The following is a 288358-nucleotide window of genomic DNA, read 5'->3' as shown; positions in this document are numbered from 1 at the left end:
AAATTGTGAGATTTTAACTGTTATTCTTTTTTTTTTTTTTTTGCGGTAGGATTATTTTTTTTTAATTAAGATTATGATAGATTACAGCCTTGTGAGATTTCAGTTGTACATTACTGTTAGTCTTGTTATGGGTACACCACTTCCCCCTTTGTGCCCTCCCCCCACCCCCACTTTTCCCTGGTAACCACCGATCAGTTCTCCTTGTCTATATGTTATCTTCCACCTATGTGTGGAGTCATATAGAGTTCGTCTTTCTCTGTCTGGCTTATTTTGCTTAACATAATACCCTCGAGGTCCATCCATGTTGCTGCGAATGGACCAATTTTGTCCTTTTTTATGGCTGAGTAGTATTCCATTGTGTATATATACCATATCTTCTTTATCCAATCATCAGTTTCTGGGCATTTAGGTTGGTTCCACATCTTGGCTATTGTAAATAATGCTGCGATGAACATAGGGGTGCAAAGGACTCTTGGGATTTCTGATTTCAGGTTCTTAGGATAGATACCCAGTAGTGGGATGGCTGGGTCATAAGGTATTTCTATTTTTAATTTTTTGAGAAATCTCCATACTGTTTTCCATAGTGGCTGCACTAGTTTGCATTCCCACCAACAGTGTATGAGGGTTCCTTTTTCTCCACAACCTCTCCAACATTTGTCGCTCTTGGTTTTGGATGTTTTTGCCAATCTAACGGGTGTAAGGTGATATCTTAGTGTAGTTTTGATTTGCATTTCCCTGATGATTAGCGATGATGAACATCTTTTCATGTGTCTGTTGGCCATACTTATATCTTCTTTGGAGAAATGTCTGTTCATGTCCTCTGCCCATTTTTTGATGAGGTTGTTTGTTTTTTTGTTGTTAAGCTGTGTGAGTTCTTTGTGTATTATGGAGATTAGCCCTTTGTCGAATAAGTGGCTTGTGAATATTTTTTCCCAATTAGTGGGCTGTTTTTTTGTTTCAATCCTGTTTTCCCTTGCCTTGAAGAAGCTCTTTAGTCTAATGAAATCCCATTTGTTTATTTTTTCTATTGTTTCCCTCAACTGAGGAGTTATAGTGTCTGAAAAGATTCTTTTGAAACTGATGTCAAAGAGTGTACTGCCTATATTTTCTTCTAGAAGACTTATTGTTTCAGGCCTAATCTTTAGGTCTTTGATCCATTTTGAGTTTATTTTGGTGTGTGGTGAAAAAGAATGGTCAATTTTCGATCTTTTGCATGTGGCTGTCCAGTTTTCCCAGCACCATTTGTTGAAGAGACTTTCTTTTCTCCAATGTAGGCCCTCCGCTCCTTTGTCGAAGATTAGCTGTCCGTAGATGTGTGGTTTTATCTCTGGGCTTTCAGTTCTCTTCCAATGATCTGTGGACCTGTTTTTGTACCAGTACCATGCTGTTTTGATCACTGTAGCTTTGTAGTATGTTTTGAAATCGGGGATTGTGATTCCGCCAGCTTTGTTTTTCTTACTCAGGATTGCTTTAGCAATTCGGGGTCTTTTGTTGCCCCATATGAATTTTAGGATTCTTTGTTCAATTTCTGTAAAGAATGTCCTTGGGATTCTGATTGGGATAGCGTTGAATCTGTAGATTGCTTTAAGTGGTATGGACATTTTAACTATGTTTATTCTTCCAATCCACGTGCATGGAATGTCTTTCCATCTCTTTATGTCGTCGTCAATTTCTTTCAAGAAAGTCTTGTAGTTTTCATTGTATAAATCCTTGGTTAAATTTTTCCCAAGGTATTTTATTCTTTTCGTTGCGATTGTGAATGGGATTGAGTTCTTGAGTTCTTTTTCTGTTAGTTCATTGTTAGTGTATAGAAATGCTACTGATTTATGTATGTTGGTTTTATATGCTGCTACTTTGCTGTAGTTGTTGATTGTTTCTAATGGTTTTTCTTTAGATTCTTTGGGGTTTTCTATATATAAGATCATGTTGTCTGCAAACAGCGAGAGCTTTACTTCTTCATTACCTATTTGGATTCCTTTTATTTCTTTTTCCTGCCGAATTGCTCTGGCCAACACCTCCAGTACTATGTTGAATAGGAGTGGTGAAAGTGGGCACCCTTGTCTTGTTCCTGTCCTCAGAGGGATGGCTTTCAGTTTTTGTCCATTGAGTATGATGTTGGCAGTGGGTTTGTCATATATGGCCTTTATTATGTTGAGGTACTTTCCTTCTATACCCATTTTCTTGAGGGTTTTTATCATAAATGGATGTTGGATCTTGTCGAATGCTTTCTCTACATCTATTGAGATGATCATGTGGTTTTTGTTTCTCAATTTGTTAATGTAGTGTGTCACGTTGATTGACTTGCAGATGTTGAACCATCCCTGTGTTCCTGGTATAAATCCCACTTGATCATGGTGTATAATCTTTTTGATGTATTGCTGTATTCGGTTTGCCAGAATTTTGTTGAGGATTTTTGCATCTATGTTCATCAGTGATATCGGTCTGTAGTTCTCCTTCTTTGTGTTGTCCTTGCCAGGTTTGGAGATCAGAGTGATGTTGGCTTCATAGAATGTGTTAGGGAGTACTCCATCTTCCTCAATTTTCTGGAATAGTTTGAGAAGGATAGGTATTAAATCTTCTTTGAATGTTTGGTAGAATTCTCCAGAGAAGCCGTCTGGTCCTGGACTCTTATTTTTGGGGAGGTTTTTGATTACTGTTTCTATTTCTTTACTTGTGATTGGCCTATTCAGATTCTCCATTTCTTCCTGATTCACTTTGGGAAGGTTGTAGGAGTCTAGGAATTTGTCCATTTCTTCTAGGTTGTTCAATTTGTTGGCATATAGTTTTTCATAGTATTCTCTTATGATCCCTTGTATTTCATTGGTATCTGTTGTGATTTCTCCTCTCTCATTCCTAATTTTATTTATTTGAGATTTCTCTCTTCTTTTCTTGGTGAGTCTGGCTAAGGGTTTGTCGATTTTGTTAATTTTTTCAAAGAACCAACTCTTTGTTTCATTGATCCTTTCTACTGTCTTTTTTGTTTCAGTATCATTTATTTCTGCTCTTATTTTTATTATTTCCCTCCTTCTGCTAACTCTGGGCTTTGTTTGTTCTTCTTTTTCTAATTCTGTTAGGTGTCGTTTGAGGTTGCTTATGTGAGCTTTTTCTTGTTTAGTGAAATGAGCCTGTATTGCAATGAATTTCCCTCTTAGGACTGCTTTTGCTGCATCCCAAATGATTTGGTATGTCATGTTCTCATTTTCATTTGTCTCCAGATAATGCTTGATTTCTTCTTTAATTTCTTCAATAATCCATTGTTTGTTCAGAAGCGTGTTGTTTAGTCTCTACATTTTTGCACCTTTCTCTGCTTTATTCTTGTAGTTGATTTCTAGTTTCATAGCATTATGATCAGAAAAGATGCTTGATATTATTTCAACTCTCTTGTATTTATTGATGCTTGCTTTGTTTCCCAAAATATGGTCTATCCTTGAGAATGTTCCATGCGCACTTGAGAAGAATGTGTAACCTGCTGTTTTTGGATGAAGTGTTCTCTATATATCTATTAAGTCCATCTGATCTAATTTTTCATTTAATTCTATAATTTCCTTGTTGATTTTCTGTCTGGATGTTCTGTCCATTGGTGTTAATGGTGTGTTGAGGTCCCCTACTATTATTGTATTGTTGTTGATGTCTTCTTTTAGTTCTGTTAAGAGTTGCTTTACATATTTTGGTGCTCCTGTGTTGGGTGCGTATATATTTATAAGTGTTATGTCTTCTTGGTGGAGAGTCCCTTTTATCATTATATACTGTCCCTCTTTGTCTTTCTTTATCTGTTTTGCTTTGAAGTCTACTTTGTCTGATATTAGTATAGCGACACCTGCTTTCTTTTGTTCATTATTAGCTTGGAGTATTGTTCTCCATCCCTTCACTCTGAGTCTGTGTTTGTCTTTGGGGCTGAGGTGTGTTTTCTGGAGGCAGCATATTGTTGGGTCTTGTTCTTTGCTCCATCCTGCCACTCTGTGTCTTTTGATTGGGGAGTTCAGTCCATTTACATTTAGAGTGATTATTGAGATGTGGGGGCCTACCGCTGCCATTTTATGTCTTGTTTTCTGGTTTTCTTCAGTTTCCTTTGTTTCTCGTCCCATGGTTTAATCTGTTGTTGTCCTTCTACTTATCTCCTTTGCTCTTGGTTTTGTAGCCCCTTTCCTTTTTTTGATTTTTCAGGAATAAGGGTTTTCCTGAGCATTTCCTGAAGAGGAGTTTTTGTGGCAATGAACTCCCTTAATTTTTGTTTATCTGGGAAAGTTTTTATTTCTTCATCGTATTTGAAGGATATTTTCGCTGGGTAGAGAATTCTCGGCTGTAGGTTTTTGTCCTTCAGATTTCTGAACATATCATTCCACTCTCTTCTAGCCTGCAAAGTTTCTGCTGAGAAATCTGCTGATAGCCTGATGGGGGTTCCTTTGTAGGTTAATTTCTTCTGCCTGGCTGCCCTTAGTATTTTCTCCTTGTCGTTGACTTTTGCTAGCTTCACTACTATATGCCGTGGGGTTGGTCTTCTTGCATTGATAAAGTTTGGAGATCTATTGGCTTCTGTCACATGAAGTTCCATCTCTCTCACCAGGTTTGGGAAGTTCTCAGCCATTATTTCTTTGAATAGGCTTTCTGCCCCCTTCTCCCTCTCTTCTCCCTCAGGTATACCTATAATCCTTACGTTGCATCTCCTAATTGCGTCTGATAATTCTCGGAGAGTTTCTTCATTTCTTCTTAGTCTTACTTCTCTCTCCTCCTCTGCCTGCAGCATTCCTATATTCCTATCTTCCAAATTGCTAATTCTTTCCTCCATATTATCGGCCCTACTGTTCAGTGCATCTAGATTTTTCTTAATCTCCTCTATTGTGTTCTTCATTTCCAGTATTTCTGTTTGGTTCTTCTTTATAGTATCAAACTCTTTTGTGACATAGCCCCTGAACTCATTGAGTTGTCTATCTGAATTCTCTTTTAACTCATTGAGTTTTTTAATGATGGCTGTTTTGAAGTCATCATCATTTAGGTTACATATTTCACTTTCTTTGGGATTGTTTTCTGTTTATTTGTTATTTTCCTTCTGTTCTGGAGATTTAATATATTTTTTCATATTGCTTGATGTTGTAGATTTGTGCCTCCGCAGAGAAATTGAGTTTAGTTACTCCTTCCACTTGTTTCTACTGGTGTGGTGGGGGAGCAGCTGTTTATACTGCACCAACCAGGAACCCTATCAGCTGTAGCTAACTGGGCCTGGGCCCCTCCTCATAGTCACAGTGGTCCTGTGGGTTCCCTCTTCAGCTGTGGGGGCCGTCACGGGGGGGCTTCAGGCTACTGGTGCCTACTGTTGCAGACCACCTAGAGTGCTCCCTCCTTGCGGTCTGCCATGGTGTTATGGGCTTTTCCAGCGGCCAGGGGCAGGATCACTTATGTTTGCAGCTCTGTCACGTCGGCGCCCACAAAATCTCACTTGTCCACTATGGGTCACAGCAGAGCCATGGGCATCTTCTGCAGTCTGTGGTTAGCTCACCTAGCTATGCTACTTTTTTCCCGAGGTCTTCTAGCCTTGTGGCTGCCGGATGGGTGCTCTCTATTAGTGGTGTGCAGAGGCTTTCTCTGAGGCTGCTGTGAGACTGTAGGGTTTCCCCCTAGGCTACAGAGCCGGGTCGCTGGAGCTCCACCCAGCCCCACTCCTCTCCCCCAGGATCTCGGGGAGCCCTTTGCCCTGTCTAGGGGATAGCTGGAGACCTTGATTTCAGTGGCAGCTGGCCAGCTGCTGCCCTGCCTGGTATTTTCCTCTCCGGGACCCTCCTGGTGTTGTGGATGCTGGGAGGGGCCTCTCTGCTAATGACAGGTAGGGACTTTGCCTCCTGCCCAGGCGGAACTCTGAAGTATCCCCCCCAGTCCGTGGAGACGGTCGCTGGAGGACCACCCAGCCCCAGTCCTCTCCCAGGAGACCTGCGGCAATCCCGTGCCCTGCCCGGCAGACAGTGGGGTGGGCAGCGGCAGCTGGTGGGCTGCCGCACCACCTGGGATTCTCTCCGGGACCCTCCAGGCACTGTGGCCACCGGGCGGGGCCTCCCCGCCAATGGCGGGCAGAGGCTCTCCCCACGGACTCAGGTGTGCAACTCTGAAGCTTCCCTCTGGGTTTAGGTGTAATTGCAGGGGGCTTAGGTAGGGCTCTGGTCACCTGTTTCCACCGTCGCTCCTCTGGTGTGCGCTCCCTCCTGCCCTAGGTGTGTGCCGATGCTCTGGGGGCATCCGCTGGAAGAAAGCCACTTGCAGGTACTAGGCTGTTCGGTCGGTGCTGGAGAATTTTCCCCTATCTCCACCTCCTCCCAGAGGGAAGTCCATCCGCCTTCCGATGTGTAGCCGCGTGGGTCTCTCAGGCGTCCCGAGATGCTGTATGGATATCCTTTGTTAAGCAATGAATGTCCAATTTGTTGTGGATTCAAAGGGGGAGAGACAAAGAGGATACTCACACCGCCATCTTGGATCCTTCTTAACTATGTTATTCTTAAATGTAGATGTAGGTTATTCATTCTCAATGCTATATAATTTTCCTTTGTATAAATATACCACAATTTATTTATGCTGTTGGTGAACATTTGAATTATTTCCGGTTTGGTCTGTTAAGAACATTGCTGCAAGTGGTTACGCCAGTTTACACTCCCATGAGCAGTGAAGACAGTTCTTAGTGTTCTCGTCTTCATCCACATGTGGGATTGTGAGACTTTATCTAATTTTAGTCATTCTTTGGCTGTGAAGAGGTTTCTCATTATGGTTTGAATGTGTGTTTCCCTAATTACTAGTAATATTAAGAACCTTCCCCCAGCATCCAGAACAATGTTGGCATATATTAGTACTCCATGAAGATGTTTCTAATGAATAGATTATTGCAAAAGGCTTTGCTGGTAAGGTAATGTATAAGCTGTGATAGGAGTGCTAAGAAGCTTCCTGATGTGTGAAAATCAGTGAAAAGAACATTCCAGGCAGAAGAAACAACTAGCACAAAGACCCTAGAAGAAAATGAAGGGACTTTTTGAGGAACCATACTAATGTGGTTGGAGTGTAGTAGAGGGTGCGAAAAAAATGATAGATGATAAGATTAGAGAGGTAGATGGGGTCAAGTCCAATACAGTGCTTTGTAAGCCAGGATAAATAGTTCAGGTTTTTTATTGATTTAGTGGGAAGCCTTTGGATGGTTTTAAGCACTTTGATGAGATCTGATTGGCCCTTCCTGCTCTGTGGTGAGTTGATTGTAGGAGAGCAAGAAAGGAAACGGGAAATGGAGGCTGTTAAAATAGTCCAGGTAAGAGCAAAGGTGGCTTAGAAGGGTGGGAGAAGTGGAAATGTTAGCAATGTAGATGTGTTAGAGGTGTGTTTTAGAGGTAGAGAACTTGCCGATGGACTGTATGAGAAACATGAGAAAACAGTCAGTGACTCCAGAGATTTTTGGCTTGACGATTAAGTGAGTGGTTGGTGCCATTTCCTGAGGCTGAGGAAGGGCAGGAGATCAAGAGCTCTGTTTTGTTTACATTAAGGTTGAGATTCCTGTTCAACATCAAATGAAAATACCGGGTAGGCAATAGCTATGTGAGTATGAAGTTCTAAGAAGAGGTCAGGGCTAAAAACAGGTTTAGTAGTTATTGGCATATAAATGGCATTCATAGATAAAGAGAAGGGGGTCCAGAAGCAAATTTGTGGCACTCCTGACCTTTAAAGTCAAGAGAGCCAGCAAAGGAGACCAAAACCACCAGTGGGATAGGAGGAAAACTGGTGAGTGTGGAGACACAAGAGCCTCCATTTCGAGAAGGGAGCACTTAACGTAGTTGTTTTAGTTAGATTTTAAACGTCACTGATCCTTCTGAAGACTGAATTTATTAGGAGAGATTTCTTCAGCATTTTTTACCATTTATCAGAGAATGATGGATAATTTATGAAAGAACTTAGGTGGAATGATCTGTCACTGAACAATTACTGAGACCCCCTTCCTGAAGAAATTAGAGAAATGTAAGCTATTTCAGGACAAGGCTGGCAAAGAAAACAACAACAAACAAAACCTGTTACAGGGTGCTGTAAGCAACATAAACCCAGGTAGGTGAACCCCCCCTTTCTTTCTAAGGATCGCCATTGGGCTGGTTTCCAGTACCCAGAAGGTCTTCTGTCATCGTGTCTCCTTTGGTGTGGAGGAGTTTTGTAAGTCATCATAAGAATCTTCTTTTATTTCTACCAGCCAAGTACAAAATTAGGAGTTTAAATAAATAAAAGAAAATCTAAACAAAGCCCTCACTGCAGATTGGGTTAGAAAATGTTTATATGTGAGTACTCCTTAAGTTTTTAAATTCTGTTAACTCTGTTTATTCTTTACCTGAGCTACGGATTTAATTAAATATCTGCCAAAAAATATGTTTAATGTCCTAAACATTCTTAATATGCTTAATATGTGTGCTCATTTTGTTATTAAACTAGGGCTTTTGAAATAAGGAACTTTAAAAATCAAATGACAGATTACCCTTTTATGCTGTTAGAATCTTTTTTTCCCCATGTGCTTATATTCTTCAGTTTAAAGGTAGTTAATAAAATCATTTGAACTTGAATTTTTTTAAAAGAAGCTTTTTAGAGACTCTTTCACCATTGGTCTTCATCTAGGCATTAAACCAGCGTATTAAAGGTAGAAAAGAACTAGTTATTTGGCTCTGTACTTATTGGCAGCCTTTTTTTCTCTTTATTTCTAACTGAATGATACTATTTTTGTTTTTTTAACTGGCTGCGTATTTTATACTATTTCTACCAGTCTTGATTTCCTTTTAAGTCTTGAAAAGCTCCAAGTAATTATCTAGTTTATAGAGCGATAACCTAGCATAGCATTGACATCTTACTCACAAGCTGCTTCATAGCAACAGTATACTTCTGGAGGCAGAAATAAGAATCAAACATAGTGTCTTCTATTTTTATTGATGGCTGCTGATAATTTGATTTTAGTATTACTGTTTCAGAAAAATTTCAATATGTGGAGTTATAAACTTTCATGTATGTTTTACAGTAAGAAGTGCTAGGTTTTACATGCCCAAAAACTGATGATTGGATAAAGAAGATATGGTATATATACACAATGGAATACTACCCAGCCATAAAAAAAGACAAAATTGGCCCATTCGCAGCAACATGGATGGACCTCGAGGGTATTATGTTAAGCGAAATAAGCCAGACAGAGAAAGACGAACTCTATATGACTCCACTCATAGGTGGAAGTTAATATATTGACAAGAAGATCTGATCGGTGGTTACCAGGGAAAAGGGGGGGTGGGGGGAGGGCACAAAGGGGGAAGTGGTGTACCCACAACATGACTAACAATAATGTACAACTGAAATCTCACAAGGCTGTAATCTATCATAACATTAAAAAAAAAAAAAAAAGAAGTGCTAGGTTTCCCAGTGCAGCAGCTTCTTAATAAAAGAAATTATTCCCTCAAATTTGTTCTTTCTCTAGTTGGAGCAATGTAAAGTACCATGCAGGAGCTCACACAAGCCTCATTGCGAGTAAAGTGTTTTCTTTGCTGCCCAAAATGTCCCACGTAGATAATGAGAGATCACGTTTGTACTCATGAGAATTGCTTTAAGGCACTTGAATTAAATGTTTAGCACTGTTTTTTAATCTTACAATCTCCATTTATGAATAAAAAATTCATTCTTAATGACTTCTTTAAATGAGTGTTATTACTCCTATTCCTATTATTTGTTCCATTTTATCTTGGATAAGCAATTTATCTTATTTGAAGTCATAAGATTAAAGAAATTATTGTACAATGTATAGTGTTTTATATCTGGAATAGTATCACCATGTAAAAGAGACTTAACGCTGAGATTTCAGATTTGTATTTTTTTTTTAAGCCAGATATGTTCTTAAAGTTTATCTGGTTTTTACCTGATAAATGAGGAAGCTGAGGGCCCAAGAATTAAGGGACTTACCCAAAGTTACACAGCGAGTTAGTGACAGACGGAACTACTACCCGGGCATTCTGGCTTCTGATCCCCTCCATCCCACTGCCCTATCACAATCCTGCTGACCCACTTAACGATCACATGTTAGATAGAGTAGGAGTTCCCTAAGTGTTTAATTGAATTAAAATTAATTACTTCTCTCAGATGAGAACCCAATGTCTAGTTAGTAGAAATTTCCTCTCACTTAGTCTTCCTTACTTTTCTTTCAGCATCAGGTTCTGGACTTCTGTTCCATCTGAGAATGGGGAATTGGTCTGATTTGACGCTTCAGATTCTGCTTCAGTTTCCAGTGGGTGCCACTAAAATCTTAGCTTTTAAATATTATATGATTTTCTGAAAACAGAGGCAACTGAGATTTTTCTAGCCAAATTTGACATTTCCAGAAGCATAGAAGTAGATAAAAATTGTCAATCCAATTTCATCTATACCTATTGCTTAAGAAAGACAAGCTTACCCAAGGACATAAATTAGCTCAGCTTTTCAATACATTCTGTTTCAAGAGTTTGTTATTTAACTGGTGACCAAACTTCCAGCAATTGTTTCTAGATTAATTTTTTTAATCTCGAGGACTCTGTATCTTTCCATTCATTCTTTGCCTACAAAAAGAATATATAATATACCACATTCAGAGAAAAACTATAATAATCCCACAGAGAATACCTTACTTTTATTCAAAACTTTTAGACCACTTTCCAACTTTATGTTATATTCATAAAAAGAGGTATTTTTACCCAATTATATATATGTATGTATCCTGTTCCTCCGATAGGTAGAAAAAAATTTTTAAATTTGTTAATGAAAATGTGTGTTTCTAATGATGGTAATTTCATTAAGGAACTAGAGTTGAGTCATGAGAGCATGACAGAAAAGACAGGTCTGGTAGGAGAGAGTAAGATGAGAAAATAATATCACCTGGAAAAGGAAAATTTAAAAGATAAGGAAAGGAATTAGACAATCTGAAACTAAGGATTTGGATCTGGTACTCAGAATTAAAGGACCAAATAAATATCCTCAAGAGATAATATCTTGCTGGCCAAGAAGCAGAACCAGGTGGAATTATAAAGTGAGATTTGGATATTAAGCTGTATCATCCCATCTGATGATGGGATTTTTTTTTCTGATATTGTGCCAGACACTATGGGAAGTACAGTATAGTCTTACTCTTGACAAATTTGCAGTCCGATGGGGAAAAGTGGAACAGTTAATTTGATAAAGTCTGTATGGTTAGTACTGATAATGAGTACTTAATAGTTCAGAAATGGGGATAACACAGCACTTAATTTCATTTATTTTAATTAATGGTTGTTATAGTCTCCTTGATGCTCAGGGGTAAGATATACTGTGAATTCCTTGATGGCAAAGACTGTGTCTTATTCAGCCTTATATTTCTTAAGAGTCTCTCAGAAGTCCTAACATAGTACTGTGTACACACACATTCAATCAGTTCTCTTGGTGTTCAAACTGTCCTAGATTTGACCAGTGGCAGCTCTTTGAAGCTGGCTTCAGTAGTGTTTGAGCACTTCTGTGTTCTCTGGTGCTAGGTGGCAAGTTATTTTTAATAGTACTTTTTACATCAAATGAGTATAGCTAGATTTTCCAATGTATGAGAGTAAAACAATGTTTGTTAGTACTAATCTGTAAATTGCTTAATAAGTAGTCCCAACAATTACTCTATGACAATTAGATTGGAAGTCATGAGAAACCATTTCAAGGGAAACTGCATATTAAATACCACTTGGGTTATAAGAAATAAAGACAGATAATGGTAAGCATTTTTTATTTTATTTTTGTTTTCTTTTGAGGAAGATTAGCCCTGAGCTAACATCCGCTGCCAATCCTCCTCTTTTTACTGAGGGAGACTGGCCCTGAGCTAACATCCATGCCCATCTTCCTCTAGTTTATACGTGGGACACCTACCACAGCATGGCTCGCCAAGCGGTGCCATGTCCGCACCCGGGATCCAAACCGGCGAACCCCGGGCCGCCAAAGCAGAACGTGCAAACTTAACAGCTGCGCCACCAGGCCAGCCCCTGAGAAGCATTTTTTAAGGGAAATAGAGCTAACTATAAAGCCTACAGTGACAGATTTTATAGTTACTTAGAGCAGTTCTTAAGCGGATTTAATTCAATGAGATTGGAAGAGACTTCTTTCAGCATTCCCGCAAAGAGACTATCTAATAGCATACTCTTTGATCTCAGACATGAGGAAAATGATATAAATGTGTAAAACCATTTCAATAATCTGTATGATGCTGATAAGATTTTAGCCTGACTACAGCAGTAAATATATTTGTTAACATTTAGAGTGATGCTGATGGGAGGTACATGAAGATTTCATTCAACCTGATATGGACAAACAAAATGAACTGCAGTTTTAAAGTCCAGTGAACTTACTCATTTACTCAAAGCTTCTTTCATTTATTCAGAAGCTGATTACTGCTACTCTTCATCTAACTCTTACTTTCTCCTTTCATTATCATGCCAGGACTTCTAAACACGTCCGTAAGATGGAGAAGAGGGGGAAAAATCTGTATCAATGCAATTTACCAGATTCTTAATAGCAGTTCTGGATTTTTGTTTTCTTTTTTTTTTTTTTTAATTTGATAAGTTTGGTTTCTTTAGTTTTGTTTTTGTTCTCCGTCTTACTACAGGTGGTTGAAAAACCAAACTGTCATCTTTAGAACAGTGGACTTAGAGTCGGAAGACCTGGATTCTATGCCTAGTTCTGCCACTGATTAACTGTGTGACCTTAGATGCCAGTTGACTTCATATATTCATGCAACCAGTATAAAATCAACATCTGAACATCTTTCAGCTCCCAGGCATGCCTCAGGCCTTGCCTCAGTTTCTACATGCCAAAACAGTTATGCTAAATGATCTTTAAAGTACTTTTTATCCCAGTCCTGTGCTAGGTGTACAGAAGTCATAGGCCCAGCTGTTAAGGAGTTCAGACTGGTAGGGAGAAGCAGAAGGTATGGGCAGTGCTGTGGTAGAACCATAGGCACCATGGCCTAGAAGCGTGTCAAAAAGTCTTTGGGCATGGGGCTGCCTAAGCTCTGTATTGAAGAAGGAGCAGAAGATAGCCAGGAAAAGGAGAGTAGAAGGGTATTTTAGGCACAGAGGTCATGATATACAAAGGTTTGGAGGAAGTAAAGAGCTCACGATGGAGACCGAGAAGGAGCAGCTATAAAAGTAGGAGGGAAGTCAGTAGAGAGGGGTATCTCTCACACCAGAGGGAGAGAGACTTCCCCTGACCAGTTTGTTCTTAGTATGTGGTTCTGAAAATAACATTTAGAGGGATTGATCTGATGGCTGAAGGTGAAGCTTTCTTAATCAAACAAGAGGAAATCCATAAAATGCAATCTTCTTCCCTGATTATATTTTGAATTATATTCCTCTTAAGGCCTTGGTCCAAATGATTCATTTCAGAGCCAATTTGAATCTTTTCAGTCTAATTACTATTACCCACCACGCTACTCAATACTTCACATTCTTTTTTTAGTGCTATTCATTCTTAAATATAAAAGTCGAGTTGCTTCTACCATGCCAGGACTTTGAAATATAGTAAGTCATTTTAAAAACATTTTCTTTTGCATCAAGTAATTCAATTTTAAAATGCTGGTTTTTTAAAGAAGCAATAAGATAGTATTGACAGTTTTTCAAACTAGGAACATTTGAAAATGTGCTTCACAAAGTTACTGTCAATTAAAGGAGAATTGCTAGGTCTCTCAGATTTACAAAAACTAAAAACTTTACATTGTGGTTGGAAGTGTTTAGTGCAGTAAATCATGTGCTTTCCAGGGACCATATCTCACAGATGCAGTTGGACATAAGATAATCAGATTTGCACTCCCCGCAAGCTGGACAGCTAAAAATGTCGTACCAATAATATGTGTCAAAGACTTAGTGCTACTTTGCTGCCTGTCTGATTTAAGTTGTTGTGGTCATTCTGAGGAACCTCTGATATGATAAGATAGCATTCATGAGGTCATGTGGTTTGCAAGTGCCCAATCTTAACTAAGCAGCCTGTGAGCACCTCAGAATGAGGAACAGAGGGATACTAACCTTGTCTGTTTGAAAGCTTATTTTGTGTTCAGTGACAAAATAGTGTGGGTGTGTGGCTATAAATGTAAATTATGTATTTTTAAAATTACTTTTCCATCAGGAGTTTTAGTTTCTGAAAAAAATGAATACTACAAATGCATTCATCGCCTTTTACTTAATACTTCAGTCTAAAGGATTAAACTTTTAATTGCAAATATTTTCTGCCTGTTTAAAATGAAGCTATAGAAAGTAGCCACTATTTCTTTTTCTGCTGAGGGAAAAACTGGATGTTGAAGATTAACATTGTTGGTGAATTTTTTTTTAGTCAATTAAGTTTTCTACATTTCCTAAATAGAAAATTATTTATTTTCAATCTGGTAATATCTCCATTGGAAACATACCCACAAAAGGGCTATCTGATTTATATATATAAAAAAGCATCTTTATTGAGATGTAATTCACATACAATACAGTTCACCCATTTAAAGTGTACAATTCAATGGTTTTTAGTATATTCACAGAGTTGTGCAACCATTGCTACAAAGCAATTTTAGAATTTTTTTTTTTGAGGAAGATTAGCCCTGAGCTAACTACTGCCAATCCTCCTCTTTTTGCTGAGGAAGACTGGCCCTGAGCTAACATCCATGCCCATCTTCCTCTTCTTTATACATGGGACGCCTACCACAGCATGGGTTTTTGCCAAGTGGTGCCATGTCTGCACCCTGGATCCGAACCCGCGAACTCCGGTCCACCAAGAAGCAGAAAGTGCGAACTTAACCGCTGCACCACCGGGCTTGCCCCTAGAACATTTTTATTACGTTAAAAATTAATCCCATTTTTATTAGCAGACACTCTTTGTTTCCCCCAAGCCCCCTTCCCCCAGCCCTTGGCAACCACTAATGTACTTTCAGTCTTTATAGGTTCTCTCTTCTGGACATTTTATTTAAATAAAATTATACAATATGTGATCATTTGTGACTAGTTTCTTTAACTTAGCATAATGTTAGCATAAAGTTCATCCATGTTGTAGCATGTGTCAGTACCTCATTCCTTTTTATTGCCTAATAATATTCCATTATATGGATATACCACTTTTATTTATCCATGCTTCAGTTGATGGACATTTAGGTTGTTTCCACTTTTTGGCTGTTGTAAAAAATGCTGCTGCAAGCATTCAAGTACAAGTTCCTTTGTTGAGTATATGTTTTCATTTGTCTTGAATTTATACTCAGTAGTGGAATCACTGGGTCATATGATAACTCTATATTTGACCATTTGAGGAACTGCCATACTGTTTTCCAAAGCAGCCGTATGATTGTATGTAAGGTTCCACCAGCTGTGTATAAGGGTTCCAATTTCTCCACATCCTTGTCAAAACTTGTTATTATCTCTCTTTTTCATTATAGCCATCCTGGTAAGTGTGAATGTCATCTCATTTTGGTCTTGATTTGAATTCTCCTGATGGCTAATGATATTGGGCATCTTTCCATATGCTCACTGGCCATTTATATCTTCTTTAGAGAAATATCTACTCAGATCCTTTGCCCATTTCATAATTGGGTTATTTGTCCTTTTATAATTGAGTTGTAAGAATTCTTTATAAATTCTAGATATAAGTTCCTTATCAGATGAATGATTTAAAATTTGGTTAAGTGATTGGATAGACTGATAAAACCTATGATTTAGTTTTAGAGAAGAATAATTTCTCCTCACAGAGTTCAATCCAGATAGAAAAGAAGTACTTCGTTTTCATGAGGATGTTTTGCTAAAGATTTGAATTTTTTCAGTGCTTCAGCTAAAGGTTAAATCAAGTGAAATGTACGCGGTACTTTGATGTAGCTTTAAAAGTTCAGAGTGAAACAAGTGTGAAGTGATTTATTTCCTGTAATTGGTCATAAATTTACATAGAACCTCATATATTCCTAACCTCATCGCCATTGACATTAGAGTACCTTCTAAATAATGTTAATGGTTTCAATTTTATCAAGATGTGTCAGCTGCCAGGAAGAGGACAATGGCAGTTTCATTTTGTTTGTCCCACTATATACTGGATGAATCTAAGTATGCTATAGAAAGACTAAAAGTTCTTTGTAAATGACTTTTATTTTTTCCCTCTTTCTTCTTTCCTGGTAACAAAAGCACAGTATAAGTTTCTTCAATTCCACACTTTTCTTTGCACCTTTTTTCACCTATAAATGTGGGTACACTTTTTTTTTTGCTTATAAAAATGTGTTTTAACTATTGCATTTTATACATTTAACAGAAAATCTATAATTTTTTAACTTCAAGTGTTGCGTCTCCTTTTAAAAAATGATTTACTTAGCTTAAAGCCAAAAACATTTTAAGCATTGTCTACTTTATGTTATTTCAATAAAATTCTTGAATCTTTTAACTTAATTTGACTTTTAAGTACTGTAGGTCTGAATTTTGGCTCTTGTCTATATAACACAGTGGTCAAAAAGTCATGAACTCCAATTGGTCACTTTTATTGGGTTTCTATTCTGATTCACTGGAAATCTTTTGCTTTGTCTACTTATTGCTAGTTTTATTCTTTGTCATTTGTACAGTTTAGTTTTTAAAGAAGCTTATTATTGAGAATAAATTTAGCATATCATTTTCCATTTACATTTATTTTAAATTTTGAAAACTGAAAAAACTATTAAGACTATTATATAAATAATCCAACAAAATTACTGATTAAACTTTGGAGGAAAAACTAATAAAGTCTCTAGAAAGTTAAAAATAAAACACTGTGTGATCATTGGACTTTATGTCCATCTTCCCATGCAAAGTGTAATGTACAGTAATTTAAAGTTTTTAATATTGTACACCACTTACAGGAATGTTACATTTGTCTTTAAAAGCTGTAGCTCTATGTTTTACAAAGATTGATTATACAAACCCAAATGCACAAATAGGAGCTTTGATAATCTGATATGACTCAGTCTTGGAAACTTACTGCAACTGTTTTGCAGTTCACTCAGTGTCACATGACTCACTTCAATGGTTTAAACCCTGTCTAGTAGTGATCAAAGTTCATTTGGTTAGGGGTTTTTTTGGTGTGTGGATGACTTTTTTCCACTTTGTTGTGGATTGATTGTCTTTCAGAATACTCAGTGCAGTCCTTCTTCTTCTTTTGAATCTCAGAAAGTGGTAGTTGCCTGCACAGTTCAACCTCCAATCACGCACACGGGGAAAAATTTTTAGCTTGAAATAATATGCATGGAAGCACTTTTAACTGTAAGGCATCATATAAATATAGGGGTTTATTATTAATTCTATTACCTCTACATTTTAAAATTGAGGAAGAATAACCTGTCGTGTCTCTTTAAAATCAACTGTAAAAATCAACCCTAACTTCTTCAAATTACCGGTATTCTATAATATGCTGGAAGAAAGCAAATACATAGAGAACATGGTGTGTCCTCTGTCCACATATACACTAGCCCAGATGATCAAATTTTCTTAGCACAGATTTCTCTATTATTTATTAAGAAATTATGTTTAAAGACTACAAATCTCTAAAACTGTGACACTTCTCTGTTTTACAAAAGAAACTTCTCTCTTAACCTTTAGTGGTTTATCTAATGAAGTAGATTCACCAAAAAATTTTAAAATGTATCCTTAATGATTATGAAGTCCTCTGGGGCTTCAGAATATTCATCCCTGCAGGTTCTCCCAGCTTTAAAATTTTTATGAAAATTTTTATGTGAAATAGCTGTAACGCTTTTTAATACTCTTCTTTAGTGTTTGAATTTTTACTGTCATGCAGTTAGAAACTCTGCTGTTTCCTGTCAAAACCTACGTTCATCAGACTATGAACATGACAGTTTCCTGTTTTCTTATTAACTATACTGCATTTTGTGCTTTATTCTTTATAAGTTATATAATATCTTAGCTTATCACTTTCCTTTTCTAGTTACTAAATGCTTTCTTAGGTCATTATTGTTAAATATATGCAGAGAAATCCTAAACATCTAATCTCTTTGTTGATAGTAAGAGGTTAAGATTTTGTTAACTTTTTAAGTCGTAATGAGTATATTAGATGTCATAAGTACTATTTAAATAATTTGTACATGTTGCTCTTTTTACTCTGTCTCTTAATGCATAACATGATGAAGCAGTGCACATCAGGTAAGAAAACAGTACGTTATTTGGGTCTTGTATGTTACCACTCCCTCTTGTCTGCTTATTGATATTCTCATTCAACATGTAAAGGGATGGGATGAATAATCAGCACTTCTGGGCTTTTCTCAAGAATCCTGCTGCCTTTTCAGTGTAGTTCATCGACATTTCTTAAGTGCCTACTCTTGTCTAGTCAGAATGCTAAGTTCTAGGATACAAAAATGATTAAGAAACAATCCCCACAATCACGAGCTAACGGAAGAGATAGAATATATGTACAGCAACCAGTCATTCCGTATTTTTCCAAACAGTGCTGATTTTAAATATTTAGGGGGCTGGCCCCATGGCTGAGTGGTTAAGTTCATGCACTCCACTGCAGCAGCCCAGGGTTTCACCGGTTCTGATCCTGGGCGCGGACCTAGCACGGCTCATCAGGCCATGCTGAGGTGGCGTCCCACATAGCACAACTAGAAGGACCTACAACTAGAATACACAAATGTACACTGGGGGGCCTTGGAGAGGAGGGGGAAAAAAAGATTGGCAGGAGATGTTAGCGCAGGGTCCATCTTAAGAAAAAAAAATTATAAAATAAATAAGTAAAGAGATGTTTAATTGCAGTGTTAAATCATAATTTGGAAAAAACATATCTATAGACAATACACTCATATATATGTTTGTATATGTGTCAGTCGGTATAATATTAAAGTATGGAAACATTTATGCCTATTAATTATTCTTATTAATTATTAAAATATAAAATGATAATGGTTTCTAAAAATGCTAATATTTTAAAATATTAATATCAAAATAATACTGGAAAACAAAAAAGAAATACTTTTAAAAGTAAAGCAAGCAGTTTTAATCTTTTTATTTTGTTAGTAGATTATTTGGGGGTTTTGTTCTGAGTGTAACTACTTTATTATCAAAAATAGTCAAGCTACAAATAAATTTGGAAGCATATTTGGAAGGTTTTATTGATGACCTTATTTTTGGAATACACCTAAACAATAATTGAAATCAAGAAACTCAATATGCACACTGGTAAATGTTTGTTTTTAGATTTATACCCTACCTTGTTCCCCAAAGATTTTGAGGCAGTTTGCATGAATACATATAATACAAAAATAACCAAATATTAGGTTAATTAAACCAAATGAAATTACTGATACTTTCTTTGCTGTACTGTACTTTCATTTACAAAAAACAGCAATATCATATGGTTCAATCAGATAGTTAAAAGAATTAGCTCTAAGGCAAAATCAGTAAAATCAGAGTTAATACTAGCATACAAAAGATGCATCCAGTATCAGAGTGGGCCACATATTTGGGAGCCAGAGCAAAGCAGGGAATGTGATATATTGAAGATTTGTGGTGTCTAATAAAAGACAAAACCAAACCAGCTACTCTTTTCCTTTCTTAAATTTGAAATAAATTTCTTTTATGAGTCTACATGTGGGACAGGAAAATGTACAGAACAGGAAAGTGTTAGGCTAACGGCCTAACATCTAAGTAAGGGCAATTTTGTAATGGCCTAAAACAGTGGAGTCCAAATACATAACTTAGTGATCACCTGCTTAGGTCCAAAGGTAAAATTTAGAAATACTCATAGAAGAATGAATGGCAATTGCATGTCTTTCCAGCAATCTTCCCTGGATATTATTTCTTAGGCTTTTATTTAATAGACATTTTTATTTAAGTATAAGATATGTACAGAAAAATGCACAAATCATAAGTGTCTAGCTTGATGAGTTATCACAAATGAACATGCCCATTTACCAACCACGCAGGTCAAGAACTAGAACATTGCCAGCATTTTAGAAGCTTCCTCATCATTCCTGCCACTTAGTACCCACTCTCATCTCCTCACTGTCCTGAATTCTAGCATCACGAATTAGGTCTGCCTGGTTTTTAAGTTTATACTAATGAAATCATACAGAATGAATTAGTTTGTGTTGGCTTTCTTTTGCCCAACACGTGAGATTTATCCCTGTTGTTCGATGTAGCAGTAGTCTGTTCATTCATTTTTGTTACTAGATAGTATCTCCTTGTATGAATATACCATAATTTGTTCATTCATTCTACTGTTTATTTGGGTTATTTCCATTTGGGGTTATTATGAATAAAATTGCTGTGAACACTGTTATAAATGTTTTTTAGTGTATTATCCTTATTTCTATTGTTCATATACTTAGGAATGGGTTTGCTGAGTGGGTATTATTTATTGTTCAAACCAGGACAATTTTGAGAATGAAAATAGGACACTATTAACAATTGTACTGTGACAACAAGCAAAAGCCAGGACTGTCCCAAGCAAATTATAATGTATGGTTATTCTAGGTATAGGGTATGTAGATGTTCAACTTTAGTAAATAGTGCCAAACCAGTTTCAAAAGTGCTTTACCAATTTACGCTTCTACTACCAGTTTACAAGAGTTACTATTCCATGTTTTCACTAACATGATTAGATAGCTTAAAATTCAATGTTATGTTTTCTAATAAGAACCTGGAATGAAGTTATGTGGTATGATCAGTTAAGGGATCATTAATTTGCTTTGACAACCAACCTGGCAGAAGGTAAGGCAGAAACTCTGGCAAAAATTAAGGATCTTATATTACAACACTTTGGAAAGTGGTTTTGCAACATCTACTAGAGCTTAACACGCATATTCTCTGTGACTCAGCAATTACTCTCCTGGGTATATACTCAAGAGAAATGAGTGCTTATATCCATCAAAAAACAATATTTAAGAATATTCATAGCAGCATTATATGTAATTGGCTACAGACACCCCAGATGGCCATTGGCAGTAGAATGGATAAATAAATTATGATATAGTCACATAATGGAATACTACACTGCACTGGAAAAAGTGAAATACTGCTATACATGCCACCCTGCATGAATCTCACAGACATATTGTTGAATAACAGGAGCCAGACACAAATGACTACATCCCATATGATTCTTTAAGTCCAAGAATAGGCAAAACTATTCCATAGTGATAGATATCAGAATAATGGCTACCTTTGAGGGAATGTAGGGTAATCCCTGGGAGAAGAGAGGACACAAGGGGGCCTGCTGGGGTGCTGGAAACATTCTATATCTTGATCTGGGTGATAGTTATATGGGCATATACCCAAGTAAAAATTTATCAACCTGTACACTTAAAATCGGTATACTTTACTGTGTTTTATCTTACTTTTTAAAAACATGAGCCTAAACATTGTCTTGAAAAAGACATACTCTCCAAATTTCCTCAAGCAGTTTTGAGAGTATAGCATTGTGGCCATAGAAAAATACCATAGAACATCTAATTTTTTAAATTTGGTAGACTTTATTTTAGGGAACAGTCTTAGGTTTACAGAAAACTTGAACAGAAAGTGGAGAGATATACCCCTTCAATGCCTTCCCCCACTTTCCCCTGTTGTTAACATCTTGTGTTAGTGTCATACATAAGTTACAACTGATGAGCCAATATTGATATATTATTAACCAAAGTCCATATTTACATTAGGGTTTACTCTTTGTCTTGTACATTCTGTGGGTTTTTACAAATGTATAACAACACGTATCTGCCATTGCAGTATCATACAGAATAATTGCGCTGCCTAACAACCCTGTGCTCCACCTATTTATTCCTGCTCTCCTTTCGAACTTCTGGCAACCACTGGTCTACTTACTGTCTCCATAATTTTGCCTTCTCTAAAATGTCACATAGTTGGAATCATACAGTATGTAGGCTTTTCAGATTGACTTCTTTGACTTTAGCAAACATGCACTTAATATTCTTCCATGTCACTCCCCTAATCCCAACACCCCTAGCAGCCTAATACGAAACTGCTTAGCCGTTCTTCAGACCTCCCATGCTCTCTCTTGCCTTCATACTTTGATCACATGCTTCATCTCTCTATTGGGACTTTTCAGATGTGTGACACCACATGATACTTTCTAACCAGAAAGAATGATTGGTACAGACTTAATCATTCAGAGAGAAACCAGGGCCCTACTCAAATACGTGGAAAGGGCTCCACTCTTTAGAAAGCTTTATTTCATTCGTGTGTGTGTGTGTGTGTGTTTGTGTGTTTGTGTTTTAAAGCTCCTGAGTTTCCCTAGAGATGGTCTTTGAAACCTGTCTAAAACTAGAGTGCAATTACAGTAAAACTTTTCTAGAGCTCTCATGGGAGAGCCTAGATCCGAAAGAAGCAGTAGGCTGACGGTAATGGCACCAATGCCTGATGAGCTAATCATAGGGGATGTTTTTTAAAATTCCGGCAGCAGTACCTAATCGTTTTTAATACATGAAATTCCAAACATAGAAATTTAAAATTTAATTAAAAATATTTAACTTTATACTGCAAAAATCAGCCTAAAATTACTAATCTAGACAAGAAACATCAAGATGTATTAGAAGCATTTTATCAGCATAGCACTGTCATCAGCACCAATTGTGAACTGAGTCGTATCTTACTATAACAAAATGCCTCCTCACGTCCCCTAACAAATGAACACACACACACACACACTCACCCATGTGTGTCTCTCTCATATGACTTTGAGTTGTTGTATTAAGAAGTAGGTTTTCCATCAAGGCCTGTAAGCTTAGGGTAGACATGTGGTCCTTTAAAAGATATAATTCATCCCCTGCATATGAAGCTGATCCTCTGAGTAAAATTTGAGCTTGAAGACTGACATTTGATAGGAGGAAGAGAAGACTCTGACTTTGTTTTATTCACCCGCATGTTCTCTCACTTGGATATCGACTGGGACATTGAGACATCTAAAATTGGATGGTACTCCTCGGTGATGAATCCCATGAAACACTTACCCCCTGGAGCCTAGACTTGAAACTAGATGGTGAGGCTGTTTGTAAACCCCAAAGAATAAGTCATGACTTAAAATATTTACTGGCTTCGTGATTCTTTCCATTTTGATTTGCTTTTTTTCACCTATTTGGTTTTGTGTCCACATTTAGGCCATTGTATTTTTAAAATATGACAGTGACCAGTATGATGATGGCAGTGATAAATAAACAAGAAATCCTTAATCCAAATTTATTTACCCTTATGAAATTTTCTTAACGTGATCCTAACATAGTAAATCCCTAAATATAGTCCATTTAGAGCAATATTTCTCAAAATGTGATATGGATCACCCACTTCAGAATCTCCTAGTGTACTTGTTTAAAACACAGATTCCTGAGCCCCACCTGCTGAATCCACATATCTCAGAGTAGGACCCAGGAACCTGTATATTTTTGAAATAATAATCCCAGGTGGTTCTTATACGTAACATAATTTATTAATTGCTCGTCTAGAGAATTAGAAAGTCAGAAGGATGCTCTTAACATCACTAACATTCTCACAGAAGTAAGGACTCGAGAGTGACTCACTGAGTCAAATAGCCAGTGTGATCATTTCTCTGGTAGTTGTGGCTGTTTTAGGAGATACTGTGTAGAAAATGGCAAATCTGATTAATACCTAAAATAAGTTATTTTTAAATGTTATTGAAACCAGAAGACATTCATTAGAAGGGAACATTTATAGAACAATAAGCTTGTCTTTACTTATTTACATAGTCATGTTTGGGGATAAAATAGTCTGAAGGACAGAATTAGATTATGTATTGTATTTTTCTAAAAGATCTTCTGGTTTAACAGGCCAAAGGTATTTAAAAACCCTTTTTCATTTACTTCCAAATAGTCCAGGGTTGGAGGGATGGGATGTTACATTGAAGCAAAAGTGGCTGTAATTAGATGCTCGTTACAGCTAGGTGATGACAACATAGGAGTGTACTAAATTACTCTCTATATTTTAAAAAATATTCCATAATAAAAAATCTTAAACTTTTTATTTTCCAATTGGCAAAAATGGGGGGGGGGGGGGGGGGAGTGGTGTGAGGTTGTAGGAAAACCCAAACTTTTCAGGCAGTGTTTTGAGAATGTAAATTAACACCACCTTTCTGGAGGACAGCTTAAACATAGAAGTCAAGGTCCTTAAGAACGCTGAAACTTAGCACTGTATTTTGTACTTCTGGCTGTGTGTCTTAAAGAAATAATCAGGCAACTCTGCAGAGCCGTGTGTTCAAAGATGTTCATGGGAGTGCTGTTTATAACAGTGAGGCAGCGGAAGCCTCAATTTCCCAACAAAAGGATTGGTTAAACAGATCATGATACATTCCTAAGTGAGATACCATGCAGCCATCAAAAGATTACGACACTGAGAAGTACGTGTAATATGTTGTTAAGTGAAAAAGCAGGTTATAGAACAATATATTTAGTGGCCAATCCATTTTTGAAAAGTACATCAGGTTAGAAAAATCGTCTTGAAAGATACATTAAAATGTTAATGGGATTATCTCAGGATTGTGTGTTGTGGAATTGCTTTATTTTCTAAATTACCTTAGTTGATATGTTGCTTATGTAGTATGTACATGATAAAACTAGAATTATATCGAAGATAGTTTTTTGACAGTTTTTTATGCCTTCAAGGTCTCTGTGAAAATGCCCACACAAAAAGAAGTACAAGAAATCACTGATAATTTTGTGACAATATTTGTTTATGATTTAGCATCGGTCTTTGATATTGCTCAGTAATTGGACAGGCTGCTTCTAAAACAAAAAGAAAATTGGGAGACTGGCTGTCTCTACAACCTTGACCTGATAGAATTAAATTAAAAATTAGAGTTGGTAACACCACACTCCTGATACTGGGACCTGTAGGGGATAGGACTGAGGGAGCAGGAAGGACTCCCCAGCTTTGACTTCATCCCTTTTTTATTGTTGAATTTTAGATGAAGCATATATTTTCTCTTTTCTGAAGTGTTTTTAATTTTTAAAAACTTTTACAATTATGCACATCATTTGAAGAGTCAGAGACTAATTAAAAGACTTTTGCAAAAAACAGTGTTAGACTCCACTTTTGCTGTTCCTTAGAGGCCACTGTTTTCATCTTGATTTTTCAGTTTTAGGCTCAATCTGTTGGCTTCTTGACATGGAGAAGGATTTCTCTCTTTTTCATTGTCTCCACCCTCACCATGAACACAAACTTTTCATCCCTGCCTCCAATTAATATAATTTTGTTTACATTAGTGTTCAAGATCTGCATCATTAGTTTACGTTTACATCTTTAGGTCTACGAATGCCATTCACGGCAGAACATCAGCATACAGGTGCTTACGCTGCAGCCTCTCAGGCCTCTCCTCTGGATTGGAGACCAAGGATAGGCCGGGGAAGTCTTATTTTTCACAAGTTTCCAAGATGTTCTTATCAAGAAAGTTTGAAAAACAGTGTTTGGGGAGGCAGGTTGTTTGTTTTTCTGGCTCTAGTTTATTTTAAACAGCTTTATTGAGATAAAATTTACATATCATAAAGTTCTTCTATTTTAAGTGTAAAATTCAATGGCTTTTAATGTATTTAAGGACTTGTGCAACCATAACCACAGTCTAATTTTGGAATGTTTTCTATCACCCCAGAAGAAACCTCATGTCCATTTTCAGTCACTCCCTTTCTCCTCCCCTCTCCCCCAGTCCTGGGCAGCCACCCATCTACTTTCTGATCTATAGACTTGCCTGTTCTGGACGTTTCATATAAATGAAATCATGCAATATATTGTCTGTTGAATTTGGCTTCTTTGACTCAGCTTAATGTGTCTGAGATTCATCCATGTGTCAGTACTTCATTTCTTTTTATTGCCAAATAGCATTCAACTGCATGGAAACAGTGTCTTAATGTGATTATTTTACCTGCATGCATTTACTTGAATGATTATCTTAGTTTTTTCATTTTCTTGGTGTGTTCTCTTATGTGTAACTCTCTTCTAGTACCATGTAAATCTCCTGTTATGTGTTAATCTCTCCTGTTCAAACAATTTAGGTATACTATTAATTTTACCTTCTTGAAATCTTTCCTCTGACCTGTTCCAGTCAACTTCAGTGAGGACTGATGTCTCTAGGCCTCCTGCACCGCGTCATCTTGGGAGCTTTTTTTGTCATCCTAGTGTTCTTTTTGCCTCACTTTTGTATTGGACTTCCTTTTTCCTGGATCAAAAAAAAAAAGGATGTCTCTTTCTTTCTTGATATGCTTCATTTTGGTGGAGCATATCACTTACCTTTCTGAAAGAAAAACATTTATGGGAGATAAATTATAAAAAGGTTTTATCTGATTCCAGTTCTCATAGTTGACCCAAAAGAGGTTTTCTTTTTGTTTGTCTTTTTAAGTTTTTGCAGCTTTTAACTCATATTTTAGCCTTATATTTAATCGGTAGTTGGAGTGGGTATAAAAAAATTTTTAAGATAATTATGGTTTTTTAAAATGTAATTTAGAGAGGCTGGCTTGATGGCATAGTGGTTAAGTTCATGTGCTCTGCTTGGGCAGCCAGGCGTTCACATGTTCGGATCCTGTGTGTGGACCTACACACCACTCATCAAGCCATGCTCTGGTGGCATCCCACATACAAAATAGAGGAAGATTGGCACAGATGTTAGCTCAGGGCCAATCTTCCTCACCAAAAAAGAAATGTAGGTTAGAAATTATTTTTTCTCAGAATTCTCAAGGCACTGCTCTCTTGTCTTTACAGTTGAGAAGTCTGATACCATTCTGATTCTTTTGTGTAAAACGTGTTTTTCTTTTCAACCAGATGCTTTATGTTTTCTTTTTCCCATTGTCCTGAGATTTCATTGGGATACATCATGGTCTAGGTCTACTTTTCTCCATTGTCCTAGACGCTTGATAGGCTGTTTCAGTCTCAAAACTCATGCCTTTCAGTTTAGAGACATTCACGTCTGAGACCTCTTTCTTAGAGTATCCCATTCTTTTTACATGAATGCAGTATCTTCAGAGGGAATAAATGATTTTTTTTTAAGCTTTCATCTCCCCAGAGAGTCTGTTTCCTCCTAGTTGCCTTTTTTCTGGCTTCTCTTAGATGCTTTTCTCAGATGTCTGATAAGTTTGACTCTCTGCTTAAACTTTAACACTGGAGAACTTAAAAAGCTGGCAGGAAGTTCTGAATGCCTGGGTAGGGTTCTCTGACTATGACTGTCATTGTAGGGTAATATAGCTGAGCTCCTTCTTTGGAGAATCCCAAGATTCACCAGAGAAGGATTCCTTTACTTAAAATTCTGGAGTGTCCCGGTGGCTCTGTTTGCTTGGTGACGCTCGAAAGTGCTTCCAGGCACGTTCAGTGACTTTAAAACCTATGTCTAATTTCATCTGGAAAAATAATCCTTTTTTTTCTTTTCCATGATATGAGTATAGACTGGCAGTTCACAATTAAAGTTTTTGTTGTTGTTGTTGTTAGTGTAATGAAGATATTCCCATAGTATTTAACCAAAAATTAGAAGCGACAATGGGCCTCAAAAGGGTATGCTAAAGTATGCGCGTGTACTTTTCGAGACAGTCAGTAGCTTTTGTCAGATTCCTGATCCTGTGATTGACCCAAACAAACCATTGCCTAGCGTAGTGGTCCTTACCCTGAGATGTGCAACAAAGTTATTCAGCTTTTTTGAATATTTATATTCCTAGACCCTACCTTTATACCAGGAGACGTTTCAGGAAAAGACATTTAAACAGACTGCGCCTTGTGGAGTTGTGATGGTGGAGTTGGCTGGGAACAGCTTGGTTATACTCCTGAAACATGGGGTCCATTTGAATGTGCTAGACACACAGGCAGGTGTTCACAGGTCAGAAGCACTGTTGTCTTGAATAATTGAGAGTTCTAGTTCAGGTAAATCACCTCCTTTCTCACTCAGCCCCATTCGGTTTGAACAGAGGAGCTACCACAGTGATTCTCAAAATGAGTCTATAAAACTCTCCTGAAATGCTTGTAAAAACATAGATTCTAGGGTTTCGCTCTCAGGATTTTGATTCCTTAGATCTGGGGAGCAGTTCTACATTTTTGGTAGACATCCTTGGTTATCCTAATGCAGATGATCAGTGGACCAGATTTTGAGACATGCTAATGTAAGTTGCTACCAATGATATCCCTGAAAGTTTTTGTGGGGAGGTTAGGTTGAGAAGGTTAATTGTCTGCTTTTTGTTGTAGTTTAAATATACTTGGCTCCTAAAAAATCTAGTAATAAGGATAAGCAGTACAGCTCTTAGATCCAGGCAACCAAGGCTTTGCACTTCAGAGGGCCCAGCTCTGGTCTTCTTCCAGCCGAACCCCTCTTCACAGGAGTCCCAGAGCACATCCCCTCCTGAAGTCCAGCCCCTTCTAGCCCGCATTCTGGAATCAGTCCCCTGGAAGTCCTTGCCCAAATGTCCACATTCGGGGCCTGCACTGGCCTCTTCACTCTGAGAATCTGTACGCAACTCCTAGGTCCAGGAGATAACTCAGGGACAGCTTCAGTTTTACCAGATAGTCCCTTACCTTCACCTTTTTCTTCTTTCCACCAGAGAATTCCTCTATGCCTTCGTTATTCTATGTTAGCAATTCTCAAAGAAGCGTTAACTGCATCTCCTTTGACGTTGAGGGAAGGACCCCTCAACCTGTAGTTGGTTTTATATTGTATTTGAAGTCACTTACTACATCTGATATGAGGCTGCAGCATTTTAATTACAATAAATTTTGTTAGAGCAAAGGAAAGCTACAGCTTTCCAAACAATTGGGAAGTTGTGGTTCTTCTGCCATGCTCCTCCTTTATAACAGCCAGGAAGAAGGAAGACACGTGTTCCATATTATTTCTTCAAAAGGGCCTGGGGAAAAGAGAGAAAGGAAGAGATTAACTGACTTAATTTAACACTTGGAGCTATAAATCATGTGTTGCAATATGGTGATAGGATGTTGCATCAGAACGTGGCAGTTGTAGTAATGCAGTGGGTATCACAACCGTGGGGAGGTGTCTGTGGTGTCTGTGCCCTTGCCCTAAAGATCCAATTCCAGGGTTATGTCTCTTCTCTGCCAAGGAGGAAGGTGTTAAGTTACATTGTACCTCACTATAATTTTGTTCTCTTGGCCTAGGGCACAGGAATTTCTTTATGGTTAAAGGTTTTGCCCAAGGCAGACATCGTGCTACTGAGTCCCAGCATCCTTCTTGTTTCCCATTGTCTCATTCCAACAAGGAAGTGCTAAGGTTTCTTCACTTCTTGGAAGTCTGTAGGAAAAGCTGGGAGGTATTATGGCAAAGCTGTAATGTCTTTACTCTCAGAACCGTTAGTTTTGAAAGTGTATGTAATATTTCCTGAATATTTCACATTGCCTTTATCTCAAGATTTGAAAGATGGTAAGAGACCGGGAATTTGTCCCTGAGAAACAAAATTGAAGGTTGAGAGTAATAAGGGTAGGACACATGGAGTATATTTCAGCAAAATTCTTGATAGTCAAGATAGATTTTGGTAGTTAACTGCTTTTTATTGTTGTCTTGGATTTCTTTTTAACTCTTCTGCTTTTATTGTAGGAGAAAAATCATGGTGTATGGGAGAAATTAAGTGACAATATCAAAATTGTTTTATATTTAAAACAAACTCTTGAGGACAGCATTGATGTCTTAATTATATGGTAGTGGAAGTGGTAGTATCTGTGGTGGAGGGTGGGAATTTGAGGGATTTTAGGCAAAGAAGTGGCAGATGATGAAAAGAAATCACCTTTAATCATGATAAAACTGGTTTTGGAGAATGTGGTTTAGATGTGTGACAACAATGGGTTTTTCAGTACTGAATTCTAGAATTAGTCAGACTTGCCCACCAAGTAGCAGGTAGCATTTGATCTCCACAACCTTTCCCACATGAGGGTCTGGCCCTGTAAAACTCCAGGGTTAGAGAAACAGAATCTGGTTCTTGAAGATAGACTGAGAGGGATAAGAGCTGAGCAACATGTCATTTCTCTCCCCTACTCCTTGGTGAGAGGTCGTTCCTTCTTCCTGGGGAGAAAAGGCAGAAATGTAATACACATCTGGCATTCACCCCATGCAGAAGGAGATATCGTTAGTGGGAAGAAGCATTCCTGCCTTGAGTGGTAGTGGTGTGGTGGTCTTTAGGATGTCATAACAGGATGGAGACTTGCAGCAAATTTTAATGATTTGTAAATCATTTTCATCATTCACAGAATTATGGGGGCATGCTCTCAAGACAGTGAGTGTGATGGTTCAGAGTATGGTCTTTAAATCCATGTCTTCTAGAGATGCACACTGAAATATTTACAGATGAACTGATAGGATGTCTGAGATTTACCTTAAAATAATCCAGAGACCAGACAGGTGTAACGTAACAAGATTTTCCATGATGTGTTAATTGCTGAAATTAGGTGATGAGTACATAGTACATTATATTATCTCTGGTATAATGAAGGTTCAGTTTGAATTTAAACTTTGCTATTAGCCATGTGTCCTCAGCAAGTTACTCTACCTGACTCTCCATTTCCTAATCTCTGAAATGAGGATAATAGGACTGTTGTGATGATTCAATTAAAATAACAAGTTATGTGTCCATTACATAACACACAGGAGTCACTCAAAAATTGGTAGTTACTATTATATCTATAAATGGGAAAAGATCAAGGTGTCTCCTTCTTTAAATATGAAATGTTTGCTTTCTTAGAGTGATGTGTGTGTTTCCCCCAGTTGAGTATATTAACTTGGATTTTGTTTTGACAGCTCAGGTGCCTAAAAGGCCAGAGGGGCTTCTCAGGCCAACCCCCTTTTGATGGAATCCACATCGTCAACCATTTAATAGGAGATGACGAATCATCCCATTCCTCTGATGAAGATTTTATAGATAATCCCTTACGGGAATGTGGCATTGGTTTTCCTTTGCACAGAAAATCTGACCCGATGTCTTTGGACCGCGCTGTGGCAGATGGCAGTGAAAGCGAAACAGAAGACAGTGTGCTGGAGACCAGAGAGAGGGATCGAATGGCTCAAAAGGAGCGGCCCCCAAGAAGAAGAGAGTCATACTCAACCACTGTCTGACCATCACTGTGACTTAGACTGTGGCTTTTTTTAAGGGATCAGTTATCATATGATTAAGGGTTTTTGGAACATATCTGTTTCATATGTACATATATATACATATATTTTATCTTATCTGCCTTTTTATCTTTGCCAAATCTTCACCACTGACTTACCATTGCCATAAAATAGACTGGAGTATGGTTAATGGGGAAAATAAGGTTCTAACAGTATTACTGAATATTAATGTTTCTTGTTTAGAAAATGCAATTATATCTATATGTGGGAACACATTTTAAAGTTTGGAACTATGGAAAATTGAATTTTCTTCAGACAAAACTGCTCTTGTGCAATATTTTATGCTCAGTGAACAAATTGTATATTTATGTTTTCCCATTTGTTTTGAGGGCATCTGTCTACAAACATTTGACCATACATCTGATTTATCTTGTATTTTTGTGTTTGGGGGATTTTTTTTTTCAGTTAAAGTTATACTCATGCGCTGCATAATGACATTTCGGTCAATGACGGACCGCATATACCATGGTGGTCCCATGAGATGAGTACCATATAGCCTAGATGTGTGGTAGGCTATACCATCTAGGTTTGTATAAGTACACTCTATGGTGTTTGCACAACGACAAAATCGCCTGACTACGCATTTCTTAGAACGTATCCCCATCGTTAAACAACGCATGACTGTACTGCTTTATCAGTGGGCCACTGAAAGTTCCCAAACACAAAGCCTTTTTTCTGTGTAATTTTATAAATACAAATTAATGGTTATGTGTCTTGAGAGTTTTAAGGTTTTTTTAATTTCTAATTTTTACGTGCATATGATGCTTCCATGTGTTGCTTACCAGTCAGAGTAGTAGATTAACTACAAATATATTTTTTTGTACATATTTGTAAATCTACATCAGCCAACATTGAACATTATTTTATATGGAGAATGTACATGTTGCAAAATGACTGCCTTCAGCATTCTAACAAGACTTCTATAAATAATAGGTTAAAAGAAAATTGAAAATAAAACCAAACACTAATATTTAATAGCTTTAGTATTTTGCTTAGCATTCAACACTAGCAAATTCATAACTGATGCTTGTTCAAAAACACTATTGGTAAAATCTTTTACTTCATGTATATGTAACTAATAAATTTTTCATGAGATTATAGCACGTATTACTTAGTGCAAATATTTTACTTAATATAATTTAAGCAATGGACTGAAGTCCAAGATACACAACAATTATATCTGCAAACAATCTATAAACAGTATCTTCAGATTCTGTAGTTACTAATCTATAGATAAAGCCATAAGAATTCTTTCCTACCAGTTCTTCCTTTTTTATCATCTAGACTTTTTTTTCTAGAAAACTGAATGCCTGTCATTGATAAATTTTGGAGGAAACACCCAAATTACACTTACACTATGGAAAGATGACAAGAATGTGTTGACTGGATGCTTTCCACTCACGTTTTCATCAGCAGCCTATGGAAAAAAATAGCCTTTGAGGAAAAGAGGAAGGTAGAATTCGGTATATATGGAAGTACAATTTTGCACAGTATGTTACATGCAGAAAAAAAAGTATGTGACAGAATGGCGTAGAAGAAACAAAAACAGTTTTCTGTCTAAAACCAGGAGTTAAGCCTTTTGGTACATCATGGACTAGGCTTTTCCAGCAAGCCTTTTGTAGCTATTTGATTGAGAAGGAAGATTGAAAACATGCCTGCTATGTCTGTAGTACCAGGCTAAATTCTAGTGGTTAAGTAATTTACCTGCGGTCACAAGTTAGTAAATAGAAGAACCAAGATTTTAATCCAGATCTCTCTGACACCAAAGCATTTGAAAAGGTTCAGCCAATGAATTTCTCGATTCCCTGCTTTTCTGACAATTAATATGATTTAAATAAATTTGATTTCAATGTGTTTCCTAATTTTATATATATATATGTATAGATATATGAGTATCAACACTCATAAGCTCTCCCCAGCATATGAGCATAGATACTAGTCAGAATTATCCAACTGGTGCTTTTGGAATTCTCCTTTGGGGTTCCTTACTGGTTGATGCTCAAGTGAAATAAGATGATTCATGGCCATGTGATTGCTTTGACCCCCGAATCAAGAAATCTGAATGATCTAGCCCAGGGAACAGCAACTACAGCCCATGGGCCAATTCCAGCCAGCTCCCAGTTGTTACATGACCCACAAGCTGAGTGGGTTTTACATTTTTAAATAGTTGAGGGAAAAAAATCCAAAGAATAATGTTTTTGTGTCACATGAAAATCATATGAAATTCAAATTTCAGTGTTGAGAAATAAAGTTTTATTGGAGCATAGCCATGCTTATCCATTTACATATTGTCTTCGGCTGCTTTTGTGCTACAGTGGCAGAGTTGAGTAGCCTAAAATATCTGCTATGGTTCTTTGGGGAAAAAGTTTGCTGACCCTTGATTTAGATACTCTAGAATGTAGGTTTACTTCTTCAGTTTGTTTCCGTAGAAGGTCAAACCATTTGCTTTTGCTATCGAGCGGGGGTTTGGAAACCTAAAATTTCCTGGTGGATCTTATACTTAGAACTATTCCAAATGGGAAGTGTACCAGCTATTTTATAGCATGAACTCTTTGATGCCATAGACAAATTTGCACAGATATCTGTACCTTTGGAAGTGGAGTAAGAAAGGAAAGAATTCCAGAAGCCCAGTACTGTTCTTTAAAGCATGCATCATTGACCTTTAGGGTATGCTTCATTGAATCAGTGTTATAATTGACTTTAAAAACATGTTTCTAGAATCATGTTTAAATTCTAAACTTTGAAAGATATTCTTAGAGAATTTCCTGAGTACTGTTTCTTACTAGGAATTCGGTGTTAAAAGAATCATGGTAAGTAAACCTTAATCTGTTGATACTCTTGTAATTTGGACAACGGAAAACTAGAAACAGCAATCTTCTCCTTCAACATGTTTGACTCAAATACTCCTTAGAAGCATTTAAAATCTTCTGGCCTTTAGAATGCAGTAGGATGCTATGCTCTGATTTGACTCCATTTCATTCAAGTTAAGACTTTGAGGCATTGGACAGTGTTCTCTTGATAGATTTTATTTAATCTCTGGTATTTTTGTGTCATTTAAATGTTATTTATTCGAGAGGGCAGAGAGAGTGAATGAAGTAAATTAAAAACTCACAATAAAAAATAAACTTACTCCCTTAGGATATTTACCTGCCTGGTGTCATTGCCATCCTGGGTTGAAATGCTGAGAGTGGAGGCTACAAGTGATCTGAATAAAATGGAAACTGCATTGAGGTGATGAAACAGACCTTTCAGATCAAGATAGTATTTTAACAGCCTTTTAAAAAATAAGTGGTAAATTTTTTCTTCCTGGAAAAAGAAGTCAAAGATGTAACTTTACACAATTTCTACCCTTTTTATTGATATTAGGCATTCAATGTTTGATGACTAATTGAGACATCAAGTCCCAACTAACTGGCCAGCTGTTTTGGAAGGATAAAAACAACTTTTTCTTAGCTCTGTACATGATGCAGCTTGTTACTCTCCAGATAGTGCCTTGGATTGAAAACAAGATCTAGACCTTTTTGAGTATTTTATTTCCAGCATAAGAAATGATTTGGTTCCTCATTCTTCTTTATTGTTTACAGAATACACTATAATTTTCAGATTTAAAGTAAAATAAGTATGTGGATTGTGTTTTGGTAAAGCCCTTTCTTAGCCAGCTTGACTATTGTCTAGTACCAGACGTCGACAGCTAACATTTCATGAAATCAGTGATTTACTTTATTAAAACAATGAGCTTTAGCCTGAAAGTTATTGCTGCTCTATTATTAACAAAATGGTAAGTTTTTTAAAAATTAATTTTAATTCATTCTACTGAAATTAAAATTTCCAGTTAGAAGTGGAGTGGATGATATTTATAATCCAAATTTTTACATCACATCCATTGATCTACCTATCCCTTCTTTTCACTCCAAAGAAGAGATGATAGAATAATACATTAGATATACTATAGAGATGCAAAATTATAATGTATTTCATTTTACTGTTGGAATTTCTTATTGTAACATTGTATGATAACCTAAAATGTTTACTTGTGCCTTTGCTTTAAACAATTAAAGTTTTTCATTTTACAAGAATTTCTGTTTCCTTCAACTATTTAACTTAAAAAGGGAGAGGCATCCAGTCAGAGAAAGACGAACTCTATATGACTCCACTCATAGGTGGAAGTTAGTATATTGATAAGGAGATCTGATCGGTGGTTACCAGGGAAAAGGGGGGGTGGGGGGAGGGCACAGAGGGGGAAGTGGTGTACCCACAACATGACTAACAAAAATGTACAACTGAAATCTCACAAGGTTGTAATCTATCATAGCATTAATAAAAAAATAAAAAAAATAAAAAAAAAAAGGGAGAGGCATCAAAACACTGGTAAGAAATGATTGGCCTAACACCAGGTATTCATTGGTGACGTTGTGCTCTGTGGGTACAGGGACCGTATCCACCTGGTCTACCAGTGTGTAATTAGTGCCAAACAGAGCGCCTGGTACATGATATTTTTCAGCTTAATGAAAAGCCAGATAGCTAGATTTATTTCCTTCAGGAACATGCTAATTTTTTGAAAATATTAATGGCAGTATTTTCATCTTACATTGTATGTTAGGTTATTAAATTAGCAACTAATTCAATAAATATATCCAATTATATAATTTGAATATACATATAGAGGCTCTTATAAAAAGAAAGTTATGCCTCTGCATCTTTATCACAATATCATATAAAAAATAAAAAAAAGAGTGGTTAAGTTCGCGCTCTCCGCTGCGGCGGCCCAGGGTTCAGATCCTGGGCGCAGACATGGCACCGCTCATCAGGCCACAGTGAGGCAGCGTCCCACATCCCACAACTAGAAGGACCTGCAACTAAGATATACAACTATGTACGGGGGAGTTTGGGGAGATAAAAGCAGAAAAAAAAAAAAAAAGATTGGCAACAGTTGTTAGCCCAGGTGCCAATCTAAAAAAAAAAAAAAACACAGTAGTTCACTATGTATTCTGCTTTATTCCCAAAAGGATTTAAGGCACTTTATAAAGATATATGAAATATGACAAGATAGTTATAATCCAGGATTTTACATCTGCGCAGTATTGGCCTTTGAGGCCAAATTGTTGCAGGTGGCCATCCTGTACATTGAAGGATGTTTAGCAGCATCCCTGGCCTCTACCCACTAGCTGCCAGCAGCATCTCCTCCTTTCGTTGTAGCAACCCAAAATGTCTCCAGTCATTGTCATATGTCCCCAGTAGGGTAGACCGAGAGTGAAAATTGCCCCGATTGAGAATCTCTGGTATAAATTTAGAAGTGGGTCAAAAACCAAAGAGCCACTAGGACTAAAACTAAAAATATATACACCTATTGAAATGGAACAGAAATTTGACTGTTTCTAGTAGTCAGTGAGAAGAGTAGAACCTGAATCATAATGAGGTGCCACTTATTAAGATGGCTATTAAAAAAGAAAATAGCAAGTGTTGGTAAGGATATGGAAAAATTAGAACCCTTCTGCATTGCTGCTTGGAATGTAAAACGGTGCAGCCATTGTGGAGAGGTTTTGACAGTTCCTAAAAAATATAAACTTAGAATTACCATTTGATCTAGCAATTTCACTTCTAGATATATATAGACGTGTTGCTTCACAACAGGGATATGTACTGAGAAATGCATCATTAGGTGATTTCGTGGTCGTGCGAACATTGTAGTATATACTTACACAAACCTAGATGGTATAACCAACACACACTAATCTCATGGGACCACTGTCATATAGGTGGTCCATTGTTGACCAAAATGTTACGCGCATGTGACTATCGTCAAAAGAAAGCAGGGACTCAAACAGATATTTGTACACCAATGTTCATATAGCATTATTTGCAATAACCAAAAAGTGGAAACAACAAATGACCATCAACAGATGAATGGGTAAATAAAATGTGGTATATATATATAAAATAGAATATTATTCAACTTATAAAAAGGAATGAAATTCTGATACATCCTACGATATGGATGAACCTTGAAAACTTGCTAAGAGAAATAAGCCAGACACATAGTATGGATCCAGTGGTATGAAGTACCTAGAGTGGCAAATTCATAGACAGAGTAAACATTACCAAGCTATGGGGGCTGGGAAGGCAAGTTATTGTTTAATGGATACAGAGCTTCTGTTTGGGATAATGAAAAAGTTCTGGAAATGGATACTGGTGATGGTTACACAACACTGAATTATTCAATGCCACCGAATTTTACACTTAAAAATGGCTAAAATGGTAAAAAAAAAAAAAAAGCCATGTTAAAATCAGAGTCAGCTTATAAGTATGTTCAAATAAAGATATATAAAAGGAAAAAAACCCTAAAACATGAAGAAATTTACAGTGCCCATGAAATAAAAACAGTTTTTTTAGGTGTAAAATTCTAGCGCTTGACTGGGACTCAAGCTTTGTGGTTTTGAAACCTGGACAAGTCGCAGAACTTTAGGGCCTCCTTGCTGCTCCTTGTGCACCAGACTCCCACCCAGGGCCTGGCCCTTCCTGGCATGGTCTTCTGCCGCGTTCCCACAAGGCTAGCTCCCCACCTTCTCTGGTCTCTGCTCAAGTATCACCTGCACAGGCAGCCTTTTCTGACCCTTTTTGAAAGCCCCTTCCCAGCTTTATTTTTCTCCATAGCATTGATGACTGTCTGAAGTTCTACACACTTTATATCTTCATTTGTTTTTGTCTGTCTACCCACACTAGAATGCAAGCTTTATGATTTTTGTCTCTGTCTCCAGTGTTCAGAACAGTGCCTTGGCTCACAATAAATATTTGTTGAGTGAGTGAATGAATAGTTGAATAAATCGCTGTACCTCAGTTTCTTCACTGTTAAAACGAGATAAACAACATTTGTGAAATACAAATGTCAGTGGAAAACGCAGAATCCCAAAGCAGGCAGCCCAGCTCCAGAGTCGCTGATTGCTGAATGACTGCTTTGCCCAAGGGTCGACCAGGCGCTGCTGAGGAGGCAAAGGTGAAACAGACCAACTCCTGTCCTCACACGTGGAATGAGAGGTACAAGGGTACAGGCAACGCCATGGGAATTCAGAGATTACGTCCAGCTTGGGGGACAGGCCTCCTTGTGCCCCCTCCCCACTCCCTGTCCATGCAGAAGCCCTTCTCCACCCAGGGCAGAGCCCACAATCCCTGTCACAACTGTTTTCTGTGCCCCATTGTCCCCCACCTAATGACCTGCTCTTACCCAGGTGCTAATATCTCCTGATTTGAGTGCGTGGCTACATCTCTCCTGCACTCGAGGTTTTTCCAAGGCTGTCTAGAAATAAAGCATCTTAGACCTGTGTGTGGGATTTCAGGCCCAGAGAACCTTTTTATATCCTCCTGAATTGACTCTTAGAAGGTAGCTGCTACTGTACGATCAATCCGCTGCTGTGTCCTCACCCCCTTGTCACTCAGGGCAGGCCATTTTTTCAGAGACTGCAAAGAATCTTCTCTGAGGCTGTCCTCAGTAACAGGAGAGAGCAGGGCCAGGTGGAAAGAAACTAGTTGACTTTAAAGATGTTGTTTCTCTGATTTTTTTTTTTAAAGGAAATGCATACTGTACACATGAGAGACTCCAGGGCTGAAAGATGCTGTGGCAGTTGAGATGCACCTGGGAGCTCCTAACTGTTCCCTGCCTCCGCTTCAGGGGGCGGGACAGGCAGCCATTGCACACAGCCCTCCACAGCAGAACAGACCAGAGCAGCCAGTCAAGTCACCGCACCTCAAACTTTGTCTCCTCCCCCAACACGAGTTCTTCTTCCTCTCCAGGCAGAGGCTTTCCTGGTCTGTGGTGTCATTTCTGCCCTTCCCACCCCAGGACTAGGGCTAGGCCCCTCTTTGAAGTTTGCTGGACTTCTTCCTTCAAGGCACAATTGTGTGTGAACCTGTGTAGCCCCGACCAGGCTGACTCTTCCCCGTGAGTAGAAGAGATGACATCTACTCCCCAAGTGCCCTGCCTTGTCACTTCTGTTTTGTATGCTTCAAGGTCCGGGTTCTGCCCTTGTGCCCTTCACCGGATTGGGGCATCCACCCTCCATTTACAAAGAGACAGTTGTAAACCTTTGGTGCACCGATAACGTTCATCTCTGCAGCCTGCTTTCTACCAGATCAGCTTCTGGTCAGGCTTAGGCTGCTCAGCCTAGAGAAGTCTCCAAGCCACATGCCTCTCCCCCACCTCCTCAGCCGGCTGGGCTGCTGCCAGATCTGCAGAAGCAAACTGCCAGGTGAGGAGGTGGAAAACCAAACAGTGGAGAGTCGTGATGTTAAGCGCAAACTGAGAAATATAAAGAAAAATGTCCTGCGCTCCCCCCTCCCCCACCCACAGTTAACTCTTAGTTCAACGACGAAGGCCAGGCCAGCCCTGCCCTTTTCTGGCAAACTGCTTTCCAGTTGCGCTCTTCGGAGGGAGGCTCCTGGCAGGCAGCTCCCGGGCCAGTGCTGGGATTTGAGTAATCACAGGCCCAAGTGGGGTGTGTGGGAAGGTGTGTTGTTTGGTCTGGCTCATGGCCCTTGACACTGTAGCTATTTTAAGCAGATCCCACAGCCTTTCATTTGCTTCACTAATTTCTCTAAAATAGAATTGTTTATTTGTGGGTCAAAATTGGAGAAGCTGCTTGTTCATCACCAAACTGCTCTTCGGTGAGACTGGAGGCAGCGCGTGTACCAGGGCCCAAAGGGGCTTGGCACACACGGAGTGCTCAATCCATGCAAGCCGAAGGAGGGCCCGTGCACTGCACCTCCAAATCCCCAGAGCCAGCACAGGCCTCTCAGGAGACAGTCATCGGTCTGAACGTTCCTTCTCCTGCCCTGACTGCTCATCTGCACTCAAGTTCTGTACTTCTGCTGTCTACATGGTATCCCCACACAAATGTATTGTTTGAGGTGATGGCCCGACAGTCTCTAATTCCTAATTTCTGCCAGTGGTGGTAATTATACTAGTTGTTGTTATTATTATCACATACCCTAAAATCTCAGTGGCTTACAACATCATTTCCCACCCACTACATGTCCATCAAAGGGTGGCTGCTGCTCTGCTCTACACTCTTTTTACTCTGGGACCCGGGCTGATGAAGCTACTTGTATTTTGAACACTGACGATTGTTATGGCAGAGAGAAAGGCGATATGGTGATGACATGCTGGCTCCTAACGCTTCTGCCAGGAAGTGATATCACTTCCAGCCACATTTCATTGGCTAAGGCAAGTCACCTGACTAAGACTCTTCCAAGGACAGGCAGTGAATATTTGGATATGTGGTACTTACTTTGTGCCAACAACCATTCTAAGTACATTTTTTAAATACCACCTTTATTATTATATAATTCACATGCCATAAAATTCAGGCTTTAAAGTATGCAATTACATAATTTTTAGTATAGGCACAGAGTTGTGCAACCATCACCAGTAGTGAAAATGGTTCACATCAATTTCAGAATATTTTCATCACCCCCCCCAAACAAGCCCCATCCCCCTTAGCAGTCACTCTCTATTCTCTCCTCCCCCCAGTCCCTGGCAACTACTAATCTACTTTCCGTTTCTATGGATTTGCCTATTCAGGACATTTCACATAAATGGAATTATACAATACGTGACCTTTTGTGTGTGTCTCACCTAGCATAATGTTTTTGAGGCTCATTCATGTTGCAGCATGCATTAGTACTTCATTCCTTTTTTTTTTTCCTGAATAATATTCCATTGCATGGGTATCCCACATTTTGTCCATCCATTATCAGTTGATAAACATTCAGGTTGTTACTAGTTCTTTGCTATCATGAATGATGCTGCTTGAACATTCGTGTTCACGTTTCTGTGTGGACATAGGTTTTCAGTTCTTTTGGGTATATACTTAAGAGTGGAATTTCTGGGTCATGTAGTAACTCTATGTTTAACATTTTGAAGAACTATCAAACTGTTTTAAGTGTCTGCAGTATTTTACATTCCAACCATTGATGTATGAGGGTTCTAATTTCTCCACATCCTTGCCGTCACTTGTTATTCCACCCCAACTTTTTAAAATAGCCCTCCTAGTGGGTTTGAAGTGGTATCTCATTGTGGTTTTGATTTGCAGTTTTCTAATAACTAATGATGCTGAGCATCTTTTCATGTGCTTATTGACCCTTTGCGTATCTTCTTTGGATAAATGTCTATTTAAACCCTTTATCCATTTTTTATTTGGGTTGTTTGTGTTTTTTTATTGTTGAATTGTAAGAATTCTTTATGTATTTTGCATACAAGTCCCTTATCAGATATATGATTTGCAAATATTTTCTCCTACTCTGTGAGCTATCTTTTCACGTCTTTAATGGTATCCTTTGAAGCACAAAAGTGTTTAATTTTGATGAAGTCCATTTCGTCTATTTCTTTGTTGCTGATGCTTTTGCTGTCATATCTAAGAAAGCATTACCTAATTCTCGGTCACTATGTTTTCTTCTAGGAGTTTCATAGTTTTAGCTCTTACATTTAGGTTGATGATCCATTTCGTATATGGTATGAGGTAGGAGTGAAGTACTTTTTTTAATATAAATCTTTTATTTTGGAATAATTTTAGATTTACAGAAAAGTTGCAAAAATAGTACAGAGAGTTCTCAAATACCATTTACCCAGCTTCCTCTAATGTCTACCATGACTATAGTACATTTGTCAAAATAAGAAATTATTAATGGTATGATAGTTTTAACTAAATTATAGACTTTATTCAGTTCCTACCAGTTTTTCCACCAATGTCCTTTTTTTCTATTCCAACATCTATTCCAGGATACCTCATTACATTTAGCTAAGTACTTTTTATAGATTAAGTCACTTAATCCTCACAACGATATAATTACCTTCACTTTACAGATGAGGAAATTAATGCATAAAGAGCTTAAGTAACTTGCCCAAGGTTATATAGCTAGTAAGTGATGGAATTTTTCTCATCTTTATTATCAGTCTCAAATTCTAGGTAATTACACCACATTCTCCAGTTGCCTCCCAAGGAAAGTGCATGGGAGTTAAATGTTGTGAGATGTTGCTAGACTGAAAATGATTTTGTTCTATGTGCTTGACAGGGCAGGATGGCAGAGACTGCTTAGTATCCCCCGATATCTTTGGGTTCTGAAATTTCACAATGATGTCCCTTGATATGGGGGCTTTTTTTCATTTATTGTGTTGGGCCCTTACTGGATCCTTTCAGTGGGGAGACTTACGTCCTTCACATTGGAAATATTTTCTTATTTCTATGATAATTTCCTTTCCCATTCTATTAGTGAGATGCTGGTGCTCCTGGATGCTCCTCTAACTTTTCCCATCTTTTCTCTCTTGTTTTCCTTAGTTAGTTAGCTAGTTTATTTTTCAGAATTGGGAATATATGTACGCATTGTTATGTGACCTGATTTTTTAAACTTACCTTTTTCTACATATTTTTATGGGTGTACATCATATGAACATTCTTTAATTTATTTAACCAATGTTCTGCTGTGGTGCATGTATTTCCTATTGTTGCCATGAACCTGCTTGAAGTAAGTTTCCTTATGATATATTACTAAAAGTGGACTTCCTAGATCAGAGGGTATGTATATTTTAGGTACTTTTTTCTGATACATATTGCCAATTTACCCTCCACAAATTAACATTCCCATTAGTAACATGAAAGAATGTTCATTTTCCTTATGGAACATACTTTTGGAAACAAGCTCATTTAAACTGAAAACATATATTTATTATAAATGGAAACTTGTGGTATTAAACACATTTGGGGGAAATTTCCCTCTCTAGTCTGAGAGATAGTCAGCCCTAGTGGTCTAGTGGTTAAGATTTGGTGCTCTCACAGCACCACAGCAGGGTTTGTTTCCCAGTCAGGGAACCACAGCACCCATCTGTTGGTTCTCATAATGTGGCAGCTGAGTGTTCCTATGAAGCTGAAAGCTATACCACCAATATTTCAAATACCAGCAGGGTCACTCATGGTAGACCGATTTCAGCAGAGCTTCCTGACTAGACAGACTAGAAAGAAAGACCATGACCACCCACTTCCAAAGAAATTGGCCATGAAAACCCTATGAATAGCAGCAGACCATTGTCTGACCTAGTGCCAGAAGGTGAGAGGATGGCGAAAAAAAGACCAGGCAGGGTTTCACTCTGCTGTACACAGGGTCGCTAGGAGTCGGAATAGACTTGACGGCCCTAACAACAACAAAATCTGAGAGACAGCTTCACAGATTGTAGTTACAACATATATGATTGCTATTATGCTTCTAACCATCCTTAGAATGAATGCTCTGGATTACATATAGAGTTATCTTTTCTCTGTCTTAACTAAGAGCACCCCTGTCTTAGCGCCATAATACTTAAGAATTAGATTAGGGCCATCAGAGCACTGAGAAGAGTGAGGTGGCTGAGAGCTTTCAGACACCTGGTGATTCACCATTAGCTGAATTTAAAATGAACTTCTTTGGATGTAGAAAACTCATAACCAGTTTTCACTGAACATGAAGGTATCGCCTTCCTAGTATATGTTTGTCAAGGACTGCTGGGTAGCCAAGAAAACCTTAGCAGGATTAATGATGAAGAAACAAAATCTGGAATGGCCACCTAACCCTTATAAAATTAAAGATGTATAACTTTATTATGAAATTAAAGATCTATACCTTGTCTTTGCCTCAAAAGTTGTTGCTAAAAAAGGTCCTTATTCTTTATAGAGACATCCTGAAATACTTACAGAAGAAATGATATGATATTTGAGACTTACTTCAAAATAGTCAGGTGGAGGAGGGGAGTAGTGGGTGGGGAGATAAAGGAAACAAGTTTAGCCATAGATTGACTGTTGAAGCTGGGTGATGGGTACATAGGGGACGTTTTACTATTCTATCTATATATGTTTGATATTTTCCAGGAAAACAAAACAAAACAAAAACAATAAAACCTCATTTGCTTTGAACTTGTGGAAGAAACTGAGTCAGGCCATTAGATCTGGCAGTTTGAACACCGTCTCCAAGGTAAGATGATGGAGTGGCATCCCAGATGTGAGTTGACTCACTTGACTTAACTCTACAAACCATGGTCGGTGGCCTAGATTTTCATAGCTCCCAAGCCAATTTCTAACCAGAGCTCAGCAATGGTCTCCCACTTTCAGCGACTGATTAAAAACTACAAATTCAATAAAGTACCTGGGATGCTGGAAATAGTCTAGCTCTTGAGTCAGGTGTATAGCTATGTAAAAATTAACCAAGCTGTACTCAAGATTTATGCACTTTCACGGTATGTAAATTATACATCAATAAAAGTTTATAAAAGAGAATAAAGCACCCAAAACTTTATTTCTAGAGCTGTTTAAGAATTGCTGTGGATTACAAGCTCTGATCCTTATTAACAAGAGGTACTGCTGACTTGTTCTCTCTATAGGCATGATCAGGCCTGGCGGAAGTGCGGCATTCACCTCATCTTTAAAAAAGCCAACCTGAATAAAGGACCATCTAGTGTGTTTGCTTATTATGGGGGGCAGTAGAACCAAAGAGGTAAGAGTCTGGGCTTTAATGCCAAATCCACTTAGGTTTGGATCCCATTAAGTAACTGTGTGATTTGGGGCAAAGTTACCTCTCTAAGCCTCAGTTTCCTCACACATAAAATAGGAATAATAATAATAACACTGCCTCCCTCATAGGGTTATAGAATTCAATGAGATAATATGGGAAAAGAACTTGGCACAATCTCATAGTCCACAAGCAATAAAAATTAGTTATTAGCTTGATTGACAAATTTCAAGCCGGGGTTTTTTTCAGGCTAATATTGTACATAAGGAATAGGCAGACTTTTGACATGGCTTGTCCATTAAAAGCCAACATTACACTTTTTATTGCTTTGAGCTTTCTCAGCCTTTAGGTCTATTGACAGGAATTGGTTGTGGGGCCAACTGCGCAAGTTCAACACAGATACACTCTATCCGCTGCCCTCTATTAATGCTTATATTAACCTTAAAGAACCTGAGCAATAAAACAGTTTCTGTAGATGAGCAAGACAACTCCTTTCTCTTGTTAAAAAAAAAAAAAAAAAAAAAGGAAGCCAAAAAGGCAAGCACTACAGTATTCCAAATGCATGTCAGATGATTCTTATTATCTAAAACTCAGAGCTCCTGATAAAACCCTCCTGGCTAATCACTGCCAGAAAGGTTGGATATTTGCAAAATAAATTTACATTTGGTAAGTATCTGGTAGGTATTTCCTATCTTCTAACTGTTTATAATATTATAACACTGTTATATAGGTTACTTTGTTTAATTACCTCCATGTACATCACAAATGCTTTATCCTGGAGGGTATGGCAGGAGGTAGCACTACTCAAAGTTATGACTTCTGGGAGTGCTTAATTAAGATTTTATTTTGGGGCTAATATTAAAAAAATTTATATTAAGGTTATTTTGGTGTTGAATCTAGTTGGAATTGTTTGGATGATCATTGTACTAGTCTTTAAATTTTTCTGTGTTGAAAATATAAAGTTGGGAAAATATTATTTTGGTCATGGTCTATGGATGTGACCTTTTAGGATCTTGTTTGTGTGCTACGCAGACTCAAAACAATTTCCTCAGGAAAAGCTTACACCTGACTTCGGTTTTCCCATGTAGGTGAGAAAAGCTTTTTATACAACCAGCTGTCCTCAGGGACCTCAGCTTTCTTAACAGGTCAAATTCTACCCTTGAATTGTCTATTAAGGCAGAGGGTCTGAATTTAGACAACTTAGAATAACTGCATTCCAGGATTTAGCTAGGAGTATAATCTCATCTTGTCATCCAATATTTATTAAAAACTCAGTAGGGAGAAGCAATTTTCAGGGAGGATTATCTGAAGCATACACCAGCTTATGCACTTTTTCAGACAGTCTAGTCTAAAACACATCCATGGATTAAACCAGATCAATAGACAGCTGGTACCTTGCTAGACAGTGCCGTAGTTTCCCAAAGTAGAATTTTTACCAAACTGTACTTTTGTATGATGTCAACAACATATATTGAGTGTTGTGAGAAACAGCAGCTTTTGCTGCATCTATTTTAAGGATTCATGAGAATATTGTTCATTTCTATCACATAATAACCACTTTTTAGGATCCCAGAGAGAAATATATCTGATCTTGGTATCAAGAAAAGTTAATAGTAATAGTTAATCTCAACTTTGTGATAAGAAAGAAAGAGAGGGGGAGGAAGGGAGGGAGCGAAGGAAGGAAGGAAAGAAGGAAGGAACAGAAAGAAAGAAAACATTTCCACCTACCCTTTCTGACTCCTTCCTCAGAGAATCCTAAGCAAAAACATTAAGAAGTTTTCATTAGGTGCATGATGGAATATGCCAGAATAATATGCCTTTCCACAATCCAAATTGCAAAATGCTTCCCAAACCAGAAGCAAAAATGTTTTTGTGCAAAAAGCAGATCAAATTCTTCTGAAACAGGTAGAATATTCTGATGTTCCAAAATCCTCATCCCACACTCATGTTGCATGAGTTTCAGATCTGTAGCAGAAACTGTGCAGTGTGCTGACTGGTTGTATTAGGGTTCTCCAGAGAAACAGAACCAATAGGATACATGTATACATATATAAGAGGAGATTTCTTACAGGAATTGGTTCACACTGTTGTGGAGGTACGATTTGCAAGCTGTAGAACTAGGAAACCAATAGTATAATTCAGTCTGTGTCTGAAAGCCTGAGAACCAGAGTAGCTGATGGCGTAACTCCAGTCCAAGACTGGAGGTCTGAAAACTGCAGGCAGAGGGATGATGGTGGGGAGGTGGCGCTGGTGTAGGTCATGGATGCCGAAGTCCTGGAACCAGGAACCCCAATGTCCAAGGGCAGGAGCAGATCAAGATGAAAGAGAAGATGGATGTCCCAAATCAAGACTTGAGAGAGGGAGAGAGACCCTACCCTCACAGACACACTCAGAAATAATGTTTTACCAGCTATCTGGGCATCCCTTAGCCCAGTCAAGTAGACACATAAAATTAACCATCACACTGCTCAAAAGAAAAGTCTCTGTACACCAGGGCAGGTGGCATCTCAGAGTAAGAGGGAAATATTCTTCATTCATTAATTTTTTTCTTTTACTCACCTTCCCTGCCATATTCATTTTTTGGTGGGTGAAAGAAGAACAGAGATCCTCCCCCCATATCCATCTCTGTACCCCACATATGGCATGGTGCATGACACTCAACCAATGTTTAATAAGTATTTGTTGAATTAAATTGAATTGTGCATCTGAGTCCATGAACCCCATCCCTCCAGCACTGGGCCTTTCCATCCTTCAGGCCTCAATGGCTGCTTTTAAGCTCAGCCTCCACGCTGGTCACCCTGGTTACATCCTGAGGCAGAGGTCATTCCGGTGCTATTCTTTGTGTTTCCTTGTTGCCACCAGGATGTTCTCTCTTTCAGTAGTGAACAAAGAGACTGTGAGATACACAAGCAAACCCTGATTTGTACAGAAGCCCTGCTCATTCTCTCAACAGACAGGGATTGGGGGTTAAGTGTGGGATGTGTGTGTGTGTGCTGTGTAAGAGTGTTTTAATTAAAGCTCAAATGAAAGCTCATGGTGGCTCCTACTGCTGAATTGGCCCTTACCTGACAACAGGAATAGTTAAGAATATTTTAGGAAGAGGCAATGATCCTCTGGCACTCCTCTATCAGCTTCAGCCCCGATGAACTACTCAATTTGATGAGGACACAGACAGTGACAATTGGAGGTGATCTTGGAAAGCCCAGAACCCAAGGCCTCCTGTGGGAGATGAGGCCTGTGAGCCAGCGAACGGAGCTTGAGTCTCAGGTTGTCCGTCTGACTGCGGATGTCAGAAATCCATATTAAAATGCTTCCCAGCAAGTCCCGGGCACTGTGTGGAGTATGCCAGCTACTGCTCCCACACTGAGGCCCTGAGGCCTACCTCCTGGAGGCCACCCAGGGTCTGCAGCCAGGGTGGCCTGGGTTTGAATCTGGGCTCTGTCTTCTCTGGCTATGTGATCTGGGGAAGGCAAAGCTTTCCAAGTCTATTTCCACAGCATGTTTATTGGGATGGTTAGAGATAATGTGCAAAAAGGCCTCCAATAGTGCCTGGCATACAGTAATAATAACTATATTAAATGACTTAGTAAATCTCTACTCTATGCTTCACATCTATTAACTTGTTGCATCTGTGCAGTGCAACAGCCTATGACGTTGATGCTATTATTGTGATCATGTTTAAAGATAGAAAACCTGAAGTACAGAGAGGTTAAAGAACTTGGCTAAGGATAATAAATGACAGAGCCAGAATTTCCAGACTAGGGAAATCTGGTTCAGAGTCCATGCCTTTAATTACTATATTCTGCTGCCCCAGAGTTACTGTGTTATTTATAATTTTTCTTGGCAGAAGTGTAATTATTACACTCATTTGGGAAAATAATTTGTCAATATGTGTTCATAAACTTTAAAAAGTTCTTACCCTTTGATGCAGTAATTCCACTTCTGGCAATCAATCCTAAAGAAAGAAATATACATACATAAAAACCCAAATGCAGTTTTAAAGAAAATGACAGCATCATTTATGGTAGGGAAAAAGAGAATCCAGCTGTTCGGTAAAAGGTGAATGAAAGATCATAAGATAGCATCTAAATGGACAATTATATAGTATGATTGTAGTATGCAAAAGCTCCGTCTAGACTCTTTTTTTTTAGATTGGAAAAAAACACAAATATTACTAGTGGTTAAACTAAGGTGGTGGAATATGGAAGTGTGTTTTAATTTTTTTTCATCTACTTTACAAATGTTGTATCATATAGCCATGCCATGTTCAGGAACGTATTCATTTCACGCTGTTTCCTGGGTTTGTGATGAGCAGCACGCCAGATAACCCCCACTGCTTCACTGATGGGTTAGAAGCTTGCAGCAGGAGGTGACCGAATGTGTTCTCTCTCCTCCACCAATAAAACCTAGTCATTAGCATGATCTCCACCATCCTTATCACCTCCCAAGCCCATGACAGGCATTTGGCTTTTGGCTCAAGGCGTTTCCTTCCTGTGCTGGAGCAGTGTGGTTTGGTACAAAGAGACAAGATTTAGAATCAACAGACTTGGTTGGCTTTTAAAAAGCTGCTAGTTATCAGAAACTGGGCTTCTTAAACCACTGGTGTCCTTATGCAGGAAAGAGAAATGACTCTAATGCCTGCCTTGGAGAACTTCCAGCCTTTCCTTCTCCTCCATGAGGCAGCACAGCGGCAGAGCTAGAACACCCAGTGGGCTGCATCTGCCTGCCACCGGTTCAGGCTGTCTGCCCGGGGGTTGGCCTCTGAGGGAGAGCGGGGGGTATTCATGTGGGCTGATCCTCAGCCAGCCTGAGGTCTCCAGGAGCCTCAACTGCCCTCTTATCTCTAGGTATTGGGTCAGACATCACCTCCAGGGGAGGCGTGTTTTGTGAGTAATTTTTAAAAGTCACAATATGTAGACTTTACTGTTTTAAGGTAAAGTGTTTCATCTGGGGTTAGGGTAAATGATCACCAAACATCCTGGAGGAAATGATGAAAAACTCAAAAGAAAAATAATTTTACATTTTCTCTCTCTCGTTACATTTTCCATTCACCAACTAAAATCTACTCCTTTTTTTCCATAAATGTTCACGCTGGGTTTGTTTCTATGAAGAGTCATCTCATGCAGCCCACTCATAAGATGACAGTTCATTCAGTCAATCTGTTCTTAGGAACAATGTAAAAATATATATGTGTTGAGGTTAACAATTTTCTTATTTGAACTCTGAACACTAAAGCTCACAGCACCCTTCCTCTTCAGATGTTTGAAATCCTTTATGTAAAAGTTTAAAGTTTTTAGAGTACTAGAATATACTTTATAATGTGACAAGATTTAAATATATCTTTCCCAAAGTGTTTATTAAAATAATATTTTTCCTCATGGTTGAAAATGTTCCAAATATTACTATAAGATTGGGTCTTACTCATAGTGTAAGTCTTAATTTATCTCCAAATTTCTCCTTTCCCCCATTTCCCAATGTTTGCGTATGTTGGTAAAAAAGCATTACCCATTTTCCATAAATGATGATACCATCAAATCTTATTCTGACTTAGAGTGTCATTTGAGTATTATTTTGATAGCCAGCTACTCATAAGAGTAGAAGGGAGACAATTATATTACCTAACAATTAAGGCATCACACAATTATCATCCTGCATTTATTTTGCTTGTATTCACACAGTTTAGAAAAAAAATATAACTCTTATTTCCGTCTGACTACATCCACCAAGACACCAAGACAGCGAATCCAAAGATCAAAATTAAGTAGTCTTTTAATACTATGAGGACAAAATGATGGCCATTGTCTAACAAGTACTTCTTGTACGTAAAATAAAAACCAGTTCTATGTCTGATCTTTAATCAAGATCTAATTTTTCCATAGTTGATTTTTATAATCTTTTAACTGTTTGTTAAGTGATATGAATTATTTTGGCTTATGCATTACATAAACATGCTATCCGAAACACTTTTTCTGGGCTGTATCAAGGGACACAAAAAAATCATCATTGGATCCAGAAATTCCACCCCTAAAAGTATATCTTAAAGAAACAATTTAAAATGTGGGCAAAGCTATATCCAGAAAACTTTTCATTGCATTATTTAACATAGCAAAAAATGAAAGCGAGCTAAATGCTAAGACAGGAGTGATTGAGGAAATTATAGTAAGCTAGTTGATAGAATCCTTTTTATAGCAATTGAGAATGATGAAAGATAATGTAAAAGCAAGGAAGGTGATTGTCATGATTTTTACTATAAAAATAGTTTTTTGTTCAACCAAAGAAAATCTGAAAAGTAAAGAGAACAGAAAGAAGTACTATAATATTCAGTGAAAAAAGCAGAATACACATTCGTGTCTATGATATGATTACAATTATGTTTCTTTTAAAGAAGCAGAGCAAAAATACTGGAAAGCTGTTTTACTGGGATTTCTTTCTTTATCAAATTATATTTAATATAATTTATAATCAAAAATATATTTAAAAAATAAAGCACCACCTCCTTATAGACATATCTCTTATGTGGCTTACAGAGGAGCCTCATGCCCAGTCCCAACCTGTGATTTAAAACACTTTTTTACTGCGTTTATTAAACACTGATTTTACTTTCCGTGTATTTCCCACAACTACTCCTCAGCCAGGAGCTCACGGTATTTGACACATGGGAGGCATTTCCGGTTTTAAAGACAGGTAAACTAAGTCCTGAAACAAGTTAGTTATTTAACTTCCCCCAAATAAATCCATAGAATGTCTAGAAATGAAAATAGGTCCCTGATTAATTTTTCCCTGAACTTTGATGTAAAAAGAAAAGTTCCTGCAAATTGCTGTAATGAAGTTTACTTATGCAAAGTTGGAATAATTTGAAGCAAGACCTGGAAGAAGGAAGTTAAACCTAGGACCCCCTCACTGGGAGCATTCTTCCATTCTGGGCTCCCAGGGGAACCTGTGAAGAGTGGAAATCAAAGGACTGCCCCTGTGCAAGGTCTTGCAAGATAAGTGGGTATTCTGACTTCACAGGTGAGAAACTGAGGCTGGTTGAGTTGAACTCATTTGCTCCAGGTCACAGGGCTAGTAACTGGCAGAACAGAGACTGATACCCACAAATGCCTGTCTACAAAAAGCCTGGACTCTTTTCCCTCCTAGCAGCATAGCTGAGAGGATCAAATGAGGCAGACATTACAGAAATGTATGCTGGAAATAGGGGCATCACCCCTCTCGGGGGTTTCGGGGTCACCCACTCTTCTGATGCCTCCCCTAGATAGAACAGAGATGGTAATTGTAAAGCTTTGTGAAAAAAATAAACAAGAGACTAGTAATATCCTGTTACAATTTTCTTTTTTAAAATGTCTCCAATCTTCTGTTGTAGGGAAATTCTGATCTATGAGATGACGCTTGAAATAAATGGGCCGCTCACCAGAGCTTGGAAATGTTTGCCATATCATTTGTTATTTGGCATCTACATATACATGATTATTGTTATTTAATAACAGTTAGTAAATTACTGACAAAATTAGTAAATTTAACATCCTTTTGGAGGGAACCAGTATTTACAGAAAATTATGCCCCAAGCCTATGTTCTGCTTACCATTAAATTCATTTCAGCAGCAAAGAAAAATCTGGGGGGAGGGATTCTTTCTAGCTTTTAAAAATGCGCACTTTGCAGGGTGTCTTACTCTCTTCGCTCTCAGTTTAGCAGTAAATGAGAGGTCATCTGGCACTTCGCTGCTCCTTGGCAAGTTTCCTAACCTCTCCAGGTGCCCCTCTTCTTACCTTTCTCCTCTGCTCCCCCTAAGTGTAGGAATCACATTTTACCACTACACACTTGGGAAATGACCTGATCTCTCTAGTTAAATATTTTTTAATGTATATTTATTTATTCGAATTGGTAATACGCACTTGGTTCAAAACGTAAAACATATAAAGGGGGATTCGATGTCGTGTCCCTCCCACATGCATCTCTCTGAGTGTGCCTGTCCCAGTCCCCTGTTTTATTCTGCAAACTCAGAGGCTGTGAAGGGCAAACAAAGCAAGGTGACTAGATTTCATCTGAATGAGAGGGATCTAATCTAAGGTCAAACGCAAGGTGATTATTTGTCCCCTTCATAGCCTCCCCATGTTTTCTGATACTTCAAACAGCAACACTCAACTAAACTGCTAAAAAGTCACAGTGCTTTTTCAAGAAATTTTCACTTTGAACTTAACTAATGTGCAAAGGAAATGGTTCAGCCATTTCTCTAGAACATGATTGATAAATTTCCTTTTGTCCCATTTATCATTTTCTTTTAAATTTTGCCTTTTTCTGCTGTTGCATAGGCTAGAAAGAATAAGGGAAGGATTTGTTTTAGACTGTTTTAAGATTTTTATACCTTAGGCCAGGACAAAGAACACAAGAAGAAAAATTTGTCAAAATGACCTTAATTTTTCTTCAGCTAATCAATATTTGCAATCCTTCTGATTAAGATTGCTTACCTCTGCATTTATTTATAAAGAAAGGGTGTGTTGAGCAAATGAACAGTAGTGTAAGAGGACAACTAGGCAGACAATTAAGATATGTGTCTTATGGTCCAGTGCCTGGCACACAGTAGGTGTGCAGCCATGGCTATGTAAAACCTATTTATTAAAGCATGCTTGAAGCACTGCCATGGTAACCAAATATTTTCCGCAAATCTTCAGATTTAACAATGCAAATTAAAAATCACTTAAAAAACATTCTCTAGGGGAAGGGCTTGAAGAACTTTTTTATCCGTGACAATTTTGGATTAATCTAAAATATGGTACGTTATTTTGCAAGAACTCAGGAGCACCACTCCCTTGTCCGGGTATCTGACGCTAGAGACTTACTGTGCACGAAGTAGTGATCAAAATCTAACTCAATTCATTCAGGAAACTAATATAATTACAACGACAACAACCCTCGTCAGGAAAGGGTTTGGGCTCTAAGTATGCACAACAGGCCACACTGTGGATCATGACAGAGCAGTCTAGCGTTGAAGGTTGTTGCATTTGTTTATTTACGGGTGCGGTTTTAATTTTTTCCTGTCCTATTAGTAAAACTCATTAGTTAATTAACGCCATTTATTCATTTACTCAGTCCACAGACATTTAAGAGTCCACCGGAAACATAATGCTGTAGATCCAGCGCCTACCCTCGTGGAACACACAATCCTAGCGAAGAGTTACTTTTCAGTACTCATCAGGGTGGTGCTTTTACGGCGCTTTACCGCTCCCCCCGGGACCGGGTGCCCCGGGAGGACTGCAGGCGGTGGCGGAGCCCGCTCCCGAGGCGCCGCTCGCCTTGGCTCGCCCTGGCAGGGCGGGGTCCGCCGAGCAGCCGCCTTCGCGGCCCCCGCGCGCTCCCGCCCGCGCGCTCTTTAATTTTGCAGCTCCGACCACCGGAAATTAGCCGCGGGCTCTGCAGACCCGGGCCCGCGCGGCGAGCGCCGCCTGGGGGGGGGCGCGCCTGCCGGCCACGCCGGGCGCCCGCGGGACGCGCCGCCAGCGCCCTCTCTGCCGGGGGCTCGGCGCTCGCCCACCTCTTCCAAATTTAACCATTACCTAAATCCGAAGGGAAATGAGCAAACCTCTCGGATTGGGTGTCAAGGTATTTTCAGCCTCGTTGGGCGTATTTATCCCGAAGTGTTTCCACAACAAGCTATTTCGGGGCCGCGGGGCAGGTTTCGCTCTGCGGACGCCGCGGCCACTCGCTGGGCTCCAGGCCGGCGGCACCGCGGGCCGGTGATTCACGGCCCCGACCCGGGGGCGGCGCGGCCCAAGCAGGCGGCGGGGTTGGGGGGGGGGGGGTCCCGGGCCAGATGGGCCGGGAGGCCCCCTCGGAGCTGGGCGCTGCCACCCCCGGGCTCTCCAGTCAATCTGTGTCCTGAATCTGTGACTTCTTCTCGCTACGGAAGTCTCCCAGGAGCCAAGAATAGTTCATTTTCTTTCGAGTCATTTCTAGTGCCTGGGTGTCTGGGCCCTCCGGGTCTCCCCATCCCCCGCCGTCCCATAGAGAAAAAAAACGAGAAGGCCGCCGGGGAGGGCGGCGGGAAAGGCCGGGCACCCTGTCCGCCTCCTAGCCCCTTGCGCAAAGGAGGAGCGCGCCCCGCCGCCCGCCGGGGGTTGGGGGGCAGGCCTGAGAGGGCTACGCGAGCTACTCCTTAACGCTCAGGAAGTGAAGCTTGTGGTTTTGGGGGCTGAGCTCGGAAGGAGATTAAAAAAAGAGAGAGAGAGAGACAGCGCGGTCTCTCCCGAAAGCAGCTCAGTTTGAAAACTCTCGGAGCGCTGTGCCCGCGCCCTGACCCCGCAGGTAGGTCCGCTGCGCCTGTTCTGCGCCTCCTTCCCTGGCGGGGGCGGCCGCGGGAACTGGCGGGGCACCGGCACTGCGGGGGCGACCAGAGGGCGCTGCCGGGTTCCCACCTGCTGCCGCCCGCTGGGCCGGCGCCCCGAGCGAGAGCTCTACCCGCTGGGTCCCGGCGCGACCCGCACGGCGGGGCTCGGGATCCGGCGCAGGGGACGCGCGCCAGGCCGTTCAGTGGTTCTGCAGGGGAGCAGGATCCCCCCGGGAAGGAAACATCTGGTGGGAAGGTGGCAGCGGCGGGGCTCCGGAGGCTGCCCTCTCCGCGCCTCTAGCTCCCGCCTTCCCGGGCCCCGACCGTGGCGAGAGGCCCAGCGGGCCCGCGTGCGCTGAGGGGTCCGCCCCGCCCCTCAGCCGCCAGCTGCTGCGCGAGGTCGCCTTCCCACGCACTCAGCCCTCGGCCCTACCACCCCCCGACCCACTCCGCCCTCGCAGGAACCGGCAGAGCCAGCCAGGATGCGAGGGAAGCGTGGGGCCGTGGCCAGGGTCGGGCAGCCGCCTCCGCGCCCGCCTCATCCCGCGCGGTCCCGGCCGGCGCAGCCTCAGCGCCGGCGCGGACAGCTGCCCCCGGACCCCCACACCGCCCACTCTGCGCCAACGCAGACCAAGCCGCGGCACGGCCCTCGGGACCGTTCCACCCCGTCTTCTCTTTCCTCTGAGTTTCATGGTGGTTTAAGGAATTGGTTTTTGCGTTTGTGGTGTCTAATTATACGGCCGAAGGGGCAGCTCACGCCGGGGCGCACGGAAAACTGAAGCGGCAGAACTGCGCCCTAGGGGCGCCCAGCACCCCGAAGCCTCCTGAAGCCCGGACCCTAGGGGCGGGCAGCACCCTCACGACAAGGGGCCTTCTGGCACATAGGACGCGGGGAAACGTCGCTAGGGTATCCGCTAAATGCCCCAGCCGTTTTTTCTCCCAGGCCTGTCCCCACTCCTCTCCCGGGGAAGAGGACACACTGGGGGCCTGGAATGCCTTCCAGGGAACGAGTCCCCGAGAACTCGTTTTGAGCCCGAAGCACCAACGCGCAGACTTAGACCAGGTCCTGCATCCTGCCCTGGGAGCCCCGCGGCTCCTAGTCTGGCTGCCTAAGACGAGGGGTCCTGCCCGGGCCAGGCGTCCCAGACCCCTTGTTTCTGAACTAGCGCAGACCGCGGAGCGCTGCAGTGCCCGAAGCGCCTGCAGCCGGACTGTAGACCTGGCCCCGATCGCCCTCACTCCGGGACGAAGGCAGATTCGTTTTCCCCAGACCTCCGAGCCCACCTGGTCCCGCCCCCGGAGCGAACCCCGAGCAGAGCAGTAGCCGCTGCCCCGCCTCCCTGCTGGGCTCAGGTTTCGACCCCGGGATTAGGTGAACTGATTGGGGGTTAATGAGAACGGCGTAGCGGGCAGCTAGGTCCCTCCCAGGTTTGCGCCGGGACCCGGTTCTCTGGGGCCTGCCAGAGCAGCCTGTCCTCTCCCGCGTCCGCTAAATTGTTGGTTCTCCTCGGACTCCGATAAACCGCGCGTTTCCCAGCCAGCGCGCGGATCGGGCTCGGCTTCCCCAGGACGAAGTTTTTGGTGAGCAGAACGGAAGTGCTTTTTCCTGGGCCTTGCTTTCCGAGGTTAGGTCTCCACGGTCTGGGGTCTCTCACCCCAGACTCTGCCTGCTCCCGCCGCAACCGCGTCTCCGGGCCAACTTTTTCCCCGCGTGGGGCAAGTATCAGGGGCGAGCAAAATGAGCCGGATGCGAGTTCCTCCCGGGACCAGGGTCGGTCCTCTGCCACCTCCTTCCCCTCACCTTCCTGTCCCTCTACCCTCCTGCCTTCTTTCTCCGGCCTCTAATGCTCCTAGTCCTTCTGCCGCTGTCCCCCCGACCCCACCCCTTAGCCTACCTAGTGCGCCCCGCCCCTGCCCCCCTTTCACGCCAGTCTGTCGCCGGCTCTGGGAAGGCTTGGCTCTTTGCCCCTCCCCGGTCCTCGACCACCGACACATCCCCCGCCCTAAGTCGATCTGCGCGTCTCCGCCCTTCTCCCCAGCCCAAAGCAGAGCCGGCAGGCCGTGAGTGGTCGAGTTGGGGTAACTGGCCGGTTGGGGACTTCGGTTCTCTGGAGGGTTTGATTGCCAGACCGCGTTTTGCTAGGGAAGGGGAGGGGCCGAGGGGCGTGGGCAGGGCAAAAGGAAGAGGCCTGAGCCCGGGGCCCGGGACAGGTTTTCCCGCGGAGCTGTGGCGGCAGCGGCGGGCTCGCGCCACCTGTCCGAGTGCCACCTGGTGAGCGCGGCGCAGCGGGGCCAAGCCCCTCCTCCCGCGGGTTTTCCTCGCTCCTCCCCGGCCAGAGCTCTCTCTCCGCCCGGGGGCCCACTCCTGGGCCCCGGAGCGTGCTGACCCGCGTCTCCATCCGGTTCTCCTCTCGCAGGTCTCCGCCTGGCTGGGGCTGAGCAAGAACTCCGGGTGACAGTGGGCTGACAGTGTTGGGACCCTTGGAGCAGAGTGGGGAGCGCGCCCGACCACCATGCCGCGTTCGTTCCTTGTCAAGAGCAAGAAGGCTCACAGTTACCACCAGCCGCGCTCCCCCGAACCCGACTATTCCCTCCGTCTGGACAGTGCACTGGCGCCTGGCGGAGCAGGTGCGGGGCGCGCGGGCCGGGCGGGGCTTCTCCTGGGTCCATAGACTCTGCGCCCCGCCACACCATCCCCCAGGAACCGAGAAGGGCGGCCCCGACGCTCCCTTTACTGCCCTTTTTTATTTCCTACCGTCCGAGTTGTTCCAGGCTTGCCACCTAGGTGCCACGGCCTTCCTGCTCCCTCCCGGGAGGGAGGGTTCCCGGACAGGTCTGGGGAGAGAGGAGGTCGCCCGGATGCCACGGTCTGGGGGAGCCACTTCAGAACCATCGGGCCCAGCCAGGCCTGGCCTGAGCCCCCGTCCTGCCTCCTCCCCGCAGACAGCACCTCGAGCGCAGGCGGGGCGAAGGCGGAGCCCCGGGGCCGTTTGTCCCCCGAGGCGCAGCTGACCGAGGCCCCAGACAGAGCCTCCGCGTCCCCCGGCAGCTGTGAGGACAGCGTCTGCGATCCGAGCTCTGAGTTTGAGGACTTCTGGAGGCCCCCATCGCCCTCTGTGTCTCCAGGTAGGGACCCGTTGGGAGCTCTGGGGCCCAGGCGACAGGGACCCCGCAGTGAGGAATGAAGTTGAGCAGCTTTGGGCACAGAAAGGCTAAATAGATGGAGGAGAGTCTTTCCGGGAGGAGGGAGCTTGTTCGTGGGGCGAGGGACCCAGTGGGGAGGCTTCCGGCTTCTCCGGGACTGGGACGGCCTGCTCGAGGGGTCTGCCGCCTGGATCCGAGGCGGCGGCTGTTCGTCCCTAACATTCGTTCGCGCGGAGCCGGTGGGTGAGAGAGAAAAAATGAGTCGTCTTAACCGGCAGCAACGGCGACATTTCGTTTTGCTGACCAGAGATGATTGTTTAAGAAGAGCTGGGATCCCAGAATCCAGACCCCCGTATCTTAAACAAACGGAGACCTGGGCAGTCTGAGAGGGAAGAGTGGTTGCCTTTGAAAGTCACGCTGGCTCCCGCGGGCTGGGCATGGCAGAGCTGGGCGCCGGCGGGAGGGGCTGGGCTGGGACGAAAATCTCGGCCCCCCGCTAGGTCTTCGCTGGCGCGGAGTGGGAGCCTATTTCATTTTTCGTTCTGCCCCGTTGGCCCAGCCTTGGGGACCAGCCTTCTGGTTTCATTTCCAGACAGCAATCAGTATCGCTCAAACTGAGCGATTGCGCGTTGGGTAGGGGAGAGTCTCGGGTTCGGGCCGGGGGAAGGAGAGCGCAGACCAGCCGGCTTCCGCCAAGGGCCGGTTATTTCCAGATTGCAATTACTAGTTTTAAAAGATACCCGCACGCCCCTCCCACCCTCAGCGCATTGACTTGGCTAAAGCCACAGCTCCTGCGAGTGTGTCGGGGAGCCGGGACCCAAGGGTTCTTCTTGGCTGTGCAGGACACCGCCCCGCAAGGACTGGGCGCCGCCGGACCCTCTGCGACGCCTCTCCCTGAGGCACCTAGTCTGGAGTCCGCGCTGTGTGTGAACAGATTTGTGAATCTGTGTGCACTTAGAGAAAGTGTATGTTGGGTATCTGGTTTTAGCAAAATTCACGAGGGTCGGGGTGCAGAAGGCCATGAATTCGGAAAGCCATTCCCCTTGCAGGTGGTGGCTAAACTTTAACCGTAAATTATCCTCTAAGAAATTCAGATTTTTCTTTTTCCGTTAAACTATGACAGGAAGGGGAATGGGGAGAATGTGGCAGGCAATTCAAGCCCGAAGTCCCCTTTCTGCTGCCCGTTTTCTACCTGTACTGGGTACTTAATAATTTTGAGGAATGTTAACGCTTTCCCGGTTTTTATCACACAGCGTCTCGGGTAGGCCAGGCCATATTTTAATTGTCCTCTGCCTCCCTCCTTATCGATCCCAGGAAAGCAAAAGGACGGAGTGGGGACCTGGAGCCGGGAGGACGCCGGTGCTAGGCGCTGGGCCCTCTGCCCATGTGCGCTGTCCCGGGCCGGAAAGGTCGCCGCCTTCTCCTCCCGCACAGCTCAGCTCAGCCCAGAGGGTTTTTTAAGCGCAGACAGCGTGGCGCTCCTTTCTCCATGGCACCGCCAGTGCGCTGGTCCAGCCAGAAAAGACCCTTTAACGTCGTGCGCTTCTGCTGCCCTGGCACAGAATTTACCTAACTCCTCACTCGATGTCATTTTAATCTGTTCGCTGCCTTGCCGCCTCCAGTGGTCCTCGAGGCCCCAGGGACCAGGCCCACGTTTTATCCTGGGGGCATCCCTGGCATCTAGCGCGGCGCCTGGAGCAGGGAGCGCCCCACGAGCGCTGGGGGCCTGGGGGGTCCGACTGCAGACCCTGCCAGGCGGCCCCCGCCCCGCCGTCTTAAGCCTGACCGGCTTGTGCCTCCACAGCCTCGGAGAAGTCGGTGTGCCCGTCGCTGGACGAAGCTCAGCCCTTCCGCCTGCCGTTCAAGCCGTACCCGTGGAGCGGCCTGGCGGGTTCTGATCTGCGGCACCTGGTGCAGAACTACCGGCCGTGCGCGGCCCTGGAGCGCGGCGCCGGCCTGGGCCTCTTCTGCGAGCGCGCCCCGGAGCCGGGCCACCCCGCGGCGCTGTACGGCCCGGAGCGGCCTGCGGGCGGCGCGGGCTCCGGGGCGCCTGGGGGAGGCAGCGCTGCCGGTGGCGCGGGCCTGGGGCTCTACGGCGACTTCGGGCCCGCGGCGGCAGGGCTGTACGAGCGGCCTACGGCGGCGGCGGGCGGGCTGTACCCCGAGCGCGGCCACGGGCTGCACGCGGACAAGGGCGCCGGCGTCAAGGTGGAGTCGGAGCTGCTGTGCACCCGCCTGCTTCTGGGCGGCGGCTCCTACAAGTGCATCAAGTGCAGCAAGGTGAGGCTCCCGCGCCTGCGCCCCCGCCCCGCGCCCAGCCGACGCCCGCGCCCCTGGGCCCCTCTCAGCGGCCTTCTCCCCGGCCTCATCCGCCGCAGGTGTTCTCCACGCCGCATGGGCTCGAGGTGCACGTGCGCAGGTCCCACAGCGGCACGAGACCCTTTGCGTGCGAGATCTGCGGCAAGACCTTCGGGCACGCGGTGAGCCTGGAGCAGCACAAAGCCGTGCACTCGCAGGTAAGCGCCGGGCGCACGGCCGCGCGCCGCCCTCGTCAGGTCTTCGCGTTCTCTGTGCGGCCCCAGCCGCTCTCTGCCTGGCAGCCTTCTCCTTGGACTTCCCGGGACTGCCCCCAGTCTCCTCCGCCACGTCCTTTTGCCCAGGTGTGTAGGGAGAGGTGGTGGTGGTCGGCTCAGGCCTAGAGGCAGCCCTAGAGCTTGCCGTCGCGTCATTGTGAGTCTCCACAGTGTGCTCCCGATCGTTGACTTTGGGTTTGAGGAGGGTTTGTATGTACTCTTGCAGCTGATCTATCAGATTTATTAGTTTTGTTTCTTTGCCTCGCTTCTTCTCACTAAATGGCTGCCACTTAATCCACACTGACCCCTCCCGACTGAAAAGGAGGGATCTCAGCTCATTTAGAACATCGAGCAGCTCTTCTTTCATTCATTCGTTTATAAATATTTGTTGCCCAACTTCCAGGCGCCGGGCATGTGAGAATCCTCTAACACACCAGGTCCCTAAGAGGACGTCTCCACAATTACAGTTTAGCTGACAGACTGAGGGAGGACAAGCAAATGGTACACAACTATGACAGGAGAATGCTTACTTACGGAGATTTATTTACTACAAACAGTATTCTCCTGTCTCCCTCAACACCACACTGGCTGGAGGGAGGTGACATCTGGAGTGATTGAGGTCTAAGCCTGCTGTTGAGGGGGTTGGAGAAGTGTTTGTAAATGGGTGTCAAAAAAAGCAGGGTGGGGATAGGTTTTGCCATGGGGTGTGGAGGGATGTGGGTGAAAAGTGTTTGGGTAGAAAAAGTGTTAAAGGGGAAGAGGATAGTGTGGGGAGGGTGGAGTTTGATAATAATTGGGTAGAGAGAGGATAATGGGGCAGGCTATGTGGAAGGGGGCCCCCGAAAGGAGATCCCTGGCTTTGGGGATTTTAGGGTCTGGTTAGTGGTGAGGAGAATGGCAGCCTAGATGATTGCACTAGGAATGCCACATCTTCCTCTCCGCAGGAACGGAGCTTTGACTGTAAGATCTGTGGCAAGAGCTTCAAGAGGTCATCAACGCTGTCCACACATCTGCTCATCCACTCAGACACCCGGCCCTACCCTTGTCAGTACTGTGGCAAGAGGTTCCACCAGAAGTCGGACATGAAGAAACACACCTTCATCCACACTGGTGAGCTGAAGGCCCTTGGCTTGTAGGAAACACCCTGTGAGGGGTGCGGGGCCAGGGGCATTGTTCTTCCTCCTGAGGTCAGTATAGGTCCCCTTCTCTGTGATATTCTGGCCGCAGAATGAGTGGTGGATGAGGCCTTCCAGATAGAGTTAGTCACTGCAGTGTGTTGAAGAAAACAAGGAGGCAGATTCTTTTAGGTTCATTTACATACAAGCTTCTCCACAGAGGGGCTTTGATTTGAGGTCCTGTCTGAAGAACCACTCAGCAGGTCAGCTGCAGGTTCTCTATCCTTGCAAACAATGTTTTCCTCTAGTTCAGCAGCTGCTCCAACTGCTGCCTGCTCTGGGTGAAGTATGAAGCTCCAGGGTCCTCTCAGAGCCTTGCTCTAAATGTTTGCGTGGCGATGGAAGACTTTTTTAGGGCTCCCACCCAGCCTTTTGGGGGAAGGACTTATGTGTGGCCTCTTGGCTGCATTTTTAGAAGTCCGAGAGCTTATTTTGATTGAGGAGGAAAAAACAATGGTAAATATCACTAAGCTCTCTGATAAGCACTTTTTAAATGCATTACCTCGTTTTATGCTCTCAACAACTCTGGGAGGGAGCGACTATTCCTTTTCCCCATTTTGGAGATGAGGAAAGTGAGGCATGGAAGGGTTAAGTAACCTGCCCAGGGTTACATTGCTAGCAAGTGGCAGGGCTGGGACTTAAATTCAGGTCTGTCTGACCTCAAATGCCTATGCTCTTGACCGCTGTGTATTGTATTCTATTTTCAGAGTCTTGGAGGTTGGTAGATATAGAAGGCTTCTCTTTGCTTATTGCCCTTTTCAAAATAAAAGCAAGTTCATGCCATGATGATAATTCTTTACCTATTATGTTGCTTTAAAACTTATAAAGTGCTTTCAGATCTATCACTTCATTTGATTCTTACTGCCACCCCATAAAGTGGAAGGAGCTGCTTTTGCCATCCTGAGACTCAGAGAGATGGAACGATTTACCAAAAGTCAGACTGAGAGTAAATCGTGGGGCCCTGGAATGCCCTGACTTCCAATCTTGGACTCTTTCTCTAACATTTTGATAGTATGTGGGTGGCAGTTTTAATGCCAGGAGCTCTTTAATAGTCAACAAGATATTTACACGGGACCCAGAATTCTGATTGTTTTATTTCAGAATATGAGTACCGATTTAAAACAAATTGCAGTGTGTTCCAAACATCCACCATTGATATTTAGAATATGCTTGAGCAGTATGGAGGCCCCCTATCAGGAAACTCAGAAAAATAGCCTACTTTAATCATGTCCCCTTGCGTGAAATTTCCATATAACTCATTCCTGTTGAGTAAAGGTATCCAAGATGCTTATGAAAATGCAACTAGGATCTTGACTGAAAGAAACATTAAGCCCTTATCAGCATTTACTTTATAGCTAGAATTCGTTTCTCAGATTTGTTTGACCCTAAAGGGATAGGATAAGTTTTGATGGTGGTTCTTTATCAAGGAAATCTGAAGCAGGAAGACAGAAAGGTGTATAGCAAGAGGGACAGAAGTTTCCTCAAAAACAAACTTCATCTATTTTGCATTTTTCCCAAGGCCAAGCCCTGACTATATGCCATGCTAAGCATATAGTCATATATCGTCATGAGCATATATTCATGCTGAGCATGAATTTGGAAATTCATGCTGTTTGCCCAGATGTTCAACAGCACATGAATTGGGGGAAAAGGGAAAACCTTTTCTGTCTGTTATTAACTAATCTGTGGTGAAGAGTTGCTGGTATATAAAGAATCCTGTGATTGACCTCATAAAGTAAAATCAAGATCGAAAAAGATCAGCTACCTTAAGAAATACTTTGTGGCCAAAATATGGAATTTTTAAAATAAGACTTTGAGAAATGTCCACGCTTCAGATACATTCTGTTGTCCTTCAAGAGCAAGAAAGAGTATAGACTCACTGGTCCATACAAACCAACACCCACTTGGAAACTCAGATTTGAAAACTTCCGCTGAATTAGAACTGTCACATGGTTTGAAGGACAGCCGCCACCACCCCCACCACCCCCCCCCCCCTCTCTCGTGTTGAACATCTGCTGTGGGAGCTCTCTGCTTCTAAGTCAGGGGAGTCCTCCCAGGGTGGATTCAGCTGCAAGTCTGGGGAGGGCACGTGGCCTTTGCTCTGTTTCCGTTTAGCAGGAAACGGTTTGAGGCCTTTGACTGGGAACCCCCCCTCAGAAAGTCTCCCTTTCACCTGGTGCACCCATGGCTTCCCAGGACTTGTGTTGCAACACGTCACCCTCCAAGTTGCTTGAAGGCCTTAGACTGTGGTGCAGCCAGCTGCTGCCAAGAGCATGTGGGTCACAGTGAGTCCCCTCTAGCTTTATGATAGACTCATTCTTCCTCCCCTCCCCCCTTCCATCTCTGCAGGTGAGAAGCCCCACAAGTGCCAGGTGTGCGGCAAGGCATTCAGCCAGAGCTCCAACCTCATCACCCACAGCCGCAAACACACAGGCTTCAAGCCTTTCGGCTGTGACCTGTGTGGGAAGGGCTTCCAGAGGAAGGTGGACCTCAGGCGGCACCGGGAGACGCAACATGGGCTCAAGTGAGTGCCCTGAATGGCCGCAAGCAGCAGCTACACAACACTACGGAGGGCAGCCTCCCCATTTGCTGCCACCTATTTCTGGACTTCTCAGGTCCCCCAGTCCAGTCTGCAGATCCCACCTGGGTGGCCCCCCTTCACCTTACTTCCAGAGGGGATAAGTTACCTTTTCAAAGTTCAGCCTGGAGTGGGAACCAAATGACTCGCTGGGCTTTGGACACATGGAATCGGCTCCTCTACACCTGAAGACTGGAAGTCAAGAGGGGATCAGATCAAATCTTGGGCCCCACAGTCCTTCCCATTCTCGGCCCTGCTTCACAGACAGCAAGGTCCTTCAGGTTTCTTCCCTCCTCCTCCTGACCTACCCCAGATACTTGTCTGGAGAGGAGGAATCACAAGGTAGACACATGCAGATGTTTTTATCTGGAATGAAGAATGAGTGTTATTTTTATTTTTTTTTTCCTTCTGAGGAGTCTGTTGACCCTTTTCTACTGGGTGCTGCCTGTAAATCTTGGAGGAATTGTTTCTCCCACTTGAAGACTGGTTCAGAAACTGATTTTGGGAAGGAGTTTCATCCTTTTGAAATTACAAGACACACTGTTGAGCCTGCCCCAAGAAGGAACAGAAGAAAAGTGGACTTGGTGATGAGAGGAGATTAGAGGTCGTCCCTCCAGGAGGCCTGTGAAGGCTTCATCAGAGGAGGAAGAAGCACAGAGCCTTTGGACAAGATGTCATCCATTCACTCTGCAAGTGTTTGTTGACCACCGGTTACCATGGTACCAGGCGCCACACTAGGTACCGGGGAGCCAGAAGTTAAAGTCTCAGCCCCCATCCTTCAAAAGCTAACAGTAATCCCTCCAAGTGGCTGGTTCTGTTCTTTTCCTCCAAAGGAATTCTGAGAAGACAAAACAGAATGTTGAAGCTCCCTACTGATCCGTTTGGATTTTATCAAGCATAAACAGAAAATAGCTAAACAGAGACTGCAAAGATTTATGTGTATGTTCAGTTTTTTATTAAGCTGAAATGTTAAAGATGTCTAAGCTAGTAGGCGTGTGGGAGTGAAGGCTCCGTCTTCAACTCTTTGACCCTCCATGTGTACCATAGAGGAAAAAAGATGGTATTTTTACTTCGAGGTTCGTAAACGTTTTTAGACCTTTTGGAGTGCATTATGTTTGTTAATATATATTTATTAGAGTGATGTCTTAAGTTAATAAAGTATTAAGACTCTTGCATACTGCTTTTCATTTAGGCAGGGAATTTGGGAAAGACCTTTGTTTTTGTCCGTAGGGGCCGTTGGCGCTGAAGGAAACTACAGAGGAGAGCAAATGTACAGCAGACAGGCCAACATCCAGGGTGAAACCCGATTGCTCTCGTTGTATGTGCTTTTTTCTTTTCTTCCACACCTCAGAGAGCCTTCTTTCTTAAGAGAGAAACCAGGTGTACAGAACTCAGCGCCCACCTCCTAGAGTCCCTGATGGACCCACGTGTACCTAGGCTCGCTCTTCTGGGAGTTTCAGGGTTTGTTTTTTACAGGCCAGAAGGCTCCCAGGTGAACGAAGCAATCGCAAGCCTTATGTCTGGAGGTTGAGTCTATCACCAACACACCATGTGACGTGGGCCAGTGCTTTGACCTCCTTGATGCTGGTTTCCTTGACCATGAAATGTAGATCCCAGTCCAGCCCTGACTACTTTGATTCTGTGGAGACTGCAGGGGAAAGAAAGTGTCTGAGGCTGGTTAGCTGCCTCGCCTAAGGAAAATTACAAATCTGAAGATGCATGAGGGGCAGGAAAATTGGGATCTGGGTTATTTCTGGCTCTGTCCCACCTGTGGGAATTTCTTGCACAGATCAGTTCTTTAAGAAAATGAAACCAGAATAAAGCCCTGACCCAAATCCCAATTACCTGTGCTCTTTCTAATATCTCCCAGCCAGGGTATGCGTGGCCCATGGTGACCATAGCAGATTGTCCATTTCCATTCAAATCAATTTCACAAATTGGTTGAGCACCTAGTATGTGCCTGGCACTATTCTAGGTGCTGAGGATACAGGAGCGAGCAAGCACAGTGTCCTGTGGAGCATAGTTTATTTGGTCACTGCTGATTCTTCAGCTCCCAGAACAGTGCCTGGCACACAGTAGGAGATCGATAAATATTTGCCGAGGTGGTAAGTGAATAAGCAGAAAAAATAAACTCCTGTGTCATCCTGGCTGGCTCTGCTTTCTACAGCACAAAGGGAAGAGAAATCACTTGAGAGTCTAGGAAACAAATACAACACAGAGGACTCTCTCTGAGCTGGTGGCTAAGGGGGCCTTCCACGTGGCTTTTCTCACCTCTCCAAATCTCAGGCCTTAGGCTGTCCTCACTTGGTTTTCAACACCATGTCTTTCCCTGTCGGTTTACTCTCATTCAAAACTTAAATCTGCTTACTTTATGATGCAGTTCAAGATAATTTTCCAAAACTGATGAGTGAACAGTTGCAGCATCCAGGAACTTCTTCCTAGTGTCTTGGGTAACAAAGTTCCCTGTGAATAAAGATCACAAAATATCCCTTCCACAGAACTCTCCGCACACACTGTCTGATCATTTCCAACCTGGATTCAAAAGTGAGGAAGTTGCATTGAGAGGTAAGTAGAACTGATTGAAATCTAGTTGGGTGCCCTGTCCTGCTCTTCCCTTATGACATTTAGAACTTTTGGTCCATTTTCACAATCCCTGTTTATGCTGTAAATGGGGAGTTGTAATTTTGATGTTAATATATCTTTTTTGCAAAAAAAAATATCTTGATATCTCCAGTTCAGAATCAAAACAAATTACTGCGCCTGTTACCGTGTGAAATTTGAAGATTGCAAATATCTCTCTTAATGTTATTACTTGACTCCATTAAAAATAGATTGTGAATATTCCATGTCACATTATTCATGAGGCAAGCTCTATGCCTTTTGTCTGCTGGAGTAACAGTAGAAAGGGTAACAGGAGACACCAGAGCACACCTTTGTTTCTTTCACTAAATTTTTAATAACACCTCCAGCTAGCCAGTTGGTGAAGCTCAGCTCTTGCATAAAAGTGGAAAAGCACAGCTATCTCAGAGAAGACCAACTCTTTCAGTAGCTAATTTGACTTTGTGTTCATCTACACCAGAGATGATTAAATTACCTATCAAGTGTGCCGAGCTATCAGGATTCAGGCCACGTAAAAGGTGAATTTCATCTGATTGATTTGAGACACAAATGGAACAATTGAGTTTTCAAAGCCCCGCCTTAATTAAAGGCATAGCAAAGTACCACTCCCAGCTGAGTTCTTGACTGCCATCGCCCTTGAAAATTGGGTGGTGATAGTGAATTGACCCACGTCATTTTGTTGTGTGCCTGTTTGTTTAACCCGATCTTTTAACAGAAAGAAAGGAATTTGGAGGAAGACCTCAAAGGACTTGACTATTTTTCACTGTGCATTTCTAGAGCGCTGTTTGTTTAAATCACTGTTGCTATATTATTTCTATAATAAGGACTTTTCGAGAAGTACATAATACATTTATTTTAGCAACATTCTATTGAGTCAAATTTTAAAAATAAAAATATTTAAGAAGTTTCGCCCCAAACTCTTCTAGCTTAGAAGTTTGGGGTTTTTTTAGTGTTCTTTTCTGATCTTTACCCACATGTGTATATATTTATATATTTTTTACCCTGCGATCGGAGTATTTACAATTAATGTTCAGATAGCTCTTTTATTTATTTTTAATATGAACACAGACTTAAAAATTTGTTTCACAATGAGAATTTTGATAATTTTTGTGGTTAAATTTTATTGAAATCTTAGCATTAGGAATTTTATCAGTCATTAAGATAAAGTTCTTTCTGGAGTTTTACTTTAAAGTTATTCATTTTTTAAACAAAACCTTTCAAGCATATGGGAAATTACAGAGAATAATATAATAAACATCAGTGTACTCATCATTCTGCCATATTTAATTCCTATTTTATTTTTGAAATAAAGTATTATAGACATGGTTGACTGTCTTCTGAAGTTTATTCTTCCCTAACCCCATCCCCTTTCCTCTCTCCTCAGAGGCATCCACTATACCAAAATTGGTACGTATCATTGCCATGAATATTTTTACATCGTTACTTATATGTATTCCCATAAAATATAGTACTGTTTAGCATATTTTAACTTAATATAAATAGTGTCATGGTGTGTATATCCTTCTGCACTTTGCTTTGTTTTGCTCGACAGTTTTTGAGATTTATCCATGTTGGTACATGCAGTTTTGTTCATTTTTTTAAACTGTATATAGAATTCTGTCGTATGAATGCTTGGTGATTATTTATGTATTTTCCTACTGGGAGAGTTTTGGTTGTTTCCAATTTTCCCTAAAACAAACAATTCTGAAGCATTTTTATATGAAACCTTTTATATATCTCTCTGTGAAAGAGATTCTTTAGAGTGTATTCCTGGGAATGGAAATGCCAGCTATTAGCAAATTGCTGTCTACAGGGGTTGTACCAATTTACATTCCCACCAATAGTACAGAAGAATTCCTGTCGCTCCACATCTTCCCAACACTTGGTATTGTCAGACTTTAAAAATGTTTGCCTATCGGATGGATGTGAAACGTTATTGTAATTTAGTGGGTTGAGTATTGTTTCATAAGTTTATCGGCATGACAGGTTTCCTTTCCTGTGAAAAGCCTGTCCATTTACTTTGTCCATTTTTCAGTTGGGTTGCTTGCTTTTTATCAATTTACGTATTTTAATATATTCTAAGTACTCACTGTTTTGTTAGTTGAATGTGTTACAAACATCTCCTGGTCTGTAGCTTGCCTTTTCATTCCGGTCGAAGACAGGATGTGTTTGTATTGTTTTTGTGTTATGTAGTCAAATATATTGGTCTTATGGTTTATGCTTCTTATATCTTAACTAAGAAACTCTTCCATAATTGGTGGTCATAAGTTCATCCCCTATATTTTCTCCTAAAACCACTAAAATTTTTGCTTATAAAATTAGGTTTTTAATTCACTTATATGTATATGGTGTGAAAGAGGAGCTAATTAAAAGAAATTTTTTCCCCACACACATAACCAGTTACTCCAACATTATTTATTGCAAATTACATCCTTTTCCCTCTGATTGTAAAGCACCCTCTGTCATGTGTCAAGTTTCTATTTCTGTAGGCTGTGTCTCTGGGCTTCCTGACCTGTTCCACTAGTCATTGTGTCCATCTCTATGCCAAAGTCACAGTGTCTTAATTAAACTTAAACTCCTGGTAGCTGTAGGGAAGCCTGCCCTCTGACCTGTTTTGTCTTCTTCGGGAATATCTTGTCTATCTTTAGCTCTTTGCTCTTGCCTGTGAAAAACTCTGTTGGGATCTTTATTTATACTACATTTTTTTAATTAAATTAAATTTAATTTAAATTTTAATTTAATTGAGAATCGAAATCATTTTGATATTGATTCTTCCCATTCGTAAATATGATAGATCACTCATTTATCTAAATCTTCTTTTATGCCTTTCAATAACATTTTATAATTTTCTTTTTTTTGTTATTGCTTTCATAGTTCTTTTTTAAAACTGCTTTTTCTGTCTGCTGCTGGTGTATGGGAACAAAATTATTATTTTTTTATATGTTGATCGTGTATCCTGCAACTTGGCTGAACCTTCTTTTTAGTTTGTTGCAGATTATTTTAGATTTTCTGTGTAAGATAATCATAAAATATGCAAATGATTACAGCTTTGTCTTGGTCTTTCCAACATACTCTTCTTGACTTAATGAGCTTACCAAGGTTGTATTGAATAGTAGGCATTCTTGTCTTACTCCTAACTTCCAGGGAAATGCTTTTAATTTTTCACAATTTAGTGTGATTTTTTGGGTAGGTTTTGGTACATAACTTTTTAAAAATCAGGTTAAGAATTTCTATTTCTATTTGGTAAGAATTTCTGTTTGCATGCATGGGTATTTAATTTTATTGTGTGATTTTTGGGCATCTGTTGAGAAAAGTGTGCTATTTAGCTTCTAAATCTTATGGCTTTTATTCTTTAATTTCTCAATGTGGTGAATGACATTTATAGATTTTTTAATGTTAAATTATCCTTGCATTGCTGGGGAGAACAAACCCCAACTTGGTCATTTTGAAAAACTCCACTGGGACCGGCCCCTGGCTGAGGGGTTAACTTCGTGCGCTCCGCTGCGGAGCCCCAGGGTTTCTCTGGTTCGGATCCTGGGCGCAGACATGGCACTGCTCATCAAGCCATGCTGAGGCGGTGTCCCACATGCCGCAACTAAGAATATACAACTATGTACCAGGGCGCTTTGGGGAGAAAAAGGAAAAATAAAATCTTTAAAAAAAAAAAACCAAACTCCACTGCTGATTTGATTTGCTGAACTTAAGATTTTTGTCTTTATGATTAGTGAAATTGGCTATAATCTTTCTTTCTTGCACTGTCCATATGTGGTTTTGGTATCAATGTTTAGCTCATCTCAAAATGAATAGGGCAGCATTTCCTCTTTTTCTGTTTTCTGGAACAGTTTGTGAAAGATTGGGACTATATATTCTGTGAGTGTTTGCTAGCACTCATGTGGGCCTTTTTTCTGGTGAGGGAAGGCAAGGGCGGGGGGCATACTTTAAGCTTTAGTGCCTATAGATCTGTTTAGGTTTTTGCTTTCTTACCTCAGCTGTAATAGATTATACATTTCAGGAAATGTTCTATTTCTTCTAAGTTTTCAAATTAATTGCCACAGTATTTAAAAATCTATATGGAATCATATGAAAAATCGTAGTATTCTCTTTAAAAAAATCTCTACTGTACCTATAATTATGTTCAATATTTCATTGTAATATTATTTATTTTTGCCATTATCTTTTTTCTTGATCAATTTTGCCAAAGGTCTCTATTTTATTAGTTTTTCTAGCATGTTTTCATTTATTTCTACATCTTATCTAATAAGATTTTTTACTTGACAGATGTATTATTTAGAAGAGCATTTAAAATTTCTAATCATTTTTTCTGTATTTTTTAGTTAGCGAATTAGAATTTAATTACATTTTGATCAAAGAACATGACCTGCCTGATATTAAGTCTCTGATATTTGTTGAGATTTATTTTGTAGCCTTATCCATGGTCAATTTTTATAGATAATGTGTGCTTGAAAAGCATATATGTTTTCTAATTGCTGATGATAACATAGAATATAGTTACACCAATTCCCCTTGGTTGGTTTTTACATAGTATTTTTTCTACCCTTTTATTTTAAATCTTTCTATGTCCTTATGCTTTAGGTGTGTATCTTTGTAAACAGCATCCATTGAATATGGCTTACCTTTTTAAAGTCTTGCAGATGAGTAAAATATAACTTCCAATTGAGACTTTAATTTCTGATACTGTTTGACTTTACGTGTATGTGTGTGTATGTGTGTTAAAGCACCTGATCTTTTGATCAGACACATCCTTGAGAGAGAAAAGTACTCAATTACTCTGTACAAAAGAATAAGATACTGCTTTACTCTGCCTGGTCACTTTCTAGTATTCGAGGAAGGATCCTAAGTTGCAAGAGTTTTTAAGCCTGAATTTGTTTTAACTGTAGAAGAGAAACAAAAGCAGGAAGTTAGATTTGCTTCTTGATGCTAGTTTTACAAACTTCATTGAGAATTTTTTTTATTTTTGGTAAATAAGGAAGCGTAGTTTCAATTCTGTCTTTTAACATGAATTAGACAATTTCCTAGGTTGCCTTTCTGAGAAGTAGAACTGATTGGCACGACTCTATAAGATTTTGCTGCAATGGCAATTCCTTAGTTGTTCTTAGGGAAAGAGGGGCTGACTGGATGTCTCCTATGACTTTTTGGAAGAGTCAGGGTCCGTCCTTTCATTACCTTTTGGTAGACTTGTCTGTATTTCACCTCTTGGACATACCTTCCCAGAGATTTCACACAAACTCAACTTCCTCTTTCCTTGTACTGAAACTACTGTTCATGGGACTCTAATAAACAAGAGTAACAAGTTCTTAACTCAGGCGAGGGAGTCCCACCACAGTATCATATTTTTGCACGCCATCTTTCTGCTTATCTTTGCGTGGTTGTTGGTTACATCATGTGTTTAGGCACTAGGTAAAAGAACATATAAAACAAAAATTTTTAAATAAAGATAGAATCAGATGAACTCCAAATCTTTTTCAATCCAAAGTTCCTCTGATTTTAAGTCCTTCCTTTTTTTCTAAGAGTTTCTCTAAACTGACAACGATATAGGCATGTTTCAGGTGTGTCCAATTAAGTCCTTTCACTCAGAAGAGAGTTAACATCAGGAAGCTATGGGAAAGTGATCCAGATTATTCCATTTCACCAGTTGCCCAAGGATGGAAGCTTTGTAACCAGCTATTCCATCTGGTAATCTCTCTCTCCATTCAGAGAGAACAAGAATAAGCAATTCTAGTCAGTAGATGCTTATAAGTTTGTGTCAGTGGACACATTTTATGTTTGTACCACACATAGATTATTACATTAGAAAATAAAACTATAGCAAAGTCATACAATACTAAAACTTAATTTTTATTTGATAATTCACAATTCAAGACTTAGGTCATTATTCGGTATGCAGAAGCACTGATCAAGATAGGGTTCTCTGGCTGAAAGACTGTGGGCACATGTGCTCTTATCAGGCATGTGAAATAGCGGGCAGTATACTGGGAGACACGTTGCCATCCAACACTAGTGCCAGAGGGTACGCTGATCCCAGGGCACCCACAAACTTACACTTTGTGTATCACTAACGATCTCCTGGTATCTACATGGAGACTCATTTTTCACTGGTCACTGTTGGTCCAAGACTGGGAGGTTTTAGGTATGGGAAGTGGGTTTGAAGTTCCCTAGGAAATCTCCTTTCTATTAGCCTGGAGAAACAGAATAGTTCAGCGAAAAACGGCATTGAATTGGGAGCCAGAAGGTCTGACATGTAGTCTCTGTATTAGTCATGTTTCCCCTAGAGAAAGAGAACCAGTAAGATGTATATAGAGAGAGAGATATATACATCTTATTATTTACAAGAGATTTAGTGTAAGGAATTGGTTCACTTGATTATGGAGGCTGAGAAGTCCTAAGATCAGCAGTCAGTAAGCTGGAGACCCAGGAAAGAGAGGCTCTGGTGTAGTTCCAATCTGATTCCAAAAGCCTGAGAACCAGGAGAGCTAATGGTGTAAGGTCTAGTCCAAGGGCGAGAGAAGACCAACGTTCCAGCTCATCAGGCAGGTGGGCAAAGTTCCCTCTGAGGCTTTTGGCTCTATTCAATTGGTTTGGTCTTCATTGATTGGGTGTGACCTACATATATTAGGAAGGAAAATCTGCTTTACTCAGTCTACCGATTCAAATGTTAATCTCATCCAGAAACACCCTCACAGACAACCCAGAATAACGTTTGATCAAATGTCTGGGCACCCAATGGCCCAGTTAAGTTGACACGTAAAATTAATCATCACAATCTCCAAACTGCCAGTGTATTTGTCAGAGTAAAGAGCACTAGTTGCTATAACAACTCCAAAATCTCAGTGGCTTACACAATAAAGTTTACTTCTCATGTATGTCACAGTTGGTTTGGGTGTGTTCAGTTGCTGCCTTCACAGGTGATTGAGAGATCTCAGCTCCTTCTATCTTGTGGTTGTCTCATGGTGCTGCCATCTTCTAAGAAATTTCTTGGAGCCCTTTGCTGGATTACCTACATTTAGCTGGCTGATAAATGAAGCTAGAGAGTATATAGAGGATCACATGGGAACTTTATAAGACAGACTGGGCAATAGATAGATCACTTCTGTTCACATTCCATTGACCAGAACACCAACACATGATCCCAATTTAACTGCAAAGGAGGCTGCAAAATGTAATCTTTCTCTTGGACAGGAAGAGAAAATAGAACTGGTGAGCATCTAGCCAGTCTTTGCCACAGCCCTAACTTGCTTTTAAACTTTGCTTATCACCTCTCTGAGCCTGTTTCCTTCTTTGTAAAGTGAGGAGGAAGGACTCAATGTTCTCTAAGGGACTTTCCAGCTCTGACTATCTAAGTTCTATAATTCTATCAAAACCCCAGCTGGGCCCTGGAAACACCCAGCTTGAAGATGATCTCTCCCAGTCCAAGAGGGAAGAACGGCGATCAGTGTTCCCCCTAGTATTTCCTAGCCTACACCTGCAGCCTGCAGGAAGTTTATTCACCTCCTGAAGTTCCCTAGAATCAAGATGACCCTATCTCCCAGGGTGTAGCCTTACCCTAGGTCATGGCGCCAGTCCCCCCCTCACTGAGTGTGTGTCCAAATATGAACGTGGCCATGAAACTTCCTCTTTTTCTTCTCTTCTTCTAATTCTCATGCTGTGAAAAGTGATGACCCCTTGGGCTCCTTCCCTAAGATTTTAGCATCCCAATAAAGAAGGGCCAAGGCTATATAGACAACCCAGCCTCAGATAGCTTAGGACAGGGCTTCACAAAAGGCTGGGCTGTGTTGGAGTGGTTATGTTCACAAGTTATCTTCTTTTCTGCATTTTCTTTTCTTTTTTTTTTTTTAAAGATTTTAATTTTTTTCCTTTTTCTCCCCAAAGCCCCCAGGTACATAGTTGTATATTCTTCGTTGTGGGTCCTTCTAGTTGTGGCATGTGGGACCCTGCCTCAGCGTGGTTTGATGAGCAGTGCCATGTCCACGCCCAGGATTCGAACCAACGAAACACTGGGCCGCCTGCAGCGGAGTGCGCGAACTTAACCACTTGGCCACCGGGCCAACCCCTTTTTCTGCATTTTCTGATGATTCGTAATTTGTTTTCTTGTTTATTATCTGACTCCCCATTGGATTTTAGACTCCACAAAGTCAGCGATCATGTCTGCTTTATTTTCTACTGCATCTCCAGCGCCTATAACAGTGCCTGGCATAAATTAAATTTTTTTGAATGAATTAATATTACTTAAAAAATTTTAATTTAGTCTAACTTCAGGGCAATAGGATTTCTTGGGGGAAGTCTGTAAGTAATCTATCCATATATTTACCTGCTCAGTAATGTTTTAATCTTACCTAAGTCTACTGTTGACACTAGGAATTTCAGAATAACAAGCCAGAGGACAATAACAGACTATCCTTCATGGTTTAACCTAAACCCGGGGGCCCAGAAAGGTTAAAACCGAGAGTGCGAGTACTGTTTCTCCAGGCCAGGAAGCATCTGCTGTCGATATTCAGTCGTGCTGCACTTTCTCCACATTATCAGAGTAGAACATGTACCAGACTGTACTTCCATGGGACAATGGTCAATTTCAGAGTATGATCAGGCATTTCTAAACTAGAGAGTGTGGCTGTCTCTTTTTAGTCCCATGGAGTATAGGAATTAGTTTTATTCCTTATTTGTGTATCAAATAAAATCTGGATGTCCTGTAGTCTTATTGTCCCTGAATAAAAGGTGTGATTGATCTCAGCTTCACTTATGCTTTCAGTTTCACTGTGATCAGTCTCTTTGAAAAGTCTGGTTTCCTTTACTCACCACCCCACCTTAAAATTAAACACAAACTTGTGAGATAAATCTGCAGCCAAAAAAAAGGAGAAAAAATATCATATATGTCAAGAGCCTGGTGCAGAGTAGGTGTCAATAAATGGCCCTACCATTGTTAATATTTGTATCATTAGTGATATCTTCCAATATTAGTAACTGCCACTTATTAAGACTGTACTCTACTCTAAGAACTGTGCTAAGTGCTCTGCATGCGTTTTCTCATTTAATCCTAACACTAGTCCTATGAAGTATTGTATTGGTCAGGGCTCTCCAGAGACAGAACCAGGCAGCCTGGCTCTCAAGGTTGATCTCTCATTTATTTACATTCTTATCTGGGGACAGATCATGTCATTGGTTGATTTTATTTCTCAATTAGATCGAATTTTTATTCTGGAAACCCTGATAATCTTACTATTAAGCCACATACATTCAATTAAGAGAATTATATTTCTTTTTTCAAACAATTCACAAGGATTTTTAAGAAATTAGCCACTCATTGCTAAAGGGTGCAACTTACAGACCACCTCTTCCAAGCCTGAGACTATTCCACCAAAGTTGCCACCACCAAAGTGGTTTCCATCTGCCTGATGGAGACCAGGCTTCTCTGTGTCCCTGAATAAGCGCAAAAGTATAAGACATCTGATCCAGCAATTTACTGATGTCCAGAGGTAAAGCTGTACTCTGTTTTTTCACTAACTTACTAATTCTAAAATCAGAAATGCAAATACATTTTCTGGTAGAATTTGGGAAGTGGAATTATACATACTATTTTTGATTGCAAACAGAATCTCCTCACAGATATTGATTATTCTCCTTTTTATTGCTGTGGAACTCACTGAGTTTCCAAATTCACTTTAAAATTTTTATTATGTAACATTTGTTATATACAGAAGACTGTGTAATGAAATTGTAAGTTGTGAGTATAATAATAAAATTCAACAACCATAATCCCAGCCCAAGCTTAGAAATGAGAATTTTACAAATACCATTGATTCTACCTGTGTGCTCCTGCCCTAGGTCATTCCCCTCAGCATTACTCTTTATTACTTCTTTTATTTGTATACTTCTTTTGGTAAGACTAGAAAGACCTGAAACATTTTGTGACTTAAAAAAAAAAAAATCAGTTCTAGTTCTCTCGACAAACTTTGAAATAATAAGCATGATCTCCACGGCAGGCACCCCCTCCCCAAACCCTTGCTTCCCGTACGCTTAAATATAGGCTACAATTATTACTTCTCTATTTAGAGATTATTGTGGTTTCAGTTTTCATTGTGTCCTTGTGGGTTTTTTCTGTTTTGGTTGCCATTATAAATGTCTCTTTTATTCCCCCATGTGGTCATTTTCTTAAATACCTTGTTTAGCACGTCGTCAAAGGAGTGCGGTTTGACTGCATATCTGCCAGCCTCAGGGACAGTCAGATACTTTTTTTCCATTCCAAGTATAGACAACCTGCAGCGATAATTTAGGCTCTGTGAACTGTGGGGGAAGGGAAGACAACATGCATCTCTTAAACTCCTATAATGTGTCAAGTTTTTTGCCAGTATTTTCCCAGTTCAAAATTCCTACTAGGTAATTGTCATTATGTCTGTATTATAGAGAATACTGACACTCAGGTAATTGCCCAGGGTCACACAGGTGCTAAGTGGTGGAGCTAAGATGTGAGTCCAGGTCTTTTGTGGGTGTGATGAGTGGGGAGGCAGTTCAGCCTACTGAGATTCAGGCAGGCTCATTCTTAGCTATCTCCCCCCTCCCCTTCCTTGTGGAAATAATGATGCCAGTCCTGTTCATTCACCTCACAGGGACTTTGTGGGGCTTAGTGAGGTAATACTTAGAGTTTCAGAGGACAGATACTCCGGCCATCAAAAGCATTGTTTATGTTATTTTCTGGTGGTCAGGCAGTGAGAGGACATTTAGTTCTGGATCATCATTGTCTGTGGAAACCAGCAAAGCTGAACACCTCTAATTCAGACACAATCCCAAACCTCAGTCCACCCCTGGGCTCACCCATTTCCATTTACCAAATCTGCTCACACAGACTCTGACTTGTGTATTTGCCCCTCTCCTACCCTCCAAGTCTTCTCACCAAAATGATACAAAGATAGGACCCTGGGGAGGAAAGCCCAGAAACAGAACTCCTAACAAACAAACTCAATAATAAGCTCGTAAATATTTTACTAGTATTTCAAAATAGTATAAATTTCATATCAGTAAATTAAAAAATAGGTTAATTTATCATGGAGTTCCAAGATATAGCCAGCAAGAAAACAACTTTTAAACACAGAATGATAGTCACAGCTTTGGGAGCATTTCACAAATAAAAAAGCTTGTGTATAACAGGTGGCGCCCATCAGTGCCAATCCTGACTCTCTCTCTTTGGTCAGAGGATCTGAATATCTAACAATGATAATTCTTCTCCAGTTCCTCTCTGCCTCTGGTGTTAGGTTGGTTTTCTTCAACAACCTTCTGATCAGCCACGGCAAGAAGAAACAGTGTGTGCGTGTTAGCGTTCTGAGGGTGGTTTGGAGATTTACTCCCACCGAGTTGATAAACTTCCTCCTTCTTAACGGTTTTCTAGACTCCAATCCTAATCATTGCCCTCTTTCCAAATTCTCCACGTGTGTTGCTCAGGAAGCACAAGTAATTGTAAACCGCAGAGGTTGGTTCTCACCAACCGCTGGATTCAACCTGTAGAAAACTGGACAAAGCCCAGCTAACCCTTTCAGGAGCCCAGAGCAACTCCAAAGTGAAGAAAGTGAACTCAATTTGTATTGTGTAAATTGCACCCCTGAACAGTCTCAGGAAGTATCACAGCTTCCTGATTGCAAACCCAGATAAAGTTGAAGGCCACAGCTGCTAAGGACAAAAGCCACCAGCCCCCCAAATGAAGAAAAACGACATCTAAAGTCTGCAGTTGTGAGTAACCCCATTAGGTACATCAAGATCTAAAAGAGAATTCAGACGAAGGAATGGGTTTTGTCTCACACAGATAAAGATCACCTGGAAATTGGGAGATCTGAGATTTCTGACTACCAAGTTCTAAAAGTCAGTTTTTGCATGACTGTTCGCTGCAGAGCATTTTGAATCTGATGAAGAAGCATCTCAGGGATATGGGAGGAGATGATGGGCGCCTACATGTTGGGACACTATCTTATCCCTTAAAATCTCTTCTTGGCTCAACCTGCTTTCCATGACTGCAGTTAAATATAAAAGCCATTGTGTATTCTCAGTATTAAAAAAGGAGCCTTTGTGGCTTGAAAATGAGATCAGGATTGATTGCAAAGAGCAGAGTTCAAATTCCTTTGCTGACTGGTTGTGTGACTTCGGAAAATTTAGTCCTAGTTGTTTTATGTCTTAAATGGAGATAATAATACCTACTTGGAGGGTTATTGTGAAGATCAGAGATTATACACGCAAAATGCCTGAACCAGAGCAGGTATTCAACATGTAATAGTTATTAGGCTATCCTTGTTAACCAATAGCTCTGAAATTTATCATCTAGAGCCAATTTGAAATGTAACAGGGCTAGAAACTTCCATTTCTGGTAGTACTGTGGATTAGATACCCTGAACAACCCTCTAAATTGAAGCAGCTAAAATTCTGAGTGAAATAATTTTAAATAATTGTAAATACATCCAAGGTACAGAATTTGTTGATTTCAAAACCAGTAGTGAAAGTAGGAAATCTGGTCAGGAAACAAGTGCCAAGCCAGCTATCACCCTGAGGCTTTTTTCAAACTCAAGAGAGTCCTTCCTCCTTGCCAGCTGCAAGAGCAGGGCATGGAGTCAGGAGTTACAGCCTAGGCTGACCAAAGTGGAGAATCCAATAGGAAACCCACCTTATTGCACCCTCAATGCACGGGTAAATAAGAAATCACACTGCACAGAAGGAGATAATGAAGAACTGCTTATCTGCACCGTAGTGCTAGTGGAGGGGACAGAAATCCCCCTTAAGAATTCATAAAGCAAGTTGGTCCTCGCATGTGGTTTCTGTCAAGATTCACTTTAATTTAAATGAAGAATTTTAAATTAAGATTTTAATCTAACTATAGCCCCAGATTGGTAGCACTCCAGGCAACTGTGAGAAACAAATGCAAATTTCTCTGGAGGAATTTAATTCACATCTCAAAGAATTCCTATAGGTTTAGTTCCAAGGAAAATGGGCAGCTTACATTTTTTTTAAAAAAAATCACAAAACATACAATGAAAAACAAGACACCATGAATGACAACCATTGGAAACAAATTTCAGCAAATATTTCAGATGTTGAAATTATTGACAAAAAACGTGAAATATATATGTTTAATATATTTAGAGAAATTGAATGTTTGAAATTATAAGCAGAGAATAATGACAATAATGACTTAGCAGATTTGAAAGCAAATAGAACTTCTAGAAATAAAAAGAGAACAAAGAACAGATGGGATAAATAGAAAACAAATAGCAAGACGTTAGACTCAAACCATGAAATCCCTACGAATAGCAGCAGAGCATCATTGTCTGATATACTGCCAGAAGATGAGAGGATGGCACAAAAAGACTGGGCTCTGCTCTGCTGTACACCGGGTCACTAGGAGTCGGCATTGACTCAATGGCACTAACAACAAAGACCCAAACCTAACCATATCAATAATCCCATTCTATGTAAAGGTAAATGATTTAAACCAGTGCTGTCCAATACAGCAGCTACTGGCCACATGTGGCTATTGAGCACCTGAAATGTGGCTAGCATGACTGAAGAACTGATTTTTAAATTTTAATTAATTTAAATTTAAATAGGCATATGTGACTAGTGGCTACTGTATTGGGCAGCACAGTTCCAAACACCCCAATTAAAAGTCAGAGATTATCTGAGTGGATGAAAAAGCAAGATCTAATTATATGCTGCTACAAAACAAAAAAAATCTATTTTTAATATAGACACAAATAGATTAAAAGTAAAAGAGTAGAAGATATACCATGACAACATTAATTAAAAGAAAGCTGGTGTACCCATATTAATGTCAGGCAAAACAGATTTTAGGGCACAAAATATTACCAGAGATAAAGAGAGTCATTTCATGAGATAAAGGGGAAAATGCCTCAAGAAAATGTCACAATCCTAAATATTATGCAACTAAAAACTGAGCTTCAAAATACATGAAGGAAAAACTGATAAAACTGCAAGGAAAAACCCACAATTATAGGGGCTGGCCCTGTGGCCGAGTGGTTAAGTTCGTGCACTCCGCTGCAGGTGGCCCAGTGTTTCGTTGGTTTGAATCCTGGGTGCAGACATGGCACTGCTCATCAAACCACGCTGAGGCAGCGTCCCACATGCCACAACTAGAAGGACCCACAACTAAAAATATACAATTATGTACCTGGGGGCTTTGGGGAGAAAAAGGAAAAAAATAAAATCTTTAAAAAAAATCCACAATTATAATCAGAGATTTTAATACTCCTCTCTCAATAATTAGTAGAACAAATGACATAAGCAGCACTATCAACAAACTTGATCCAATTGACATATATAGAACTTTCTATCCAACAACAGCAGAATACACATTCTTTTAAAGTACACACAGAATGTACATTCTTTTTAAAGTAAAAAAAAAAAAAAAGGATTAATCACTAAGGTATACCATATTCTGATCCATAGAAGTACCAGTATATTTAAAGTGATTCAAGTCATACAAAGTTTATTTCTAATCATAATGGAATTAAATTAGAAATCAATAATAGAAAGATATCTTGAAATATCCAAATATTTAGAAACTAAATAATGTACTTCTAAGTATCACACAGATCAAAGAAGAATTCAAAAGGAAAGTTAGAAGGTATTTTGAACTGATAAAAGTGAAAATACAACACATCAAAATCTGTGGGATTCAGCCATGCACGGCTTAGAAGGAAATTTATAGCATTGAATACCTATATTAGAAGAAAAGAAAAATCTTAAATCAATAACTTCAGCTTCCACCTTAAGAAACTAGGAAAAGAAGAACAGATTATACGTAAAGTAAGTAGAAGAAAGGCAATAATAAAGATAAGAACAGAAATCAATGAAATGGAAAACACAAAAATAAACCTCTAGCCAGACTAATCAGGAAGAAAAGAGAGAAGACACAAGTTGTCATATCAAGAATGAGAGAGGTGGCATCACTACAGATGCTAAAGATAGTGAGAGTAAATGAGGAAATTATGAATAATTTTATGCCAATAAATTCAACAACTTAGAAGTGGACAAATTCCTCGAAAGTTACAAACTCCCAAGGGCACTCAAGATGAAATAGATGACTTGAATTAGCTAATATAGCTACCTAAGAAATTGAACTTGGGCTTTCCCACAAAGAAAACTATACACCTGACTGGCTTCGCTGGTAAATTCTACCAAATATTTGTGGAAGAAATAATACAAATTCTATAAAAACTCTTCTAGACAAATGAAGAGGAGGGAATATTTCTCATCACATTCTATGAAGCCAGCATTACTCTGATACCAAAACCAAAGAAAGACATTATAAGTAAACTACTAACCAATATCTCTCATCAACATAGATGCAAGAATTCATAAGAGTTTTAGGTAATGGAATCCTACAATACATAAAAAGGATAATACACCATAACCAGGAGAGTTTTATTCCAGGAACACAGCTTGATTTAACATTTAAAAATTCACTAATATAATTCACCGTATCGACAGACTAAAAAACAGAAAAACCATATGCCATTCTCAATAGATGTAGAAAAAGCATTTGACAAAATCCAGCATCTATTCCTGATAAGAACTCTTAGCAAACCAGTAATAGAAGAGAACTTCCTCAACCTAATAAAGGATATCTATAAAAAAGATCTACATCTAACATCACACTTAGTGGTAGAAAAGGGAATTCCTTCCCCCTAAGATCAGAACAAGGCAAGCATGTTTGCTCTCACCACTTCTATTCAACATTGTACTGGAGGTTCTAGCCAGTGCAATAAGTCAAGAAAAAGAAATTAAAGGTATTCAGATTGGGAAGGAAAAAAACTATATTTGCTGACATCACGATTATCTTTATAGATAATCCTATGGACTGTACAAAAAGATCTTACTAGAACCAATAGGTGAGTTCAGCGTGTTTTCAGGATACATAATCATAGTGCAAAAATCTATTGTTTTCCTATGTATAAACAATGAAGAATCAGAAATTAAAATTATAAAAGTAATACCATCTACAATAGCATAAAATATGAAATAAGAATAAATTTGACAAAAGATGTATAATAACTATATAATGATAGCTACAAAACATGGGTGAAAGAAATTAAAGAAGACCTAAAAAGATGGAGAGATATATCATATTCATGGATCAGAAGACCTGAGATTATTAAAATACCAATCCTCCCCAAAGTGATTAAATAGGTTCAATACTATCCCAATTAAAATCTCAACAGGCTTTTTTTTTTTAAAATAAATTGACCAACTGATTCTTAAATTTATATAGAAACGAAAGGGACCTAAAATAACTAAAATAACTTTGAAAATAAAACAAACAAAAATAAAGCTGCAGCACTTACACTACTGGATCTCAAAACTTATTATAAAACTACAATAATTAGAACAACATAGTACTTGTGTAAAGATAGACAAATCAATCAATGTAACAAAGTAGAGAGTCAAGAAAGAGACCTAGGCATCTAAGGTTCACTGATTTTCAACAAGGTACCAAGGTAATTCAATGAGGGGAAAGAATAACTTTTTCAACAAACTGTTGGAACAATTGACTAGCCATATGGAAAAATATCAACCTGACTCTGTATCCTACCATATTAGAAGATTTACTCAATGTGTGATTGACTAAAACATACAGAATTAAAACTACAAAATTTATAGATATAAATGTACAAGACAATCTTACCTTGGCTTTGTCAAAGATTTTTAAAAATATGACACAAAAATCAAGACAGTAATAAAAAACATTAATAAATTATATTTCATCAAAATTAAAAACTTTTGCTCTTCAAAGGACACCATTAAAAACTGAAAAGGCAAGCTACAGACTGGGAAAAGATATTTGCAAAATATATATCTGACAAAATTCTTATATCTAGAATATCTAAAGAATTATTATAATTCAATAATAAGAAGACAAACAACACAATTTAAAAATAGGCAAAACATTTAAACAGACATTTCACCAAAGAAGATGCATGAATGGCAAATAAGCACATGAAAAGATGCTCAGCATCATTAGTCATCAGAGAAATGCAAATTAAAACCACAATGTGATACAACTACACATCTACTAGAATGGCTACAAGTAAAACGCTTCATAACACCACACGCTGGCAAGGATGTGGAGAACTGGAACCTTCATTCGCTGCTGGTGGGAAACTTTTTTTTCCATTCACTCTGGAAAATCCTTTGGCAGTGTCTTAAAAAAAGGTTAAACATACACCTACCATATAATTCAGCTATTCCATTCCTAAATATTTATGCCCCTGCAAAATGAAAGCACATGTCCACAACAAGATGTACATGAATGTTCGTAGCCAAGGACATAATAATGAGAATGTAATAGCGAAGAACTGGAAATGTCCAACAACACGTGACAAGATAAACTGTGATATACCCATACAATGGAGTACTACTCAGCAATAAAAATAAACGAACTATTGATAGACCTAATAATATGGATGAACTTCAGGATAATTTCGTTGCGTGAAAACAATCAGACCAAAAAAAGGAGTTGTACTGTATAATTCTATATGTACAAAATTCTAGAAAATGCAAATTAATCTACAATGATAGAAAACAGATCAATGGTTGCTTGAAGAGCGGTAGTGGTAGGGAAGGACTGGAGAAAAGCATTACAAAGGGGCATGAGGAAACTTTTAGGGGTGAAGGATGTTTATTATCTTGGCTGTGGTGATGGTTTCATGAGTGTATGCATATGTCAAATTTTATCGAAGTGTATACTTTGAATGTGTGCATTTTATTGTATGTTGATTATGCTTCAATAAAGCTGTACAAAAACCTTCAATGCATTAAAAAGAAACTAGACACAGCTGAAAAAAGAATCAGAAAACTGGATCTGAAGATACCATCCACGTGTGTTAGAATGAGATAAAAAGAGGGACATGTTGGAGCTGGCCCCACGGCGTAGTGGTTAAGTTCAGGGTGCTCCACTTCGGTGGCCCAGGTTCTTGGGTTTGGTTCCTGGGCTCGGACCTACACCACTTGTCAGTCATGTTGTGGCAGCAACCCACATACAAATAAAGGAAAACTGGCACAGATGTTAGCTCAGGGCTAATCTTCCTCAAGTGAAAAAAGAGGAAGATTGGCAACAGATGTTAGCTCAGGACGAATCGTTCTCAGCAAAAAAAAACAAGAGGGACATGTTATAAAGCGACTAAGCCTAGAGTGTGAAGGTCAAACAGAGTTCCAGAAGGATATAATGATGAGAATGTAAAATAGTCAGTGTTTCTTAGATCCAGGAAACTCAGTGAATCTCAAGCGGCAGGTATAAAAAGAAATTCACCCCAGACACATCCTAGTGAAACAGCAGAATACAAATAGACGAAGAGAGAGAAAGCGCGCACACTCTTAAAGCAGCCAGAGAGAAAGAAAACTCACCTAAGAAAATGGGCAGTTAGACTCACAGTTGACTTCGTAAGAACAACTAAGGGGGAGAATACAGTGTAAGAACTTCTTCAACGTGCTGCGAGAAAACAGCTATCAACCTAAAATTTCCACATCCAGTGACGCTATATTTCAAGAAAAGGGATTATATAAAGAATATTTCCAGGCAACCAAAACAGAGAAAAATAACAAAAACACCTCCCCCCACCTCCAATAACCTGAGAGAATGTATCCCCCTAAGACCTTCTCTAAAGGAAACCTAAAGGACGTACTCCAGCAGAATGAAAAATGGAAAGCCTGAGATGCAAGAAGAAACGTTGGACAACATATTAGTAAATAGGAAGGCATTTGTCAGCAAACATTGACAATGTCTAATTTTTGGAGGGAAAATAGACTAGAATTAAAATACTGGGCTTATATGGGAATTAAAATCGTCCACAGTCCTTGATTATTTAGGAGTAAGGTAAAGATGTTAACTTCAGACTTTATATTGTCAGCATGTAAATTAACTAGTGTAATCCCTGAAATAATAAACACAGTGCTTATACTTTCCAAACAATTAGAGGGAAATGGAAATAGAAAAAGAAAAAAAAATCAAATCAAAAGAAGGCAAAGCAAGAAAGAGAAAATAAAAAGTAACACATAGTAAGAGGATCTAGAGCATTTAAAACAGTGCCTGGCATGTTATCATTATAATAATTATTCTTCATTTATTAAAGAATAATATATTTATTATATAATATAATAATTTGTTATTATAACTGTTATTTCATTCTCTTTTTCTTTTTTGAGGAAGATTAGCTCTGAGCTAACATCTGCCACCAATCCTCCTCTTTTTGCTGAGGAAGATTGGCCCTGAGCTAACATCTGTGCCCATCTTCCTCTACTTTATATGTGGGACGCCTGCCACAGCATGGCTTGACAAGGGGTGTGTAGGTCTGCACCCAGGATCTGGGCTGGTGAACCCAGGGCCGCTGAAGCAGAGCATGTGAACTTAACCGCTGCACCACCGGGCTGGCCCCTATTTCTTTTTTGATAAATCTCTCTGTAGCATTCAAGACAAAGACCTGTTAACAGGCAAGTTCTGCTAGTACTGATAGTTCCTTGATGTTAAGTTGATAATACTAATGAAAAGACAGGCAGTAATCTGGAGGAATTAGAAAATTCTATTACTCACAAGATGTATAACCTTAGGCCAGTCACTTCCCACTCTGGCCTTAGTTTCCTCATCTGTAAAAAGAGGGAGTTGGAGGGGGTTAGAGAAGAAGTACAAATTGCATGGTTCTGTATTTTTAAATCCTCATTAACTGAAAGAAAAGAAATCTCCTGACTCATGCCAAAAAAATGAATAAAAAAGATTCAGAAACGGTTTATTTGGGTGAGTGGCAATCTCACCACAAGCACTCACGACAAGTTCGGTCCACTGAGGAGGAAGCGGTGGCTCTCCTTGCTCATCCCAGAGCCTGACAAGCCTGGAGGCCACTGAGCAGGAACAAAGTGAAGCCCCGACTCAGAGGAGACTCGTCAAAGGCACCTTTCCCACCCAGGATGGAAGGAATTCCAGAGGCTTGCGGAGGAGCCGGCAGGCTCAGAGCTCTGCACAAAGCACTGGGCTGGGGCTGCCAGACAGCGCGAAGCCATCAAACAAACCCACTCTCCTTTTGCCACATTACACAGACTTTTCAAATGCACCCTCTCTGCTGAAAGTCTTGAACGCTGAACTTCTTGCATCCTCCTACCCGTCATCCTTCCAATTCACAGATGCAAACGCCTACCCTTTACACGTTTTGCACACATTGTGATAGGATAATGCCCTCCAGATCTAGGTGTTGCAGAGGGAACTCAGGTATGGAAGATTACTGGCTCAGCTTTGAAAGGTAAACCTGGTCTGTGTGATGGATGCTGAGGGAGGAGGGCAGAGAGCCTCTTGGGAAGTTCCCTTGAATTTGGGTGTGGTGCGATTCTTTCTGTTTCCAAGTATGGTTTTATCTAATCTGTTTGATGCTGCTCTGTTGACTGACTACTTTATCCCTAAAAAATCCGCTGAACTAAAGTTTCTCTTTCACGACTTTTGAAGATAGGGTCTACCCTGTTGGAAGGCAGTGTCACAAGCAAAGGGATATGTGTACAAGGATGTTTGCCATTCTTTGAAATTTATTATTTATAAATTTATTTAAAAGCATTATTTAAAATTGTGGAGTCTCAGTAAAAACCTGTCAGCAGAGTCATGGGCACATTCATTTATCATAATGCTAGGAACTAGCCATGTAGCAAAACAAGTCACTGAGTAGTATATAAAGTATGATCCCATTCTGGTAAAAATCAATGGTAACAATAATAATGTTCATATTCGAAGGGAAAAAAATTGGACGAAGGTGGGTCAAAATGTTAACAATGATCACTTGGGGCTGGGGTGAAGTGGGATGCAATTTGGGGCCATTTCACTGTCTGTGTTGTGTTTGCAGTGTTTCAACTTCATGTAACTTTGTATTCCTTTTGGATAAGAAGGAAAGAAAGAAAGGCAGCGTTAGAAACACTTCTCCATTCCCTGGCCCCCTGGTCTTGGTATTGTACCCTCTTGGTAGCCAAGGTGAAGACTTGGTGCTGAGTTGCATTCTTGGTCAAATGTTTTCTCCTCAAGACGGAGATACTTTCTTTCCATAGCTGCAGATTTTATTCCACAGCATGCAATACCAGCTTATTGCTTTCACTCATTTGTAATGGCTCTGTTCTCAACAGGACATGTTGTACCTGTAGGCATTCATATCTTAAAATACTTGAGGTAGCTCTCTGTAGTATTTGACCACTGAATTTGAAATTTACTTATACATCACTTTTGGTTAAATTGATAAATAAATCATATTATTTCTTCTATTTTAGAGTTTAATTTTTTTAAAAAGTACTCAATATGTGAGGATATTTATTGCAACTAAAGAATGGAGAATTTCAATGTGCTGAGATTAAAATCTGATGTAGTCTACCCATTTGAAACTTTAAGGTTCCTATGACTCTTTAAATTTTAAACATGTCCACACATATACAACTGGAAATTTTGACCCCAAATATTGCCTCAGTTTCCTGGATGTTTCCAGCCAAGTGTATATTGTTTTACTTTATGTCTAGAGACCCAGCCTAACAAAACTTGGCATGTTTTCATAGGTTTTTTTGGTTTGCAATTTATTTCATTCATTCACTCATTCAACAAACATCTTCTACTACCATTAGTGTTAAAAATAATAGCTCACATTTAATAGAGTATTTACTACTTGTTGGTAGTTAATACTAACTAATATTTAATTCCCATTTATTACCTGCTGCTTTTTAATTAAATGCCTTCCTTTTGCCTGGCATTGGAGAAGATACAAAAATGATGTGGACCCTGAGGTATATAAATAATCCAAATATGGCTGTGTACTCAAAAGGAGGGTCAGATACTAGGTTATGCAGTTCCTAGACTGAATAAATGACTTCCCGTCTCAGAGTTCGAGGAAGCTTCATGAGGGAATTGGCATTATATTTGAGTCTTTAAGCAAAGGATTTGGTCATCTGGAGAAGGGGGAGGAGGGACATTACAGATAAAGGCAGAAAGGCAGAGACAGGAATGTGCAGGGTCCCGGGTGTATTGGGGCTGCAGCATGTGGTGCATGAAGAGGAGTCACAGGAAAGAAGGCCAGAGGGGCAGATATCAAGAACGTTGCAGGTATAAGGGCCAGTGAATCATTTATCCCAACACCGTCATTTTACAGATGAAGACATTAAGGCTCACAGACAAGGCAAGTGCCCTCAGTTACTCAGTAGTGGGAATGGAATTAGACCTCAAGCTTTGCTGGTTCCCACACTTGAGCTTCCAGTTAGGCTGGGACAGATCAAGGAGTGCCCAGAATGCCAGGCTATAGCTAGGTGGTCATCTCAATGCAGAGGGGAGCCACTGAAAGTTTCAAGCAGAATGTGAGTAGCAGAGGTGAGGCAGGGGCTAAGATAATTTGAAGATACCTAGGCTAAGTGACTGGGAAGCTAGAAGCTATATTTTGGTAACTCTAATTTCATATCACATGGCTTCTGTTAACACACAGGATCAGATCTAGAAAAATAATGATTAGTTTAATTGAAAACAATCGGTTGATCTCAAAGTAACTACTTGATTGAATATAACCTCTCTTAAAAACTCATGTCTTCAGACAGGGATTTTAGTTTAAGAGTATGTTTATGAGGGTTGGAGAAAGTCAGCATTCTGTAATGGGTATCAGGGGCTCAATTTGTCTCCTCTGAGTCTGCTTCTGCCCTTGGGAGATGAAGACTCTGTCACTGGGAGATGAAGACTCTGTCACTTGAGTCTTCATCTCCACGTAACTTGTATTCTCTTTACATTTGAAAAAGAGATCAAATATGACTTTTTTTGAGTTTTTTACTAGAGGCTTATTTTAGTTACATTTATTTTTAGTTTTACTTTCCTCACAAGCAGCATCTTCCAGCACCACAAACGATAGAAACAGGGATCAACGAAAGAGGTTACCTTTGGCCACAGACACACAAAGCCTCCTAAACAGCAGCATGAGTCTCATTCCCCTCACACGTGGAACTGCAGGCCACAGACGCACCTCACAACCGCCGTTCTCAAGGGGAGGCAAAGAGCTGAGAGAGTCAGACTGTCTGGGTTCCAATCCCAGCTCTTGGACCAGTCAGGCAACGCTTCTGAAGCTGATTCTCATCTGTAAAATGGAGCTAGCTAATGATAACTCATCCCCGGTTTGCGCTGGTTTTGAGAATTGCTAGACAGTGGGCCAAAAGAGCTGACCACAGTGCCAGACACGCAGTGACCACCTTGTTCAACATTAAGCCATATGAATTGGTTCGCCCACACTTCAGGACAGACAAGTCGCTCAGAGAACAGCAGAATTTCTGAGAAGAGTTGTCAGTTCCCAAGAAACTGTGCCCTTATTTTAGATGAGCTCTAGAACTAAGGACGTAACAAAACCACTTCACAGTTTTACTTCTCCAGGGTCAATCGTTTTGAGAGTATTACTAAGAGCCTTTAAGGAAGATGTATATTTCCACATCTCTGATTTATGTAAAACTATACACCCCGAACCAAAACAGACTCTTTCTCTCTCCCAATCTGGCCTGCTTCCCAGCTGTTCACGGGAATTGTTAGAAGCTCCACTCGCTCCGCAGGAGCCGGAGGAAAGCAAACAGCTCTGGCAGGCAGGCACCCCACCCACCATTTTATTTTCCTAAATCACTCCTTTAGCTAATATTTCAGGGACAGACACGCGACGCATCTGGCTCCAACCAAATATTTTCAGTCACTCGGATTCCAAGGTAAATATTTGCCAGTTCGATTGCAGTAACTTTGGTAGAGTGAAACAGGGAGCCATTTATCAACTTTCAATCAGGGTCGGGGCAGCTGCGCGGGAGGCGTGGCCCCGCCCCCTTCCCGTGAGCCCCCGCGCGGGCCCCACCCCTACGCTTCCGGTTTGCAGAGATGCTGTCTTCAGAGGTCATTTCTTTTCCGTCAGCTGTTGCCTTTCCCTACGCTCCATGGCTTATCGAAAGCGTGTTGGTAGTGGCCATTTGGAGGTGTCGAGATGCACCAGGGAAGGGTTAGGAAGTCTCCGAGGACGCGAGGACACGTGGTGACAGGTGACAGGCGTGACTTGAGGTGGAAGGGCCAGGGAGATGCCTCACTACCTTAAGAGACTCTTCCCGCTGGCCCAAGGCTTTTGAGCTACAATGAATGAATAGTGCCTGTCCTATCTAGTCGTTGGCACCTAGGTGAGAATGAATATATTAGCCTTTTTCTTGGGCACATTTTATGCAGAAAGAATCATAAAGGGAGATGAGAACACAGGAAAATGGGGTGGGAGTAAGGTCGGTGTATATTAGAAGCAAACTTTTTGCCTTTTCTGTGGCAGGGTTTTTAACCTTTTGGGGGTCCTTTTGAGACTGTACCAAGACTAAGGATCCTTTATTTCCCAAGAAAACATTTGTGAGCACAGTATTTTGCTTATAATCGGGAGATTCATGGATCCCCAGAACCCAGCTACAGATTCCCATGGGGGAGCCATGGACCCCAGGTGGCAAACCTTGGGTTTTAGGTACAGCACACCCTGGTGACCTGGGACTGAGGATGCAGAATTCCTTATCTTGCCCAGGGGCAGGACTGGGGTGAAGAGAGTGAGGCACTTGCCTTGGGCACAGAATTTATGGGCGCATCAAAAAGCTCAGAAATCAAGATTAAGTAATGTTTTACTGCACTATTTTAAATGATCAAATCTGCAAACTACAGCTGCAAACTTGTCACCCTTTTTTGTAAACAAAATTTTATTGGAACCAGGACCAGGATTAGGGTGAGTGGGTGAGGCAGGGCTGCACAACTGCGGGTCAGATTCTGTCTTTATTTAAAATTTTATTTTGTATTTTGTTCATTATGGATTTTTTGGTTTTTAAACAGTTCATTAAAACATTATTTGTTTTGAATGCTGAGTTTTTTGTGCCTCCCCCCACCCTTTTAATTTTGCACCCAACTCTAGTGGCCTCCTTTGCTTTACTCTAGCCCAGCCCTGTTTATCTTAGCCCAGGATGCTGTTCAACTAAGACCCAAATCTAAGTGGTCACTTGCTGAGTGCTTAGAGATGATTTTGTTTTAAGGAAATTGAGGCTCAGACAAGTGAAGTCAGTTGGCCAAGGAGGCACAGTGTCAGATTGTGCCACTAGTTTTCTCACTGCCATCTGGTTTTCTTTTCACCTCACCGTGATGAGGTATGAAGCTTGCCTTCATAGTTCCCTCCAGAAAATTTCCTGAAAGTGCTCTGAATTCTCTCTCCTAATGTCTCCAATGCCTGTGTTTTGCTAGTTTCCTCATGATGCTACTCCCCAAGCCACTCTGGAATTCACCTAGTTCTGAGGGATTGGGAGCCAGAATTCTTGATCAGTGTCATGTCTGCAAGGCCTTCTCTCTCATCTTGGATGATTAACTTCCGTGCGGATTTTTTTTTTTTTTTGCCACAAGGCATATAATCTTAGAAAGCTAATTTCCTCCTTGTTTCTTTTGAAAGATATTTTTAAACCTGGAGAGAAGAAGTCAGGCAGAACAACTCTGTGAAGCAGGTACTGGTATTATTCCTATTTCACTGATGAAGAAACTGAGGCACAAAATGGCTGTGTAACCTGTCCACCGTCTCCCTAAGTATCAGAATCAGGATTCAAATCCAGGTATCCTGACTGCAGGATCTTTTTTAACCAGCACATGGTGTGGCCTCTTGTAGGCCATTTTGCCTCAGCTGGAACAATTCCTGATGGGAAGCTGTCTCGGGAGACCCGTTCTGTTGCTGGGCAGCTTCATCAGTTAGTGTCTTCCTTTTGTTTGTTGGTACAAGTCATAGACAGTTGTCCAAAATGGTTTCCTATTTTCTAAATGAGAAGAAAAGTGAAAATGAGAGTGAAGAACACCAAGAATAAAATCCCTCCATCTGCCCCACCTCCACCAAACATTCCTGACCCACTTCCAGTTCTGTGGGTTTCCTGAAAAGACACAAAATTCCCTCTTTCAGTTTTGTGTCTTTTGAAGGTAAAATCCCCATCCTCTGTGTTTATGCCTTCTTTCAGGAAGGATTTCAGGTGGCCCACGTGGATTATAAAATACGATTAAGTAGCATAAATTAAAAGTGTATGACATTATCCAGCAATTTCACTTTTAAGTATTTGTTCTTCAGAAATAGTTAGAGGAATTTACAAGGATAAATACTCATGGGTTTTTATTGTATCATTTTTGTAATTGTACAAAAAATTGTAGGCAATTTAAATGTATATTAATAAGGAAATGGCTGAATAAATAATAAATAATGGAGTACTTTTACTTTGAAATACTCTGTAACTGGTAAAAGGTAGCTCTTTATGTACTAACATGGGATGATGTCAGTAACACAGTGTGGAATTTAAGCAGTAATTTTTATAACTATATTTATAAAAAGAATATTTTTATATGGTGTGCATTGAAAAAGCTTTGGAAGCACATACTCCAAATTATTCGCAGTGGTTACCTCTGGGGTGAAAGTGGTGATAGAAAAGGGTGAGAGAACTTTCAATCAGTCAGGATCACCCCGTTACAGTTTAAGCTCAAAGGCAAGGGCTGTTGAGCACCACGGATCGGGTCCAACACATCCTCAGTGGTCAACTAATGTTTGTTGAGTTGATTAAGAAGCTGGATCATATCTTCAGTATGTATTGGTATTTAAAGTTGATTGCTGGCACAGTAAATAATCATCTTTAAAAAAAAACTGTTCCAAAGCAGCCTTCCCCCCAAAAGTATCAAAATTGTTTTTCTGCTATTCAGACTACTTTTAACTACTTTTGGTGCCTGAAGTTAAAATAAACTCCATATTTGCTCTGGAGAAAATCAGTACTGACATTTTTAAATTGATGCTTGATAACATATTACCTCCATTGGCATCCCAGGTGAGGTACAGCAGTTTAAAAAAACCCACTTTTTTCTCATTTCAAAAGTTCATTGAAGAAAATGTGGAAAATAAGAAAAAGTATAAAGAAGAAAACAAAGAATCTGTAATCCCACACCCTAAAGATAACCATTGTGAACCTTTAAATGTGCTTCTTTCCTATGTTTTTTCTATGTGCAGCACTTTTTTGGGAAGATTTTTTTATTGTGATAAAATATACATAACATAAAATATGCATAACAAATATACATAAGCCATAAAATGGCTTACTGCTTTAATCATTTTTAAGTATATGATTCAGTGGCATTAAGTACGGTTACGTTATTGTGTGTTCATCATGAGTATCCATCTCCAGAACTTTTTCATCATCCCAGACTGAAACTCTGTATCTATTCAACAATAACTCCCATTCTTCTCTCCCTCGGCTCCACTATTCTACTTTCTGTCTCTGTGAATGTAACTATTCTAGTTACGTCAGGTAAGTGAAATCATACAATATTTGTTCTTTTGTTTCTGGCTTATTGCACTTAGCATTATGTTTTTAAGATTCATCCCTGTTGTAGCATGTATCAGAATTTCATTATTTTAAGGCTGAATAGCTGTCCATTGTATGTATTTACCATGTTTTGTGTATTCGTTCATCTTTTTGAGAACATTTGGGTTATTTCCACGTTTTGGCTATTGTGAATAATGCTGCTGTGAACATTGGTGTAGAGATATCTGTTCAAGTTCCTGATTAAATTCTTTTGGATATGTACCTAGAAGTGGAATTGCTGGGTCCTATGCTAATTCTATGCTTAATTTCTTGAGGACCACCATACTATTTTCCACAGCAGCTGCACCATTTGACACTCCCGCCAGCAGTGCACAAGGGTTCCAACTTCTTCACATTCTCGACAACACTTATTATTTATCTTTTTGTTTTTGATAATCCCCATCCTAACGGGTATGAAGTGGAATTTCATTGTCATTTTGATTTGAAGTTCCCTAGTGATTAGTGATATTGAGCACGTTTTCATATTGGCCATTAGTATATATTCTTTGGAGAAATGTCTATTCAAGTTTTCTAGCCAGTTTTTAATTGGGTTATTTTTGTTGTTGAGTTGTAGGAGTATTTATGTATTCTCAGTATCAATCCCTTATTAGCTCTATGTGTAGTACTTTTTTAATGTCAGACTTGTTCTGGTTAGAGCTCTGGCTGCTTCTCTGGGCTGTCCTCACCCTCACTGGTGTGTGTTCAAGGGATTGTAAAGTTATTTGATTGGGAACAAAGGGAAGACAGCATGAACTTGAATCTAGTGCAGAAGCACAGTGGCCCAGCAGAGCTTAGTGAAAGTGATTGTTAGAATTTTGACTATGGAGGGCTTGCTGAAACCTCAGTTAAATCGGTTTCATTTGTCACAAAATGGAGGTGATGATAAGACCTACCTTGTTTTGCCAAACAGTAGCGTAAATGCTGGAATATTATTATGGCTAATAGTCATTATTGTGGTTAATGTTTATAAGGAGAGTACTGTGCGCCACTATGTGTCAAATGGATTATCTCATTTAATGCTCAAAATAGTCTTATGAGGTAGGCCCTATCATTTTCACCATGTTACCATCTCTGAACTTCTTTTGTTGTCTCTAAAATGAAGAAAATTATATCTACCTTGCAGAACTGTTGTGAGGAGTAAATGAGAATAGTGAACATAGAGGGCCTAGCGAAGCACATGCACATAGTAGGTGCTTAACAGTGACAGCTCCTTTCCCTCAGCCCAGGAAGTGATTCCAATAAGCACAAAGTACAGTGTACGAGGATCCTGCTTGGTTTCTAACAATCTTGAATTTCCTGCTACTTCCCCTTCACAGTGAATTATAATGATTATACTGGTCAGATAGGAAAATCTGATACCATTTATTCACAAGACAGGAATATCTTGTAATCACCTACCTGCAAGACCAAAGCGAAGAGATCATTTATTATCAGACACTAGGAAGACCTCTGCAGTCACTCATCTAGGAAGTGAACAAGCACCAGTAGCCCTGGAAACAGCTGTCTATGTATTTTTGTCCAATACATTAGTGATGTTTTAACACGTCATCATTTTGGCTGATAATGTACCATTTCCTTGAATTCCTTTGCATTTTACTCCCTTTGCTCACCTCCTTTATTTTTTAAAATAATGATTACAATGAAGATGTACAACTGGCTGAGACCAAACTAGAAGAGGCAAGCAGGGCTTAAATTAGTTAACACGTTAATATAGTCCTTAGCGGTTGTAGTGATTAGTGTAGTAGTTATTCTGGGTCACATTTCCTGGATGTTGTTTGGACATTCATTGGGTGGATCCAGGCCACACATTTCCTCTTTGGCTGCAGCTAATAAATTAACTGGCAGCGGGATCAAGTCCTGCTTCTCACTGGCAGCTGGGCCCTCCCTTGGAGCCTCTCTACAATCCCCTCACTTATTGCTAATTGACTTCCTAATTCCCCACAGCAGCTGTTGTAAACCTTTTTCACTCTTCTCCATCCCCTTAATCTTCTCCCTGCGCTCTCCACACAGCGAGTGGCAGGTGACTGTGCATCGTGATCAGTTCTCTTTCCCACTGCCTTTGGGTCCTCTGCCATCCTCACCTCATCTCCCTGAGGCCCTCATCCCGAAGACTCCCTTATCTCTCAGGGCCTGGCTCCTTCATTTACTCCCTCTCTCCTATCTTCACTCTCTCCTCTTCTTTTCCCTTCACCCATAAACAAGCTCAAATCTTCCTCAACCTGTAGAGGCTCAACCATATTTCCCTTGAAGTTAATCCCTTTCTCCTTTCATTACAGGCAAGCTCTTAAATTTTTTTTCCTCATTACAAAAGTAATATAGTAGTATAAAAATGGGGAAGTACAGTGGCGCAGCAGTTAAGCCCGCACGTTCCGCTTCGGCGGCCCGGGGTTCACTGGTTCAGATCCCGGATGTGGACATGGCACTGCTTGGCAAGCCATGCTGAGGTAGGCGTCCCACATATAAAGTAGAGGAAGATGGGCACGGATGTTAGCTCAGGGCCAGTCTTCCTCAGCAAAAAGAGGAGGATTGGCAGCAGATGTTAGCTCAGGGCTAATCTTCCTCAAAAAAATAAAAAAAGGGGGAAGTACAAATAGTCAAACATGTTTCAAACACCCATAATCACACTAGCAGAGGTAACCACCAATATAAACATTTTGGTTTATATCCTTCCAATCTTATTTCTATGCTATTAGAGTATTCATTTATTTCAACATGAGAGCATTCTGGATGGTCTGTTTTGTAACCTGACACTTTCTTGTGTCAGTAAGTATTCTTCTACAACATGATTTTTAATCATCGCATTAAAATTTCCATTGTATGGGTGCATTGTAATTTACCTGTTTTAAAAGATAATCATAGGTTTATTTTCAATTATGTGCTATAATTAACATTATAATACAACCTTTGTAAATAAATCTTTGCACATACTCCTGACTATTTCTTTAGGACAAATTTCTGAAGGGAAGTTCCTGAGTGCATATTCTAAGTATTTGGGTACATATTTTTTTGCAAAATATAAATGTCTTGAAAGAGTAGCCCACTATCATCGCTTCAACTTTTAACTGCCATTCACTAAATTCCAAGCAATCCTTCCACCATCACTGAAGCAGCTCTGTCCGATGTCAAGGTCAACATCAATTACTAATCGCAAGTCTCCTCAGGTCTTATGTAGCCTAATCTCTTTGCAGCAACTGTCACTTTCTATCTTTTCCTTTTGAAATGTTGTTTTCTTCTATTTGCCTGCATCCTTCTACCTCTCTAACACATTTTCAGACTCTTTCCTGGTTCCTTTCCTTCTGCCTGCTCTTTTCCTTATTCTCTACTCTTGCCCCAGTTTTCAACTTTTGCGTTCATGCCACTGCCACGTGGATCTCAGCCTAAATCTGACCTGATTTGGGGTCTGCTGGCCTCTCCAGCCTCACACCTCATCGCTTTTCCGACTGTTTCCTCCTCTCCCCATCCCTCCATGTACTTTATGTTTCAGTCATTCTGAACGACTTGCATTTCCTGTGCCTTGGATCATGTGGTGCTCTGTGCCTGGAAATTCCTTCTCTCCTTCACTTGATAAAGCTTTACTTATCCTTCAAGATTCACCTCTTTCAGGAAGCCCATGACAAACCCCTAGTCCTACTCTTTTGTGCCTCTTTACCCTTCTGCCTGGCCAAATAGGGTAACCGTCCTCTATACTCTCATGGACATGTTTCTCTCCTTGTGCTGTTATAACTGTCTGTCTCCTCCTCTAGGCTGTGAGCTCCTGGAGGGCAGGAATTAAGACTTTGAGGATTATATCCCCACAGTGCAGTGTGGCACTTGTCATCTTGTAGAGACGTGTAGTGAACATCTTCCATCGCTTATTCATTTCCTACTCTCATCTTCCCCTGGGGACCTGTCCACTGCCTTACTCTTGAGTCATAGGTTGGGTGGGACTGACCTAATCCCACCTGCAGGGGTAAGTCCTTACTGGCCACATTGCTCAATTACAGCAAAGGACAAGAAAACATTTTTTTGAAAAGAGAAGCTTTCTTTCTGTTCTGTGACAGCTATTAGAAGAAATATGTTCTCTTCTCCGACATGATGTGGTGTAAAGATTTAAAGTAGAATTGTTTATCCGTTTTGCTGGCATGAAGGGGTGCCTGGAACTGCCTGAGGCCTGCGTGTGAAGGTGAAGCTGGGATCCTGGAAGACAGAGCAGAGACACAGAGTGAATCAGCAGATGTATTATTATTGAATTTAACCATCATGTGTGTTAGGTTTCTTATGTGCCAAGTGCTGTTCTATGTGCTTTATAAATATTAACTCATTTAATCATATCAATCTTATGAAGTAAGTACTCTTATTATCCCTATTTTATAGCAGAGAAAAGCAATACACAGAAAGGCTAGATAACTTGCCCAAAGTCACACAGCTCATAAGTGAGGATCTGAAGCTGGTCTTAGTCAGCAATCTTATGCTGTCCTTCATTGTACAGTGGCACAAAGAAGGGCTTAAAGAGCAGAGCTTTCTCTGAAGTCAAACATCTAATCAATGTGATATCCTTTCTTCATTGTGTTTGAAATCTAGGTGACTGTAGGTCCTGCACCCAGATGCAGTGAGAGTCACTCAGGCAGACCTTATGCTTTCTTGCCCTTGGCTGATTAACACACAGCCTGTGACCTCTGAGTAAGCTTTTTACAGCAGAAAGCCAGATTTTTAAATACTCACTGCTCAGAAGAAGCTAAGCAGGAGTCTCTTCATGTGGTTTATTGGATCGTGGAATATCAGGGTTGGAAGAGGCCCTTAAAGATGATCCCCTCTGACCTTCTAAGTTACTGATGGGAAAACCAAGGCCCTCTGAGGCATTATGGCTTGCTCAGGGTCAAAGACAGAACTAGGGATGGACCGGGACTGGTGCGTTTCCCAGGATGCCTAGGTGTGGTATGTTTGCTGTCCCAGTAGTTTGTAGTCCTTTCTGTTTCAGGAGACTTTCTAGAACCCAGAATGTACCAGGCCAGGCTGAGAGAGTATAGTGACGAGGTTTTAGTCCTGCACTGTTGGGACTAGAAAGCAAAGGGCAAAGGTTGGCTTAGACACAGCTATAACCAGAACGGAGGCTTCATTGCCGGCCCCTCCTACCTAAGATTATTCTGAGTGACACCTCCCAGGAAACCCAGAGACCTTGATGGGCATGTCAAGGTCACTTTGAGTCCTCATCTGCCTTGACCTCTCAGAAGTATTTGACACTGTTATCTATTCCCTCTTCCACACTGTTTTTCCTCCAAGGCACCTCTTGGTTTCTTCCTACTCCTCTGGCTGTTCCCTCTCTGACACCTTCATGAGTTCTTCTTTCTCCACCTGATTTTAAGGCTGGTGTCCATCCTAGACCCTCTCTTTTTCTCCCTTGCCTTACTCTTCCTGGGGATAGATAGATGCCATCTATCCCAGTGGTTTTAATGATTTACTTCCTAGTATTTCTCAAATGTATATCTCCTACCTGTCTTTCTCCAAATGCCGGACCCATATATTCAAGTTACCAGCTAGGCAGCTCCACTTGGATATCCCATGGGCACCTCGGTGCCCACCTGGACAAAATCGTTCTCATTGTCTCTCTACCTCTCTCACCCTCCTAACCCAGATCTGTTTTCCCTCATGGTCTTTGTCTCAGTAAAAGTACCACTACCCACAGCTCCACAGTCCTGACACTCCTGACTTTCCCTTCTCTTTTCTCAGCCCCACAGCTGCTTCTCTGGTTCAGGACTCCATCACCTGCAGTAGCCTTGTAACTGGTCTCCCTGCTGCAGACTTGCCCCACTCCAACTTGTTCTATGCATTGTAGCCAAAATTAACTATTTTTACATTTTCAAAAAAGTGTATTTTTAAATTATAAAATCGATACATAATTGTAACAATTTTAAACAATATAATAGAATATAAAGTAAAAACTGAAAGACTCCCTTCTCTCATATCTCCAACCTCCACATAGGTGAACAGTTATATTTCCCATGAGACTCTTTTCTGTGCTTATCCAAACATATTAACTGCCATCTCCTGTAGGCTATATGCCACTTCATTTGCCAGCAATCCAGAACTGCCCATTTCTTTGCACATGCTAGACTCTAGGTCCCTCCTTGATTTTGCTCATGCTTTCCCTTCTGCTCTTCCCTCACTGTCCTTCCTCCAGCCAACACCTGCTCATCCTTTAAGACTCATCTCGTGTCATTTCCTCCCTGATGCCCCCAGACTCAGTGGGTAGGTCCCTGTTTACCACTCTTACTGCATTATCATGGTGCAATATCATGAGCTCTTTTGTGCTGCTTCTTGAGGAAAAGTAGAGCTTCTTGAGACGAGACTGTGCCTTATTCTCCATGGTATCTCCCACACTTAGCATAAGACCTGGCAGTGTTCAGTACACATGACTGAGTGATTGTGGCTCTTATTACTTCCTGAGTCTCCTGAAGTGCAAGTGCCTTGGGTTGGGGAGGGAATTGTTCCAAGTGAACAGGACTGTGAAGCTTCCTGACAGTCAGTTCATAGCAAGAACAGGAGACAAAATAGGGGCTGAAGAACAAGAGAAAGGATCCAAGAGTGGGGAAGGGAGGCTGGTGGCATCACAGGAAGGAAAGGAACTAATATTCTGCTCTCTGCCCACCCATTCAATATCATCTCTTGTCATTGCCCATCTCACTCTGTGCTCCAGGCATACTGAAATACTAGCAGTTCCTGCCTGCATTATGATAGCTCTTATCTCCAGAGCTTTAATCATGCTGCTTGCTCTGCCTGGAATGCCTTCCACCCCTCCTTTCCCCTGCTAACTCCTTTTCATTCTTCAGGTCTAAGTTGGTCTGTCGTCACCTGGCTCTCTAAGGCTGGAGACCTCACACTTCTACTGGGTAGAGGGCATTTGCTGTTTAGCTCTGCACTTCCATTTCCCCTCTTCTCTTGCAGGAAGTTCTTGGACTCCCCATTTGGAAATTCACTCCTCCCCCATAGTTAGCCTTCTAGTTAGTGTAACTGACACCCCTCCCCACAGCTCCAGGCATGAGTCTAATTGTTTACGACAATCAGCATGTCTCATTCTACCTGTCACTGTGAGCAGTTCAAGGATGGGCATACATTCAGAAACAGTGAATCAAGGAGAAACTAGAGATATTAAGAGTTACCAGAAGATTCCCCTTCTTTTCTATGAGACTGAATGAGGAAGGATGTAGGTGAGAGAGAACAAATGAGAAAGCTTACCTTTTGGACAGTGACTTAAGTCTACAAGATGTACTATCTGGATATGTGAGTGGGGCCCACACGGATCTCTGGAGTCAGGTTGTCTTGGGGAAGACTCCAACTAGGGCTCCAGAGAAACCTGGGCTGGTGCAGGGCTGCTGGCTGTGGGCCAATGTAGGGACAGGTTCTAGATGGTCAGAAGAGCCACACCAGGAATTTCCAAAGACTTCAGTGTGGAGGAGTTGTAGGCCCAAAAGAGATCCTTTCCTTCCTTGGAAGTCTCCCTTGCCTATCTCCTAAGGCTTCCAGGATGAAATCTGAGCCCAGAAACACCCACACTCACCTGTCAGCTGCTAGAGACAATGCTGGCTGCCCAACAATGCCAGGAATCATGCTCCTCTAACATCCATTTTGATTTAAAATCTTTTATGTTTGAGATGGACTCTTCTCTGTTGACAATGGGCTGGGTTTGGTCTATTCATTAGGTGTGGAACTCCTGGCTTGTGGTAAATCCTGATTGGAAAACAATATAAACACATTTCCTGGTAAATGTATAAATATATATAGATGTTGGTTGTTCCCCTCTCCACCACCAACACACACCATAGAAGCAATTTGAAGCAATTTAGACATGCTCAGCATCTGGCCCTCATAAAAGGCCTCGAGTGAGTCATGATTTTGCATCAACAGAGAGGGCTTGTCTTGCTTGTGGAAAGAATTGTATTTACCTCCCGTTCTGCCTGTGACTCTCTCTATTGCTTTATGATGATCAGTCTGATTTGTGTGCAAAGAGACTGGTGAGATAAGAATTTGGGGAAGGGGAGCAAGGAGAAGCTACATATTCAAGGCAAAACACCAGTTTTGGGGAGAATGACCTGTTTTTGCATTTGAGGAGTCAGCAAAAGAAAAAAGCAGTGAAAAGAACCTTATTTTGTGAATTAGGAAATGGCCTCTACTACTGGCTGTAGGCCACTCAATCTCTTGGCACCTCAATTTGCTCATCTGAGAGTCCGATAATGGATGCCCTATCCATTTGATGGAGGAAAGGAGAGCTCTTGCTTGAGAGCACTGTTGGGGGCCAGTTGTGGAGTGAGCTCCTTAAATATTCCATATCATTTAATGCCCAAGATAATCCCATGAGGGAAATGACATTAAACCATTCTTCAGCTGAAGGAACTGAGACATGGAGAGGCTAAATGGCTTGACCAAGGTCACAAAGCCTTTCAGGGCTCAAACCCACATCTGTCTGGTTCAAATCCTGTGTTCTTCCCATTACTTCATGCTGACACTGAGGTCAAAGGACACATTCCAGTCTCCCCCTGAGGAAGGGGGAAAAGCACAAGGTGGCTTCCCTGCTCTAAGGTCTGAGGTGTCCTTGTGTTCTTGGTCCCCACAGCAGGCCCAGCAAAGCCCAGTTCTGTCTCCTCAGAGCCCTGCTCTCTGCTGTGGGAGCAGGTGGGTTGTTAATCTGATAAACGGCTTCCTGTTAAGGTGGGAGGGCAAGCTGCAGCACTGGTCATTTGCCCTCCAGAGGCAGGCGGGAGGCTCTAGTGTCTTCACCCACAGAATGGCTCTAGGACTATGATCTGAAAGTATGAGGGCTTTGGGGTTGGTCAGTCTTAGGTGAGAGTCCTGGCTCTGCCTTTTGCCAGCAGTGTGACCTCAACTTGTTTGACCTTCAGTTTCCTCAGCAATAAAATGTAGATAAAAACGCTCACCTTAAAGGGTGGATGTTCTTGTAAATATTAAATGAGATAATGCAGGAAATGTGCCTAGCACCTTGTGTCATACATTATACACAACCAGGTAAAAGGCAGCTGTTGTCCATGGAGGGGATGGGCAGACCTCCAGGGAAGCTATTTAGGCATTAAGAAGTCTTTGTGTCCCATCCCCTAAATCCACATCACAGTCAATCATTTTTTCATTTGTTCAGAAAGGGTGTTCTAAACACTGTGTCAGCTGCTGGGGACAAGTATGTACGAGACAGTAGTGAGTGCTCTGGGCTTCTCCTGGGAGGCAATAAGATGAGTGTCTTGGTCCAGGCATAGAACTTGGAGAAAAGGCTCATTGCCAGTCTGCTTGGTAGGAAGCTGAAGGTATAGCTGTCTTGGGATTGGGTAGGGAGTAGGCACAGAGTTCACCCTTCTGGGCTTTCCAGATCTTTTATGGTCCAGCCCTTTCCCATCCCACTCTACCCCACTATCCTGCTTGTTCCTCAACAGCCAACACTTACACCAAGCTAGTAGGCATTTCCTCATGTGCCCCCAAACACACGGAAGCTCATTCCCACCTCACTGATTTTGTTTACAATTGGATCCCTACTCTTTTGTTCCTTAGCCATACCACGCTCATCTCTCAAGCCCAGTTCTCATTCTACCTCCTCCAGAAAGCTCTCCTTAACTTCTACAGCACATGCTGACCTTTATCCTCTTGGATCTCCCCATTTCAGTGACTATTCATTAATTATCTCATTCATTAATTCATTCAATGCATTGGCAAGTCTTAACCCATTCTATATGAAAAATATTTCCCAAATCCATCCACTTCTCTTCATCTCTACTGCTTCCACCCTAGTCATCTCTTACTTGGATTATTAAATATTCTTATATCTGGTCTCCTTGCTCTCACTCTTCTCTCTCCGACCCTTCCATACTCTGCAGAGTATCAAGTGATCTTTTATGAAGGTAAATTAGCTCCTGTCACTCCCCTGCTTATGGTCTTCCAGTAGCTTCCCAAACTCCTCACCACAGCCCACAAGTCTCTGATAATCTGGCACTTGGGTGCCTTTCCAGCCTCTTATCATCCCATTATTCCTCTTGCTCATTCTGCTTCAGGCACCTCAACCCAAAAGGCCAAACCATTACCACTGCCTCAAGGCTTTTGTACTTGCTGGGCCTTATGCCCAGAATGGTCTCAGCTCCTCAGTGCCTACCTCTTTCTCATCACTCAGCATTCTGTTCAACTGTAACCTCTTCAGTGAAGATCTTTCCTGAACACCCCATCTAAAGTAGCTCCTACCCATCTCACGTCATACTTTGCCTCATTACACTATTTCCTTTATATCGTTAACATTTTTTGCACTTACTTGTTTCCTTTGTATTATCTGCTTCTTTCCACTAGAGAGGAACTGCCTCCAGAATAGAAACAATATGTCTTGTTCACTTCTGTATCCTCACAGTTTATAATAGTGCTTAACATGTATGAAACCCAAAAATATTGCTTAATAACTTATTATATGGGTATTAAATGTCTTCTACATATGAAGCCTTGAAAATCAGTAATTTCTACCACTTATTAGAGATACAAATGCCTATCCTTGAAAGAGGGTTTCTCAAAGGTGGTCCATGAAACTCTGGTGGTCTGTTAAGGAGTTTTCAAGTGGTTGATGGTTTTAGAGGAAAAACTGATGAAACAATTTTGTTCACATACACTTAACTAATTTAAAATGCAAGATGAATTAATATTTCCATAGAAATCCTATTACTTTCCTAATAATTGTTTCATGACATTCACTGCAAGGACTGTATTGGTCAATTTGTCAGAGCTAATTTCAGTTGTCAATTATAGATTATTTTGGATAATGTGTTTCACATCAGGATAGTGTTAAAATTCTTAGTTGTAAAATCTACACTTTTGTTGTTACTCTTGCATTGCAGTAAATTTCTCATGACTCAAAAGTATTTCAAAGAGTAAAATTAATGATGAAGATAATATTATCAAGAGTATAATACACAATAATTCTGTAAGTGGAAATATTGAATACTGTTAACAGTATGAATATACACCATGAATCTGTGTGAGCTAGGGCAGAATAATTTATAAGAGTATTGAGTTAGCACAATAGCTGAAAAAGAGAAGTTCAAATAGGAAATACAGTGGTGAATGTTTGGAAATTGGACTTTACTGGGTTGTAATGATCCCCAAGGACATTGTTTCTTGTGACACTTTGTCCTATTGTGGCACAAAGCCATCAAATTTTGACACAATTTTCAAAAAAATATGGTTATCTCTCTGGTAAATCAAGTGATATTTTCCAGAGTAACTGTTAAGAAACTGGTTAATTTTGTCATGAAAGGTAGAGAAGAGATTGAAACTACAAAGATATTGTTTAAAGTTGTACTTCTTAGAGAAAAATCACATATAACTCATATTACTGTGAAGATGCTTGAATAACCAGCTTAAGCTAAGTTAATGATAAGTATTGGGCTTGGAGAGAAAGCAGAACAAGCTTTTGGCACAATTCTTTTATCAAAAGATCCTGCTTAAAGTAGGTAAAGAAGACAACTAGATGTGGAATCTGACTTATGGCTCAATCCAGTCCTCATTAAGCTGACTATAGACATCTTGGTGAAAAATTGAAAACAATTTTATCCCTCTCACTGTTTTGGAGGATTTATTAATTTTAAAATGGTTATGTTTTGTTTACAATTTTTAAAATCAAAGCGGGTTTCCAGCTAAATGTGGTAGATTGAACATGTGTTTACTCTTTACTACCTTCCAAAAATTGTCAGAAAGTGGATTTTTCAAAAAGCGTAAGTAGATTTCTGCCTTAATCCATGATGGAGTAATAGGGACCACATTTACGCTGCTGCTGTGTAAACAACTAGAAACTGTACAAATGTATGAAACACCTATTTTCTGATATTGGACTAGAGGTAACACAGGATTGTGATTCCTGAAAGAAGAGAGACAAATGAGACAAGCTCTGTCATCACTTAGGTTTCCACCTGGAGGCATATTCCATATCATGAAGCAGGGTGAGGGACCCCAAGTAAGCATCATGGACTCACTGAGTTGAAGAGAGAGAGACTGGAGTTCAAGGAGGCTGAGGCAGCTTAAAGCTGTGAGGAAGAATTCTAATAAGAGGGAGTTATGCAGAAAAAGAGCTCTAGAAATCTTGTCTTTTCTGAACATTGAGAAATAATGCTGAGAAACAGTGGTGAAAGTTTTTCTAAATTTCATGAAAATGCTAAGACAAAGATCCAAGAAGCTCAGTGAGCCCCAAGCAGGATAAACTTACACACACAAAAACTCACACCAACTCACATCATAATCAAGTTGCTGAAAACCAATGATAAAGAGAAAAATCTTAAAAGCAGCTGGAGGAAAAAAAGGCAGTATGTACAGAAAAACAAAGATAAGAATGACTGAAGACTTCTTGTCTAAAGCTGTGCAAGCTAGGAGGCAATGAAATGGCATCTTTAAAGTATCAAAAGAAAAAGGCATGACAATTTGGAAATAAGTAAAAATATCCTTCAAAAGTGAAGGCAAAATAAAGGCTTTTTCATACAAGCGAAAGTTGAAAGAATTTGTTGTCAATAGCCTTGCACTATGAGAAATGTTAAAAGAAGTTATTCAGGCACAGAGAGAATATCAAATGGAAATGTGGATCTACACAAAGGAATGAAGAGTGCCTGAAATTACATATATGTGAGTAAATATAAAAGACTTTCTTCTCCCTCATTTTAAAATTTATCTAAAATATAATTGACTATTTAAAGCAAAAATTATATGCATGGTGGGGTTTAGACCATACATAGAAGTGAAATATATGACAATAGTAGCACAAAGGATGGGAGGAGTGAAATGATAGTACACTTTTGTTATGAGGTTTTTACATTATATCTGAAGTGATATAACATTATTTGAATGTTCAATGTGATAGGTAAAATATGCATGTTTTAAGCACTAGAGCAACCACTTAAAACACACACAGACATGCACACAAAGAAGTATAGATGATAAACCAGTATTGGAGATAAAATGGAATGCTAAAAATACTCAATTAATACAAAAGAAGGCAAGAAAAAAGGAAAAAAAGAACAATGAACAGATAGGACCAAATAAAAAACAAATACAAAGATGGTAGACTTAAGCCTACCATATTAGTAATTATATTAAATATAAAGGGTCTAAACACCCCAGTTATAAGGCAGAGATTGTCAGACTAACTGGATAAAAAAGCAAGACCCAAATATGCACTGTCTAGAGGAAACTCACTTTAAATATAAATACACAGGTAGATTAAAAGTAAAAGGAAGGAGAAGTTATAACCATGCAAACACCAATCATAAGGAAGCTAGAATGATTATATTAATATCAAAGTACACCTTAGAAAAAGGAATGTCACATGGGATAAAGAGGGTAATTTAGTAGTAATTGAGAGTCAATCCATCAAGTGGACATAATAATTCTAAATGTGTGTCCACCAAATAACAGAGCTTCAAAATACATGCAACAAAAACTGATAGAGGGGCCAGCCCCATGGCTGAGTGGTTAAGTTTTCTTGCTCCACTTTGGCAGCCCAGGGTTCACTGGTTCGGATCCTGGGCATGGACCCAGCACTGCTCATCAAGCCATCCTGAGGTGGTGTCCCACATAGAAGAACTAGAAGGATGTACAACTAGGATACACAACTATGTACTGGGGCTTTGAGGAGCAAAAAAAAAAAAGAGGAAGATTGGCAACAGATGTTAGCTCAGGGCCAATCTTCCTCACCAAAAAAAGAAAAAAGAAAAGAAAAGAAAAAGATGGTGTAGACAAGGGGTGTTTGAAAGAAAAAAAAACTGATAGAGAAATTAACAAACCCACAATTATTGTTAGAGATTTCAACATTTCTCTTTCAGTAACTGATAGAACAAACTGACAAAATCAGTAGGGATATGGAAGATATGACCAACACTATCAACCAGTGACCTAATTGACATTTATAGAACACTCTACCCAACAACAGCAGAATACACATTCCTTTCAAGTGCATATGAAACATTCACCAAATTAGGCCACATGAGCCATAAAACAAGTCTCAATAAATGTAAAACCATTGAAATCATACAGAGTATGCTTTCTAATAAGAATGGAATGAAATATTAGTAAAGATATTTGGGGAAAACAACACACCTCTAAATCATGTAAGGGTCAAGTTAGAAATCACGGAGGGAATTTAAAAATATTTTGAATGAAGATGAAGAAACTTTTCAGAATTCATGGGGTGCAGCTAAGGCAGTTCTTAGATGAAAATTTATAGTTTATCTTACAAAAGAGGAAATGTCTTAAACCAGTGATCTAGGCTTCCACCTTGAGAAGAGGAGCAATTTGAACTCAAAGGAAGTAGAAGGACAGAAATAATAAAGTCAGAAAACAAGAGAAAAATCAATGAAACAAAAAAATTAGTTTTCTTAAATCAATAAAATTGATAACATTTAAATAGAATGATCAAGAAAAAAGAAGACATAAATTATCAGCACCTGGGAAAAGAAAACATTACTGAAATCCTACATTAATTAAGGGGATAATAAAAGGATATTATGAATATATGCAAATACATTTGAAAACAGATGAAATGGAAAAATTGCTTGGAAGACACAATTTTCCAACACTATCTTAAGAAGAAGTATTCCTGAATATCTGTATATCAATGAAAGTAATTCAGTTGATACTAAGAAATTTTCCCTCAAAGGAAATTTCCAGGCCTAGATGGTGTCACTGGGGAATTCTATGAAATATTTAAGGAAGAAATAATACCAATCCTTCAGCCATGCAGAACTTTCAGAAAGTCAAATTGGATAGTATACTTTCCAACTCATTTTTATGAGGCCAATATTACTTTGATTTCAAAACCAGACAAAGACATTACAAGAAAAAAATTACAAACCAATACCCCTCATGAACGTAGGCAAAATCCTTAACAAACTACTAGCAAAATGAATATAGCAGTATACGAAAAGAAAAATGCATCATGATTCAGTCGGGCTTATCCCAGGAATGCAAGTTTAATTTAACCTTTAAATATCAACAAGTATAATTTAAAACAGCAGAAATGAAGAGAGAAAAACATCATCTCTATAGGCACATTAAAAGTCTTTGGCAAAATTCAACACCCATTTGTGATTTAAAAAGATAAAAATCTCCCAGTAAACTATAAATACTAGGGAACTTCTTCAACCTGATAAAGGGCCTCCATGAAACCCTGCAGCGGATATCATACTTAATGGTGAAAGACTGAATATTTTCCCTCTAAGCTCTAAGGATGTCTGCTTTCACCGCATAGATTTAATGTTGTTCTGAGGACCCAGCTAGGGCAGTAGGTAAGACATACAGATGGGCAAAGAAGTAAAATATTTATTTGCAGATGACATGATTGAGTATGTAGAAAATCCTAAGAATTCTATAGAAAAGCCACTAGAACTAATAAGTAGATTGACAAGTTCACAGGATACAAGGTCAATATATAAAAATTCTTTTTCTGCATACTGGCAGTGAATAATTGGAAATGAAACTTAAAAATACCACTTACGATAGCATAAAAAACACCCTAGATGAGGGAGGTTGGGGAGTGCGCAGGGGGTATATGGAAACTCTGTAGTTGGATTTTGCTGTGAGCCTAAAATTGCTCTAAAAAATAAAGTCTATTACGGGCCGGCCCCATGGCCAAATGGTTAAGTTCACACGCTCTGCTTTGGTGGCCCAGGGTTTCACTGGTTTGGATTCTGGGCGTGGACCTGGCACCGCTCTCAAGCCATGCTGAGACAGTGTCCCACATGCCACAACTAGAAGGACTCACAACTAAAAATATACAACTATGTATGGGGGCACTTTGGAGAGAAGAAGAAGAAAAAAGATTGTTAACAGATGTTAGCTCAGGTGCCAATCTTTAAAATAAATAAATAAAGTCTACTAAAAAAAGCCACATGAAATATTCAGGGACACATTTTACAAGATTTGTGTGAGACTTGTACACTAAAAACTTCAAAACATTGCTAAGTTAAAGGAGACCTAAATAAATGGAGAGATATGTCATGTTCATGGATTGGAAGATAATATTGTTGAGATATCAATTTCTCCAAATTGACCTATAAATTCAATGCAATCACAGTCAAGCTGATTCTAAAATTTATAGGGTAATGCAAAGGACCTACGATGGGCAAAACAATTTTGAAAAGAACAAAGTTGGAAGGAAGTCTTATGCTACTTAATTTGAAGACTTACTATAAAGTTACAATTATCAAGATGTTCTGGTTTTGGCATAAGGATAGCTATGGGGGTCAATAGAGGATGACAGAGATCCGGGTACGGACCTACACATATTTAGTCAAGTGTTTTTCAACAAAGGGGCTAAGGTATTTCAATGGGGAAAAGGACAATCTTTGCAAGAAATGATGCTGGATCAACTGGATATCTATATGGAAACAAAGAACCTCAACCCTTACCACGCATCATATCATAAAAAGCAACTGCAAATAGATCCTGGACATAAACAAAAAAGCTAAAATTGTAAAGCTTCTGGAAGAAAACTTAGAAAAATTTCACAACTTTGGAGTAGGCAAGGATTTCTTCACTAGAACACAAAGGCCAAAACCTAAAAAAAAATTGATAAATTCAACTTCGTCAAAATTTAAAGGGCCCAGGTGAACCACCCCAAGAAAGACGTAAAAGTAATTCCAGGGATGCTGAAAAGAGCTCTCAAGATATGGCTTTGCAGCAGAACTGGAGGCAGCCAGTCCAGATTGCACTAGAAAGGCTCTGGGAAAGGTGTGTTCAAGGGATTGCTAGACGTCTGAGGTGTTGGAATAGATGAAGAGGCGATTAACACCGTGGAGAGTTTGGTGATAGATTAGTGAAAGGTGCATAGAAACTAAGCAAACTAATAAGACAAGTATTAACTCTAGTTACTAGTTGTATAAGGAGGAAGGAGAATGGTAGCATACTGCAGGACTTGCCTGAAACAGTGTGACAGATGATAAGAATGTAAACACTAAATATTAATCTAACTAAAAACTGCTATCAAAAGGATGGAAGAGAAGAAGTGTGGTGTGGGGTGGTGTGTGGTGGTTTCTAGTAGTGATGACACTTACATCCTCATCTTCTATAAGCACCTTAGTTAAATATATGGAGTGGGAGTGGCAGGGAAGGGCATGCAGAGGGTGGCTGCTTTTCATAAGTCTTGTAGAAGTTTTGAATTGTTGAACTATGTGCATACGAACATAATTTGAAGCATGGGACTGCCACTTACTAGCTGTGTGACTTTGGGTAAGTCATTTAACCTCTCTGTGCCTCAGTTACATCACTGGTTGAAAATTGGTGTAATAATTGTACTTACCTCAGATGGTTGTTGTTAGGGTGAACTAATTTAATCTATGTAAAATACTTGGAATAGTGCCTGGTACAAAGTAAGTGCTAAGTGTTACTGTCATAATTATGTACATGCATTACTTTAAAAAATATTAAGATGAAAATAAAAATAAAAATTGTGCAAAGTCTTAAAAAAAAGTTTTTACCTAATATTAGTGGTCCCTATGTCTTCATGTCCCATTAAATAAGTAACCCTGTAAGGAACATATTTTATTATTCTCCATTTTCAAATAAAAAAGCTGAGGCTCAGAGAAGTTTACCATGTGCCCAAGATCGACCAGCTAGTTATTGCCCCAAATGTTAGGATTTCAACTGGGCCAGTCTGGCCACAAATCCCAGCCTTTTCCCATTTTGCCTCTGTGCTCACGGTTTACTGAATGTTTCATAGTCCCAGCTAGACCATAAGCTCCCGTGGGCGAGCAGGGTGCAGTCCTTCACGCCTTGTAGGGAAACTGCATGGGGCACCATGGAAGGCTCTCAGAGTGGCTCCAGATGGGAAGGCCTGGCCCACGGTAAGTGCTCAATAAAGATTTGTTGACTGAATGAGTGTGCACAGTTCTGAAACCCTGGGCAGATATTAGGACACTCCCTAGGAATGCAGGCTGTGTGGTGAGGAGCGGACAGCTTCTGGGGAGAGTCTGAACGCTCCTGCTGCCTGAACTCCACGCTGCCTAGACTCTGAAAACTCAGGCTGCCTGTGAGGCCTGCCCACCCATCCTCCCCCGAGCCCAGCCCTTCTCCCAGGGCCTGGAGCTGAACATGATGAAGACTGAGTGTGACTGCATTTATCCAGCCAGTAAATTCCATGTACTCCTAAAAAGTAAATTAATCCAGGAACCTTCACAGACCCTCATATTAATGCTAACTTTATTCCTCCCACCCCCCCAAATGGCCCAGAACCCTACTTCTGTAGATATCTTTAATTCTCTCGCCAACTGAACAAGCTGGCTTTCTTGATGTGTGTGTGTGTGTCACTTTCCACAAAACACTCCAGGCTTTAATCACGGAGAGAACAAAGTTGTGATAGGTGTTTGCAGGTTTTATTGAATTGCACCTTACAGAATGGGTTAGAAAGGTCTTCAGTAATAGCTTCCTCTCCCACTTAGTAAATATTCCTTCTCTGTCCTGGAGACTTTGCCTGAGAAACTCCTAATGCGACTGAGTTGTTTTCCCAAACTCTGAAAAGCCAGGGGCTGCTCGGTGACCCTGTGGTCTCTCAACCTCTAACCAAGTCTGGAGGCTCCAAGCAAAAAACTTCTGGGCCTTAAAACCAAGTTGTACGCTGACTCAAATCAGAACCCGTCCCCAAGTTCAGCTCTCCCTGTGGCAGTGACCCTTGTTCTGCAGCGGAAGCGGGGGCGGAGGCGGAGGAATCTCGGTTTAGCTCACCCAGACAGGTCGGCTGCGCGAGGCCCAGGTGGGTTTTGATGGGGAGTCCTGTTTTGAGCTCCCTCTCTCTCCAAAGCTGATTGGGCTTTTTGTTGCCATAGACTAGGCGTTTGAGACCTGGTTTCTAGCAATTGCTCTGCCACAAGTGGCAGACCTCGCATCAGGTGAACCTCTCGGGGTCTTAGTTTGTGTTTTAAAGTGAGGGATTTAGACTAGCTCAGGAATTTTCAAACTCTTTTTCCCTACCAGCAAGACTCTTTGTACAAGGAAGATCTATTTGGACGCCCAACATGCAAAAGAGGGAGAACCGCTCTGCCTGCCTTCGAAGGTGGATTCTCTCTACCTCCATGTGGCCGTAGTGAATGTGGCTCTAAAATTCTGTTTTAATTTTTTCCCCCAAAGATGGATAATATGTTAATAAGACAATGGGAGAACAATAAAGAGGCAAGGATGTAGGAGGGAGCAAGTTAACAGATCATAGGTTATGCTTTTATCAAAAATGAAGATAAAAGGTATTATAGAAGATATAAGTAAATTGTTTCTCTGGAAAGTCTTACAAATTATGACATGAAATTCTATTAAGTTGTATGTATGCCAACTTCAAAAGAATAACATTATAATACCTTAAGTGGACACTATCTTGGTTGTAGGGCTCTAGTAGGTAAGGAGTCAAGTGGGCATCCAGGGGCCTGGCTTTTCTGCTCATCTGAGTAGGAGAAGCTTTCACTGCTGCAACACTTCATTTTGTTGCTACCTTATTTCTATCACAGGCCCTGTGTGCTTGGTTGGGTCAAAGGTCACCCAGAAAATAACCAGCTTCCACTTTCTTTAATTATGCAAACTAGAGCGAGGTGACTGAGATCTTGCCTTTGGTCTGCAAGACAGAGGGAGTTTTGCAAGCCCTAGGGGAGTGCAGAATTTCCTGAAGATGTTGCAAGGTGGCTGGCTTTCTTCTGAAGTCATGCAATATTCTCCTTTGCTTTGGTTATGACTGCAAAGGTGCTAGGAAGCAAACTGAGAACTAACACCTTGGAGCGTTCTCCACAGGCCCCGAGGGGAGGCCCGCTCACTCAGAGGGACGGGATGGTACCACTGCTTCTATTCAAAGGCATTCTGATCCAGTTCCACCTCCCAGTTCCTTCATCGATAATCAGTTTTCCAAAACTGGTATTTTTAGCTGAGGGAAGGACATGCAAAGGCTTGAAAATTCAGAGAGCAGAGAGCTGGATGGCTAAGATTTTACAAAAGTTCCTATTTTGCAAGTTTGATTTGGAAAAGGACACATGAATTCCCAAAGAAAATGAGCTTTATTGAGGACAAATCTTCTGAGGATATTTCATCAGCGAGCACAGAAGGCGCGCGTCTGCAGTCCCTGCACCCGAGCTGTCAGCCTCCAGGCTGTGCTGCGATGAGAAGAGGGCCTGGACAGCAGAGGCCTCAGGAGCCAGGCCCAACCTCGCTCCGGCCTCTCTAGGCACATTCGGATCAAAGTCGCCCCTGCTCCCCACCACACCCTCAGCTCAGCAGAGGTGGGCTTCTAGACATCCTTACTCTTCTTTTTCTACCAGGGCTTATAATGTGAGGCTATTACAGACTTTCAAACTTCAGAATGATATCATTTTCCATGGGTCTAGGGAAATCTTTAGAGGATTGATCCTGTTCCCTAATAAGTAGGCAAATCATCTGGCTTTTGGACATGACTACACACAGAAGGTGCTAAATAATACCTTACAGAAACTCCACTAAGTACGTGAAGCTTGGCGGGGTTTTTAAGTGAGAATCTCATGGAAATGGAATTATTCAAACGGCAAGATTTTTTAAAAAGTCATCATTCTCTGAATAGGAACAGCATATAAACTAGGTCCTGAAGTATTTAAATAGAAAGTGAAACTGAATCACACTGTTTACTTTTTATAGTAAAAGCTATTTAGAATTCAAGTCTTCTTCCCTGAAAGAGCAACAGGGTTTTCGTAAAACCTTTCTTCCTGTTCTTTGAAATTCGCAGTTCACAAGAAAACCTGGGGTTATGCTTTATTGAAGAAGACGCTCTACTTCAATAATGAAGAATGCCACACTGGGGTTAGGCAGCGGTGTTCTGGAGAGCGAGGCTCTGAGTCAGCAGAGCACATGACTGAACCACAGGTTGGGCCGGCTAGCCGAGGCCCAGGGAAGCCGCGGCGCCAAGCTTGTGTGGGCTGAGAGCTTAGCAAACGGCAATATCAGTGTTTAGAGGGATCTCACACCACCTTTGAGAGTTAGCTTGGGTGATGAGCTGGAGCTCAGTGTGTGTCAAGAGCCTAGAGAAAGTACAGGAAAAGTTAGGGAAAGAATGGATATGTAGGGGAAAAAGGAAAGGGTCTTCCTCAGGAAAATTGATTTCATAGGTTTTTCATTTGTCAGGTGGTTTAGTCACTGCTTGAAAATACATTACTGCCCCAGTAGCGTTCTAGTCCTTTTAACCTGCACAAACCCTACTGACCCCACCTTCTTAACCATGTTTGCCACTTATCTCAGTGTTCTCCAACTTCAGGCTTCTGTGTCTTAAAAAGAACACCCCCTGGGTCTTACCTGTCTCTGGCCTTTCCTCTTGAGGCTGCCCCTGCCTGGGCCACACCTTCCCTTTCCTGCCCCTGACTTTCTATCTCCCCTTCATAACTCCCTGTCCATCCCTCCATGAATCATAAATGTCCCCTCCCATCTCTGACGGCCACAGTGTAGCCTGTGCCTTTTAGGTGGTGTGACCATATAATTTAATGTCCAAATCAGAATACTTTTGGAAGTAAAAGAGGATGCTTGTAATTAATAATGATGCTGAGAGAATGGGTATAAACTGAGCACTGTCCCAGGTAAACCGGGATGGATGCTCTCTTCAGGGCACTTACCCAAGTTGCGCCTCCCTCACATAGGCAGGCTGAAGGTCGAGGGCAGTGACTGTCTTGTCTTTGCATCCCTTCTCCTGCCCAGCTAGTGCTTTCTTAAAAAAAAATAGCGTTTTTATTTTTAAATAATTTTAGATTCACAGAAAGTTGCAAAGATAGTACCGAGTTCCTGTGTACCCCTCACCCAATTTGCCCAGTCATTTACATTGTACATTTCCATGGTACATTTGCTAAAACTAAAACGGCATTGGCTTATTACAATTAACTAAACTCCGGACTTTATTTGGGTTTCACCAGTTTTTGTATTAATGTCCTCTTTCTGTTCTGATGCGGACCAGGACACCACACTGCATTTAGTTTACATGTCTCCCCAGTCTGTGAGCATTTTTCAGTCTTTTCTTGTTTTTATGACCTTGACAGTCTTGATGGGTACTGGCCAAGTTTCCTGTAGAAATGCCCCTAAATTGGATTTGTCTGTTTTCTCATGATTAGACTAAGATTATGGTTTTGGGGAAGAATACCACAGAGGTGAAGTGCCCTTATCCTCACATGTCAGGCATGATCTGCACATGGCATCACTGGGGATGTGAACCGTCATCACTTGGTGAAGGCAGTGTTTGTTCTCTCCCTACTCTCTTCTTTGGGAGCAAGTCACTGTGTTTAACCCCCTCTTAAAGGTGGACTAAGCTCCACCTCCTATGTAGAAGGGATAGTATCTACAGATAGCATTATTCATTTCTTTCTTTCAGAGCTGATATTTACTTTTTGACAAGCTTACTTCCATCCTCTGTTGAAGAGCCTGTGGAAGAATAGCTTAAGACAACCAGTGGCTGTTGCTATCCATTCAGTGGCCTGAGCAGTGGGAGCTGCCAGTCTTCAGTGGCAGGCTCAGCACTTGTTTTCAGCAGTAAGCACGCACTTACTTTCTCATACTGCAAGATGCTCCAGGTTCAGCCTGTATCTTCCCTGCCCCAGCTTCAGAACTAGCCATTTTCCCAAGGAGACTTCGCTTCTTTTACTGGAAAATGACATTTGAAACCAAGATCTAGCACAGTTCTTTGAGCTGAACCAAATTCTGCTCCGGTCCTCCCAAGCAAACAAACCCGGCAGGAGTGTGTGGGAGGCAGGTGCAGCACCCAAAAAAGCTGCTGGTCCTGCAGTTAGCTGATGGCAGAAGTGGTAGTGATCCATTTGGCTTCCTGATGTTTCTAGTGAGCTAGGGCCCTAGACCTGCAGGATGTGGGAAATAACTCAAGAGGTGTCTCTGGGCAGAGAGAGGGGAGCACAGGATACATCAGCTTCTTCCCCTCTAACCCAGACAGTTGGCACTAGTAGGTCAGACGGAGGGGCCCTGTCATCATCTATGAATTTTTAAATTTATTATTTTTATTGAGATGTAACTGACATATATTAGTTTTAGTTGTGCAACGATTCGATATTTGTATATATTGCAAAACGATAGCTATAAAAAGTCTAGTTAACATGCAACACCGTGCAGAGGTGCAATTTTGTTTTCATGTAATGAGAACTTTTAAGATGTATTCTCTTAGCAACTTTCAAATACGCAATACAGTATTATCAAGTACAGTCACCATGCTGTACTTTACATTCTCATGACTTTACTATATAACTGGAAGTTCGTACCTTTTGTTTGCCTTCACCCATTTTGCCCACCCCTCACTCTGCACCTCTGGCAACCACCAATTTGTTCTGTCTATGAACTTGGTTTTAAAAAGCTTTTTTTAGATTCCACATATAACTGAGATCATATAGTATTTTTCTTATTTCCCTTACCATAATGCCCTCAAGGTCCATCCATATTGTCACAAACAGCAGGACTTCCTTTTTTATGGCTGAGTAATATTCGTGTGTGTGTGCATGTATAATAATGTAAATTATAAATTTATAAGTATATATAAGTTCACAAATTATAAAACTATAAATAATGCTGCAGCGAACATGGGGGTGCATATATCTTTTCAAGTTGGTGTTTTCATTTCTTTCACATAAATACCCAGAAGTGGAATTGGTGGGTCATATGGTAGTTCTATTTTTAATTTTTTGAAGAACCTCCATAGCTTTCCGTAGTGGCTGCACCAATTTACATTCCTGCCAACAGTGCACGAGGGGTCCCTTTTCTCCACATCCTTGCCAACACATTTCTTGTCTTTTCGATGACAGCCATTCTAACAGGTGTGAGGTGATATCTCATTGTGGTTTTGATTTGTATTTACCTGATGATTAGTGATGCTGAGCATCTTTTTGCGTACCTGTTGGCCATTTGTATGTCTTTGAAAAAATGTCCATTCAGATCCTCTGCCCATTGGTTTGTTTGCTACCATTTAATGAGCTCTTTACATATTTTGAATATTAACCACTTATCAGATATATGATTTGCAAATATTTTCTCCCATTCCACAGGTTGCCTTTTCATTTTGTTAATGGCTTCCTTTGTTGTGCAGAAGCTTTTTAGTTTGATGCAGTCTCACTTTATTTTTGCTTTTGTTGCCTTTGCTTTTGGTGTCAAATCCAAAAAACCATCATCAAGACTGACGTCCAGGAAGTTACTGCCTATGTCTTCTTCTAGGAGTTTTATGGTTTCAGGTCTGACATTAAAGTCTTTAATCCATTTTGAACTAATTTTTGTGTATGGTGTAAGAGAATGGTTGTTTTCCCAACACCAGTTATTGAAGAGACTGTCCTTTCCCCATTATATATTCTTGGCTCCTTCGCTGTAAATTAATTGACCACATATGTATGGATTTATTTCTGGGCTCTCTATTCTGTTCCATGGATCTGTTTTTATTTTTTTACTTTTTATTTTTTTTTGAGGAAGATTAGCCCTGAGCTAACATCTGCTGCCACTGCTACTCTTTTTGCTGAGGAAGACTGGCCCTGAGCTAACATCCATGCCCATCTTCCTCTACTTTATATGTGGGATGCCTACCACAGCATGGCTTGCCAAACGGTGCCATGTCCGCACCCAGGGTCCGACCCGGCGAACCCTGGGCCACTGAAGCAGAACATGTGAACCTAACTGCTGCACCACCAGGCCGGCCCCTCTATCTTTTTATGCTTGTCTTACTGTTTGATTACTATAGCTTTGTACAACAGTTTGAAATCAAAAAGCCTGATACCTACAGCTTTGTTGTTCTTTCTCAAGATTGCTTTGACTATTTGGGGTCTTTGGTGGTCCATACAAATTTTAGGGTTGTTTGTTCTATTTCTGTGATAAATGCCATTGGAATTTTGATAGGGATTGCACTGAATCTGTAGATTGCTTTGGGTAGTATGGACATCATGTATAATTTTTTTAAGTGCACAAACCAATTATTTTCAAAAGTTTACAAAGTCATGCAAAAATCACAATTTAGTTTTAGAACATTTTCATCACCCTAAAGAGATCTCTTGTGCCTACTTGCAGACAATCCCTGTTCCTACCCCAGGCTTATGCAGCCACCAATCTAGCATCGCTTTAGAGATTTTCCTTTTCTGACATTTCACATAAATGGAATCACACTATATATGGCTTACTGCATTGGACTTATTTCACTTAGCATGTTTCTGAGGTTCAACCATGTTGTAGCATGTGTCAGTACTCTTTGTATGAATTTTTTCTTTTTCCATTTACCAGGTGACGGCCATTTGGATAGTTTCCACTTTTTGACTAACATGAATGCTGCTGCTATGATCATTTGCCTACAAGTCTTTGTGAACACGTTTTCATTTCTCTTGGGATGGAACACTGAGTAGAATTGCTGGGTCATGTTTAACTTTTTAAGAAACTGCAGACCTTTTTTCTAAAGTCGCCAGATCATTTTACATTTCCACCAGTAATGTATTAGGGCTGGATTTTCTCCATATCCTCATCAACACTGTTTGCTTTTTATTATAGTCACCCTAGTGGGTGTGAAGTGGTACCTAATTTTGGTTTTAACTTGCGTTTCTCTAATGACTAGTGATGGTGAGCATCTTTTCATATGCTAGGCAATTTGTGTATCTTCTTTGCTGAAATATCTATTCAAATTTTTGCCCATTTTAGAGTTGAGTTGTCTTATTTTGAATTCTTTTTGGGGGCCGGCCCTGTGGCCGAGTGAAGTTTGTGCCATCTGTTTCGGCGGCCCAGGGTTTCGCTAGTTCGGATCCTGGGCGCAGACCTAGCACTGCTCATCAGGCCATGCTGAGGTGGCATCCCACACAGCACAACTAGAAGGACCTGCAACTAAAATATACAACTACGTACTGGGGGGTGCTTTGGGGAGAAGAAGAAGAAGAAGAAAAAGAAAAAAAAGATGGGCAACATGTTAGCTCAGGTGCCAATCAAAAAAACCAAAAAAAAAAAAAAAGAATTCTTTATATGTTCTGGATATAAGTCCTTTATCAAATACGATTTGAAAATATTTTCTCCCAGTCTGTGGTTTGTCAATTTATTTTCTTAATGATGTTTTTTTGAAACACACACATTTTAAATTTTGATGAAGTCCAACTTATTAATATTTTCCTTTATGAACTGAGATTTTAGCATCTTATCTAAGAACTCTTTTCCTAAACCAACATCATGTAGGTTTTCTCCTAAAAGTTTTATAGTTTCAGCTCTTACATTTAGGTCTCTGATCCATTTTGAATTTATCTTTGCATATGGTAGGAGGTAAGGGCCTAAACTCATCTCTTTTGTGACTGATATCCAAATGTCCCAGCACCACTTGTTCAAAAGACCGTCCTTCTTCAATGAATTTCCTTGGCACCTCAGTCAAAAATCAATTGACCATAAATATGAGGGTTTACTTCTGGACTTCCAAGTCTGTTCTACTGATCTTTATCCCTATTTTCATGAGTACCACACCGTCCTTATTACTATAGCTTTGTAGTAAGTTTTGAAATCAGGAAGTGTTCTTCATTTTCAGAATTGTTTTGGCTATTCTGGATTTTTGGCACTTCCCTTGAAATTTTAGGATCATCTTGCCAATTTTTCAAAAAAACTTGCTAGGATTTTGATAGGGATTGCATTGATCAATTTGGGAAGGACTGCCATTTAACAATACTGAATCTTCTAATTCATGAACATGGAATGTCTCTATATTTATTTATACCTTCTTTATTTTCAGTGAATGTTTTATAGTTTTCATTGTAAAAGTCTTGTACTTCTTTTCTTAAATTTATTCTCAAGTATTTAATTCTTTTGTGATGCTACTGTGGATGGAATTGTTTTGTTAATTTCATGTTTGGGTTTTTCACTGCTAGTATAAGAAAACACAATTGACTTTTGCATACTGTTGAACGTGTAGGTTTCCTGCCCATTGACCGCCCTACTCCACCAGGCTGCTTTCTGGCTCCTTGCCATGGCTGCAATGTTAGCAGCTGTCATTTCCTCCATGTCCAAGAGTATACATCTGATTTTATATTGTTTCTTGGTCCTTCAGTAAAACTCCCCAAATTGTCTGAGGCTCCCCTTAACTGTTCTGGAGGCCCTGCTAGCTTGCATGCTTGATATGTATTTTGGAAAAATAGTGTAAATTCTAGTGATTGTCCCTCTTGATAACAAACTGCAGATTCCACTTCTAAAAATTTTTTATTTCTTTGAGTCCAGAAAGCTCTGGGATACTCCTGTTTTGGACTTGTGAGGTTCACCACATCGCTCAGGACCATTTTATAGCACAGTCAGCTTCCTTAAAAGAATAATGACTAGACTTTGAAAGGGCTTCACCTTAGATGGCATTTATTGACCTAACTCTTTACTGTTCTTTAGAATCTAGAGTTTAGACTGTGAGGCCAATATCAGAATTTTCTCAACTTTTTTTTGTCAACTGATAAGATAGTTGGAATCATTCAGGAAAAAATAAGAGGTCATTATATTTTCTTGAATATTCATTCGAGTTTCAACTTAAGACTTCGTTTCATTTTCAAATAAATAAAAATACTATGTCTTATAGCTAGGGATGCAAGAACTTGGTTGTCCTTGTTGGAATAAATGGTTCTCCTCTATCTGGGGAAGTCACTCTGTACAGTTAGGAACGGGGAGGCAGGGAGTTGAAATCTAAGAGGTACAGGTCTTTCTTGGAACAAAGCTAGTTATCAGTCACCACCAGACCATCATTGTGGCTAGAATTCCAGAAATGGTGAATAGAAGTTCATATTCTGTCTTCATGGATTATACCTGTGAAGCAAAAAAGGACAGTTTGAATAAAACACCTAAAATATTTTACCAGTTTGTGTTTTCTTCCCAATATACATTCCAGTTTCCTTCATTATGTAGCAATAGTGGTCTGGGTGGAATAGACTCAGCTTCATATTCAGCTCAAAGGGTAGGCCTTGATGGGTCTGGGTCAATAAGACAGTCCTCTTCTCTCTCCCCCATCCCTTGCCAGAATGATTGGGTTAGCTCACTGCATTCATGGCCACATGGATTGGTTCAGGGGTGTCCTCAATGAGTGGGTAGTTCAACACTCTCACCAGGACAGTGTGGTAATGAACTACTGGACAATTTTGCCCCCTGTAGTAGACAGATTCTCAGATGGCCCTCCATGATCCCTGCCTCCTGGTATTCACACCTTTATGCAACCCTGGGCTGATCTGGTGATTAGTTTCTAACTAGTCCTGGAATACAGCAAATGTGATGGGATGTCACTTCTGAGATTAGTTACAAAAAGGCTGTGGCTCCCATGCTGGGTATCCTCTCTCACTTGCTCACTCTGAGGGAAGTCACATGCCAAGTTGTGAGGTGCACTATGGAGCAGCCCACAAAACAAAGAAATGGGAGAAGTCTCTAGACAATAGCCAGTGAGAAACTGAGGCCTTGAGTCCAACTCAGGGAGGAACTAAATCCTGCCAACAACCACATGAGTGAGCTTGGAAGGGGACCTCCCAGTGGTCCTTCAGATGACATCAAAGTCCTGGCAGAGCTTTAACTGCAACTTCAAGAGAGACTCTGAGCCAAAGGCCCTAAGCTAAACAGGGTCCAGATTCCTGACTCACAGAAACCATGAGATAAAAAAATGTTTGTTGTTTTAAGCCACTAAATTTTGGAGTAATTTAAGTAGCAGAAGATAATTAATATATCACCATAAGAAAAGCTAGTTTGAGCTGGATTTTTTTTCTGTTATCTGCAACTGAAAGCATATTTACATATACTAGCTAGCAGTAATTTAATCTTAAAAAGGTTAAAAGGTTAAAATCTTTACACTCAAATGAATTTATGGTTTACAAAACTCATGCAGAGGAAAAAAATCCATCCACCTACACACAACCATCTCCATTTCTCATATGGAAAATTATTTAATAAAGCCTCATTCACTCAGAATCTCATAATACTGACAAAAAGTCTAGTCAAAGGTTTTCCTTGGATTACTGACACAAATAATGTAAATAAACAATGATCAAAGGGGAGCTGTTAAATCCACTTAAATATCTATTGTTGAAAGTCCTTAAAAGAACTTTAACACCATCTGTTTGCATACAAGTTTAAAATATGCTAATTAAAAAGAATTCTTGGGGCTGGCCCCATGGCACAGCAATTAAGTTCGACTGGGGTTTGCCGGTTCGGATCCTGGGAGCAGGCCTACGTACTGCTTGTTAAGCCATGCTGTGGCAGGCGTCGTCCACATAGAGTAGAGGAAGATGGGCACGGATGTTAGCTCAGGGCCAGTCTTCCTCAGCAAAAAAGAGGAGGATTGACAGCAGATGTTAGCTCAGGGCTAATTTTCCTCAAAAAAAAAAAAGGATTCTTATTCAGTATCTATTCATTAAAGCAGGTCTGGAAGGACCTCTGGTTAGGCATTCTGTTCTCAGTCTATCTGGAAAAGGAATTTTTTAACCTATCCAGTTAGGGTGTCATGACCTCAGTAGTGTGATTACTTCAATCCTCTGTACCCGAAGCTCGATAAAACAAAACTCCAACCTCAATATATTCTTAGAAGAGCCCCTGCCTTGATGCTTACAAAGGTGAACCTGAGCTGAGCTCACTCCCTGAGTGAAAGCCTTTGTTTTCCAGGGTCCTCGGGGGGAGCAGGGTCGTTTGTAAAGGTGGCTCAGTCTAAGTGGGAGCAGTTACAGTGCTGACTCCTTATATTCTGTTTCCAGCAGGCTGAATAGAGGGATGCTGTTGTTCCTTGCCTGCCACAATACCTGTCTCAAATATCCCTCTCATATATTTAAAGAGTTGCTTGAAGGTTTTTTCCTTTTTTTTTTTTAACAAAAATTCAAGTAAAATATAAAATGATACACATCAAGTGTGCTTCTGGGAAGGAGACAGGATTGGAGGCACAGGTGAGGGGGGAATTTTCCTTTCTAAAAAATTTTATATGCAATTCTGTATTTAATTTTAATTTTTACAACAACCTTGTATTGCTTTCATAATTTTAAAAAAATAATTGAAAGTTAAAAAAAGAGAAAATTCCTGAGAGCATCTCATTTATAGTTTAGGATGAATGTCTTCAATTCTAACATTAAATCAATACCTATCTGAGCACCTGAGAGTGTGCAAAGTGAGAAGTAAGGGGAGGAAGAGATGCAGAGTTGCAATCAAGGCAGGATGAGGGAGGGGACCTTCTGATGCGCAGTTTTGAAAGAGGCAAGAACTCAGGATAGTAGGAGCAGGGTCAGGACTTAACAAAACCAGAAATGTAAATTCACCTGCTTATCTGCACGTGGGAGGACTAAGATATTGGCGGGTTGGGGCTGATCTCCTTGAAGAGGGGAGTAGATGAGGACATTCTCAATGGACTGCTGCTCGTTTGGTTGAAGTAAATTGCTACTTCCTGGGGAGAAACTAATCAGATGGGAAATGCTGGCTGGTCTAGGTTTGAGTACAAAGTGATGGTGGAGAGTTTCCTGGATTGCGAGAAATAGAACTAAGTGTGGTAGCCTATACAGGAGGAAGAAGCAGGATGGGGCACAAAGTAATGAGAGCAGACAGGAAGTGACTGGAGCAGCTGAGAACTAAAGGTTATCGGGTTCTTCCTGAGCAAACTGAGGACATCTCGGGATCTGTACTTGGTTTTAAAAATTTCCAATACAAAAAAAGAATCCAAACAGGCAACAAATGAAAAGCAAATCAAAGTAAAACACAATCCAACTCACCACTTTGGTTAACAGCTTGTTCTAAATATGACAGTTAAACTTTCAAGGTCTTCATTCTTTAAATGTAATTCTTCAAGCAGGGTCGCTATAAACTGTGTAAACACCACATTTTCCTGAAAGTGCTTCTGAATGCCCAGAATTGGAGTCAGTCTGAAATAACCAAAAATATTAAATACCCATCCGTGAAATGGGAAGGTCTAAGGGGCTCTCGTCTTGCGTGGCAGAGGGGATTTTGTGAGGATGATGAAGTCTCTCTGACGTAACAAAATTCCCAGAGAGACAAGGCTTAACTAATAAAGGCAAAAAAGAAATCTCAAAAAAAGATTGAAAGATCAAACACATTGTTATGGAAAGAGGTCTAACAGCCTGAATCTATAACATGTTCTTCATCCTGCCAGCAAAAACTACCAAAATTCTGCTCAGAAAAGAAAATCAATGAAGTCTTTCCACTTGGGGAAAGGAGGTTGTGGAGAGAAACTTAGAGCTCAGAATTGCTTTAAAACATAATTTATTTTGAATATTTGGATTATAGCACCTCAAAAAAAAGACAATAAATAATAAACAAGATTACCTTTTAGATGAAATTTCAACATTTTTATTTTAAAAAACACTATATAGATGAATTACAACTTATAAGGCACTTAATATGAACGTCATAAGGAACACTGCTTTTTTCTCTAACCACTTCCAGTAAATACCCTTAAAGACTGATTACATGTAACACCATCTGAAAAGTAATTTTCATTGAAATCTGATTGTAAGCATGATTTTTAAAAAGTGAATATCTAAAGATTAAACACCAGATTTAATAATAAAAAGATTTATTAGTTTTCATAAATATATCTATTTTTTACCTCCAGCTTCACAGAACCTTTGCAAGTTACATTCCTGAAAAGCTTTTGGGAGAAATTTTTTTTTCCCCCAAATAGTCTTACGCTTCCCACAAAGCTCTTCCAGATGCTTATTTAACCTTGGTCATTGCCACTGGGCACATCAAATATAAATAACTCTCCGATTTCAATCAATAAACCTCAAGAAATCAGAGCACAGCAATTTCGCAGTAGTGAGTATGGAATGGGAAATGCTATTTTCTGAGACACAGATTTCTTCCCCGCTTAGCCATCTCATATAGAAAGTAGAAGTAAAAGGAAAAATTTGTCAGAATTGTCCAAAGATGGCCAGGACTTGAAGGAGGTGGTAAATTCTCTATATCCCTGAAAGCATCTTAGCAACAACTGGACACCAGATGACTCCAATAGTCCAGCAAAATCCACAGAGTTCTACACGGGCAAACCACTGTAGTGTATTCCCTCCCCATCTCCCCTGTATTCTTTCCACTTAGGGAATGGAGCACTAGGTTCACACACTTTATGAGCTTTGTCTGCAGGCGTTCCCCAAAGGCATTCATACTGGGAAATAGGACTACCCAAGTCTTCCATGCCAAGCCCAAGCTGGGCACTTGGGTGAACTCTGGCAGTTGGGGCCAGCTTTTCCTGAGGCATCTTCCTACAGAGGAGATGGAACCCAGAAGTCAACCCTGGCTTCTCCCACACTTAGGTGATGTCAACATTTAAAATAAAAAGTTGCTGTTTCCCCACAATAAGACCAAAGATATTGGAGATGGGATAACATTGGCTAAAATAAAACCAGGAAGTCAGAGGAGGCATGAGATATGTCAACTCCATAGAAACCTAGCTCTTGTGTATATTTAAAATGGTACTTATATGACACATTCGAAATAATTCTCTGGCTTTCAAGGAGACCAGTATTTGGTTCATATATGAAAACAAAGTTTTCTCAATTAGATCTCAAAGTGCCATTAGTATGTTTTAAAAACCCTCAAATTAGAAGTAAATGGTGACTGCTAGATTTTTCAACCTGCGTGCCCACATGAGAGCAGAAAATAAGAAGAGTTATAGAGAAACAACTTGTAAGAGAATCGTTCTATCAATTGCCCTGGTTAGAAAATATTTTAGGAACAGTAACACTTCTCTAGCAAATTTATTAGGCCAAATTATTCCACAAACTAATAACTTCATTATAAGATGTGTTCTAAAAATTCACCTAAAAATTCTGTTCATAAAGAAAAACTAGGGTAAATGAGAAACTTTAGCTAGGATTAAAAAAAAAAAAAAAAAGGAAAGCAACAATACAATCAATAATACTTAAGTTCCTTCAAAGTTATCACTGCAAAATTCAAGTAGGACACTGTAGATGAATAGGTTTTTTAAAAATCAATTATGATAATGATTACAATATCAATTAACACTTACCATGTGCTCCCTGTGAGTACGTACTACGTACTTGTTCTAAGCATGAATTATTGCCTTTAACTGTACAATGATGCTGAGGGACGTGGTATCGCTCCCACTTTATGGATAAGGAAACAAAGGCACAAAAAATTGAAGTACCTTCCCCGAGGGCACAAAGATAGTAAGTGGCAGGTCTGGGCTTTGATCCTAGGCAATTTATCTCAAAAAAGCCCTATGCTCTTGGCTAATATGCTAGCTTTTATTCTTTGTAGGCTGTACAGCACTCTATAAATTTAATCTTTACTAGTCTAACTGATGTGTACTGAGTCCTCAATGAACATGCAGAAAGAACAGAATGTTTTAAATTTGCTTTTGAGAAGTGGAGGACCACAAATATAAAAATGGCAAGAAGCTGGCAGGCAGAAGGAAGTGCCGATAGAAAAATCACACAAGGTCTGGTGTCTTTTAGGAGACAGGAATATCAACTTGGGGCCTGGAGATTTCTGCAGCAAGTCATCAAGCAGATAGATAGCAATCCTTAGGCAGCTGGAGCCAGGATTTCCTGACTACTCTTAGCACTTGAGCCCTAAGTGTTGTTGCATAATTATAATTCTGGAAAGTTAGCCAACGAGATTTTCTTTAACCTTATTTATTCCCTTGTGTTTCCCCTTTAATTTTTAACTGAAAGACTTCTTCCCCACCCCTCAGTCCCTAACACAGAATGCAAATGATCATAGAAATATATAATAACCTTCTAAAAATTTCAAGTTGACTTAAATCCTTTTTGGAATAAGGTGAGGTATACATGAATAAATACTCTAATAGCTCCTGTGTACCTCTAAACATTAGTAATCCAGTGGACTGCTTTTGGAGAGTTGTGTAAAAAATTGTGTTTTCTCTTTAAAATTATCCTCTCACCAGGCTCATGAATACAAAAAAATGAAGGGTGGTTTTGACAAGTTAGAGTCATAATGAATAATATTATGTCAAGAAAGATGCTGAAACCTGAAAATCTTAGTTATATTAGTATATTATAGTATATTATAATTTTATGAATGACTCATTCAAAAGAATTATGATTTGCTCCTATCTCCAAAGTGATTTACATTTAAAGTTGGATAAGGACTACCTATAATTCTTATGTTTTCGATTCCTTGGCTCATCTACTTTAACATGTCTTATTACTTAATAGCAATTGACTACCTGCCCACTCTTCCAGCCTGGCTGCTTACTGAGCGTTTGCTGAATTTCCATGTCATCTTTGTAGCAAGAGGCTTCTGTGCCTACTTGCACAGATGAATCAGAGGCAAGATCATAACATTTTATCATCCTATTATGGTTTTAGTCAATGATAAGAGTTGGTTGTAGCCATTGCCAAGATGCTACTAACTGCTGGGATTCTTTTTAGGGTATATGCTGCCCTAATGATACGTGTCGTCAGGCTGAGTGGAGTCTGAGGACCTATCTGATGCAGAGGAGCATTGCACTGAGCTTGGAGACACGGTTCTGTCCAGAGTCTGCTATTGTTAGCAGTGACCGCGGAAGAGGGCTTTGGAAACCAGAAAACACTAAGCAACACAATCCCTACGTGCCTTAGAACCAGTCCCAATGACAGACGAGCAAAGACTTTTTACTGGAACTGTTCTTTTCATGGTCAACAGTGATCTCTTACTTGCCACATCTGAAAGCCTCTTCTTAGTTCTCTTCCCAGCTGCCTGCAGTATTTGATGTCCCTGATCACCTCCTCCCTTCCTAGAATTCTCCTCCTTTGGCTTTGGAGGCACTCTCTGTCACGATTCTCCTTCCACCGGATTCTTTCCAATCTCTCTTATTGGCGTTTCTTTTTTCACCAGCCCATTAATGATAGGTCTTAGCTAAGGTTTCATATTGACCTTCTCATGGCTTTGACTATCAATGATTCAAATCTCTAACTTTTCTAGGATTTTTCTCCCTTTCAATGTCCAAAAACTACCTCAAATACATTACATTCAAACCTGAATTTCTGACCTCTCATTTTCATCAAACCTTCTGGTACTGGAAACCTCAGTCTTCTTTAACTCTCACCCCTTAATGTTCTTTGTCCAATCAGTTGCCAAGTCTTGCTGATCCTTCTCTGAAGTGCCTCTTGAGTCCATTTCACCTCCTCCATTCTCACTGGCCCCATCCTAATTCGGATGAGTTCTCTCTTGCCTGGACTACAGCTACAGCCTCCTAAGTGGTCTCCACTCCAATCCATTCTCCACATTACCATCACAATCCTCTCTCAGAGATCTGATCAGGTTGGTCTCATGCTTTAATAACTATTTGTATGAGAAATCCAATTTCTTTGGGCCTTTTATTTTCCTTTCATTTCATTGCTTCAATCACATGAATAAATTCTTATAAATATTTCAAATAATATGAAAGTATGTATTGTTAATTGTACATATATTTCCTACCTACCAGACAGTGGGAGACTGGGATCGCATTTTATTCATCCATCTTTGTATTTCCCACAGGCTTGTTCTCAATAATTTGGTGAATGATTATAGAATTGAAATTGCTGCTTCTCCATATTAGCACTTCTCAATGTACAACAGGTCTGTGGACAAAGTATGGTCTGTGGTCCAAATCTGGCTTGCTGCTTATTTTTGTAAAATTTTAGTGAAAAACAGACTTGCCCATTTATTTAGGTATCCTATGGCTGCTTTTGCATTACAACAGCGGAGTTGAGTAGTTGGGACTGTAGGGCCAGCAAAGCTGAAAATATTTATAATCTGGCCCTTTACAGAAAGTTGGCCGACCCTTATACTAGAAGACTATTATGTGCCAATTCTAATTTAAAATGAGTAACTGTGGGGCCGGCTCCGTGGCCGAGTGGTTAAGTTTGTGCGCTCTGTTGCGGCGGCCCAGGGTTCGGATCCTGGGCGTGGACATGGCACCGCTCATCAGGCCACGTTGAGGCGGCGTCCCACATCCCACAACTAGAAGGACCTGCAACTAAGATATACAACTATGTACCGGGGGGGTTTGGGAAATAAAGCAGAAAAAAAAAAAAAGATTGGCAACAGTTGTTAGCCCAGGTGCCAATCCTTAGAAAAAAAATAAAATAAAATGAGTAACTGAGTCACTAATATAATGCTTATATACTATAGCTCTGATAACGAGAACAATTAAAACAGGACATGAGAAATCCAAAGGAACCATTTGGATATTCAGGGTCTGTCTGTGAAAGATCTCTTGCACAGTGGATCACTGAAGTTTGGAAGATGCTTAAAGAAACCAAAAATATCTCATAAAATCTTCCAGCCGGAGAGAGAACTTTCCCTGGCTTACTCCACTCCAACCAGCTGCCCAACCCTGCCTCAATTATACTGAGGTTTAGTCTGTCCTCACTTTAGCAGCTGCCTGTTTTCTCTCCTGGGGGTGCTCTTCCTCCAGATCTCTGAATGGTGGGCTCCTGCATGTGAATCAGTTTTGCTTAAACGTCACCTCTCCCATCTGAAATCCATCCTCACTCTCACCCTCTCTACCTACTTACGTTTTTTAATGTCTCCACAGTCCTTACTATTGTCTAATTCTATTATTTGTTTGCTTGTTTACCATTTATCTTCCATCCAAAAGGTGAATGTCAGGACAGCAATGATTTGTGCCTCATGCCTGCCACACTGTAGATGATCAATAGTTACTTGCTGAATGAAGAAGTTGCTTAAGAGGCCACTTATTTATTGTGCTTAGAAGTGTTTTTTCCTCCTTTCATTTTTAGAGGAAGGAAGGGAGGAAATATTTTCCTGACTCCTGCTTGCACATAGCAGCATCTTCCCGCCAGAATATTTCATAACATCTATCGGTGAGATGAGCTGAGCTTCAAATTCATCAGGTAGACCAAGCATTAAATCAAGACCTACATTTCCCCTCCTCACTTCCACTTGTCCTGGAACTCAGTGTTGTCAGGGAAGCGCTAAGATTGGCCAAGAGTGAGTAGTGCTAAGTGCCACTGACCAGGCTCAGGTTTGTAGCTTTAACTCCCTTCCAGTCCTACAGAGGAAACTGGAGCAAAGGACTGGCCCTGGAGTATTTGCTTGGTGCCTTCCTCAGGAGCAAAAGTACTTCATCCTCACAGATGAAATGTGAAAGGAGAGGAAATTCTTTTCTCTTTAAATGAGATGAGATTTATTGGTCAAAAGGAAGAGCAATTTAGGATATCTACAACCCAATTAACATAGGTCTTTTATTTCTGTGCATTTCTAGCTGTTATTACTGTTCTTGAATGGGGGATATTCTTATCCTTTTTAGGTCAATGAAAGTAGCAAAATGTAGCCACAAAACAAGGACTCAACTGTTTTTAGAACCTATACTCCCTTTCAATCTCTTCCTCTTAAGAGTTAAATGATCTAAGAAAGAGACACAAGATCTTTTCTTAATGAGGTGATTTGGTCCCTTTACATAAAACTGTGAAGAAACTATCTCCATGATCTTGAAGGTGGGGGATTCTACACCTCTATGTGTAGCATGCTGCAATGGTGAATAAATTTTAAGTTCTAGACACTGTTCCTCATATAAAATCTAAATGTCTCTTGTAGAATTTTATTGTCTCCTTCACAGAAATTTTCTGGCAATTTCTTAAAAGTTATTCCTTTATATTCTTCTTCTTTTTTTTTTTTTTGCAAAGAAGGATTCGCCCTCTTTTTTTTTTTTTTTTTTTTTTCCCCTCCCTAAAGCTCCAGGGCATGGTTGTATATCCTAGTTGTAATTCCTTCTAATTCTTCTATGTGAGCCACCGCCACAGCATGGCAACTGACAGATGGGAGATGTGGTTCTGCAACCAGGAAACGAATCTGGGCTGCCAAAGTGGTGAGAGCACCGAACTTTAACCACTAGGCCATCAGGGCTGGCTCATTTCTTTATATTCTTGAAAATGGTTCTCAATTAATTCCAAGTCCTTTTAATCCTTCCTCATAGACGCCGTCTGACTGCTCCTTATTCAGATTGGTGTTCTTCCTTACACCCTCTTCTAGCATTTCATTTTCCTAAAATGTAGTGCCTCAGAATATAAATATTGTATAAATTCATTACTTCAAAACATAAAACAACATAACTCCCACCCCAAATAAAGATATCATGAAATAAGATCTTTCACATCTAAGTTGTCTTTCAAGTACAATCTCAGGATCTTATCAAACACCATGCCCCCACCTTGTTAACCTGACTCCCCAAGCTCCTCCTTTCCTCTTAATCCTTTATCTGTACACTATTATTAGGATATATCACTTATCTGTTAAACCTTTTCATTCAAGAACAACTCCAACCCTATAATACACTGACAGGGACTCAAGCCTCTCCTCCAGTCCTGCAGTTTCTAATAGTGAATATCAAAACCACAATAAACTGGGCCCAAAACTAATTCTACTTAAATAAAAAACAATGATATACCACAGTTGATATTTAACAATGTGTTTTATATAGGAAATACCTTTAAAATAATAGAAAATGTGATTGGCAGTGAGTAAAAACCAAAGATTTTTATGTTTCAATTTATTTCCTTCAAGTGCTTTTAAGTCTGAATAAAAACCTCTAAAGGTGACACTAAAAGGATGGCTTACCACAAATAGTCTATATGCTGGAGAATATAATTTGAAAAAAACAACATAACTTGCAATGTTGAAATCACAAACAAGAGGGGAAACGTCTCATGTCGCTGATTCAAATCTCTATTCCGAAAAGACAGGCGGCCTTCTATAACTAGTTCTTTACCATATGGTAAATGGCGTGACAACAAAAGCAAAAAGCCAAGTGTCAAACTGCATCTTATTGATAAGACCTTTATTTAGCTGACTGCTCCACATATGCTACACTTCAAAAGGAGAGAATGCAAGTCACGTTAGGACAAGCACCCTCCATTTGTTATGACTGAGCTATCAAACAACATCTGGTTAACAGGAATTATTATACGCGGTAGCAAGAGGAGTTTCAAAGTTTGACAACTGAAACAAGAAAGAGATTTTTTAATTAAAAAGTGTCATTTTTATAAATCCTCATAGCCAAGGATTTAGAGCTGTACAAACTCTTGATTAAGCCTCAGAAGTAAGCTACCTATAATTTTGAGTCACTGGTTTGTATCCTAACAACAGAGAAAGGTATATAAAGAATTAAAGTTGTGGTTTATTGAGCAAGTGGAGCTAAACAACTGATGGAACTCTCTGTTTTCCATCTCCTGTAATGCAGTAAGTCAGTACCGAACTTGGATTTTAAATGGCCTTCCCGACTGTGGTCTCTATTGCTTTGCTCACTGCACTCCTTCCCACTGGGGAATATAAAATGCAGCTTGCCTGAAATGATCTAGCACAGATATCCCACAACCTAACCCTCAAAACTAAGAGAAGCAATAACTCTTAGAGGGAGTTTCCTGAGTATTTATCACTGATTTCCAAATTCACAGAATCAAACTGGTAGGCTGGTATAAAATGACACTGAACAACACCCTCATACTCAGCATAATCTTAAGGAAAGAAAGAGCTCTGAGAATGTCTGTGTGAATAAATGTCACCAGAAAGCATGCTTCTCTATGGTTTGGGGTTGGAGGAAGGGACAGGAAGTGAAAAGCCACACACTTTTCTGTACCTATCAGATTTGAGAAATTACTAGGTTCATACAGAGTTCTGTTGCAGTAGGGAACCTGTTCTGCTGATTACCAGGCATCAAGGTGATGAACATGCAGAAACTGCTAAAAGATAACGGTGGGCTTAAAAGAAATTTTTTTAACACTCTCTCATCCTTCGAAGTTAGGGCTGGGAAGAAGGTAAGAGGAGTATTTCTGTTAAACAGAAATACTTTTCATGTTCACATGCACAGACAGTGTGCTTGTCACTTTACCAATAAAAACAGAACAGATATTATAATACCTGACACTGTGGGAGCTTAGAATCAAACAAAAACAAAAGTCTTCTGGGAAGATGAGGCAACTTTATTAAGAATGGCCTGGGTAAACGAAGGCTCTGAAAGGCAAGGTTTTACTGCATGGTCTTCTGTTATGAGGCTGTACCACCTGATTTCCCCAAGTGACATTTAGTCTCAGCCTATCCAGCTGGCTTCCTCTTGAGAGCTGAAGGCTTTGTACCCGGTAAGGGACTTATCCAGGGTCATGCTGATTAAGAACAGTGCTAAAAACGGACACCTTTATCACAAAGGGATCTTGCTTATCTAGCAAGCTTAATTAATTTCTTCCTACGTGGCCGCAACAACTGTCACTTTACCCATGTTTTGTCTTCTTCAAAAAAATGAGTTTGGGATTGTCCCTCCTTCTCTACGTGAACAAGTGCTGAACGATAAAGGATTAAACCAGAATGCCTCCGTCTGCACAAACATACACTCAAAACTGAAACAAAGGAGAGCTGTGACCAGTAAGTAAGACAGTGGGTCAAAATGTCATCTATATTCAGAACTTTGAGGGCTCACACAAACCCAAGACACTTTGCAAAATGCCTCTCTCAGATGTTAAAAAAATTCTAATATAAACCTTCAAAAGGAACTTAATCTGTATATTCACGGCTCCTCGGCATGCAAGTAATTAATCTGTGGCCCCTGGCTAGCTCCCCAAAGTAACACAGTAGCCACTAGGGCACAGAGAAAGAACCAAAAAAGCCACCTTCTGGAAGAGGTTTTCTTTTTCCACAAAATAACACAGACTGGGCCATACGCAGAGGTAATTACTTCATGGCACTTTTCTAAGCCGCTGCTCATGTTGTTTTTAAGGAAAGAGTAAACATAGCTTTACAATTGACAAGGAAACAAATGCCACGAGGTCAGAGCTGAATTTATAATTCAGATACTTTAAAATGGGTGGTCGGTGGTTTTCTAAATTGGAGCAAATGAATTCACTTCCTTTGAACAACGCAGGTTCTTTTTCCCAGGTGTTCCCTTTGTGGCAGGATTTCAATCACTGAGTTAAACATAAGAAGCTACAGTGATTTCCAAGTTTGTAAAAATAATTTTTTCTTTATGAAACAGACTTGTTGATCTTCAACCCTTCTGTGAAGCTGCAGCAAGTGTTAACTCCAAGGTGAGGCTCAAGTGACTTTCTTAAGGTCACATAGTCACTAAGAGATGAGCAAACAACCCCAGCAGCACTCCCACTAGTCTACACTTCTAACCACTATACCACACAAACTCACATCTGATTCATTTTAAGAACTGAGTAGACCTTATGATTTCAAAGGCCCACTTGCATATGCACTTCAAATAATTTTTGAAATCTGCCACTACAAAATAAAATATGCTAATGAAAACTGACAATTCTATTGTTTCTAATTCATCTTTTCTCTGTGACAGCCAAGAAGCACCTTCCAACATCATCAACTAATGGAGACTTTACAAGAAAGCTAAGAAGCGCCTCTAAGCAAGCAAATCCTGGCAGACATAGCTGAATCAACTGATTTAGCATATCTCTACCTAGCACACTGACAATTGCAATAGAAGAACAGTGGTTCTCAATTCTGTCTGCACAAATTACAATCACTTGAGGGAACTAAAAACTACCTATGTCCAGGCCCGACCCTAGACCAATGAATCAAAATCTTTAAATCAGGTATTAGTATTTTTTAAAAGCTCCCTATGTGATTCTAATGTACAACCAGTGTTGAGAGCCACTGTTAAATTTTTGAATTCAATAAATTGTGCAATTCTGATCATTTGTTATACTTGTTAACTACACTGTTAGTGTATACTGAATAGCAAAGGAAATGAGATCTTTACATAAATGCCTATGTAACAGAGCAGAAGATAATACGGTCCAAAAGAAAGGTCTCCTCTACAGGAAATTTATACCAGGAGGATATTATTTCTACCTCTGGGGGGTTAAGAAAGGGTTCTAAGCAGTAGCAACATTTGAACTAGGCCTTGAAGACTACAACAGACAAATATGGAAAGGAAAGGCATTCTAAACAGAGTTCACAGTGCTAACAAAGATACTTGTAGGGGCAAACAGTCAGTGGTCACAAGGTAAGGACACAAAAGAGAAATACATTGGACAGGCAGGTTGGGGCCTCTTTAGAAGGGCCTTGAATTTCAAGCAAAATTACATGGTAGGAACTGGGGTGTCACTAGGTTTCTGAACAAAGGTGTGCCCTGATCAGCGTTAAGCTTTAGTGAGATTATTCTTATAGCTGGAGGAAGTATGGACTGGTTGAGGGAAGAGACACACGGCAAGGAGACCTGTTTAGGAAAGCTGTAAGTGCAGCAGTCTAGGCAAGTAATGAAGGCCGGAGGTGGGTTAGGAACAGTGGGAAAGGAGAAGAACAATTTTATAAGAGAAGTTACAGAGGCAGGACTTAGCAACTGATTAGATATGGGGGAAAAGGACAAGAGAAGCACCAAAGACAAGTCAGATTTTAATTCTGGGTAATTAGGGAAATGGAAATACCACCAAAAGAAATAGGGACTATTTGAAGGGGAAGGTGAGCTCAATCTCAGATCTGAGAGTTTGAATTACCTGAAGGTATATCAAATGGATATACCCAGCATAAAAAATAAATACATAGATACTTTTTTTTTTTTGGTCTGCAACATAGGAGAGATGTCAGAGTTGAAGATACAACTTTGGGGAGAGGGATACAAATATTTGAATGGGATAACCAATTTTCTTCCTAAGATAATTCCATTATCCTTTGCCAGTTATATTTGTCCTAATTTCTTGAATTAATCTCTTCTGAATCACTTGCATCCTTCTCTTAGCTTTCCTATTCATCAAAACTACAACCTGAGGTCAAGGCTACTTTCTCCACACCCACAACAGGATGGCTGAACACTACTGGGGGTACGGGAGTGGGAGGAAGAAGGGAACTTTGCAGATCGATACCACTACAAATCCATGATCTCTGGCCTCATCTGGGCATGTGGTGTCACTTGTCAATCTTCTCTGGCCCTTGATTAGCTCCTTTTCCAGATCTCCTCAACGACTGCTGTGTTACCACTATTTTCACTCTCTACACGACAGTCATCTCTTTACTCTTAGAACACAACTTTATATCCTACTTCATTGAAAAATGAAATGGTCAGGCATGATTTAAAAATCACTCCCTTCTACTTAAAAATTTATCTATAACCACATTATTCTTCGTTTATTTTCTTCATGTCTCAGAAGATGGAGTACTTCTCTCCTGTTAAAGCTATTCCTGCCTCTGACCATGATCCTATTTCTTTCTGCCTCCTCTGGGACCCTGTTCCATCATGTATATCTAACCCCCCACACCATGTTCATTTTATTTTTCTTTACTGGCTCCTTCTCCATACCCTACAAATATGCTTAAGTCTCTCTTATCCAAAATATATTGTTACTGTTCAATCTCCTCCTACCCTTATCATCAAATTCTTCAAAAGAGAAACCTACATTTGCCAACTCCACTTCCTCATGTTAACCTGGGATATAGGGGATTCATATATTCCTTCAAATTATATGAAAAGTTTTTTTCCCCAAATGTCTATTTTCCTTTTTTTTTTTAAAAGATTGGCACCTGAGCTAACAACTGCTGCCAAGCTTCCTTTTTTTCTTTGTGCTTTTTCTCCCCAAATTCCCTCAGTATATAGTTGTATATTTTAGTTGTGGGTGCTTCCAGTTGTAGTATGTGGGACGCCGCCTCAACGTGGCCTGATGAGCAGTGCCATGTCCGCGCCAAGGATCTGAACCAGAGGGCCGCCGGAGCAGAGAGCGCAAACTTAGCCACTCAGCCACGGGGCTGGCCCCCTAAATGTCTATTTTTCTTTCCTTGGGGAAAGAGTACATATTTTTATTCCTACTTTCAATGTATAACCATCTATCTCAATGTATCACTTAGCTACAGAGAATTAGTGGCATTTAGTTTTATAGTTTTAGGATTTTTGGAGCACGTGAAAGTTGTGTAAGTCTTAGGTTTCAGATGAGCAACATTTTTCTCTGCTCTGAAACCACAGGAATACCAGCTGTAACCTGGTGGTTGCTTTATTCTTACTAAACATTTTTGCAGTACAGCTGATTTGTCACTCACTGGGATTAAAAACCTCCATTTGATGAACAGGATCATAATATGGGGCCTGAAAAACTCACTGGAAAGAAAATCAGTAAATAAATGAAACTGAAAATAGTATGGGCAATCCAGTTACTGTAATGTGATTTCACCTCCACAGAAATGGCAGTGTTCACCAGCAGCGGTGGCAGCTTCCCATGTGCTTTTGCTCCACTGAAATGTTCAGTATTAAGACTTGTGTATTTTGATATGCCCTATCTTTTAAGCCAGAGTACACCTGAGCTGCACTAAAATGGCAAACAGCCACCTCTCAAACGCCTCATTCAAAATGGATAGCAGGGCAACACAAACAGCAATAGTGAGAACTAGGTAATACCAAGCCTGGTTTTACCCTTCGGCCTTTATAATCTGCTCTAAAGCTCTGTAAAAATATTTAAACAAGGAGTAAAATGGAAGATTTGAATTTTGCCTCCAAGACCCATATGACTTTCCTGTTAACTAGTACTATCAGAATGAGAAAAGTCAGAAGCAGGGAGAATATTCAAAAGGTGTTAAGTCTCTACAACACACAATCTAAATGGAAGTGTTTAAAGAGAACAGAGAAAAAACACACTGGGCGATTAGGATCTTGCATTTAACATGCACTCAATGCACCTGGGAATCTTTTTCTCCTTATAACTTCCACTCAAGTTTGCAAGACTAGTTAATAAAACGCATTTAGTAAACTAGTTAAAGGAAGAGTTTGCCTCTAGAGTGAAATTTTCCATTAGGACCCATTAATATTTGATAAATGCTTCCAATTCAACGAACAAATATCAACACGTAAAACATTTAAAGAATTCTCCAGAATTGTGTCTGTGATGCATCAGGTAAATAAAGGATTTAGTGCCAAATCTACATACCTGGTGACTAACTGCCCTATTACCAATTCTTCTATGTAACAGTCCACAGAAGACAAAAGAGTAAGTCCATAAAATATAAGAGAAAAGCAGTATTTGGAATAACGTTTTTAAATCAAAGAAACATAAAAAAATTACAATGTTCACTAATTTTATAATTATATGAGCTAAAAGATAATCTCACATTGACATCTAGCTTTGTTTTTCATTAATTTTATTAAAGATTTTATAAAAATCTATTTGCGAAAAAAGCCATGCTAGATTTGGTTAAAAGTAGCAATTCTTTTTAGGTTAAATGGTCACCTTCTTATCAGATTATACCCACCCTGGAAAATATGAATCATTACAGAGATACAGGGTCACTGTCCTTCTTTTCATTCATAATAGTAAACAACTATTTTTGTTTTTTCCTGTGCAATGCAATTTTTATCAGTGCTCCCAATTCTATGTTGAAGTCCATAACATCAACAATTTATCCAAGTTTTTCTTGTCCATTCATTCATTTGATTTATTCTACAAATGTTCACCGAGTGCTTACTAAGTGCCAAATCGAGTGCTTGCAACTAGGGAGACAAAAGTACCCTAGACAATGTCCTTGGCTGCATGGAGACTGTTTTGGTAAGAAAACAGTTTCAAATTCACCTTACTTACTGTAGACATCTTTGCTGGTTTAGTACTGTTTACACATTGTCCAAACACAAGTTTTGGATTAATGGAAAGTCTCTTACTCTCTTGTAGAAAGTTTATATTACATACATATACACACATATATATATATATAAAAGATGTGTATATACATAAAATATATACATATTTTGGTGAAGTACATGTATATGTCCCTAAGACTGATTTGTGTGTCATGAAAGATGAGAAGGCAGGGAATGTGAAAATCATCAATATTAAAAAGAAAGTCACCAGAATTAAACATAGTGGCTGTATCGGTCAAGCTTAGAAACACCGTCCTGAATTGATTCTCCTGGGGGGCAGATCACCGACATGTGGTAGAGGCAGGTAAGAAACAATCAGAGCAAGTAATGAAACAATACTACTAATACGCATTTTTGGAAGGAGAAATATAAAAGGTTTGGTTCATTCACTTTTGAAATTAAGTACAGGAGGCAAAATGTTACCAATAACACTGACATTCAAGGCAAAGAGAGAGAAACACGTGGGAAAGGGAGGTAGGTGACAGGGGTTAGGGAAGAAAAAGTAACAGGCAAATACGCCTTTGAGGACATTCCCAGTTTCTTCATGGGCCCCATCCCCTCAGTTGCCCTGTCTTTTTAGTATTCCCACTCTGCCTGTCTAACATTGCCTTCCCCTCTGCTACCAACACGCTCAAAGCCTCCACTACCCTGAGAAGTCTTCTGCAGATTTATCAGGTCCTATGGCTTATAATCCCTCCCTCCTCTCCTCTTCTGCCAACCATATGAAGAGTCATCAACATTTGCTACGTCTAGCGTCTTCACAACTGTCTAGTAGAGCAGCCCTTGCAATCTGATCTCCACTCCTATCATTCTATGGAAACCGCTTTCTTGAAGGTCACCCACAACCACCTAATTGCCAAAACCACAGGCTTTTTTAGTCCTTGTCCTTGTTCAGCAGAGGAAAACTACCTGGTTCTCAGAAGGTAGTTACCACCTCTTTCCTGAACCTCAAACCCCCTCAGGATTCCTCGACAGTGCTCTGCTGTACACATACCTTTCTGAGTTACACTGTGCACACATTCTGAAGTCAGATAGGTATGAGTCTGAATCCCAGCCGTGAGCTTGACAAAGTGCTTGTCTTTCCAGAGTTTGTTTCTTCCTCTGAGAAGTGGGACACCACCACTGACCTCACTGAATTGTGAGAACCAAATGAAATGATGTATGTCAAGACTCTAGCACGGTGTTTGCACAGTTGATGTTCAAAAAATATCTGTTTTCCCCCTCTTTCTGCTTTCTCTGTATTTCTCAGGTGTCCCTGGCGTGGATGCGGCTGTTCCACAGGTTCTATTTCATTTCGACTATGCATTTAACACCTTCCACCTCTGCGATCTCACTCGTCCCAATGCTGGTTCCAAAATCTTGGTCTCTGATTTTCCTCACCATTCTTCAGCTCCAGTTCTACATTTTCAACTACCCACTAAGGAACCGCCTCACTGGATAATCTGCCTGAACCTTAAACTGAACAGGAATAGTCTCTGCTTGTCGAACAGGTATTAAACCCAACACATCATCTCTTTCAGTTAGTTCCTCCTACCACTTCCATAAAGGCACCAGTATTTTCCCAGTCATCCTTCTTCATACTGTGAAATCATGCCTGACACTCACTCCTCCTCCTCCCCTCAATGGCGGAATCCTATAGATTCTGCAGCTATAATGTCTCATCATCGGTCTCTCCCTTTTCATTTTCAGTGTAATCATTTTAGTTCACGGCCTTGGTGCTCTTTGGTTAACTAAGCTGTTATTAGTGGGGGCTTTGAAAAACTCAATTTCATAAATGGTGTGGGCAAGAGCCAGAATGCAAGGGATTAATGAAAAGCACTACAATCACTGAGAGCAGACTAGCTCTTCAAGAAGTTTGGTAAGTGAATGGATGATAGTCTGAGGGGTCAGGGAGGTTAAGGACAAAGGACAGGTGTGTTTGTTTTTTCTGTTTGGTCTTTTAAACTTTAAAGATGAATAAGCAGTTCTAGGCAGCAGGGAAGGAATCAACAAAGAGCAAGAAATGATACTTCCTAATTAATTTCAATCATTCATTCATTCATTCACTCCCAAGTATTTACTGTAAATCTGTGATGCTCTAGGCACAATGCTAAGTGCTGGGTATATAATGATGAGTAAGATCAGACAGAAACAGCCCCTAAAATCTTCAAGTTGATTAATCAAGTAATCATATAATTAAATATAAAAATAAAGACAGGACCAGTGCTAGGAAAGATAAGTACACGGTATGAAGGCCTATTTACAAAGATATTTGATCTAGTCAGGGAAGTCAGGAAAAGGTTCTTGAGGAAGAATTACTTCCTCAAGTTCTGAAAGATGAAGGGGAACTAGCCAAAGGAAGAGGGGAGGGAGGAACATTCTGGATAGGGAATACCTGTGTGGTATGGTGAGAGAGAGCACGACGAGCAGGGCTGAAAGGTCAGAGTGGCAGGAATGGGGAGAATAAGGTAGGGTGGTGTGAGGTGAGGCTGGAGAAGAAGGGGCTGGATCACACTGGGCCATGCAGGTCACAATAAGAGATTTTTCTTTAAGAGCAATTGGAAGCCTTTGAAAGACTGGTGCAAGGTGGAAGACAGGATCAGCGCTGACTACAGATCTCTGCAAGACTCATCTCCCTAAAGCACAGCCGTCATGAGGCACTGTCTACTCAAAACTGAGATGACCTGCAATGTCCACTGCAACAAGTTTACCTGCATTAAAGGATCTATCTCGACAACAGACCCAACTTCCCAGCCTCTTTCCAGTTATCTTGTACTCTTCACTACATCTCTTCTTTTTGCTTGTTTCATGCTATAGGTACTTCTTAGAATGCCCTCATCCTTTCATTTCTATTTCTTGAAACCCTTTCTACCTTTTGGGCCCATCACAAATTCCACTTCTGTGAAACTTTTTGATCTTCCCAGTCAAGATCTTTTGCTTCTTTGAACCGCCGCAATAGTTTGTGCTTCTTTTTTGGCATTTAATACATTCCACTTTTTATTGTAGTTACCTTTACAAATGTTGATTCCCCCTTTCCTCAACCCCCAGTAGGCTGCAAAGTGTTGGAGCAGGGGCTTTAACCTTTGTACCCTCACAGGGCCTGAGACACAGTCTTACCCAGAGCACCTGCTCAATAAACATTTGTTGGCTACTTTTCAAGTCAGATTTCTAGTATTTGAAAACTTTCCCGTCACTGTGTAATGCTGGCTTCTACACTGATTTATAGTTATGATGCTATAGCTAAGTGTGGATTTCATCTCCTTTTCTGGTATCCGTGGGCTCTACTTATGCTGGCTTTTGTGGCATGATATGAAAGACATAAAAAAGTCCAAACAAACTCTTGAGAAGAAACATCAGGGCTACAAATAACATACTTATTAATCCTTTAGCTAACAATCAGGTGGTACTATCTCAGAGAAGAGACCCACGCTACTTCACCAGACCTAGTTCATAGAAGTTTTATCAATGAATACTTGGGATCTTTTCATCAAAGAAAGAAAAAAAGGAGGAAGTAAAAAAGGAAAACATTATTCTAGAACTACTTTCAAAAATTTCCTGGGGCCAGCCCTGGTGGCCTAGTGGTTAAGTTTGGTGTGCTCTGCTTCGGCAGCCTGGTTCAGTTCCGGGGATGGACCTACACCACTTGCCTGTTAGCAGCCATGCTGTGGCGGCAGCTCATGCACACACACACACAAAAAGAGGAAGATTGGCAACAGATGTTAGCTCAGGGTGAATCTTCCTCAGCTAAAAAAAAAAAAATTCCTTTAATGTGATCCGAACAAAGAATCAGAGACTCTGACATAAAGTAACAGCTTTCAAGATGTCCCTATTCATTGATAAGACTTATTCCCACAATAAAACGTATACAATAAAGTGGAAGGGGGAAAAAAGGCCCAGGGTTGTAGTGAGGATTTTATAAGCAAAAAAGCATTTTAAATGTGTTTTTACATTAAACAAAATCAACTTACACATTTCATTTTGCTCTTCACCATCTTTAGTATAATGCTGAGGTGCTAAAACACTCCACTGTTTTCTTTTGTTTCCAGGGCAGGTTCCTTCTCTTTGATGTGGAGAGCAACAGAATGTCAACTAAGTCTGGAGTAGAAAGAGAGTAAAGGAACCTTGGGGCTGTTCTTCCCACTTACTTAAGTGTGTACTCTGTAATCTTTCCACAGAAGGACTAGCCATATCATTCAACGCATTTCTTTGCCAGGCTTACTAAGAGACCTAACAAAGTAGTAACACTTGGGCAGTGTTACCACGGCTCTCTGTTACCAAAAATAAATTGTTCCCTATGCTAAATACACTCCTCTTCATTGTCTCTTTCAGCAGCCTTTGACAAACTGCATTAGAATAGTTTCTTACTTAGAACATGTCATAGTAGAATTTGATTTAACTTGGATTTTAGTCCAACCCCTCACACCGCCAACAAGCAGAATAATGCACAATGAGGTTAAGAAACTTGTGCAAAGGGAAAAAACAGGATATAATCCAGAATGAGACTGAATTTAGGGTGTTAAGAGACTCTTGTCTTAATAAAAATTATTTACATAAATTTAAACTGCATTTAACTTTATGCTAGGCACAAAGCAAAAGTCCCAAAATTTGAAAAATCAAGAGGCATGTGAGGCTATTACTATTAAGGACTTCTAAGAAAAATAAAGAAAGTAGACAAGAAGAACATACCACAAAGAAGTAATGACATTACAGGCTTTCTATTTCAGAACTATAATCTAGAAAACTGAGATAAAAACTTTGATTATAAAAGACTATGATAGCCAAATAAAATAAAATGTTTTTCTTATAACAGATGGTTTATGCCCTGATAATGTTTGCATTTAATGCTTTAGGATTACCTATTAATAAGGAAGCAGTGATGCTGTCCATTGATATTTCTAATTCAAAAGAAACAAGTTCTTTGTAACTCACTTTGTAGTGAAATATTATACACAGGTTTATTTAAAGGGCTGGGCTGTAGCGACTTTAAAACTTTATATCTAAATCCTGTTTGTGACAGATCTACAGAGCAGCTTTGCTGATGAGTGTCGGAAAAGCTTTTCTTCATAATAGTTGCTCTGTAACAATTATCTCAGAATGGTGGCTCCAACTTTTTTTCAATGCTTTAAGGTTGAAATGGAACCAACCAGCGGTGTCCACACACAGTGATGATCACCCTCACAGTGCAGAGCCCTGAGGCTGGGGATAACTGTGCCCTTAAGTCTCACGTTTCCTAGCCTCCCTTGGTCTGTCCTCTCAGTGAGCTTAGTCAGGATGTGAAGATGTCACAAGCAGACATGGAGACTGACTTTTCAAGTTGAGGCTGTGACTGGCAAGGGCCAAGTGCTGCTTACTACTGTCGTCATCACTGCCACCACTGCTGCTGCTTGGGATGGGAAAGCTGGAGAGCACATCTTTTTGCTGAGGACCCTTGGTGACTTTAACATGTATTGTGGCCTGAGGTTGGGGATTCTCAGCTACTTATGGATAAAAAAACTAACATTATACAATTGCCAAAAATATGGAAAATTCTGAGGTAAAAAATCATTGTAGAGGGGCCAGCCCAGTGGCATAGTAGTTAAGTTTGCCTTTTGGTGTCCTGGGGTTCACAGGTTTGGATCCCAGGTGCACACCTTTACACTGCTCATCAAGCCATGCTGTGGTGGTGTCTCACATACAAAATAGAGGAAGACTGGCACAGATGTTAGCTCAGGGCCAATCTTCCTCAGTAAAAAAAAAAAAAAAAAAAAAATCACTGAAGAAAGTAGGCTTTGGTTAAAAATTTAAACAAGCATTAGTTTTTCTTTAGAAAATATCTAGATTCCCACATAGACCTGCTGGCTGGAGGTAAAGTTGCTTCAATTAAAATATATTATATTTTTCCTATATAAACTTTCAGCAATAAGCATGGGGGGCTAGAAACAATCTAATTACTGTTTAATCCTCAGTAAATAGGTAAATAAACTTCACAATGACAAAGGCACTGTGATAGTAAACATCATAAGATAAACAAATCCAAGATTTGCACAAGTGAAAAAACAAAAGGAGGAACTTTATAGATACTGAGGAATTCAAAATAAGTACCACAAGTTAAGGTTCAGACATTTAATTTATATGGTCTCATATTCAACACTAGCATCTTTTTTGGGGGATGGGGGTAGCATTCACAGATACTCATTTTGCATATGTGGTAGAAATTCCTAGGACATAATGAATTGATGTTACAAGTCCACGAAGGTCTAAAATCAATTAGAATAGGCATATTTAAGTTTTGGAAAACCGCAAATCTAAGCTTCTAAAATGACTATAGGGTATGAGGCAAGAAGAGATGACCTTGGAAATTCAATCTACGGAGCCCTCAAAAAGTGCCAGTGGAAATTTAAAACAGTGTTGCCAATGGAACCACAAAGACCCCAAATACCCAACACAATCTTGAGAAAAAGAACAAAGCTGGAGGCATAACACTCCCTGATTTCAAACTATATTACAAAGCTACAGTAATCAAAGCAGTATGATAGTGGCATAAAAACAGACATGCAGATCAATGGAACAGAATAGAGAGCCCAGAAATAAACTCATACATATACGGTCAATTAATTTTTGACAAAGGAGCCAAGAATATGCAATGGGGAAAGGACAGTCTCTTTAATAAACAGTGCTGGGAAAAATGGACAGCCACATGCAAAAGAAGGAAACTAAACCACCATCTTATACCATACACAAAACTTAACTCAAAATGGATTGAAGACTTGGTTCTAAGACCTGAAACCATGAAATTCCTAGAGGAAAACATGGGCTATAAGCTCTCTGACATTGGTCTTAGTGATATTTTTTTTGGATCTGACTCCAAAGGCAGGGGAAACAAAAGCAAAAATAAACAAATGGGACTACATCAAACTAAAAAGCTTCTGCTCAGCAAAGGAAACCATCAACAAAATGAAAAGGCAATTTACTGAATGGGAGAAGAATTTGCAAATCATATATCCGATAAGGAGTTAATATCCAAAATATATAGAGAGCTCAGACAACTCAACAACAAATAAACAATCCAATTAAAAAGTGGGCAGAGGATATGAACAGACATTTTTTCAAAGAAGACATACAGATGGCCAACAGGCACATGAAAAGATGTTCAACATCACCAATTATCAGGGAAATGCAGATCAAAACCACAAAGAGATATCACTTCACACCTGCTAAAATGACTATTATCAAAAGACAAGACATAAGTTTTGGTGAGGATGTGGAGAAAAGGGAACCCTTATACACTGTTGGTGAGAGTGTAAACTGGGGCAGTCACTATGGAAAAAGTGTATGGAGATTCCTCAAGAAATTAAAAATAGAACTACCCTACAATTGAGCTATTCCACTTCTAAGTATCTATCTGAAAAATACGAAAACAATAATTTGAAAAGATATATGCACCCCTATGTTCACTGCAGCATTATTTAAAAGAGCCAAGATATGGAAACAACCTAAGTATCCAGTGATGGATGAATGGATAAAGAAGATGGCATGTGTGTGTTTATACATATCTTTACACACATACATACAATGGGATATTATGCAGCCATAGAAAAGAGGGAAATCTTGCCATTTTTGACAACATGGATGGACCTTGAGGGTATTATGCTAAGTGAAATAAGTCAGACACCATATTACTTCATTTATATGTGAAATCTAAAAAACAAAACAAATGAACAAACGAAACAAAACAAACTCATAGATACAGAGAACAGACTGGTGGAACAGAGGGGAAGGGGGTTAGGGGTGGGCAAAAGGGTGAAGGGAGTCAACTGTATGGTGACGGATGGTAACTAGACTTATGGTGGTGATCACTTTGTAGTGTACACAAATACTGAGTTATAATATTGTACATCTGAAACTTATATAATGTTACATATTAATTTTACCTCAATTTTAAAAAAACCTGAAAAAATAATAAAACAATATAGCCACTGTGGAAAACAGTTTAGGAGTTCCTCAAAAGGTTAAAATACAGTTCCATATGACCCAGTAATTCCACTCCTAGATATATATCCAAGAGAACTGAAAACATATGCTCACACAAAGACTTGTACACATATGTTCATAATTGCCAAAACATGGAAACAACCCAAATGTCCATCCACTGATGAATGAATAAAAAGGTGTATATCCACATAAGGGAATATTACTCAGCCATAAAAGGAATGAAGTACTGTCACATGCTATGACATGGATGAACCTTGAAAACATTAAGTGAGAGAAACCAAACACAAAGGCCATATATTATATGATTCCATTCATATGAAATGTTCAGAACAGGTAAATCCATAGAGACAGAAAGTAGATTAGTGGCTGCCAGGGGATGGGGAAGGGGAAACTGGGACTAAGCTAATAGATATGAAGTTTCTTTTTGGGTGACGGAAATATTCTGGAATTAGATAGTGGTGATAGTTACACAACACAGTGAATATACTAAAAACCAGTGAACTGTACACTTTTGAATGGTGAATTTTATGTTATATGAGTTATATCTCAATTAAAAAAATTCAAGTAAATATAAAAAATTTTTCAATTATCTTCTATTATGGTCTCAAATACTCAGAACTAAATTGGGAATATTAGGAGACAGGCTTTGAGATACTTCTGAGAACCAATACATTTCTAAGGAACCATCTCTTCATTTTTCATGGTATGCTCACAAATTTCTCTAAGGAAATTAGTTATGGGTGGGCTACAAAAACAACCTGCTGAGGCAAAAAGCCTTAGTCACATCTTTCCATTCATGTCTGGTACCCTAGGGAAGTGACTCTCCCCGGTATCTATCTGTATGATGGTTACCTAAAGTGGCTGCCCATGTCCAGTGATGGCTTTTGTTTAGTGATCATGGTCAAGTCGAGCTTGTTTAAATACCATTTCCCAGGACTTACATGCTACTCCCTTAACGATGGGAACACTCAAAGCTTTTAGGGGGAATAAACTATTGCATGGTCTCTGCCTAGGAAGTGGGCCACAGTTCACTGGAAACAGACAGTTCAGATAAATAAAATGAAAGCAGACATTTTTCGAGATGATCTTGAAAGCTTTCCATTAGAGAACATCAAGGGCATAAAACTAGGAATAGCATGTATCCATGTTAGACTACCACAAGTCGCTTTCTACTCTATTCTTTCTAAGCAATACAAAGGAAGTATTCATCTCCTTCACTAGATAACCAAATCATTCCCATGGATCACAACACATCTCTCTCTCCCTGGCTACCCACTTAGAGACACTCGACTCCTATGTTGTAATTAACCATAGATCATCATAATACAAAGTAGTGGCCTACGTACAAAGGTTCCATAGTAAACTTGGGTGAAAAAGTTACATTTTAAATACAAGAAGTCATTGAGGAAACTGATTCCCATTTCTTGCATGTGGGCGGCACGCAAAGGAACTTGGGCCTGTCAATCTGCTTCTTGATAGCTTTCTATATGGCTTCTCTTTGGCTGCCAGCCTTGGTCTGGACCTTACCCTAGATTTCTCAGCTTTAGGTCAGCATCTGCACAGTCCACTCTTGTGTTACAGGCTCAAGTATAATGACAGAGGTCAAAGAAGACTGGGAAGCCTAAGAGGAAAGGAAGAGTGAAGGGAGACAACGGACTGAGCTGAGGGAGGTGTCCTATGGTTATAAAGTCTCAAAATACCAGTCAAAATTTTCTCAAAGAAACTATTCTGAATACTGTGACCATGATGAAAAGTGATTCTTCAGTTTCTGTTTTCCTGTATAAGGGTAAGATGAGAACTATGAGGAATATAAAAACAAATATATGATATACTATGAGGGGGTATCATAAAATGCACTTTAATTAATTATTGTGTTTTCTAATTTGGTATATAAACACATCAAAATATATAAATACATTAACAAACATTATATAATAGAGTATATAGGTACTAAAATATTTATAGCAGACTATCTATATATATTACACACATTTTTATTAAAAATCATGCATCATGACTGTGGAACAGCCTAATATCTTATTAGAGCATGTGGGAAAATCAGATTCAACTTTGTATTATTTCAACATATACTATGTAAGAGCAAAGTCTGATAAAGTTCAACTAAGATATAAAATTAACTTAAAACTGAGTGCTTAAGCAATAACACCAATTACTAGGTTACCTGATAGTATTTCTAATCAGTTATTAAAAAACAAAAAAAAGGTCAATTATCACTATTACAGGTGTTCTTCTATGTGTAATGAGTTCTTGAGAATCTTTGTTAATTATAATGTTTATTAAATAAAAATGAGAGGACTAAGGGGACATTAATTCCTTCATTGTTAAATAAATGAATCCCGCTTAAGCTCTGCTTTAAAAGATCTTTCTGTGTGCTCTTGGTAATGATTTAGGGTCTGAATACATAGAACAAAAATCAATAAATGTTCCAGTCACAGTGGCCCTTCAGTCCTATGGAATTGATGAGAAATTTAATGAAGTGGGAATGAGTCATGATTTTTTTTTTTTTTTGAGGAAGATTAGCCCTGAGCTAATATCTGCCGCCAATCTTCCTCTTTTTGCTGAGGAAGACTGGCCCTGAGCTAACATCCATGCCCATCTTGCTCTATTTTATATGTGGGATACCTACCACATCATGGCTTGCCAAGCAGTACCATGTCCACACCCGGGATCCAAACCGGTGAATCCTGGGCCACCAAAGCAGAACATGCGAACTTAACTGCTGCGCCACTGGGCCAGCCCCTGGGTCATGATGTATTTTTATATATAAGTACATTTCATTAAGTGTACCAATTCAATTTGATCAATTTCTTTCTGAGATTTTATGAGTATAAAATTTCGATCAGTATACACTAATAAATTACATGTTGTGGTTCAAATTTTTTAATGTCAATACATCTGCGAAAGCACAAGGTAAGCTACCAGGAAAAGACGACTTGTTACAGAAAACCCCTGATTTACTTTAAATACAGATGTGAAAATTCAAGACCCAGCTTTCTTTCTTTCTCCTGGATTATCATACTTTGCTTAAAATGTTGATTTTTCCCTCTAACAAGAGTTAGACTTGAGCCAGTATAGCAATATAGTAATAAAATTCTGTATGTGGATATGCACCCTTTCCTAAGTGGTTCTCATGATGAATTTTGAAAACAGCTTTCATGCATTAAACAAATGTTAGTAATGACAAAACTCTGCAATATTCATATAGAAAGAATAGCACCATTGTTATAATAATAATGTATATTATCTTATTGTGCTCATCTCAGTGACTACAACTGCCATTCAGAATCTATTTCCTGGCTATAAACACTTTTCTCTAGCTATAAAGTTCACTTTTTAACATGAATTCCAGAAATGTCTACAAGGAATGACTACAAAAATTCCATTGGAAATTTGAGAGTAGATGTGAAGATTTTCTGAATCATAGGATAATTATTAAAAAAAAAAAAGGAAGATAATCTCATGTATGCTATGTTCAATCCTGTGGCAATAAATTAAAAGGCTGAATGGTGGGGTTACTAACTTTTGCCATAGGCCCTCCTATGTCTGTGAGTGTGTGACCTCCTTTGTCTTTATATGTGCGTGTCTCTTTGCATGTCTAAAGTCTCCATATTTTTGACTCTCTTTAAGGCTCTTTATCCAACAATGACCCTCATGCCTGCTTTTTCTTTCCCTAATGACAAAATGCCTTCTCTAAAAAGTAACTATGAACTGTAAGTGGGAGGAAAGAGAGGTGGGAACATAAATTAAAGTATAATTATACTTTATGGAAGTCAATGGAATTAGCTGTAACATGATGGACATGTATTTTAATTTTACCCCTATCTCATATAGTAATATTTACTCTAAAAGTGTGATAAAAGGACAAGGCTGAGAATGAAAGGCGCTATCCGTTGAGCCATAGATTCCCTGGGGGGTAGAAACATGAAAAGCCAAAGGGGACTTTCTGAGAAAAGAGGAAATAAGAAATAAAATAATAGGGGAGCAGAAGAAAGAAGTCTTAGAACAAGCTGATGACCACAGAATAAGGAGATTATTCAGCTGGTGAAGATACAGAATGTGCAAATACAGAATGGAAAAGATCAGTGATAACTTGTAAGGATGGCCTATGGCAAAAGTTAGAGAGAATTATGAGAGCAAGATTTGAAAGGCAAAAACCAAGGAAGTGCCAGTTGATTTAGTGTCTATAGTGACCAAGGATTTTTTAAAAAGCCAAAAGGGCCCTAACTGGAAAGGATTTTAGTTGTTCAGGGATCAAAAGCACCAAGGACCAGGGAAAAGATGGGTATATCTAGCTGTACAGAGGGTTAGGGAATAATGAAAGAGAAGGATTAAAGGCGAAGGACAAAAGGAAACAGTGTTTACAGCTGCAAACTCAAGATGGACTGCACCATGTGAAACATGCAACACAGCTAAGATGTGAGCAGTTTGTTTCTTGAAATCAATTAAGTTACTATTTTTATGGCTCACTGACCCTACAGTACATCCAAAGTTAGGGAAGTCAAACAGTGCATGAAAGGACCAGCAAAGCTTTTGGTATTTTGTGCCACATGGTTCCTCTATTCAAATCAAATGCTAGAAGTTTATTTTTGTATGGAATAATCATATGAAATTTTAATGGTAGCCTTTACTATGTCATTTTCTATACTTTTTTTGTTCCTTGCTATACATTTTGGAGAAGATGTGGCAAGAGTTTGATACAAAAACAAGTAGGACCTAACATGTGTCCTCAGTAAGCAGCTGCTCATTAAGATAATACTTCCAGCTATTGGCTTAGAAAGCAAGATTCTGAGATTACTGCTGGGCTTAGGCCTCTGACTTGTCAACCAAAAAAGTTACTTCCCCTTTAGTATAATGAATTGCAGAAGTACACTTAAACAGTTATCTATGAGGGTTTATTAGCAGGCATAGGATATGGTGGGTGAGCAGAGATACTGATATTTTTTTTGCCAGTGACCAAAATATTTACAAATTTCATAAAATGGAAAGAACGTTCTAAAAAATTAATAAGATCTGTTTCACAAATTACCAATTCAACTGGAACACTGAATAGTAGAAATGACAAAAGATTTGTTCTTATGGTTGATAAAAAATTTATATCAGGGCATTCAAGTAAAGTTATTTTCTGTGTTCTGATTTAATGAATCATGTGAGTGGTATCTGGTTGGGTGACACAGATGCTGGCTCACTGAAGCCTACTCTAATGCCTCCCAGCACAGCCTTCCTTGGGACAGTGAAGCCAGAATAACATGTCAGCCTGAAGTAATATCAAAGAAAGAGAATGCAGGGCTGGAGATGCTATGAGGTTGGCTCATAACACGCCATGACCTGTGAGTGTCCAGTAAGTATTCGATGTCCTATGGGCTTCAGTGACCTAACAAGCACCGAGTAGCAACAGTAATGCAGTAATGAATGTTCCTCAAAAGATGCCTTTTTCAATTCAAGCTGAAAAACACTACGCTTACTAGATGGTTTTAACTCTAGTGAAAGACAGCCTTAGAAGCCACTAGTGATTTCTTAAAAGGTAAACGAGTATTAAATGTTTTATATACACTTGTGTAGTAAGTATCTACTTCAGTTCCTTTAAATCTGTTTGATTTTAAAGATGTACATTAATTTGGAAAATAAAAATTTTCTGATGCTGCTAAAAATAAAATATATTGAAGAAAAATGAAATAGCATTAGTTTTGTTGATAAAAATAGATGTAAAATAATGAAGCCCAGTCAATGTTAATAAAATACACGGCTAAAAGTGAAACCAAAGGATTATTTTGTATCTATCCCACATGGGGATGTTCTTCTTTTTCAAAAGATAACAAATAATATTTATGAAGAAAAAGGCCCTCAGAAGGATGATTATAGCTTATCAAAATATGGCATGTCACCTCACGTCAAAGTTATTTTACCATATAGGAAAGGAAAATAGGGCAGGAAATAGTACAACATTTTCCAAGGAAGTTTACAAAATCAATCAACAACGTTGTTTATTCCTAATCAAAATTCTTCATACTTAGTATAGAGTTAAAATCTGAAAGAGTACTTACAATGACAGCAACACCACAGCAATTAAGGTCCACTCTGCAGGTTTGTGTATAATATTTCTATTTGTTAATCTGAAAGACAGCAAGATAAAATTTACCAAAAGATTGTTACATTTAAATACATGAATCTCCTATTTTTAGATAGAATCAGATTTATGACATCATGTGTCAAATAGTACCATTTTTTAATTCTTGTTATATTTGATAGGAAAGAGTCAATAGTATAATAATGTGGTTTGATATTATCTGATAATGACCATCTCAAAAGGAAGTACTTCAGCCCCACTTTTATACATTTATAACAATATTACTCTTAGACAAGATGGGAATACAGGAACAATACAGGAAACCTAAATTGCATGGTTTATTAAAATATACACACACACACCTCCCCATAACCATACCCTCTATGTTTTCCCTTAATCAAATGTTTTATTAAAGCTAACAAGGTAAGAAATTTCTGATTTTAATTTTAATTCATCTTTTGTACCTTTCTGCCTTTTGCTAGTTTGGCAGCAGGAAGTTAATGATGTCATAATCCATAATTTACAAAAATAAGAGTTGACTTAATAGATTGTAAGACTAGGTCTTTATTCAAGAAAAGTTAATTTTAAAAAATCAGAAGTAAATTCTATCACTCAGCAGTTGATGACAATGAAATACATTGTAGTTATCTTAGTTTCTCAGAAAGCATTTAGAAAGCAATAAAAAATGATACAAGACAATAAGAAAAAAAACAGCCAATAACATCTGATAAAGGGCTGTTATGCAAAATACACAAAGAACTCTTAAAACTTAACAAAAGCCCAATTAAAAAATGGGGCAAAGACCTTAACAGACACCTCACCAAAGACAAACCAACGACAAATAAGCATATGAAAAGATGCTCCACATTATATGTCATCAGGGAAATGTGAATTAAAACAACAATGAGCTACTACTATACATCTATTAGAATGTCCAAAATCCTGAACACTGGCAAAACCAAACGCTGGTGAGGATGTGGAGCAACAGGAACCCTCATTCACTGCTGATGGGAATGCAAAATAGCACAGCCACTTTGGAAGACAGTTTGGTGGTTTCTTGCAAAACTAAAAATATTCTTATCATACAGTCCAGAAACCATGCTCCTTGATATTTATCCAAAGGAACTGAAAACTTATGTCCACAAAAAAACCTGCAAATGGATGTTTACAGCAGCTCTATACATATTTGCCAAAACTTGGAAGCAACCAAGATGTCCTTTACCTTTACTAGGTGAATGGAGAAATGAGCTGCAGTACATCTAGACAATGGAATATTATTCAGTGCTAAAAAGAAATGAGCTATCAAGTCACAAAAAGACATGGAAGTACTTGAAATGCATATTACTTAAGTGAAAGAAGCCATTCTGAAAAGGCTACATACTGTATGATTCCAACTATGTGACATTCTGGAGAAAATAAAACTATGGAGACAGTAAAAAGATCAATGGAGCACAGAGGATTTTTAGGGCACTGAAAATACTCTATGATACTATAATGATGGATACATGTCATTATACATTTGTCCAAACCCCCATCAATTGTACAACACCAAAAGTGAACTCTAACATAAATTATGGACTCTGGGTGATAACTATGTTCTCAGTGTAGGTTCATCAGTGATGATCCTGGTGGGAGATGCTGATAATGGGGCAGGCTATGCATGTCTGGGGGCAGAGAGTATATGAGAAATCTCTGTACCTTTCTCTCAATCTTCCTATGAACCTAAAACCGCTCTAAAAAAATAGTCTTTTAAAAAGAAAACAGCCATAAATAAATGGGCAAAGGATATGTACAGGCAATTTACAGAGGAGGAAAGCTGAATGGCTAGTAAACACTGGAAAAGGAGTTCAATCTCATCAGTAATCTGGGAAATTAATATAAAAACAATAATTCACTCCATCACATTGGCAAAAATAAAAGACTAACAATACCAAGGGTTGGTGAGGACATGAAGAAATAGTACTTTTAACACATTGTTGATGCGAGTAACCACAATTTGGCAATATCTAATAAATGCATATGAATAGCTCAGCTATTTCACTTCTAGATATAAATCCCAAACAAACTCTCTCATTTATGCATAAGAAATGTGTGTGAAGATAGTTAACGTGACACTGATTGTAAAAGGAAAAAAATAATAAATTGTGGCATTTTTATAGAATACTAAATGGCTGTCAAAATGAATGAACTAGACTTACATATTTTGCCCATCATAATTTGAATTAAAGAAGTATAGTATGACATCATTTATATAAATAAAAGCCAGACAATACTCTCTTATTTACGGACACGTGTATATAGTAAAAGTATTAAAACAAAGGCTGGGAAGATACACATCAAATTCACAGTATCAGTTCCTTCTGGGGAGGAAAGGAGAAGGGGTTGGGAAAGGGAACAAAGGGAACTTCATGTCTTAGGGCTTTTGCATTGTCTATTCCATTTGCCTGAAACCATCTTTCTCAGATAAGTTTCCTTATGTCACCTTTGCAATAAGGCCTATCTGGACCACCCTATTAAAAAATGAAACTTCTCTCCACCTCCCGGCCCCAAATTCCTGACTCCCTTACCTTGCTATATATTTCCACCCCCCCATACCATTTATCACCTTTTAACATATAACTATTATTATTTTTAAAAGATTGGCACCTGAGCCAACATCTGTTGGCAATCTTCCTTTTTTTTTTCTCCTTCTTCTTCTCCTCAAAGCCCCCCAGTACGTAGTTGTATATTCTAGTTGTGAGTGCCTCTGGCTGTGCTATGTGGGACGCCACTTCAGCATGGCCTGATGAGCAGTACCATGTCCATGCCCAGGATCCAAACTGGCAAAACCCCAGGCCGCCGAAGCAGAGCCTGCGAACTTAACCACTCGGCCACCGGCCGGCCCCTAATTATTCTTTACGATTGGTTTTCCCTTGCCTGAGGGCAGGGATCTTTGTATTCCTCACCTATTTATTCCAAGTGCCCAGAACAAGTGCCTGACAGTCAGTAGGCATTCAATTAATTTTTTTCTGAACAAATGAATTAACCTATAACATTTTACTTCTTTTAATTTAAAAATATACTTCTGAATCAAATATTACAAAATATTAAAATCTATTAATTCTGAATGGAGAATATGTGTATCTCTTACATTAATCTGAATTTTTTCCACCATTAAAATGTTTTACAAAATTTAAAGTCTAGATGATATAGAAAGGAAGTATAGGATAGTGGTTAAAGAGTCTGACAAACATGGGTTCAATACTCAGATCCATCACTTGGCAGTGTTTTACCCTGTACACATTCAACAGCTGTAGAACTTTTTGTTTTTTGATTTAGTAAAACAGGGACAAGAGTACTATCTACCTCAGAGATAGACAGTTTTTGTGAGGATTAAATGTACAAAAAATGTTCATGTTGCCAAATCCAAAGGACATCTCAGTCCTCATCTCAATCTATCAGCAGCATTTGACAGCTGATCACTCCCTTCTCCTTGGAATCCTTTCTTCACCTGGTTTCCACTTGCCTGATTTCCCTCCCTATCACTGGCACTCCTTCTCAGATCTTTTAGTTTTGGATTGGCCCAGGGCCTCTGCCCTTGGGTCTCTCATCTCCTCTATATATGCTCATTCCTTTCACGTTATCATTTACTCTCATAGCTTTAAACATTAGATAACCATGTGCTGACAACCCTCAAATTTATTATCTCTAGCCTGGACCTCTTCCTTGAAATCCAGACTTCTATATCTAATGGTCTACTTAACATTTCCATTTGAATGTCTAATAGGCACCTCACAACTTAGTACGGCCCAAATTGAGCTCATCTTCCCCCCAAAACTGGGTCCTCCCGCAGATAGCTCCAGCTGAGTAAATGGCTGCTCAATCCCTCCAGAATCCAGCTGCTCAGGCCAAAAATCTTGTGGTTAACCTTGACACTTTTCATGTCATCTCATGTCCAACCAGTCATCAAATCCTGATGATTCTATCTTCAAAAGAGAATCTGATCACGTCTTATTATCTCCACTGCTTTCACCTTGGTCCACATCATTTCTCGCCTAGATTATCAAAACAGCATTCTAAATGGTCTTCCTGCCTCTGCCCATCTATTGAAATTCTCAAATCAGCAGCCAGAGTGATGCTGTTAAAAATATGTATCAAATCCTGTCACTCCTCTGTTCAGAATCCACCAACTGCTCTCCATCTCACTCAGAGTAAAAGTAGAATGATGATCATGGCTATAAGGCCTATATAATCTCTACCATACTCACTCTCTGCTCCGTACTTCTCTGACCATATCTTTGTGTACCTTTGCCTCTGTTCATTTCTCCAGCCTCACCAGCATCCTTAATATTCTGTGAACACACCAGGCCTGTTCCTGTTTCAGAGCCTTTGTACTTGCTGTTCCCTGTCTGATATATTTTCACAGACAGCAACATGGCTTGCTCCCTCACAAACTTTTAGAGCTTTATACAAATGGCATGTTCTCAATGAGGTCTTCCCTGACTAGCCTATTTAAAGTCACTACTTCCTCCTTCCTCAGTACCATCCCCTTTCCCTGCTCTTGGGCGGAAAAGGAGGAGAAAGAACTGGGAAAGGGGAGAGGGCATATCACCACATAATAATAATACATATATTGTTTTTAAAAACTTACAGATCCTCTCTGTGAGAACAGTTCCATGAGAGAAGTTTTTGTCTGTTCACTGCTTTATCTATAACAACTAAAACAGAATCTAGCACACAACCAAAAACAGTCAAAGAAGGATAAGCATGTAAGAAAAATAATGGCAAAAACAGTTAAATAGAACTTCTTTTTCTATTGTACTCAAATCTCCTAAAGTTAAAGCAAATTTAAGATTTCATGAATTCATTTACTCATTCAGCAAAAAATGGACAGAGTGCCTGCTCTATACCACTGTTTCAGGCACTGGGGAAACATGACAAGCTCTTTGCTTTCACTTCAAAGTACTTCTAGTGGCAGAATGGCAAAATTTTACCTGCCCTCATATTTTTCCTTTTTCTGAGTCAAGATAATTTCAAGCACAGATGCTAACAATATATTTACTATTATCCGAGTGATAATTAAAAAAGGAAAATAGTAATATTTGCAGGAAAACATTTAAAAAGTATAAAGTTCTGAAATAAAAATTGAAATACAATAGATTGAGAAAAATACCTTGATTCATCACTGATGAAATTTTAAAAAGGCTTTTGTGTCAAAATACAATTTTAATTCAAATTGGATTCAGAAAAATATCTTGACACCAACGACAGTGAATCATTACCAAGCAACTTCTGATGGAACCACTATGCCAGGTAAATCAATGTAACATTCCAGATAAACGACTGTGATGCAATTCAGTGAAAAGGACAGCTCTATTCACTGGGGAAAGATTCCTCAAAGAGCTGAAAAAGCTGCTTTATGTTTCAATTCTAACAGGCTCTCAACTCTAGCTGCACATTAGAATCACCTGGGGGGGCTTTTGAAAAATACTAATGTCTGGGCCCAACCCTAACCAAACGAAACTCAATCTCTAGGGGTGCAGCCAGGCGTCTGTAGTTGTTAAAAGCTCCCCAGGTAATGATGAGGCACAAGTGGCTTGAGAATTGCTGTTCTACAAGTTCCTATTATTGATCATCATTTCAAAGAGAAAGATATGGTTATTTATGTCAACTCTTTTCCACTGCCAGTATTGATTGAAAAGATCTCTCAACACACATCACTGTTGTCAACATGGCATTTTTTTTCAGACTTCACCTAGAAGCCCTGGCCTACAAATAGTCACACACCTGCTGAAGTTGTCCTGCCAGAATCTGAAGACCCTAAATGAGTCATCTTACCAGAGGTCATTCTGTAAGTAACTGACACTTTTCTAAAAAGCCGCAAAGCCAATTTAAGAATTTTTTATTAAAGCTATAGACTTTTGACCTGCAGGTGCTAAAGAGTAAAGATTTTCAAAAATAACACTAACATCAACATTTTTATAACATCCCCAAAATAATGCATAATTTTCTGGCTTACTTTCCTCAAACTTTTTAATAAATTTCAAACATATATAGAAATAGAGAGAATATAAAATAAACTCCCACATATTGGTCACATCACCACAACTTAGACAATTATTAACTCCTGGTCAATCATATTTCATCTCTACAGCCCCATATTCAACATCACCCTAACCTGGATAATTTTGAAGCAAATCTCAGACACGTCATTTCATCTAGGCTTTAATTTAATGTAAATAATGAAGAAAGTAACTGGAAAGGACTTACACTTACACAATAGGAATGACAGAAAAAGGTGATAAAATAATAGTTTTAAATATAAAAGGAAAACAACATTTGAATGTCTCCTCGTATCTGGTCTGTTAGCTACCCCTTACAGGCCTGAAGAACACTGCCTCTTGCCTGCTTAGGTGTCACAGAGGCTTAGTTTCATAGGTAACAGAACCCGCTGAAGTAGAGTTCTTACTTGGGGTCTAGAGGGGTGATAAATGAAATGACACCTTTTTTTACATTTTTGACACTAATGACTACTGAGACAATCGATGGTAGTTGTTTTTTAAAAAAATTTTTCAGCTTTACTCAGGTATAACTCACACAGTAGTTATATATTTAAGGTGTATATCTGATGTTTTGATTTATGTATACTCTGTGAAATGATCACCACATTCAAGCTAATTAACATATCCAAAACCTCACAGAATGTTACTATTTCCTTTCTTTTTGTGTGTGTGGTGAGAACACTTAAGATCTATCCACTTGACTTAGACTTGGAGTCTAAACCCAAGTACTAGTTGTGTGATTTAAGAGATTACCTAAGTTCTATCCCTCATCTGTAAAATGAAGATAATACCGCTATTTTTTGGAAATTAAATGAGATAACATATGGAAAGTGCCAATACAGCCTGGCATACAGTAAGTACTATTCTGACTACATGTATAGACAGGGACCAAACATTATTACCAGGGTTGCCTCAAAAGATTAAAAATAAAAACCTGGACAGTGATTTCAAACCTGAAATACCTAAGTTCCTGGGGTATATGAAATAGGGCAATCTTGCAGCTGCAGCCTAATATTTCTTTCCAATGGGATTCTGCTAAGTTTTGAGAATCTCAGAATAGTTAAAAAAAATCCAATTCGATCAACAGAAAAATAGCTCTAGAAAAAATACAAAGTAAAATTACTTGCTAATCTATTCTAAATGAGCAGAGTAAAAAGAGTACAGAATTCATATTTGTCTTCAAGATCAAAAGTCTTATTTTAATATCTTTTCTGATATGTCTTCAGTGAACTTTACTGGTTTGCTCAGAATGGTGATTAAATAAACATTGTCTGCAAAAAACTGAATGGCAAGTCCTTTAAAAATCAATGAAACAGAGCAGGACTCAGTCTTCATCTTCCCTCAGCTAACCTTTCTGTTAATATGATATTCACTTCCTGATAAATCCTGAACAAATCCTAAATTTCAGTGCTACCACATTCTGTATATCTATTCAATCTTTATCATCAGTATAGACAGACAGCTGAAAAACACTTTTCTTTTGGATGCATGGTCTGTGATAGGTACAGGATAGAGCACCTAAAAAACAAGGGTCTCTCTCTTCATCACTAACAGGGATGCAGAGAAGTTCAACTCTGGTCTCGGTTTTTGGTCCAAACCCTCTTTTTTGGCAAAGAATATACTCAGCCTTCCAAAGGCCTAAGCCAATCTGAGCATCATTTCTGGCATTCCTAAACTTGTGTGTGATCAATGACCTTGTGATTGCATGGTTTGCGTGATATCTAATGAGTGTAACAATCTTAGTAATTAGAACAATCATGTCACTCAGATTTACCATTACCTGAACACTGACTTTCAAATACAAACATTCTAGATGAAATGGAGTGAAAGTGTCCTTATGTACCTGTTTTATCAGTCAATAGAAAAATAAAATGCTGCAGTAATTAATGATGCCTGTGAAAACTATAAATTTTATGTATAAAACAATTAGTAAAATTTTCAATCATTTAGCAAAATAGAGTAACACAAATACTGAACATATTAAACAGATTATTTTCTCAAGAACATTATATACTGGAAAAAATGATTCCTACTTCCTTTTAGTAAATACCTTATTGAAAGATGTTTTCCTGAATTACTCTGTGGCACACAGAAGAGTTAGTGATGTTTTTAAATGTGCTAATTGAAAGTGAATGTCTATTTGGTATTACTGACATGCAGTACAGTGACTGCAAGAGAAAGCTAACAGCTGACAGTGCCAAGAAACTGTTCCTGTACTATAATTTTAAACTTTTAAAATCTTACTACTACTCCTGACAACCATAAACTACAATAATAATTAATTTTTTGGATGAAATGATTCTTCTGCCCTAGAAGTTCATTCTATGTTGGTGCTATCCGGCTTGAGCCACAGGAAATATTGACTTTAATATTTGGTCATTGGCTTTTGGCCAAAATGTGTATTTGGTACACCTCTAGTTATAACGTATTTGGAGGCCTATCCATATCCTTCTTGGTAGAGAACCTGGGGTCGGCCTGGTTGAATATTCTTGACAGTCTTAGAAAAATCCCAACTGCTCCACTTCACAAGTGATACTCTCTTGTTTCCCTTTCTCTGTACTTCTTATTGCTTCAAATCTGTTCCACACAATTCAATATTAAACTACCCACTGTTTCGTACCGTTCACTGTGCTCACCTTATCTTTTCACAGGAGAGTTCCTCCTTGAGGGTGGGCATCATGCTTCTTTCATGTTGCCCACAATGCCTAGCACAGAGCCGGTCACCTGATATATATTTACCAATTCACTATAATCCAAGATGTTACCAGCTAACCACCTTTTTGTCTCAGATATCATTCTCCTTCCTAATTTTAGGCTATTCTGTAAATAAACTATCCAAAGCTAAATATATCACAGTTTGAGCAAATAAGGCATTACATTTCACAAAAGATAAAAGTAATGTTGTTTAGCGGAGGAGAAAATAGAATACTGTATTTAGGTCTAAGACACTGAAGGTAAGTCACTTATTTTTTTCATGCCTTAGTCTACCCATGGATTCTGCAAGGCAATCACATAAAGTCAAAATAATTGAGAAGGGAAATTATAACATTAACACTAACCTGAAAGTTCGAACAAGATTTTTAAGTTGTGTGTAAATATCTCCTAATGTAATCTCAAGAGGTCCCAAAAGTCCAGGCAATCTGAAAATAAAATATTACATTTCTTTAGAAATATAATTTAATTAATATAGATAATCTTTTTTGGACCTTGCCTAAGTCTGGATTTTCCATAGGGAATAATGGCACTTAGGTGGAGGCAGTTAAGCTAGCTTATGACTGGTGAGAAGCCATAAGGAAACATTTCATAACCCCACCCTCCACTTTTTAGTCTGTGCTACAGTGTGAGGCACTGAAATGTACAAATATCATTTTGGCTATCTATATTCTTGTCTCTAGTTTTTCTTACGTCTTTACTTTCAAATATTAGACTAAATGGAGAGAACACAAGGCCAGAGAAACTGCCCCCGAAATCGTCCAATATGGGAGCGTGACATGTATCTCCTTATTAAATCCTTATGGTGGGAGTAAAAACTGGTACCTTTCAAGAGCAATTTGACAATATATATTAATACTTTAAATGTGGATACTCTTTGACCCAATAGTTTTACTATGAAAAAATTTATCCTAAAGAAATAATCAGATAAACATAAAAAAGATGCTTGTTTCAGAAATATTTTTAGTAGTTAAAAAACGGAAACAAATGCCCATCAATAGGTGATTGGCTAAATAAACTATGATATACCCATGTAATGGAATATAATAAAACCTTTAAAATGATAATGTGAATCTATATTAATATGGAAAGATATTCATGATAAATATTAAGTGAAAAATGCGTATGTAGTACTGGGCCATTTTTATAAAAACATACATATTATATAATGCTATTGTATATGGTACATAGTATAAATCAAACATATTTCATTCCTTCTGAGTATATACTATAATGGAGAGAACGAAAGGGAATGAAAATGCATACACCACATATATCACATATGTCAGGGATAAACATCAAAATATTAATATTAGTTATTGTTGAGTGGTGGGATTATAGGTGATTGTCACTTCCTTCTTTATACCATTTTGCACTGCCTAAATCTTCCGCAATCAGTATTTATAACTTTTTTTTAACTTATTACTCAAGTTTTAGACATGTTCCAAAATACAGGGAATAACAATAATAACGCCATATATCTATTCCCAGATTCAATCTCCCAATATTTTATTATATTTGCTTCATTTTTCCTTCCTCCCTTTTTTTGCAGTAATATTTTAGAGTAAATCCCTGACATCATGTCATTTGACTCCTATTTCCTTATGTATCTCTAAATACAAGGGCATTTTCTTACGTAACTGCAATAAAATTACATCTAACCAAATTAACAATAATTGCTTAATATCATCTACTATCCAGTATATATTCATTTATTAGATTATCTTAAAAAACTCTTTTTACAACTGATTTGTTCCAATCAGAAACCAAAAAAGGTCTTACTTTTATAATCAGGTGTTACTTCTATAATGAGAAAAAAACTCAACTACCTTCATAAACAACCAACCAACCAACAAAACCCCTATGTCACGATAATTATTTTGTTTTCAGTGTTCTTTGTGCTTCTTTTTCTTTAAGTTATTCCACTTCTCAAATTTAATTCTTGTGCTAATATCAATAATTTGGTCTTCTAGCAGAGTTCCTTTTGGTATTTTCTTTTGCAGCCCAAACCCACAGGGAACAGAATTCCTTCAAGCACATGCTTAAACGTAAAACTGGGTACTTTCATTAGCTAAAAAGTCTAAAAAACTATTTTGAGATAAATACCAATCTACTGATTACATACTAGTATCGATAATCTATCTCAACTTTCAAAACCTATGTAACTAAAGTCAAGGACTGATATCCTCTTGTCCTACAAATCAGATAGGTGGTGACTCAGACTGTTTTCTAACCTAATACTTATCAGAAACAAATGTACAAACATGATGGGCAGATTAATGGCGAAACTAATAACAGATTTATTATAGATGAAGAGCCTAACATAAAACTGGAACTCAATAAATATGAACTTAAACATTTATAGAAAATAAACAGAGGAGTAAGCTGCTCAAAATATTATGACTTCCAGAAAATGTTTTTCTTATTTTGAACTACTACAAACTTAAGACTTCTCCATATGCACAACACCTCAAACAATGACTGAAAAACATCTTTCCATCTTTTCAGCTAAAGAAAGAAAATGCAAGTTGAAAAGTTCAAGACAGTCTTCACACTTCTGGAAAAAAAGATTTTCAAGCTCCTTTTGAAAGAGAAACCAAGATTGCAATTTTTAAATGTCATTTATGACTGGGCTAATTACAAGAATAATAATTTCCACCACGGGAAGCTTCAAACTAAAGTGCAAAGTTGAGTTGAACAAAAACTCAAGTTGCTGAGTGTGAAATGGTTTTGTGAATAAGTATGGAGAGTGAGTTAACAGACCGTTAAAACTGTATAAGGTCTTATTCACATGTGAACCTGATATGACACATTTACCACAAATCAGTATTAAAATCGGTCTAGCTTTGGTACTTTTTCCCTGACTTCACTGGATTACTAAGTTTGGTTTTCTACTTCCAGAAGCTCAACCTTCCTCTTTATTATGTGCCTCTGTGTCTTCTACACAAAACTTAATTTCAATATTTCCTTGGTAGGATATCTTAAAAATCTAAATTTCTCAGGTGAAGAAATCCATGTAAACTTTTCATATTATTTTTCAAACTGTTCAAGGTCAAGAATAACACCTATAAATTATGAACCCACAAATACGAAGTTAATTTTAAAACGTTATAAAAGTGGGATGACAATTACATACTTACACTTTACTCAATTTTTCAAGTACGATGCGTTTTCTAATTTGGTTCTGAGAACTTGAATCTATCAGTGGAAAGGAGGGATCGTGCTGAAACACATTTTTAAACAAAGCAAAACAAAAATCATAAAGTCACATTCTTTTTTGATAAGAACAATAAACATTAAAACACAAAAGTTTACACTTGTTGTATGGTGGAACAAAAACTAGAGTCGGGAATGAGAACATTTAAATGTAAGTATCAGTTCAGTCATTAGGCTGACTGAATTTACATGAGTCATTTGCCCTCTTTTGAGAGTGTTTTCTCACCCGTATAATAGGGATACTAATCCCTTCTGTATTAAGCAAGAAAATGTATACAAAAGGACTTCATAAACTGCTAAATGCTATACAAATGTAGGAGATTAAAAGACTAAAATTAGCAAATACTATAAGCATATTATGGGGAATTCCACTGCTAGAAATGGCAGACAAGATAATACAAGCCACCTCTCCTGCACAGAACCGAAAAAGCTGGGAAAAAACCCACATTTGTTTGAAAGTATCAGAGAGCTAACAAGGCAGTGAAGAATTACTGCCTGAGATTCTGGAGAAGGTAATTCCAGAGAGGGCAATGACTAATTCCAGAAGAGGCAATTTAGATACAGAGAACATCAGCACTGTTTTTCTGATAAACATTAGATTTGGGGGCATGCCAATAATGTACTGGCAACCCTCCCCAAGCTTGAGACCAAGACTTAGAGGGACCACACTCTAGGAGTAAGAATGAAGAGGAAACAGACCAGCTCTTACAGGGGCTGAAGCCCAGCTTCAAATCATCTTAATCCCTGATTAGATTAAGGTGATTCGGGGCTGCTGCAAATCTTCTCCCAGAAGCAAACATAAATCTGTCCTAGAGGAAGATAACACAAGCCTGGGTCTCAAGTTATCTTGTAATTTTTAATATACAATATGTGCCACTTAATAATAATAAAAGAAGACAATATAATCAAAATCTGAAACATGAGCCTATAGAAATCAACCTCTAGGGAATTGAGGTAATGAAGTTATTGGCTTTACTTAAAATAACTGTGTAGAAAATATTCAAAGAAAAATGACAAGATTGAAAATTTTAGCAGAGAACTGGAAACAATATAAAAGAACCTAATGAAAACCTCAGAACTGAAAAATATAGTATTTAAAAGTAAGAACTCATGGATAGATTTAATAATATAGCAGAAATGACTGAAGAAAGAATACTGACTTGGAACGTATCCAGGATGGAGCACAGTCTCACCCAACACCCCCTCCCCCACCCCCAACAACACAAAGCACAGAAGAACATAAAAGACACAGTGACAAAGACTAACATATCTGTAATTGGAGTACCAGACAGAGAGGAAAGGGAGAATGGGACAGAAGCAATATTGGTATAGATAATAATTGAGAATATCTCAAAACTGATGAAAGAAATCAAGTTATAGATTTAAGTATCACAACAACCAAAAGAATAAATACAAATATAATCACACCTAGGCAAAGCATTCTAAAACTGATGGCAACCAAAGATTAAAAAAGTCTTAAAAGTAGCTAAAGGAAGAAAACACAATATTTTCAAAGACTCAACAATAAGAGAAATAAATGGAAGCCACAAGACAAGGGAATATTTTCAATGAGCTGAAAGAAAATAACCGCTAATCTAGAATTCAACACCCAGGAAAATATCTTTCAAAAGTGAAAGTAACATAAAGAATTTTTTGACAAACGATAACTGAGAAAATTCATCACTAGCAAACTGGCACTAATAGAAATACAGGATATTCTTCAGGCCCAAGGCAAATGATCCCAGGTGGAATAATGGAGATGCAAGAAGGAATGACAAACAATGAAAGAGTAATTAATTGGAGAAATCCAACCGAATATTGACTATAAATAATCTTCTAGGATTTAAAATATAGAGAGAATAAAAATACACAACAAGAGGACAAAAGTAAAGAGGGGGGAAATGGAATTAAAGTTTCTGAGGTACTAATTGTCCAGGAAGCAATAAAAGTACTAACTTATGTTAGACTTTAATAGGATAAAGATTCAGGTTTTAACCCTTAGGGTAACCACTTAATTCGTAAAAGAATGTATAAAAATAAGCTAATAGAGGATAAAAAAGGAATGATGATATTTAATCCAAAGTAAGAAAAGAAAGGGAAACATAAAACAGGTGAAACATGCAGAAATCAACAAGTGAAAGGGTAGATTTAAACCCAAATAAATCAATTATGACATTAAATGTAAACAGACTAAATCCTTGACATAAAGGACAAAGATTATCAGCCTAGACAAAAAAAGAGAGTCTTTGAAAAGACTAATAAAAGAATGCTAGTGGGGCTAGCTCCCTGGTGTAGTGGTCAAGTCTGGCATAGTCTGCTTTGGCAGCCGGGGTTCACAGCTTCAGATCCCGGGCGTGGACCTATACCACTCGTCAGCCATGCTGTGGCAGCAACCCACATAAAAAATGGAGGAAGACTGGCACAGATATTAGCTCAGGGCTAATCTTCCTCAAGTGAAAAAAGAGGAAGACTGGCAATAGATGTTAGCTCAGAGAGAATCTTCCTCACCAAAACAAAAACAACAACAACAAAAAACCATGTAGAGAAAGGTTACCCCATAGTGCTAAGAGGTTTCAATTTACCAGGAAGACATAACATTCCTACATATGGACGCAATAACACGGTCTTAAAGTAAAAAAAGTAAAATTCACAAAACTAGGAGAAATAATCAATCCATAATTATCATGAGAAATTTTGACCCACCTCTCTCAGTAACTGATGGAGTGAGCAAACCGAAAAAAAAAAAACCCAAAACAAACAAACCCCAAATCAACAGTGCTTCTCAAACTTTAATATGCATACATTTCCACAAAGGTAAACAATGAAATCTGACCCATACTCCTCCTCATAAGCAAAAATCAATCCCAGATCAACTGCAGATCTCAATATGAAAGGAAAAAACAACAAAGGTTCTAGAAGATGAAATAACCTGGACTAAGCACAGATTTCTTAAAGTCACTAAAGGAAACAATAAACTGGACTCAAGACACCATCAATGAAAGTGAAAGGGCAAGTCTCTGAGTAGAAGATATTTGCAATACACATAACTAAAAACAGGCTTGAATCCTGAAAACATAAAGAATTCCTACAAATCAGTAAGGAAAAAACCCCTGGATATTCCAATAGATAAATAGGAAACAGACTTGAATAGGCACTTCACAAAAGAAATTATCCAAATGGTTAATAAGCAAAAGAAACAGTACTTAACTCATTAATCATCTGACAAATCTATTATAACCAAAAAGCAGTACTACCAGAATGGTGAAAAGTAACAATATCAAGTACAGGTGAGAATGTGGAGTCATGGAAAGTTTCATACAGTGGCAGTGGCAAATAAACTAGCACAACCATTTTGGAAAACTGCTTAGCATCATCTAGTATTGTTGCATTTATGCATACATTATGATCCAGAAATTTCAGTCCTAGATGCATACCCAACAGAAACGCATGCATATTAGAAGAGAGACATATACAAGAAAGTTCTTAACAGCTCCAACCCAGCAACAGCCTAAATGCTCATTAAATATAAATAAATGGTGGTACATTTCTATATTAGAATACTATGCAGCAATGAAAGAATGAACTAAAGCTACATGCAACAACACAAATGACTCATGGACACAATGTTGTGTGAAACAAACTGGACACCAAAGAATATATACCTTGTGAGTCTATTCACATGCAGTTCAAAATTGGCAAAATTAATCTAGGCTATCATAATAGTCATTAATTTTGGAAAGAGGTAATGATTAGGATATATAGTGGGGCTTCTGGTTTGCTCGAGTTTCTTGGCGTGGTAGTGATTACGTGGGTATGTTCATTTGTGATAATTCAGTGAGCTGTACATTTACTACCTGTGTTACACTGCAATGAAAACGTTTTACAACGTTATACAACAGAGGAACAGTCAAATTTCAGGGGTTAATTTTTCCTTCTTAAGGCTTACAAGCACAAAAATGATAAAACAAGTGATGTACTAAGGTAGGTTTATGCAGCTGAGTGACAGAGATCAATGTTTCTCCAAGTTATGGATACCGTCTAATAATAGAGTTGAAGTGATTTCAAACATAGTGCTGGGCTAGGTAACATTCTGTAGAAATGTAAGAAATTTCTAAATGTTTACTCTATTTCCACTTTCATCCTCTTTCTAAACCTCCAAATGTGTTCTTAAATTTAGAGCCACATTTACCCAGAAGTGTTAATAACAAACTTTTGTGGTAAAAACAAGGTTATCACCTACTCCTCTTCATGTCAAATGACTTCATTTCCCAAACTACACAATGACCAAAAATGGTAATAGAAATACTGAAAGAACCCTCGCTAAATCTCAGCGGCATATATTCAGTCTCTACCTATAACTACTATTTACTAAGTCCCAATCATACGTCAGGCACCGTGATAAACGCTTTACATCCTTTACCTTTAAAACTCATAAAAACTGAGCAAGGGAAGCTATTTATAGTCCCATTTGCAGATGAGCAATCAGACTCAAGAGACTAACTTTTTATACAGCTCTTGAAAATGACAGAGCAGATGTTCGAACCTAGCTCTACCTGAATGAGCTCTTTCCATGTTCTTCTCTGTCCATATTTCCCAGTAAGTCTCCTTTACTATATTATTTTCATTTATAATATTTTAAATGGACATGCTTGCCAAGCATTATCCAAATATTTTACTATTCAACTAGTAAGTCTACCCCACTGCATACAGGCCCACTGGAAATAAAACACAAAGACCTACAGAGATCTGAAGTACCTAACAAAGGAAAAACAAGCCTCTTGAGAGAGTCTACTTATTATTTGAAGAACTAGGTTTTAAAGCAAACTTCGTCCCACAATTCTAGACTATTTCTACATTACAGAAAAATGTTACACATTTATGAAAATATTCTGGGGGCAAACTTCAATTTATCTGGCAAATAGTAATGCCAATACTGGAGATGGCATTTTAAACCAAAAGACCGAATGACTAAAGAAACCTTCTGCAAATTTAACAATGATCTCTTCAATATTCTTCCTGCTCCAAGATTTGCTATGGTGAGAGTTCCGTATGTTAGCAACATGGAAAACTCATTATCATTAAGACATACCTCTTCAGAGTCCTGTGATTTGGTGGTTTCTTCATTCAAAACATACCGTCCTCTATAAAACTCTCTGATCCTTAGATTTAATGTTTCAGTTTCTTTTTTCAAGTTCTCATAACTTGGCAATGGTTTAATGGCTGTATCTGAGGCCCTAAAAGGTAAAGACTCATCCAAGCTGTTCTGAGACTCCTGCAAGGCAGAGGAACGACTATCCGGGTCAGGGTTTATGTCATCTTCATCGAGTTCTTCTTCTTTAACCAGAGGAGCTGAACAAGGTTTCTGACACACAGAAGCATAATTCGGGCCATACAAAAACCTCAGAGTTTCTTCTGTCTTCCACTCAATCAAAGTCTCCTTCAGGACTTTAACTAAGTTTGCCTTTGCAACTTCAGGACACACCTGCACTGAAGCTGACCTAGAAACTTGGTTTGATTTGGCAAATTTCTTCTTAAAATGCTCAGCACTTTTCTTACTTATACCTACAAGAGTTATTTTTGAACTATTGCATTTATTTTCAGAAATTTCTGAAGCTTCTAATTTTTCTTGCCAAGGACTATTTGAAGGAATCTGAGTATCGACTTTTTGTAAAGGAAGTTGACGAGCAACAGCTTTCTCCTGACTGTCTAGTTGGCAACTGCCCAACTGTTCAGCGACATCTATCACTGTCTGTTCTTTGTCTTCATGTTTGGAGCGAGCTTTTTGACCAGCTTTCTTTTTCATTATGCATTTTTTGTGCAGCTGTGGCCTTATACCCGTTGCATCTGGTCTGTTTCCTGGTAGAATGGAGGAAACAAAGTCTTGCTCATTATCACTGCTACTATCACTATGAGTGCTAGAAGAACTAGATTCATAATGCTTCTCAAAATGGCCAGGCTTGTCAATATCTGATGTTTTAATGGCCTTACTACATAACTGAACTTCTTCTCCAGAATGGCCACTGTAGAAGGAAAAAAGAAAAATCAAAATAACCATAACAGAAAAGCAAAATGTCCCAGAGTATTTATACTTTGTAACTTTCAAGACAGAAAGTTTTATTCTCTAGGTAAAGGCTTATATTTATATAAGCTTGTATCCACACATACACACACGTCTGAAGAGGGTTATAATTCCATAATTTCTCTACATCTTATTTGATATAGTTCTTCCATCTTCTTTGTCTTTTTTCCCCCTCATTATTTTACAAGTGTTAAGAGACTGTAGCAAAAAGAAAAAAAAATACTTGGTAATGCCATCCTACTGAATTATTTTGATTTCTGCCTGCTCCATTTCTGTGACTTTTATATATCCTTTTTAAAAAAAGCTTTTTTTGAAAACTTCATTATACTGGCTTCTCAAAAAAACGTATTATAGAAACGCTGTAGGTTTTGAAAGATAAAAAGAGATGTTTATTGGGCTGGCCCCATGGTGCAGTGGTTAAGTTTGGTGTGCTCTGCTTCAGCAGCCCGGCTTTGCAGGTTCAGAGCCCTGGCAGGAACCTACACCACTCATCAGCCATGCTGTGGCAGCAACCCACATACAAAACAGAGGAAGACTGGCACAGACGTTAGCTCAGGGCTAATCTTCCTCAAACAAAAAAAAAAAAAAGAGGAAGATTAGCAACAGATGTTTAGTTCAGGGCAAATCTTCCTCCCCACCCCCTAAAAGAGAGACATTTACACATTTTCCAGTTCTGGTTGATAGTTATACACTAAATTCCATAGAATGAAAAACACTAGAAAGTCACAGCAGAAAATAAAGTTGGCAAATCAACATTTATCACTGAAAGATATATTTATATTTGAAAATCCAGTTACAACACAATGTAAGACAACAATAAAAGACAACAATTTTCCCTTTTACTGTGCTCCTTCAATTTTCAGATTAGGTTTTAAAAAGATTAAGAATTATGAAAGAGTGAAGGCAAAGAACAGCTGTGTCTATGCAACTTGAGATAAACAAGGACGGGTGAGCAGTCCTCTCAAGCAAAGCCCCTATCAGAGCTTTAAAGATCAGGATGAGGAGGAGTCTGGGTCAAGACGCACGTGGAGGGGGTGAAAGGGCATATGAGAACTGTCTACTTTTCACGTTATCTTTTTGTAAACCTATACTTGCTCCCAAGAAGGGCTATTAAATGTAAAAAAATGATTTAAAACAATAAAATAATGCAGCAATAAAAAGAAAGAAGCACGCTTGGAGGGGACTGTAAAGAAGAAGAAGAAGAAGAAGAAAAACAGTTGAAAATAAGGTTGTGGATGGGAATGGAGAAAAGATGACAAGTTTACTCAATATCAGATATCATTTTTTAGTTAGAATCTAGCCTATACAGCTATGGGACTGTCTTTCAGATCTGAAGTAAGTAAAATTTCAAAAAAATAAGAACAATTTAACTTTCATAAATTTCATACTTTCTCTTGGAATTTTAAGGTAATTATATTTTTCTATACTACTTTGAAGCTATAAATTAAAGACATATACATCAGTAAATAAATATCTCTCACTTGTGCTCAATTCCATGTAACTAAGGAAGTGAGTAATAACCAGGAAAATTTATTCTGGGAGATAAAAGGACGTGTTTTGAGAGATGGTTACGGTTGTGCAAGCAACACCACAAGGAGAGTTTAGAAAAAAATCACAACTTGCAACTTTTATTAATGCTCTAGACATGCCAAAATATTTCAGACACATTGAATAGTTAAATAATTGATACATTAATGTTTTGAAACCCTATAAGACTATAAAAACCTTTCAACAAATGTAATTGGTACAATCTAGTTGACAAAGAAGCACAGTATATCAGATGGAAGCTGTTTGTGTCATATTTCAACAGGTTCAATTAGACCTCCTTGGTAGGAACAGCTGTACTATAAATCATACAGATCAAACACATCATCTTACCATCACAAAAGAAAAAGCTGTACAAGGCAAATATTTCTCTGTGTGGGCTAGAATGGGCACTTACATAATGCATCAGCACAGGAAGTCCAAGAGCTCATACCACCTGGTTTACTCTTAATGTTTCTATTAACACGAATATACAGAAGGTAAGTGACACTGATTCAACCGTACCTTTGTCCTTCCTGTAGCAGCTGAAAATCAGGGTGCCTGTGACAAAAACACAGACATAGAAAATTGAAGGCAACTGATACACCAAACACTTTCAAGTGTTTATTATAACTACACTGGATAGAAAACAGAACTAGAAGTAAATAATTCATATAAAGTTTTTTTTTTTTTAAGAAAAAAGTATTTAAAGGACAAAGTATTGTGAAACTCATCCACAAGAAATCTGGATTAATCTCTCTCTTATCCAAAATTTACTCATATTTCAGGACTAAGTTCAAATTCCATAAGCCCAATAAAGTTTCCCGTTACTAACCCGCTAAAGTAAATCACTCTCTTCTCCAAATTCCACATCACTGTCTGCACAAACACTGTATATTAATCATTTACTCCTCTATGACCTAATACTAGAATTATTATCTAAATGTCTTACGTTTCATATGTTCAAGTCTGGTTTCTTAACTAGACTACAAACTCCTTGCGGTCAGAGATTATGAACTATAATTCTCTTGTATTTCCTTTATATGGTCAATAAGACTTTTTGCCCTAATTTCTGAAAAAGCAATTGTATTATAGTATGGATGTGAACTATGTAGATTAGGTAATTTAATTTAATTCTAAGAACAATTTTGCTATGCAACACCAGAAATCACATCTGGCTGGGCATCATGGGAGGAAAACCTCTTAGGAAGTAAAATATTGAGAGGAACAAATATAACAGTAAATAAATCTAAGAGGACAGGAAAACTGTAAAATGCTTCTGAGGTGACTCAGAAAAAGTGCCTTCGTGAGACTACAAAAGTCAAGATGTCAGCTCTTCTCAACCTGATCTATAGATTCAATGCAATTAAAATTAATATCCCAGCATATTATTTTGTAGATATCAAAAAGTTAATTCTAAAGTTTTTATGGCAGAGGCAAAGACCCAGAACAGCTGACACAATATTGGTGGAGAAGAACGAAGCTGGAGAACTGACACCACCTGACTTCAGGACTTACTACAGACCCAGAGTAATCAAGACAGTGTGGTACTGGTGAAAGAACAAACAGATCATCAGAACAGAACAGAGAGCCCAGAGAAAGACCCATATAAACACAATCATTTGATCTTTGACAAAGGAGCAAAGGCAATACACTGGAGAAAAGATAGTCTTTTCAACAAATGGGATTGGAACAACTGGACATCCACATGCAAAAAAACGAATCTAGACACAGACCTTACACCCTTCACAAAATTTAACTCAAAATGGTTTACATACCTAAATGTAAAACACAAAACTATAAAATTCCTAGAAGATAACACAGGAAAAAACCTGGATGACTTTTTAGATATGACACCAAAGGCACGATCCATCAAAGAAAGAATTGATAAGCTAGACTTCATTAAAATTAAAAATTTCTGCTCTGCAAAAGATACTGTCAAGAGAATAAAAAGACAAGCCAAAGACTAGAAGAAATATTTGCAAAAGACATACCTGATACAGAAGTGTTATCCAAAATATCAAAGAACTCTTAAAACTCAACAATAAGAAAACAACTCAATTTTAAAACGGGCAAAAGACCTTAACAGACACCTCAGCAAATAAGATATACAGATGGCAAATAAACATATGAAAAGATGCTCTACATCATATGTCATCTGGGAAATGCAAATTAAAACAACAACGAGATACCACTACACACCTATTAGAATGGTCAAAATCCAGAACACTGACCACGTCAAATGCTGACAAGGATGTGGAGCAACAGGAACTCTCATTCATTGCTGGTAGGAATGCAAAATGGTAAATCCACATTGGAAGACAGTTTGGCAGTTTCTTGCAAAACTAAAAATATTCTTACCATACAGTCCAGAAATCATGCTTCTTGGTATTTATCCAAAGGAACTGAAAACTTGTGTCCACAAAAAAAACCTGCAAATGGATGTTTACAGCAACTCTATACATATTTGCCAAAACTTGGAAGCGACCAAGATGCCCTTTAGTAGGTGAACAGATAAATAAACTGTGGTATATCCAGACAATGGAATATTATTCAGCACTAAACAGAAATGAGCCATCAAGCCGTGAAAATACATGGAGGAAACTTAAATGCATATTACTAAGTGAAAGAAGCCAATCTGAAAAGGCTACATACTGTATGATTCCAACTATATGGTATTCTGCAAAAGGTAAAACTATGGAGACAGTAAAAAGATCAGGGGTTGCGGGGAAAGGAAGATCAATAGGTAGTGCAGAGAGGGTTTTTAGGGCTATCCAACGACTCCAGGGACTGGCCCTGTGGCCTAGTGGTTAAGTTCACCGCACTCTGATGCAGTGGCCTGGGTTCACAGGTTCAGATCCTGGGTACGGACCTACATCACTCCTCAGTCACGCTGTGGCAGTGACCCAGATACAAAATAGAGGAAGACCAGCACAGATGTTAGCTCAAGGCTAATTTTCCTCAGCAAAAAATAAAAAAAAATAAAACTACTCCATATGATACTGTAATGGTGGGTACAAATCGTTAAACATTTGTCCAAACCCACAGAAGGTACAACACTAAAAGTGAACCCTAAGGCAAACTATGGACCTTCAGGTGATAATGATGTGTCAATGTATGCTCATCACTTGTAACAAACGTAGCATTTATTGGGAGGATATTGATAGTGGGGGAGGATATGCATGTGTAGGGGCAGGGGGTAAGTGGGAAATCACTGTACCTGCCTCTCCATTTTGCTGTGAACCTAAAATTGCTCTAAAAAATAAATTTGATTAATAGAAAAAATTAAATATAGGGAACTAGGTGCGTACTAAACAGAGCTAAGGCACTGAGCACAAATCCCATTTAAAGGGCAAAATGAGGCTGCAAAAAAGGCCATGATATTGCAGAAAACTTTCAATTGAAAAAACTCAAGGGCCAGCCCTAGTGGCCTAGTGGTTAAGTTCAGTGCACTCCACTTTGGTGGCCCAGGTGCAGACCTACACCACTTGTATGTCAGTGGCCATGCTGCAGCAGTGGCTCATATACAAGAGGAAGACTGGCAACAGATGTTAGCTCAGGGTGAATCTTCCTCAGCAAAAAAAAAAAAGAACTTCTTAACTCAGAAGTCATTTGAGTTAAGACATTTAAAGGCTGCCAGTGAAAAATCCGAGTTGCAAGTATTTTTTATATAACGAAACATCACAGCATCAATCATATAACTATTGCCTAGATAACCCATTCATCTTTTGTTCAGTCTCAGGCATAGGAGGTACTGCAAGGAACGGGCCCTCTTGCCAATCCTCTCCTTAGTTATGGGAGGTGCTGCTAACTGATCAAGGCATTCTTTCCCATTAAACTCCTTCTCAGTACCACACATCAGGAGGCACAGAGGATGAAACCAATATTTGCCATTCCTGCTCTAGAGATTCCCCTGTAGTTTAGGAGTTCCCCAAGAACAATAGTAACAAATTTAGAAGGAAAAGGCAAAATAAGGAAATGGGCAGTGAGTTGCCTGACAGTAAAAATCTATTTTTTTCTTCTTTCTTAGTCCCTCAGCCAATTGAGGCATATCCTTTCCCAATCATCCAAATTATCCTGTTTACCCTACTTCTTCCCACTCACTAAACTCTAGTCACAGAAGCTACCCTGGTTTGGTGCTGCTCAAAGAAAACAGATGACACTGCTTGGATGGTGACTAGCCCTGACTGCTCCAGCGGGTATTTATAACTCCCATTAAGAGCTTTTTTGAACTAAATAATACGCTAACGTTTACAATAGAGTAACGTTTATTGCCTGTTGACTACTTCCTCCCACTTCTACTTGTAATTCTCTCACTCTTCCTATCCCACATCTCCGCCCAAATCTTCCTGGCTAAAATTATCAAGGTTTAGTACCATGCAGCTGTCTGGCATTTGGGCCTACACTGGAGTCTGAGCATCACTGTAAGGAAGAAAATATGTGCAGACACAGTGATTCTCAACTGGATTCTTACACTAAATGGCTAACCCACAAATGCAGAGTACATTCTATCACTGGACAAATTCCTTCAAAAATAGAATTCTGAACTATTATATGTATGGGCTATGCCAGGTATGTTAAGTAACACAAAGAATAGGTTCCTATTCTCAAGGACCTTACAATTTAGTAGAAGGAAAAGCAGTGTTTAAGAGCTTCACAAGTATTAATCTTTATAAGGATGATGTTGCTATGACTATCATGCCACGTTACAGGTAAAAAGACTGAACACTGAAAGAATAAGCAATCTGCCGGAAAATCACACAGCTGGTAAGTGGTAAAGCCGGGAATCAAACCCAGACAGCATGGCTCATAAGAACTACACTGTTGCATCATGCAATTCAAGAGAGTATTTGATAAGCACGAGACATATGTGCTGCTATGGGAAATTAGAGAAGAAAGAAAAACTTCCTGCTGAGCCAAATGAAGAAAAGCTTCCAATTCAACTGCCCTATGAAGATCCACGTAGTTTGCATATGAAGGCATTTGAGGCTAATCCTATGGATCTTACTCTGGGTTTACTCTACAAATCTTTCCCTTTTTTCTCTTTCATTTCAGTATACTATCATGCTTAACTCTTAAAAAACACAACCCTGTCCTTCAATCATACAGCTCCACCCCCTTTCATTGTAAGCCTTCTTTAAGGAAGTTTGCACTCATCATTTTCAATTCCCTACCCTCCTATTCAGTCGTCAGCCCTCTGCCTCCTGGAATCTGTATGCATTACTACTGAAATGGCTCTAGCTAACATCACCAATTACCAGCGGACCACAAAATCTAATGGCTGTTTTTCAGAATTTTTTTTTTCTTTTTAAAGTAGAGGAAAAAGAATCAGTATAAAAGGAGAGCTTGAAAGAGGAAGAAAATAGGAATAAACCACAAAGCAAAGCCTCAGTGAGAGGAGAACGAAATCAGTCACAGAGTGGGTACAATATTAGCAATGAAGAGGCAGAGAAATGAGAGAGCATAGGAAGAAAATAATGCTGAAGGAGATTCTGCTAGATGCCCTCAATCATTAAGTAGTAGGTTAAATTATCTACTATGCATTGGGTGTTGGGTTCAAAGTTTAAGGAGAGGAGAAAAAGTGTGAATGTATCAGATAGTCAATGAGAAACAGAGAAAAAAATGTGAGCGCACACAGTTGAGACTAGACAGAATGAACTGGAACAGGGCCAAAGGAATGCAGACTGCAGGCTTTGGTGCCAGACAGATCTGGGGTTAAATCCCAAATCTCTATCTACGAGCCAAATGTTCTTGAGTGAGTCACTAACCCTCTTTGAGCCTCAGTTCCACTATCCATAAAATGGGTAATAATACCTCCCCAGAGATGTTGTGAGGACTGAATGAAAGGAGACAGCTTGTCTAAAGCCGTGAGGGTCTAATTTGAGAACTTTACCCAATAATGTTCAGCAACCTAACCACAGAAAAAAAGGATGACTGAAGCTTTGGAAGGTGGACATGGTGGAAGGTTAAGGGAGAAACAATCTGGGATTGTTTGAGAGGACAATACTGTAACTGCTGACTATGGAGCTCAGGAAAACAAATGTAATGAGGGTCTGCCAACCTAGACGAACAGGGCTAAGGTTGAGACAGGAGGTCAAAATGAGGTCACAAAGCACACTCAGGAGTGATGGCTGTAGATGATATAGAGGTTGTGGTCAGAGACGGGAAACTCTTATTTCAAGATCTTGGAGGCAGCACAGTTCCAAATGAGAATGAGGTCTAAGTATGGCTGTATCAAGGGGTAATCAAAATATAAACATTATTCTGAATCACGAATACAATTTAAGACAGTTTTATGAGAAATCTCTAGCTATACAACTTGGTATTTTTTGAGAAAAAGGCTAAGAATTAAAAAAAATTCAATCTCTAAAGAAGACAAGGCGAAAAATTAGAATATATTAAGTGCCTACTATATGTAGGTGGATTTTTTTAATTGTGGTAAAATATACATAATATAAAATTTACCATTTAAAGCATTTTTAGCTCCAGTTAAGTGGCATTAAGTACTTCACATTGTTGTGTAACTATCACCACCATGCATCTCCAGAACTTTCTCATCTTCCCACACTTTCCGCTGCGTGGCTTTATATATTATTTCATTTAATCCTCACATAACTTACACCTTTATTTTTATAGATGAGGAAACTGAAGCTGTGAGATGTTAACTGATCCTAAAATCATTACAGCTAACAAGCAGTAAATCTAGGATTTGAATTCAGGTCTTCAAAGTTCAAGCTCTTTCCAAAACATGCTGCCTCTAATTAAAGCCAGAAAAAAGACCGAAAAAAGTTGTGAGGAGACCACAACTTTTAGGAACTCAACATACTTTACTATTTCCTTCTCCTTTGTTTCATTTTTCTGACATCAGGTAATGAAAATTGCACCGAACATTGTTCCTAGATGTTCTGAGGGACCTTAATACTCTCCCTGATTCCCAATCTATAAAATGGAGAATGGTACCTGACACTAAAAAAAACTAAATTTGAGTTTAATGAGATATTAGATGAAAGGTTCAATATAAAACTTCAGTTTGTTTTTGCTATGAGCTGTTTTGGGAAGAACGAGGCACCAAGTTATGTCACTCTTTCTTTTCTATCCTTTCTTAGATGAAATTCAAAAGCTTTTTGTTAAAAGTCCCATTCCTCTTCGCTCTAAAAAGTTTATGTTGCCCTGGAGATAATTCTCAATTTACTTGAGATAAGCTCAATTTAAAAATCAAAAATAAGGAGCCATGTTAATTAAAGAATAAATTCAAGGTGGTTCTTCATAAACATTTTCATATTATTTTCACTACAGTATAAATTAGATGATTAATTGTAACTAGAGCAAGGAAGTCTAAAATTAGAAATAACATACCAAAAAACCTTGTGTACTTATTACGTATGCACATATGTATGTATGTGTGTGTGTCTATCGCTTAGAGAATGTATATTATATATAAACCAACAGGCGCAGCAGGCTACAATTCCCCCGTGGTGGGAATTTTTCAAATATAACTTGACACACGTTAAAACCTGTTTCAGAAAGTTCTTATTCTGTATACCAAACAGAGGTGGCGTTCAGGAAGAGGTTATAGAAGTTGCTCTGCCGAGGTTTTTGGCTTCCGCACCTCTGAGATTATACTATGTTTATTGCCAAAGAAGCATGTGTGAAAATCCCCTATTCTGAGCCACATGATGGCGCTTTTAGCTCTGTCAGCATTAACCATTCACCCCAATTAGATCTTTTAAAAATCACAATCTGATTCTCAACATTTGTCCTTCCTTCTCAGTTTTAACTCCTGACTTTTTAGGTTACAATTCAAGAAACTTCCTTCCTTCAAAGACTTGTCAGAGCCTACAGCCAACCAAACAAGATTTATAAATGCAACTATTTCACTACCTAAATCAGCACACTGTCTCAGAGGAACAAAACTGTATGTGGTCTGTTTCCAGCCACCGAGTGGGTAAAAAATTTCTAACTCACAACATAAGCAGCATCACACTGCGTCACGGCTCAGGCAATGTAGGTCAATGTTTGGTCTCCGAGAGGGCATCAGGAGACATTTTGTGAGAAGCACCCCTGCTCTCCATGACATTAAGGGTATACTCACATATTTTCTCACACATCACACTGCGTCACAACCCAGACAATCTAGGTCAATGTTTGGTCTCCGAGAGGGCATCAGGAGACATTTAGTGAGAAGCACCCCTGCTCTCCATGACATTAAGGGTATACTCACATATTTTTTCATACCTTAATAACGAAAATGAGGGACTACAAAACTTCTAAGCCCCCGGCTCGAAGCCTCGATACAAGTATGAAGCTAGAATTCATAAATCTGTCTTTCTTAAATCTATTTTTTAACATTTTCACCAGCATTTATTATAGTGGTCAAAAATTTTGGAAGTCAATGCAATAAAATATCTAATTATCTGAGTGGATTTTGAAATGTATTCTTACTTTTCAATTATGATTATTATTAAATAACTATTTAATAATATTAAAATAAAATTATGTAATTTATTGTGACGACTCACTTTAAGCTAATAATATATCTCTGCATTAAATATTAAATGCTGCCACTTAAAAGAAGCCATTTTTTCCCCTTTAAAAGAAGACAGGTTCTGAATGTTATACTCCAAACCATATGTGAAGACTTTCTTTAGAAAATCATTTTATGTAGAGCTTATATGTGCAATATTAAAGACAGCTTTTTAAAAGAATACTGAATTCTAGAATTTCTGATCATTAGCACACATAAAAATATCAAACATTCTCTGTGAAAACACAGTGACCTCTAGTGGATTCATGAAATAAACTGACATAATCCTTGCCCCTAAGAATTTAGAAATTAAGGTAACATTGATACATCCAGATATAATAAGTACTGATATGGTTATATACTGACAACTATTATAGATGAATTAGGGCTATAGTTACACTATGCATGATGTGACAATTGTGTATTTATAGATTACTCCAGTCAAGAGGAATATAATGAAAGAATTCTAGCCTTGCTCAGAATCTATCACTAGCTTAGGAAATACACTTAATCTTTCTGAGCTTGTTTGATAAAGAGGTTGGATTAAATTATCTCTAAGGACCCTTCCAGTTCTTTAATTATGATCTTCTCTTCTTTAATTCATCTCATACCCCAATGCCACATTAAATTCTGTTCAAAAACATTTCATGGTTCTCCAGTACGTGGGGATATACCAAACTTAGTCTGGCCCCTTTTTATCTTCTCTTTTTCCCAAAACATACCCCTTATTTCAAGTGAACTAACATTCTCACTATCTACTTCCAACACCCCAACCCACTCATATGAGTTTATTTTTTCACCTCTGCTTATTTTCTCATTATGCAATGTTTTATCCTCACTAACTTACATTACAGATCCCCATCAGAATAAGTACAAATTTGTTTCACTCGTGTATTTGTTTCACCGTCCCAGTGAGACTGAAACTCCCAAGTTGGGTTTTATATGTGTGTAGCCTGCTGGGTACTAAGTGCATATTACACACTTTGAATGCAAATTAAATTGATTAGTTTAGATTAAGGAAACCAAGACCATTTTCATCTTTCTTTTTTAGTGAGGTAGGGAAGGGCACATAGATAAGGTAGAATTTCAAGAACCACAAATATAAAGTGACAGGAGTCCACGTTTTAGAAGAAAGTGGGCGTGCTCAGCACAGGATGGTAAGATTTTAGGAAAAGGTTAGAAGGAAGAACTGTTTTAAATCAGCTACAGAAAGTGCCAATAACTATATTTGAAGAAAAGAGAGATGACAGGAAAGGTGGTATAGTAAATGGTTTTGAAGCAGCTGAAGTAGATAAGATGGGCTAAATGAGAGGGCTAAATTTAAGAAGTAGTGAAGATATCTCTGGAAGCAAAGTTAAGGATAACTTAAGGAAACATGGATCTTAACAGTGGGGAATGGAATATGTTACTGTCATAAAGCTGAGGAGGCAATGGGCAGCTCTGGTGAAAGAAATATCAAGAAAAGAGAAAAACAGTGGTAGTCAAAAAGGTGCTCTAAGATTCCCAATGTAGCTTGAACAATGCTACAATATTTTATCCTCCAAACAAGAAAGTCACAGAGGCTGGAGAAGAAATGACGAACAATTTAGTTTTATGTTTAATTCAATTAACAAAGGCCACAGGGTGGTATGTTTTACATATTCTAAACCACACAAAATTGGATCAGCAGGCAAAGGTGTCTGCCAACAAAGGTACTGTCATCAGTACAACTGATGCTGGTTGAACCTACAGTAGTGTCATATTTCCTTGTGCATCAGTTAAGACTTTAGGAATTTCTTTTTTAGGCAAAGATCTTTAGTTAACTTGCATCTCTTTACATTTTTGTCATTAAGTTTATTTAGCATAGATCCTAACTATTTTACCACAATGAACACTGCCTTGTGTTGTTATGATATTCTCTATCAAACATGAATTACTTGGCACATTATCTCATTGACTTAAGCCTTTGGACTTTCTGGACAATATAGTTTAATTACAGAACAATAATTTTTGTTAACTTTCTAAATAATAATATGCCATTTGCCCCTCAATACTAAATTTTCTCTCAAATTCAGCAACTACTAAAATGTTCTAAATGTTTAAACATTTCCAAAGAGACAAACCCCAAAAATGTCCATAAACTTTTTTTGCTAGAAATGACTCTTTAAATTGGCTTTCTTCAAATTTATAAAATATTTTACTGATTTTTAATAAAGATTGAATGAATTAACAACAAACTTTTTTTGTGTGTGTGAAGAAGATTAGCCCTGAGCTAACATCCGTGCCAATTTTCCTCTATTTTGTACGTGGGACATTGCCACAGCATGGCTTGATGAGTGGTGTGTAGGTCTGCTCCAAGGATCCGGGCCGTGAACCCTGGGCTGGTGAGGCACAGCATGCAAGCTTAACTGCTACGCCACTGGGTCAGCCCCAGTAACTTAAACTTTTAAACGTTAGTACACAGTTTCCTAAGAAAAAAGTGAGTTCAGTTGGATCCCAAGATCCAGTATCTTCTGAAAAAATTTAACATTTTTATTCTGGGATTATATTGTGAGAATTAATAGAAATAACTGGCATAGCAGGAAGTAAAGTTCAGGTTTTGTGATTAGAACTAAAACAGCAAACAAATAACATTTGTATGTATTAGTTTTCTGATTTTAAGTGTAAAATCCTTAATAGCTATGCTTAAAATATAACTATTTCTCCACAATTAAAATGTGTGCAATGGTAACATTCAAAGAAAACTAGACCTACTGTCTGCATATCTCAAAAAGCAGAAAGATGGGCTGGCCCAGTGGCATAGCAGTTAAGTTCGCATGCTCTGCTTCAGCAGCCCTGGGTTCACTGGTTCAGATCCCGGCCGCGGATGTCCACACTGCATATCAAACCATGCTGTGGCAGGCACCCCACACATAAAATAGAGGAAGATGTTAGCTCGGGCCAACCTTTCTCAGTAAAAAGAGGAGGTTTGGTGGTGGACAATAGCTCAGGGTTAATCTTCCTCAAAAAAAAAAAAGCAGCAAGAAATTATTAGAACATATGAACAAATGTACGTATAATGATTTAAATTACCTTTCTTCTTCTCGAACCCATACTGGAGTTTTAGGAATTTGTGCTTGAAAAAACTTAGATGCTTTATAACAAAAGTTGCTGCAAAAACACTGAAAAGAACATTTTAAAACAAGTAAATTTTTTTTTGTATTGTGAAACACAACTTACAAACAGAAGAGAATATAAAACATAAATACATAATTCAAAGAAAAAAATGAAAACCCATGAATCTACTACCCAAGGTAAGAAATACCATACAATATCTTTGAAGGCTTCCATGTGCCCCTCCCCGAGGGCATCATTCTTCACATTCCCCAGAGGTAACCACTACCATAAATTTTGTTACTCATTTCCCTGTTTCCTTTGGTTTTGCTACCTATATACATATCCCTATAAAATATATCATTCAGCTTCGCTGACTTTTAAACTTTCTCTAAATAGAATCATATTGTTATGTATTCTTGTCTTCTTTTGATCCACATTATATTTTTGAGATTCATTCATATACTGTAGTTTATTCATTTACACTGTACGTTACATTCCATTGCATAAGTATACTATCCTTTATTTATTAAGGACAACTGAGTTGTTTCTAATTTTTTTTGCTATCACTACAATTTTACCATAAACTTTTTTTTACAATTTTTTAAATTAAAAAAAACTGTGGTAAAATAGCTAAAATTTACCATCTTAACCATTTTTAAGTGTACAGTCCAGTGGCATTAAGTACCTTCTCACTGTTGTGCAACCATCATCATCATCCATCTCCAGAACTCTCTTCATCTTGTAAAACTGAAACTCTACACCCATTAAACAATAACTCCCCATTTCTGCCTTCTCTGACAACCACCATTCTACTTTCTGGCTCTATGAATTTGAGTACTCTAGTTACCTAATGTAAGTGGATTCATATAACATTTGTCCTTTTGTGCTGGCTTATTTCACTAACATAATGTCTTCAAAGTTCATCCATACTGTAGCATGTCTCAGAATTTCTTTCCTTTTTAAGGCTGAATAATATTCCATTATATATATATACCATATCTGTTTATACAACTAGACACATTCATATAAACTTGTGCACACAGACAAGAATTTCCTTAGGATATATATACAGTAGAATAGAAAGGTTTGGTCATAAAGAATGCGCAAATTTGAGTTTAGTAGATAATGCCAAACAGTTTCTCGAAAAGGTTATACCAATTTTTATTTGACCAGCAATATAAAGAGTTACTAATATTGTCAGGTTTTTATAATTTTGCTAATTTGAGGGCTGTGAAAACACAACTCAACATTGTTTTGTTTTGTGAGGAAGACTGGCCCTGAGCTAACATCTGTGCCCTAATCTTCCTCTATTGTATGTGGGATGCACCACAGCGTGGCTTGACGAGTGGTGCTAGGTCCACACCCAAGATCCACACCTATGAAGCTTGGGCCGCCGAAGTGAAGCATGCGGACTTAACCACTACCCCACTGGGCTGGCTCCCCTAATGTGTATTTATTTGCCACTTTCCTGATTACTGATAAGGTTGAGCATCTTTTCATGTATTCATTAGCCATTCAAGTTCCTTCTGTAAAATTTTTCTAGGATGGTTTGTCTTTTTTTTAAACATTATGTATTCTGGTTATGACTCTGCAGTCAGTTACATGTGAGAAATACAACTCTTTCTGATTTGTAGCTTATCTTTTCACTCTTTTTGGGAACTTCTAGTGAGCCAATATATTTAATTTTAATGTAGAAAAATTTATCAATTTTTCCTCTGTGGTCTATAGTTTTATTTTATTTAAGAAGTTCTCTCTGGTCCAAGTTTATAAAGATATCCTCCCATATTGCCTTTGAAAAGGCTTGTCTTTAGGTCCTTAATCTACCTAAAATTGATCTCTGTCTGTGCACTGAGATAGATAGGGGTCAATTTTAACTTCTTCCCTATGGATAACTAATTGTGCCATACCAATTATGGAAAACTCCACCTTTTTTCCACTGATCTACAACACTCTTTTTGTCATATATAAAGTGTCCATATATGTGGTCAGTTTGTTTCCGGCTCTTTATTCTGTTCCATGATTTATTTGCTACATTTGTGCCAGTATGCACTTCTACTTTTTAAACGTTCAAATAATAATTAAAGCTTAAGCAAACAGGTTTTTTTTTAACACCCTAAATGAAGTATTTATAAATGAAAAACTTTTAACATGGGCTATTCTCTAAAAGGCAAGATTTTAAACAGTTATTTTTAGAAATCCATTTAAATAATGTGAAAAATTAATTTGCCACATTGAACACAGCCTTTAAACTTACCTTTCTTTCAGTAATATCATAGACTTTATTGGTTTTGGTAGAAATTTTATATTTCTGTTTTGGTATCTAAAAAAAAGAAAGTACAGCTTACAAAAGAATCCAAGTAACAAACGTGAACTTTATGTTACAAGATCAAGTCATCTATGTATCATATCTTTGGCTAACCCATGTCATTATTTCACGACCTCAGTTTCATTTCTTCTTCTTTCTACAAAGTATTTTGCTAAATATAAAAATTAAAAGCCCGTATTTTAAAAAATTAGTTACTTACGATTCCTAGCTTCTTCTGACATAAGGGATAACCGCAGAGGTTGATGATAGAACGCTCATCCACAACATCACTATAGTGAGCAGGGGTGATGAACTGCCCCTACAATGAAATGAGAGGGATATTTCCACCCGGATTACTGGAAAAGTTCGTTTATCAGCTCTCTAAGCCTCATCCATCTCATCTGACAATAAGATAACAACAGCACCTATCTCATAGGTTTGATGTTAGAATCAAAGGAGAAAATAAAGGAAAAGCACTTAGAAAAGTGCTCGACACATGGTAAGTACTCAAAAAGTGTTAGTTATTATTTAAAAAGAAACAAAAAGTTTCTGCTACTGTAGACTATGCATCTTTGTAGATTATACAGTTCATGAAATAATTCTGAGGCAGGAGAAAGAAGTGGTGCTATAGTGACTGCTGTACCAAAGCAAAATATTGATAGTATATTTTATTTTTAAAAAGCATTATTCAAAAAATAAACCACATAAAATAATAAGATATAACTTTACCTATTTTTAAAGCACAATCTTAAAAAACAAAGTATATTAAAGGTGTCATTGTGACTCTTGAACAAACTTTTGTGCAAAATCTTCCAGCTTCTGAAAAAACTGTACAGGAGAATGGCGGGGTAATAGTAAGAAGCTAACACCAAATATTTTCCTTCGACATCTTCACGTTCAAATAATCTCAATTCTTGAGATTATTTCTGAAGAAGTTTTTCTGTCTTCACAGGGACTGAAATAGTTTTTATTGAGAGTTATACAGGCTATTTGTTTCAAATGAAGCATTTCTGGTTTGTCTGTTTTCTTTAGAGTCACCATGTATGCAGATTCTGATGCAGTTACCAATTTCAACTAAATATTGCCATATTTATATTCCTCTTGTTTAGAGACATCTGAGTTACACTAAGAATTATTTTTGCAATAGAAGCTCTGAGTTTTAATTTTCTATTTCTTTTTTCTCTTAAAGATTATGAGGATATAATAGAAAATATAGAATAGAAATTACAGAAATTTCCATTCAAAATTTTAATGCAATAAAGCCATTAAAGAAAACAAAAAAAATTTTAATGCAGATTATAATCTTCCAGTTATGTGTTAAATCTTAAGTGATCTATATTTCAGGTTTTTAAAATATAAAAATTAAAGGAATTACATTAACAAAAATAATAATCGGTTACTAAAATAAGACAACATATGGAATATGGAAACTGACATTGGGATCACTAGTGCAAAGTGATGAAAATCAAGTGAGATAAGCAGACTGGTTATTAAAAAACTGCTACTAAGGGGTAAAATATGCATGCTATTTTTCATTAGTGCATTTTAAAGTCATTATCCAACAAGAAATGCATAACAGTTGATTATTCTAAAATGCACAAATTATATAGCTTGATACCTGCATCTGGTGACTGAGAACAGATTTAAAAATTTCAACAATGCAAGGAAGTTTCACGTTGCATAGATTTAACGATCTTGTACTACAAAAGCAATAATCTGTCAACACATACACACTCCTTTAGAAATTCTTCTGTAATATTCTCTTCTAAAAGCTGTTCAACAACACGTAGAGCTTTTCTCTCAAACTCAATCTTCTTTCTCACTGCTGCTTCTAGTTCAGCTTTCCTAAAATTAAAAAAATACATATTCAAAATTTATAAGTATCCTACCTGTAAGTTTTATCATAGCCAATTTTGTTTTAAAATACATTAACAACTTACTATTTTGCTATTTAAATTAAATTTACATATTTTTAATGCTGTTACCCTTGACCCAATACTTTTCAAAAAGAAAACAAGCTACCTGTTGCACCGTACACATAAAATCTGCCATAATAACAGGATTATTTGATTTCCAGAGCTCAAAGAACAAGGAAGAACTTAGAAACTCCTATAGAAAATGACAGGAAATCTTTTTGCCAGTTAAAGAATTTATACTCTATCATTCCTGTGTGTACCTAAAAAGGGAGGTTTTTCCAATGAAGTCCTTAGAAATCAGAAGAGATTAGAGAAGAAAAAAGATGACTTTGGCTGTTCTTACAAATAAAAGTTTGTATCAACCTCAAAAATGAACTGATCGCCCAGTTTGACAGGACAGAGTCATATCTGCAAAGAAGTGTTTACTTACTTTGTTGTAAAGTCTGATTAAATAAATTACTGATGTCATAATTGGTATGACTATGTGGTTTAGGAAAAGAACAATCTTCCTAGGAGGGCTAGTTCTTGTCCTGGCACCAGTGGGACTCTGTCAGCCTTTGCTGGCTCCAAACACATGGAAAATAAAGGCAGAGGCTATCTGATCAAACAATGGCCCTGGCACAGTGGTTCTCAATTCTAGCTGCTCATTAGGATTATCTGATGAGACCTTTAAAAAAGATGCCCAGGACCCACTGCAGGCTAATTAAATCAGAATCTCTGAGGATGGGGCCTGGTTATTGGTGTTTTCTTAAAAGTGCTACAGATAATCTTAGTGTGCAACCGGGTTGAGAATCACTGCCATAGGACCAAAGATGCCAAGTATCTTGGTGACTTATTTGCTCCTTTCCTGCACTGGTTTCTATTTGCTTACGAGAAAAACCTTTGCTGGCCTCCAGGACCTTGACTTGGCTCTCATATCTGGACCTAGAATGTACTCACTGTTTTTCCCTACTTTCATTAACTCCCAATTCCTAATTCCTTGCCTGGAGTAATGTTTTTTTTTTTTTTTAAAGATTTTATTTTTTCCTTTTTCTCCCCAAAGCCCCCCGGTACATAGTTGTGTATTCTTCGTTGTGGGTCCTTCTAGTTGTGGCATGCGGGACGCTGCCCCAGCGTGGCTTGATGAGCAGCGCCATGTCCGCGCCCAGGATTCGAACCAACGAAACACTGGGCCGCCTGCAGCGGAGCGCGCAAACTTAACCACTCGGCCACGGGGCCAGCCCCCTGGAGTAATATGTTTTATAAAAATAATTTGGAGGACTGACACAGGATTGCTAACCAGGGACGTTAAAACTAGACGAAATTTGCAACTAACACCTATTCCCTCACCATTTCATAAAAGTCATTCTTACATCAAGGAAGTATAAAAGACATGAACACAGATTAAAAGGCAGTTCTTTATACTGAATACATCTAGCTTTATGAAAAACATTATTTTTCTCATTTTGCTGTGATCACTACTATGACATGTACTTGTACCATCATGTGCTATGTACTCATCATGTACTATGATCAGTACACAATCTCTGTTAGGAATTGCTGACCTAAGCTGTTAACTACCTCAACCTCCAGTAACAGCCACTCCTCCTAACGGATGGATACCTACAGCTGCTTCTCACGGATAGCCCTGTCTCACTGCTGTCCTCTGTCCCAAATGACGACAGGGAGTATGGTGCACAGCAGTGGTTCTCAAACTCCTTTGTCTCAGCACTGCTTTATACTCTTAAAATTACAGTTTTTGCTTACGTAGATTATATCTGTTGATATTTACCATATTAAGATTAAAAGTGAGAAAATTTTAAAGCACTTATTAATTCATTTAATAATAATATACCCATTACATGTTAATATATCTTTTAAATAAAAAACTTAGTGTGAAGAGTGAAACTGTTTGATATTTTTGCAAAGTTCTTTCATTTCTGGCTTAACAGTATTCACCTGGATGGAATGGAGAAGTTGTTTTCGATGGGACTAAATTCATAAAGAATCACTCCCCTCAACAACTATTTGGTTACCCCCATGGATTTTAATTGTTTCATCATCCTGGATGATCTGCTCAAAATACATTTCAGCTTATCTATGTTCCTCAAATTGTAGTGCTCAGAATAAAACATGATCTCCTCAGGTTTGTGGTCAGATCAGTGTTGAGGTGAGTTGCAAATTACTGTCAATATCAATATTAACTAAACTTTACTCTTGCAATATTTCCTAAAACCAAGTCAGGATAACCATGCTGCTCCACAGGGAAGGCCTCGCCAAAACATATCTCAAATGCACCCAATTTCTCCATTCCCAGATGATCACCAACCCTAACATCTTAAAACTTTTTAGACTTAAATTCTAACACTTTATTACTTAAAGTTCTCCCATTTGCACTTGGAATATTGAAATTTCTCACCATGGCGCAGCAGGTACTTTAAGAATGGAATCCTGCCTCTCTAACTCTTTCCTACGCTTCTTTCTTCCCTTGCTCAGAACACTGCACACCACCCTGGGCATCTCTCCTTTCTTTAAATGTCCAAGCTTTTTCTTGTCATACATACTGCCACCTCTGGCTGGAGATGCGCTCTCACTACTCCTTGTGCGGTTAATGCCTACTTGGCCTTCAAGTCTCAGCTTAATTATTACTTTCTCAGAGAAGTCTCTCCCTGAAAACCTGCCATCCTCCCTGCCAACCTCCAACTAAACTGGACTCTTGTTATTAGTTCCTCCTCATAACATCATAGTCTTTTCCTTTATGGCACTTATCACAATTTGTAATTCTGTACTTATTTGTGATAATTTAATAGGTATTTCTCTGTTCCACTAGACAGGACTGTGTTTATTCTGTTCAAAATCATATCCTCAGGGCCTAACACAGGTCTAGCATATCCTACACTGGGTAAATAACTTTTGAAAGAGCGAGTAAATTAAGGCCAAAGCCAATACTTCATAAAATGATAAATCATAGATATACATTTTTAAATCATCCTCCTAGACTACTCCTATTCTGGAAACTTTTTGTGACAGGATATAAATCTTGCCTTTTCTAGGAGAAGCCAAGAGATAGTACAGGACAACTTTTTGCTGAAAATATGGACATGATGTAAACAAAGAACAGAAAAGGCTTCTTGGAGTCCCTGTCATACAAAGCAAAAAAAGGAGAGAGTATCTGAAGAGGTGGAAGAGGAGAACCTGGTTAATTCAGGACTGCTTATTACCTTTCTAAGATACTCATACCTTCACCAACAATCTAAAAGGGTCTGATTTGGTTTTCTTAAAGCAAGGAGTAGGGGGACGTAACAGTCTATGTGAGAATCTACAGTGCTTCCCAGATCTTTCCCTTCTCTCTCAGAATAATTTTCTCTAAGGTAGCACCTATTATTGTTTTCAAAAATGGTTCAATTTATGTCAGATAAACAGATAAGAGAATGCAGCTGTCCAAGTAGTTCTCATACCTTTTGGAAGCATCTTCTTGTTTCAAAGCACTTGTCTGTTTACTACCTACAATGAAAAAAAACAGTAGGTCAAGTTTACACACACACACTAGGTTACAGGACAGATTCGTGCCCACATAAACCGTAGACATCTCTTCTTCTTTCCCACACATTTCCTTTCCAATCCTGTTTGTAAATCAAATGAAATGGGAAGGGAATCCAATTTGTTCTTGTAAATTAATTAATTATTCCCGAATTTTTTTGGTTAAAACGCACCTCTTTCGGGATTAAATTTTGTCTTGAATCAGAGCTGCATAGTTAAGCACTCCCCAAAAAATCTGAGATGTGGGTACTTTTACGGGCAACCTCTCTCCGTCCCCCAAAGGTTCGCTCCCGGGGAGAGCGGGAAGTCTGAGCCCTCAGAGAACGGGGGCACCCAAGCCACAGGACCTCTGGAAGGAGGACCAGCGCTGGGTCCAAGGCCAGCTGCACACTGCCCGCCGACGCTGCCCTGCTCACTTGCCCACTCTGGCGACTCCCGGCTCCCAGGACGTCTGCTGCCCCTCCCTCCGAGACTGGAGCACAGCCCATGACGGGGGAATCGTGGAAGGCTGGCGTAAAGAGACGGGGGGCGGCGGGCCGTCTTCCCCAGAACGCGCGAGCACGGCGGGACGAAGCTCTTGGCCTTCTCCGCCCCGAAGACCACCTCCCCCGGGGCAGCCTTGCGGGAGCGCCCCGCGCGCCTCGGTCTGGAACCCTGTCGGGGCTCAGTTCTCAGGGGCCGAGCGTGCGAAGCGACCTTGCTTCCTACCTGCGGCGCTTCGGGTGGCGCCGGGGGCCCGGGCCTTGGGGCGAGCGGCGCGCAGCCCGACCGGCTCCGCCATGGCAGCCTCCTCACCGGCTCGGCACCGGCCTCGGCCTCTGCTCCCGAGGCTCCGCCTCCCTGCGTAGCGCGGGGCGGGGCCGGCCGCGGGGGGCGGGCCCGGAGAACGGCCTGCGCGGCCCGAGGAGGCGGAGCGGCCTGCAGAGACGGGTGAGGGGTCCAGCCGGTAAGTGGGCGCCCCGGGAGGTCCGGGTGTCGGGGCTCGCCGTGGGCTGGGCGCTGTGGGCCGTGAGCCGCGGAGGACTCGGCGCCGCGGGCCGACGAGGCCTCACGAGGCGGTGGGGCCCGAACGTCAAGGCGAGCAGGAATCGGGAGAAATGGCCTCCTTGGATGCCGCCCGCACGCGCGCCGCGCTTTCATCCGCCCTGGAGCGCGCTGCCGGGAGGACCCGGCCCAGCCGCGCCTCCGCTGCGGGCCTGGGGCTCGGCCTTCCCGCGGAGAAACGGCGGCCGGTGGGAAGGGAACGCTAGTCCCCTGAGGCCGCCGGCCGCCTCGAATCCGTGCGATACAGCCAGTTCCCTGTCTGGATTGAATACCTGGGGGAGCGCATCTCTTACAGGGAAATGCCTCGGTCACACTTGGGGTGAAGGGCATTTGGACTTTCACCCTGTCTGGGTGAGTTGTGTTGCTCTGGTGGGACATTAAAAAATAAAAAATTCCCTAATGATTAGAACGGATTTCAAGCCCACCTTTTGGAAAAGAAATACTTTGCCTTTTTAAAGTCATTTATATAGTCCATATTTGTGCTGCTTCCTGGGGGTGCTCTAGAGGATTTTTTTTTTAAGTGTATCTTTCAAAACTGCTCCTGGAAGAAAAAGATGCAACAGGAGTTTTTTTTTTTTTAATACATTTTTATTTTCTTAGGCTAACATACTAACTTTCAGTAAAAACATTTCAGCTTTAAAAGTTTATGTTTTCTTTATTGTATTTACTACTAATTCATCAGAATGAAACATTATTAGTACTTCAATGTAGTATCACTGATACTTAACGGTGTGTTTTGTATTAGTACATTTCAGCGTCAAAACTAGGAAAAATAGGAATGGCTGTGGAGGAACTTCAATCTATAATAAAGAGATGTGTAAGTAATTCTTTTTTTTTCTTTTTGTAAAATTAAATACCTTTCAAAATATGGGAAGGGCACAGATTATTTTTAATTACATTTAACGATCACTCAAATTGTTAATCATCTTTAATCCTTGCTTTTTTTAACCTATGAAAAAATAGGATGAGGACAAGAAGGTAGATTGGATTGTTTCTCCAAGTGACATACTTGTCTAAATAACCTTTTACATTTTTAATGCTGATCCTTACCATAGATTTCTTTAGCAGGGTGAATTTCAAGATCATTCATTAAAGTATTTATTAGACTAATTCTAATTTTCATACATATGCTTATGTGCAACTTATCTAGAATTTAGACAGATTTCCTTTTTTCAGAGAAATCAAGTAGTTATTGAGTTTTTATTTGCCTCAACGTGTTTGATTTTTGTTTATTTTGTTCTTGCTAGCAAATCCTAGATGAGCAAGACTTTAAAGAAGAAGATTTTGGCCTATTTCAGGTAGCAGGCCAAAGATGCATAGATGAAGGGCACGTAGAGCAGCTATTAGAAATTATTCAAAATGAAAAGAATAAGGTAAGTACAATGTTTGTGTGTACTAGGAAGGGAATAGCCACATGATGCTATTATTCATCCATTCATTTGTGTTCTCAGAGGATAACTTGTGAGAGTGCCTTACTTTTAGCTAACGATGGTAGAACTAATGGTAGGTAATATTTATTATTCACTATGTCCCAGTTACTAAGTGCTTTACATCTTTAACTCATTTGGCCTTTCCAGAATTCCATAAGATAGGTAATACTATCAAATTCATTTTGTAGATAAGGAAATAGTCACTGAAAGATAAATAACTTTCCCAAAAGTGACTCAGCTTTTATGTGACATCCAGGATTCAGACCTGTACAGGCTGGTTTCAGAGCTCTCAACCACTCTGCTCTGCCTCGCATCTGTGTAGCACTTGAAAGGAAGTTTTAGAGTGGAATCGAGGAGGTTGACTGACTGTGGGATGAGAGAGAGGGAGGCATCAAAGATGACTGGGTTTCTAGCCTCTGAGAGGATAATATATGTCCCAAACAGAAAAAGGCAACCTAAGAAGAGGAGAAAGTTCCTCAAGGAGGACAAATAAGTTTATTTTGGAGATTTTAAGTTTAAATGCAGCAGGCAGTTGATAAGTAATGGTTGAAGCCCAGTAGAGAAATAGGAGGTTAAGATGTAGATTTGTGCATGATTAGAGATTAGATGATTGTAATAGATTTAAGCATAGTGGAGCTTAGCCTTAATAGCTTGAGAATCACCTTTGTAATGTGTGGTCTGCTAAATTCAAAGGTTCAGCTATTGATAAGACAGTGTTTAAAACTGACTACAACCTAATTTTCTTGTCAGGTAACACAATCAAGAGTGATCAAGATGTACTGTTAATCTGCTTTGTGTTAAATGTTTTTTTTTTAAGAGCCATATGAATAGTAGTTTCTCTTAAGATACTACAGTGCAAGGGTTCTCAAGATGGCACTACTGATATTTTGTAGCAGTACTCCCACTCCTCCACCAGTAATGACCATCAAAAATGTCTCCAGACATTGCCAAATGTCCCCTAGTAGGAAGGGCACAAAATTGCCCCCACTGAAAACCGCTGGTATAGTGGGAAAAACACAGGCCTTGAAGCTGGACAGACTTATATGCAAATCCTGGCTCTGCCACCTTTTAGTTCTTGGACACTGGGCATCTCAGTAATCTCTAAACTTTGGTATTCTCGTCTATCAATTGAGGATAACAATCTTACCCTGTAGGGTTGTTAGTATTAAATTAAAATAAGGTGTAGCTTACGGATAGTCAGTAAGTGTTTACTCCCCTTCCTCATGACCATTTACTATTTACATAGTGAGTGGATACTTTGCAGCTGGGATTATATTTGTAAAATATTTTATCAAAATTCTTTTTTTTCACCTCAGGTATACAAATCTTATTCAAATCTAGAATTTCTCTTATAGTTAATTGTTCTCAGAGAATCATTTATTAGGGTAGAAGTCAACCTATGGAAAGGGAAAGAAGTGCTTAGTTGGAAAAGTAGAGTCTCACAGTAAGTTTTGAAAAGCAAATAGAGGCTTATGTAATAAGTAGTGGTGGAAGAAATCTTTAGTAATTTGGGGAAAAATTAACCACATAACATAAATTCCTGATTAGTAAAGACCTAGATATTAAAAGTCAAGCAACACAAAAAATAGAGGAAAACAGAAGAGAGTGTCAGATCTTTGGAGGGAGGATAATTTGTTACACTTAGAAGTAGTAGACATCATTCAACCTGTATTTATGGGTCATCTATTTTGTAACAGCCCCTACTGTAGATGCTGGGAATAGATCTGGTAGTGAACAAAACTCACTGCCCATATGGATTGTAAATTCTAATGAAGACAGATATACACATGATAAATAAATTATGTAGTATGTTAGAAAGTGCTAAATACTACACAGAGGAATAAAGCATGGGGGATGAACTGCGCTGGGTAAAACTGTACAGAGATTTGAAGGAAGCAGGACTGTCAACTATGGGGCTATCTGGGAAAAGAGCGTGCCAGGCAGAAGAAATAACTAGTATGGAAAAAATGTTCAGAGAGATCAACTGAACTATCTATTCCTTTAGGTAAAAAGCATGATTGTTTTGCTATTTGTTTAAAAAAAAGGAAAATCAAATTTAAGTCTTTATTTTATGCCATACTTCCAATATAAATCTTATTGAATAAAAAAAAATAGGTGAAATATGTATTTAAAAAAAAACTTGAATGTTTATAAATCTCTAAAGGGGGAAATCCATTTTAAACCTAAAAGCAGTAGAAAGGGGACCAAAGAGAAATATCAGGGGCCTGACCCCATGGCCAAGTGGTTAAAGTTCTGCCTGCTCTGCTTTAGCAGCCCGGGTTCACGGGTTCAGATCCCAGGTGCAGACCTACACCACTTATCAAGCCATGCTGTGGCGGTGACCCACATACAAAATAGAGGAAGATTGGCACAGATGTTAGCTCAGGGCTAATCTTCCTCAGTAAAAAAAATCAGTATATTTTGCTATATAAAAAGTGACAACCAAAAAACCAAATAATTATTTGTCATAAATATGACTAAGTGAGTATTAACATATAGGTAGCTCATGCAGATTGAGAAGGCAAACATTAAAATGTCCTCTTGATAAATGAGCAAAAATATAAATGGATAGTACTTCCTCTTTTGTGAACTATGTATTCACATACCCTAACATATTCTGTTGCTGGTTCTCTAGGACATGTTAAGTCTTATACCTTTATACATTGTTTCAGAGCTGTGAATATATTTCCCACCTATCTGTGCCTGACAGACTTCTCTGTTTTTCTAAGAAGCCTTAGCTTAGCCGTCACCTCTTCTGGGAAGCCGCCTCTTGCTTTCCCCAGAGGAGAGTGACTATTCTGCTATACCTTCTCTTCTACCTTTATTATCTTATACGACTGGGTCACGGAGCAGGTGTTGAACCTGCTCGTCTTCTTCCTAGATGTGTTTTTTTACAAATGAGCCTAGAATGTAAACTCAGTGAGGATAGAGATCTTACCTAATATATTCCTTGCTTTTTTTCTAGCACCTAAAATACTCTAGGGACCTGACATATATTATATACTGATAAATACTGAGGAGTTGAAGTAGAATTCAGGCCAGTGAAGTGGAGAATATTGTTGATAGTTTTGAAAATCAGTGGTTTTGATAATGAATGTGCATCACTAATTATAAACAACTTCTTGGTTGGTAAGCATTCTGAAATACCTTTGAAAATAGAAGCAACTCATCTATAGGAGAGAAAGTTAATGAAGTGGCATCCCCTCTTTTACATAAGTTACATGACTATAATATATATTTAGAGATTCTCTGGGGAACTGTAGAACATTCATGAGCATTGACTGGATTTCTTTCTGAATCAGGGGAGCAAAATTCTTCTTGAAAATTAAGTACTTGCTCATATTCAGAAAATTAAGTCTCTTGTTTAAATCCTGGGAAAGACCACCTTACCTGGAAAAGTAAAGGCCCCTTTGCTTTTCCTCAGTGAGTGCATTAAATACTACTTTAAAATGTTGGTATCTGTTAGCAGCCAACTCTAGGAAGTCAATGGTGAGATGTCATAAGACTCATCTTTCCTATTTTAGAGGAAATTCTAAGTTCCTCCAAGTTAAGAAAGCTCACTGTGAGAGTCCTATAGATGGCAGTATTTGCTTTACTTTCAAAATGCTTTTATAGGTCATCATCAAGAATATGGGCTGGAATCTTGTTGGTCCTGTTGTTCGATGCCTTTTATGGAATGACAAGGAAGATGATAAAAGGAAATACTATTTTCTGATGCTTGATTTATTAGTAAAGGTAAGTTAAAACTAGGTTCTCTTTGTTAGAATACGCAGCAGTATTTTATAATTCCCATTAATGTTTAATGCTTGTTTTTCGTGAGAACGCTTTTTAGTTCATGAAAATACAGGAGAGAGCTCTTCGGAGAAAAGACCCAACCTTATTGATTGGATGGGCAAGTCCACTTCAGTTTCCCCAACTTTGTGGATATAAGAATCACCTAACCTCATGTCAGACCCTCTGATTGAGAACCTCCAAGGAGAGACCTAAGAAGCTCTATTTTTAACAAGTAGCTGATTGTATAGATGTAGAGATAAGGTTTAGAGAGCTAGTTCAAGGCCACAGTGATCTTTTGGCAACGTTGGAACTAGAATCAAATCTCATTGCCCTTTCCTCTGTGGTTTGCTCCCTAATAGAATATGAAAAACCTAGAATGCATGTGAGCACAGTGGAAATAGGAATAGAAAATAGATTAGTTGTGACTGACAATCTTAAAAAGAGACTTTTGGTAAAACGTTAGTAGAGTTATAGGTAACAAATGATGGTTAAGAAAGATAAATTCTGAGAAAAAGGACATTGTAAGAAGCTACTTAGAGATCAGTACAAATAAACACAAATATATACTTGGAAAGAGGGAACTCCATCTAGATATTAGTTATTAACTATGAGAGCTTTTAAAAAAAACCAAGGCAAATGAGGTGATAAGATGTGGCCAGTCAGTCACAGGCAATGCAAAGTTTTATCTGTTCAGGAAGCACAGAAGAGACCACGTTCGGGGCCGGCTCCGTGGCCAAGTGGTTAAGTTCACGCACTCCGCTTTGGCGGCCCAAGGTTCAGATCCTCGGAGCGGACATGGCACCGCTCGTCAGGCCATATTGAGGTGGCGTCCCACATCCCACAACTAGAAGGACCTGCAACTAAGATATACAACTATGTACCAGGGGGTTTGGGAAAATAAAGCAGGAAAAAAAAAAAAGGAAGATTGGCAACAGTTGTTAGCCCAGGTGCCAATCTTTAAAAAAAAAAAAAAAGGAAGACACCACGTTCATCTACATACCCTGACATACGTAGAGAGGTCCCACCTGTTGGAAGCCCTGAGAAACTAAGGCAGCCTTTGCAGTAGATCACAGCTCGAAGGAGACCTCAGCTCTGGTGATCAGGCTCTCCCTTCCCCTGTTTCTCTAGCTCTTCCTTTAGCCAGGAATTTAAATCTCTAAAATGTAGTTCTCCATTAGGAGACCTTTTGACTTCTTACTTCTTTCTAGTTTTACAGTGATTTGACTAGGGTAATAACAGATTCTGTGTTTTGCTAGTGTATTTTTTTTAATTGTATAAGGTGTTTTACTGTTAAGCAAACAGATTCTGTGTTTTGCTAGTGTATTTTTTTTTAAATTGTATAAGGTGTTTTACTGTTAAGCAAAAATAATTATATTTTCTCAGCATCTGCCTTCTTTTAAAAATAGTAATCATCTGGCTTTAAATAAAACTTGTATTAAACAGGTTCAATTGTGAATATTTTTATAGTTATGTAATCCAAAGGAATTATTGTTGGGTTTGCTTGAACTGATTGAAGAGCCCTCTGGAAAACAGATATCCCAAATTATCCTTCTTTTACTTCAGCCATTACAAACAGGTAATAAGTATTTTGATATCTAAGTGTTTTTGGTTTTATCTATGTAAGTGATATTTCTCCAAAATGTCAACACTATACCAAAGTAAAGTTCATGAGTAGATACTGAGTCCTCTGCTTAAGCTAGTAATAGCAGTGCCAGTTTGAGTCCTGCTGCCCATAGAAAGATGACAGTACCTGGTACAGAATGGGTACCCAGTAATATTTTGTTGAATGTCATGCTGTTTTCAATGTGCTGTGTTGTAATCTATAGCTTTTTGCCTAACCTCCCTATCTGCAACTTATAGCTAGAATTTTCCCTGTAAATACATTTAAAGGATTGCCTCTGTGGTGTCTGCAGTCCTCAGTCTGATAGCATTGTGGTAGTCCTTTATCTTGGTTAAAAACAGTATCAGGCAGGGCATTGCTCAGCCTCTGCCTCGGGAGGTTGGGATTGGGAATAGCAAAGGTACTGCTGAAGAAAGAACAAGTGTGGAAGGAAAAGGCTCCATGGCTGAGTGCAGTAACAGTATTGGTAAGTAATGGATGTTGGCAACCAAGGCAGACAGTATTTATCCATGAGAAGAGACTACTTTTTCATTTTATGACCTACATATAACTCAGAGTCTGATAGAAGGACCCAGAATCAGAAGTTAGAGTAAGTTTGTTTTAAATGTGAATGCCCAGCAGCTTTGTACCACTTGAAACATTCGAAGTCTTCTAGAAAGAAAAATCTCGTAATACTCCCTCCCATTTTTACAGTGCTTTATAGTTTACAAGACACTTTATCTTATTTTATACTTACAGCGACCAAAAAACATAGGAAGAAGTGTTTCTGTCTTAAGTATGTAATCTGTCATAAACATCCCTAAACAAGATTTCATGGCATCCATTGTAAATTGCCATGTAAACGTACACTTTTAGTATAAAGATCCGTTATTTTATGCACCACTAAAAAGGAAAAAACACTGCCAATTAAGCTATGTTGTATCACTCTGATTTCAGAATTGTTAAAGTTGAAAAAAAGTGTGTTTTAATTCTACATCATTTACTGGACTTCTTGTCCCATGTTTAGCATACTTGATGAGCCTACCTCAAGTAACAACTTGGTCTCTATTTTAGTGATTCAGAAACTTCGTAACAACAAGGCATATTCAGTTGGATTAGCATTGTCTACCCTTTGGAGTCAGCTCTCTCTCCTTCCTGTTCCATACTCAAAAGAACAAATACAAACAGATGACTATGGCCTTTGTCAGTGTTGCAAGGCCTTAGTAGAGTTCACTAAGCCTTTTGTAGAAGAAGTCATGGATGACAAAGAAAACTCTCAGGAAAATGAAAACTTAAAGGATGAATTACTGAAGTTGTAAGTATATTTTTAAGAACACTTCACAATAGACTTAAGTAATAGATCAGTTATTTTATGTTTCTTTATTTCTTTGCAATGGAAATATAAACTTTAGTGTGAAATTTTGAATTTTAGAAGAATATAGGGTTTAGTTGATATCCTGGGCATTTGATGAGGAGGCACTGATATTTTAAAAAAGTAAAAAACCAAAATCCATTTGTTTACTTCATATATTCTATGAATTGCCTTTACTCATCATAGTAAGTGAATAGTAGAGGTGGGGGAAATAGATAGGTGTAGCTCAAAGAATCTGGTCTTTCTGTGGGGGAATTGTGTTTTTACTCTCCCTTTGAGAGCAGCAGCAGCAGCAGCAGTAACAGCAGACAGTTGAACATCCAACTTGACCACAAAGCCAGTAGCAGAGTTCCCAACAGCATTTGCTCCAGGAGTACTGTAGACTAAACATGCACTTTCGATGCGACAGTCAAGCACTTTCCATATGGCTAGTCCAAATTAAGAAGTGCTCTAAGTATAAAATACTCCTTGGATTTATTGATTAATTTCTTTTATTTCTTACTACTTTTTTAGTGTGATGCAACAAATTTTTAATTATATATGGGGTTTGCATTGTATTTCTTTTGGACAGTGTCGGACTAGGTTATTAAATTACATGGACCAATAATTTTATTTTTAAAATTTTGGAGACTAAAACTACTGTTAGCTTGCTTTCTTGTCAGGTGGTGACATTAACAATTTTTTTTTACCATTTATAAAACCCATTATTTTGTGAAAGAAAAGATATTTTAACTAAGGAAATAGGAAAGGCTTAATCACAGAATAAACTGTGGTCTAAATAAACCAAATAATAGCTTTATGAAAAATTACTACATCGTCCCACTTTTTCCTTGAACTAATGAAAACTGCGTCTGGACTAGCCCTGGTCCTCAGACAAACATCCAGTATCCGTTGGCATTTTCCAGACATAGAAACGAATCTCACCACACTGAGTCTGGCAAATTGTTCTCATGCTCTCCCATTACTACTAAGAAGGATCTTATATCACCAGTTTTACAGGCCATTGATTTATTGCTGTTAATGTTACTTTTCATGTAAAATTAACTTAGATATGTTTATAGAACGAGGTATTTTATACTCAGGAAGTGCTGTATTCATAGTTACCCATTTCTTATACCTTAGTTGTTTCAAAAGTTTGAAATGCCCTTTGCTGACAGCACAATTCCTTGAGCAGTCTGAAGAAGCTGGAAATGATCCTTTAAGGTATTTTGCATCTGAAATAATAGTAAGTACAGCTAATTTAATCTGCTTTAATATCTGCTGTAATCTAAAATGTTATCCTGCCATGTTCTCATGTACTGCACATGAGCATGTAAATTGATACATTTATTAATAAAGCAATATGTAATTTTTGTAAACCACAGATAAAAAGATGGAAAATAAACACCAGTAATTTTATTACTCAAATATAAATAATATTAACATGTGCATTGGAAAAACCTACAGTTCTCCTCCAGTGTCTTTCTCCTTTACTTTCACACAGAACACTTCACTCTGACACTTTCAGTCACCAAATATGTGGGCTTTTTCCCCACACCAAGCAATTCTGCAACTCCAGCTGGGTGCCCTACAATTTAACTCAATTCTGACACAATCTACCTGGAGATAGTGTCAGATCCCACAGGTTTAGGGCTCAGTCCCCTGAGACTGCCCCCCTACTTCAGATGCCAATTGCACATGATAGGTCCTCAGGTTACCCATAACTTCTGTCCAACTTGGCTACAAATTGGAGATTCCCATGACCTCCTCCCCTTTTAGATTTAAGTATTTGCTAGAACAGCTCACAGAACTCAGGGAAACACTTACTTATGTTTACCAGTTTATTAAAGTATATGATAAGGAATACAGATGATCAGCCAGATGAAGAGATAAATAGGGCGAGGTCCGAGAAGGCTCCAAGTGCAGGAGCTTCTGTCCCCGTGGAGTTGAGTGTATCACCCTTCCAGTAGGTGCATGAGTTCAGCAGCCTGGAAACTCTCCAAACCCCGTACTGTTGGGATTTTATGAAGGCTTCCTCACGTAGGCATGATCAATTACTAACTCTGTTTCTAGTCCCTCTCCCCTCTCTAGAGAAGTTGGGGGAGTGGGGCTAAAAATTTCAAGCTTCTAATCATTATGACTTGGTCTTTCTGGTGACTAGTCCCCATCCAGGAGTCCACTCAGAGACACCTCAGTAGAACAAAAGATGCTCTTAGTACTTAGGAATTTACAAGGGTTTTAAGAGCCATGTGTCAGGTACAGGTCAAAGACAAATGATAGAATAAGAGATGCTCCTAGTGTTCTTATCACCCAGGAAATTATAAGAATTTCAGGAGCTCTGTGCCAGGAAGTGGGGGCAGAGACCAATATATATATTTTCTATTATCTTACAATTCTAGAGCTTTTTCTACTTTTATAGTCATAAATAAACAAACATATATAGTTTTTTTCAAAGAGTCTATCATATTATACATACTCTTTTGTAATCTGCTTTGTTTCTCTTAGTATAACATGAATTTTTTTCCATTGGCTTAATAGTATTCAGTGATATGGACTTAGCATAATAATGTGTTTAACCTGGGCCATGTAATTTCAACACTTAGATTTTTTAATAATTTTTCATTACTATAAAATAACTCCAACTTTCTTTTTTTAACTAAGTCTATGGTAAGTGTCCTTGTAACCAAATCTTTGCATATTTCTTTAATTGTTTCCTTAAAATAAATTCCTAGAAATGGAATTTTCTGTGCCAAAGCATATTTTCACTTTTAAGGCTCATGATAAATATTTTCAGAATAACTCCAGAAATAAGTAAATTTTATCTTAAAAGCAATTTGACTATGCATCAAGAGTATTTTAAAATGTGCTGGGATTCTGTCATAGGGAACTAATCTGAAATATAGAAAAATATGTACTTGAGATTGATAGTCATGAATTTCAAGTTAGAGCTGTTATTGTGGCTGTGGGTTTTCTTCAGCCATGTTCAGCTGTGCAAATGCATGTGCAGCATAAGAGAAAAGTTGGATTTTAATTAGGTTGGGGTTTTGAGAACTGTGTGAATTCTACAAAGCAATAGGGCTAACAGCATCGAGCGTTATGCAGGGGAGTGACTAATGATGAGCAGTGGGATTTAAGCTGAATAAGGAGGGAAGTTAGGACATACTAAAGACAGCGAAAAGATGATGCGATCACTAGATTGTAGATCCTGGTGTGAGTGGCAAGTTGTTGGAGTTAGGTTACTAAAAGGAGTGAGCTGTAAAGATGAGAGGTTAAACAACAGGATGCTTGAAATTAATATTATGGAAAGATTACAGTTACTAATAACCATGTCTAGGGTATGACCATGGGAGTGAGTGCTCTAAGGAGAGAATGGAGGCTGAGATCACTGGACTAAACAAAGTGAAGGACCTGAAATTCCAGGGTATTAGAATATTTTGGGTTGTACATTTAAGTCACACAGAATTGTAATGAGTCATGTCAGAAAGCCAAGTAATGGAGTGACTTTGGGGTCTGCTAATGACTGTAGCAAGGAGGGGTAGAGGTGGTATAGTCACATGAAATGAGTTTCAAAGCTGAGGGATTGTAGAGAGGAGGGAAGAGAATGATCTAGAAGTAGCAAGGAGAACAAATATTTTATTTCCAGGCTCAGTGGTAAAATGGATACATTAAAAAAAAAATAGCAACCCTTTAAGAAGGTTGCAGAGAAAACAGTTGTTTTCAGAGGTGAACCAGATTTCATTTAGAGCAAAAGAGGTAAGAGACCATCTAGAGAAGAATGGATTTTGCTGATGACCATGAGTTCCCCAGGCCATGACTGACAGATGTCTCAATTTGAGGAGGGGTAGAAAAAGGGGTTAGAAAAGGAGATGCCAGAACTTTAGGGAGACTAGATTCTGAGGATGAGAGATGATTTGGTGACTGATATAAATAGGGATACATAGTTTTCTCAGGAGCACATAAGAGTCGGGGGCCTCTTCATTGTTGCTAATTCTAGAGTACAGTATAACCCCCTGGATGCAGTATAAACACCATCGTATATGATTTATGTACCCCATTTTGATAAGATGGCTATGAAAGTTGGAAACTGTTAAAGAATTTTAAGCCTGGGAGTGATGTATTCAAACTGTTTTGGATTCATCACTTTAGTGGAGGATGAATTTAACGGAGGTAAGATTGGAAGTAGGGAGACCAGTTAGATGTCTTTGGGGAATTAAGTGAGAATGGTGAGAGCCCGAGTATGGAAATGGTGGTGGAGATGAAGAGGAGAGGGCTGATTTGAGAGTTTTGTCATAGGTAAAATTCACAAAATTTGGTCATTGGTTGGATTTAGAAGAATAGTGAAAAGGTTGGGTCTTGCATGATGTTTTTCGCTTGGGTGATTGGGCAGATGAAGGTGACAATAACTGAGAGAATACAGAACGAGGAGCAGGGGGTCTTGTGCTTAAAAAAATTTTTTTTATTATGGAAGTTTAAAAACATTCAGAAAAGTAGAACAATATAACATACCCTTGTGTACCCATCACATAGCTTTAACAGTTACTGACATCTTGCCAGTCTTGTTTTATCTATCCTCCCTCTTTTTTTGCGGCTGTATTTTATAGCAAGTCCTAGATATATCATTTCATCCATAAGTCTTTAAATATGCTTCTCTAATTGGTAAGGACTTTTTAAAAAACATAACTACAGTGCCATTATGACATGTAACAAGATTACAAAAATTTCTTAATATATTTCTAATACCCAGAGAAAACCGGTTTTTAAGGAGCAAATTTTGAACAAGAGTGGATGAGATCACCTAAAGAGGTAGATCAGTGTGAGAAGAGAAAAGGGCTCAGGACTGAACCCTGCAGGGTACCAGCACCTAAGATGAGCCCACCAAGAGACCAGGAAAAAAGAGTCAAAGAGGTGGTAGAAATACTGGGATAGTAGAGTTTTGAGAAGAAAGAAGTGATTGGTACTGTTAAACACAGCAGAGAGAGCCTGTACAGTAAGAGTTGAAATGCACCCACTGGATTTAGGAAGTAAGGTGGCATTGATGATCTTAGCAAGAATGGTTTGAGTGGAGACAAAAATCAGTGAAGTGGATAAAGGAGTATATGAAAAATGAGAAAAAGGATAACCTCCTCTTTAAAAGAGTTTCGATGAGTAAGGGAGAAGAGAGATAATAGCTAAAAGACATGGGTTTATGGTAGGAAGGCAATGGGGGAGACAGGGGACTTGAGCGTATTTATATGCTGAAGGGGTGGGAACCATCAGAGGGGAAAGAGCAGCACTGTAGAATCTGGTTACCTGTGATGATTACATTTGATGATTTTTTTAAAAGGCTAACCTTAACTCTGGAAAAAAACACGCATAGCATTGGCTGAATGAAGAAATGGAGCTTCATGATTAACAGGACGTTTGGAATCTGAGTACAGTAAACTTTAAGTCTTATAACAAGAGTGCGTGGCTTTTAAAATCAGTACAGCAGTACGGTAGCCGACTAGCAGTCTCATGACTGAGGATGATTTTCATGGTTCCTTTTTGTGTTTTGAAATGACTAATGGAGCCATCTGGGATTAGCAGATTTTAACTCCCTAAAGGCTGGGAAAGTCTCATTTGGCTTTATAATTTCCCGCAATGTCAGGCCCAGTGCCTGGCACTTAATTGTTTGTTGGATAAATGAGTGAATATGTGGAAGGTCAGTATTCATTCTGCTTTACCTGTTTTTGTCATTCTTTTTGACTTCTGGACATTTGTTGTGATCTTAACTTTCTTATGTTTTTTTGTGTGGACCTTCTTAGTATTTGACATAAGTATCATGTCATTTTCTCGATAAGGAAACTGAGGCTTTAGAGGGGTTAGGTAACTCATCCAGTGTCTCTCAGCTGGTAAGTGGTAGAACCAAAATGCAAATCAATTCCATTGGATTCTGAAGCTCAGGTGCTTTCTAGTATACTAGAGTTAGAAATAGTAAAAGAGGCATAGGAATGACCTTGTATTTCCTGAGTCTCTCTTTTTCTTTCCCCTTCCCTCCTTAAAAAAAAGAGGGGCCGGCCCTGTGGCATAGCAGTTAAGTTCACACATTCCACTTCAGTGGCCTGGGGTTTGCCAGTTTGGATCCTGGGTGCAGACCTACACACCACTTATCAAGCCATGCTGTGGCAGGTGTCCCACATATAAAGTAGAGGAAGATGGGCACGGATATTAGCTCAGGGCCAGTCTTCCTCAGCAAAAAGAGGATTGGCAGTGGATGTTAGCTCAGGGCTAATTTTCCTCAAAAAAAAAGGTTAAACTGTAGTCCTGGGCCAACCCCAGTAGCTTCGTGATTAAGTTTGGCACACTTCACTTCTGCAGTCTGGGTTTGGTTCCCAGGCAGGGACCTATACTACTCACCTGTCAGTGGCCATACTGTATTGGTGGCTCACATAGAAAAAGAGGAAGATTGGCAGTGGATGTTAGCTTAGGGCGAATCTTCCTCAGCAAAAAACAAAAACAAAAAAACTGTAGTCCTGTCCACTCACGTAGGGATGCTTCTCTTTCTCTTACGACACAAGAGCCCATGTGACCTGTGATACCAGCAATGTCCTCAGCCTCTGATGCCTCTGACAGTGTTTGTTCTGCCCACTCTGTATCTAGGCAGATGGTGGTCAAGGGAGCATTTTCCCAGAGTTTTCTTTATCCAAGTAGTTAGTTTACTATCATTTCGTGATAGTTGTATGTCTCACATTTTTAGATTGATCTCAGATATCTCTGAAGGATTTTTTTAATGTGATAAAATATACATAACAAAATTTACAATTTTAACCATTTTTAGATGTACAGTTCAGTGGCATTAAGTACACTCACATTGTTGTGCAACCATCACCCCATCCCTCCCCACAACTTTTTTATCTTTCCACCCAGTTCTTTCAGGTTCTTGGCAAAATTTATGTCCTTGAAGCTATAGGATTGAGGTTCCCATTTTTGTGCTGGCTGTTCGCTAGGGACCGCTTTCAGCTCCTAGAGGCTGTAGCTCTTGCCACCTAGCTCTCTCTATGGGCCTTCTTAGAACATGGCAGCTTAGTTCTTTAAAGCCGGCAGGGTTGAGTTTCTGACTCTCAAGGAGAGCCTGGATCCTCTTTAAAGAGCTTCTCCCTGATTAAGTTAGGCCCATCCAGGATAGACTCCCTTCTCAATAACTCAAAATCCGCTGATTTGGGACCTTAATTACATCTGCAAAAATCCCCTCACTTCTGTCTTATAATCTAATCATGAGAGTGACATCTTGCCTTATTCTGTTGGTTAGAAGCAAGTGTCACAGGTCTCACCCACAATCAAGGGGAAGGGATTATATAGGATGTGAATATGAATGGGGGAGGGCACACTAGAATCTGTCTGCTATAGCTTCCTTTTTTATTGTTTCACAGGGTTTTTTATCAGCAATTGGACATCCTTTCCCCAAAGTACTGTGTAATCATGGAAGGAAAAAGAGGACGTGGGATTATCTTGAATTTGAGGAAGAAGAAGGCAAACAATTAGCCGACTCTATGGCTTCCCTGGCATATCTAGTATTTGTACAGGGCATCAGTATTGATCAGCTTCCAATGGTCTTAAGGTAGGAGTTAGTGTTTGGTTTATTCATGTATTCTAAAAGGAATATCATCAAACTCATTTATCTAATGTCCAGTATGCTTATTAATGTAGTAATACATTTACAAAAGTTATTTTTATTCTAAATAATATTGCCTATAATCTGTTAAAGCCAGTAGTAGTCAAGCAGTGAGAGGGTGGACTATTGAAATAAACATAAGGGAATGATGAGGACAAGAGTCCGAAAGTGTTAACCTAGGCTTGGTTTTGAAGCTGTTGGGACCACTTTGAACTATAAGGGAAGGAACTGGCCAGTTACCCATGGGGTTGTCTAAATTACGATCACCTTTTCACTAGATTACTGATATAATCCTGAATGCATAGTTATATATCCACCCTCAATCCCTTGTAATCCAACTCATTCTCAACACACTAGAAAGTGAAGCTTTAAGAGTAGTCCTTTAATGAAAACACTTGTGTGTGTTCTTATTGCTCTAAGAATAAAGTCTAAATGCCTTCCCATGAGACAAGTTTACGAATAATCTGGTCTCTGCCTTATTGCCTTGATTGACCTCCTACTACCTTTCCTCTTGTTTACTGTGCAGACCTCTTGGTTTCTTGTTCACATGTGTCATGAATTTTCCTGCTACAGGGCCTTTGTATATGCTTAGAACCATCTTTATCCTTAACTGTCAGTTTCTGAGGAAAGCCTTTTCTCACCACCCAATTTAGGTTGAATCCTCCTATTAGAATTACCTTGACTTTGTCCTTCTTTTCCCATAAAGTTTATCAAAATTATTTATTAAATAAATATATAATTTTATAATGTAATACCTTTTAAACTTTAAGGTCCATGATAATAGGATTTTGTATTTGGCTTGCAGGCTTTGGGTATATTTCTTTGTGTCCATTTGTATATTTATGTATGAATATACATGGGGATATATTTGTATGTAAATATTGCAATAATGGCTACCACTTGCATCCTCACAATGTATTAAACACTATGCTAACAGCTTTATATGCATTTCTAATCTATATAATAACCCTGTGAAATAGAGCATTATCTCATTTTACAGATGAAAATAACAGGCTTAAACAAGATACCAGCCAAGATCATACAACTAGTGGGATAGGTGGAATTCAAACATAATTCTGTCTGACCCCAGAGCCTATACACTAAATCACAGTCTACCACCAAAATGACTTAGGTGTGTATATTAGTTTGCTTGGGCTGCCATAACAAAGTACTACAAACTAGATACTTAAAATAACAGAAATTTATTGTCTCACAGTTCTGGAGGCTAGAAGTCCAAGATTAAGGTGTGCGTAGGATTGGTTCCTTCTAACGGCTGTGAGGGGAAATCTGTTCCATGCCTCTCCTCAGCTTCTGGTGGTTTGCTGGCAATCTTTGATGTTCCTTGGCTTGTAAATGCATCATTCCGATCTCTGCCTTCATGCTCATATGGTGTTCTCCCTGTGTGCAGGTCTCTGTCCACATTTTCCTTTCTCACAAGGCTACCAGTCGTATGGGATTAGGACTCACACTAATGACCTCACTTTAATTTGATCACCTCTGTAAAGACCCTATCTCCAGGGTGAGAGGTGGCTGCTCTGCTCCTGTCCACCCCAATTTAAAAAAAAGACCCTGTCTCCAAATAAGGTCATATGCTGAGGTACTGGAGGTTAGGACTCCAACGTATCTTTTTCGAGGGGGACACAATTCAACCTATAACAGTATTTATGTATGTAAAATTTCTAAAAATGCATGTGTATATGTGTATGTATATATGTTTGGGTTTCCTCTTTTCTATTTTAGCCCATCGTACCTTTTGCAATTTAATATGGGGCATATTGAAGTCTTTTTACAAAGGTAAGATCATTTAGATGGCATCTCAGAATTAAACAGTAGTGTTAAAATAGTCCTGTCAAGATCAGTGGAGACTATCTTCTCTTTGCCAGGCCCTAATTAATTAACTGGTTACTTTATAAAACAGTGAAACAAATATTCACAGAGAGACAGAAATGAGTCAGAGGTTTTACAACAAAATCTCTTTTATTTTAAACCCAAGATAATATTAAAATATTGTCTCATGAGGGAATGTCCACTCATCTGCTTCTGAGGTTTCTTACCTTATTTCAAAAGTTGGTCATTTGAAACACATCTATGCCATTGCAACATCCTCCATCTAAGGAGGGGTTGTCAGTAAAAGAAATTCATCCATGTTTTTGCTTCATGGACATGATCTGTGAACTGCATCAAAAGGAAAGAGGTCCTGACCCCACCCATTATAACTTAGATTATTGACAGTGATATCATTCAACAACTTATCTCATTTGAGTCAATAAGAAGCAAGACTTTCTCTTTTAAAAAAATTACAAATTAATAGGTATGCATAATTTTTCCAGACAGATATTTAAGAATTTTGCAAAACTATATGCTTTGTTTTCTTTTCCTATAACATGTTTAAATTATCTCTTGAGATCAGTCAGGGCCTTTTAGAATTATCCTTTAGGAACACTCGTGACAGTTTATCAATCCCATCTCTTCCCAGGTGAAGGAAGATTTGTAACATGGCAAATGTCCAAAGCCTCGGCCTACAAGGCAGGAATTTCCAAGGGTCTCCTGGCACAAGTAGTTATTAACTCTGTAAATTTACTGTATTATGTATGTCTTAATGATTTTACTTTCTCTTTACTTAGTTCCTGTTATATTCATACAATGAGAGTATGTATTGATTTGAATCTTAAGTTCTATATTCTTAAGATCTCCAAACTTAGTCACTAAGCCAAAAACAACAATTTTGACTCCTCGTATGGTTAGAATAAGAACCTGGAGCCTGAGTAAATATTTTTTGCCACAGATCTTAAATATTTAGTTAACAATGATTGTAAACTTAAAAATATATATTATCACAAATGGAAAGCATTTAATTCTTTGTATATAAAAAAGTGAAAATATTTTACAGATTAATCAACTGGAATACATAGTATTGTATCAGGTATAAGTGATTTCTTAGCACTTGGCTGTTTGTGATTTTCTACCAGGAAATAAGCCCTGAGTGGGCTGATTTTGGTCAGATGTGTATGTCAGTAACCAAATCAAAAGATACATCAAAGATGGATTAAGAATTTTGACAAAGTTCTTCAGCAGAATTTCTCCTTAATGATGTGTATTTTTAAAGTCTTTAAATTTCAGTTTTTGCTTTATTTTTCCTAAAATGAAAAATAATTCTAAAGCAATTTAGAAGATCATGTTGATAAATTTTAATGTTCTCTTCCAGAACAGAAGAGTCTATTTTCTCCAAAGGATTGGTAAGATTTATTTGTACCCAATGTAATTTAAATAGATAGTCATGTCAACAAATACAGCTGTTGACTTTACCATATATGTATTCCTGTATATATTTTAATCTGTAGGATCTGTTGGAGAATGGTTTACTGAGAATAGAAGACAACAGTCTGCTTCACCAGTACTTAGAAATCAAGAGTTTTCTTACCGTACCTCAGGTAAGTAAAATATGTGCTCTGATCTTGAAAACAGCTCCTTTGCTATTGTAAACTTAAGTAAAGTTCTTTTTCAGACTCCTCTCCCACTTTCTTCTCCATATCCTTTGAAAACTCTAGTGCCATGCTGTCCAATAGAACTTTCTATGATTGTGGAAGTGTTCTGTTGTCTGTGCAGTACAGTATGAAATCCACTAGCCACACTGAACACTTGAAATGTGGCTAGTGTGACTAAGGAACTGAATTTTAAATTTTATTTAATTTAAACTTAAATAGCTGTATGTGGCTAGTGGCTACCATGACTGACAGCATAGCATCTAGTGGAAAAGCATAGCTTTCTTAACACTGTTTCTGTAGGGACCTTGGAAAGTGAATCTCCTTTACTTTTATCATAACTCAAGTCCTCAGGACTCCATCAAGGCATGCATTGACTCATTACTAGAAAGACATTTTGCTTTTCCCTCTTGCGATTTATTTTGCCTAGTACTCTTTGTTAGTTATCATAAACAAGTAGGTCCTTAGATGTCCACGTAGAAACTTGTTTTCCCACTATTTAAATAGTAAAACATGACTTTTGTTAGTATATTAAGCCTGATTATTTTTAATGAATGGATTCTATTTCTGCATGTTTGATTTCATTTTTTTTGCCACTCTAGACATAATTGAAAATTCACTTCTAAATTTACACCTTGTAACACCCCAGTCAATATCACTTACATAATGGATTGCACTTAGCTTCCTGTAGACATAGTGGAATGAAAGGCTCAGAGAAAAATTTACTTCATTTTTACATCTCCTACCCTCACTTCTCTTAATTTTTAGTATTCTCCATTGATAATATAGTTGTTTGCAGTCAGAATAATCTAATAACATCTGAACTGAAATTTTTTCTTATTTCCAGGGCTTAGTCAAAGTAATGACGCTGTGCCCCATTGAGACATTGGTATGCAAATGTTTTGGGACTAAACAATAATGAGTTACATTGAGAAATTTTAATAAATCATTTCATCTTTATTCAGTTTATGTAACAATATTGTTTGTTCCATTTTAGAGGAAAAAGAGTTTAGCTATGCTTCAGCTATATATTAACAAGTTGGATTCACAAGGCAAATATACGTTATTTAGGTATGTATCAAGAGTGGTTAATTGCAAAGTGTGTGGTTGATTAAAAACCAAATTAATGCCATTTATTCCAGGTTATATTATTTCAGTGTGTTTTACATGTAATTCAACTCTACTTGGAAGCCATATTATAATAAATTCTCTTATCTGTGATGGGTAGGGAAGGGTTAATCAAATATTATAGATACTTATATGTGCCTATATATTATATGAATAATAGTGTATATTTCAATTCAATTAATTGAAATACTCTAAAACTAAAATAGACTTAAAAGATTAAACTGAGACTGGTAAGGTTCCTGCTAGATTATTTACATGTCAATAGTCTCCATTCACAGTTGAAATTAATGGCTCTGGAGTTATAACTTTGACAGGCTATTCACTTTAAGTTAATAGTATAACTTATTAATAGTTGTGTTTGAGAGAGAAAAGATTCTAGCAACTCTATGAGTTAAAGATCAGCAAACTTGGAGCCGGCCTGGTGGTGCAGTGGTTAAGTTCGCACATTCTGCTTCGGTGGCCTGGGGTTCGCCAGTTCGGATCCCAGGTGCAGACAGGGCACTGCTCAGCAGGCCATGCTGTGGCAGGCGTCCCACATATAAAGTAGAGGAAGATGGGCACGCATGTTAGCTCAGGGCCAGTCTTCCTCAGCAAAAAGAGGAGGATTGGCGGCAGATGTTAGCTCAGGGCTAATCTTCCTCAAAAAAAAAAAAGATCAGCAAACTTTCTGTAAAGGTCCAAATAGTAAACATAGGCTTCATGGGCACACAGTCTCTGTTGCAACTGCTCAACTTTGTCTTTGTAGTGGGAGTGGGTGTATTCCAATAAAACACAACAGGCAACCGACTGGATTTGGCCTGCAGACCTTAGTTTGTTGACACTTAGGTAATAACAATGAATTAAAAACAGATTTGGGCATTGTTAAAGTCTTCTTTGGGATTGGCTAGTATTAGCATTCTTTCTTTGTTCTTGTTGTTTTTTTGTTTGTTTTGGTGAGGAAGATTGGCCTTGAGCTAACGTCTGTTACCAGTCTTCCTCTTTTTGCTTGAGGAAGATTGTCCCTGAGCTAACATCTGTGCCATTCTTCTTTTTTTTATGTGGGATGCCACCACAGCATGGTTTGATGAGTGGTGTGTAGTTCCACACCTGGGATCCAAATCCGTGAACCCCAAGCCGCCAAAACAGAGCCTACCACGGGGCCAGCCCATACTATTAGCATTCTTGATCCTATCTTTTCTTCATTTGTACTGATAGAGTCAGAGCAGGTTTATGAAATCTCAATTTGATGCTTAGGTCTTATACCAGCTTTCCTGTTCCGGTCTACCTGTATGTCTACCAAAACATCCCCCTTTTTTCTTGAGCTAGTCATACTGAGTTTCTTCTCTTTTCAATTAAGTTAGTCTCACCAGACTAGTCTCTTTTCACAGAGAATAATTTTGGGGGTTTTTAGGCTATGATACTAGGACTCATACTTGCCATGTCAAAGCGTTGCAATTGTATGCATAAAAAGATTCAAATTTGGTTTAATAGAAATTTCTTTTTGGAAGATCCAGTTAAAATAGAATCTGCCAGCTGGTGAGAACAAAAACCATAATTGGTGGCTTTGTAATTGGTTGATCAGCTTGCTAATTGTCTTCACTGGTTTTTATATTACTAGAAATAACACATGGCCCATTTGAATTTGTAAAACTTTCATCTTACAGTCCAGGATAATTTAAAATGTATTGTAATTTTGCTTTCAAGGTGCTTATTGAATACAAGTAATCACTCAGGTGTGGAGGCCTTTATTATTCAAAATATCAAAAATCAGATTGACATATCATTAAAGGTAAGAGCATATCTAAGGTATCAATTATCAATTTATTTTGTAGGATATATTTATTCATTTGTGGAATACATTAATGTGGATTTTTGCCCTATGGACTTTTCTATCTCTAGTGTTAAGGGTATATTTTTTTCCCCATTTCTACTCTTTTTTTAACCTGAATTTGAAATTTTAAGTATAGATTTAAATTGTATTAATTTTTTTGAGCAATATATGACTTACTTTTGTTTTGCTTTATACTTCTAAAATATTAATGGAAACTGAAGTCTAATCTGTGAATACTCAGTAATTCCATATAGAAAACAGAGAAAGAGTGCACCAGTGTTCTCAGACTGGCAGAGTTTATTCCAGCTGTTTGGAAATAGTGAATGAAAGAATGGAAATTAAAGTTAAAAAATATATTTTAAATGTGTTGTAATTGTTTATTTTTGTAGTATCAAGGTATTAGAAAAACACATGAATTTATCAAGCTTTTATTTAAAGCCTTTCCCAATTTTTCTTTTGCTTTTTAGAGGACACCTAACAACAAATGGTTTACAGGACCACAGCTGATTTCTCTTCTAGATTTGGTGCTCTTTCTCCCGGAGGGGGCTGAAACAGATCTACTGCAAAACTCAGATAGGTGAGGTGACCATTACTAAGGTTCACATAGTAAATTCAGAATAAAATGTGCAACCCCTGCTTAGGGAATCTAAACTAATAAAATGTATTTTCCTGTGATTTTATGATCTGTGGTTAATTCATAAAATTACATAAAGATTTTCATATTTAAGTAATTAGATACTCTATAAAAACAAAATAAGAAATTTTTCTTTCCAGAAGTAGGACCGACAGTATGATTTTGTACCTTTGATGTACCCAGTATTCCAATATAGCTCATAGCGATTTGCAACTACAGCATTGGTGACTAAAAACTAAGAATTTCATGTATGTAACTTCTAAAAGGCTTATGTGTTTGAGTTTTATTGTTTTGTTTTCTAGGACATCATTTTTTTCATATAGAACATGTAATTTTACTTTCAGTTTACTAGAATGAATGTTTAGAAATGGTCGTAAGCATTTATTAAAGGAATCTGAAAATTCAGGAAACGAGATGATATTCTCAAATATTAAAGATAAGGCTCTGTTGGGGGAAAAAATGGTAATTTTCACAATTGTATTTTGTGAACTTGGAGACCACAATTGTATTTTGTGATTAAGTTCTACTCCAAAAGAGAAGTTAAAGGGAATAGTTTCTAATGGCAAACATAATTGTAAAAGTATTCCCAAGGTTGTAAGTTACTTTTATTCATTGAAATTGCTGACTATATAGAACTATACCAAGTAACAAATGATATATTTTTAATTAACAGGATAATGGCTTCATTAAATTTATTGAGGTATTTGGTTATCAAAGATAATGAAAATGACAATCAAGTAAGTGAATTTTTTGAAAAAGAAACTGTAAGTATATTCAAAATGCATAAGGAGGGTTTCAGGTTTTCTTATCAATACCTACTTAGGCCAGTGTCTAATATCTTATCCAGCTACAAAGACTGGGAGAAGTGCCAACAATTATTCTGAAACCTGAAGTTAATTCCTAGGGGCCCTTAGCACCCCACATCCAGCTTCCCCTTCCCTTTCCTTTTCCTGTTGTACCTCTGTCTCTTGCTGTAAGCATTGCTTATCCCTGTTAGGCAGATAATTTGCAGGTCCTAAGTTAACTAACTTTTTGGAGCTCAACATGTGGGTGTCTTGTTCATTGCATCTCCTATAGTTCATGATATAAGTCTGGGCTATATGAAATAAAATCATCTGAGGGGCCGGCCCCATGGCCAAGGGGTTACGATTCTGTGCTCTCCACTTTGGTGGCCCAGGTTCACTGGTTCGGATCCCCCATGCGGACCTGCTTCACTCATCAGCCATGCTGTAGAGGCATCCCACATGCAAAAAATGGAGGAGGGTTGGCATGGATGTTGGCTCAGGGCTGATCTTCCTCAAGCAAAAAAAAAAAAGAGGAAGATTGGCAATGGATGTTAGCTCAGGGTGAATCTTCCTCAGCAATAAATAAATAAAAATTAAAAAATAAAATTATCTGATACTTTGATATCCCCTCATCAGATGTGACAAACAAGCGTATTCAGCACTGAAATCTGTTATCTGTTAACAGTACCTTTTGGGTAATGTGTAGGAAGCTGGATTTTTTTTTAATGTGCATCATTATATGTATTCAATAAATAGAAAACTATTTGAGGAGGATGTGTCATACAGTAAAATTATATTTGCTTTTTATCCTCTCCTCCCTTTCTACTTAATTTATTCTAATAGTTGCTTTCCCTGTGTGTGTCATCTCTATTAACTGTAACTACCTGAATCACATGTGTTGTTAATCTGGTTGGTTTTTTTAAGAAAGTAATAAAAGAAAGGAAAGTAATTGATTTTTATATAAGGATGCCCAAGAGGTGTTTTTTTTAATTTAAATCATAATTTGGAATGGAAGGTTTATGAGAAAAGTAGCAGTTTCCTTCTCTCTGAAGCAGTTTCCATCCCTCCTTGACCTCCTATTCATCCCTCTCTAGCCAGAAATAGTTATTTGCTGCCATTAACTAGTGCTTACTTGGTACTAGAGTGCTTTTTCTTTTCTAACATTTTATCATGAAGTTTTTCAAACATATAGCCAAGTTGAGAGAATTTTAAGGTGGTCACTGATTTACCCACCACCAAGATTCTGCCATTAACATTTTACTCTACTTTTGTCATGTATCCATCTCTCCACCCTTTATCAATCCATCAGTCTCATTTTTGGATACATTTCAAGGTAAACTGCAAACATCAGCATACTTTCCCCTAAATATTTCAGCATGTATTTCATTAAGTAGAGTTAAATATTTGTCTAGTTTTTCATTGAGTTAAAATTTATACTATAATATAATAATACAATGTGAAATGCACAAATTTTAAGTATACAGTCAGAATTTTTAACAAATGCATAGATCTGTGTTATCCAAATGCTTATCAAATATAGAACATTACTGTCATCACAAGAAGTTCCCTGTTTCCCTTCCAGTTAATTCTCACCTCATTACTCCACACCCATTCCCCTCCTCCTGCCAGTGGCAACGACTGTTCTGGCCAAGTGCTGTATATCATTTATTCTTCACAATGCTATAAGTACTCTTTATTTTTTACTTTTCACAGATAATGTAGGCACAGGAAGGATCTTTAACTTGCACAAGAGCAAACACCTAGTAAGTGGTAGAGAAAGCTATGACCCCAGTCAGTGGCCAGAACCTTTGAATCACAAACTAAATCCTGACTCCTAAAGGAGCTTGTGGTAAAAATAGAAGAGGTAACAAGTAAAATTCAGCAGCAGTGGAGGCCCTGAGGCTTCAGGAAGGTGTCCTTAGGGTAAGGTATGAGTTTTTACTTCTTCAGTAATCAGGAAAGGCCATATCCAGAGATGATCTGATTTGCCTGACAGGAGGAAAAAGAATCTTCTTGATTAAGAGTGATAGATTTATTAGGTATGGAGCACTGTGTACTACAGGGGCAGCAGATGGGCCTCTGCCTAGAGAGGGAAGACACAGTAGTTTAGCATTGTGCCACATATGCTATGATATCCACAGACAACGCCTTACTTTTATTTGGCTTGAACATTATGTGGTGAAGAAAAGGATATAACCAGCTTATAAGATTGCTCTTATTTACTGATTTTTAAAAAATTTTCTTAGGGATCAAATATTCCAAAGTATTGCCACGCAAGTTACCATAAGAATCATCATACTAAGGAAATTGGCAAAAAACCCATTTCAGGAAGGCAACCTGACATCCCTGAGGCAGCTTAAGAGCCTGTCCATCATGGAATCATTTCTCCCAAGTGCAGTCACAATAGATCATGTGTATAAATGAGAGGCAAATCTACCTGCTGTGGTTGATTTAAAAAGTGACAGCTTCTGAGTTTTTAGAAATTTTGATTAAAGGAGAAACAAAATGATACTCTAGTGATGCTGAAATGTGGGTAATTTTATTCAAAGGGACTCCTACCGGTACCTATTTTTGACCAGTTAAGTGTGCTGAGAGGATAACTAGTCAGATGAAAAGCTGAAAAGCAATCAGAAAGTTGTATAGGAAAATTAAATAAGAACAGAATAATTCAAATACAAAACAAAGTGATTCATTATTGAATAATAATCCATTTCTTTTTCTGTTACTTTGAGTTACTATCAGCTGACTTATTCTTTTCATAAGTCATCCCCTCCTCATCCTCCTATTTCATGCCTCTTTGTCTCTCTGCATAAGTTATAGGCACCTTCTCCCACACTTAAGTTTCACATAACTTTTCTCAAACCTTGAACCTCCATCTCTACTGGTAAAACCAACTTAGTTTTTATACCTATTTGGTAGGTATCTTTAAATAAGTGTTAGTTGTTTTGAATTACAATAATTTATTCTAATACACAGATGATAATTTTATTCCTCACCTTCTGCCCTGTCTGCTCATATCCTTTCCCATCCACCTGCTTACCCATTCTTTTTCCTAAATAATTTGTGATTGTAATATGTAGAGTGAAAGCAGGGTCAAGGGAAACAATGTGAGATTGTAAAGCCCACATAAATTATCAGGAATTTTTTTAAATCAAATTATGGAATCTATGCAAATATGCTTTTCATTTAGGAAAAAAATTATAAATATCTGGCATATATGCATGTACGTATAATTCCATATAATCCACATTTTGGATTCTCATTTAAGTTGTTTCTTTCTCTAACATTAAAACATATACCTTGTGTGTTACTTGCAGAGGCAGACGACTTCAGGTGATACACGTTCCTTACTATTACAAGCAATAGAAGTTCTGCAATAATACTTCATAAATAACAAGTCATATACAAATTGAGAGAAAGAGGAAAACTGGGTCTTATCCATTTCCTTCTTTTTATTTCTTCATTATCATGTTTGACTATATCCTTTGCAGTTCCATGTCTGTTCTGGCAGTAAATTTCCTTGTGACGTAGAACTGCCTAGTCTTCCTTTTGTGAGATAGCCTGCAGTGAATTTTGAAATGTATAATTAAGCTTTAGAACTGAAAAGATTTCAGAACTACTCCATCAGTGAGTCTACTTGGGTATAAAATTAAAAGCAAGCATTTGTGAATATTCCAAATTTTTATCCTTATAACTATTTTTTAACATCTTAAGTTACTTTTTTCTAGACATTGAAGATGAAAGAAGTCTTAAAATTATTTTCTTTGTAGTGTTTTTTTTAAAGATCTAGTAGCTTTAATGTAAGAGAGAATATATTCTCATTTCCACAGCTTCTTCACTCCTACATACTTCTAAAAATATTACTGTTCATCATATGAAAGATTTGTGGAATTATGCTGAACAGAATGTGCAACAAATTTTCTCTAGCCTAATTTTGGCACATGTTTTTATTACCTTGTAAGTTTCATGATTATGGGCTGTGTATTAAAATAAATCATTGCTGTTAAAAATAACTAAGGTCTTCATAAAGATGTCCTGTTTTTGCACTGTCCAATACAGTAGACAGCAGCCACATGTGACTATTTAAATTTTAAATTAATTTAAAAAAATTTTAATGAGGGGCCGGCCCCGTGGCTGAGTGGTTAAGTTCGAGCGCTCTGCTTTGGCAGCCCAGGGCTTCGCTGGTTCGGATCCTGGGCACAGACATGGCACCACTCATTAGACCATGTTGAGGCGGCATCCCACGTGCCACAACTAGAAGGACCCACAACTAGAATATACAACTATGTATGGGGGGGATTTGGGGAGAAAAAGCAGAAGAAAAAAAATTTTTAATTAGAAATTCAGTTCCTCATTGGCATTGGACAGGGCCATTCTAGATAATTGTTTCTCAACATTTGATCCTAATCAAAATCACCTGGGTATTTTATTTATATATATATATATATAAATGCAAATTCCTGGGTTTAGCCCAAATCTACTTAGTGAAAGCCTCTGAGTAAAGCACAGAAATCTACATTTTTCACTAGCATAGTGAAGTTTGAGAAACTATATATATTATAAATTATGAATCTATTTTATGAGATATTTATATATGATAAAAGATATTAACAGTTTAGGACTGAATGATAATGAAATGCTATATATTAAAACTTGTGGTATGTGGCTAAAGTGGTACTTCAGAGAAAAATTTCCAGCTTTAAATGCTTATATTAGAAAAGAATACAAAATTATTAATGAATTTCTGGCAAGATTGATTTTAAAAATGCCTGAAGACACAATATGTTAATTTAAAAGGAAGTATAAGTATAAATAAGCACAGATTGAAAAACAGAAAATTACATGAAAAGATACCAGTAAATTTGAAAACTTCAGTGAAACAGAATTTCTTAGAAAATATAACTTAACAAAACTGCCACAGTCTACTAAGAGAAATCACAAGGTAAAATAATTCTAAGAAACAGATAACTCACATCTTACATAAATGTTCCAAAGACTAGAAAAATAGTTGTGACTAATGTTATGAGTCTATTTATTTAGTAAGATATGACCTTAATACCAAAACAGACAAGGATAGTATGCTGAAGAAAAGTTTATAAGCTAATCTCACTTGTGAATATAGATACTAATAATACCAAGCCAAATCTAGCAAAAAATATTGTTTTTAAGTCATAGGACTAAGTTGGGTTCATTCCAGGAATGCAAGGTTAATGTACTTCATAGATTAAAATAGAGGAAATACTTGATCATCTCAATAGCTGTAGAAAAAAAGCATTTGATACATTCAACACCATAATCATCATAAAAATTCTTAGTTGACTATAATTATTTACAGTTGCAACAAAATATGAGATACTTAGGAAAATATGTACAAATATATGCAAATCTTTGTGGAGAAAATTATAACACTTTGTAAAAATATAAAAAATGACAAGTAGAAAATCGAATGACATATGAATGAAAAGGCTCGGTATCTTAAAGTTGTCAGTTCTTCTCAAATTAATCTAAAAATTCAAAATAATTAATACAGTTAATTAACAAAGTATTAATAAGTTAAATAAGTTAAGGGCCAAAAATAGCCATGACAGTTTTGAGGAACCAAGTGTGTGGAGGAGAGCCTGCCTTGTCAGATATCATAACTTATTATAAAGCCACAGTAATTTAGTGTAGTATTTGCCATAGGGATGGATAGATTGACCAGTAGAATACAATAGAGAGCCCAGAAACAGAGATATATGGACGCTTAATATATAATGATTATGATGATGGTAGCTTATATTTATTGAGAGCCATATGCCAAGCTGTACTTTAAGCATGTATTAACTCATTTATTTGTCATACAAGGTATGTATTACTGTTTTCTTCATTCTACAGATGATGAAATGGAGGCATAGTGAGGGTAAATATAACTTGCTCCAATCACATAGTTAGCTAGTTGCACAGCCAGTTTTTGAACTTGGGCAGTCTCCAGAGCTCATGTTATTAATTATACCATTGCACTGTACTCCCTGTCTAAAATGGAGGTGCCATTACAAAGTAGAAGGGAAGAATGGGACTATTCGGTCATCTGTATGGGGGTGAAATTAGATGCCTATCTCACTTAATACTTGAAACAAAATTCCAAACAGATTAAAGACTTAAAATTGAAACGGAACTTAGAGATTTTTTGAACACATTATTGGAGAATATCCATGTGACTTAAGAGTAGAGAAGGGTTTCTTAAGTAAAAAAGCACTAACCACAAAAGAGTGATGAACCTAATGACATTAAAACCTATTCAAGAGAAGAAAGTGTGTACAAACTGAAAAAATAAGCCACAAAGAGAGGGGAAAAACCCACTTCATTCCTAGATCCAGTAATTGGTATTAAAAATACATAAATAACTATAATGCAAGAAGAAAAAGACTACAAATCAGAAAAATAGGCAAAGGATACAGATATTGAAGAGGCGGCTCAGAGAAGAGGAAACCCAAATGGCCAATAACCACCAGACAAGATTCCCAATATCACTCATGTTTATGGAAATGTAACTTAAAACTACAATGAGATACCATTTCGCACCCATCAGAATGGCAAATGTTAAAAAGGTCGGTAGCATAGGCGAGGATATGAAACAGATTGCTGTAATCACTTTTGGAGAGCAATCTGGCATTATCCAGTAAAGTTGAAAAATGAATACTCTTCACTCAGCAACTCCTCCCCCATGTATATAATTTAGAGCAGTGTCCTTCAAACTGCTGGTCATGACCAACATATAGTGAGTCAGTAAATCAATTTATTGGGTCATGCCAGCAATTTTTACAAAATGAAATAGAATATAATTGGAATATCAGGTTGCTTGCACAGATTCTTAATAAGAATTATGGATATTGCAAAAAATGTTGTGGCTAGTTGCAAAGAACAGTGTGAGAAAGTGGAGTGGATGTGACAAATTGGTTAGGAATAAGATGTTCAGTGTACTGTTTACCAACATCTCTTATGACGTATTTAATGGTCAGTTTGACCATTACCAGAGCAGAAGGGCTAACATTGTACAGTTTAATTTTATAGTAACATGTAGTTAGTTGTGAAGTTAACTGCACCTGCTGTCTGTAAAACTGTCAAGTTTCACAATCAAATAATTTTAATAATCTTTCTATATAGTTTCAAAATAAACGTTATCAAGGGAGATACATTTTTCCCGAATTCATGACAATTGCAAAACTTTAATCTAGAATTTATAAATTGTGCTCAAAGTCTTTTTATTAGAATAAAAAGTAAAAAATACGGAACCATGTTCAAGTTGAACTGCTGATCTGAAACTGTAAATAGTGATAATATTCAGAAAAATATTGACTATAATAAACTTTGGCTTCATTTGAGCCACATTCTAAAAAGAAAAAATAAGTGTAAGACTTTAAAATTAAGATTAATACCCAAAGAAAACGACAGAACTCCAATATGTTGTAAGTTTTCTTGCACATGAAAGCTTAAAACCTTGAAAATTAACGACACCTTGAAACATGTTGAACTTGTAAAATGAGGCGTCCTGCTATTTTGAAAGATGAAAAGTTACCAACATTCTTTTAGTCTTTGTAGAAGTTAAAAAGAAACCTTATTTTCAGTGTATATAATTGCACGTTATTTGGCAAATGAGGAAAAAACTCATTTGGGGCTGGAGAAATTATTTTTCTAGCATACATGGATATTATGCATACAGTGTTTGATTACATCTATTGATTTATTAAGAATTATGTTTTAATGGTAACAATGTTTTGTCAAATCTGTATTACAAAACATGGATGCAAAGGTTATGGTGCTCCTTGATGAGGACTATTATAACTTGTGCAACACTTTAAATTTATATCTGGTGTTTGCAAAACAGTATGTATTGTATTGTTTAAACAACCTTAAACACATTTAAAGATTAGCTGTATTTACTGAATTGGAAACATACTGTGGATCATTAAAACTTAAAGTGGAAATTTTTTATAGGAATGACAAGTGACAGAGCAGAACTGTAGCAATTATCTTTTTAAATTGTCAGAAGCACTATTAAAGTTGTTTGAAATCAGTGTATTTTATTTTAGAAAGCTTTAGTATCAAAGGAAATCCCTCTAGATCTTATAATATTGTAAAAGAGGTGAAAAATTTTAATTTTAAAAGTTCAGTGAGTTGCCAAACTCTTGATGAGAAAAGCCAAAATTTTTTTCAGTGATCAGAGCTAAGCATGACCATTCACTATATCATATCAAAATTCATTTATCGTTCCTATGGAAAGTTCTAGGTAGGCACGTGAACTCAGGAATAATATTCATATTTTTCTAGTTGAAAAGCAATCCCATTTGGCAAATATTTTCAAAGATAGTATTTGAGTAGCAAAGTTGACATCTGTGGTCTGATTTTCTGGCATGCCTAAGAAATGAAATTTGAAACTACAGGGGAAACATGTTTCAATGTTAAACTTACTGTGGGTTGCAAAAGACATTATAGAAGGAAGGCTTAAATGCAATTGCTTTAACTAATACTGTTGCTGACATTATTGAACAGAATATTAATACATACAGTCTGACTATAATAAAATCAGATATATTGTTACATCTCAATCTCTGTTGTGAACTTTTAATCATTACTTTCTAAAGGAGAAATTTAAAACATTCAAGAAAAATCTTTGATAAAACATCCATTTGCTTTTTAAAATCCTGAATCAGTAATTAGGTTAAACTTGTTGGCTGAAGAATTAATTAATAAAGCTTAGTTCTTCATTTACACCACAGAATGAATATAAGACATTAAGTTTATCACCATTTTGGGAATAAAATTTCAAAGAATTTCTGTTACTAAGTAAAACTAAAAGGGTGAAAGGAAAAATTTTCTTAGCCCAACTTTTTTTACAGGAAACTTGTCCCCATATTCTAGAAAGTCCTTTCTTAGTTATGGTTTTTGTAAATATTTTCCTCCAGTCTGTGGCTTGTATTTTCATTATCTAAATAGTGTTTTTCAAAGAGCAGAAATTTTTTATTTTGATGAAGTCCAGCTTCTCAGTTTTATTCTTTTATGTGATTTATGCTTTTTGAGTTCTAAAAAATCTTTGCTTAACCCAAGGTCATAAAGATCTAGGTTTTCCTACAGAAGTTTTTATAGCTTTAGATTCTATATTTAGCTCTATGATCCATTTTCAAGTGTATTTTTTATATGATGTGAGGTATGGGCCAAGGGTTTTTTTGTTTTGTTTTGACTCGAGCACTATTTGTTGAAAAGGCTATCCTTAACTTACTGAATTATCTTGGGATCTTTGTGAAAAATCAATTGACCATATGAGTGTATTTTTGGACTCTATTCTGTTCCATTGACCTATGTCTGTGCTTTTACTAGTACCACACCATCTTGATTACTGTAGCTTTATATAGTAAGTCTTGAACTCAAGTAGTGTGTCTACCAGCTTTGTTCTTTTTCAAAATCTTTTTGCTATTCTAAGTCCTTTGCTTTTCCATATAAATTCTAGAATCATTTTGTTAATTTCTGCCCGTAGAGGAAAAATACTCCTGTGTTTCTTCTCTACTCTCAGTACTTCACTTCATTTTGACACTTCTGGTCACCAGATGTGTAGAGGTTTTCCCACATTGAGCAATTCTTTGACACCAGTTGGGTGTCCTACAATTCAGTTCAGTTCTGACACTGTCTACCTAGAGTTAGCGTCAGATTCCACAGGTTAAGGGCTCAGTCCCACAACACTGCCCACCTGCCCACTCGCCTTCAAATGCCAATCAGAAGTCCAAGAGCTTTGCTTCTGACAGATTGGCTATAAATTGGAGGTTCCCATGACCTCTTCCCTAGGTTTAATTAATTTGCTAGTGCTGTTCACAGAACTCAAGACATTTTACTTCCTAGATTCCTGGTTTGTTACAAAATGATATGGCATAGGAACAGCCAGATGAAAGAGATGCATAGGGCAAGGTATGAGAGAAGGCTCATGGATCTTCCATGCCCACTCTGAAGCCACTCTCCCAACACCTCCACGTGTCCACTAACCCAGAAGCTCTCTGAACCCAGTCCTTTTGGGTTTTTAGGAAGGCTTCATTATATCATCATGATTGATTAACACAGGCCATTTGGTGATTGAGCTCAGTCTGCAGCCCCTCTCCCCTCCTGGGACTTTGGGGTAGGAGGAACTGAAAGTTCCAACCCTCTAATCACATGGTTGGTTCCCCTGGCAGCAGCCCCCATCCTTAGGGGCTTTCCAAAAGTCATCCTATGCATGGTTCAAAGGGACTTGATATGAATAACCACTAGATAACCTGACCTCTCTTATCACAGCAAGTTGAAGGGTTTTTAGGAGCTTTTTGCCAGGAATAGGATCAAGCCCAAATATATTATTTTTATTTTTATTTTTTTGGAGGAAGATTAGCCCTGAGCTAACATCCACTGCCAGTGCTCCTCTTTTTGCTGAGGAAGACTGGCCCTGAGCTAACATCCGTGCCCATCTTCCTCTACTTTATGTGTGGGACACCTACCACAGCATGGCTTGACAAGCGGTGCCATGTCTGCACCCAGGATCCGAACTGGCAAACCCTGGGCTGCCAAAGCGGAACATGCACATTTAACCCCTGCACCACCGGGCTAGCACCTCAAATATAGTATTTCTTATAAGTCACAGTATCACACTACCACAAAGAGCTACATTTATGATTCCATTTTTATGACATTCTGAAAAAGGAAAAACATAAACAAAAATTAGATCAGTGGTTGCCCAGGGATGAAGGAAGAAAATTGACTACAGAGGGGCACAAGGGAACTTCTGGGGTCATGGAAATATTTATATAGTTGTGATGGTTACACAACTGTACATCTTTGTCAAAACTCATAGGACCGTACAGCTAAAAAGTGCTTATTTTACTATATGTAAATGATACCTTGATAAACCTAACATTAAAAACTAAATAAAAAAGACCATGCTCAATACTGCACTAGACTGGAATGACCCTATGAACAGGCAAGCACATCATCTTTCTTAATGTTTATTCTTTAATTATTTTAATTAATTTTGGGGTTTTCTATATTTAAATATTAATAAAGTTATATCTGATGTGTCTAGAAAGGACATTTTGTAAAACCGTTGTTTCAACTATATAAATATGTGTGTTGAGTTGTGATGTAAATATATATAATTTATTACTGTGGGCCATGGTAAAAGTATTTTGAGAAATGATACCCTAGAAAGAAAACATATACAGAAATTTCAGTGCATTGTTTAAAATACTAAAAAATCTGTCACAAGATAAATTGTATAGTATAATAGGATGCCTAGACACCAATTAAAATGAAAAGATCAGAGCTACAAATAAATAACTCTCAAAAATTTAAAATTGACCAAACAAAAGCTAAAGCAGGGTATGTACAGCATGATAGAATTTATCTAAGTTTTTTTTTAACATGCAAAATTGTGGTATGTTGTATACACAGATTAGGAATGCTAAAACCTCAAGTTTTAGATAGTTTTACATAGTTAATGGCTTCCTCTTGAATAAAGGGGGCTTCAACCATGTCTAATACTTATTTTTTAAGTAAATGTAAAATGTTTACAGTTTTAGATAGTTTTACATAGTTTAGTTAATGGCTTCCTCTTGAATAAAGGGGGCTTTAACCACATCTAATATTTATTTATTTTTAAGTAAATGTGGTAAAATGTTTACATTTGACAAAGCTAGGTGAGTGAAAGGGCCTTTTCTCTCTACTGGATGTTGGAATATGTTTTAATCTGTAGAGGGCCGTCAGTAAGCTTTGAGCCTTGAAAGCCATCAGGAATACTGGGCGGCAGCCGTGGGTTCTACCGTGTGCTTAGAGGGAGGTCAAGGAAAGAGGAAGGTTCAAAAAAAGGGATAGAGAAAGGTTTTCCATAAGAGGACAAGAAAACTTTCCATTTTAATGGACGTTTAAAAACATTTTTAAATGTTTTTCAAAGTATACAACTAAAACAATTTCATTGTTTAAAAATCAGGATAAATAAGCAAAAAGGAAATAATCAAAAACCTACCATCTATCATTGATATTACAGTGCATTCCCTTCTAGACTTTATGCTAGCACATGTGTATATACTTTTTTTCTTTTTTAAAAATGAGATCAGTGGCTGGCCCAGTGGTATAGTGGTTAACTTCATGTGCTCTGCTTCAGCAGCCCAGGGTTCATGGGTTTGGATCCCAGGCATGGACCTGCGCACCACCACTCATCAAGCCATGCTGTGGTGGCATCCCATTTACACAATAGAGGAAGACTGGCACAGATGTTAGCTCAGGGCCAATCTTCCTCACCAGAAAAAAAAGAGATCATACTATCAGAATCATAGTTTGTAACTTTTTTCCCATCACTGTTATGTACTGAAGAACAATATTTTACTGGCTGTGTAGTTTTCCATTGTGTGGATATACCACAGTTTACTTAGCAATCTCCTGTTGTGAAATGTTTTCATTACCTCCAATTTTTCACTTTTTAACATTATTTTTGTAAACATGTCTGCAATAGAATCATTACAACTACATCTTTAATTATTTTCCAGGATAGGTTCATAGATGCTGAGTGAAAATGTATGCATATTTTTGAGGTTTTGGATTCTTGATAGTTCTTCCCAAGAATTCCACTTTTCCTAGCAGTATAGGAATAATGTGAAAGGACAAATTTAAATTAAAAGGATATGTGTGACAGTCACTGAAGTTATCAGTTATTCAACATGGATACATGTAGATTTTATTTGAAGGACAATACGTAAAATGTCTTACTACTTGGATCAAAATACGTTCGTTACAAAATAGGTTTGCAAGTGGTCCAGTTCTAGTTAAAGATAATTGGATTCCTAAGTTTCCATTTTTTACCTAAGATATTTTCCTTTGTAAAGAGTAGCTGAAAACAATAATACCAATAAATTTTTTTTTTTTAAGATTTTATTTTTTTCCTTTTTCTCCCCAAAGCCCCCTGGTACATAGTTGTATATTCTTCATTGTGGGTCCTTCTAGTTGTGGCATGTGGGACACTGCCTCAGCGTGGTTTGATGAGCAGTGCCATGTCCGCACCCAGGATTCGAACCAATGAAACACTGGGCCACCTGCCGCGGAGCGCACGAACTTAATCACTCGGCCACGGGGCCAGCCCCAATAAATTTCTTTTTTTAAATAAAATTGATTTCTGTGACTCCCCTTCTTTAGTACTGTAAGAGGAAATGCTCTTGAAGTAAAAACTTCTAATATGGATGATAATATAACCCTGAGCTATGCTAGGCCGGTAAAATCTCCATCTACATTGATGCCCAAGACAGTCCGTATCAGCTTTGTGTTAGAAAAGTTTCCGTCAATAGGAAAGGCAAAAGAATCCTCTAGAACTAAATCTGCGACAAGGATATCAGTTGAAAGATGAACAGTTGAGGATATCTAAGGTAGAGTCATTGTGGAGATGGTTTATAAGGAAAGAGAAACGTCTCAGACTATGTGGATTATCCTCAAATAATTTTCTCATAGATAAAACTTGTAAATTATAGATCTCAAAACCAGGAGCTGTCCAGTTGGTGCAATAATGAGTGTACTAACCAAAGTACATTTTTGTTTTGATTGGTATTCACATAAAATAACTAGATGTGTAATGAATGTATTTTTAAACAGTAAACTCTACCTTGAAAGGCAAGAATCATGTCTTATACAGGTATGTTTTTCCGACTCTCAGCACATGTTAATATAGTAGGCAATCAATAAATGTTGAGCCAAATAACCAATTCTTTCATTAATTCTTCTGAACAGACTGGATTATGGACAGAACTTGGAAAGATACAGAATAATTTCTTAAAGCCACTCCATACAGGACTTAATATGTCAAAAGCACATTATGAAGCAGAAATTAAAAATAGCCAAGAAAATAGCCAAGGTTGGTAATATGCAATTTCATTTTTGGTTAGGTCTAAAAACTAGCCAAATTTTAGAACTGTCATTTATATTCAAAATAAAGAACTTTTTTTTTTAATCTTGTACTTGGCTAATTTATAGCAAACAAGGAACCATGACAGCTAAGTCACTTTATTTATAATTAAAATAATTCTTAAGTGAATCATTAAGTTATAAATGGATTAACACTGAAATTGGGTTAACCAAGATTTAAACCAAACTGAAGCAAATTCTGGTTTAAAACCTCAAGTTCTAATCGTATTACCAGTATTTCTGTTTGGATATCATACTTCCTTTGGTATTGCTGGGTCCACCCCCTGCACCCTCAAGTAAATCTATACAAATTACAAAAAAGGGTCTTAGATCCAGAATTACTTTTTAAAGCCAGCAATTCTACTATAATAATCTTGTGATCTTTTCCATATAGCTATGGTGGTATTTCTATAGGCATTACTAGAAATTTTGTCTTTTTTAGTGTAACAGGTATAATTCTGATTCTCTACTGAAGAAAAAAGTTTATAAATTTTCATTCATCCTGTACATGCCAAAATAATGCTATTCACCTAAAGAACACTAATTTTCCACGTTGCAGAATTTTAATATTTTTATTTGCTTATAGCTCGATTTAAGCATACTCTGAGTTATTAAATAAGCTATTAATAATTTACACAAATTGAGATTTTTTTACGTTAGTGAATGATGAAAATAGCTTATAAATTTATTATTGAAATCTAAGAGTTGTTTTAATGGTTAAGTGTAACACAGGATTTTTTTTCTTTCTTCTCTAACAGAAGTCCAGAATTCTAAAGATCTCTGTTCTGTAACTGTAGGTGGAGAAGAGATCCCTAATATGCCTCCTGAAATGCAGCTTAAGGTAGATCTGAAATTTCCTAAGCTACATCCAGCTGTAGTCTTTTCTTTTTTCTTTGTTTTGTTTTAAAGACAGCCTTAATAACACTAATTTTTCTTGGCATTGCAGGTTCTACATTCAGCTCTTTTCACATTTGATTTGATTGAAAGTGTTCTGGCTCGAGTAGAAGAACTCATTGAAATAAAAACAAAGTCTAGCTCTGAAGAAAATATGGGATAAACTGGCAGCCCCATCTCCTAGAGAAAAAACTAATAAAATATTGTATTTTCCATTATGGTTTATTTAATACCTTTATAAAAATTTTTCTGTAAAATACTTGCTGAAAGAAAAATAAATGTAGCTTTTCTCATTTATCAGTCTCTGTAATGACACATTATGGATCAGTAGTAGTCTTTGGTTTTATAAAGCTATCTACATGGTAAATAATGCCCATATATGTATTATAAATACTACTGTTGGAAATCCAATACAAATTAATAATTTTTGTTATAATTTCATAAAGTGTAAATTGCCTTTATTCATTCATACAATTGTAGTGAGTTTATAAAAATACTGATACACTTTATGTTCCAGTTAGATGCTGTGTTACATTTCAGAACTCCTAGTGTCAAACTGGATATCACACTGCTGTAAGAGTATAGAGTGGTTTTGAATTCAGGCCAGTTAACTGCTTCTCTTAATTTCCCTCTCTTTCCCTCCCTCAGAAGGAGTTTTAGGGGGCACCTCTCCAGCAGCAGTTACAACGTGGAAGCATCTGTGAAGATTAATTTTAGAAATGCTGATTGCCCCTGTGGAAAAGCTAAAAAGTATGCATGACTTTTCCGTTAGTCTAAGGGGCTAATTAGAAAATGCCATATTTTTATTTTCTAGTAAATATTTGTCCATCCAACTTAATTTGTATCATTAAGAAACTAAATCTGAGTTTTATATGTATGTACCAATTTTTTCTAAATGTTAGTAAAGGAACTATTCAACAAAACACAATAAAATCACTTTTAATTGTATACATTTTATTATGTTAATTTAAAAATCTTTGAAGTAAATATATATATTTGAACATTATAACTTAACCAGTCTAATTATTTCAGTATTCTTCCAAAAGAACATTTATAATTTACACTCTAATTTGGGTTAAATGAATCACTACTAAGTTTTATCTTTTGAAGTGTTTTCCAAACAGGACTTTGCTCAACGATGTAAGCTTTGGTTGTTATCATTCTATAACAGATGCTACCTATATATGGTTTGGAGGCAATCTGGAAGAACATATAAACATGCAACATTATTTACATAAACAGGTACTTTTACAGGGTCACATAAAAAAATACCTTTCATTTATTCAACAAGTATCTCTCACTTTCTGTGTGCTAAATACTATGTATGCATATGTGTTCTTAAAGTAATAGAGAGAAAAATACATGATCTCTGTCTTTAAGGAATTTCAAACATGCAAGCCAAAAAGAATACTGTAAGAATTGCTTGAATGGATGTCTGTTCCAAATAAGAGTAAGGAACACCTAACTCTGCTTAGGGGAGTTGAGGACACTCCCCCCTCCACAGGGAGGACAAGCATGAAAAGAAAGTGGACAGCTGGTGAAGAGCATTCTGTAAAATAGTATGTTTGCACTCTGACAGTTCGTGACTACCAGTATTTTTACTTTAGAATTTGAATGAAGATTTAAGTAACCAAAAGGGTCAACACAATGTATATATGGCCAAATGCTTTTTTGGCCCAAAATGTGTCATTCTGGTAGTGGCTACCGGAAGTAAGTGAGAAGACATGAGAAGCTGAGTTTAGGCTTGGCAAAAAGTTGCATGCTGAAATAGCAACTTCTCTGAGGGGACCAGAAGCAGAGTATTTGTCAATCCTGTCCAAGAGGGTGTGCATTTTGAAGGTTCAAGAACCTTAAAGTGTATGAGTGTGTGTCTATGTATGTGTCATTTTCCTCAGGTGACTCACCTTAGCTATAGTGCACATAAGATTAACAGCATTTACTGCGTTGTGTACTGGAAGTATCCGTAAGTTACTACCCAGGAATCTGAAAAACAATTCATAAGTTAAATGTATCATGTAACTCATTGACATCTGTTATCTGAAGTATGTAAAAATATATCTTTTATTGTTTGTCATTTGTTTATTCATTCATGCCCTTCCTTATTCCACAGAAGATATGATATGGCTTTATGGCCAGAACTTAACTGACTAAAAAGTATTCACTTTTGGTTTCATCTTGCAGGAGAATTCCATAAATCACCATGAACTCTGTGATTCATAGAATAGCCATTTAGCCTGCATTTTATTAAATATGATAGGTTAACATTATAAAGTTTATCTATTGGCAAAACATAACTCACCTGTCTAAAAGAATTCAGAACTGAAGCAAACCAAATATAATTTAAGAAAAATGAGTCTGTAGTGCTGTTTTTCCATACCTCTGCTGAATCCTGAACATCAGTTTCCATTCCTCAAGCCCATGAAGGGCAGCAGAAAGAACCAAAAAACTGTTTCGGTGAATGTTAATAAACTTCTCAATTTTGGCTAGAAGTATTTCTTCAGCTGACGTAAAGCATTCTTTAGCATCCATCAATAAAAATGCAACTCCTAGGAGAGGTGAATGTAATGGAAAATGTCACTTTGTCATACCAATTTTTTTAATAAACTCAGTAAAATCAACAAAAATAGCTATAAGTGTCCAGGCCCTAAATCCATAAGGAGTAGAAATTATTATAAGAAAGTTCTTACACAAAATAATTTAGGTAGTTCTTTGAAGTGCTCTGTATAAAAAGATGACTTATCCTAAACATTTAAGAGAAAAAATTTTTTTGATCAGTAACCTTTTTCTTTTTTTTTTAGATTAAGCAACTGTCCACAATGAAGGTAATGCCTAATTTTAGTTAAAGGTTAATTTTCTATGTTATAATGATTTTTAAATGCTGGAAATCAACTAAAGAAAGGTAGCCTTAAGCAAGCCTTCAGTTATTTCTTGGAGAAACTTTTGTACCAGAACATGATTATATAAATTAATATACTCAGTAAGCAGATATCTAGGATCTCTGAAACAGTATCAGGCCTATAAGAATGGTCCAGGAGGTAAAGCTGATCTAATTAGTTCTTTAAAAGATGAGGGGAAGACATAATCTGAGGAAAGTGACTATGTGATTATATGCTAATTTAGTGAATTTGGGCAATTTATATAACCTCTCTGAACCTAAATTTCTTCATCTGTAAGACTGGAATAATAGTTCTTTGATAGGTTTGTTGAAAGGATTAAATAAGATAATGTATATAAAGTGACCAAGGCACATAGTAGGTATTCACCAAAGATATTTTATTTCTCCCTAGAGGGTGCTCTATTCAACCAGGAAGGATGAGTTTGAGGGTGGACCACTTCCAGCCTGGAGGTCTATTTCTAGGAGCTTTTAAAAACACCTGTGTTAGAAAACCTCTGCTGGAACACAGGTCTATTTGCAACCCTCCTGATAAAATCCTTCACTTCTACCTCTTTTATCACTTCTGTCATTTCCCAAGCCTAAGTGGAGCTGTCCCCTTCCCATGTCCCCATCCTTCTCATATCCTAATCTAATTCCTTCCCGTACTGTGCCCATGACTCACAGTTGTACAGTTTCAGGATTTCAGGACTATTTGTCTCCTAATTCCTTCCTGTACTTTGCCCATGACTCACAGTTGTACAGTTTTATGATTTCAGGAACATTTGGTTCTTTTAGTTAGTATTTGTTTATATTATATTCAGCAAACGTTTGTACAAAATCATATAGGAAGAGTATTCTATGTTGTTTTTGTATATGGATTTTGACCAATGTTGTGATGTTGGGCTCTTTGTTAATACAGGTAATACTTGAATATAAGTATTGTTCTTAGGGAGGTGGCTTTGTTCTATTTTCATCTTAGTTCCAAAGCGAGTAGTTTTTAACCAGACTCTGCTGGTTCAGCTTTAGTTCAATAATTGTAATCTAAAAGGAATGTATTTTGTAATTGGCCATATGCAGTGCTTTTGCAGCAGTAACAAAGTTCTATATACTTACAGTCTCAAAAGATAATGCCTTAAGCTTACTTGGTTACTACCAAATTATTAGAATTTATACTCATATTTTATAGGAAACTTAAATCAAGGCAGTTAGCAAATATACTGTACCAGAAAGAGAAAATATAATTGATCCATTTTCCACTGAATCTGAATACCGAATCTTGTGGCTTCGATTTTCTAGGGCAGTTGCAACTTCGTAACTCTTTAAAAAATTTTCAGAAATACAAACTTAAGACATACTTAGAATAGTTTTTTTTATTAAAGCTAATGAAAAAATTAAAATAAGTTTACTAGCTTCTTTTATAACTATACCACTTAAAGATTTGATCAAAAGAGATACTAAATGTACTCTCTTTGGAGAAAAAAAAAGATAAAAAATATTTAGTTCCACTGAATCACACTGATTGTAGGTTTGGAAATAAGTTGTGTACTACAGTTATGTTACCTAGGGGCACAAATTAAGGAAAATATTTAAAAACTACACTACAAGAACCAGATCAAATATAAATTTCTAAACAAGTTGTAGATTCTGATATGAATTAATGTATTACTGGAAGGGTGGGCATTGGTGTGTTTCTTACCTGGTTGACAGAAACATGAAGTACCAGACATACAGAATACCAGAAGGAGACCCTCAATTCTCCAGTTCATCTGTTTATATTACATTTACTTTTAATATACTTTTAAAATGTTTTAAGCCTTAGGTCAGTCAGAAAACATGTATGAAGACAGCAACAGTACTTCTGGGTTAAATACTAACCATTTCAAAACTCATCTTATTTCCTGTTCCACCCAAGTAATTAGATCATATTACCCAAGACATGAAAATTTAAGTAGTTAATAGTGTTTCCTCATTAGTTAAAACTCAAGCTTGCTATTCTCCAAGTAGATAAAAATCCCTTAGGTATATTAATTTTATTTTATATTTGGCCTCAGAACATGTATATTTTAAGCACACAGGTTGGAATTAGGTATAAAAAATACACTTCCTTTCCTTCCTAAAGAGAGTATTTTGTACCACTTAAACAGATCCTGACCTAAAGTTCAACTATGACTCTTCCCATGAGTTTTCTTCTGCTGTTTTAAAATTATACCTTGCTTGCAGTTTGGGCAGACTAAGTAATTTAGGCCAACCCTCCTGCTGAAGGCAACTAAAAAAGCTGGACAACTTTTAAAAGCTGTTTGAATGCATGAGAAAGCTAGCAGGATAGTAAAACATTACAAGGCAAGATCTATACAGAAATTCAAAGATATAAGACTAGCATTTAGGCCATTTTTTCCCTGTGGGCATCTGCCAATTCGGGAGACAGATGAGACGCTGAACAGAGCTTTTGAAAAAAGTAGAACAGCTCTCACAGGGTCTGCAGCCTAGCTTCAAACCATTTCAATCCTGGAAATTGTATTAAGGTGATACTGTATTACTAATGCTCCCAAGCACCTTGCAGAAGCACTCCCTAGAGCAACCTTTCTCAATCAGGTCTCCTCGTTTGAACTACAGAACAAAGAAAATGATGTGAGTGACTATTTTCTCAGTTCTCCCATAACTAGTACCATTCTAGATGCACAAGAGATAAGTTCATTTATTACAATACAATAGACGCCTTAGGGCTTGGGTTGCCAGATTAGCAAATAAAAATACAAAACACCTAGTTTAATTTGAATTTCAGATAACATAACTTTTTAGTATAAGTATATCCCATGCAATGTTTGAGGTGTACTTAACTAAATTCATTGTTTATCTGAAACTCAGATTTAACTTAGTGGTCTGTATTTTATTTAACTAGTAGTCTGTCTAGCAAATCTACTCATAAGAAAGGAAATAGAAATAAAAACAGAAATGAAAAAGGGCCTTTAATAACTGATACAGAGTTTACTAGAAAATTAAGAGAATGCCAATATGTAATTTTTAATCACAGAAATGGCAATTTCATAAAGTTCAACTTAATAAATTTAATAACCTCTATGAAATGAGTAAATTTTTGAAAAAATATAATTTATGAAATAGACTCACAACATAGTACAAAACCTAAAAGGAAAAATCATAGAAATCACTATTTTTCTAAATTTCATAAAAGATTACCAGCACAGAAAATTTAATAGGAAAGCTCCTTTATACCTTAAAGTACAAATAATTTCCATATTACATAAACTGCATAGATATAAACAAAAGAAAAAAAAAGAAAACCCCCTACTCCCTACAAAAAAAGAAAAAGCACAGCTCAAGCTTTAGTAAATAGTGATTCAAAAATAAAATAGCAAACCAAATTTTAAGAGAATATGAAAGAAAACTCCACAATGACCAAACAGTTTAATAAAGAAATGTAAGGATTAGTCACTTAGGTTCTTCTGTACAGATAACAAAAAATAATGCATTTAAAAAACTGTACACGTATTTCTGATTAAGAGAAAAAACTTCATAAATTAAGCTTAGATGAATATTAACATAATAAATATTTTATAGCAACAGGTAACATATAATAAAACTGGAGGTATTTCATTAAAATTAGAGACATTGGTTAGGATGCTCTGGTCACAGCAAAAGGCCACAAAATAAAAACAGAAACAGCTGTCAGAAATTCTCATTACTTGCAAATTATGGTTGCCTTTGTTGAAAACCCAAGAGAATCAACTGATAATGTATTGTGAAATTATACTGAAATGATTAAATATAAATTACCACAAACTCAACAGCTGCCCTATATTATAGATTGAAAACATGGGGAAAAAAATAATATTTCACAATAGCAACAAAAACATCAACTATCAAGCACTGAAAAAGAAATAGAGCTTTTGGCTTTTGCCTTGAAGGCGGCCAAGGTGCAACCTTCTTCCGTAGTCCCAAATCCAGGTTCACCCAACATTAGCCGCATCCACCATGCCGCCTAAATTCAACCCCAAAGAAATTCAAGTGTACCTGAGGTGCACCAGTGGGGAAGTCAGTGCCACATCTACCCTGGCCCCCAAGATCGGCCCCCTGGGTCTGTCTCTAAAAAGAGGTGAGTGACATCGCCAAGGCAACTGGTGATTGGAAGGGCCTGAGGATTACAGTGAAACTGACAATTCAGAACCGTCCGGCTCAGACTGAGGAGGTAACTTCTGCCTCTGCCCTGATCATCAAAGCCCTCAAGGAACCACCAAGAGACAGGAAGAAGCAGAAAAACATTAAGTACAGTGAAAATAGAACCTTTGATGATAACTGTCAACATTACCTGAGAGATGCTGCATGGTAACTGGCCAGAGAACGCTCTGGAGCCATTAAAGAAATCCTGGGGACAGCCCAGTCTGTGGGTTGCAGTGTTTATGGCTGCCACACTCATGACATCATACATGACATCCACAGTAGTGCAGTGGAATGCCCAGCTGGGTAAAAACCACTAATGAAAATACTTCAATAAAGGATCACTTGACAACCAAAAAAAAAAGAAGGAACAATATGAAGAAAAAATTTTAAACTTTACTTGAGGATATAAAGACTTGAAAAAAAAATACAATGATATGTGTTCATGAGATGGGCAGAAAGAATAAATTTTTCCCTAATTTAGTAAGTTAAATTTAAATCAAAACTGTGACGGAACTTTTTTGAACCTAAAGTGCTTCTGAAGTTCATCTAGAACAAAGTTTGGCAAACTTTTTCAGTAGAAGGACAGATATAAACATTTTAGGCTTTTCAGGCTGTGTATGATCTCTGTCACATTTTTTTTCCTTTTCTTCTTTTCTTTTCCTTTTCCCTCTCTCCCTGCCTTCTTTCCTTCCTTCCTTTCTTTTTTCCTTCCTTTCTCTCTTTTTCTTCTTTCCTTTCTCCCTTTTTTCCTCCCCCACTTCTCTCTCTTTCTTTCTTTTTTACAAGCCTTTAAAAATGTAAAAAACATTCTTAACTCATTGGCTGGACAAAAACAGGCTGCAGGCCATAGTTTGCTGATTCTCTGATCTAGAAGAACAAATATGTTTTTAAAAACATAAGACTAGTATGGAAGGAACATGCCTTACTGGGTTTTAAAATATATCATGAAACTACAATGAATTTAAAAGTGTGGTAATGATTCAATATTTAATACACAAATCAACTGAACAGAACAGAATCAGACTCAACTATATAATAATATGTAATAATTATTTGTATGTGAACACGTGCCTTTATGTATAACATTAAGCTTGAGATATGAAAACTTTTCTAAGAGCTATTTAAGAAATCTCCAGAAAAAAGTTGTTAAATTTGACTATATAATAAAAACAGCTGCCTTAATTCCTCAAGATAGAGTAGAAATAAAATTTGCAAATTATGATGTCACAAATATCCAAGAATACTGAAAGACAAAAAGCCTGAGAAAATTTGTAATCAATCTTATAACACAAATGTATATTATTTTTAATATTTTTAAAGAATAGATATTTACTTTTTATGCCAATAGAAAAAAAGCAAAGACAATTATAAAGGAAGTAAAAATAATGAATATGTATATGAAAAAATGTTTAATCTCCTTTGTCATCAAATAAATACAAAGTATCAAACTAGCAAAGATTTTCATAAAATGATAACACATGGAATTGTCAAACATGAGGATAAGTTGACCCTTTTATAGACTGCTGATAGGAGTGTAAAGACATTCTGGACAGTAATTTGATGATACATATCAAGTCTTAAAATGTGGATGCCTCTTTAACCCAACTATTCTGCTTCTAACAATTTTCCTAAGACAATAATAAACAATAAAAAGATTTATGTATAAGGAGGGTAAAATGAAGCACCATTTAAAATATTAAAAAATAGAAACTATTGGAATAAAAATGATGGTGCCCCCCTTTCTCTCTTTGGAGAGTACACAAAAACCAAAGAATGAGAAACAAAAGCAAACTTTATTTTTGATAAAACTCTAGGAGACATGGAGAACTGCAAACAAAATACATGAAAAAGAATAGACTCTCTACTTTGGGGGACATTTTTGAAAGCCATGTCTGACAATTTTGACTTCTCCAGGGAAAGAACATTTCATCTGTGCCTGAGGCTTCTTTGACAGATCATTAGTAAAGTTAAGTGTTGGAAAGACCTATCTTTTGCATGAAAACTAGAAGTAAACATTGAATCCATTTAACTGTGTAACTAATATTAAAATAAATGTAGGAATTATGGTTATAGAAAAATTGTAAGTGTTATACACATTTGATATAATTAATAAAAGTTATAAACATCTAATATAATTAGTATTTGATCACTGATATAATTAATAAAAGTCCTGAGGGGAAAAGGCAATTCGTAATATTCTATTTGTTGACCTAATTAGCTATATGGTATTCTCTTTAAAATAAATCTACTAAATGGTTCATTTATGTTAGATACTTTTCTCTACGTATATTTCATAATTTGAAAAAAAATCAAACAAAACTGAAAACAAAAAGCAAAGATCCTCAATAGATCAGTTTAACAGGAGTAAAGAGATAAATATTGATATGGAAGAGAGAAGTGATGAAATTACCTAGACTGCAGCCCAAAGACATGGAAAGGTGAAAGAGAGGTCAAAATGCATGGAGAATATTGTGAGAACATCTAACACACATCTAATTGGAGTTCAGAGGGGAAGGAGAAAGAGAATAGGACAGAGGCAATATTAAAGATGATGGATAAAAACTTGATAAATGGTACTAATTCACAGATTCATAGAGCCTCAAAAGATAAAAAATCAATACCTTAAAACTATATGATGCCAGAATCTGAGAAGCAGACAAAGAGGAAAGACAGGTAATCTTCAAGGAAGTGACAATTAAACTGACTGCTGTCTTATCAACAACAATGGAAGCCAGAATCCGGTGAAATGAGATCTTCAATATAATGAGAGAAAATAATTAAATCTAGTGAAAAATATCTTTCAATTTGGAGCAACTGGAACTCTCATGCATGCTGGTGGGAGTATAAAACCATAATCCCCATATTAATTTTTATTTTAGTTACATAGTTGAATGGATTTAATGTTCATTTGTAGTAAACTCTGGAAAACAGTTAAGCAGTTTCTCATAAAGATAAACATACACTCACCATATGGCTCAGCAATTCGATTACTAGGTATTTATAAGAGAAATGAAAACATGTTTACACAGAGACTTATACATGAATGTTCATAGCAACTTAATTCATAATAGCCAAAAACTGGAAAGAGCCCTCAAGTCCATCTACCTATGAAGAGATACAGACATTGGGACATACTCATACAACAAACTACTACTGAGCAAAAAAGGGGAACAAATTATTGTTATATGTAACAATGTAGATGAATCTCAAAAACATTATGTTTAATGAAAGAAGCCAGACACAAAAGAGTACAAACTGCATCATTTCATTTATATGAAGTTCTGAGAACAGACAAAACTAATTATAATGATAAATATCAGAGCAATGGTTGCTTGAGGTGGGGGGCTGGAAAAGGACTGACTATAAACAGGCATGAAGGAACTTTCTGGAGTGATGAAAATGTTCTATATTTTGACTGGGGTAGGGGTTACACAGACAGACACATTTGTCAAAACTCATCAGACTGTACATTTAAGATGTGTATATTTTATTATATGTAAGTTAGACCTCAATTAAATTGATTTTTAAAACATCTTTCAAGATTAAGGGGAAAATAAAAATATTTTGATACTAACAAAAACTGAGAGGTTTTTGCCTGTAGAAGATCCTCACTGAAGTAATTTGTAAACTATATTCTTCAGATAAAAAGAAAGTGATCCAAAATGGAAAGTCTGAGCCAAAAGAAGGAAAGAACAACAAAGAAGTAGCAAGGATATGAGTAAATCTAAACAAATGCTAACTTTAGAAAATAATACTTTGTGGAGTTAAAAATAGAATTAAACTATACCTGATAAACAACAGGCTACAATCCAGAAAGAGGTGATTGGAATTAAAGTGTTCTAAGATTCTTTTGTTGTTTAAGAGGAGGATAAAGATAATTATTTACGTTGGATTTTGTGGAGCTAAGTGCATGTTAAAATTTCTAGATTAGCTACTAAAAAGTAGAAACAGAGCATATAACTTCCAAAGCTAGTTAAGAAAAAAAAATAACACATTAATACAAAATGAGGCAAGAAAGGAGAGAAAAAAGAAACAAAGAAAAGGAGACAAACAGAAAGCACAAAGCAAGATGGGTAAACATAACAAATAAATAAACTAAAAGTAGTTGTTTGTGGCAAATTAGCATGAGTTGGTGGCTCCCTCTCTCAAAATCAGTCTGGAAAAGCTATAGAAACAAGAGAAACGTGGATTCCAGAAATCTAACAAAAGGAAGCTTGAAAAATTCCAGTGAGACTTAAAGCTGCATTAAACTGCTATGTGTGATGAAGATAGATGGCTGAAGACAACAGGGTCAAGTGCAGCTGAGGTAGCAGTGAGAAGATAGGGTGGATAACAAATCTTATTTTAAAGTCTTATTCTTGCCTCTCTCCTTTTTACCATGGAACAATCATTTCTTGCCCCTTCACTCTAGACATCAGTTGGTGTTCATAAGATAAATATCAGGGGAATGGAGAAATCCTGTTGGCTGAGGAGTTGAAAACAGTTGTGGACTGACCAACTGCCCTCAGGCGTTCAATTTCCCACTCCCTCCTCTTACAAACTGTAGGGGGACAGCTCCTCCCAATGCCACTAAGGCTAGACAGATCAGTTTCTGTTGTTTCTCTCTCAAAAAACCTTAAGTAATATATATGTACATATGCATTACTGATTCTGGAATCATTTAACATCTTTATTAGAACATGCTTAGAGAGAAAAAAAAGAACTTTAAAAATTTCCAACCCTTAAATATTGAGAGAAGTAGGATGTTGAAAATGGATGCAGTAAAGTTTATAATTTATCTTTAAAATACATTTAGCTTTTGTACTTGCTGATCCACACAACTTTGGATAATCAAGCTTAGGATCTTTTAATGTTCCATTGCTTTTAATTTTTTAAGTAAAGATCAATGGCCCCAGTGCCTCTTTACCTTAAGAGATGAGCTAATAATAATGGTGGTTGTCCATTTTATTTTTTCTTTTTCACCACTTTCAGCCATCTGTCTGTCTTTGGATCAACCCAGCTTCTAATGGTGCCACAATCTGAGAAAAACAAGAGCAAAAATAACACACAGAAATGGCTGATGAATTAGTAAATTAAGGATAGAAAAAAAACTAGGGTAATGGAGACATTCTAAAGAATATTTGAAAGTCAAAATTTGACACTGAAAAACTGTCTTGTTATACATCAAGCTTTTTCAATACTATGCTTCCATTAACAATTATTAAAAGCAGTGGTTCCCATTTCAGAGCACTAACTTAAAGACGACTTGAGTCAGGAACTATGAAAGGTCTGAGGTTTTATCCTGCTGATAAGCTAAAAATTTAGCCTGCCAGAGTTTGATGGATATAGCAAAAGACATAAGACTCTTGGATTGCAGGCAAAGGACAGTTCTTTACTCACAACAATAGGAGTATCATCATTTTCTTGCAGCAGTTCCCCAAGTGCAATTCCCACAGAGTGATGGGACAAAGGCCAAGTCATCAGCACACACAGTGGGCTGTATTATTGGGAAGGAACCCTGAGCTTAGGAAACCCCAACCTTTTACAATGGGCTGCAAACAACCTGCCCTCTGCTGTAGAGGGAAACACTATCTCTAACTTACAAAGCTATTCATTATACAAACATCCTTGAAAAGACAGTTCAGAGGTTGGACCAGGATATTTGCATTTCTAACAAGTATATTGGTGATGCTGTGGAAGCTGTTCTGGGAACCCTTCTTTAAGAACCACTAAACTAAAGGAAGGAAGAGCATTCCAGGCAACAATAACAACAAAGCACTGTACATTGACAACCAGACAATAAAAGAAAATGATGTAATAAGAGAACTCCAAGAAGTTCAGTGTGCTAAAGTGTAAGGTATATGTGTCTGAGGTGGTAGGTGGGAAGAAAGATAAAAATTAATTACTGCAGGGTCAGCCCAGGGGTGTAGTGGTTAAGTTCACGCGCTCTGCTTTGGTGGCCCGGGGTTCAGAGGTTTGGATCCCAGATTCAGACCTACAGAGCACTCATCAAGCCATGCTGTGGTGGTGTCCCATATACAAAATGGACGAAGACTGGCATAGATGTTAGCTCAGTGACAATCTGCCTCAAGCAAAAAGAGGAAGATTGGAAACAGATGTTAGCTCAGGATCAATCTTCCTCACACATACCCAAAAAGCCAGGGGGGTTAAAAAATAAAGACTAATTCTAGAGGCAGAATGAAGGTCATTGTCAATAGATTTAGTTTGGTGTCCAGTGGAAAGGGAAAGAAGCAAGAATATGCTGGCAACAAGCAAGAATATGTTAGAGTATTGGTGGGGGAGAGGGATTTGGGGTAAGATTGCAAAAGACAAAATGGGTGCTTATGGCTTTTATGATCCAGTGATGATGTGGAGTGTATGTATATAAGGCATACATTCAGGCCTTTTGGTAGGAGATCCATGGTGTAGTAGAAAGAGTACCAGACCAGGAATTAGACCAGGATTCTAGTCTTGCATCTAACACTGTGATCACTCAATGTCTTTCAGCCTATTTTTACACATATACAATGACATACAATGAGAAGAATAACTGGGCTTGCCAATATCTCAGAGTAGTTAAGAAAATCAAATGACATAATACATATTAAAATATAAATATATTGTATTATTACCATCATCATATACTTTAGTCAACCCCTTCAACCAAAACAAAATAAACCACTTTCACAAGACCTTCAGTACTTTTTTCAAATGTTCCAACACAAATAATCCCTCAGTTATATTTTTTCCCCTAGCGATCTCTTCTCACTCCTGCAGACTCTGGCCTTTCCTCTTCAACATAAACTGGATATTTCCCTGGGCCTGATTCATTAGCTGTCATCCTGGGACTATCCTTCACCTCTCTCCTAAGTTAGAGCCCAATTTCCCTTTCCTTGATTTATTCTTTTGTTTTGCTGAAGCATTCTTTAGTAGTTTCTTGAAAAAAGGATGCATGGTAGGTAGATAATGTAGATACAAAGATATAGATATACTTGAGCCCTTGCATGTCTGAAAAAATCTCTATCCTATCTCCATATCTGATTGATAGTTTTATATATACCTATATATCTTAGACACATTTTCCTTCAGAACTTTACAAATATTACTCCACTGTCTTCCAGTCAACGAATGTAGCTGTTGACATACCATGTTGATTGCTATTCCATTGTAACTGACTTATTTTTCATTTGTTTGTTCTAGAAGCTTTTTTGGTACCTTAATGTTTGGTGTCTTTCTTAAATCTCTAGTGTTCTGAAATTTCACAATGATGTACCTTTGGGTAGATCTTTTTACCTACATCATGCCAAGTACTCAGTGGGCCATTTCAATCTGAATACTCTTGTTCTTCAATTCTAGAAAACTGTTTTAGCATATTTGATATTCCCACTCTTCTATTTTCTCTCTTTTTTGCAGCTATTAGTTGGGTGTTAGCTCTCATAGCTTGATCTTTAATGTCTTCTCCTGTTTTCAATTTTTTTTGGTCATTCTCCAGGTGATTTTTCTGACCAACTCTTAAGAAAATTTTTTTTTTTTTTGAGGAAGATTAGCCCTGAGCTAACATCCGTGCCCATCTTCCTCTACTTTATATGTGGGACACCTGCCACAGCATGGCTTGCTAAGTGGTGTCATGTCCGCACCTGGGATCCGAACTGCTGAACCCAGGGCCACTGAAGAGGAATGTGTAAACTTAACCACTGCAGCACTGGGCCGGCCCCTTAAGAGATTTTTTTAACAACTTTTTTTTTACTGGTTGCCCTAGAGTTTGCTATATACATTTACAACGAATGCAAGTCTACTTTCAAATAACATTATACCCACTTCATGAGTAGTAAAATACCTTATAATAAAAAATATTCTTAATTCTTCCCTCCTCTCCCTTATATCATTGCTGTCATTCTTTTCACTTTTACATAAGCTATAATCATCGAACACATTTTTATCATTAGTTTGAACAAACTGTTCATCTGTTAGATCAACTAAGAATAAAAGAAATAAAAGTTTTTATTCTAAATTATTCCTTCTCTGTTGCTCTTCTTTTATTTATATAGGTTGAGTTTCTGATATATATCATTTTCCTTCTCTCTTAAGAAATTCTCAACATTTTTTGCAAGACAGGTCTACTGGCAACAAATTCTCTCAATTTCTGCTTATCTGAGAAAGTCTTTATTTCTCCTTGACTTCTGAAGGATAACCTCACAGAACACAAAATTCTAGGCTGGTCCACTATTTCACTCAACAATTTAAATATTTCACTCCACTCTCTTCTTGCTGGCATGGTTTCTGAAGAGAAGTTGGATATAATTTGTATCTTTGCCCTTCTTATAGGTAAGGTGCTTTTACCTCTGGCTTCTTTCAAGATATTTTATCTTTGATTTTCTGCAGTTTGAGTATGATATGCCCAGGTGTAGGGTTTTTTTGGCATTTATTCTGCTTGGTGTCCTCTAAGCTTCCTGGATCTGTGGTTTGGTGTCTGACATTAATTGGGGGAAATGGAAATTCTCAGTCATTATTGCTTCAAATACTACTTCTGTTCTTTTCTCTCTTCTTCCTCCTTCTGGTATTCACATTATGCATATGTTACACTTTTTGTAGTTGTCCCACAGTTCTTGGATATTTTGTTCAGTTTTTTTCAGTCAATTTTCTCTTTGCTTTTCAGTTTTGCAAGTTTCTACTGACATATCCTCAAGGTCAGAAAATCTTTCCTCAGCCATGTCCATTCTACTAATGAGCCCATCAAACGCATTCTTTATTTCTGCTACAAGGTTTTTGAGCTCTAACATTTCTTTTTGATTCTTAGAATTTCCATCTCTCTGCTTACATTATCCATCTGTTCTTGCATGTTTTCTACTTTCTCCATTAGAGCCCTCAGCATAACAACTATAGCTGTCTTAAATTCCAAGCCTGATAATTCCACCATCCCTGCTCTATCTGAGTCTGGTTCTGATGCTTGCTGTCTCTTCAAAGTATGTCTTTTGCCTTTTAGTACGCCTTGTAATTTTTTGGTGAAAGCCAGACACGATGTACTGGGTAAAAGGAACTCTGGTAAAAAGGCCTTCAACGACATGGGGGTAAGGTGTGGCATGAGAGGAAGCATTCTATAGTTATGATTCTGTCTTTTTGTGAATCTCTGCCCCTGAGCTGTGAACTTGACAAGTGCTTCTCAGTTTTTTCCCCTTCTTAGGTGAGATAGGATGGCTGGAGGGACCTGAAACTGGGTATTTCCCTTCTCCCATGTTGATTAGGCTATGATAACACTCCAACAAGATTACGCTCTGGTAAAATAGTTTCTCTTGAGGGCAAACATTTTTAAGAAGAATAGAATTCTCTGGCATATTTCAAAACAGTTATCTTCCCCCACCCCACGCCAGAAGCACAAGGGAATTTTTCTCCAATATTCACTGTGAGAAACTGGTAAGGCTCTTGGAGTAGAACTCACAAAATGTGGGCCCCTGCTATGGAATGAACTGTGTCCCCTCAAAAGTCATAGCCCCCAGTGTGATGGTATTTGGAGATGAGGCCTTTGGGAGACAATTAGGTTTGATGAGGTTCTGAAGGTGGGGCCCTTGTCATAGGATCAGTGCCCTCATAAGAAGAGACACCAGAGTGCTTGCTCTCACTCACTCGCTGCCATGTGAGGACACAGCAAGAAGGTGGCTGGCCACCTGCAAGCTAGGAAGAAGGTTCTCACCAGAACCCATCCAGGCTGGCACCCTGATCTCAGACTTCCAGCCTCCAGCAGTGTGAGAAAATAAATGTCTGCTGTTTAAGCTACCCCGTCTATAGTATTTTGTTATAGCAGCAGCTCAAGCTGACTAAGTCAGGGCCTCCTAATGACTGGGTCTCCCTGGAGTTTTTAACTCTCAGGCTTATTGACACAGAGTCTCCAGCAATTTGTCAGTTACAGTTTAGGGTTTTCTACCACAGTAGAGTTCAGGCAGAGGTTTCTGCTCCAGTAAGTTGTGATTCTCTGTATCTGCCTGTCTGTTTCTAGAATTTTCAGAGAAGTCTGCCCTGAGACATCACTTCTCTGACAGATCTAAGAAGATTTGATGGTTCTTCAGTTTGTTCAGCTTTTTACTTGTTAGGAAAGAGTGACTACTTCCAAGTTCTTTACACGCTGGACTGGAGGCCAGAAGCCAAGGGGTTTGTTTTTTCAATTTTAAACTGTCACATAAGATATATCAAATGATAAACTATCATTTATATACACATATATATATATATAATTACTAGAAGCTCTTTTTTATTCTCTGATCATTCCTTTCCATGGCATCTTCTTGTTTTATGTATCCAATATCTCTCTTATCTCTCTGAAGTAACTAATTACATATTTTTAGAAAAATTTTCTTCTGTTCTCCATACTGCCTCTGTTTTCTCCAGGTCTCATGTCTTTCTCTTTGTGTGATCTAATTTTCATGTTGGAAGCTTTCCTCAAACATCTGATAATCCTTAATTATCTGTTCTTATTCATGTACTTAATTATTAAAAAAAATTATGTGTTTACAGGCACTATTACAAATACTTGAGGACACAAGAGTGAACAAAACAGACATCTTCACCCTCATGAAGCTTCCATTCTAGTGAGGAGATTCAGACAATTAAAAAACAGACAAATTGGGGCTGGCCCCATGGCCTAGTGGTTAAATTCAGTGTGCTCCACTTTGGTAGCCCAGGTTCATGGGTTCAGATCCCAGGCATGGACTTACACCACTCATCAGTCATGCTGTGGTGGCAATCCACATATAAAGTAGAGGAAGACTGGCACAGATGTAAGTAGAGGAAGACTGGCACAGATGTTAGCTCAGAACTAATCTTCCTCAGCAAAAACAAAAAACAAAAAAACAGACAAATACAGGTGACATGTAGAGAGTGATGCAAGACAATGATGAGCCACAGAGAAAAATAAATCAGGGTATATGGGGAATGAGTGCTGGAGGCTATTGTTATTTTATGTTGGATGGTCAGGGAAGGCATCTCTTATAAGGTAAGAATTGAGTAGAGAATTAAAGGAAGTGGGGTCACTACAGAGCTGGGGAAAGAGCTTTCAAGACAGAGCAAAGCATATATGCAAAAGCTTTGAGCCATGTGCTTACTTGGTTCTAAAACTGAGCCATTAAAAAGCTAACTGGAGTTTTATTTGCTGGCTATGCCTCATCAACTGGAGTTTACAGTAAAATGATTAATTAGCAAACCAAGCTTTTCACAGAGATAATCTCCCCAAGTTAGTATGTAGAGGTCTATTCACTAGGGCTGTTCAGTTTCTCTGGCGAAGACTCTTCCAATCTCCTACCTAAGGGATTATAAACTTTCTGGGAGAGGTGGAAACCAAGGGTTCTGAGGATACAACAGTTTAATGCATATATTTCACTTAATTCCGCTGTTTTCAGCCACATACCTCACCCCCAGCCTCTGTTGTGCCTGGTATTCCCAAATCTATCTTCCCCGTTCAACTTCTCCAGAAAATAAACTTCCAGCTTTCTCCATAGGAGAACTGTAGGGTGAGCTTGCCCAGATGTTTAGGATGGAGGAGAGAACCTGAGGAGGTTCTAATGGATCTGTATATAAACTTTCAAACAATATTTCCTTCTTCCACGCATTGCTCCTGATGTGTACCAGTACCTGATTCTTCCAAGTATAGGACTAAGCCTCTCAGAGAGTTCATGAAGCAAACCTCTTTCTTCTCATTAATTTCTCCTTTTATAGGCACTTCGATAACTTTCTTTTATAACCAAATCAATTATCACTCCTCTCTGTTTTCCAGCTTCCCAATACTCATTTAAATCTCTCTCTGCTATTTTATTCCTCTCAATATATTTGTTTATGTGGGTTAATTTTTTTAAAACTTCTTTATTATCACTTCAGAAGTGTTTGGAGAAGGAGAGAAGATAAACAAATGGGGTCAATCTGCGATTTTAAACTAGAAGGCTGTGGTTATCTTGATTAATTCCTTCTTTGTTTTCACTGTCATTATGTACATATCCCTGTGCTATATACAGAATACTCTCATATATATATGCCAATTCTAAACACTACCAAAATTCTCTCAGGTTTCTCACTGAAACAATCCTTATCTCTGCAAATCCAAATTCCATATCTCAATCTACAAAACCTTCCCAGACAAATATTATCCCACAATTATATTTCCTGAATATCATTAAAGAATTGGCCTTTAATTGTTTGACATATGAATTTACCTCATTATAATCCCTTAACACATAGCACAGTGTGTTTATTAAGTAGTTAGTCAATGAATTATGTTCCTATAACATTAGTGATAAGAGACAGTGATATTAACAGTAAGCTTCTAGTAACCAAAGAAACTATTTCAATTGTAGGCAACATCTCATATATTTAACTTCTAACATCTCTCAGAGGGAGAAGACATCTTCCAGTGCCAAGTATTGTCCTAGGCACTTCACATATCTCACTCATCTTTCAACAATCCTCTACGTGTCAAGATTCCCATTTTATAATTTTGTGACTTACCACATTATATTGAAATTACCCATTAATCCACCTATCTTGCTCTTCAACTTAAATTCCTTGAGGGCAGGGACTGTGACTTCATATTTGACCTTCAGGGTTCAGCACAATGACTGGCACATAGTAGACACTCAACAGATATTTATAATACTGAACTTTAAGAGCAAGTATTTAGCAGATTGATTCCATGGAGGACTATAAGACCAAATGTATTTATGAAATGGCCCACACTACATCTCAAGAATTTGCTGGACCAAGATCCTAGAGAGAAGGAAAGCATAAAAAGAGATAAACCCAACATGCGGTACCATTTTTCCCTGAATGCATTTTCTCTTTAAAAGTTGTGGCTGAGAGGTGAGCAGACCTTTCAGCAGTCTAAAGTGGTTAGAGGAGGGAAATGGGAAGGTGACTGACTCTCAGTTAGGATTTTGGAGAGTCACACTTGATCACCGTTATCTAGCAAAACTGCGTACCAGAAGCAAAAGTAAATTCCCTACAGAAGAAGATAACATCACCCAGAGCCTCCAATTATAAATTAACACTATAATTTTGCAATCATAACATCCAGCATACAATAAAAAATACCCAAGAATACAAAAATATTAGAACAGACTGAAAACCTAGGGAAAAAGCTGACTGTAAAGAATAGATCAACAGGAGATTAAAATATTGGTATTATCCTAACTATAAAATAACTATGATTGAGATGTTCAAGATATTATAGGACAATTTTGCAGAGAATCTGAAACCATAATAGTGAATCAAATGGAGATTCTAGAAATTAAAAGTACAAAAATTGGAAACAACTCAATGGATGCATTAAACAGCAGATTAAAAACAAATGAAGAAGATAGGTCAGAGGAAAATATCCAGACTGAAGTAGGTTAAAGAAAAGGATGGAGAATACAGGAAAAAAAATAAACATACAGGACATTATTAGTCTTATGAAATGGTCTAACAAAGAAATAACAAGTCTGAGAAAGAGAAGAGAATAGGGCAGCACCAATATATGAAAATAGAGTGACTGATAATTTTCCAAAATTGACTAAAGACACCAAGTCATAGGTTCAAGAATCATAGTAAATTCCAAATAGATTAAGCAAAGTAACAGATTAACAAAGTAAAACTGCTGAAATGCAAAGACAGGGAAGAAAATCTTAAAAGGAACCAGTGCAAGAAAGCATATTACTTTGAAAGGGGAATGATAAGACTGAAAGCTGACTTCTCAATAGGTACAATGGAAGCTAGGATGCAAATGAATAATAACTTCTGAGTGCTGAAAGAAAATATTTGCCAACATAGAATTTGGGATAATTATGTTTTGAAAATGAGGGAGAAAGAAAGAAAACTTTTTTTACATTTTATTGAAGTCATAATAGTTTATAACGTTGTGAAATTTCAGGTGTACATTATTATTTGTCAGTCACCACGTAAGAAAACTCTTAAGACAAAAATAGAGCCAGAGACTTTGTCACTACTAGATCCATACTTAAAGGAGATACTAAGGGTATTCTTTAGGCAGAAGGCAAATGACACCACATGGAAGCACAAAGATGCCAGAAAAAAATGAAGAGTAATGGGAAGAGGAAATACAAATACATAGGTAACTCTAAATCAATAATAATTGTATAAAATAAGAATAACAACATATAGTGGAGTTTAAAACAGATGTAGAATTAAAATATATGACAACAATACCAAAAAAAGCCAAGACGATAGTAAATGTACCTAAGGTGCTTTAGGTTCTTCAGTTGCCTGTGAAGTGGTAAATGTAGTCATTTATATTGGACCTTGATAAGTCAATGACACATGTTGAAATTTCTGTGTTTAACAAATTATGGTAAAAGACTACGAAGCTAATGGAGAAAAACAGATATATACAAACAAACAAAACAACTTCAGAAATCTAAAAGAAGGCAAGAGAAAGGACAAAAAAGGAACATATAGCATGAGGAAAACAAATAGTGAGATGGTATATTTAAACCCAAATACATCAGTAACTAAATGTAAGACTTGTTTCTACAACTAAAAGAAAAGATTTCCCCAACGTAGGGGGGAAAAACTATATCCTGCTCACATTAGAAACACTTTAACTACAAGGATATAAAAAGGGTGAAAGTAAAAGTACAGAAAAAGATATATTATACAACCATAAAGTAGTTAAGTGTTTCTAAAGAAAGCTGCCACTAGCTGTTAACTCATATCCATGCGCAGAAATGAAAAGTATCATAAATAGTAAATAGGTGGATAAATATAAAGACTGAATAAATATATTTTTTCTCATTTCTTCTGTTCACTTCTCTAAAAGACGTGAGTTTATAAAGCAGTAACTATAACTGCACTGTTGGATTTAGTGTGCGAGTGTAAGATATCAAGGCAGAGGAAATGGAGCTATAGTGGAGGCAAGTTTCCATATTTTTCTAGAATAAATTAGTATTAATCTGAAGTGATAAATTAAGACGCATATTATAGTCCCAAGAGAAAGCACTAAGAAAATAACCAAAAAAAATTCAAAAATACAACAGAGGAATTAAAGTGGTATACTAAGAACTATTAATGTAACACAAAAATGGTAGTAAAGGAGGAACAGAGGAACAAAAAAGACAGAGACATATAGAAAACAATAATATGGCAAATCTAATAGTGGTGATGGTTGAACAGCATAGTGAATACGCTAAAAATCACTAAATTGTACACTTTAAAATGGTGACTTTTGTGTTAAGTGGGTTATATCTAAATTTTAAAGATTTGAATGACAGACATAAATCCAGCCATACTGAACAATTAATTTAAATGTGAATGGATAAAATGTTCCAGCCAAAGCAAAATCCAACTATATGCTGTCTTTAGATTCAAAGGATATGAGTAGATTAAAAGTAACAAAATGGGGGCTGGCCCCATGGCTGAGTGGTTAAGTTTGTGCGCTCCGCTTCAGCGGCCTAGGGTTTCACCAGTTCGGATCTGGGAGCGGACATGGCACCATTTGTCAGCCCATGCTGAGGTGGCATCCCACATGCCACAACTAGAAGGACCCACAACTAAAATATACAACTATGTACTGGGGGGACTTGGGGAAAAAAAGCAGGAAAAAAAAAAGGAAGACTGGCGAAAAAATATTTACAAGCCACTTATCCGACAAAGGGTTAATCTCCATAATACACAAAGAACTCACACGGCTTAACAACAAAAAAACAAACAACCCTATCAAAAAATGGGCAGAGGACATGAACAGACATTTCTCAAAAGAAGATATAAATATGGCCAATAGACACATGAAAAGATGTTCATCATCGCTAATCATCAGGGAAATGCAAATCAAAACTACACTAAGATATCACCTTACACCCGTTAGATTGGCAAAAACATCCAAAACCAAGAGCGACAAATGTTGGAGAGGTTGTGGAGAAAAAGGAACCCTCATACACTGTTGGTGGGAATGCAAACTGGTACAGCCACTATGGAAAACAGTATGGAGATTTCTCAAAAAGTTAAAAATAGAAATACCCGATGACCCAGCCATCCCATTACTGGGTATCTATCCTAAGAACCTGAAATCAGAAATCCCAAGAGTCCCTTGCACCCCTATGTTCATCGAAGCATTATTTACAATAGCCAAGACGTGCAACCAACCTACATGCCCAGAAACTGATGATTGGATAAAGAAGATATGGTACATATACACAATGGAATACTACTCAGCCATAAAAAAAAGACAAAATTGGCCCATTCGCAGCAACGTGGATGGACCTTGAGGGTATTATGTTCAGTGAAATAAGCCAGTCAGAGAAAGACGAACTCTATATGACTCCACTCATAGGTGGAAGTTAACATATTGACAAGGAGATCTGATCGGTGGTTACCAGGGAAAAGGGGGGGTGGGGGGAGGGCACAAAGGGGGAAGTGGTGTACCCACAACATGACTAACAATAATGTACAACTGAAATCTCACAAGGTTGTAATCTATCATAACATTAATAAAAAAAAAAGTGAAGAAAATAAAAAAAAAGAAGACTGGCAAGAGTTGTTAGCTCAGGTACCAATCTTAAAAAAAAAAAAGTAATAGAATAAAAAAAGATATACCATGCAAACAATAACCATAAGAGAGCTGGTGTGGCTATATCAATAAAAATCAAAATAGACTTTAAGATAAGGAATATCAACAGGGACAGAGAGAGACTTCATAATGATAAAAGGGTCAATATATCAGGAATATATAACAATTCTAAGTATTTATCCTTCTAACAGAGACCCAAGATACATTAAACAAAAGTCATATAAAAGAATGTTCTCTAACTACAACAGAATTAAATTAGAAATCAATATAAATAAAGAAAAAATTGGGGGAATTTCCAAATACTTAGAAATTAAACACAGTTATAAATAACTCATGACTCAAAGAAAAAAATTATAATGGAAATTAGACAATATTTTGAACTGAATGAAGACAAAAACACAACATATCAAAATTTATGGGACATAGCTAAAGAAGTACTTAGAGGGAAATTTAAAGCTTTAAAAGACTAAATTAGAAAAGAAGAAAAGTCTCAAATTAGTCTCCAACCTTAATCCACTCTAAAAAACTAGAACAACAAATTAAACCCAAAGCAATTAGAAAGAAGGAAGTAACAAAGATTAAAGCAGAAATCAATGAAATACAAAACAGAAAAAACAGTAGAGAAAATTAATGAAATAAAAAGTTGGATCTTTGAAAAGATCAAGAAAATTGACAAACATTTAGCTAAACTAACCAAGAAAAAAAGAAAGAGGATAAAAACTACCAAATCTGGACTGAAAGAAGGATAGTCACTGCCAATCTTTCAGAATTTAAAAAGATTATCAGGGAATACTATAAACAATTTTGCGCCAACTAATTTGATGACTTAGATGAAATGGACACTTCTCTAGAAAGATACAAATTACCAAAAGTGAAGAAACAGAAATAAGAAAACAGAAATCTAAATAGATCTATTAACAAGAAATCAAATTAGTGAGGCTGGCCTGGTGGTGTAGCAGTTAAGTTTGCTTGCTCTGCTTCAGGGGCCCAGGGTTCACAGATTTGGCTCCCCAGCATGGACCTACACACCATCAAGCCATGCTGTGGCAGCATCCCACATACAAAATAGAGGAAGACTGTCACAGATGTTAGCTCAGGGCCAATCTTCCTCACCAAAAAAAACACAACCCATCAAATTAGTAATTAAAAATCTTCCCATAAAGAAAAGCCAAGGCCCAGATGGCTTCACCAGTGAATCCTATCAAATAACTGTTTCAGAAAACAGAGGAGAAGGGAACAGTTTCAATTCATTTTGTTTTTTTTTTTAAGATTTTATTTTTTTCCTTTTTCTCCCCAAAGCCCCCTGGTACATAGTTGTATATTCTTCATTGTGGGTCCTTCTAGTTGTGGCATGTGGGACGCTGCCTCAGCGTGGTTTGATGAGCAGTGCCATGTCCGCACCCAGGATTCGAACCAACGAAACACTGAGCCGCCTGCAGCGGAGCGTGCGAACTTAACCACTCGGCCACGGGGCCAGCCCCTCAATTCATTTTTTGAGGATACTATTCCCCTGATACCAAAGCCAGACAAAGACATCACAAGACAAGAAAACTAGAGATCAATTTCCCTCATGAAAATAGACCCAAAAGTCCTTAACAAATTATTAGCAAACTGAATCCAGAAATTTATAAAAAGAATGATAGACCTTTTAAAGTGAGATTTATGTGAGGACTACAAGACTGGTTTAATATCCAAAAATACACTCCTGTACAGGGGCTGGCCCTGTGGCCGAGTGGTTAAGTTTGCATGTTCGACGGCCCAGGGTTTCACTGGTTCAGATCCTGGGCACAGACATGGCACCATTCATCAGGCCATGCTGAGGTGGCATCCCACATGCCACAACTAGAAGGACCCACAGCTAAAAATACACAACTATGTACCGGGGGACTTTGGGGAGAAAAAGGAAAAATAAAATCTTAAAAAAAAATAATTTGCTGTAATAAGCCATATTTATTTAATAAAGGACAAAAAAATTACTGGATCATCTCATTAAATGCAGAAAAGGCATTTGATAAAACCCAACACACATTTATAATAGAAATACTCAACAAACCAGGAATAGAAGAAAACTTCCTCAACCTAGTAAAGGGCACCTACAAAAACCCTACAATCCACATCATACTTATGGTGAAAGACAATGTTTTCTTGCTAGGAACACAGGCAAAGATACCCGATATGGCCACTTTATATATACTGAGAATATAATTTGGAAAGGAAAAAGTAAAACTGTCTTTATTTACAGATGGCATGATCCTGTATTAGAAAATCCTAATGAATACACATATGCACAAACTACTAGAATGAATAAGCAAGTATTACAAGGTCACAGGATGTAAGATCAATATATATTAGCAATGAACAATATAAAAATGAAATTAAGAAAACAACTGCATTCACAATAATACAAAAAACAATAAAATAGTTAAAAATAAATTTAACAAAAGAAGTGTAAGACATATCTTGAGAACAACAAATCATTGCTACAAGAAATTAAAGAAGATCTAAATAAATAGAAACATTCTATGTTTATGGATTGGAAACTCAAAACTAATAAAGACAATTCTTCCTAAATTGATCTATAGATTCAATAAATACAATCCCTATCAAAAATCCTAGTAGGTTTTGCTTTTTTTGGTAGAACTTGTCAAGCTGATCCTAAAATTTGTGTGGAAATGCAAAGGACCTAGAATAGTCAAAACAATTTCGGAAAAGAACAAAGTTGGAGGACTTACAAAACCCAATTTCAAAACTTACTATAAAGCCACAGCAAACAAGAGACTGTGGTATTGGCATAAGGATAGACAGATAGATCACTGGAACTAAACAAAGAAATAAACCTTTACACTTATGGCTAATGATTTTTGACAAAGGTGCCAAGGCAACTGAGTGGAGAAAGGACAGTCTTTTTTCCAAAAAATTAGGGAAGACATAACACTTCCTAACACCTTCTAGGAGGCCAACATCACCCTGATGCCACATCCTGACAAGGACAAGACATAAAAGGAAAACTACAGGCCAATATTGCTGATGAATATGGACGCAAAAATCCTCAACAAAATATTGGCCACCTGAATACAGCAACACATCAAAAAGATCATACACCATGATCAAGTGGGATTTATACCAGGGACACAGGGATGGTTCAACATCTGCAAATCAATCAATGTGATACACCACACTAACAAAATGAGGAATAAAAACCACATGATTATCTCAATAGATGCAGAGAAAGTATTTGACAAGATCCAACATCCACTTACGATAAAAACTCTTAACAAAATGGGGATAGAAGGAAAGTACCTCAACATAATAAAGACCATATATGACAAATCCACAGCCAACATCATACTCAACAGGGAAAAACTGAACGCCATCCTTCTGAGAAGAGGAACAAGACAAGAGTGCCCACTCTCACCATTATTCAACATTGCACTGGAGATTTTGGCCAGAGCAATTAGGCAAGAAAAAGGAATTCAAATAAGAAATGAATAAGTGAAACTCTCACTGTTTGCAGATGACATGCTTTTATATATAGAAAACCCTAAAGAACCCATTGGAAAACTATTAGAAATAATCAACAACTACAGTAAAGTTGCAGGGTACAAAATCAACTTACAAAAATCAGTTGCATTTTTATACTCTAATAACAAACTAACAGAAAGAGAACTCAAGAATACAATCCCATTTATAATCACAACAAAAAGAATAAAATATCTAGGAATAAACGTAATAAAGAAGGTGAAAGACCTATACACTAAAAATTATAAGACCTTACTGAAAGAAAATCGATGATGACATAAAGAAATGGAAAGATATTCCATGCACATGGATCAGAAGAATAAACACAGTTAAAATGTCCATACTACCCAAAGCAATCTATGGATTCAATGCAATTCCAATCAGAATCCCAAAGACATTCTTCATGGAAATAGAACAAAGAATCCTAAAATTCATATGGGGCAACAAATGACCCTGAATAGCTAAAGCAATCCTGAGAAAAAAGAACAAAGCTGGAGGCATCATAATCCCTAATTTCAAAATGTGACTACAAAGCTATAGTAATCAAAACAGCATGGTACTGGTACAAAAACAGACACACAGATCAATGGAACAGAATTGAAAGACCAGAAATAAAACCACACATCTACCGACAGACAGCTAATCTTCAACAAAGGTGCTAAGAACATACAATGGAGAAAGGAAAGTCTCTTCAATAAATGGTGTTGGGAAAACTGGACAGCCACAAGCAAAAGAATGAAAGTAGGCCATTATCATATGCCATACACAAAAATAAACTCAAAATGTATCAAAGACTTGAAGGTAAGACCTGAAACCATAAAACCTCTGGAAAAAATATAGGTGGTACACTCTTTGACATGGGTCTTAAAAGAATCTTTTTGAATACCATGTCTTCTTGGACAAGGGAAACAAAAGAAAAAATAAACAAATGGGACTTTATCAAACTAAAGAGCTTCTGCAAGGCAAAGGAAATCAGGATCAAAACAAAAAGACAACCCACCAACTGGGAGAAAAATATTTGCAAATCACATATCCAACAAGGGGTTAATCTCCATAACATACAAAGAACTCACATAACCGAACAACAAAAAAACAAACATCCTGATCAAAAAATGGGCAGAGGATATGAACAGACACTTCTCCAAAGATGATACACAGACGGCCAACAGGCACATGAAAAGATATTCAACATCACTAATCATCAGGGAACTGCAAATCAAAACTACACTAAGACATCACCTTACACCGTTAAAATGGCTATAATCACCAAGACAAAAAATAACAAATGTTGGAGAGGGTGTGGAGCAAAGGGGAACTTCATACACTGCTGGTGGGAGTGCAAACTGGTGCAGCCACTATGGAAAACAGTATGGATATTTCTCAAAAAACTAAAAATAGAAATACTATATATGACCCAGCTATCCCACTACTGGGTATCTAGCCAAAGAATTTGAAATCAACAATTCAAAGAGACTTAGCCACCCCTACGTTCACTGCAGCATTATTCACAATAGCCAACACGTGGGAGCAACCCAAGTGCCCACTGACGATTGGATAAAAAAGATGTGGTGTATATATACAATGGAATACTATTCAGCCATAAAAAACAGACAAAATCATCCCATTCGCAACAACATGGATGGACTTTGCGGGTATTATGTTAAGCAAAATAAGCCAGACAGAGAAAGACAAACACCATATGATTTCACTCACATGTGGAAGATAAACTTACCGACAAAGCAAAGAGTTCAGTGGTTACCAGGAGGAAAGGGGCTGAGGAGGGGGCACAAAGAGTGAAGGGGAGCACTTATAAAGTGATAGAAAAATAATAATGTACAACTGAAATTGCACAATGGTGTAAACTTTTATAACCTCAATAAAAAGTAAAGTAAAATAAATATAAAGAGCTATTCCTGGCTCCAAAGGTGGAGGGCCAGATTTGGCTCATGGGCCATAGTTTGCCAAGCCCTCCCTAAGACATCCATGATATATCATGACTTTTCTTCTCTCCTATGCATCTAGAATGGTATTAGCCGTGTATCACCTTGACACAATTGAGAAAATAATCACTCAAATTATCTTCTATAGGTTTAATTCTCCCATAGAACCCCTGTTGAGAATAGCTGCATTACAATGACAAAAGGTAAAATTAAAAAAAAAAAAAAACAGAACTGGTAAGGATCTGAAGCAACAAGGACTCTTACACATGAGCAGTTGAAGTGTAAACTGATATAACCCTTTTGGAAGATAATTAGGCATTGTTGGAGAAGATAACCTGCAATGGGCCCTCAGTGTCCCTGCATGTTTTTACTGGATATGCCAAGAATATAAGACTATAATGACTACTCTTCACCCAAGTCATTTTTCATTTGTAATGGGCAACATTGAGAAATGCAGTAAGCAGGCTTGTTACCACTCACCAATAAGTATTCTTCCCCTCAGTGTTCCTCTCTGGATGTGCATCCATCTGGGTCCACTTTTGTTACTCCCACACATCTAACCTACTGTGAGATTTGAGGGCCAGGGGAACCAACAGGAACCTGAAGCTTTGGCTACTGCTTTTGCCATGAATTTTTTTAAAAATCCTGTTTCTGATCCCAAGCATCTTGCATCTTCTGCCAGCATCAATAAAACAGTAATTAGGCAACCTTGTTAGCTTGCAAGTAGGGTAAAATCTCAAACTTTTCACAGCTCTTGACAGGCATTATCTACTAAAGTTGAAGACACACATAAACTTTAACCCAGAAATTACACACCTAAATTCATACTCAAAAGAAATGCATGCAATGTGTACCAGGAGATTTGGACAAGACTGTAACAGCATTTTGTTTACTTTATTCTTCCTACTTTGTTTTTCTTTTCAATCGTACTTCTCAAGGCTAGAATGATCCATGTGGTAATGGATTAGAGTCGGAAACACCAGTATGAACTCATTGACAGCTTAATACAGATATAAATAAATTTAGAAATACTTAAAGATATGTGTATATACATGGATTAGTACACACACACATATTTCTTTGCTTTGTCAGCTGAGAGGGGCCTAAATAATGATACCCTAGCTGCAAGACGCACACCTAGTAGCCAGACTTTGGTTTCTAATACCATTCTGTAAAAGAAACCAGAGCTCTTTAAAGAAATGGTTGATTCTAGCACTGGGATGGGAAATACATAAAATGAGCCTAGAGCATTACGTAGTGCCAGAAAGTAAGGAAGTGATTAAAAAAAAAAAAAAAACAAAGAAAAACCCACATTGAGAGGAGCATGTGACAAGAGTAGAGGAACCAACTGAAAGAGATCTCAGTTGCCAAAGCTGGAACAATCTGAGCAGCAAAATAAATAAAATACTATTATATTATAATTCAAAGTATAAAATAAATATCCATGAGTCCATACTTATATAAATGATTAAACAGTAATAAATAGGGGAGAAGAGACAAATCTCCTGACATTGTCTCCAAGAGACACTGGAAAAAGCTCAGCCAGGTGGTGAAAATCTCCATCAAGAGTGATAAATCATGTTGATAGTATGTACCCTTGACAAGACAGACGTAGTCATCTTCTTCTCAATAAACCATAAACCCAGTCCAATCACGAGAAAAACACCAAACAAATTCCAGTAGTAGAGCATTCTACAAAATATCTGACCAGCACTCCTCAAAGTGGTCAAGGTCATCAACAACAAAGGTCTGAGAAATTGTCACAGCCAAGAGGAACCTAAGGAAACATTACAAATAAATATAATGTGGTATACTGGTTGGAATCCTGGAACAGAATAAAGGACGTTAGACAAAAAACTAAGGAAATCTGAATAAACTATGGACTTTAGTTAATAACAATGCAATAATACTGATTCATTAATTATAACAAATGTAGCACAAGATGTTAATAGGGGAAAGAGGTATAGAGTGTGTGGGAACACACTATGCTATCACCTCAATTTTTCTGTACATCTAAAATTATTCTAAAATATAAAGTCTATTTAAAAAAAAAATCCTACCTCTTCTTCAAGGCCCATCAGAAATCCTAACCCCTGCAAGCAATTATCCCTGATACCCTGAAATTAAATGAGACCTCTCCTTCCTCAGAATCTGCCTTATAACCCCTCTGTTGAACACTTATATTTTGCCCAAGAAAATTATTTATAAACATATTTCATTTCCCCCAAATCGTAAGCTTCTTAATGTCAACCAAATTTATATTCTCCATGTTACTTAATACAAAATTAGTTCAAAGCAAAATTTAGAAAACAACTAATCCAAATGAAAGTCACTTTCAGTGACAGTTAATATCTCCTAAGGCGGTTTCATTCTCCTTTTGAACAACTCTAATAATTAGAAAGTTCTTCCTGCTGGGTTGAAACCAGCTGCTCTATAATTTCCTCATTTATTGCATGAACGAGTGAATGACAAGTTAACTAGCTGTATGAGACCAGGGACACCTTCTGTTTTATCTAACACTGTATCTCCAACACCTGGCACACAGTAAAGACTCATAAAACATTTGTTTTTGAGTTAGTAAATGGCTAGCCGGCTGGGGGAAAGGCTGCGACTTTTATTTCCACTCATACAATTTAATTTACTGTGTAGCTAATGACAACCCCCCTGATAACACACTCGCATAATATATAGTCATTCCAACGTTCACACTCATATGTAGGTTTTCTAAATAACTTTAATTCATTTAACTAAAGCTAAGAAAGTTTAAGTAATTTTGTACACTAATAAGTGACAAAGGAAGTGGGATCAGCAGATCCCCAAGAGCGTACTAGCAACGACTAAGAATAACCGGAAGGACAGGGCCGAGGCAGGAGGCTCCCTCAGCATCTCGGGGAAACGCTCCGGAGCAGCCGCGGAGACTCGCCGCCGCGGCCCCGCCCCCCCAGCTGCGTGACTTCCGGCAAGTCACTTCCCCTCCTGGTGGCCTGCTTCCTCATCTTCAGAAGTTTGGAGTTGGGGCGGGCGCTGGGGAGTGGTTAAGTTCCCGCTTGCTTCAGCGGCCCAGAGTTTGGCTGCTTCCGAACCTGGGCGCGGACATGGCACCGCTCATCAAGCCACGCTGAGGCGGCGTCCCACATGCCATAACTAGAAGGACTCACAACTAAATATGCACAACTGTGGGGGTGGGGGTGGGGGGATCTTTGGGGAGAAAAGGAAAAATAAACTCTTTTAAAAAAGAGTCTGGACTTAATGGCTCAAGCCTTCGCCAGTTCCAAGGCCCGAGTATTGTTGTTACGGTTTTGTTTTCCACCAAGTTGTCAAATTTAAACACATTTAGCGCTGCACAACAATCGCCTGTAAACTGTTCTTCCCCGCAGTCGCCCCTGTCGTCCGGGAGAGAAAGGGCCCTGCAAGGGGCGTCCCGGCTCCCTCGGCTCTTTACAAGATCCGGTTTTTTCCCCGGGGGCGGGCGGAGGGACGAGGTCAGGAACAACTCTTACAGTAAAGAAAATAGAAATTCGCGGCTTCTGCAAAGGAAGTGGTGCTAGAATCCCACATAAACAACCTGAGGAAACCCCTTTCGACTCACGGCTCTCAAAGGATGAAGAGGGTGGGGAGTCCTCACCCCCAGGCCAAGGCCCCGAGGAAAGATCTGATCTTGGCAAGTCTGAGGAAAAACACCTTCGCGGAAGAACGAATAGAGAAAAACGCGAAGAGCCAGGTCCTGGGCAGCCTCGTCCCAAGGCTGCAAACGCACCTGATCAGCAGGTCCTTCGTGCCAGGTCGGCCGTTCCCAAGCTTCCAGAAGCTTCTATACGCAGCGAGAAGCGCCGCGGGCGGAGCGGAGAGGCCCCGACGTCCCTGCGGCCGCTTCTCCACGGGCTGGGCTTCTGCGCAGCCGCAGACGCCGCTCCCGGGGCTCCGCGTTTCCCGCTCTTTAGACGGCGGTTTGCGCAAACCCGTAGGCGGTTAAGAAAAAGCAAGGTTTTTTCATGTTAGACTTGGTTCCCTGGAATTGATTTTTCACAACTTTGTAAAATTCAGGTGCAATTCTTGTACTATTACTATTAACATGAAATCAGAGTGGCCTCTGGTCTATGCAAATTACGAAAAAATACTCAGTTTCATTAATGGCTGTGAAGATAACATATGGAGGCCTGTGTGTTTGCTCTTCAGGACTCTTTTGTTTTCAGACCTAACTGAAGCTCAGCGAGTTATCAGGCGCTGGTGCTCACAACTGTAAAAATTTAGAAAGAAAGAAAGAGAAAAACCACTACTCACCTAGAGCCTAAAATAGTTAGGATACAAAACTATTTGTGTCTTACTTTATAAAACTTGTATTCCTGAAAAAAAGGTGCTCCAGGAAAAGTCCTTTGGAGCACATTTGTAATGTGGATTACTTACTCCCTGAGGTAACCATTTTGTAAATTTGGAGTTTCACATAACTGATACATTAAAATTTGGTACACTCTTTTGCTGCCGGTTGGATGGTTTGTTAAGGCAGAACAGGACAGATCAGAAGAGCCAGGACCTGGCTCCAGCAGCACTTTCTGGGTTTGGGAACTCAAGGAGTTGACTCAGTGGCTGGTGTGTGTGTGTGTGTGTGTGTTGGGTTTGGGGGGGATTGGTGCTGCCAGAGGACCCTCCTTGGAAGGTCCTCACATTTCAGAGCAGGCTAATAGAAAAGGGGAGGGGAAGCACCCAAGATTAAGCAGCAGAGGGTCTCAGCAACAATTCAGGGTTCCCTCTCCACCTGTGATACTACAAGGAGACTTAGCTGGGTTGAGGGCAGAGACTCCAATTCTGGTAGGGAAACTGGCAAGTGCAAAGAAAGGTCCATTCTGGGGAGGGTACTGAAGTCTTGGGCAATTCACCAGAATAGGGAGGGAGAAGAAAACGATTTTATTGAGAACCTTCCTTGTACCAGGCACTATACCAGGTACTTACATACATGATCTTTTAATCTCCATAAACCCTGTAAAGTATATGTTATTCTCATTTTAAAGATGAGGAAACTGGAGCTGAGAGAGATTGTTACTTGGCCGAGATAACACAGCTAGTGAGAAAAGAGCTGGGATTCAAACCTTAATCTATCAGTTGTCTAGGCCACCTCCCTACCTCTCCAGCTCCTCATCCACACACAGACCCAGTTGTAAGATCTGGGACACACCATTTGGGTTACCTGAGTAGCAGAAATGACTTAACAGAAAGCCACAGATAGCATTGTTTGCTGTTCCTTCCTTCCTTTAATTTTTCCTTCCTTTATTTGGTCAGTCAACAAATATTTGGTTGTGTAGAAGAAAGATCTTAGTCTCTGGAATCAAATAGCCTGGCTTCATATCCTGCCTCTACCATTTACTTAGCTATGTGACCACAGATAAGTCACAACTTCTGAGTTTTATCTTAGAATAAGAATAATTGGTTAGTTCATAGGTTGATATATGTAAGCCTTTTAGAACAGTGCCTAGAAGATAATAAGCACTCCATATGTTTACCTGCTATTCTTATTAGTATTCAGATGTTCTCTTAATATTATCTGGTAATTGTACTATATCTGCCTGTCCATTTATTATCCCGCTCTCCTAGGTAACTGTTTCATACCTTCTCTCCTCAAATCTCCAGCACTTATTCCTCATCCTCACTTTTAGCTGAAAGACTTGCTTGCTGTTTAAATGAGCTAAATAAAAGCATTCAAAAGTGAACTTCCAGAGATGTCCACAAGCAAATCTACCATCATCTGTACCCACAAATCCTGCTTTCCCTCCAATTATAGTAGATGAACTGTGCGTGCTCTCATATAAGGCCAATCCTCCAGATGGACGCTAGATCCTATGTCTTCTTGTTTAGTCCAGAACATAGTTCCAACAATTGTCTTCTGTCTCTTACGTCATCAATTTTCTCCTCTCCAGTGAACCATTCTTAATGGCAAATAAATATGCTGTTGTTTCTCCCATCTTAAAAATCTCTTGATCCCACTTCCCACTCCATCTAATCATCCCATTTCTCTGCTCTCCTTTGCAGTAAAACTTGAAAGGACTGTCTATAATTTCTTTTTTTTTTTTAAGATTTTCTATTTTTCCTTTTTCTCCCCAAAGCCCTCCAGTACATAGTTGTGTATTTTTAGTTGTGGGTCCTTCTAGTTGTGGCATGTGGGATGCCACCTCAGCATGGCCTGATGAGCAGTGCCATGTCCGCGCTCAGGATTCAAGCTGGCGAAACCCTGAGCCGTCAAAGCGGAGCGCCCAAACTTAACCCCTCGGCCACGGGGCCAGCCCCTGTCTATAATTTCTGTTTCTAATGCCTCTTCTCCCATTCTTTCTTAAACTTAGGCCAGTTAGGCTTTTCCATTTCTACCATTGGCGTAGATATTGCTCTTGTCAAGGTCATTGCTAAATCCAGCAGACAATTTTCAATACTCATTTTACTTGGCCAATCAGCAGCATTTGTTGCAGTTGATCACTTCCTCCTCTTGGAAGCACTTTCTTCCCCATACCATGCTCTCATGGTTTTCCTCTGACCTCACTGGCCACTTTTCAACATCTTTTATTGTTTTTCCTCAATACCTAACCTCTTGAGAGCACCCCAAGTACAATCCTTGCACCTCTTTTTTTCTCTGGCTATAGTCTCTCCCTTGGTGATCTCATCAACTCATGGCTTTAGATAAATCTGTGTGCTAACAAATCCCAATTTCTATCTCCAGCCTTAGCCTTTCCCCTGAACTCCAGATTGGTGTAAGCAACTGCTTATTTACTATTTCCTCTAACAGAAATCTCAAATTTCACATATCCAAAACTGAACTTCTAATTTTCCCCTACAAACCTGTACCACCCTTAGTCTTCCCCATTTCAGTTAATAACTCACATCTTTCCTGTTGTTAAATTTAAATAACCTTGCTTCTCTGTTATATGCCCCATCTCATCCATCAGGAAATCTTGTTGCCTGTACTTTCAAAATATATCCAGAGTCTGACCGCCTCCCCGTCTGAACTACCATCAACTCTTGCTGGATTATTGATAGCCTCTTAACAGTTCTCCCTGTTTATGCTGTGCCCCCTTAAGTCCTTTTTCAACATAGCAACCAGGGTAATCCTGTTGAAATAGAAGTCAGATTATGTCTCTCCTCTGCTTAAAACCCTCTAATGGCTCTCAACTCTCTCAGATTTAAAGCTAAGCCTTTATGATGACCTACAAGGCCACATGTGATCCAATTCCCCTAATCTGTGTGACCTCCTCTACTACTGTCTCTCTCACTGGCTTCTTCCATTCCAGCCACACTGGCCCGCCCCTCCCTGCTCCTCATAGCTGCCAGACATGCTCCTGTGTCAGGGCTTTTGCACCAACTTTTCGGTATAAAGTGCTCTCTTCCCAGACATATTCATAGTTCACTCTTCTCCTTCAAATCTTAGCTCAACTATCATCTTCCCAATAAAGCCCACCCTGACTTCCTCATTTAAAATTGGAACCACTCCTGAGTCCTCTTAGCCTGCTCTGTTCTTTTCATAGAGCTTGTCACCTTCTAACAATGTAATGTATGTACTTATTATGTTTATTGTTTATAGCCTTTCTCCTCTCACTAGAATGTAAATTCCACAAGAGTAGGGACTTTTGTCTGTTTCATTTGCTGATGAGTCTCCAGCATTCAAACAATGTCTGATACCCATTAAGCACTAGTAAATTTAGTCAAATGTTGAAGAATCATTCACGCTCACATATAAAGCCCCTTCTGGTTTGTGTCTCAATGGTAACATATCAGACTTCATTGAATGTTAGTAGCTATAAGATGAATAGTACCAATGGAGGCTTGTATTTTTATTAAAATTCTTAGCCTTGTTACTCTTAGTCTTGAACTAATTTATTTCAAGCTTTGGTCTTCTGGATCCAGGCTTACTAATTTGTCTGAGAGGCATTTGCTGGAAATAAATGTGTAACAGCTAACTCTCCTAACAAGTTTTCATTCAGGAGGCTTATGTATTACCATGATTCATCCTTTACTAGAACAAAGAGAGCTGATTGAGTTGTGCTTTTAAAGGTGTCTACACGATTCAGGCCCAAATATATTGAAATTGAATACATAAATATATTCAGCAACTCTGTATCAGCCCAACTTCCTGATTCACTACTCCTTAGAATTCCTACACAGAAATATGTTCAATTTACATTCCTATTTAATACCAGACATTCCTAATTCAGCAGCTGTGAGAAAGTTATAATGAAAATTTAATTCCATAAATTATTGATTCCTGGATTGAAAATGTAAACTTCAACTTGAAAGCATAGAATCAATAAAAAATATATATTTCATAAACCTTGCAATGCCATATTCCCACATTAGTTGCAGAATGACAAGCTGTTATGAGACTGTGGCAAAGAATGGCTTAATGTTTTTTGTGAGATGCCTCAGTTTCATAAACAGCAGCAAACTCTCTAATCTACTTAACGATTTGAATCCTTTGATAGATCTGTGATAAATAAATCTGCTTCAGTATGTTTCCCTTTTAGACAATTGCAAATATTGAACAAGCATTTTCTTTTGAGGCTCCACTGCGTGTTCTTTTTGTAATCTGCTTCATTCCTAATGTTCTGACCTTGATGCTGTAACCTGTCAAAAGGAAATACACACAGAGTAAGGGAATTGTAGAGGAAATCTGATGAAAGAAAAGTGGCTGTTTTCAAATCTATCCTTTCACCAGTTTTCTTTGATATGAAAACTGACACAGAACTATATCCTCAGACCCTGACCGTATATATAAATTATTTTTAAATCATTGGATTTAAACAATTTATTGTTTTGAAAAAAACAGACTCAATTTAACTAAACTATAGGATGTTTTAAAAATAGCTGGTTGTTTGACTTCAAAAGCTTTTCTACTTCTAAATAGGCATGAGTATGTATGTATGTGGCTTAGATAATCAAAGCAAAACATATTCAGTTCTCTACTCAGACACTAAAAAAAAATTTTTGCACTCTCCCACCTCACAGGTCCTGTTCGTCCTCTTTAACTTAATTCTATCCTAGTTCTCAGCTGACTCTCATGGTAATTCCTTGTGCTTTATCTACTGTTGGCTTCATGTGATTATTGAGCATAGCGGTAATTCAATGGTGAACTCCTGAAATTTAGACATTTTGGCGGATTCTTGTTTTTGGCAAAGGAAACTGTCTTCAGTCCTCAGTCACAATGTAAAAACAACTAAGATGCAAACTCAAAACACCCGCAAACACTAAGTCTGAGAACAAAAAAATTCCTAAATTTAAGGCATAGTGAGCTGGATAAAGAAATTCCTGCCTAGGCTTCCCTTCAAAGCCTAGACAATTTTTATCATATGAATCAGACATTGTCTGAAAAAGGATAAAAGATACATAACACCTATTTTTGTGTCCCCTGCCTCAGATCAAGGGTCTGCACCAGCTAGAAGTTTTGTGGTTATCACTTTAGCAGGGAGGCACCATTTTTTGAAGCGACCGGAGTTGTGTTAATCACCTCTTCCTGTCTTTCTCCCTCTACCTCCATTATCTCACTCCTAATGTTCTACATAGAGAAGAGCTCCAAGAAAACAGCTGAGCAAGAAGGAGGGAGCAGACTGAATGTTGACTAATGTAGTGTCCCAAAATATAGCACTGTAGGTAGGCACAGAGAGAGTATGAACCTATGAGCAGGGCAAACTCAGAATTTTGTAGTTTTTTATGTGCTCCATCGTTTCAGAGTAACAGATGACCAGACAATGGGGCAGGAAAAGCCAGTAGAGCAAAAGAAACTGCAGTAGGTCAATGCCTAGTAGACATGGAAATCTAAATAAGAAATGGCATACATATGGTGGATAGGACGCAGGACCAAGAGAAATATACACATTCTGTCTGTTGATAAACAGTAAGTCTGAGGGCTCTTACTTATGGAAAGGTGAGTAAAAGAAAAAAAGTCAACATGGAGCCTATGAAAAAGTATTTCAGAACAAGTGAAAAAAATGGCATCATAAAAGCTCAAAGGAAAAGCATAAAAATGATCTACTGCAGGATCCAAAAGAAAACTTCAAGAGACTACTTGCATCCTGACTGGAGTACAAAAAGCCATGCATTTTCTATAAACATGCATCCATAAAGTGTGAGAAGAAAGACATAAGAGAACTGGCTGAAATCGAAAGTCAATAGTATGTTATAAATGAAATTTTAAAAGTCTGGAATGATAAAAAATGATGCAACCACAGAATTAAAATCCACATTGGCAATAAAGAAAAACTTGATTCTGGAGGAATATTGAATAAATAATGAGGATTACTTGAGACACTCCAGATGTAGAGGTAAATGTCAGAGGTAGGTGGAACAGATAAAGGCAAGAAAAGAGAGAAAAGATAATTTGTACTCATGAAGAAGAGACCAAAACAAATGGGAGAAAATCAAATATATGATGGGAACACTCCCCTAATGAGAAAAAAAGCTTATAGATGCAGACAGATAGGAATAGCCATGTTTTTAACAAATATAAACGGCAAACACCTCCATCTAGACATAGTGTGACATTGGTTTTAGATTACAAGGCTACAGAAGTCCTACAAACATCCAGGAAGGAAATAGACGATGTTATCTAAAAAAACAGAAAGTCATGTTAGCCTCGGACTTCTCTGCTGCCACACTAACTTACAGGAGATAATTAAGCTATTTTTCTGCCAACTGAGAGACAAGGACTGGCAGTGAGCACTAAAATGAGTTAAATGAAGACATAAATCTGAAGTATTATAATCATGGCCATAAAAGCTACACACAAATGTAACGCACTCATTTATGCATCTCTTCAGATCCTTTGATTCCTTGTTCCCCTGATCTCAGCATTTGCTATGCTTCCCAGTCTGAGTAACCCTGTCAGAGGCTCTTGCCATTCCTGCAATAAATAAGTTCTGATTGTTCCAAGTGCTGTTTTATCTCCTGACACCACCAGCTGGCTCAGCCTTCCCAGGTGGGTGCTAAAGGCTCGCTTTGGCGTGGGCACCATCATATATGCCACAGTGGAAGCTGTATTGGCCCAATGGGATCCACAGAGGATCCGGCTTCTCCAGTAGCTGCCAGTAGGGCCCCATGTCACAGTCTGGAAGTGTTGGGGAGTTAATCTCTGTGAGACAAATTTTGAGCAACAAGAGAAAAGAGATAGGGAGGAGTGAGCACATAAATTTTCCACTCGTCTTCCCTTTGATTGTTCCAAGATTCAAAAGTTCCCTTGACCTCTCCAAAGATGTCCTGTGTGATGATGAAACCAGCTATTTTCGTAAAGCTGAGCACAACTGGCCCCCCTGTATTTGCCTCCCTCCCTCCCTGTTTTACTTTACTCTTTCTCTCACTGTTGCTTCCCTGGGATTGAAAGCTCCAATAAAGCATTAGTTCCACAAGCTTTGCCTTAGGCTTTTTTTCTGGGGAGCTGGGATAAAACAAAAGTCAAAATGACTCTTTAAAAAGAAAACACATAATGTAAAAATTCTGAATGATAATCTGGATTAAAAATATCTTAATATCAGAGAAAGGAGTAAGAAAAGAACAGAAGGCCAGAGGAGAGTGGTGGAGAGTGAGGTATGCTAATTCTCCATCTTAAATTGGGGAAACTCAAAAGGTGGAATTACATGTTTGACTCTTGCGGATTGGAGAAGTACAGGCTAAAGTATGTTTTAAGGAAAATACGGTTAACTGTAGAATTAAAAACAGGATGCTGACTTTTCAGAACACCAGAGCAAAACGAACAAAATCTGATTTATAGAGAAAAAGACACCAAAAATGAGAAGGAAACATAAAACAAAAACTAAAACAAAATGACAAAATTAACAAATTTAAATCTTATAAATGGTGTTGAAGATATTTAAAGAAAAATAAAAGGATGCTCCAACCAAGACAAAAAAGAGAATGGTAGAAGAGATGATAACCAAATTTTAGAAGTTGGAAGGAAAGAAGACGTGGTAACTAACTTAGTAAATCCAAGAAAGCTAAAGCCTAACCCAGCAATAGGGAAAATCAAAGAGCAACTCAGAACTCCCAAAAGCTTAGGAATTTGTTCCAGAGGTTCAGGTGTACCAGAGGTGTGACTAAAAGTCAGAATTGTTGAAAGTCTGTTAAGAAGCATCAGAAACCAGGATGCTTTTGTCATAGCCAGGTGACTCCACCTTCCTCACCTCACAGATCTGGAGGTTCTTTCTCTGGAGAGGGCAACCTGAGGGTCTCTGACTGGGGGACTGCAGGTGCAATGGGAAGTGAAGTTTACTGAAAACAGGAAATTAAGAGAACATTAACACATAGAAACTGAGCCCCTCAGCCTTTTTCCCACAATCACTTCCTAGAATACTCGTATCAAGGTTATTTCTTCCAGGCAAGATATGGGAAGATTATTCCATGAAGAATCTAACCGGGTCAGGAGAAAAGACTTCAAGATGCCGACATTGGTTTTTCACAGCAAATGAACCCAATCATATGACCCTGCAGACAAGCCCACCGTCAACAAGCCCCACTCACTCACTCAAAGTTTCCAAGAAAGCTTTTGAGTCCCTAATACGAGCAAACAGCCAAGGAATGCCTCTAATGTAAAAGATAGAGACTGAAACAAATATACAGGAAAAAGCAAATTGGAGGAAGCTTGCTTTCCATATAGTTCAAAATTAAAAAAAAAAAAAATTTAGGGCCAGCCCAGTGGCCTAGTGGTTAAGTTCGGCACACTCTGCTTCGGTGGGCTGTGTTCAGTTCTCAGGTGCAGACCTACACCACTCATCTGTCAGTGGCCAGGCCTTCACGGTGGCTCACATACAAAAAGAGGAAGATTGGCAGTGAATGTTATCTCAGGGTGAATCTTCCTCAGCAAAAAAAATTTAAAAAAAATAAATAATAATTTATATCCTCAAATAGATAGGGAAAACATTGCATCCAAGGAAAAAGAACAAAATAAAAAATGTAATGGCAATAATGAAATGGAAGGCTAAATGGAAGGGCTGGGAAATAAAGTTCAGGAAATGCCCAAAGAAGTAAAGCAGGAAGACAAAGAGATTAGTATAAAGGAAAAATTATTAGCAGTCTCATGTCTAAATTATAGAAGTTCCAAAAAGACAGAACGGAGAAAATAGAAGAGGAAGAAATTGTCAAAGTAATAATTTAAGAAAATTTTCTAGACCTGAAGGACATGAGTTTTCACAGTAAAAGGGCCAGCGAAAGGCTTAATACAATGGATGAAAATATACCCACATCAAAGCATATGATCATACTATTTTATAACCTTGAGGACAAAGAGAAAATCCTAAAATTCTCCAGATTACTTACATAGAATCAAGAACCAGAATAGCATCAGACTTCTCAATAACAACACTGGAAACAATATATTCAAAATTTGGAAGTAAAATTATTTCCAATCAAGAATTTTATATTTAGTTAAGCTATCTTGTAAGTGTGTGTGTAGAATAAAGATGTTTTCTGATTTTCAAGTTCTCATAAATTGTGCCTCCCATACACCCTTTTGGAAGAAGTACTCCACCAAAACGAGAACGTAAAACAAAGGGGAAAATGTAGGACCCAGGCAACAGGGAGTTTAATAAGGAGAGCAGAGAAGGAATCTTCATGTTGAAGGTGAAGGGAGATGCTGGAGACGGCACTGTAGCACTCCTAGAGAATAAGCTCTCCAGAATGGAACAGGTTAGATGGCTCCACGAGAGATATTTCCAGAAAGATAAATTGAAATGAATACCTGATGTGTCTGAACACACTGGAAGAATAGTTAGATAATTGAAGTAGAGTTTAGCTGTAAATAATGATGTTTACATAGAAAGCTAAACAGAGAAACAAAAAGTACAGTTATAACTCCAGGGAGAAGAAAAAGTGTGAATGGAAGAAAAAGTAATCATGTGACTTACTGACTTAGCAGTAAGTAGTATTTTCCTAATTATAATAATGTAAACTCTAAATTCTAATATACCTAAAATTATGATGCAACTATGTTGGGCTTGAGGGGGAGGTGAAATGAGAATCAAATTCTCATCTTGCAAAGTGAGATGCAAATAGATAATGCCTAAAACTGAAAATTTGTGACAGACTCTGTTGCAGAGAATTCATTTAATTTAGAGACATAGCGGCAAACAAGAAATAGTTAAGAGACTTGAAAACGGTTCCTGTAGGAAGTGGGAGTTGGGTGGGTGGGACCAGGAAAGAGACTGATTTTTGTTTGTTTTACACTAAGACTTGCAGAACTATGTCACTCTGTAAACTATATGTATACATAACTTTGATGAAAATAAAAACTAAAATGAATGGGTCCTTTTTCTAGCTAGGTCTGTGCTTTTAAACTCATTTGATTTGTTTGGTATGCAAAAAATTTTAATGATTATATTAAAGGGTATCACCTGCCTTTTAAAGACACCATGAGATTCATCCTTCATGTTTCAATTACAATATCTACTATTATGATAAATGTTAGGAAAAATAATTCTCATTGTTTTAGGTATTTTTTATTAAAAATTTTTTCTTGTATGACTAATTAATACATCCTTAATGTAGAAAACTTAGAAAGAATAGTATGGCAACAACAGCAAATCCCAAAACCCAGAGGTAGCTACTACCATATGTTGGTATATTTATTTTTAGTTATACATTCATATGTAGTATATCAATGAGGATTAGGTTTGGCTGCATGTAAGAGAAAATTCAAATCAACAGTAGTTTAAAATATACTAAGTTTAGCATACAAAGTTCTCTGCTCTCATGTAATAGCAGCCCAGAGACAGGTAGTCCAGGATCACTCTAGTGGTATTCAGGGACCCAGGTTCCCGCCAGCTTTCCACTCTGCCATCCCTAGGGTGTGGCCCTCACCTCATGGTACAAAACACGGCTGGTAGAGCACATTTGTGCTCTAGGTAGCTTGACAGAGGAAAGAAGAAGAGGAAGGCCCATCCCCTTTAGAGAAACTTCTAGGAAGTACCACTCAACACTTTTATTTATATCTCATTCGTCAGAACCTAGTCATGTGCTTACAATTAGCTGCCAGGAGGGCAGGGAAACCCAGTCTTCATTTGGAGTAGCCAAGGGCCCAGCCATGAATTCAGAGTTCTATTAAGGGAAGGAAAAGGAGAAGAATAGATGTTAAGGTAGGATATTAGCAGTTGTACTAGTCAGGGTTCTCCAGAGAAACAACCAATAGGATATATGTATATATATATAAAGAGATTTATTTTAAGGAATTGGCCCACAAGATTGCAGATGCTGGCAAGTCCAAAATTTGTAGGGCAGGCTGGAAACTCAGGCGGGAGTTGATGCTTCAGTCTTCAGGCAGAAGTTCTTCTCTGGGAAGGCTCAGTTTGTGCTCTTAAGGCCGTCAACTGGTTGGAGACGGCCCACTCACATTATTGAGGATAATCTCTTTTACTTAAAGTCAAGTGATTGTAGAGGTTAAATACATCTACAAAATACCTTCACAGCAACTCCTCAGTTAGTGTTTGATTAAATCACTAGGCTCTATGGACTAGCCAAATTGACACATAAGACCATCACAGCAGTCTTTATCATAAATAGATCATATTACACATATACGTTAATATCTAACTCCTTCATTTTATTGTGAGTATTCCCCAAAACATCAAATGTTCTTATCAAACATATTAATTAAAATGGCTTAATATCCCAACGTGTCAAAATAAAATAATTTATTTACCCTTTCCTTAGTTCTGGACTTTAAAATTTTATGTACATATATGTGTATATTTTTTAACCATTTATGGATTATTCATTAAATTTTTAAAAGTGAGATTATCGAGTCAATGATTATAAAGATTTTTAAGGCCCTATTCCCATTGCCAAAATGCTTTCCAGAAAGTTTACACAAGTTTACACTTACACCAACAATATACGACTGCAATGCCAATCACACTATACTCTAGACATTAGGTTTCATAATTTTATCTTTATCAATTACATAGATAAACATGTTTTGTTATGTACCTCTTTACTAACTAGTATATAAAACACTTTATCATTCCCTCTATTTTTATTGACCATTTCTATTTTTCTTCTTTATATTCTTCTTTTGTTAATTTTGTTTTTATTTTTTGCCTAGTTTTTCTATTGGGCTGCTGGCATTCTTCTGATTGACATATAAGAGGTATTTATATATTAAGAATATGTCTTTGTCATATTTCTTGCAAATACAATTCCTAATTTGCTTTCCTACTTTTTTCTTATTATAAAGGTTTTAGGATATAAATTACTTGAAGAAAGAAACTATACATACTTCAACTTTTCACTTATGGTAAACATCCAATCAAAATTAATAAAGATATAATTTTTTGAAGGCTTTTTAAAGATTTTATTTTTTCCTTTTTCTCCCCAAAACCCCCCGGTACATAGTTGTATAGTCTTCATTGTGGGTCCTTCTAGTTGTGGCATGTGGGATGCTGCCTCAGCGTGGTTTGATGAGCAGCGACATGTCCACGCCCAGGATTCGAACCAACGAAACACTGGGCCGCCTACAGCGGAGCCCGCGAACTTAACCACTGTGCCACGGGGCCAGCCCCATAAAGATATAATATTCTTGGTGACTAAAATACAGGGAACGGAAACATGAAAATGAGATTATTTTCATACACAAATGAAGCATCACTCCCATGGATGACTCAGGTTAACCAGTCACATTTTTCCAAAAGAAGGACTTGGAAAAACTCAATAAAATTTTCCCCTAAGAATTCTTACATATGTAATGTTTTTCTTCATTTAATAGTATTACTAACTTTAGAATCTATTGACTGAATTATTGTTTTAAGAAGATGTCAAGTCAGCATTATGTTCAAACAAATTTTAAGATGATCAGTAATTTTTAAGAAAAAGTTATGGGAGAATGAACTAAACAAGGATCTTACGATTTCTTTCTTGCTGCTAAAGAAATTTAAAAAATAAAAAGCAGTAAATAAGGGCATTAAATCTGTGATGGCAGTAATAGCTGCGTGACGCTGACATGCTGCAAATAAATCTGTGTGGTAATATAAATTGACTCAGGCATTTGTGCCACATATGACAGCCCAAAATGTTTTCACTTCCTCCTTAGCAATTTTTAGATTTTCTTATCTCATTGACTATGAAAAGCACAGTCATCCCACATACTGTTCTTGGATCGAGTTTTAATGTAATTTGCCCAGAATTTTAGCTTGATTTTCAAAATCAGAAGTGAAACTGAATTCCAAGCAAGTTATCTGATTTGACCCATAATTTAAATTTGTTTAGTATAAAAATGCTTGGAATCGTCTTTCTATTTTAATGTACTTCAGTTGGCTAGTTGAATCTGAATTAACTCCAATAATTTTTTATAATGTTGGCAAAGCATCTAATTTGTTTTCATTTGTAATTCCTAAATAGTTAAAATGGGTTAGTGGATATTCACTTATTTGCTTATTTCTACTTATCAAATTTATTATTACTTATTGAACCTCTTCATATTTTCAAAAACCCTTTCTTTTGTGGTTCCTTTTCTAATGCTTCTTTAATCATGAGTCTGGTTAGACATCTTTTCATTGTTTACCGACTGTTTGCAATTTTAATTTTTGTTAAAAAGCAAAGATTTCCCCCCAATTTTTATATTTTGGGCATTTATTAGTTCTACATTTTAAGTAGCCAAATTGTCAATCTTATATTTTATGATTTCAGAGTTCCAAGTGTTTTTTTCTGGATTTCATGTGCTTTCTTACTGAAAGATTATATTAAAATCCGGTGCATGTTTTCTTATAATACTCTTTTGGTTTCGTTGTTTCAAGTTAAACTTTGGTATCTCTTGAGATGATTATAGTGTTTTTCTTATTTGACCTGTTAATATGGATGTACTATATTAATAAATTTCCCAACACTGGGGGCCGGCCCCGTGGCCGAGTGGTTAAGTTCACGCGCTGCGCTACGGCAACCCAGGGTTTCTCTGGACGCGGACATGGCACCCCTCATCAGGCCACGTTGAGGCGGCGTCCCACATACCATAACTAGAAGGACCCACAATTAAAATATACAACTATATACTGGGGGGATTTGGGGAGAAAAAGCAGAAAGAAAAAAAAAGATTGGCAACAGTTGTTAGCTCAGGTGCCAATCTTTAAAAAAAAAAAAACATTTCTCAACATTAAATTGTCTTACATTCTTTAAATAAGTTGCCATGGTTTTATTTTAATATATTTCTGGATCTTTTAGGGATTTTGCGATAAGTGATATTATTCCATAATTTTCTCTTTTACGCTATCTTTAATCAGATTTTGGTGGTCACATTATGATGGCTTCTTAAATTGCTTCTGGAAGCTTTTCTTCTCTCTCCAAAATCCAGAATAACTTAAATAGTGTCACCATTTAGTGCTTTTTTGAGAGGTAGATCTTGAATGCTTTCGCAGCTTCTTCCAAAGTTAACAATCTGTGTAGATCTTCTCTTTTTGAGTCTATTTTGGTAATTTATATTTCTCTAGAAGTCTTCATTTCATCCAGGTTTTCAACTGCATTTTTATGTAGTTGTGCAAAATACTACCTTATTATGTTCATTTCTATTTCCTCTCTAATATTGTATATTTATGCTTTTCTCTCCGTTAAGCTAGTGTGTGGGCTTTTAAGAATCAGTTCTTAGATTTATCAGTTCCACTCTTTTTCTGATTTCTAATTAAGTTTCACTACTATCTGTATTAATTCTTTTCTTCTATTTTCTTTTGATTCAATTTAATGCTATTTTTCTAACATCTTGAATTTCACTGATGTTCTCTGTAATTTACTCTAAATCAGAAAACTGTAGGAAAGTATTTTATTTACTTTCTTGAATTTAAAAGTAGGTTATGCATATTTTGAGAGTTGCATGGATGTAAGTAAAAGAACAATTTTGTGAGAGTATTAAACATCTTTCTTAAGAATGTAATTGTTTAAATGCAGGTATATTTCTATTTCGTGGTTTTTTGTTTTGTTTTTGTTTTTGCTGAAGAAGATTTGCCCTGAGCTAAAATCAGTTGCCAATCTTTTTTTTTTTTTTTTGGCTTGAAGAAGATTGGCCCTGAGGTAACATCTGTGTCAGTCTTCCTCTATTTTATACACGGGTCATCACCAAGGCATGGCTGACAAGTGGTGTAGGTCCACACCCAGGATCCAAACACGTGAACCTAGATGGCTGAAGCAGAGCACACCAAACTTAACCACTATGCCACAGGGCCGGCCCCTCTATTTCAGTTTTTTATTTAACTCTCTTGCCAGGCTAAAATTGAGCATAAATGGAAGGAAAAGAGGTAAACTTCAGTACACTTTATATGAAAGCCCTTTTAGGGAAAAATATTGCCTTTGTGTGGAAATATTTTTTCCTAATATCTTGCTGATTTGGAAATTCATTGTTTAATTGAGATAATGTTATTACAACAATATAGAATCAGAATAGAATTGAAATTCTCAGATTAGAATTAAAATTCCACTAATATTGGTTAAATTTGGAAGTAATTAAGAATCTACTGTATGAAAGATGAATCATGAATACTAAAAGTAACACATGCAATATTAACATGATGGAAACATACTTTTTAATTTTTTTATTACTTTTTTTTGAGGAAGATTTGCCCTGAGCTAACCTCTGCTGCCAATCCTCCTCTTTTTGCTGAGGAAGACTGGCCCTGAGCTAATATCCGTGCCCATCTTCCTCTATTTTATATGTGGGATGCCTGCCACAGCATGGCTTGACAAGCAGTGTGTAGGTCCGCACCAAGGATCCAAACTGGTGAACCCCAGGCTGCCGAAGCAGAAGGTGGGAGCTTAACCACTGCGCCACCAGGCCAGCCCCAACGTACTCTTCCTTATCTAGCTAAACAGATTCAAAGTCGTCTTGGTAGAAGAATTTACAATATGAAAATAATATAAATAGCACTGGAGAAGAGTATGTAGATAATTCCACCTCCAAAATAGCTCTGCAAAGATCAGTGAATTGAGCCAAACCAAGTCCCCTACCCCATCCAAGCCCCAAAAAACTAGCAGGAGATAGAGTTGGCAGGAGAAAGACCATAGTTTGTTACGTTTCTGAATTTTGAAAGACATTATATTGTGTGCCTTGGTTGTCTCGATTGCATCTCAAATGTGACATGTCCAAATTGAAAATAATCTTTTTTCCAACCAGGAACCATCAATCTTCCACTTTTTACCTGTTAGAATTCTGGGGTATGGAGAAGGGATCATCTTTATCCCTTACTCCAAGTCTTCGCACGCAATTGGCAACCACATCTTGTTCATTCTACCTCCTAATTATCTCTCAAGTCTATCCTCTTATTTCTGTCCTATTATGTCTTTAGTTTGGGCCTCTTTTTTCTTCTTCTTCTTCCAATGGCCCCCTTACAAGTCTTTCTTCCTCCAGTCTCTTCTCTTCCCAAGATATTTTTCACACTATACAGGTAGGGTAATCTTGATAAAACAGTCCTACACTATGTTTACCTTTGATTTAAAATTTTTTTCATTATATTTGCCTAAACGGCTTGGTCACAGTCCTTGGCATGACTTACAAGACTTTTCCAGTTTTGGCCTGCCTGCACTTTTCCAGCTTTATTTTCCTCTGCTGTCCCACATGCATTTGGTACTTTACTACACTAAATACCTAAAGTTCCTTGAAATGCCCTGTATGAGTTAGTGATCTTTGTGCTTGATCCCGCCTCCTCCTTGATGGTCCCTGATTGACTGATTATACCCAACTTCTTATTTTCAAAGTGTTAAGGTTACTTTTATCTTAAAAACAACACTATCTTCAAGCTACCACTGCCTCTTTTTCAGTCAAGCTCCTTGAAAGATAAATTCTACTTCTTTACTTCCTGCTCCCCTTTCAACCCACTGCATCTAGTTTCTGCCTTTACTATTACTCTTAAAAAAAAAAAAAAAACACCAATTAGCAAAAGCTACCAGTAAAATACTAATGTCCAAATCCAACAGACTAGTCTAGGTGTGCACCTTAATTGACATTTCAAACAGCATTTGACACTGTTAACTGCTACCACTTACCCAAAAACGAGTTTGTTACAAATAAGGAACATCTATTTTTATGTGCCTTATAGAAAACATGGAAAATACATGAGTTAAAAGATAAAAATAATAAGCACACTGAACCATAACCACAATTAACATTTTTACTTATTTCCTTCCTTCTCTTTTTCTATGTACCAATAAGGATAGAAAATTAGATATTGTATTTTTAACATACATTCTGCTTTTTCTTATAAGCATCTTCTTGCTTATAAGAAATCTTGGCATTAAACATTTTTGGAAACAATTTTAATCATTGCATAATGTGTTATATAGATGTGCCATAATTTATTTAGCCTTTCTCCTACTGTTGACATTTAGCTAGTTTTCAATTTTCACTAACATACCTAGCTCTCCAATAAACATTTTCATAGAAAAATCTTTGTCTCAGATTCTTATTTCTTAATGGTAGATCCCAAGAGGGTAAAGGATTGGGTTAAGGATACCAAATTACAAACCTTCTCTATATAGATTGCCTAATTACTTCCTGGAAAGGTAATTTACACTCTCATACCAACATATCAGGATCCCAAACTTATTCTTTTGCTAACACTGAGTTTTTAAAAAACCTTTACAAATCTTTGCCAATTCGAAAGTAGAATCTCTCAGCTTTGATCTGTCCTTCTCTGCTTAGTAGTGAGATGATCCATTCATCACTCTCTCCTCCTCACTTTGGCCTCCTTGTTCTCTTCTGAATATTCCTTTTCTGTCTCCTTCTTAGGCTTTTCTTTTTCTGACTATTCCTCAGTATTTTGTCCTTAGCCCCTTGAATGTCTCACAGGCATCTCAAACTATGTCCTAAATTAAACTCTTCCTCACTCCTAAGCTTGCTTCTATTTTTGGTTAATGACATCATCAACCACCCAAGCACTCCAGTCAGAAACCTGAGTCTTTTAAGATGACTTCCACCTCTCATCCCCACTTCAGTCACTAAGTTTCCAATGCACATCTTAAACCTCTCAAATATGTCCATTCCTCTCTATCTCCACAGTCACTGCCCTAGTTCAAGCCTTTATCATTGTACCACTCATCACTAATCTCCCCGCCTTGTCACCCTGCTCCATTCCATCCCACGTACTACTTCCAGAGTGATCTTTCTAAAATGCAAATCTGATCATGTTACTCTCTGGACTCTATGTCCCTGTCCAACTTTCTCTCTTGCCCTTCCCAGCCTTTCCCTTCTCCTTTCCAGCCATGTGGAACAACCAGAATTCCCCTCTGCTTCAAGAGCGTGCCTCTCCCTTTGTGTTGTAAACTCCTACGAATCCTAAAATAGTAAGGGAGCCTATCCAAGTATCGTTCTATCGTCTCCCTCTCCTTTATGCACTGATTACACTTTATACGGAGCTTTATTATGACCCTTATCACAATTTTGTAATTTTTTTTTTAACAATCTCTCTCTCTCACTAAACTGAGATCCTCAAGGACAGACACCATGCTGTTCATCTTTTAATCCCTAGCACTAGCATAGTTCTGAGAATATATTAGGCCCTCATATATGTGTGGAATAAATGTTATTTTTGATAGTAATTTAAAAATCTTTCCATCTTCTCCCACATCTAAGCATTCACCAAGTTCTATAATCTCAATCCTTCTAATGTCTCTCTTACCAAATCCTCCTCCATTCCCCTTTTCAAGGGACAAAACTATTGCAATTGCATCCTGAGATTTGGGTGCTTCCCCAAACCAGGCCATCTTCATGACTGCTGACAGCTATCCTTCTAAAACACACTTGGTTATGTTACCCTACTTAAAAAACAACTTCTTTGATGACTACCCACTGTGAGTTGTAGGTAGTTATTTCCCAAGAACGTGGAAAGACTATCCACTGAGAGTTAAAGATAAATAAATGAGGGGCCAGCCCAAGGAGGCTGAATGGTTAAGTTCGTGTGCTCCCCTCCGGCGGCCCAGGATCTTGCTGGTTCGGATCCTTGGCGCGGACATGGCACCACTCATGAAGCCACAGTGAGGCAGCGTCCTACATAGCACAACCAGAAGGACCAACAACTAGAATATACAACTATGTACTGAAGGGCATTGAGAAGAAGAAGAAGAAGAAAAAAAAAAAGAAGACTGGCAACAGATGTTAGCTCAGGTGCCAATCTTTAAAAATAAATAAGTAAATAAATAAATGAATGCATAATAGAAGGAGCTATAATGCCTACCAAATCCAAGGTTTTGACTATTTAAACATTTAAGCATAGTACTTAATAACTTTCAGAATCCAATGCCAGCTCAGCTCTTTAGCCCTATGTACTACCACTCTTCCTCCTCGACCTCAATGCACATCCTGGTCACCATTGCTTAACGTGCTGTTATGGCTAGAATGCACTGCCACCAAGCAAATTCCTATTCATCCTTGAAAGCCAGCATCAGACATCACCTGGTTGCTCCAAGAGATGGTGTAAACGGGCTTTAGACTCTCTCCATAATCTTCATTGGTCCTCCCCAAGCAACCCAAATCAAAATAAAAATATTACTTTTTTGGTATGGATGATTAGAGTTTTTGCAGTCTCACGTAAACTATATATTAAAAGCACCTTTTAAAAATATTTCTATTTTATTCATCTGTAATACACAATCTAAGTAAAAACAAAGTACTTTCTATACAAGTGCATCTTCAAGACAAGTCCCCTGGCCTACACTTCAAACTAGATTGCAGCCACTAAGCCCCTTCTTTGTAGAAATTATGAAGCAGTCACTGAATATTATTTGCCTTAGGAAGCTTTCTCTAATCTTCTCTTCCTGACAAGCTGTTGTAGCTTCTCCCTCTGGGCTCCCACAACTCTGGCCATATACAGCTGTTATCTTACCAAACAAAAGTGTACTATGTTATTTCTCTTTTAGTTTCTTCCACTAGGGTAGCTCATCTAGGGTAAGGACACTACATCAGTTTCCTCATGTGTAAAAGAAAGGTGATAAGAAGACATATCTTACAGAACTGTTGTGAGAATTAAATATTAATGCATATTTAAAGCACTTAGCACAGTGTCTAACATATAATACACGCTAAATAAATGTTAGCAATTGTTTTTCAATATATGTTTGCTGAATGATGAAGAACTAGCCCAAAGGGTCCCACAGCAAACAGACTGCGAGATGTGTCGTTCGCAAAAGAGCATGATAAGAAAACACACATGTCCTGAAATTACCTAAGAGGTTACTATTTAAGCAAAATGCCTTCACTGTTATCTATTTGCAGATGTGACATGAAATTGAATAGCTTTTTAGTATCTAGTAGTTTAAGAAGAAAGTTTTCAAGATCTTGAAACTGGGAAAGAAACGAAGTTTCGATTATAAACTTGCGAACTTCTGAGGTAGTTTATTAAAAATAACACAGTTTCACATTTGGAGAAAGAAAACACAATGTCTCGGGAATCTGTGCTGTTTCTGACTCTAACACACATTCTTTATACTACAAATTACCCATAAATATATTTGTTCTCAGGTTTTACGATAAAAATCAAATGCAGTGTGGTGTGAGGTAGAAATAACATCAAACTGAAATTAAGGAATATTGGATTCCAGCCCACAAATGAGCTGGAGGACCTGGGCAATCTTTTAATTCCTCTGGGCTGCAGTCTTCCTTCAGAATTTGAAGGGATTAAACTAACCTCTAAATTCCCAGCCAGCTCTAAAATACAAAGTTTTATAATGCTGTATTTTAACCTCTTTCTTATATGTTTTTTTCCCCTCACTAGAAACTGACCTCTCTTTTGGGGGGAGAGGGGGCAGGAATCAAACCTTAGTTATCTTTGCTTCTGAGTATCTAGAACCAATGCCTGTTTCTTGACTGTTTGAATGAATGAGTGCCCCATGCAGAGCTTCTAGTTAAAAAGGCATAGCAAATTTATGGTGTAATAGGTTAGTAGCTAACGTTAACATAATTATTTTATAAGAATAACATGATTGTTGATATTCAATATACAGATTTTTTCTATTGTTGCTCTTTTGTTGAAAACTCTGTTAATTTAGAAAAGGAATTCTAAACCAAAAGGTTTCCTTACTTCTGACATACTTTAGAGAAATTATGAGTTAGTTACAAAGCTTTGGGAGAGGCTAATTCTACTAAATCTCATCATCCTAAGGGCAACACCCACCCATATCAAGTAGGTCCCCAAGTGTTCACTCCCCAATGGCATTTTGTAGAAAAGACTTTTATCTTTGCCTTGCCACCAAAATTAAAGACTGAAAGACAATGTGATCAAGGAACTAAGGAACTAGAGCTCACAGATACATGGAGAAAGCAAACAGACACGTGTGCACCCACATGCAATGTAACTCAGAAACTCAGTTGCCTCATGTACCCATTTTCAAGTTAGTACAGGCTTATTGCAGGTTCAGTTACAAAATATCTCTAATATGGAAGAGAGAATGGAGAGTTAACAAAATTCAACTAACTAAAATTAACTAACTATAAAGGGAATCTACATAGATAAAACAGATGGACAGTTTTCCCACTTTTTTTGAACAAGGGCAGATGTCTCTCTCTGAATATACCCCAGAAAGAGAATTACAGGGGATTCCATTTTTCTGTTTTAGTAACAATGTGACTGAAAATTGAGATGCATTCACTCCACAATTTCCTGTCCCTGAATTGGTGGGAAAATGACTAATATTCAGCTATCAGCCTCAACCACACGAACCTGAGTTTGAACGTCACTCACGTATTAACTCTACATAAACTGACACAAGCACAGTAAGTTTTTTATTGTTAAATTACTATGTTACCATACGCAGAGCAAAAAAGTAAAGGGACTGATCTACTTCTGCATTCACATTTTAAATTCTTGAATGATAAACAAGTGAACAAATGATCAATTAGGAAAGGAAAACTCAAGGAAGGATTTCCTTGCAAGTCTTCTAATTTCTCTAATAATTAAGAAAACATGCTCAAAAATTTTAGAAAAACACTTTTTCTACATGTGATTATTATTAATAAACAAACTATATTTACCTCAATAAACTGGAAAGACTCCCTCAATATTAAGGACAGTCTATCTCTGGCTAATGCAAGTATCATTTGGATATAATATAAGCATCAAAAAATAAAGGGGTGGCATAGTTCAAAATTTTCCAAAATGTTAATACTCTTAGTGCTGAGTTTCCAGTTCCAGAATTGTCCACTCCCCTTGGGGTGAACAGTCTTCAGAGGAAAAACTAGCCATGGTGATGCTTGCTGCGGAATCATCAAGTGGAGACGTCAGTTCACTCCATCTGTTCAAAGTGTCAACATGTGCTTTACCCTGAGGTTTTGAGCTGTCTCGTGCTAAGAGTAGTGTCTGATTGATTAGATACTGTGCTAAATTTAAGTCTTCAGGAACAGAATTTGTAATATTTAAGTTTGAATCCTGTTCAGAGAGCAGTTGCTTTAATAGTGTCCAATCTTGTTTTGCAAAGTGTTGATCATCTTCAAAATCCCTGTCTGTAACGTGTGTTTCTGAATCCATTTTCTGCTCAAATGCTTCTATTACATCCATCTCATATATTGGAGAGAGGGTTTTTGAAGGCCGATGGTCATACATGTAGGTTTGTGCCAGTGTGTCACAATCATCTATGTCTCCTGAAATAATTCATAATACTACACAATGTAAAAATTGCACATGTTGGTACCCCTCAGAGTTTTGTAGAACAATATTAACACAATATAATAATTATAGTCCCAAAAAAACATAGAATGAGAAAAATAACATTTATAGAAAATTAACAAGATTTTTGAGGCATTTTTTTCCATGTTAAAAAAAAACAACTCAAGGATAACGTTTAGCAGCAAAATCAACATCAGCAACTAACAGTAATTCTCCATACCTTAATTTGAAAACTCATGATACAGAAAACAACAGAAATCATTTAAACATAAACAGAATGTGCACATATATCTAATTCACTACAATAGAAACTTAAAGAGAAAAAAAGACATGGTTATCTGATGATGACTTTTAAGGTAAGTCAGTTCCAAAAGGGGAATAAATA

General features: G+C 38.3%; 6 protein-coding genes across 26 annotated transcripts in view; 3 read left to right on the top strand and 3 right to left on the bottom strand.

Moving 5' to 3' along the window:
• The window catches only part of EVI5 (ecotropic viral integration site 5), a 211560-nt gene extending 179365 nt beyond the window's left edge, over positions 1 to 32195 (top strand). For 5 of the 6 annotated variants that reach the window (XM_046645597.1, XM_046645596.1, XM_046645595.1 and 2 more), the window contains one exon: positions 30724 to 32195. In XM_046645597.1, the coding sequence (XP_046501553.1) occupies positions 30724 to 31038 (315 nt within the window). In that variant the 3' untranslated portion in view covers positions 31039 to 32195. The remainder of the gene's footprint in view (positions 1 to 30723) is intronic. The other variant, XM_046645598.1, reaches the window with a different exon arrangement.
• A 22647-nt stretch (positions 32196 to 54842) lies between these two features.
• Positions 54843 to 65578, top strand: GFI1 (growth factor independent 1 transcriptional repressor). 5 transcript variants are annotated; one of them, XM_046645143.1, is made up of 8 exons: positions 54843 to 54913; positions 57353 to 57563; positions 57879 to 58061; positions 59884 to 60359; positions 60458 to 60739; positions 61597 to 61762; positions 64177 to 64351; positions 64819 to 65578. In XM_046645143.1, the coding sequence occupies exons 2-8, from the start codon at positions 57449 to 57451 to the stop codon at positions 64883 to 64885; spliced, it is 1464 nt and encodes a 487-aa protein (XP_046501099.1). In that variant the 5' UTR covers positions 54843 to 54913; positions 57353 to 57448; the 3' UTR covers positions 64886 to 65578. The 5 variants fall into 5 exon arrangements, with proteins under 5 accessions (XP_046501099.1, XP_046501101.1, XP_046501098.1 ...); XM_046645144.1 differs by lacking the exon at positions 54843 to 54913 and adding an exon at positions 57132 to 57207; XM_046645145.1 differs by lacking the exon at positions 54843 to 54913 and having other exon boundaries at positions 57123 to 57563; positions 60458 to 60595.
• Positions 65579 to 121569: 55991 nt separating this feature from the next.
• On the bottom strand, positions 121570 to 193693 carry RPAP2 (RNA polymerase II associated protein 2). 5 transcript variants are annotated; one of them, XM_046645748.1, is made up of 13 exons: positions 193583 to 193693; positions 192793 to 192838; positions 189170 to 189284; positions 187660 to 187758; positions 187389 to 187454; positions 185111 to 185199; positions 174061 to 174096; positions 171022 to 171952; positions 165857 to 165939; positions 163064 to 163144; positions 153941 to 154009; positions 125095 to 125244; positions 121570 to 122173 (listed from the first exon to the last, which is right to left on the bottom strand). In XM_046645748.1, the coding sequence occupies exons 1-12, from the start codon at positions 193653 to 193655 to the stop codon at positions 125103 to 125105; spliced, it is 1830 nt and encodes a 609-aa protein (XP_046501704.1). In that variant the 5' UTR covers positions 193656 to 193693; the 3' UTR covers positions 121570 to 122173; positions 125095 to 125102. The 5 variants fall into 5 exon arrangements, 4 of the variants coding, with proteins under 4 accessions (XP_046501704.1, XP_046501706.1, XP_046501707.1 ...); XR_006886056.1 differs by lacking the exon at positions 121570 to 122173 and adding an exon at positions 143876 to 144002 and having other exon boundaries at positions 125175 to 125244; XM_046645750.1 differs by lacking the exon at positions 125095 to 125244.
• Positions 193694 to 193768: 75 nt separating this feature from the next.
• Positions 193769 to 232668, top strand: GLMN (glomulin, FKBP associated protein). Of its 3 annotated transcripts, none has more exons than XM_046645469.1 (19): positions 193769 to 193820; positions 194664 to 194735; positions 195166 to 195291; positions 198964 to 199083; positions 200590 to 200698; positions 201797 to 202037; positions 203217 to 203319; positions 209462 to 209649; positions 211444 to 211497; positions 212909 to 212939; positions 213045 to 213134; positions 214033 to 214074; positions 214183 to 214256; positions 215997 to 216081; positions 216591 to 216700; positions 217431 to 217494; positions 231304 to 231427; positions 232236 to 232318; positions 232424 to 232668. In XM_046645469.1, exons 2-19 carry the CDS (start codon positions 194697 to 194699, stop codon positions 232532 to 232534), a joined length of 1794 nt encoding a protein of 597 aa, XP_046501425.1. In that variant the 5' UTR covers positions 193769 to 193820; positions 194664 to 194696; the 3' UTR covers positions 232535 to 232668. The 3 variants fall into 3 exon arrangements, with proteins under 3 accessions (XP_046501425.1, XP_046501424.1, XP_046501423.1); XM_046645468.1 differs by lacking the exon at positions 193769 to 193820 and adding an exon at positions 193833 to 194269 and having other exon boundaries at positions 232275 to 232318; XM_046645467.1 differs by lacking the exon at positions 193769 to 193820 and adding an exon at positions 193833 to 194269.
• Positions 218039 to 265252, bottom strand: C18H1orf146 (chromosome 18 C1orf146 homolog). Of its 3 annotated transcripts, none has more exons than XM_046645472.1 (6): positions 265155 to 265252; positions 244329 to 244440; positions 236470 to 236563; positions 234749 to 234917; positions 234276 to 234354; positions 218039 to 219531 (listed from the first exon to the last, which is right to left on the bottom strand). In XM_046645472.1, exons 2-6 carry the CDS (start codon positions 244395 to 244397, stop codon positions 219496 to 219498), a joined length of 447 nt encoding a protein of 148 aa, XP_046501428.1. In that variant the 5' UTR covers positions 244398 to 244440; positions 265155 to 265252; the 3' UTR covers positions 218039 to 219495. The 3 variants fall into 3 exon arrangements, with proteins under 3 accessions (XP_046501428.1, XP_046501426.1, XP_046501427.1); XM_046645470.1 differs by lacking the exon at positions 218039 to 219531 and adding an exon at positions 232805 to 233571; XM_046645471.1 differs by lacking the exons at positions 218039 to 219531; positions 265155 to 265252 and adding exons at positions 232805 to 233571; positions 264987 to 265117.
• A 20474-nt stretch (positions 265253 to 285726) lies between these two features.
• The window catches only part of BTBD8 (BTB domain containing 8), a 78404-nt gene continuing 75772 nt past the window's right edge, over positions 285727 to 288358 (bottom strand). For all 4 annotated transcript variants that reach the window (XM_046645886.1, XM_046645883.1, XM_046645885.1 and 1 more), the window contains one exon: positions 285727 to 287948. In XM_046645886.1, the coding sequence (XP_046501842.1) occupies positions 287479 to 287948 (470 nt within the window). In that variant the 3' untranslated portion in view covers positions 285727 to 287478. The remainder of the gene's footprint in view (positions 287949 to 288358) is intronic.

This window comes from Equus quagga, chromosome 18 (genome assembly GCF_021613505.1).
Source record: "Equus quagga isolate Etosha38 chromosome 18, UCLA_HA_Equagga_1.0, whole genome shotgun sequence".
Classification (NCBI taxonomy): Eukaryota; Metazoa; Chordata; class Mammalia; order Perissodactyla; family Equidae; genus Equus; species Equus quagga.
This window is presented reverse-complemented; position numbering and strand designations above follow the sequence as displayed.

Excerpts from the sequence above, each read along its gene's own strand:
- GFI1 (XM_046645143.1), top strand. The coding sequence starts at position 57,449 with ATGCCGCGTTCGTTCCTTGTCAAGAGCAAGAAGGCTCACAGTTACCAC. Across the intron at positions 60,360-60,457 it reads AGTGCATCAAGTGCAGCAAG|GTGTTCTCCACGCCGCATGG; the intron begins GTGAGGCTCCCG and ends CATCCGCCGCAG. Across the intron at positions 61,763-64,176 it reads ACACACCTTCATCCACACTG|GTGAGAAGCCCCACAAGTGC; the intron begins GTGAGCTGAAGG and ends CCATCTCTGCAG.
- RPAP2 (XM_046645748.1), bottom strand. The coding sequence starts at position 193,655 with ATGGCGGAGCCGGTCGGGCTGCGCGCCGCTCGCCCCAAGGCCCGGGCC. Across the intron at positions 187,455-187,659 it reads GTCAGAAGAAGCTAGGAATC|ATACCAAAACAGAAATATAA; the intron begins GTAAGTAACTAA and ends TCTTTTTTTTAG. Across the intron at positions 154,010-163,063 it reads AATCTTGTTCGAACTTTCAG|ATTAACAAATAGAAATATTA; the intron begins GTTAGTGTTAAT and ends GCTGTCTTTCAG.
- GLMN (XM_046645467.1), top strand. The coding sequence starts at position 193,985 with ATGCCGCCCGCACGCGCGCCGCGCTTTCATCCGCCCTGGAGCGCGCTG. Across the intron at positions 194,270-194,663 it reads TGGACTTTCACCCTGTCTGG|TACATTTCAGCGTCAAAACT; the intron begins GTGAGTTGTGTT and ends GTTTTGTATTAG. Across the intron at positions 199,084-200,589 it reads TGCTTGATTTATTAGTAAAG|TTATGTAATCCAAAGGAATT; the intron begins GTAAGTTAAAAC and ends ATATTTTTATAG.
- C18H1orf146 (XM_046645470.1), bottom strand. The coding sequence starts at position 244,397 with ATGGCTGAAAGTGGTGAAAAAGAAAAAATAAAATGGACAACCACCATT. Across the intron at positions 236,564-244,328 it reads TTATTAGCTCATCTCTTAAG|AGTTACGAAGTTGCAACTGC; the intron begins GTAAAGAGGCAC and ends AATTTTTTAAAG. Across the intron at positions 233,572-234,275 it reads TTATGTGCACTATAGCTAAG|ATTGCCTCCAAACCATATAT; the intron begins GTGAGTCACCTG and ends ATGTTCTTCCAG.